This window comes from Dermacentor variabilis, chromosome 2 (genome assembly GCF_050947875.1).
Source record: "Dermacentor variabilis isolate Ectoservices chromosome 2, ASM5094787v1, whole genome shotgun sequence".
In the NCBI taxonomy this organism is placed as follows: Eukaryota; Metazoa; Arthropoda; class Arachnida; order Ixodida; family Ixodidae; genus Dermacentor; species Dermacentor variabilis.
In genome coordinates this window covers 66,492,471-66,732,319 of record NC_134569.1, presented here as the reverse complement: position 1 = coordinate 66,732,319, position 239,849 = coordinate 66,492,471, and the positions used below count along the sequence as shown (strand labels likewise).

General features: G+C 46.0%; 4 protein-coding genes and 1 non-coding gene across 6 annotated transcripts; 3 read left to right on the top strand and 2 right to left on the bottom strand.

Annotated features, from left to right (window-relative positions):
* Nucleotides 1–18,498: 18,498 nt before the first annotated feature.
* On the bottom strand, nucleotides 18,499–101,425 carry Zn72D (Zinc-finger protein 72D). Its single transcript, XM_075680823.1, has 17 exons — nucleotides 101,301–101,425; nucleotides 97,355–97,550; nucleotides 94,975–95,712; nucleotides 84,792–85,025; nucleotides 74,813–74,959; nucleotides 70,055–70,191; nucleotides 67,477–67,624; nucleotides 59,010–59,164; nucleotides 58,866–58,925; nucleotides 55,922–56,096; nucleotides 50,016–50,157; nucleotides 43,235–43,320; nucleotides 42,039–42,134; nucleotides 33,081–33,192; nucleotides 28,758–28,855; nucleotides 26,282–26,414; nucleotides 18,499–19,281 (listed from the first exon to the last, which is right to left on the bottom strand). Exons 1-17 carry the CDS (start codon nucleotides 101,348–101,350, stop codon nucleotides 19,175–19,177), a joined length of 2,814 nt encoding a protein of 937 aa, XP_075536938.1. The 5' UTR covers nucleotides 101,351–101,425; the 3' UTR covers nucleotides 18,499–19,174.
* Nucleotides 101,426–101,948: 523 nt separating this feature from the next.
* LOC142572025 (TIMELESS-interacting protein) lies at nucleotides 101,949–109,940 on the top strand. Of its 2 annotated transcripts, XM_075680821.1 has the most exons (6): nucleotides 101,949–102,304; nucleotides 102,377–102,498; nucleotides 106,621–106,696; nucleotides 106,779–106,901; nucleotides 107,617–107,826; nucleotides 108,943–109,940. In XM_075680821.1, exons 1-6 carry the CDS (start codon nucleotides 102,242–102,244, stop codon nucleotides 109,327–109,329), a joined length of 981 nt encoding a protein of 326 aa, XP_075536936.1. In that variant the 5' UTR covers nucleotides 101,949–102,241; the 3' UTR covers nucleotides 109,330–109,940. The 2 variants fall into 2 exon arrangements, with proteins under 2 accessions (XP_075536936.1, XP_075536937.1); XM_075680822.1 differs by lacking the exons at nucleotides 101,949–102,304; nucleotides 102,377–102,498 and adding an exon at nucleotides 104,719–106,191.
* A 29,333-nt stretch (nucleotides 109,941–139,273) lies between these two features.
* On the top strand, nucleotides 139,274–139,355 carry TRNAS-GCU (transfer RNA serine (anticodon GCU)). Its single transcript has one exon. It is a non-coding gene; the product is annotated as a tRNA-Ser (tRNA).
* Nucleotides 139,356–141,608: 2,253 nt separating this feature from the next.
* LOC142572024 (bestrophin-3-like) lies at nucleotides 141,609–169,220 on the bottom strand. Its single transcript, XM_075680820.1, has 8 exons — nucleotides 169,069–169,220; nucleotides 167,703–167,735; nucleotides 152,230–152,304; nucleotides 149,489–149,929; nucleotides 148,092–148,379; nucleotides 145,241–145,393; nucleotides 144,378–144,458; nucleotides 141,609–142,646 (listed from the first exon to the last, which is right to left on the bottom strand). The coding sequence occupies exons 4-8, from the start codon at nucleotides 149,912–149,914 to the stop codon at nucleotides 142,491–142,493; spliced, it is 1,104 nt and encodes a 367-aa protein (XP_075536935.1). The 5' UTR covers nucleotides 149,915–149,929; nucleotides 152,230–152,304; nucleotides 167,703–167,735; nucleotides 169,069–169,220; the 3' UTR covers nucleotides 141,609–142,490.
* LOC142572023 (polypeptide N-acetylgalactosaminyltransferase 1-like) lies at nucleotides 162,495–216,988 on the top strand. Its single transcript, XM_075680818.1, has 8 exons — nucleotides 162,495–163,238; nucleotides 163,798–163,967; nucleotides 187,947–188,127; nucleotides 197,955–198,282; nucleotides 200,431–200,616; nucleotides 204,883–205,017; nucleotides 207,194–207,307; nucleotides 209,260–216,988. Exons 1-8 carry the CDS (start codon nucleotides 162,778–162,780, stop codon nucleotides 209,578–209,580), a joined length of 1,896 nt encoding a protein of 631 aa, XP_075536933.1. The 5' UTR covers nucleotides 162,495–162,777; the 3' UTR covers nucleotides 209,581–216,988.
* The last annotated feature ends 22,861 nt before the right edge of the window (nucleotides 216,989–239,849 follow it).

Here is a 239,849-nt window from a genome sequence, read left to right as displayed (position 1 = left end):
CCCGTCTGGTCGGGATGAAGCATTGAAGAAATAAAACGAAGGACACCGACCGACAGAAGTGCTAAAAGATGAATGAATGTAAAAGACGTTTCGGCTTCGCTACGGAAGCCTTTGTTCACAACAAGGCTTCCGTAGCGAAGCCGAAACGTCTTTTAGATTCATTCATTTTTTAGCACTTCTGTTGGTCGGTGTCCTTCGTTTTATTTCTTATAAGTAATTTGTACGATGATTCAAGATTATTAACTTTGGGATGCTAAGAATTAGTCACTACTGACCATAAATCACATTGTTTTGTATGACAGTAGTAGCCATCATTTGTTCACTTTGCCAAAGGTATGAATGTGTTGTTTTAAATACTTTCCTCTGAAATTGCAGATGAGGTGAAATATTGGTGGCCACTGGTGGTAGACTAGCTTCAGGGTCAGCTACTGATGATTGGCCTTTTTTTTAAATTCTCCAAATAGCAAGGTTCTCTTGAGGCTATCGCAGACACCACACGGGAGGCGAGGGCTTCGCGGCTGGTGTATAAGATGACAGTACGCACTCCTTGTGAGTGCTAATCACTCGCGAGCAAGTCGCTGGAGGTCTCTCGGCTGGTAGGGAAGCTAGGCGATGGTCGGAGACCCTTCTCAGATAGTGAATGTGCGCTCTGAGAGAACCGACAGCTACGTGTTTCGGGATCATATGGTCTCTCGCGATAACTGTTGCTGGTGTTCAGTTGGACCGAGGCAACCCTGATTTTCACCTCAATTTTCTCGACTACTCACAATCACAAATGACAGCTTAATTCATGGACTGTGGGGTTCTCCTCCGTGCTCTTGGGACAAAGGAACGACAACACAGTAGTGCAAACAATCACAAGGGCATTTATTGCACCTTTCATAGATCAATGCCTGCTAGCCGAGTTGCTATCCACAAAACATGCCGATGGGCGCGCGACAAATCTAGAAGTCCGACTTACCGCGACCTGATAGCGAGCGAATATGTTCGCCCCGTGCTGGATCCCAACGCCTGGTCGTTCGCGCGTACTGTCACGCGAACGGTGTCCAAGGCGGCCACGCGAGACGGTCTCGCAGAAGCATGGGTCGGCGCACGCGCAGCACGGCACGTCCGTCCCGCTTGCTGTCCCGTCCCAAAGAGGAAGCGCCTTGTCTCTCGGCGCCCGAGTAACCCCGCCTGTCGGCGGCGTTAGCAGCGCAACACTCGCGCCATCTCTCGCACCGCGCCCCAACCACATCGACCGCCGCGGGCATCACGCAGGCCACGCGGCGAAGCCGCACTACAGGAGGCGCGCTATGCGGGAAAACATCAGGGGACGCGCGAGAGTCGCGCACCCCCACATCCCCGCAACCTTAAATCACTTCTTATTCCGGCGAAACATGTCACTCGGTCTAACATCAATGCATGCTTCGAGAACAAGGTAGCACATGCAACAGAGGCCGCGCCGAAGAAATGTCCACACGCTGTCCATAGCATGCGAGCCGACATTGTCCCTGGGTACACCGCTGGCGTCCGCCGGTCACAGCAGCAGCTTTGCGGACTCGACGGCACGATCCCAGGCCAGGACTCCGGAGACGACGAAGCAGTAGTCGGTACGAGCAAGCGTCGCAAGCGCCGACGCGCCCTGCTGGCAAGAGCCGCCGTAGCTGTCGGTGACCGCCGGCTCTTTTGTCCGCCGCCGAGGGTTGTGAGCTGGATACAAGAGGCCGCCGAAGTCGCTGCGCCGAACTGGCCACAGCATCACCATCGCCCGGGATGGCTCGGTCATAGTCCGGAGCAGCAGCGCAGACGATGTGCAGGTGACAGCAAGCCAGGGGTGACTCCAATCACGCTGCGTACACTCAACACACTCGGCAAACACTAAAGTAGTGCAAGGGAGAGGAATTCTGCATGCGCATCGCCCACGTGGTACGATGTTCAACTCGGCTAGCAAAGATCGGGCAGCTATACTCAGATGCTAAGTTCACGTGAACGAAGCTCGCTTCCTTGAGTCGAACGAGTAATTTCAATTCGTGCGAGGTTAACTAGAATGAGGGAAGCAAAGTACAACACCTCAACGCCACGGTCCACCAGGTTGTGTCCTTCCACGTGCGACAGGCAGCTTCGTAAAGCCTTAGGCCTAAAGCGTCGCTACCCTGACAACAACCGGCATCCAAAAACAACACCCAAAATGAGCGCAAAACAGGCAGCCGCGAGGAGACGTCAGCTCTGTGAGGTGGTCCTACTCCGCTCGGTGCACACAGCATCCGAGATGACGGCGCCCACCGTCCCAGACGGTGTCGGAGCGACCAGTGCCAGGCCGCAATACCAGTCAGCCCGTAGTGGCGGATTGGGGAAGCAAGCCCACTACCAAGGCGAGACCGGTGCCTGGGCAACTGCGGTCAAAAAGGGAAAACAGGTGAGCGGCTCGGGCAGGGTTGCCTCCTCCTCCCAACTACGCTCTCCTTCCCATAGCTCGGCGACCGACGCCGAGCTTCACAACTTGGTAGCATCTCTCCGGGTCCAAAACGAGATGCTACTTGCCAAAATTGAAGCCTTAGAAGCTAAAACCGCTGCTCCCCCCCAATCTGCACCCCTAGCAGAAGCCATGGAGAGCGACGCGGCGGCGCCGGTGACGTCGGACGCCTTTGTGGCCAATCTTGAAGCCCGTCTTAACGCCAAATTCGAGACCCTTATCGGGACGGCAATGGAACGCATCATTGCCAAGGTCATGGAGACCCTTCCTACCATGATTGCCCAACATGTCGCGAATCTCCCCCGCACGTCTCGCAGGGCCGGTCCTCTAAAAGATGTATCCGGCCGGCCCTCCAAATCGTCGCGTCGAGCAATTGATCTGGAAGATGATGAGGACAGCTGCCCCCTATCAGGGGCTGAATTTCAGCCCCTGGTTGCTGGCTCCGGGACACATACCTTCTCTCCTCTAACCCCTAAATCCGAACATGGCGGGACAACCTCGGTGTAGGCGTTCCCCCTTATCTAAATTGGCATATCCTGTCACTGTAACTCAATGGAACTGCCGAGGACTACGGTCTCGTACTAAGCGGGCCAACCTTCGGCTTTTCCTTTCCACTTTTGAGCATATGCCCGCCGTGGTGGCCCTTCAAGAGCCAGGAAGGGGCGCCACCTTAACAAACTATACGACGTTTCAGCAGGACCCCTCGTCTTGTATATGCGTTCATAAAAATTATACTGCAAATATGGTCGACTTAGACCTCCACCTTGAGTTTTCCCATGTAATGGTGACTCTCCTCCCCCTCCGCAAACAGGACTCACCATTGCACATTCTAAATGTCTACTGCACACCCAAATTGCCGAATGTATCATTCTCCGACCTATTTAGCCGTGCGCTAAGAGTTGCGGGTCGGGACCCCCTCTTGATTGTTGGCGATTTCAACGCCCCCAGTCGAGTCTGGGGGTACCAGCGTGAAGAGAAACGGGGACGCAAGTTGGCGGAGCTTGCGTCAACGTTGGGCCTCACTCTTCACACGGACCCCGTCCACCCAACCCGTATAGGCAATTCCGTGACACGGGATACATGTCCGGATTTGACCTTTACCCGCAACATTCAGTATGCAGACTGGGTCAACACAGAGGAAACCCTCGGTAGCGACCACTGCATCCTAAACACTACAATTCGGACCAAGCCATTAGCAAAACCCACAACACAGGCCCGACTCCCAGATTGGTCCAAGTTTAGGCAAAATTACAACACAGCGACATCTATACTCGAGCAAAGCTACCAGTCATGGTCCCAACAATTGGTTTCTAGCCTTCGCTCCACCGAAACCAAAATTCAGCTTTCCGAGGCGGTATCGGACGTGGATAACCACCTCCTCCACCTCTGGGAAGCGCGGCATTGCCTCGTCCGCCGGTGGCGCAGACAGAAGCTAACCTTAAGGCTCGAATTGCCGAGCTCACCCAGCGGGCGGCCGAGTATGCGGCCCAGCTCGCAGACGCCAACTGGGTGAATCGTTGCAACACGGCGGCGCGGCAGATGTCCAGCAGGAATACCTGGCGGCTCTTCCGCGCCCTTATAGACCCAACGCAGACACGCACAGAAACTCATAAACATCTACAACGTGCCATACACAGTTTTCACGGCAACACAACTCAGCTAGCGCACAAGTTACGGGACCAATACTTGTGCACTACCCAGGACCCCTGCGGATCGGAGTACTCTTATGCAGGTTCGGAGAACGCTGAGCTGGATCAGCCGTTCCAGCTCCACGATTTGCGGGCAGCCCTGGAAAAAATGAAACGTGGCACAGCCCCGGGTCGGGACAAAATTACAGTCAAATTACTCGCTAACTTACCCGACCCGGCCTACCAGTCCTTATTGGATTACATCAATTCAATCTGGCTCGGGGACGCGCCACTCCCCAACGATTGGAAAACCGCTCTGCTCACTTTCATTCCCAAACCTGGCAAGGCCATCAACACGGACAACCTTCGCCCCATCTCTCTCACCTCGTGTGTGGGCAAACTAATGGAGACGATGGTGCGTGACAGGTTGTCCGAGTTCATGGAAAATCAACACATCTTCGCAGACACCATGTTCGGATTTCGCCCGCACAGGTCCGCACAGGATGTTCTGCTACAACTCAATCGGGACATCCTTGACCCGGTCGAATGCCCCCACAACGATAAGGTCGTACTCGCCTTAGACTTGAAGGGGGCCTTCGACAACGTTACTCACGAGGTAATACTCACCCATCTTTCACAAACCGGCTGCGGACGCAACGCGTTCAGATACATTCGGCAATTTTTGACAGATCGTGACTCCTACATTAAAATCCAGGTCACTGAACACGGTCCCTTCCGACTTGGAACCAGAGGAACACCACAGGGTGCAGTGCTGTCTCCTCTCCTATTCAATCTGGCTATGATGCACCTGCCGGCCCAATTGGGTGCTGTCGCTGGTGTGCAGCATGCGCTGTATGCCGACGACATCACTCTGTGGGCCACGCAGGGCTCACTCGGAGACATTGAGGCCAACCTGCAACAAGCGGCGACCATAGTGGACCGTTATGCTCGCCACTGTGGCCTGCAATGCTCCCCTCAAAAGTCTGAATTTGTACACATACGCCCCTCACCAAAGTGTACAGCCAAAATTGAGCTCTTTCTGGAGACAGGACCAATTCCTGAACACACAGAAGTCCGGGTACTGGGGCTTTTCATTGATCAACATAGACGGTCGAACACTACCCTGGCCCAGCTCCGTAAGGTGGGGGACCAGGTGGGCCGCATGGTCCGCCGGGTTTCCAACAAACGCGGGGAGTTGCGGTGCAAAGACGCCTTGCGGCTGGCGCATGCATTCGTGACCAGTCGAATCTTATATTCGACTCCTTACCTCCACCTTCGGAAACAAGACGAGGATGCACTCGAAGTCATCCTCCGCAAAATTATTAAGAGAGCCCTCGATCTCCCCGTGAACACCTCCAACCAGCGACTCCTGGGTCTAGGCATGGTGAACACGTTCCGGGAGCTCCGAGAGGCTCACTTAACTAACCAATACACACGCCTCTCTAAGACACTGTCGGGTCGCCGCCTCCTTGCCCGATTACACATCCAACACACCGCCCTTATGGAAGAGCGAGTGCGACTCCCCTTTGAGTGGAGATGCGCCCTCCACGTACGCCCTCTTCCTAACAACATGACACGTGAGGACCATAATGGTCGGCGCCTGGCACGGGCGGAAGCCCTGGGCCGCCACTATGGGTCGAAACCCGGCACTTATTACGTGGACGCCTCCGCCCCCCCCCCATGGGGGATAGTACACGGCCGCAGTCGTCCACCAGTCCAAAACAGTTAACGGGCTTACATTTCGCGCCCGCGACATAACTCATGCGGAGGAGGTCGCCATTTCACTGGCTGCTACCCACTCTGATTCCAAAACAATTATCTCCGACTCGCGAGGGGCCTGTCGGAACGTCGAGCAAGGCTGGGCTCCATACTTAGCCTACCGACTACTTCAAAGTTGCACCTACACCGGGGACCCCGCTCACCGGAACATAGTATGGGCTCCTGCTCATATGGGTCTCGAGGGGAATGATGCAGCCGATGCCGCCGCCCGCGCGCTCTCTCTCCGGGCTTCCTTTCTCGACCCCCTAGATCAGGATCTTGAATTCAATCCCGCGTATTCTTTTAAAGACATTGTCCTGCATTATCAATCTGGCCATAGCCTTTACCCTCGCCCGAGTAAAGGTCTATCTAAGACGGAGGAGCGGCTTCTACTCCGTCTCTATACGAACCCAGGTAGCACAAAAGAGATACGTAACGTTTTCGTAGCGTTTATCCAAGACGATAAAAACGGGTTAAAGAAGACACGAATGAGAGAACTTCGGCGGGAAAACGTCGGATATTTCTGCTAATGTCCGGCTTAATTACTTTCTTGAGACGATCTAGAACAGGTCTGCAAGACGTATTCGAAAAGCTGGTCTAGAAATAGGATTGGGAAAGACACAAGTAATCCCTTTGCCAAAACTATTCGTAACCAATTTCTAAACGTTTTTAGGACGTTATCAAAAAGCTGGTCTAGAAGCGGTCTTGAAAGGTTTACGATCATCTGAAGCTAATTTTCGCGGGTGACGGGCGCGATCAGACATCGTTGTTCAAAACACGCGTTTAGTTTCGCCTCACGCGACTGGCCTATGCCGCGCAGACGTCGTCAGCCGCACCCGTTGGCACGGCCTAGGCTGATCGCGTGAGGTGAAACTGATCGGGCGTTTCGAACAACGATCTCCAATCGCGCCCCAGATGAGTAGAAGCGTCGGTGTTGACTGTAAGAGCCATGGCGCAGTGCCAAGCACTGTTCCCCGCATGGCCGGCGCATCGTCTACCAAGTCGCACGAAAATGAGCCTGTTAGGAATAATAAATCCTTAATACCGCCTTTAGTAAGCTACGATGCTTACAACCACAATGGGAATGACATCCTGCAAAGAACAAATGGCCACATCTTGGCAGGTGGCCAGACCAAGCCCTTCATGCCAAGAGCGCATGAAATGAGAACATTGTGACAAAGCAAGAACACTTTATTAAAATGTAATGCTTATGCAAGGTTCGAACAAACTGTGTGAGAAATGCACATAGAAATAAAAGTACATCAACAATGACAAAAGTCGCAGAAAGGATTCGTAATGAACTCGAAAGTGAACATTCACTAGCACATAAACAAAATTCCAAGTACACATACAAAAATGAACAGAAAAACCTGGAGTGTACTAAAGTGTCTAATTTATCATAGTAAAGTGCGGGTGCTATTAGATGGACTAGAGTTATGCAGAAGTGACATCGGAGCGAATGGAAGAAGTAGACTGAAAAATGCAAGAGTATGAATTGGATGGTAACTGCCTCCAAGCAATGTTACCAATCATCTAGAAGCTTGAAAAGAGCACAAAAAGAAATACCACCGCATACCATCATAAAACAATCCTGTGACAGAAATAAAAAAAATGGGAACAATGCAAAATTGGAAATATTGCCTTTAGGATATATCAAAGAAGGTAATGGCGAGAAAAATAACCATACAACAAAAAAGCAATAAAGTGAAATTAGTACAGAATACTTAAACGGGGGATTCAGTGTAACAAGTGAACACTACTGTAGTACAGCGAACGATGAGACAGTAATGCTGCATCTTGCCACTCCAGAACGGGCGAAATGAATATGCAAGCCTCATATTAGAAACTTACACAAACATGGAAATAAAATGGAATGCACTGGAAGCTGCATTTGTGTAACAAAGGAAGCAATGGTCATAATAAATAGTAAGTGTTTTATCTAAAAAGCCCTTTACAAGAGGCAAAGTTGTACCTCTCTGGCAAAAATAAAGTTGCAACGAATAATTTCCAAACCAGCAAATACATTAATTAGCACACTGACATGTCACACTTTGCGCACATCTCCAGTCTCCTAAAGTAAAAAAAAGCACTCTGAATGAGAAAAACGTTTAACACATGTAGCCCAGAGCAAATTCTTTGCCAGTTCACTCACACTGTCACATCCAAAAACATTTGCCACAAAGTCCAGGCACAGTTCCACTGATGTTTACCAATTCAGCCCCACTTTCACGTCCAAAAATATTTGGCACACAGTCCAGGCAGAGCTTCATAGATAAATAGCTTGAGAGCACCCTACTGATTATTGTGCAGTCCCGCTGCTGGAAATAGAACTGCCGCACATGCTGGTAGTAGTTTCAATCTAGACACACTTGCTGCCCTGGACAGGTATGTTCAGATATCTGCACTGGTGCTCTATTTTGTCGAAGTAGACACATTGATGCACTACGCTGGTAATTGAAATGTTTTGAATGCGCAAGTATTGGCTTCACCAGAGAGACTTGTCCACATACCACCACTGGCATATATATGCACTTGCTCTTCACTCAGTAGCATTGAACTTAAAGTGTTCCCTATGTGGGAGCCATGTGTAAAACCGGTGTCACACGACCACTCTCGATCGCGATCAAGCCCGATCCGGATCGAAATTATCGATGCGACTGGCTCACTCTCGTAGTTTGCGCAGAGGAGCCATCACGACCGAGAAATTCGATTTGTAACGGACTGGATAGCGGCTAAAAGAGCCCCGTGTGAAACCGGTATCAAATAATGCACAGACGTACGCTAGGAAAATGTGTTGCACAAGGACAAAGAACTGCGACATGCCCTGTTGTGCGAAGCGCGCGAACAGATGTATATATATATTAAAAAAAACTGCGAGAGCGCTTCGCGAACTCCATGCGCACACATGGCACCCGCACGAACTCGGCAGGCCGCCGTAAAGCGCGAAGGGCGCACAGCGTACATTCCGACACATGTCCCAAACTGCAAACAATCGTACTACCTAAAGCATACAAGTTATTTTATACCAAGGGCATACTCGAATCACGTATGCAGTATGCACAAGCTAGTTATGCAGCGTACATGCTGTATCCATTCGCCAAATAGTAAAATTGATAACAAGCACAAAGCTACAAGGGACTCAATACATTACTACCATTTGAGGCGTCAAATAAAATCGAATTTGGCCGTTTCATATATTGGACAGAATATATGGACACATGTGGTACCCGGTAAGACCATGAAATACCCATCACGTGGGTAAAGGGGGCGAAAACACAATCGAGAACCTGATGCGCAAACGATAAAAGCACGGTATGGTGCACGCAAAATTCTGTCAGTGCGCTGTAGCGCGAGGGAAGAAAATAGGGCGAGCACTTGACCTCACCTTTTGGGATACCGCACTAGTAGTGAATCATTAAAAAAAAGCCTGTTTGAACCAGTTCCCTTGTCTGCAACACTCTTGCTAAACGGGAGACTAAAATACCACGATGATGGCTCTATTGCGGAGATCGGCAAGGTGCGCACAGACAGAAATTTTGCCGCCTTTCTTCGCATTCTGCAAAATGCTTTCTTGTTAGGATCACGCATAGCGGCCGACCCCGACGCTAGGGATACAGAGGCACGATTTCGTCCCTCTAACTTTCGTCCTTATACTGCCCTTAACGCCTTAATTACAGCGTCAGTGAAAAGGCGCCTCACATAACATGACAATGAACTTGAAGAGCTGATTAGTGCCCTCCACTCCGCGCCCTCCAATTGAAAACACTACTGATTTCCAAATTAAACTACACAAACAGATCGCAGAACCCAAACTAATCACCGAACGTCGTTTTCTTGACAGCAAAGCACTGCAACACTTACATGACAAAGGGCAGCGGCAGCACATTCAGAACAGTCGCAAACAGACCATAACGCCATGCGAGTGCGATAACGTAACTATGCCCGGCTTAACGAATAACGTGGCCGCCTTGATCACATAACAATTGAAAACACTACTGATTTCCAAACTAAAACCACACAAACATATCGCACAACCCAAACTGATCACAGAATATCGTTTTCTTGACAGCAAAACACTGCAACACTTACATAGCAAAGGGCAGCGGCAGCACGTTCAGAACAGCCGCAAACACACCACAGCGCAATGCGAGTGCGGTGACGCGACGACGCCATGACGACGCGACTATGCCCCGGCTCGCCCGGCTGCCCGGCATCACGAATCACGTGGCCACCTTGGTCACATGATTTGACGACGGTATCGCCACCTTGCGCAAGGTTGGATCGCGTTGATGGGTTGTTGAATATTGTAGAAGCCGCTAAAGAGGCTGACGTGCCGTGGCGTGGCGGTGGCGTTTTGAGTCGTTTGCAAAACGTATTCACCCCTCGTTTTTAAGCTGTCTGGCTTCCAACGTTATCAAAACGTATTCACCCCTCGTTTTTAAGCTATCTTGTTTGGAACGTCTTTGATGCGTCGATTTTGGTCAAAAATCCGTTTCAGATGTTGAATCCCTTAATACGACGTTTTCAAGACTTTGTGTGCTACCTGGGCACTCTGCTGTGTCCGGCAGCACTCAAACATTTTGATCGTTCTTTCACGGGCAGTTGTCCGCACTGTGCGGAGACGTCTTCGGACATCTACCACATGGTGTGGGCCTGCCCATCTAACCCAGCTATTGCCCCTCACCCAAACCCCACTCGGGAGGACTGGGAGGCGACCCTGCTCGGCTGCTATGACCTGCAGGCCCAAAGGGCCTTGGTCGAGCGCGCCCGGGCAGCGGCCGACGCCACTGGGGTCCCGTACTAGGGATTCCACCCAGTATATTAAGGGCCGGGCCCCTAAGGACCGCCCCATGTGCGTGCCTCCATGTGCTTCTCGTCTGAGAGCAATAAAAGTTTTTCAACAACAACAACAACAAAACCACATTTTCTTTAAAGTCTAGATGGATGGATGGATGGATGGATGGTTGGATGTTATGAGCATCCCCTTTGGAACGGGGCGGTGGCCTGCGTCACCAAGCTCTTGTTATTATACTACCTAATGTCCTACATAGGTCAAAAAATAAATAAAAAAACCCCATGAACTCTCACAATCAAATTTCCTAATCCCCTATTGTGAACTGCGCTTTTGTACGTCTCCGTTTTTTGTCGTTTCCCTACTTTTCTTCCGCCAATCCTCCGATCGCCTCTTACTAATCCCCATTGCGGACATGTTTACTTTTCCACTGCTCTGGCTGAACTCACGGGCTTCAAGGAGGCCAGTGGTGCCTGAATAGACCACTGGGCAGACGTCTTCACATTCTAATAAAACATGCTCCAATGTTTCCTTAGCTTTACCGCAGCAAGCATATGCTTCTTCTTCCTTCTTATATCTCGCGTGTTCTAAGGCATCCCGATCTCGCTTCGAAAAGCAATGAGCCTCCCTTTGAGTTATAAATTGTTTCTTTCCTGATTTCGTTTTTTCCTCTTAGGTAGTTACTCATGGCAGGTTTCTTTTCCATTGCCGTCACCCATGAGGTTATTTCTGCCTCTCTGACTTTCCGCTTGACGTTCCTTGTTTGCTGTGTTGCCCACCCTACAGGCCGCATACTTGCTGGTAAGTTTCTTAGTTTCTTTCCTCCACTGTGAATCAATGTTTTTCCTGTACAGATACCTCAACATTCTCCCAGTCCATTTACTTTCTTCCATATTAATTCCTCAGTCGTTCTTCATACTCAATTTTACTGCGAGCTTCCCTCACTTCAAAACTAGTCCAGCCCATATCACCCTGCACAGCTTGATTTGTAGCCTTCCCGTGAGCGCCTAATGCGAGACGTTCCACTGACCTGCGTTCCACTGACGTTACTTCTGCGTACCACAACGCAGAAGTAACGACGGTGACGCTTTTTCGAGGCTGAGCTAGGTCTCTCCGGATCGGCGTCGCCGATTCCTTCTGCTTCCAGCATTACGTCTCACGGAGAATCCGTTTTCGTTAAACTATAGGCTGCGACGAGCTCGCAACGTGGTCGGCGTGGTCTGTGAGAAGTGACGAGCTTTTTTCGCAGTCGCAACAGGGCAGAAAAAAGCCCGAATCGACGCAAAAACTCGAGCTAGAAACGTGCTTCACCCAAGCCGGTACTACCCAGATAACGTTTCGCGCGCCGCCACCAGGCACCGCTACTATACCTCAAACTCAGCGCAAGACGCCCATGCTCTTGGGGTGCTTTCTGTCGTTCGGCGATCGCTTCTCGTATCTCCCTGTTCCACCAGCTTTTCGGTTTCTTTGTTCCTTTCCAACGAACATGTTTCTCTTTCCGTATTTCTGTCGTTATTACACTTAGAAGCTCACCATATTCCCACTCTTTACTTGGCCATTTGCCAATTTCTTCCTCGACTCTAGTGACTATATTTGCTATTCAGCATTCAAATTTGGACTGGCCATTTTGCGCTCCTTGTTCTCTTTCCTGACTACATATCCCATTTTCAAAATGATGCGTTTATGGTCACTCCCTATGCTGCTATGCCCTTCCTCATGAATGAGCATTTCTCTCAACTTATCATGAATTCCTTGTGTCATCAGAGAGTAATCAATGGTCGATTGCCGGTTACCCACTTCTCACGTGATCTGCCCTTCACACTTAGGCTCTGTATTCACGATAACGAGGTTATTTATGTTGCTCACAAAGGTCTAGCATTGACTTCCCGTTGTTGTCGGTATAGCCATCTAAATCCTGTATGTAGGAATTCATGTCACCTAAGGACAATTTCAGCACCATTCCCGAAACCCTTAATTCAGCGCTTATGCATTCCACTAACTCTTTATTCTTATCTGTAGAATTATTTCCGTTCCACAAATACGCAACGCCCAGCCAAGTTTTTTCCCTACTCATTGTACCTGATAACCAAAGATGCTCTTGACATCTTGAATTTACTCTTTTCCATTTTGCTCCTTGATGGATGAGCATTCCGACTCGCCCTCCCTTTATTTCCGACTTGGTTCTGTTGCACCCTTCCCAAACATAATTCTCAATAACTGGCAGCTCTTCTGAGCCTCTAAGATGCGTTTCTGTAAGCGCATACACCCCTATTTGTTCTCTATTTAACTGCTCCTCAATCTCTGCCCACTTTTCCTTTCTTCTGCCACCCTGCATGTTTATGTAGCCTATTGCATGGTGAGCTCTCTTTCTTGCTTTCCTCCTTTTCATGCTATCGCTCTTGCACCTGTTTGACAAGCTCGTACTGGAAAGCCTCCATTTTCTGCAGCCTAGTATCGACATCACATTGTGTGCCGGTTGGTTCGATGCCCTCTCCATTCTCATCCGTATCCTCATCTGCCTTGAGGGACCACCCGCGCACTGCCTGCTTTCCCGGCTTTCTCGCCATGTATTGCACGGATTTTTGCAAATACTATAATAACGCTACTACTGATGCAAATACTACAATACTATACACCCGCCGTGGTTGCTCAGTGGCTATGGTGTTGGGCTGCTGAGCACGAGGTCGCGGGATCAAATCCCGGCCACGGCGGCCGCATTTCGATGGGAGCGAAATGCGAAAACACCCGTGTGCTTAGATTTAGGTGCACGTTAAAGAACCCCAGGTGGTCAAAATTTCCGGAGTCCTCCACTACGGCGTGCCTCATAATCAGAAAGTGGTTTTGGCACGTAAAACCCCAAATATTATTATTATTATTATTACAATACTATACGACTATATCAATGCAGAGCACGTGCCTTTTAGCAAGAACCGATACGCAGAGGATCTAAATCCTCAAAATGTCACAAAGCAACTCTCAGCACTGTTTCAAAAGCAATCAATGCCGCAGAGACCAAAGGCAAGACACGCTCTCGCACGCGCTCAACCACGCGGCCACGCTCTCACTTTCCCGCCAAAAACACGCACAGTAAAACCACCTAATAGTTATCCAATCCAATCTACCATTTAAAGACTACAAACACTCAACGTCCCAACCGGCTGCACGTGTTGAAACACGTGCACGAAAGGACGCTCTAACAATCCTGAAACACCAAATGTGCACGAAACACACCCGCGCACCCAAAATACGAGACAAAAGAAGAAAAGAAAAACCACCAATTACTATTTTTAAAGGCAAAAAATCGGTGGCAGAGGTAATTGGCGCCATCTATGAGGAGGGCGGAGCTCGCGCGCCGATCCAGGTGGCCGAGCTCTTCACCCCACAACTCCTCTCCCCTCACCCTCCTTCAACCTCGACTGTCTCCGCGCGCGCTCCGTCAGTTTCGTGGTCCTCGATAGCTGTGTGCTTGTGCTCCGCGATGTTTCACCCATTTCACGACTCGTACCGCTCGTGCATCGTGCAATGGTGCACGAATACCTCAAAAACAAGTCCTGCAAGGTTGTTCCGGGTGCCTAAAGACAACAGGTGAACACGCAGACCCAAGGGCATCAGAAGGCGCATGTACACGAACACAGCCCTGCCCATGTGTGTGCTCCACGAGCCTCCGGATGTCGCTGCGCCTTGATTGTTCTACACTTCTCTCTTGCCAGAAGAGAAAGCTGACAAATAGATGTTCCTCCTCATTGTCACCTGATCTATGACTTGTGTTTTTCTGTGCCAAGTCTCATTCTGTAACTTCAGTAACTTGCCCAGCTTTCCATACCGCCCTCAGTGCTTTTTCTGTGTCACGTTCTACAAACGTACTAACAGCTGAAAAATTACTGTTCGTGTATTATGTCAGTAATCGCCGATGGGAAAACCACGCGAACAACCTTCATGTGTAAGCATGATACGCTTTTTCTTCTGGAAAGAATGAGAATTGCAAGTGTCCTAAATGCAGATTTTTGCAGTTCATGTTTATTATTCAAAGGAGTGCCAAGTAGGTACGTGCCTTAAGTGACGCAATTTTACCACTAAGCATTGCATTGGTGGCGAAAGTCGTGTTGTTGCCTTATTTTACCTGGTCTTTTTCTGTGAATGTTTTCTATGTGCTAGCTGCTGCAAAAGCCGACTACCTTCTATTCCTCCTTGCCACTGTTACTCAAGTTGTGGCCAAGTGCAAAATAATATATATTTCAGTGTTTAGTACAATGTATTTTTGTTCTGCCATGTCTTTCATTCATTTTGTTCAGTAGTAATGAACATGTCACGCATTTCATATACTTTCGGGCAGGTTTATATTATAAGTAAGCTTGTTTTTTGGTATGCCTGTCAAACAACCGTAGAATTTTATTCAATATTTTAGGTATTTTGCGTGTCATTGTTTTTGCCATTACCAGCGAGTTTTCCCTTTCTATAGTTGTCATGATTATGTCATACACGTCGTCCAGTTTTGTGCAATATCTTAGTGCATATATCAGAAGCTCGTCTACATTTCGGTTTTGAGGGCGTTATATAAAAATCTTTTTTTATGTGTGTGTACATGAAACGGCCTTCGCGTTTTCTAGCGTTTTTTTTTTTTATTTCACCGTCTGTGAACTTCTGTGTTTAGTAATCTTGTATATGTCACGCACCTTTCACTTTTGCTCATTTCTTTGAGCGTGTATCACCACCACGTTATAAGGAAAATCTGTTTTCGGAAACGAAGTCAATAAAGCCAGACCGACGATCTGTTGTGTTGGAAGTGGAATTTTTTTATGTCCCGGCACATGCTGGTATAAGTATGGGCAAGACTGCGTGTGTGCCAACGCATAGCCCACGGCGCACCTGGCGCACCACGCCAGCAACGCCAATGCGCGGCGTAGCCCGCGCGATAAAAAAAAGAAAAAGAAAAACAACGCGCCGCGTACAGGTAGAAAAGAAAAAAAGGTAAGTGGCGCGCGCGGCATGGGGGAAAGGGAGCGGGTCGGCATAATAAAAACAAAAAGAAAACGCTAGGGAGGGGAGGCGCCGCGCGGCTGCTGTTCTTGTTGCCACGACGACGCATCGTGTGCGCCGCCATTTTGCGACTGCATCGCCCTGCTTGCAGGGCCGTAACTGAAGGGGACCTAGGCGCTAGCGTCGAAAGAGCGTCTGCTCGAAAACAGCCAATGGCAGCCATGCGGAGATTCACCCCTATGTGCGCTTTGGCCACGTGGCTTTGGCCAATCAGCGGCAAGGGCGCATCCTTCAGAAATAACGAGATAGCATAGGTTCCTCCTCACCTACGGCATTTTGTACCGGCGCAAAATATGCAAAGAAAGCAGCTTACGGCGCCCACCAGCCACCGAGTTCGCAAATGACGGCGGCGCGAAGCTGAAACATTTGTTCGGCCACATTGGCTTGTATAAGCGATGTTTTATTAGTTTCCGATTAGATTTAGGTGCTAGATTTTACGGAGGGATTCTTAATTGTACAAACCCAGTGAAAATGCACTTTCCCGAAAATACTTTCTTTGCGATTTTTTGCCCTTTCAAGACCCGCGCCTCCCCTCATGACACAATAAATTTGGACTGATGCATACTTTCAAAACCCTATGGTTGATTTCCCGCTACGAGATCGATTATCAAAAGTCAGTTACATCTTTTAAATTTCGTGCAGTTAAAAAAGCGCTAAGAAAGTCACCAAAACTTGCAAAGTACAGTCTTCGCCTCTTGTAAAGCTCAACGTAGTCTATCTTTACAGATAAGTTAACCGGCCCACGAGCACATGCAGTTGACTCACTCAATCCGCCTCTTTCACGGCGCGACGGCGCATGCGCCCTGCCCTAGCGGATTAGTGGCGAAACGTTTTGGAAGGGACGCGCACGAGCGGCCAGATATCGGGGACAACACCCCGACCAAAAAAAAAAAAAAAAAAAGCCCTTGAACGCGCGCTGTTGCAAAGGCTTGTGCCATGTACCGCGTTGAAACTCTACTGGTAGCTCGGCGTCAGTGCAGTGCCGAAAACGTGCGTGACTGCAACTCCACTTTGAAACAGAAAAGGGCCAGGGCAGGGCTTCATCCGGACTGCACCGTGAACCACGTAGTTGCCGCCTTGCATTGACGGCTGTCAAATTTATCGGTAAACCCCTGCGTTACACTTGGGCGACAATTCAAAAACATGTTGCTGACGCAGTCTTCTTGCAGCGTCGGCCCACTGTTGCTGGCGGTGGCAGCGCGTGCCCGACTTCCTGAACTGTTTTAAGGCGTGGTAGCAATTCGTGTATACGAGACCAAGACGCCTATGACTGCCCGACTATTCAGCACTGTCATTGTGACCATTTGATCGTAATAGGCCGACAACGACGCAACCGACGTGCGTGAGTTGCCATATAGCGCGACGGGCTTTCGTGTCGACAAAATCAGCGCGACGACCGTGACATCTTGACCGAACTCTACGTGATCAACCGTCGAACCGACAACGCGATAGCTGCAGCTCATTCACTTGTAAATATAATTTTTCGCGCTCGAAATGCGTCGACATGCCTTCGAAGTTGAAATGCACGAGCTTCAGTACTCTCAAGCCATGCACGTGAAGTTTGAGTCATTGTTGATCCTGTTCAGCGAAGTTTGGGTTAGGCCCGACCCCGTCGAGTTCGTGCAACCGCTACCGATGATGCTGAACTTCAAAAATAAGCTGTCAGGACGTAGGAAACCGCTTGTATAGTTAGGTTGAGACCCTATTGAATTCCAAAGAAGCATTGTTTACCTCTGCGCCAAACAGGGAAAGAGATAGTGCATTCGATACAGCAGCATAAACTCGCTCAGTTGCCAATCGTGTCAGCGATGGCATCCGCCTTTTTGCGAGAGAACTACACCGCATGTAAGTGGGGACTTATGCCGAGCACAGTTGTCTCTAATAATACTTTATAACACACACGAACTGTATCATTAAGTTCAACAAAAGCGAGAATCAGTAGTAGCAGCCCATAATATATGTCTGGATGCAGTTGTTTAAGGGACTCGGCCGCTCATACTGACTCGTCTGCATGCTTTGCAACGTTTCGAGATTTCACATCAGCGATGCGCCGTTTCTACAATAACCGAAGCTTACAGCGATCTGAAGCTGTAGAGGTAAACAAATGCACCACTTTGGCAAATCCCACGTGGAAGGCTGCGCTCGAAGGCTTCTTGAATATGCGAAATGTTTAGAGAACATGTAAAAGAAATACAAAAAGCGATGTGCAGTCGCAGACATCAGCGACAACGAACTCAAGGCAGCCGCATCGGCAGACGAAACTCTGCATGCCTTTGCCGGCCACGCTGTTACCACAACAGCACACTCTGGCCAGTTCACCCACTACAGTCGATGGGTGAACGACATGCTGCCCCGGAGAAATCATTAATGATTAATCGCGATCCACGAACCGCACAACCGACGTACACTCAACATGGGCGCAGGTACACAAATCAACCGGCGAAATTCCCGGCACCCTTCCAAAACGTTTCCAGCGGCGTGTCAGAGGGCAGCACGGGAACATGAAAGAGGCGAATTGTGCATGTCTTTGCCAAGACTCATGAAGAAGACTGGCTTGGTTAAACCAAGCACTACCAGAGCACACAGCAAGAGAAAGTTGCTATCTAAATTTTCGCATGTTGACTAGATTATTAATTGGTCCCAATATTTATTGTGTTAATATGAATATGAAGGTTCTAACATTTAGTTCCCACGGACATAGCCTGGAAACATGCCACATGTGGTCTGAAAACAGGACACACTTGACCCGAGCCAGCAAAGCTCAAAAGCCAAACTACATTGTATGGCTAAATACCAGAGTACACGACGTATGCTTCAAGACAAAGGTCTCCACAACGGCAAATCTTTATTCGTGCCCAGCACAAACTTGTCCAACACACCATCCATCACTGCCAAACTCAAACGGCCACAATCTGTTCTCTTTTTTGGCTAAACATTTGTTTTCTGTCAAGGCAGTTTTTTTTTTATTTCCACCTTAAAACAAAACCTGCCACAAATGAAAGGCAAAATGGGAATCATGGGAGAAAAGCGTCCATCACAATGAAAACAAGTCAAGCAAAGCAATATGAACAAAACAGATGCGCTGCAGATTTGCACAATTAGGAGGAAAGGAGGACAGCACTGCTGTCAATTTTGAGAGCTACAGAATTGCAAGTGTTAACAAAAATATGTCACTGACAAAGAAAGAAGGGAGAGAAAAATGGAAGGGAAGGGGCTGGGGGAGGCAGGTTGGAATGGGCAGTTCTGCTGGCCTCACTTGTCTGTTCAAAAGTTTTGCCCACTGTCCTGGGAGGAGGAGCACACAAGACACCAGAAAAAGATGGAAGGCTTAAGAAAGTGCTACAGGCATTATTCCACTAGCAGTGATGGGGTTTCCTGGGCAGGGGGTTGTTAAATACTGTGCTAGTGACGTGCAAATTGGGCACCAATGGTCGCTCTCCTCCCCCGAGCTGCCTTTTACTCGGGAAGGAGCTGCCCACTGCTGCTGCTGCTGATGCTTCGCTATCAGGCCTTGGCTGCTGGTGTTTCACTTTTGGGTCCAGCTGCTGCTGCTGCTGCTCCTGTTGCCACTGGTGTCGCTTCATCCTTCTTGTCCTTCTTGCCATCAGCACCTGGCAGAAGCAAAGGTACCACATGCTGCTCTCAATGACAAGCCACACAACATTATGAGAGCACTTTACAGTAGACTTGAAGACACGATAGGAAGCAAAGGAAAGCACAGTTGCTAGCAGCAGGAAGGAGATAATGTTGGGCAAATTTTGCAAATTTTCAATCCAGCATGCCAACTGCAAATATGCAAATGGCATTTTTTCTCAAGTCAAAAGAAAAACTTTTACAGAGGAGAGTTGCAAAACTTTAGTGCAGAACGAGAGCTAAAACCAGACAGGTACGCTTCTGAATGTCCAATATTGCAACTTAGCATTTTATTGTTTGTATCTATATTTTTAGACAAGTCATATTGCTAAGTTGCACCATTGCAAATGAACTTATGTTGGCATTTTCTACAAAATTCCTAATAACAGTACAGGTGCAACTCGGAATAACGAAATCCCGTGACAATGAAGTGTTGCTGTACTATAATCCAGCATGAACGAAATTTGCCGTAACGTAACCCCACGTATTACATACTAGCACAAGGCTATCAGGCTCCAAAATGTGCTCGAATGCGACTGCTTTGGACGAAGATTGCGTAAAAAAACCATCACATTAAGCGTGCGTAGGCGCAACCATTTTTGTTAACAAAACAATCAAGCGCCAGGAGCGATCACGTGCGCCGGAAACAGGTCATGGCTGCCACCTCGTTTAATGATCGCCCATTTGATATGGCACACAAGTTGCTACCGACATGTGACCACGTGGAAATGTTTAAGGCACCTGAAATGGCAGTCGCAGCATAGAGTGCCACGCATCCCTGGCTTCAGGAATGCTGATTTGGTGCCACCAGACAGGCATCACGAGTGGATTCGGCACTGCACGTAGATTTGCGCGAAGGGGCCGTAATCTCAATCAATTGCCTTCAAGAATATACAAGATACGATCACTTTCGTGCTCGGCGCTGGATGCGTCGGTGCCTACATGCGACAGCGTGTGCTGGAGGAATGCTGTATGCATGTAGTGCCGAGTTACACAGAGTCTCGCAAAAGTGATCGCATCTCCCAAACCAACGGACCGAGAATACTGCTCCACAGCAGTACTGCCACTGCTGGTCGACGCATGCGATGCACTTTGTACTGTCGGCAATGCGGCTCTATATCCTCAAGCAAAGCTTGCCAAAGTAGGGTAACGAAATTTTGACAGTAAAGTTTTGTTCTGCGATGCATTACCTATCTGTGCTGTTTCATTTCGCAACAACTCCTGTGTTCCCCACCGATTTCGCTATTCGGAGGTTCAACTGTGTACTATCAATGGTTTTGCACTCTACAAATCGCTAGCATTCAGGCAAAATAAAGAATTAACATACTTGAATGAGTAGCAGAGAGGCAGTGCCACTCCCAAAATATGCAACTTACAAAAATAATTCGACTAAAGAGTGCAAAATTATACATTTCAAGCTACAAAACTAGCTAGCTTTCTTCTGGAGTAACGTTATGCCCATTTTGGCAGAAAAGCAAGCCATAAAGAAGCTCTTTCAAATGAGACCAAACTGGCCTGGATCCGATAAATGGTTTTGCAATGGCGATCGACACAAAATGGGCCATTTTGAGTGCTTTCATTGGAGAAACGAGCATTTGGTAGGATAAACGATGTTATTACCCTCAAGGACATCTTCTTGGGCATAGTCTTTTGCCAAACTGTGCACCTGACATGTAGATTAGAAAAATAAACGAAAAGATCAATTTCTTTCTGCAAGACCCATGTCACTTTTCTTGAATGAGTTTTGGTTGTACACAGCACTACAATGGAAAGCAGTACTTAGCTATGTATGTGAGAAATGGAATGTGGGAGTGGTGCCCATGGGACAAAAACCACCAAAGCAGGGCAACATTGGAACAAGATGCAGTGAAACTGGGCAAATTTCAAGTTCCCTACCATTTAAGCAACAGCTGCATTTCGCCCACATTACAGTTATGACAGGCAGGCAGGAGGGCAGCATCTTCTAACAAAGGTTAGGTTCACAGCTTTAGGTTCACCGCTCATCGCATATGGTTCACCCTAGCATTACTTGGCAACTGGAGATTTGTCCAAGTAAAACAGTAATGATGCACTGAAAGTTATGAAGAATGTAAATGGGACTAAAACAGTCGAAGAAGCAAATAAGACAACCCAGGTGCCAGTTCCGTATTCTTGTTTATTTAGCGACGAACAAGGTCAGTGTTAAGGGAGGACGCGGCCCTTGAAAACCGAAAAATCGTGAAAAAGCCGATTTTTGAAAAACCATATTTTTGGGTTGTAAGTCTCATAAACTACCTGTTCTGTAATTATCAGCTCCTAATTCAACCGTAAAAATGAAAAAAAAGAGAGAAAAAAGAAAACACGCTACTTTTGAGGCCACCGCGGCCCACAAAACACGCGCAAATGCCCAAACAAGTCAAACTTCGCGGGCGCGCCATTCCTGGCCCATGCGGCCTGCCCGCTCCATCTTGGTGTTGTTTTGACCTTGGATTCTTTGTCTCTATTTTGCCGCCTTGCAATATGGCATCGTCGGCGCGATTGAGGGGCTATTGGCGTTTTCCCGCAATGTGATGCGGAGCGCTGATTGGCCGGAGCAGCGCGTTCAAATCCCGCAGGCTAAAGCGCGCCTGCCATTGGCTGCTGCGCGGGCGGCGGCTGCTCCCTTTGATGCCGCGCCCGCCGCGCTCTCGTCGTCGTTGCCCCTTGCTCCGTCCGCCTCAACACGAACTTGCGAGCTGCTCATCGCCCTGCGCTATCTTTAGATTATTTGCTCAGGTTTTTTTTTTTTTTCCCCCGCTAGTTCTTCACTGCATGCGATGCCGGCAAAGCCCAAGACAGTGCAGATGTTCGGTGCACGGGAGCGCGATATGCGCCTTGTACGAGCATCAAACTTCCGATCTTCCGCAGCAAGTGCCGACTGCGTAGATGCTTTTCAGCGGCGGAACTGTGCTTTCGGCTGTTTCCAGTCGAAAATCCGACACACTCTGAGTGCCTGGAGGCGCAAGAGCTAATTAGAAGCTCCGCAGGAGCTTTCTAATAGAAAAAACGCGTTCAACGTTAAGGTCATTTTTCTCGGAATGGATTTTTTCGCTAGTAGTGGTGCTGGGGAAGGCGATATCTCAAGAACTGCTCTTCAGATTTGTATGCCGTTTTTTTTATTCTCTTCCTGAAAAGCTTTGCCGGGGGGTAACAGGCTTCTTTCTTTGAAAGCTGGTGCAGTTAATTTATAATAAGCAATTAATTTTTGATGCATGTGGTCAGTACTGGCTACATCAAATTCAATGTTGTCTTAAAATTTTTTTCAGGGGAAATCAAAGAAAAGGGCTCTAGCCTCCTGGGATATCTATCAAGGGATCATCACAGTGAATTTCAGCTTCCTACGTCTTGGCATTTCTCCAGGCTCTTTCTCAGGCATATACATGAATCACCTAGTTAGACCTCAATAACTCTGGAACTAATAAACATATCTTCATGAAACTTTGCAGTTCATAGTTCGGTGGTGTGAACGTACCCTGAAAATTTCATCTGGATATCTTAAAAAATAAAAAAGTTCGGTCTCTAGGGTAGCCTCCCCCCTTAAAGAGAACTGAACTTCACAGCTAAGAGCGTAGATTATTAAAAATGCTAATTCTGTCCAAAAACAACCTTTCAGTCTGCTCTAATAGCTACAACTAATCCTTCAGTTAACCCCTGAATTTTGTCGTTAAAATTCGATGTTTTTTTCTTTTCTGTGTGATGATCACACCCTGAACTTGTCGCAGCGATATGTCGCGTGCCAAGTCTAGCTAATGATCATCGCGTTTACGATCTGTTAAATGCTACACGAACGCCTCTTGAAGACATACCAAGCGGTCCGCATGCACCGAACATTCTTAAGCAGATGCGCCATTTATTTTTTTCATCCCTTTCTGCACTTCCATGAAAAAAAGCTACAACCAAAGTTACCTTGGCTTTATTACTTGTAGGCTTCATAATGATTTTGTTTAACAACAACATAAAAGGCACCTTTCGATTCTTCTCGTCTGCACTCGTGGGCACGCAACAAATTGCGAGCGGCAACGTGGTAGCCACGTTTACACCGATACGTTAGAAGTGTACCCTATTCATACGCCGACGCTTGTAACGCAGCTAAGATATTTGCCCATCCTTAGCGGAAACATGCCGTATTAGGATAGGAGTGAAGAGAAATGCCACAGTTTCAGTAGCATGCCCGCCATGTTTTTTTACGTCACTGGCAGCTAAGCGCACCTATCTCCGTTTCTGTCCCCTCAAAGTGGACATGGCCAAGTTATTGTCGCAAACTTGCCGATATTAATGAGATTATTCGTTAGTGATACGGAAGAAACTGTTTCTATGTACATAATGTACTCAAGAGAAGAAAAATAATCGCATTCGGAGCGTCCGGCTTGCTCCGCCGGTCGCCATTTTTGTTTTGGTGTCTTGCACAGGCTGTGCCCGCACTGCCAGTGGCAGCCCCCCGCTTGTTGACCCGTTGTCATTCCGCAGCAAACGCGGGATGAACAAATAATGTTTCTTTTTGCAGGAAATTTAACCCGTGTAATGGTCGCACCCCTGAATTTGCATAAATTTTTTAAACAAGAAAGTGTGATCATTAGGCGAGTAAATACGGTATTTGTGCCTTTTACCTGGACTGCTTAAGGGGGGACACGGGTCTTAGAATCCGAAAAATCGTCGAAAAATCGATTTTTTGAAAATGTTATTTTCGAAACCTGCTGCCAGTTCTTCACCTGTCTGCAAGGTTTCACGCTTCTAAATTAAGTATTTTACGCGCAATATCAATTTATATTGTCACTGTTCACCAAATTTCAGCGGTAATGGATGCCAAAAACGGCAGTTTACTGTGACGCGCAGCTCCTGTACCACTCGGGCTATCGGAGCCATCTTGGTCTCTCTTGAAAGAGCAGCTTTCCCTCTTCAAATTCCCGCCATTCATGTCTCCGCCCATTCGTTGGCCAGAGAAAAAAAACGCGCCAAAAAAAGGTCCCGACGCGCACTTCTATTTGTTACTCGAGGCACGTGACGCGAGGGCGCTACACGGTTGGCTGAAGCCGCCTTCGTCGTCTGCTCGACGCGCTCGGCCGGAGCTGCAGTGCGCAAGCGAGCGCCATTTTGTTCTTGTGTTGACAGCGGAGCGGTACACGCGATGCATCGACGAGCTGTGAAATTTCGCTCCAAACATCCTTTCGGGAAGGCGGTGAAGCGTTCGCTCAGCGAGAACTTCAAAAAGGGCACCGCAACACCACGGGATACTCAAGACGTCGAACTTCAAGCGTCCGATGACGGCGTCGTCGAAGCCACCACGGTAGGCCTAACTTGTCCGACGTCCGAAAGCGGCACCGGCGGCAACGACAGGAGCCGGGTACGCCACGACACGACCTTTCTGCAGCCCTCGGAAGCAGAAGAGCAGCGAAGAAAAGCGGCAGACAAAACGGAGAAACGTGGATCGACTGCAGCAACAGAGCGAAAAAAAGAACTTCTCGCTGACAGCGCCGACGCCCAACCACTCGGCGGAACTCCATTCACCATTCTGTGCTTGGATGCAGTGAACGCTTTACAAGAGTCCGCGAAATGCAAAACGTGCAGTGGTGGCGTCAAAGTAGTGAGAGACGAACGGGAATATGGACTTGCGGTGAAGTTGCACCTTGTGTGCGATAATTGCGATAAGACGTCGTCGGCATGGAGCTCGCCGCGCGTCGACGGCACTCAGAAAGTGAATCCGTTTATTGTGAATGTCCTCGCCGCGCGTGCCATGCAGGCCACTGGCAATCGCCAAACTGCTTTGAACGACGTGTCCGCGGCAATGAATGTGAGCCATCGAGGCCTGCACACAAAAACGTGGCAGGCATATGTGAAAGCGCATGCTCGAAAAAGACCTGCGCAGAAGCCGAGTATCAGTATGCAAGCGTGCATGTAGAGAAAATATGCAGCAGGCCTTGAAAAATCGCCACGTTGGTGAAAAAAAACAGACTGATTACATGCCTGGGGCTTATTAACCCTTTGGAGATGTAAACATGTAATTTTTTGCTTGTACTTGATAAACTTAGTTTTGTTTGTTTTTTGCCTTTTTCTCAAAACTTTGTTTTGTGTCTGGTTGCAAGTTTGCCCAAGAGATATCTCAGCACCTAGAGCAGCTAGAACTATAATTCTTTTTGCAATGTGAAGCTGAAACTATAAAGGACGCAGCGCTGGAAGCAGATTTTTTATTTTTATCTCTAGGAATTTTTTTTCTGCATTGTTTTTCTTGTCCAGTCGCCATGTTGGGAGCACAAAGTTCAGTGGGCTGCTAAATCTCTAATGTTAGCCCAATTTGAAAACTGCTTTCAGCGTTGCACTCTTAAACATTGTAGTATCTACCCATATGTTAAAATTTGAATTTCTGATGAGTAATTTTTTTTCTATTGTTTGGGCAGACAATAGCAATAATTTTCTAATATCTCAGGAACTAATTGATCTACAAGAAAAACAGTTGCATATTTGAAATCAGCAGAAAAAACTTAATATATGTGCCTAGTTTCATTATATTTGGACTGTCAGTAAAGAAAATAGGTCTCTGACCAGTGTCCCCCCTTAACGGACGCTACCAACTTCCACTCATCTACATAGGCTTGCAGTCTCTCTTTCTGTAAATGCGCTTCTTGCATCTCTTTCAATCACGCTTTGTGCTAAGAAGGGGCCCCCTGCAGCGTGTTGACTATCGCCTCCAGAGCCAGTGAACAAGAAGACGGCTCACGTGCAGGGAGCGCAAGAAAGGAACACGCTAGCGTGCTTGACCCGAGCGGCACCATGGCTGGTAGACCTAAATAAACCGTGGCACAGCGGCTACCTCTTAGCGCCGCCTCCCACAAGAAGAATCACAACACTGCAACTCAATGGACAAGGTGCACATTGCTGTCTGTGTGTGTTCCTTGCAAGTATTCTCAGCAAGGAAGTGACCCAACTTTAATTGACAATTGACAAACATTGTGTGGAGGGGCTCACCTTCATGGTCGGCAGCTTCGCCATCACGCCTGCGCTTGCGGTTCAGCAGGTTGCGGGCAAACTTGGGTGGTGGCAGGGGATCCATGCCCAGAACTTTGTGAATCTGGCGAAAGGCTACCAGGCGCAGGGCATGCTGCACAAGATAAAACCGATATGGACGTAATGCTATACGGCATGGTTGCATACAACAGAGTGCAGTAACTTGATGGTTTAATCTCACAAGGGCAGTAATCAAAACTTGAGGACGGACATGGGTCCTAAAAATGTTATTCTTATTTTTGGGTGAATCTTTTAATAAAAAAACTCCACTGTCTGGGGTAATTTTTCGTGCTGATTTCAAATCTGTAATTAGATTTTTGATAGCAGCTGTAGGAGTTCAAGAAATATTGAGGTCTGAAGTCAAACTGATTTCAAACTCCTTACGGGGTTTTTGATGATTCAGTTTTGCTAAACCAAAAACTAAATGCATGACACCATTGCTAGAGACCTACTGTAGGGGGTGATGCTATTTTTCATTTGGAAGCATTTTACCGACAAGAAAACAATGTTGCATTTATGATGAACATTTTTTTCTAATTAGCAGCGAGTACTATACCTGAATAATTTTCATGACGGTGCAAGAGTAATAAAGATAGCATCACCACCCAGATCATTTCAATGTGAATAAAATGATACCACCCTTGTCATTTTTGGCCAACAACAACCCATAAAAAACACCTGTAAGGCTGAGTATGGAGTGCAAAAACATCGAACTGAAATAAACGCATTTGAAGTGTCAAACAAATGTAGCTTTTGCTGAAGTGAATCTACAGCAATACAAATGGCACCGTTTTGAAGCTCACTGTTTTGTAAGAATGGCCATACTAAATGTGTGACTGTGTGGCATTTCTTCATTTGGTAGAATTGACCATGTTACTGAATGAAGGGTCCGAGTGTAAATAGCCTTCCAAGTCATCTTCACCTGACAATGGCTGTGGAACTTAGGACCAGAGAGCCAGTGATAGATATGCAGCTGCTAGGTTCTTTCCAGAATTGTACTTTTGTTTGATCCCTCTATCACTTTTGCAGCCAGATGTGCCAGCCCAAGGGGCCTGCCTAGTGAATAGAGCTTGTGATGAGGTTCTCTTTATGAAGGGGGGGAGGTATGATAGATATTGCTACGAGCTACCGTTGTGTGAACACGAAATATGCTTGGTTGCGGGTGCGTGGTGCCGACGCGCGAAATGCCTAGCCGCAGATACAAGGAGTCGACGATGTGCTTAGTTGTGCGAAATGCTTAGGCGCACAGTCCGAGGAATTGACACTCGATGTGCTTATTCGCGCAGTCCGAGGTGCTGACGCGCGAGATGCCTAGACACGGGCTCGAGGAGTCTACATTCGATGCGCTTATTCGCGCAGTCCGAGATGGCGATGCACGAAATGCCTAGACGCGGGCTTGAGGAGTCGACACTCGACGTGCTTATTCGCGCAGTCTGAGGTGCCGACGTGTGAAATGGCTAGACGCGGGCTCGAGGAGTCGACACTTCATGCTCTTGTTCGCGCAGTCTGAGGTGCCGACGTGCAAAATTCCTAGCCGTGGGCTCGAGGAGTTGACACGTGAAATGCCTAGACGCGGGTTCGAGGAGTCAAGGCTCGATGTACTTAGTCGTGCAGTCGAAAGCGTCGTAGCCCGACATGCTTAGGTGAGGGCCCGAGATGTCCGTATGCGATGTGCTTGATCGATGAGTCTGAGACTCCTATGCGCTAAATGCTTAGCCTCTGTACGAGGATTGCATGCGCGATGTGCTTAGTCACAAATTCTGAAACACTGAGTGCTGAAAGGCCTAGCCGCATGTCCGAGGATTCCACGCACAAATCTTGGTCGCGAAGTCCGTGTTGCCGGTGCTCGGAATGCTTTGCCGTGGGTCTGAGACATTCACAAACGTAGCGCTCGGCCACGCTACTGCAATGACCACGTAGCACCCGTTTTTACACGTTGAGATTACGGTGAGTGGAGACTTCCAGGCTCGCAAGGTGCAAAGAGCGGAGCAGACGACGCGAGCGCCGTAACAATGGCAAACCGCGCTGGAGTCACGCGGCGGGCGCGGCCAATCGCAGACTCCAGCAAGACCTTCAATCATTTGCTTTTTGTGTGCTTGTTTCTGTACGGAGGAGATAGCTGAGGTGGCAAAGTTGAAGACAGAGAAATGTGCTTTCCAACGAGACCAAGGTGGCGGCACTTGGCTGCACCGTTCCAGAGATATTGTAGCTTGAAATATGCTATTCTTTCTTGGTTTCCACGAAATTTTTCACCACCTTGGCTGATAAAACAAATTTTTTAGAGCACTTCTACGTGGTTTATATGGATGATATTTCGGAATCAGAAAGAGTTATAGCAACTGAAAATGCGATTTTCAAAAAATCGATTTTTCGGCCATTTTTTGCTATGCAAAACCCACGTCCCCCTTAAAGTGACAGCCACAGCACTGTTACCCACCTGCGCACTAGCAGTGATGTCCTCTCGGGCTTGGTCAGTGAGCCCAGCTAGGGCGTCCACAGGCTCTCGTTCACACGGGTCCACCAATCCAGGGCTCCCTAAGCAAGGCACAGACAAAGCATGAAAAAGAATCATGGCAACTGAGAGGCACGCACAAGTCTGTTTACATAAATGTCACAGTGATACATCTTTAGCGCACTGAATTAGTGTAAAAGCAGCTGTGCAGTAGGAAGGCAAACTGCACTAATGCACCAGGAGAGGCTATACACAGGTAAGCCATCCCAGTGAGTACGCGTGAACACTGATGTTATGGCATTGAGGGAAAAGCGAGACAGCTGCTGGCATGTGACCTTCTCCACATACCAAAGAACAGATTGCCGCTTGTTTCGGGCAAAAAAAGATGCATCACGTGTGTAACCAATTGCCCCTTTGTCACTTGCAGAAATGTGGACTCTCCCGCTGTCTCAATCTATTACATGTCACCTGGATAACGCTGCATGTGCTTTTCTAACACAGCAACTTCCGTTAATCTGGCTTTGACGGGACCAACAAAACTAATAGACTTAATCGGCGAGTTGAATTTAACAATATGCAGAAAAAACCTGAAATGCATCGTCGATTGATTTGGCAGTACAGTCTCTACACTCGTTACACCGGACCCAAATACAGCAGACTTTTGGATATAATGGACCGTATTTCAATCTTACTTTGCTCTACCTATTCATGCAACAAGGTGCACCCAGTGCCGGTAGCTTCGTATGTGCTGTGCTTTCGGCGTTTAGTTCACATTGAAGCGAGAGAGCGGACGAAAGTAACTTAGATCGGCATTGCTGCTGCACTTGCTCACACTAGCACTTTGACAGTGAGTGTCTGCGCTCATAGAGTGTGATGTGTTCCCAGCTTACCTGCGCGCATGACACTATGCTTGTGAATTTAGTTCGAAAGCGAATGTTTACAAATTTATACAACTGATAAAACTACTATACTTACTTTCCATAGCTGTCTACTAACTTGCTATCGCAATCCGTGCTTCCTGATAACATGAAAATTAGGGCTTCCCCTCTCGGCTGACACTGCGACTTTCTTTTTTTACTTTGGATGTTCGTCACTCACTCTTTGCGATAACATTGTTACGCATCGCGACTAAAGTTTAGGAAGTGAGGTGTTTGGGATATTAATGACTTCAGAGAAAACGGACATCTTTTGTTGAATGATCAGGGTTCATAGCAACGAGAGTACTCTATATACCCGATTCTACCATACCACCACATCAAAAACCTGCTCGCTTTCTGTGTGTCCAAAATCTAAATTACTAAGAAATTACATTAAATCTCCTAAACAAAGTATAAATCTAACATCCACCTGATTAAAATATGTATATACCATATTTATTTGAATCTAGGCCGATAGTTTTTTTTTTCAAATAATCATATTCCAAACTCTAGGGTTGGCTTAGATTCGAGGATTTTTATTGAAACTGCTAAATATGGTGCTTAGCTAGCACCATCTAGAAAAGTCAGTATCGCAGCTGCTACTAGCCGTACCAGCAGCCAACCGTACATAAGCGAGGTCGCCATTTTGACCAGTGTGGTGTTGGCCGTATCGGTGTGCGGCGTGGTGTTATTGTGATGGCGCCAAGCAGGAGATGCCACTACAGTGCTACTTTCAAGCGAAAAGTTGATAGCCGCAGATGCGTCATCGAACCTTCAAGCCGGCGAAGACCACATGCTAACGGCAACAGGCCGTATCAAACGTGCATCGCTATCGCAGCTGGCGGGCTGGGTAGCTGCAGCGTGGGACGACATCCCAGGTACTTTGAGTGTGCGCGCCTTTAAAAAGTGCAGCATATCTAATGAGCTTAACGGTACCAAAGATAGTGCACTGTTTGAAGGTGACAGTGACAAGGAACACAGCGATCAGGACATTGAATGAGCTCTGCACGTTCAGATTCAATAAATGCTGTTTGCATTTTGTGAACACTGTCCTCGCTTTTTTTGTTCGGCCTACATTCAAGGTAATATATATATTTTTTTGTTGGCTTCGGGCTGGGATCGGCTTAGAATCGGGCTTGACTGGGATTGGGGTCGGCTTAGAATCGGGGTCGGCCTAGATTTGAGTAAATACGGTATACAAGCACACACACACACAAGGAAGAAAAAGAAAGGAAATGAGGAAGAATGAGAAGAAGGGTTAATATGCGTTGCACAACAGCAGTTGGTTTTCTAAAGGCAGCTTCTTTGCAAAACAGCTGCAATGTGCAGCAAAGGTACGAATGCCGTGAATGCAGTTTTTGGCGCTATTGTCCCGAGAGACAAAAAGGTGCGTGTTAATGTAAATACAGTAACCAGAAATTGTGAGCTACTGTTATTGTGTGAAAAATCTTCCTAGGGCAGGACGAAAATAGTTGATTTCGACAGGTTTTTAATGCGTGTTCAATGCATTCACTGTCCCCTAAGATCAGCCGAGACAGACACTGCCACTAAAGGGGTTGCTATTGGGGTCACAACAGGCGCCAAGCACATGCACGCTGACTAGGGTTGTGCGAATATTCAAAACTTTCGAATACCGAAGCGAATGTCATTTGATTTGACCTTCGAATTGAATAGGACTACTCAAAGCTTAGAATAATTGAAAAGTATTTCGTAGCTTAAGAATACCGATATGCATACCTTTTTTTAGAAGTTTATGTCTATTCCTTTATGTCTAGCCCAGGCACAGCATTTTCATGCCACTTTGTTGACTAAGCAATCGCCACTCGATGGAAACAAGGCCGTGACCGAGCATACAAATTCACAAAAAAAAAAGCCACATTGATAACGATGACATTTCTGAATTTTTAAAGAAAACATTTACAACTGCATTTTTAGGCACTAAATGTAACATAGTGTAGTGTCACGATAATAATCTGTAGGTAGTATTTATTTATGTTATACTTTGCAATTGTAAGACATCAACCATCTTAACATTGGCTAATCTAAAAAACAATGTCTAAGTGATAGTAGGTATGCGCCTGTAAACATGTTTGGCACATGTTTCTGTGGCTTCAAGTTTTCAACTTCGGTCACGCTTTGGCTGTTTTCTGCCCGATTGCATGCATGGCCGAAGTAGCCAAACAACGGATGAATCGGCGCAACGGGTGTTCCGGAGCGTTATCTGGGAGTTCTTCGAGCGCAGAGCCAGTGATGCAAGGTGCTGCACATACAAGAGGCGGCTTGAGACGCCCGTAGGCATCACAACCACCCCCATCAATCACCTAAAGCATCCCCCTGATCCATGCATGCAGTTCAAGAAGCTCTGTGCTACAGAACGCTCAAAAAGCCTGAAGGTGCGAAAAAGATGACGGGCACCAACAAGGCGGATGCAAGTGCTGCTAGCTGTAGCTACTATAAGCCTACGCTGAAAGGCGACAGTAAGCGTGCAAAAATGCTAAAGAAGGTTGCGCAGTTTCTGGCCACTGGCTTGCGGGATCTGCGGTGAAGTTGCGTTGGGATGGAGCTTGCGGGGAGAGTTGAGGGCCCGAAAACATGTAATCCTTTTGAAGTGAATGTACTCGCAGTGCATGCTATGTCGTCGTCTGGGAATGACCAAACGGCCATGAATTATACCTAGTGCCTACTGATGGTCTTAGGTGCAGTTTTTTCTAACTTTCAATATATCAGTCGTGAAATGTTTTTGTTGTTTTCTCAAAACCACGATTTTGATAATGATGCCGTATTGGAGGTGCATCATCTCTGCTTCTACTTGTGCTATCACTGTAAATCTTTTTTTTTTCCCCAGAAAGGCAAAGCTCTGTAAAGTGCAAATAAACAAAATAACGTTGTCGCGCTTCTTAGAAAATGAAATAAAATGCTTCTTTTTTCTTTTTAGCAGCTAGATGAATTTCTCACTGAAATGTGCAATGTTCTCATTTGATATAAAATTGGTTTAGAACACCATACTTGCTTATTTGCACTCTGCTAGTTCCACATCATTTTCGTATGTAGATGTTTATTATGCCATGTATAGTTTGCTAGACAGCTCACCTACAGGCAAGTTATGCAATAAAGCTGCATTTCTTCAATTTCTGGAAAGTTATTTACTCTGTAAGAAAACTGGGTGTATATTTAATACTAGCACATTGAAATACATAAACTCTGCAAGTTTCATAAAAATTGACAAAGAATTAAAGTTTTCAGGCACAGGGTCCCCCCTTAATGACTGTTTTGGCAGAGCCATCTTGTTTACGTGTATTCACATGACGCAATAAGAGATGCCATAAGATACTGTTACATTTAGGCAAGCATGGCTACAGTGAAAGATGCAACCACTTAGCACAATGCCCACCAGGTAGCAGAATGCCGCCGGCCACAGCTTCCAGGATACGGCGTAGTGCATCACCGGGTGCCAATGGCTGGCTGGCACTGCTCAGTACCTTCTCCACCAGAAGCTCTAGGGCCTGCGCATACAAAGGTGGAATTTTCAGACGATGCATCAAGCACATGGGTGAAAACCAAAAGTTTGCCGAGGGTTGGGCATGCCACCTGATGTGGGCACCATAACTGCCTCATTCAAGCTGTTCTAAGGTCGTCTCCCCCAATCTAGCTTCAATGATCTGACACGGGGCACTATCAGCTTGTCCTAGTGGCTACACAGCACACTAGCTTCTGCCACATTAACAATACAGAGGCGTCCCGCGTACGTACTACTAGAGTATGAAAGAAGCCCGAACTACAGTGCTAGAGCACAAATTACATAGTGAAACCTCGTTAAACCGTAGTTGGACTGAGCTCGGAAAAAGTACGTACTAAAGGGTAGTACTGCTTAAGGGGGGAGGAGGTGATCAGAATTAACTTTTTTGTTTCTTGACAGAAAGGGCTGAAATTTGGCATACACACTGCACATTGCAATAAAAAGACAAATCTAAAATTTCATTAGGATATCTTAATTAGTTTTTGTTTTATTAGAATTTATAAGTTCCTTGCTTGTGGAAAGCCTGGCACAGTAACGAAACATGATAGGGAGCAGGGAATACTTTGTATGTTTGCACAGATGTCTAATCTACATCAAGACACTGTTTGATTTTTTTTTTAAAGCGCTAATAATTTTTTGCTCAACATAACATGCACATGACTGTGCTTCACTGCATGGAGCCATGTAGTAATTGTGAAATAATTAAATAATGGAAAGATAAAGAAACATTTCAAGACTGTCTTTAAGTACAGCACAGCTTGTGGATCACAGCAGAACAAACTGGGCCAAAATCTGTCCAGCCATTGTTGTGCTACGCTTTCCACGAGCGAGGTGATTGACAAAAAAAAAAAAAAAAAGCAATTGAGAAAACTGGCTGCAAAGTTTTAACAGCACTGCAAATTTATTCAAAAGCACCAGGGCTGTAATATTTTGAATCATTGCTGTCAGGCATCTTCTTACACCTTTGCCTCATTGTTTGGTGGGCTTTGGATGCCTTCTTCAGGCGTTCTTTATCCTTTTCTTGTGCCATCTGGAGTAGTGCATGACCACCATTTTCACTGCCAGACCGAGCCTGGTATCGCAGTGTACACCCACAGAACGCTGTTGGCATCTTGGGCACAGAGTTTTAGCGATCAAAGAGTTCATCGCGGAAACAGGCATAATAATGAACTCACAGTCACAAGGGGCTGAAATTTGTTCTTGGCATTGCTGCTTCCGCTCAGTCGCGGACACTGCGCGAAGGGAGTCGCGAATGCTGCATGCCTGCGCTTCTGCAGTCACCGCTGGCACAAAACGCGGCTCGAGGCGCGTCTGAATCGTGCGACGATTCGTCTGGTGAGCCTTGAGTCACCATACAGTATGTAGCTCGTCGACGGTTGGGGCTTACTCGCAGGCTGCGTGTCTCTGTCGCACGATGCATCGGAAACGCACACCGTCTCTGTCGGCGATGGAGATCTTCGACCCGCGTCGCCTCCAACAACGCGATCTCGGTTGCTGACTCGCGCGGCCGTACGCACAGGTGCGAGAGTCTCCGTTGGCACGTCTTCCGGTGGCTTGGTTATCAGTGTCGATGTCACAGGACGATTGTCGGCTTCGCTGCTGGAATCGCACGGTGCAAGATAACGCGGCACGTTATCCGCGTGTTCAGTCGGGTTCTGCGCTTCTCCTGCTGGCCGCCGTCTTTTTCTCGCCGTAGGAGGCTTGCGCTTCCGTTTTCCGAAGGCATGCTTCATTTAAAAGTTCTTTTCGAATGAGTGACGATCCATCACTGACCTGGGAGCTTTCATAAATCCGAATTCTGCGAGTGTCAAACGAAGAAACACGCCGGCGTGGTTTTCAAAGCAGACAACTGCGGTCCGCTGTGGTTGCCAGCTTGCCCGCTGCTGCAGCAGCAACCAATGGCGAGACGCCTTTCAGTACGGCAACCAATCGGAGGCCCGCTTTCATCGCAGGGCCCGTGTGACCGCCTTTAGCAGACCCGCGCTTCTTTTGTGTTTGTGTGTTTGTTACAAGATGGCGACAACCGAAGAATTCAGAAAGGGAATGGCGAAACTTCGAGCTTTCGAACGATACCAAGATGGCGGCGTTCGGTGGCGGGAAAGACTAGTTAAGGCTCCGCGAACTGTGGTGATTTTACGCGATTTAAAGCTGTTTTCTCGCCCTACGAACTCATAAATTAATCTTTTTCGGGCACTTTTAGTGAGTTTTCAGTTAAACCATTTTGACACAATGTAGATTAGGCATTGCAGATACCGAAACGCGTCGTTGCCAAAAATAGATCTTTTTTGCGATTTTCGCGATCTGATCCCCGCGTCCCCCCTTAACTGAAATAGCATGAGATTGCCCACTTACCTGTCAAACGGAACTCAGAGAGAGTACGATAAAAGGGGAAAGAACATGCAGTATTTATTCACTTGGCGCAATCAAAAGTTATTCTTGTTTGATGCCGCGGCGGCCTAGCAGCGATGACAGCGGCCTCAAACTTACTGAAGTTGCGAGCCAGCTTTTAAGCCAGCCCCCTCTTTTCAGCAAACATTTGCATCGCAGATTCCTTGTTGGCGTAGCATACTCTCCGTGCACAGGCGCAGTAGCGCTGCAGAAGTCGCAGGCCGCCTTTTTCATTGCAGGTTGCTGTTCTCGTCTCGACGATTGCTTTCATGAGGCTGACATAAAACGCAGCTTCTGCCACTGTCGGACCTGAATTGCCCATGCTGTCGCTTCCCGTGTTGTCCTCATCACTGTTGTTGGTGACACTTCAGCAACAAGAGGCAACGATGGCTAAAAGTCGAACCTCGTAGCCGACATCTCTTCGCTGTCACAGCAGCGCTGCCAAGCAACTTCTTTGCATTCCAAATGCCACACACCGTAGTCAACAGTAGATCCCTGCCGCGTGCCAGCACCGACTTATTTGTGTCACGTTCGATAGCATGAACAATGTCATTTTTGTTCTATGCTGAACACCCTGCTTGCATGACGCTACAATGCTCACCGGCATGGCGCCGAAATGATGTTGGTGTGGCTTCACACGCAAATGCACAGGGTGCTTGGAGGCCGTTGTTCTGATCTCTGAGGCTTGTTGTCCTGCCAGGCCACCAGATGGGGACGACGGACCATCACGATTGCGTGACAAAAAGTGGAAACACCAAGTTTTAAATGATACTTAACTGATAAGCTGGTATGATTTATGCGGATACAAAACAAATTATGTTCAATGGCCGCTGAGTTGGGTATTTGACTTTTCTGCTTTTAAAACGAAACTACTGTTTAAGCGGGTACGGTTTATGAGGTTTTACTGTACTTTTAAATATAAAGAAATGTGGACAAAGCAAAGATCAAAAATGAAATCTGGAACAAAGAACAATCTAACAAGGTTGCAAGCCAACACGAAAATACCTCCGTTATATTCAAGGGTTTCAGAATAGTAATTGCAATCAAACGTAAATGCATTACGCATGTAAAGAAATAGCATTGTCCTCAATACACATGCTCTGTGTACTATTAGATTTCAGTGTGCTGTGATAACATATGTTATTTGGAGAGTAGCATTTGCAATGTTCACCTAATTTAAGAAATAGCATTGATGAACACGATGGCATTCATGGCTTCCACTTTAGCGTGAATTTTAGTAATGGCTACGTCCATGCTCTCGTTGATTGCCAGTAACAATTGAAATGAGCTTTCGCTTCCTTTAAACTCAACTGAGACACATGAGCTCTTCCGAATTCTGAGATTGTTCGGCGATTCTGGTGTCCATAGGTTTAATGAGAAGTGTCCGCACAGAAATGACAGGATGATTGCTAATGAATTGTCTTAGCTTCAATGTGTTTGGCATGAGACACCAGGTGGCATCCTGCCTTCGAATGTCTTCCTTACGTTTGTATTGATGCACGTTAAACTACAGTAAAACATCGTTAAACTGTACCAACTCAACCAGTAGTTTCATTTTAAAAGTAGTAAAGTCAAATCCTCGACTCGGCTAAAGCCCCTCCATCCATGCACCACCGCCGCTTTCTTAAGTAGAGACAACCTTTGTTGTGCGCTGCCTTTTTCCCTCACACCAAATCCGGTTTTGGCATTTCCGGTTCCGGCGTTTCCGCTGCCTGGAGTTGCGCTGGACGAATTTCCGCTTTGGCTGCTGTTAGGCGATGTTGAGACGATCGCGCATGCTTAGCAGAGCTGTGGCAGTCACCATAAGAAGAATACAAAGGGGTCAAGCTGTTGTATTCCGCTGAGGTAGTAGTTCCCGGTCACTGTTTTCCAAATGCACAAAAAACGGCAGTGGTCTCCAAGCGGCCAGGCACTACATTCCACTGTACGTTGTCTCTCGTGGCACAACCCGTCGCAGGTTGACGCGAAGCAGCGAACACGACCAGATCGCTGATTACAATGGGCGGCGGTTCTTGGATGGAATCGCATTCACAGTTTAAACCGCAGCTGGTGCAATTAAAGCCTCTCCATCGACATGAAAGTAAACAACGCTAAAAAACATAGCGTCACTTCCCCTTGGAACAGGAAGCTGCAGCTACTTAAGTTCCGCTTGACGCCGGAAGCTAAGGGGGTGAGTGGGAGAGGGGCTTGAAGGAGGAGGGTAGGTTGGCGGTACTTAACCTGGTCGACGGTACGTGGTGGATGGAGGGGCTTTAGACTCGGCGGCCATTCAACAATGCTTTTGTATCCACATCAACTGAACCAGCTTATTGCGTACGCATCGGTTAACCTGCAGTGTTTTCACTTTACGTTGTGGGGATGCGCGACTCACGCGCGTCCCCAGATGTCTTGTTTTCCCCCATCTCCTGCAATCCCGCTTCGCTGTGTGGCTTGCGTGACGCCCGCGGCGGTCAATGTGGTTGAAGCGCAGCGCGAGAGATGGCGCCAGCGTTGCACTGTTACCGGCGGGGTTACTCGGGTGCGGGAGCGGAAGGCGCTCGCTCTTTGGGTTCGGGAAACAAGCGGGACGGACGTGCCGTGCTGCGCGTGCGCCGACCCATGCTTCTGCGAGACCGTCTCGCGTGGCCGCCTTAGAATGCGCCACCGTTGGCGTGACCGTACACGCGAACGACCAGGCGTTGGGATCCAGCATGGGGCGAACATATTCGCTTGCTATGCGGTCGCAGTAAGTCGGACTTCTAGATTTGTCGCGCGCCCATCGGCATGTTTTGTGGATAGCAACTCTGCTAGCAGGCATTGATCTATGAAAGGTGCAATAAATGCCCTTGTGATTGTTTGCACTACTGTGTTGTCGTTCCTTTGTCCCAAGAGCACGGGTGTGGGAGATCCCACAACGTCATGCAATCACGGCAGTACGTCGTCCCCACCGGGCGGCCTGGCAGAAAAGCCTCAGAGATCAGACCAGCCTCCAAGTTCAAAAGCTGGGGGTGCTTGTTTCTTTGTTCTTTCGAAGCCATGCCAGAGAGCATTGTGGCGTTGTGCAGGCTAGGACTCGCGTCGTGCCAAAGCTTGGACAAAAACACTCTGTGCTCAGCATTAGAACCTTGCATGAAACACGAGGGCAGCTACTAGCAACTATCAACTTACAACCATGTCACAATATATATGGACAGAGACTCGTGGAGTTCAACGGTGCTATATGGAACGCACTCCCACACAGTGGCCAAAACATTGTACAACGCTTAAAAAACTGCTATATGGAACGCACTCCCACACACTGGCCAAAACGTTGTACAACGCTTAAAAAACTGCTTTCATGAATGCTGACAGGGGCTTTCTATTTCTATCCCCTATTGTCATAACTAGTTTTTTTGTTTATACTATATTTTCCCTGTAAAGATGCTTTAATAATGTGTGTTTAAGTTGTCTCATACATTAAATATGCTGTTCTTATGTCTACTTTGTTACTGGCTCCCAAACTACCCGCCAAGGCTATGGGTCCAAACAGTACTGTGTGTATGCAATGAAAAAAATAAAAAAGGACATCGTACATGCTACCGTATGTAGCATGAAGTCAACGCTGGCATACGAGAGGGACTTACTGTTGACTACGGTGTGGCATTTGGAATGCCAAGGAAAAGTTGCTCGGCGGTCCTGCTGCAACCGCAAAAGATGTCGGCTATGAGGTAAGGCTTTTTTGGGTGTGGAGGAGGCGCTGGTGAAGCAGCACAACCGAAAAACCTGCCTGTTAACAAACTCCTACTTGAGGAGAAAGCCACAGTTTTCACTTTGCAGCTGAACCATGATGACTCCACATGCAGCAATGGCGGCTGGCGAGGTTTAAGGTGAGGCACAGCATAAACACGAGGACTGTTTCAGGATAAGGTGCCGCTGGCGACATCAATGGCACAGAACAATGGCAAAATGTTCAGCTGAGGCACACCTTGATGGACTATGCGTACATCATGAGTCATCATCGTGGATGAGTCTGCGCTATTCTTCAAGCTGTTGCCAGACAGAACGGCCGCATTGAAAGGTGAGACATGCACTGGTAGCAGGCATGCCAAGGACAAGAATTCAGTTGCATTTGGAGTGAACATGTCAGGAACTGAAAAACATCTGCTTCTCGTGATTGGTAAGTTGGCCAAGCCGAGATGTTTTAATGGCGCCCGACTGGAGCCTGGAGTCGTCTTCTGCAGCAATGCAAAAGCATAGATGATTGCAGAAGCATTGTGAGGAGTACATGCGCCTCATTGATTGCAGTTTTGAGGCAAAGGACAGAAGAGCTGCAGTTATCCCAGAAAATGTGTGTGTGCACATCGCACTGGATAACTTAGCGGCTGTGAAGTTGGCATTTTGGGGAGTAGATGCGCCTCATTGACTGCCGTTTTGCAGTGAAGAACAGAAGAGTTGTAGATCTTAGATAATGCGCCAGCACATGTCGCACAAAGACAACCTTGCAGCTGTGAAGTTGGCATTTCTGCCTCCTAATAAATCAGCAACTGCTCAGCCCTTGGACTAAGGTGTCATTCGGGCTATGAAACAATTGTACAAAAAGAACCACTTGAGCAGAATTCTTGTAGCCCTTGAGTGCGACAGCTATTTCAATTGACCTGCTATATTTGATTACTTGCTGGAATACTCGTGGTGGCAGGTTGAGTCGACGACAGTGCAGAACTGTTTCATGAGTGCTGGCTTGTGGGTGACACAGAGGATGCTAGAGCACCGTCGACCAGACTTCTGACACTGTCGACAAGTTTTCTCACACTGACTTCAAACACAGACAGATTCAGTCGTCTCCGGACATGTCTGATGAAGCCATCTGTTGTTGCCGAAGTGTCGCCTAACGACAGTGATGAGGACGACACGGAAAGCGACAGCACAAGCAATTCAGGCGCGACAGTAGCAGATTCTGGATGTGACATCACCTTCATGCGGGTGTTCGCCGAGAAAAGGGGGGTGATGGAAAAGCCGACTTGCAGCTTAAGTGAGATTTAGGCTGCTGCTGACACTGCTAGGCCATCACAGCATCAAACGAGAATAACAGACTTTTGTCGAGCTAAGTGAATAAATACTGCATGTCTTTTGCCCTTTCATCGCACTCTCTCTGAGTTCCTTTTTTGATAGGCAAGTGGGCGATCTCGTGCTTATTCAGTCAAGTGAAGCAATAGTACTGTCTAGTGTGTACTTTTTCTGAGCTCCGGCCAACTACGGTTCAACGAGGTTTCACTGTAAAAGTCTTGAAGGGACACACGCCTTAACATCCCCAAAAGTGCTTGCATTCAACAAGGCTACAAACACTATTCCATCTTTCAAAAGCACACATTAGTTGCATGCTGATATTGGAGAAAGATTTAACATTTACTTCATCATATTTGATAGTTATATCTGTGTCATTATACAGTAGTATCTCATTAATTTGAACTCCAAGGGGACTGGAAATTCATTTGAATGGAACCGAGTTCGAACTAGGGTGAGTCCCTTTAAATATTAGTGTTCAATCAATTCTGCAGTACTGCACACAAAACCAAGTTACTAGGCTTGCAATGAAAGTTACGTCCTCCATCAGCATGCAACAACATGTGCCAGAAGAAGCCTAGGTTTTGCATAAAGTCCAAGTGCCATAAGATTGCTGTGGGTGTCAGGAAAAGACCTGCTAGAGTGAGCCAAGAGGGACGGTGACTTGATGTAAGCCGTCCTCCCACATGGCCAATGTTGGAGATGATGTGATCAATTGAGCATACAGAAGTGATCAAGCACATGCTGCGAGCGAGGGTGGGAGTAGGTCGGTAATCAATAATCAAGCACATGCTAAGGTCTTGTTCTTGCTCCTTTTGAGCCAGATAGAAAAGGAAAGTGCGCACAGCTCTGGTTGCATTCGGTCTGGGTGTGTCTTCTCTCGTCACTCTTACAGCAGCTAGTGATGCAATGAAACTTCGCCTTTAGGTTGAGTTTGTTCGAAAAGAGGTGCATGGGACTGAGAAATTTTGTTCTAAGTAACTCTTGTGCAGTTTTTGGAGTTCAAATTTGCAGGAGATTTCCAGTATTTAAATACATAGAACCTTGCCGTGGCCAACAGAGAATTTCAATTTATCTGTCAATTCACTTTGAATTATTGGGTTTTCACTCTATCAAGGTTCAACTGAACATCCAAATGAGAAAATGGTGTGCCTGTTGTATCACTTGTTGAATGTTGGTTCAGAAATCACTGTGAATCATGGAAGCACACGGAACTGCATTTCCAAGTTTACGGTGAGAGAAATGTGACCGCAATGCCCAAGTTAATACAACACAGCATCAATTCACTGTGGTCTGAACATGCTATCAGAGTCAATTCACTGTGGTCTGAACATGCTATCAGAGCCGTTCGTCGCAAATAAAAAATGTAGCTCATTTGAGCTGCAAAGGCTCGATAATAACTTTAATTGAACAAGACTGACTTACCCAAGAGTTGAGAGTGCTCCATGTGGGCACACGGTTACAGAGGTCCCTCAGGATTCGGATGACCATGACACATGACTGCAGACCACTTGCCCTAGCCTGCAAAACGTGGCGAGCGCGCACACCAAACCCAGACCCCGAAAGACAATTCCAGGTTAGCCTAAAACCAAGTCCACATGACAATCGCCACTTGTTCCAGACATCCAAGATAGAAATGCAAAGACAACGCCGGCTGTTCTAGTCATATAACTAGATCCCCAGAGCCTGCCTCAAGGCTGCGTTTCTGCAGACCAAGTTTTCCTTCCACTTCTTTTTTTTTTTTGCCAACCTAAGTAAAGCATCAGAGATGCGGCAATGCAGACAGGCCTGGCTGGCAATGCTGACATTGATAACAATGCTTATAAATACATAGCCGAAAAAAAGTTACACTGCCATGCATTCTTTAGCTACCGTCAGGGCCACACAACCTAGCAGCACCATACTTGAGCTGAACAAAACTTATGGCTGTAAACTCAAGCACACACTGGCACCATACTCTGCTGCCTATCAAGAAGGTAACACAATGCTGTACTTGTCCCACAAAAAAATTGCGCCAACATTTTCCGAAATAGAATCTTTTTGCACACAGCTTTACCCTACACTTTGCCAAAGTGGAGTGAGGTGATGCATGCTGCAGTTGAATTACAGCGCTGTGGAATGCTGGAATATGCATTAGAGTCCCATGCATGTGTGGCCAGCACAGTTATAGGATCACGAAAACAAGTGAACAAGGTGCCAGTGCGTTTCCTTATAACAGTGTGCAAGCCGAATGCATTTGCCAGCCATTCCCCATTAGTTTTTTTTTAGGTTGTCACAGCTGTCTCTTTGCCAATGCAAGCTCAACTATTAACACTGCTCTACATGGCTAGCACTTCAAGTGCATGCCTACCCTGAGGCAGACAACTTTAGTGCACAAGCAACAAGATGTGTCAGGTGTCCAACTTTCCAGCCCCATGTTTATTTTTTCCTTTTATTTTTTCAGTTACTGCCTTCTTAATTTTCTTAGGCCTGACATTTTGAGGCAACATGTATGCAACGCTAGTACAGAGGTGAGGGCAAACGACAAAAGAAAAGAAAAAGTGGGGAGGCGCATACCCCATGCGGGGGTGCACACACACTCTCTGCATATAAGACACATAAGGCTGAAAAGGTTTCCCAACCTGGAACCACTTGGCATGGCGCAAGGCGGCTAGAGCATCCAGGCATTTCTGCCTGTCCAGAACATCCGGCGGGTCTTTTACACTGGCTAGAAACCAGACGGCAAAAAGGAGGGAGAGAGAGAGGCCCACGGGGGGCACAGCCAGTTAGTCGCCTCACGGCCGGGTGTTTGACCCCTGGGCACCGTCACCCTCACAGGCAAAGGGGGAACAGCGGGGGTCAAAAATCCTTCCAGGCTACACAAAAACACCTCGTGGTACAAGAAAAACTGCAGAGAAAGAGACCAATTCTTTCATGAATGGACATTTTTTTCGTTTTTTTTTTCACGCGTTCTCCTCCGAAACCCACCCTCGGGTGCCTGCCACTTTTCCGTCCATCATTTCGCCAGCTGGTTGCTATTTTCATCATTCCTATAAACCCATTTTGCACTGTACTCGGTGGGAGCGGCAACAGAACCATTTAACCGGTTTGTCGCAGGATGAGCGCTCACCAGAACAACCAGTTGAGGCACAGTCACACTGAAAAGTTGCACGGGTCACACTGATCTCCGATGATGACACATCAAATCAAAAGCAAAATGGAGGTTAACATACTGGATCTGCCCGACTTGTTTGAGATTTTCCCGTCATCAGACTTTAGGACTCATTCAAGGAAACTTGGCAAGGTGCTCCTTTTGGCCAGTTGGTACCTACCTTCATGCCACAGCTTGAATTCATGTTGGAGAATAAGCTCTTCAACACTGCCTTTTAGCACACGAGTTTGACATGAAGCAAACTTGTGACGCCAAACTGCACCTATCTTCTAACTGTGCCACTACACTGTTTTCTCAATAAGCCATTTCTTTTGAAACATGAATAACCATGGCAACGACAATAAGCATCACTGGCAGTATTATCCGCCAATTCATTTTCGGAGGACATAACTGTATTTATTAAAACATTAGGCACAGTTTACCTGTCACCTTAAACACGAATTTTGCCTCTACGTGTGATCTCACAGCAGTGTGAATTTCACCTCATACAGTGTTGTCCACTTATAGCAATACCACATATAACGATATATTATTTAAATGAGTCAACTTAAGAGTGCAAATTTGTACATTAGGGCTATATTAAAAAAAAGAAAACATACATGAAGATACGGTACTCACCACAGTTGTGAACCTGAAAGTCTCGCGAAAGCAAGTGCAGATTTCCAACTACTTCAGCGCGCCCCCAACGCTTGATACGCTCTTTAGATGTAGAGTTGAATCTCGTTAATTGGAACACGCTTAATCTGAACTTTCAGTTTATTTGCACTGACGCTGTGGTCCTGTCAAAGTTATGTGCATTCCATTGGATGAAAAAGTCCGGCAATTCGAATGTGCAAGCATTTGTGACGATTAATTCGAACATACTAGGCTCCGACAATGCTCTCAGCAGTGTGCCAAATCACAGTCACACCGCTGTCCAGCATTTTCCTGACCTTGCCATAAAGGAAGAGCGTAGGAGAGACCCCTCAAAGGTGCACGCGAAGGAGAAAAAAAAAGCCGTGGCAGAAATATGTGCGCAGGCGTGGTCCCACACAGTCAACAACCGATTTTCCGGACCCCCAATTTTTCGGACGCTTTCGTGGCACCGCCATGTACCACCCACTGAGTCAATGTATAAGAACGTTGAAAATTTTGAATGCAAAAAACCTTTGCTATCTAATTTTCCAGTCATTTTGCCATGATCGCAGGTCTGACAAAAGCATTATCAAAGCAACCACCACCGCCACTTTCATTACCTCACTGCCTTGAACCGGCGTTCTCGCATGCAAACCTGCTGGCAGCTGTAGCCACATCGCTGCAAGGCTAGGCCTAGCTCCTTCGGCATTCGCTACCAAGCTTCTTCCTGTTCGGTGCCGTGTTGTTCATTGAAAACAATTCACCGCTGTTAGCAATGGCGCCAACTTCACCTTCGTAATCCTTGGTAATGGTTTCGGAAAGCGGAAAGCATAGCATGGTTGCATGTAGGTTCCCAAAAGTCAGCATCGCCCCAATACAGTAGTGTTAGGCAGTGAATCATACGAAAAGTTGGAAGGGTCAATTGTCACAGGACGTGGTATGTTTGAAGGGACACTAAAGTGAAAAATGATTTCTTCTGCATCAGTAAATTACCGTTCTGCAACACCAAAAACACCACTCTTACAACGATAAGACGTTTGGTAAGCCAGAAAAAGTGCAAGAACAAAATACGGGTGGCGACGCCTACTTGAGTTTCCGCACCTAGGGGCTGTGACGTCTTGGATTTTGATGGCAACTTCTAGGGCCTACTAATTATATATAGCGGTACAGATTGACTGCGTTGTGTTCTAAAGGAACCGAATATTAAACATGGCAAGTTTCGAGAACCTTTACTCGGGCAACGCGGCCCAAAAGCGAAAACATACTTTGGAATCCCCGACGTCACGCTGACATACCGGCGCTGGGGTTTCGGCGCAAAATTCAAATACTAATACTTGGACCTTCATTTTCTCACCTAATAATCAAACAACTTTTTTTTTATATGACTGTCTGCAGGGTTCTCAAACAATACTTCATTAGTCTAAACTGATTTATTGTTTCATTTTAGTGTCCCTTTAATGCACACATGCATCCGCAGTCTCCTATCGTAGTACGAGCACTGATAAGCCTAGTATGTGTTCTGGCAGCCCTTTAGAGCTATTTCAGACGTGCCTGTGACGATTTCAGCACTTGGGGGCAGTAAAAGACATGCATTAAATTTTTCGGGCTGCCAGATTTCTTGGAAATTTTTGCGGCCCTTAGAGTCCAAAATATCAGGCATCAGCTAATTTGTAAATCCTCTCGAGCTTCCCCCTCATGTGTTAGCTCAGTGCCACATGTGCCATTGCAGGTAAGTCCTCCATTCAATTACCGTCCTTTAATTCGAACTTCTTTTAATTTGAACAAATCTTCAGGCCCCCTCAAGTTCGAATTACAGAGATTCGACTGTACAACTACCCTAATGTTTTTTTTTCACGATCTACTTCATAGAATGTCCCCCTTTTTTTTTTAGCGCAAGTGGCAAGTTTGGTTTCGGAGCTACAAAGGTATGTTTGGCAGGTTTATATTGCAGCAGTCCAAGATTTAGCAATGATGGGTTATAATGATTCGATTTTTGGTTCCTCATATCGTAAGACATGGACTGCACTGTAGTGTGGCTTTACGGCAATGCATGCTGCTATGCTATGGAGCCACACTATAAGGTGACATTTGCACCGCTGTGAAGTCCCATCGAAAAGCAAAATTCGTACATAAATCTCACTTCACATGTTGAAGCTCTCTTTCCCCCCTACTTCATGGTCTCCATTTCGCGTTTTGGCTGTGTTAGTAATTCAGTAGCTTGGGAAATTCCCGCAGAGTCAGAGTAACCCGTTAGCTACTCTTTTGCCTTATATTAGCACTGCATGCTCGAGTCTTTTTTTCTCGAGTTCGCCAAACGCATCCTTGCCTTATGATTGAATAAATAGGGTAGCTTCACGAGCTTTCTCGTGAATAGCACAGGATGCATTGGTGTCTATGAGCGACAACAATGTCCAGGCTCAGTTCCAAGGCATGCTGTGTTGCCACTTTGCAGGAAGGAATACTGTTGCTTGCAGAAGTGCACCACGATAGTCACTCAAAATACCATGAAAGTAAATGTACAGTAGACTTCCGTTAATTTGACTGCTGTTTATTCAATTCCAGCCGAAGTCCCAGCCGGCACCCATGCATGTTTACAGGCCCAAAGTTGCGTTATATCGATCCCACAATTTTTATTACGCCAGATAATTCAAACTTGACCAGTCGGCATGCACACACTTGACCCCTATGGTGACCCCAGAGCAACACCTTCAGTAGTATGGGGACGGGGAATGCGTTGAACACACAACACTTCCCATTAAGAACGCCTATACTCAGCCTCTTCTAGGAAGATTTTCTCACAGTAATCGTAGCTTAGAATGCTTTGCTACAGTGTTTAACTGATCCTAACACGCAGCTTTATTAGTTATTTCAGAAAAAAATTGGGCCAGAAATTGCCTGCGGTGCAAGCGAACACAATACCAAAACAGCTTTTTGTGGCATTCATATGCATTACCGCATAACGCTGACTTTAGGAAACTTCCACCGTTGACTTTTTTTTTGGTAAAAATTGAGTGTTTTAGATGTATAACTCAGTTTAGGAGGTTTAATGTCATTCCTAAATTTATTCCACTTTAGACACATAGAAACTGGGCAAGGATTTGATTTGGGGGAGTGTTAGAATAGGAAAAATCCTGCCAAATAATTCAGTGCGGTGCTCTGGTGCTTTTTTCTGCATCTTGTTTAATTCGAGCCACCAGATAATTAGAATAGAATTAACGGAAGTCTACTGTATCCCCGAAAATGAACTACCGAGAATGCCATCCCTCGTTGTAGCAAAACTCATGAAACGTCGAAAAGTCGGAAACGCGCAGCTGGGGCTGCATTCTTCAAGGATTCTTTTCTTGCAGTTAAATTTATTATCTACTGCATTGTGTGGCCAATGCAGGTTATGATAGTAATGTCGAGGTAAATGATAAAGGCTGAAATATTTATAATCTGGCCCAACTGCTCTGTAGCTCCCGACTGCCTGCTGATCCTCAGTATGTTGTGTGACCACAGCAACTTTCCAATGTGAATATGCCTTCACAATAACTGTTCTCCACTGACCCATATAGGCACATATGGAGCTTTTATACCCTGGTGGCGATAACAGTGGCAACACAGGAGATGAAAGAGAGAGAAGAAATGGGAGAGAGGAAGGGAGAGTCACTAGGCCACATATATAAGGAAAAAGTCAGTGATGCTTTAGGCGGCGTTGCATGATGTCCAGATGGCTTGAAGGAAAGCCAACAACACCGATGGAACACCCTTCACCACAGCAACACACAAGAAAGAGGCAAGCATGATTCCCATCTGGAAGTCCAAGTCATGCAATGAAGAAAGCAGTTTTATTGGAGCATACAGTGCACATAAATTAGCTTATATATTTCACACTTGAGCCACAAGAACTGTGCTAAGCGATGTGCATTTACATCTAGTGCTGCCAGTAGGAGCACAAAGCCACACAATACACTGCTGGGTTTGAGCTGAGGAATAGTGGTCGAGCCTTGCATCAAAAGCAGTTTTGAATAACACAAGGCAGGGAAGTGATAGAAACATGCAGTTGAAGTGTGTGCTGCAGTAATTAGAGAAGTGAATTTATTTGTTATTTTAATGCACAGTTCAAGCTGAGGCATTATTTTGTACTTACACTGACTAGACACTTTTTTTTTCATGTAACAATATTTACTGAAAGAAAAAGCTTTACTGCCATTTAGAGTGACTCTGTAATGCAATGTGGCGTATGGCTTGCTTTATCAGCAATACAAACAACAATACTTAACTCTGCCTTATCATGGTGAAAGCTTTGCCTAGGTGATACATATGCTCAGCGAGTCAACACTAAAGTTGCTGTTGAATTCAAATACAAATGGCGGCAAAAAATTGGAGGACGCTTAAGCTTCGCCTTCAAGAGTGGAACGCGACAGCGTTCCCGTCGACCCGCCAAGGGGTGTAAGACAATGGGCTACGGCGCAGCGACTACGCGCCCCGCATCGGACGCGGTGAGCGTCGAGCAACACAGCGTTCGGCGCGACAACGAAATGTGCGCCTGAGCAAGCGACGCACGCCTGAGCCTTAGAAACAGCTAGTTTCTAAGGCAACACCGCGTTCACTAGAGGCGCTTTTGTACCACTTTGAAGCATCGAACTCGTGGCTCAGTGGTAACGTCTCCGTCTCACACTCCGGAGACCCTGGTTCGATTCCCATCCAGCCCACCTTGGAAGTTGCTTTTTATTTATAAAGTGCCTGCCGTGATTTATCGCTCACGGCCAACGCCGCGGACGCCGACGACACCGGCTTTTCTGCGACACGAGCTCCTTAACGCTATCGCGTTAAAAACTTCTATACTGTGTATACAAGACAGCAACTGATCTGACTATTCTGACAAAATGTGCTCACGAAGCACTATGATACAAGTATGCTGAATTTGCCCATGTGAGACACCTTCAGTGGATTTCTTAGTAAAGATTTTGTGCCAAGATGCACGAAGTTATGACCTTCCTAATTTATGCACAATACTTGCTAACACGTGCCTACACAAATAACCTTGTCCTACAACAAAGCAGCATTTGCGCAATAACTTGCATCTGAGCAGCCAGGAGATCTGTCTGGCTGTGACAAGTGTGAACAAGTTCTGACAGCTTTCCTAAATAACGACAGCTGCATTAATTTAACCCTTTGAGAGTAATTTTTTCTCACTTCTCTCGCTCCCACCCACCATGGAGCGGATTCACTTGCGCCTATGTGTCATATTCCCCCCCACTCCCCCAGAACTGCAATTCCTGCTGGGCAGAATCACCAGTATTAGCATTCACTGCAAAAGTTCTTGCGAAAAAAAAATGAAACCCTTCAAGGGGTAAATGTCAATTTCCCATATCTCCTGCTAAAAGCACCACTAATAGCTCTTGTACAAACGGGTGCAGTAAAGCTATTCCAACCTCTACACTGACTGCACCAAAGGCAACACTAAATGATCACTGCAAAAGCACGACAATATATGTACACTATGGCCCATTCCAAGCCACTTTGGCTGTCACCAGAAAATGCATTTTTGCTTGGCACACTTCTAGCGACTCTTTTCCTGAAGAAGGCACAAAGTGCTATGTGTAGCAACCATGCAAGCGTGCCCAAGTCGGCAGAGAGAGGCAAACCCCTACCGTTACTGGCTTCTCCATCCCGCACAACAGGCGATGTGAGGGTTACCCAAACCGTAACCTTGGGATCAGAATTGTTTGTCACCGACACAGCTGCGTCCTGAGGGCTGGCCCGCACCTCATACTTGTCATCAGGGGAAACGGTCTGCAAGCACCAAAACACGACCTGTTCAAGGTACTCGATCCCAAGCAACATGTTAAAGGACTCAAGAGCACGAGAGGGGCTTAAAATACAACACAAAGGAGGATAACGAGCATAAGCACTTTTCGCAGTTTGTTTCATGCCCAGATGCCTTTTCTTGAGGACGTGTACTTGTTAAAAGGGCCCCTCACCAGGCCCCATAGCAAAATTTGGTTATACGAAGGACGTTACGTGTCCTCCAGGGAGTGTTCTACCACAAAAGCTTTTCAAATGGGCTAATTAATGGCAGAGATAGAAATATTTCAGTTCCGCAAACCCATAATTTGTGGTGTTCTTCACCCGTGCTCTTGGGACAAAGGAACGACAACACAGTAGTGCAAACAATTACAAGGGCATTTATTGCACCTTTCATAGATCAATGCCTGCTAGCAGAGTTGCTATCCACAAAACATGCCGATGGGCGCGCGACAAATCTAGAAGTCCGACTCACCGCGACCGCATAGCGAGTGAATATGTTCGCCCCATGCTGGATCCCAATGCCTGGTCGTTCGCGCGTCCTGTCACGCGAACGGCGGCGCATTCCAAGACGGCCACGCGGGACGGTCTCGCAGAAGCATGGGTCGGGGCACGCGCGGCACGGCACGTCCGTACCGCTTGCTGATCTCAAACCCAAGAGGAAGCGCCTTGTCTCTCGGCGCCCGAGTAACCCCGCCGCGGCGTGACACTCGCGCCATCTCTCGCACCGCGCTTGTACCACTCCGACCGCCGCAGGCGCCGGGCCACGCGAGCCGTGCGGGAAAACAGCATATCAGGGGATGCGCGAGAGTCGCGCATCCCCCCAAATTTCAGGGGGCGAGCTCCACTGCTAAGTGAGACACTCTCCATTTGCCCTGTCTCGCCACCGCAAGCAAAATTTCTTCTTGCATTCTCCCATACTGGACCTCGAGGACCATGTAACGCATACGTCACGGGCCCCACCTTTTTTTTCCTCCTCACTTTTTTGTGGCTCAGCGCACTTCCGCTGATGGCGTCGCCCACAAGCTGTTGCGATTGTCTCTTCTCGTGCAGAGCACAATTTTGCGTGCTGCGCACGAGGACATCTGACTAGCGGTAAAGTCAGTGCTACACGAATACTGAGGAAGAGACAAGCGAATCACAGAGTGTGATCCCGCGCTGGAGCACGGCAGAAATTGCAGTTTCGGTGTCGGTGCATGCGTGACTGCATGATGTGGGAACAAGCAGACGAAATGGAAGTACACATCTCTTGCTGGAGTGCGAAGTAAAACAAACATGCAGACACTTGGTTTGTGTGTTTTATTATTTCTCTAAGCTTTAATTCGTTTATTCCAGCAACATATTACACACATAACAGATGTTGCCTTTAATAATTCTCGAAGTCACGTGTCACCACGAGCGATGTCACAGCACAAACACGAGTACATAGGTGCACTAGCACGTATACCTCACCCTCCGGCTTGGAGTGCGGCGGCTGCAAGTGAAAATGGTGTTCGTTTTGAAATTCCAGATACTTCTGCGGCGTGTACCGATGTAATACTTTGCAGACACGATCGTTCATTATCACGCATTGTATGCTTGGTGCTTGTAAGCTCAAAATCGCCAGACCTGGTGAGGGGGCCTTCAAAAGGGGGGACATGGCTTTGAAAATCAACTTCCTTATTTTTTCATGGATTTTGATGAAAACTGGCACAGATGTTTAGAATGCCTCCATGATGCTTCCATAAAAGTTTCAGAGTGATATGTTGAGAACATTCTATTGAACTTAATTGAGCAGAATTTTTCTTAAAACTTTTTGGAGGGCCTGGGGAGCTTAAACGCAATCGAAGGCTCGTTGAGTATTGGCTGCTTAGCTAAATGCCTGCTGAAGACCGTGTCAGCCTTGCTTTTCGTGTGTCAGCCTTGCATATTGTAACCTTACGAAGAGTCAGCAGCACTCACACGGCACCGACAATCTTTTTTTAGTGTTTCCTACTGGACACGCTTTACGGAAAGCATGGTGCTAGCATTCGAAACAAAATCAGCCAAAATAAATCGATTTATTTCAAAATATAAAGTGAAGTACATGGTTTTCAAATAAATTTAGTAACGCCAGATTAAGGGGGGACACGGGTCGTTGCGGCGAAAAAATCGCGAAAAAAAAAAAAACGATATTTTGAAAATGAAATTTTCGAATTCTACAGCTCATATTCCTTTAATTCACCAAGTTTCGAATCTCAGGGAAGAGTATTTCGTCTGCAATATCAATTTATAACATCACTGTGAGCTGAATTCCGCGCAAAAACAGCCCTTTTTATCGCGGCGCATAGCTCTTTTTCTATGCGCGCGATCGCAGCCATCTTGGTCTCGTTGGAAAGAGGAGCCTTCCTTCTTTAATTTCCCGCCAAAAGTGACTCCGTCGGTACGCCAGTGACGTTGAAATCCAGGGAAGAAGAAAAGCCTGAACGCGCGAACCGATTCGTTGACTAGCGCACGAGACCAAAAACGTGTGCTGTGGTTGGCTGCGCGACGGCGCGTCTCATAGGTTTGTTGGCACATGCCCAACGATGTCCAGTCCACCGGGGAAGTTCACCACGAGGCACTAGTTCGGCAAAAAGAAGCGATCAGCTTATAACATTCAAAAGCGCTCCATTGCTTCTGAAAGCATCGAGAGTAGCTCGCCGCCAACTGCAAACGATGCCGAAGCCGCGGACGATGCCGAAATAGGCCTAGCCAGCTCACAAATTAGTGAAATCGTTACGGACAGCGGCCGCGTTCGGCGTGACGCTGTAATGTTGCCGCGTGCGGATTTTTTGCAGAGGGAGATGAATGCTCAAAAAAAACTTCAAGTTCTTGTGTCAACGCCAGCAACAAAGCGGGCGTTGGATTTGGTCACTCGCGCCGACGGCGCTGCAGCCGTGCCAGTCGACGCCGAGGTAGGCTTCGCTATCCTCAGTAGGACTCCGTGAACGCACTGATGTCGTTTGTCAAGTGCAAGGTGTGCGGCGGCAGCGGCGCAGGAGGCAAAAGCGAACGGTAATCTGGCCTCGCCATAAAGATCGTTATCACGTGCGCGTGTTGCGGCGATATCGCGTTGGCGTGGAGCTCGACCTGCGTGAACGACAACCTTGCCACGCGCGATGCAAGCCACCGGGAATCGGCGAAAGGTGCCAAACGATGTTTTTGCCGCATTTGGGTGGCCGTGGTCAGAGCGACTACATTCCTGGTGGCTTTTAGCCACTTTCACTGCAAAATAATGCAAAATTATTTCTGTACTTTTGATTAAAAGTGAATGTATTCCTTTTTTCTAGTTTTCTCGAAACATCGACTTTTGACTTGTTGCTGATTTGCCGAGGCGATATCTCTGCCTTCAGAGCAGATGGAGCCATAATTTTTGTTGTGGCTTGTAGCTGAGTGTGCAAAGTACACAATGGTAGGGTCAGATTTTAGAATTTATGCTTTAAAAAGTTGCAATTCTGCTTTAGATCAGACAGTGGGGTAGCCACAATTCGAACAGTAAATATTGAATTGCTATAATATTGCTAATATTTGATGTACTAAAATAGTATTCCTACCATTGCGTTCCTTATGTTTTCTAGTACCCAGGCATGTGCCAATATGAATTTTGTAGCGCATTTTCCCCCCTATTGTTTGTGCAAATTATGAACAATTAATTTCATTTATCTTCAGAACTAAATGGCCTATTGGAAAAATTACATATTTGAAATCAGCACAAAAGTCTTAACAAGAATTGAAAGTTTCATGAATATTGATGGAAAACATGAACATTATTTGAAAAACAGTGTCCCCGCTTAAGAGACGTTAATTTACACATTTATTGTAGCAGTTGAGAGAGCGTTCGACCTGCTCACGAACGTGCAGGAGAAAATGAGCATTACTGGATTTACTACCTTCTGAGAGAAAATTTTTTACGATGAGCCTAGGCGACAGATAAGTACGCATTTCCTTAGTTTTTTAATACATGATAATTGCTGCACCCACTAGTTTCAAGGCTATTCTTTTCCAGCTGTAAAAGAGATTGACGAGCAGGTCAACCTTAAGCTCGGTGCCGATGCGGAGGTTCACCAAAAGCCTATCAATTAGTCACCTCCTGTAATCGACCTTGAACGACTTAATGGTGCCCTGGTCGAGCGGCTGCAGCTTCCCTGTGGTGTTCGCAGGCAGGAACGAGCTCGCAGGTGGCGTGATGGGCCGAGCAGTTATCAACGAGAAGGCAAGCGTGACGCCCCGACTTGCCCAGTTCGGCGTCCCGCACATGCAGCCATTCTGTAAACAACTCACGCGTCATCCACACCTTTTTATTGAAGGCGTAGGGGATGGGGAGCTGGCTATAGTTTTCAAAGCAGCGCGGTGCCCTTGCTTTATCGACCACAACGAGCTGGAGCTTTCGAGAGCCATCCATGTTAGCTGTGAGCACAGAACGCTTACGCTTTTGCCAGAAATGGTTTTGCCAACAATCTTATGGCGGTTCTTAAGCCTGTGCAGCCACCCTGTGTTGTCAGCGAAGTTGTCTTCACCGAGTGAAGCGGCAAACCATTTGGCCTTAGCCATTAGCATTGGGCCATCCACCGGAATGTCCTTAGCTCGGACCTCTAAAAACCACGCATAGAGAGCCTTTTCAACTTTCTCGTGGGCAGGACCTCGCACACGACAAGCTCCCGATGTTCGTTGCTCTGCCGCTTTTGGCTTTATGTCCGCCTTGTTATTTAACAAGGTGCTTAGAGTGCTCCGAGGAATCTCAAAGTTGTCTGCCACCGTCTAACTTTTCTCGCCCGCCTCAACACGCTGAATGGCTTTCAGCTTTGTCGCAAAGTCCAGATTCCTGTGCTTCTTGTGCTTGCTGCGGCCATTGCTTCCACATCAGCCCACCACGATCCAGTCACACGTGTTGTAAGACGCACACAAAACAACAATGCGCTTGAAACACAAGAACGCGCACAAAGCAAGAATATGAACAGCCTCCGCCAACAAAGTGCTCGCGATGGCCACCTCAGAGGGCGACAGCGATGTACGAAAGGTGCAAGCTGTGGTTGGCTGAGCGAAACTCCGGAAAATGCAACGACAAGAAAACAAATAAATAAATACATAAAATAAAAATAAAGAAGGGGGGGGGCATGAGGAGGAGGCAGCTGGCCTCTTCGTTCCTGCACTCTTACGTTTACCGAGCCGATCTCTATGGTTACTATGGATCTCTATGGCGGAGGGGAAGAATGAGAGACAGAGGGGGAGAAAAAAAAACAAAACAAAAAAAAGCTGTTCCACAAGTTGGAGAATGTGCGCAGTCCGGGCCTCACTCCCTCTCGCTCTCATTTTCGGAGCGTTTCAGGTTTCGGCAGAGGTGCAGTGCCGCGGGTGCAGCGAGTGCCGAGCTCGCGTGGCATTCTATATATCCAATGGCGGGTAAAAATACCGTTTGATATAAACGTACGAATTTCGATACTTTTACACAGAATTTTCAAGGGGATAATTTAAGAGTTCAATACAGACAATAATTCGATATATGTGGGTTCCATATATCCGTGTTTGGCTGTATATGCGATATGATGTTCTTCTGCACAAAAGCTGTGTAGATATGCCATGCTAACATAATGTGAAATTTGTGCAGTCACCAATCATCGCTATCGATTCTGTGCTACTGGCTCAAAACAAAGATTTCGGTACGCTTTTAATTTATTCCAGCTACCAATTTGCCTTTCTTTTTTAACAAGGAAATGCAAATGGAGTTCACAGGTCATCAAAAAGGACCACTTACAGCAAGATGCTTGGGCAGCAAAGCAGCCACTCGCGCGAGCAAAGTGCGGCCAGGCTTCTCGGAACACATGACCACCAGGCCCACAGTCAGGTCTCCTGCCAGCAAAAGGCCCTTGGCCAACACGCCGACACGCATGACACCCTTCAGCAGGCGCTGCGGTTGCTCTTCCTTCTTCCTGCAAGACGCCGAGACCGACTTCAACACACAATGCCGCATTTCACATACATGCAAGCATATTGTAGATTACATATTGCAACTACCTTGTATAGCCAAACCCATTTATAACGAGCTCGATAGTTCTGCGAAAAGTGGTCATTATATCAGTAGTTCAATATATACGGTCATGCCCTAAAATACTGCAAGATTAACTGCATTTTAGTTAGAAAACCAGATTTTCAGTGTCATTTTTGTTCCCAGTTGGCTGGAAGCGTAAAATTCCCAGTTAGTTGGAAGCCATTCTGCGAACGTCTAAGACATCATGGTCTCGGCATTCAGACTGCGCATCAGCCACACAAGAGCCGTAAAATTTCATTGTCTATGTTGCTTCGAGCGAAAAAAATGTGTTCAAAAGGTGAAAAGTCATTGCAAACCATTTTTAGCAATTTGCAATGCATAAACAAAGCGCCGCAAAACTAATATTCTGGTAACAGCGCAGTAATCGCCGATCCTATGCAACAACGCGCGGGGGCAGTGCGTGGAGCTGCATTCTTGTAGCATCATGCCATGTCGACAGGAATGCAAGAGCGGCCATTGTTCGCATGGTGGCAGGACATACACGGCTGTTCCAAATTGTTGGAACAGGTGTAAAGCATGTCGTGTCACACAAACGATTGCGCAAAAATGAGCGACTCCGTTGTGGCATCTGATAGTGCACCAGTGCATGCGCCTGTGCACACCCTGTGGTTAATTCTGTACACCTTTCTGGAGGCATGCCCTGAAAGTGCATAATCTTTTTCGTAGGTTTCCGAAATTCGTGCGCGGCAGTTGCTCGCTTGCTCATCTTGAAGGCCGCCCAGCTTTGTTGCGTTCCCATGGTTTAGTACTTCGCACGTGCCCTCTTTTCACCATGATTGGGTTCAAAGCATTCTTTACATCTGGAAGCAGTTTTGATGGGCAGGGTCGGAAAACCAGATGCACTGGAATGTGGTAGCTTAACTTATATATTGTTATATCTGGCAACACTGCAAGTGGGTTCGACTGTATAATTTAGGAGTACTAAATCTGAGCAATTTCCTTGCATTGATAGGCAGTTACAGCCAGCATCATAGGTTTGTGGACTGCAGGATTTGAGAAAACACCAAATATTTCTGTAGCCTAGTATGGATTTCCAGCCTTGAGACTCAAATAACGATGGACTTGATAAACGTACCAAACTTGGAGTTTTATTCTAAAGCACTGCAGACTTGTGTGATAGCATGACAGTTTCTCCGATTTCAAGTCAGTTCACATAATTATGAAGTATAGCAAATCCTTGTTAATTCAGATTTCACAGGACCAAAAGAAATGTGAATTAACTGAATGTGTAATTATTGAGGGTATCAATAAAGCAAGAAACAAATACTTACTATGGTAACACCTTTACTTACTAAATGAACCAGCAAATCCCATTTCTATCTCACACAAAGTACAAAAGCTGCAATCATTTTATGACTGATTAGCAATTGCAATGGCAAAGCTCTTATGACTTCCTTCTCAGCCCAGCTACCGCATGCGTTTCTGCACATTACGATTATTTTTTCAAAAGTAAGCTGGTTGCCAACAGATCATCTGTCAGGCGCCATGTAGCCGCACTCTTCATCCTGAACAGCTTCTGCCGTGTTTGTGACATTGCGTGTCCAGCCGTTGCACCGAGTAAAAACAAAACTACTGCTTGCTGCAACAAATGCGATCTTGGACGGCAATGTCGGCAGTGTCGCAAGCATTGGTAAATGCAAGAATAAAGGCTATAATGACACCAATAGACACAAAGCATTCCGGCATTTCTATCGCTCATGTAAGATTTCTGCTGGTGGCTATGGTGATAGGTGCTTAGCCGATATGTTTTGGCTGGATGCCAGCACCGTTTTCGCTCTTTTGAGTAGCACATTTGTGGCACTCCATGCTTGGGCTCAGAGTTGTCGAAATTAGCGATGTGTGGCCAAATTCAAATTACTAGAGCTTAATTCCATTAAATAATGCACATGCATGCAGTAACTGAAGGCCAAGTTCGAGTTACACAAATTAATGAGGTTTTAATTAAATCTTCATTTACTGTAGTCAGTCAGGCCACCTTTCTTGCATAAGAATGACTAGTCACAAAATCTAAAGACAGGTTTATTGGCTGCAAGCATAGAAGAATGGAAAATGTATTTCGGAGGGGCATTGCACACTGGATGTGAAACATAGCACAACTGACAACCAGTCAACGTAGTGCCTTGAGCAATGTGGTCGTGTGTAGCAAAACTCTTCACATTGAAGAGGGAAGGAGCCACACAGAGTATGCAAGGGCCTTAATTTACCACAGCTCAGCGTTGTTTTTTTTTTTTAAATGTCTACACTTACAGAAGTTGGCATGCAAACATGCACCCCATGACTAAGATGCAAATGACCGAATATTGTTTTACTGGCTAGTCACAAGCCGCTTGGAAATTCAAAACGTTCTCAATTTCGCTGTCTGCAAACTTTTGATGCTGACCATAATTACCTAGAACAGAATGGGAAAAAAAAAGTTGGAACTGCTATTATGTCAAATTTTCACTTAAGCGATTTCAAAGCTACAGCATTTAAATCAGTGACCTCTTTCAAAATAGACGAAAAGCACACATGAAAAGCGCAGAAACATGCTACGCTCCAAATAAGCCACACACTCAGATCACACACATGTCCATCCATGCACAAAACTGCACTCAAGCCAAGCTATACAATGCAATTCAGGAGGGCATGGTTGTGGCCCATGCTTACTGACCCTTCTTCGGTCTTCTTGGCGTCGTCAGCTGGCTTTTCGGCCTCAGGCTTCGGCTCAGCTCTGCAGATGATATAATTGACAAAATTAGCAACAACTGACAAGAGAGATTTAGCACCAGAGAAGAGAGAGAGAGGGATCACTTACACCTCGGCAAGGGAGTCTGAAACCAACTTCAGAGCCTTCTCTGTGTTTGTGACCATGCGTTGAACCTGTCCGAGGTCCTCCTCCTTGGGGTAAATCATGGAGTGCTTAGCCATCACGTGGCGGTCATCCACGGAGTCTGGGCGGCGGGGCATTGGCTGAAACCACAACACAAACGAGCTTGTTGAAGTGTGCCTTCAAAAAGACAAGCCGTACTTTAAACAAGAAAGGTTCGTAGGAAGATAGTGATTGAAAGTCATCAACAAGAGATTTGACAGCCAACGTTCCGACAAGGGGACCCATGTTGGGTCCTTTTGTGGAAAAAAGCTATGGCATCCCTTCAACCACTGCTGATCGGCTGCACTCTTGTTAGGGGAGTAATTTTAGTGAAATATCTGCAACAATTAGCCGCAATTGGTGCTCAATATTAAGAATGCTTGAGCATCTAAATGCCATACGTAACCCTTTCTGGTCCAATGATTCCTGCAGGAATTATGTTTTGCAGAAAATATCTGACTTGGAGAAAAACAAGACTACAGTAAAACCTCGTTAAACCGTACCCGCTTAAACAGTAGTTTCGTTTTAAAAGTAGTAAAGTCAAATCCCCGACTCAGCGGCCATTGAACATAATGTGTTTCGTACCCGCATAAACTGTACCAGCTTACTGCGTACGCATCGGTTAAAACGTAGCGTTTGAACTTTTCGTCGCGCAAACACGGCGCTGCGCCGTCTCCATCGGGCGGCCCGGCAGAACAACACGCCTCAGAGATCGGAACAACGGCCTCCAAGCGCCCTGTGCGTTTGCGCGTGAAGCCACATCAACATCAACATCATTTCGACGCGGTGCCAGAGAGCGTTATGGCGTCGTGCAAGCGAGGACTCGAGTCGTTCCGAAGCTTGGATAAAAAAGACGCCGGGTGCTCAGCATAGAAGAAAAATTAGACATCGTCCGTGCTATCGAACGTGACACGAAGAAGTTGGCGCTGACACGCAACAGGGATCTGCTGTTGCCTACGGTGTGTGGCATTTGGAATGCGAAGAAGTTGCTCGGCTACGAGGTTCGACTTTTCGCCATCGTTGCCTCTGTTGTTGCCGAAGTGTCGACTAGCGACAGTGACGAGGACGACACGGAAAGCGATAGCACGGGCGATTCAGGCCCGACAGTGGCATAAGCTGCGCGTTGCGTCAGCCTCATGAATGCAATCGTCGCGACGACAATAGGGGCGCGATAACGTAACTATATTCCAAATGAAAATTATTCCAAACTCCGACACCCGTAATGAAAAAGGCGCCCTCGGGACTTCTGCAGCACTACTGCGCACGTGCACGAACGCCAACGAGGAATCTGCCATGCGATTGTTTGCCGAGAAGAGGGGGCTGGCACGCAGCTTCAGTAAGTGAAGCCGCTGTCGTCGGCGTGCTAAGCCGCCGCGGCATCAAACGAAAATAACGCTTTTGTCGCGCGAAGTGAATAAATACTGCATGTTTTTTCCCCTTTCATCGCACTCTCACTGAGTTCCGTTTTCGACAGGTAAGTGGGCGATCTCATGCTATTCGGTTAAACAGTACTACCGTTTAGTACGTACCCTTCCCGAGCTCCGGCCAACTACGGTTTAACGAGGTTTCACTGTATATGAAGAAATGTGTCAGGAAAAGCAATTAAAAGATTCGGCTACATTTGCCTAGATAAATATAGCTCCCCTGAAATTTTACAAATGGCGATGCATCGCATAAGGCTGACATTAGTTCTCTGCTCCATTTTCCGAGCCTGTTGCCAGATGCATATGCCAGCCTTGGGAGACAAATGGTTTTCACATCTGTGGCCATATTTCACACCCTTATTATTGTGAATGAAGAAATCTGAAGAACCACACGTCACAAAAAACACACTGCTTTGCCAAAACTCCAGTCGGATTTTTTTTCTGACTTTAGTCATTCAGATGCACGCAATAAAAAATTTCCGCTTGAATGAAAACATTTCGACCGAGAAGAGTAACTAGCTTCCATTTTGTTATACATTTACCTAAGGCAAAGCATCTGAGAGGCTCACCCACCAAGAATATTTCTGAATGTAGATTCACTTTCGAATGAATAATGAAAAGCAGAAGGTTGAATCCACCATGGAAATGAGTAACAAGAAAGAAAGACTGACAAAAGTGAGGAGATCCATATCTAGTCTAGGATGCGCAATGCTAGTTCGGCATGTCATTAATACTTCCTCAGTAAAAGCTAGTGCCGACATCTCGTAAAGGGGCATGCGTTAAGAACGTTTTAAGGCTGCCACAATATAGAGGACCATGCTAGCGCCAAATTTAACCTTGCTCCATTTTACATCAACCTCTTGTGATAGATGGGTAACACATGAGGCTGCCAATGAAGTGTACTGATCTTTGCAGTGCTATATGCACACTTGCTCAAGCAAGGGGCATGTGTAGATGCACAACTAATTCCACAAACTAGAATGTGCAGTGCAATGTGCTGTGGCATAACTGCCACTCCACCATGTATGCAACAAATAGGTGATGGAAGCCATCCGACTGGGAAAAGTTTATGCTAAATCCTGGGAAAAAAACCGTTCTGCACAAAATGTGCCAACATTGCCTCAGTACCATGTTAACAGCCATTGGTAAGATAGTGCTACAGCACTGTCTGAATTTGCTTGTGTAGGGCTAAAACACACGCATTCACAACTGGAAACTGTAGAAGCAGAGCAAAAGATGCAATTTACACTGCAAAGTTTTTTTTAACCAATAGTTGCAGTGCTGTTGATGCTTCACCATGACAGCTGCAATGGCATAAGTCTAAGCAGCCTTTATGAAGGCAGGACAAGGATATCTAGGTTGAAGCATTTGGTGCATGATGTATTAAACTGCTACATTCTTTCATCTTGACATTGCATCACATGCAAACACATGCCTCGAATGCATGCAATAAAGCAAACCTGAATTTGCACTTGTCTTTCGTTACGCTATCGTAAGAAGCCAAGGGGATTCAGAGCTATGCTTTAATTCACAGTGCACCAGCTTTTCTTGCTGCCTGCAGATACAAGATGAAAACAATGCCCGACACAATGTAATGAACCCTACTTCAGTAAATCTTTAGGCACATAAAGGTTTGGCGGTCGAGGGAACTAGTGCAATTGCTCGGGTGTATGCAGGTTGTCCCAGTTCCAAGGCCACCAAGAAGGTGAGGTGAAACTGCACTAACTGGACACCAAGAACTGTATGTTGATGCTAGCTAATACCATAACCATCTCACGCACACCTGCCAACATTCGAATAGCTAGATAGAGCAGACCGACTTTACCAGCTGCATACACAGACAATCGCACACAGAGCCAACTGTGGCCACAAATAAAACGTGTGCCTACTTTCTATGAGTCCAAAGTACAAAACTAACAAAGTAATGATAGTAAAGCTCGTAAAGTAGAAACCTAATGTGCATCCAATTTTATAGCAAGAAAAATAGGCAAGGTTCCATAGGTGTCGCCCGAGGGCATGTAGTCTTTTTTGGAGACAGCTCCACTGCAGTACAGCTGTGTTAAGCCATAAAGCATAAAAATGCTGTGGAGACTGTTTCGGTTTTGCGTTCGATTACACTGCATAGGCAATATCCGGCCCAATTTCCGTGAAGAAAAAAAGGGTGGGGGGGGGGGGGGCTCGAATTAGAATAAGGTATATACAAATATTTGAAACTTCAACATTCCATACAAAAGATTTGTACTATCTAAATATTCAAACTACCAAAAATTGCTGTTGTCTGTTAGTAGGTCAGCTGCGCTGCAGCACAACTGTGTAATGCGAAACATAGCAAATGTAAGGGGGAGGGCACTGCCACAGGGCCCCTGCTGATGCTAGTGGCTATCCGACACTATCAGCTGGAGTACCCACACTGTGCTGCCTCCCTCCACGCATCTGGACAAAAGCTGCCAGGAACCTCTGTTTGCTGCTAACCAGGCTCAGTGCTTAAAACATGGTTTCCAAGCTACAAATTTCACCAAGCAGCATGCTTGGCAATGTTTTAGAGCCTTGTTCTACAGTAGTTGAGTACCACCAGGATGCTTCAATGGTAAACTGGATGAAAAACCATGGCTTCAAAAGGAAGGAAAACTTCAACAGCAGGAAACCCAGATATGCACTCAACAACAAGAGCTTCTGAAGGGAGTTCCTTCCAAGACTGAACTGTCAAAAGACTGATAAGCTCATCTACCAGCAATTTACACTGCCACAAGCACAAGTTGAAAGATATGTGCATGATCAAATTTTGGGCCAAAAACAAGATTCATGCGAATGGTGTAAGCATAGCACCCACTGTCGGCTCGGCTTGCAAAGAGCTTGCAGACACCAGACACTAGAGTGGTCCAGTGAGCGGTTCTTTTCGGTATCTGGAGGAACTGTGACATGCAGGATGTCGCTGCTTCCCCGATCATGTCAAACAGCTATGCTTCCTTTAAGACATTAAATAACTACAGCTACGATACTGTCCAACGGAAGTGTTTTACTATAGAAGACCACTAAGCATAAATAACCTGTTAGTCATTTGCTGTGCAATAAACCTGTTCCTTTAAGACATTAAATAACTACAGCTACGATACTGTCCAACGGAAGTGTTTTACTATAGAAGACCACTAAGCATAAATAACCTGTTAGTCATTTGCTGTGCAATAAACCTGTTTTTTCATACATCTAGTAGGTGAAGAAACCAAATTTTGCAAAACCAATATTTCTATAGCTGATAAATTCAATTTGCACCGTTTTCATTATTAAAATTAGCTTCAAAATTTAAATTTAATTTCCCACACCCCTAATAAATAACATACTGTCAGCTGCAGTTATTGCTTGAAAACCTTCCTAGGGCAGGCTGAAAATCGGCATTTTCGAGAGGAGGCAGCGTATTCACCATCCCCAAGCTCTGCTGAGACATGCTGCCATTAAAGGTGTTGCTATTGAGGTGACCATAGGGGTCAGGCATGTGCATGCCAAGTGGGGGATTGAATTAACCGGGGTAGAATGGGTTACTGTATTTCATGAAACTTTGTGCACACATCTTTGAACATACTACAATTGACAAGCATTTCTTGGACAACAGTGTCTGTCAATACAAGAGTCTAGTTAAACAGAACCTCAAGAGACAGAAGAAATGTGTTTAGATTAACGAGAGTTTCGTTTTACTAAAGATGTGCAGAGATGCAGCACTGCATGTCATACACTTCCTTAAACACTGGTAGATATGCTAATCATAACGAAGTGAATGTAGCAGCTAGTTTGTCCTGTATATTCAGTCACGGCGAGTCACTGTGCTCATAAGGAGGCCCATGTAAATCTTACTTTAGTTGCAATCAGCAGTCACTAAATGGACTAGGCTTCGCAGATTTCGGATTTGAGGAGGCAACGGTGACGTATCAAAACAAGAACATACTGTAGTCAGATACAACTTAAGTCTGCAGTGAAGCCCCACCCACACCCTCATTACCGCCAGCCCCTGTTCCTCCACGAGGCTGCAAATAGTTTGTACTTCAAACTTTCCGTTCCCTAAATAAGGAGATAACCACAAAAATAGAATTATTAGGCATAACTTTGTTTTCATGCATATATTATAGTGAAATGGTGAAAGCCTAACTCTTTATTGGAGTGGAATAAAACGCTTGCGTCGCTGCAACTATTTATTGTCAAGTTTCACTTCCGTTGGCAGTGAACTTTCGTAAGTAAAACGGGCTCAGCAATGAAATGAACTGGGCCAGGGACTTTTATTATAGAGTGAAATACTCAGATTCCATACACTTTGTCCATGTCTGTTGCACACCTTATCGAAAGAATCGAAGAACAGCAGATGCTCCAGAGGTATCAAGTACATCGCCATTTCGAAAATGTCGCAGACGATTTTGTTTGCTTCTGCAATTGGCTGGCGGACTAACACGACCCCGCACGGTTCGTGCGCCTTAGTTGCCAACTACAGTTTTTTTTAAAGTTGTATCCTCCTATAGTTCTTACTGCCCCAGTCAACGGCTGAACAACATGCTGTCAAGCACAGGGAGTCCGAATATCCGAACGGCATTCTGCAAGATGTCCAAAATATTGGTTGTCCTTACTTCAGTGGAGAGTGGCACTGCTGTCCAGGTCTGTACGTGCTATGCATTAAAAATAGATCGAATGTTTGCTTATGCGAGTCTTTGCCACAGCCTTTTTTAAAGATGGCCTTCCAGATAGAAGACTGGTGTCAAGAAATATACAAATCTATGAAAATGTTCTTCAAAGCTTGTTTCTGTGATAGCTTATTAACCAAATACAAAACCAATGAATGTAAAGGCTGTTCCATTTCCGGACACTCAGACAATTCTCAATTTATATCTGTATATAACTATATTGGACCCTCTACTCTCAGGTACAAAGAAAACTAGACTCTCCGAGCACATTTTAACGTGAAAGTTCGATTTGAAATCTCTGCCTTTCAATGCCTCCCACCGACAGCGAACGGCATTTTGGCAAAGCTGTGTGATGTCAGCAAATGAGGGGCTACCTCTGTGTCGTCGGCTTTAGAGCAGTTCGAGACCACATCGAACGTTTCTCTGCACGCCCTAGCACCTAATGGCGTAGCAACAATATTGCTGCTGAATTGTGGCAGCAATTCCTTCACTTGCGCAATAAAAAGCAGTAGCAAACCACAGAGGTGAGCCAAGAGGCACATGAAAAAGTGAAAATTACGCATGGCAGCCATATGCAGCCATGACGTATTTACAACTCCTGTTATCACTTTCAGTGTTAGCAGCACACAAAAGCCTGGCCTGTGAGACCAGCTTCTGTTACCCAAGGAAGCCACTTCCAGGGGGTGCCCATTCAATTTGTCACAATCAGTGTCACCTGACTGCATTACGGTTTGACTGCAACATTAAAATTTTCAAATAGAAATTTCCTACTACACCACACACACTCAACTTGTACCAGCTTGCTGTGGAATACGTAGGGTTTATTAATACGCACAGACAACTTAAGCTAAAATAAATTTGGAGTCCTGGCCCCTTTAGGAAATTCCATTTACAGAGGTTCTACTCTGTGTCCAAATGATCAAACTAATTTTTAAACAATCGTTAAATTTGTTTTTATACTAGCATTTTAGGATATCTATTTACTCAGTGCACTTCAGCAAAATGACATCTACATGAAGTGTCACGACGATTGAGTCACTGTGTGCTCCGTGTCTGTCAAAGGCTTGTGTGCATGTGACAATGCTGCAATGTATACAAATGGTTTGCGACACAGCTGGACACCTGCAGTTTAGGCTTCTTTGCACAGAATTCAGCTTTGAGCTTTCTACCTACACGGTTCCTCAATCCATTCAGTCCAGTAAGTGCAAATGCTCTGTACTTGCACAACGTCCATGATGTTACCGCATGAAAGATTATAGGAGCAATCCTGCGCATTAATTGAAGCCTTTGACCATGCACAGTTCCAACAGTGACATTGCTCACATAGAAATGTATCCCCAGAACCTACGAAATTCCAGTTCCAGAAACGAAATCCAACATCTTGGAAATTGGTAAGCAGTTCTATGTGGCTATAGCCCATGTAATAGAGACTCCGATTAATTTTTCAGACACTATCTCGCTCAACTTCAGTTGAATACGAAATGTGGCAGTACCTTCCATCTTTCTGAACGATACCTTGCTTGAGCGTAGAGTTATGTAAATAGTTTATAGGAATAGAACTGACACCAAACCTAACCTACTTAATCCACTTCCTATCTTTTCTATGTTGCATTAGAAATGGTCAACCAATCCATTTTTGCCCTAAAGGCTGGCAACTACTTGTGGTAATGATGGATTTCTCAACCACTGTGTCAAGGAACAACTGCCTCGTGGCAGCCAATTCAAGTGACGAGAACAAGGGTCATCAGCACCTTTTGTTCCCCCACTAACACCTTTACATATTTCGTTTTGAAGTTCTTTATTTTGTTTCGAGATCTACAGAGACAATCACTGTGTATGGTCATCATCAATTTTCGGAAGCTACTGGCAAGCACTGCAAAGAGCAACCACGTCATTTGTGCTTTCTGTGCTCTTGCTTGTAAATGTTACCAGCTGCTTGTGTCACCCAAAAGTGTCCCACTTTAAAAAGAAATTGACCTATATATTTGAACCTTCAGAACTGGCAACCTTTACAAGCAAGGATAGCTGCCCATGAAAAGCAGCTACCAGGCACAGAACCCAGCATGGGACCACCAGGCTCTACGTGTGCCCCACATAGCGTGCCACCCTCCTCCCGCCCACCCCAGCAGAGGACCCATAGGAGGGCACTTCAAACAGGCAAGCCTGGTCTCGCACTGCATGATGTACCTGCCCAGACTGGGCCCCCACGCGCGTTGGGTGTGTGGTGTTGCCAATCTGGTTGTTGCCACCTCGGGAGCGATGCCTCCACCCTATTGGTGGTGGCGGCGGCGGCAAGGGTGGGCAAGGACAGTGGCGGGGCCACCCTACCATGGGTCCTGGGGGCCCCATCATGGGCGGTCCCCACGGCGGCATGGGCCCCATGGGTCCTGGGCCTCGGCCAAAGAAGCGGCAGCGGTCCATTTCGTCTTCGTAGCGCTGCCGCTCCCAGTAGAGCCGTTCCTCTTCTTCCACCATCCTGGATAAAAGAGGTTCCAGCTGAACGTTACTGCTCTGAGAAACACACTGGGGCCAAATTATATTAAATGATGGCCTTTCTTTCTTCTTTTCCTGTGCAACAATGGTACCCCCCATGCAATACAGCGCAGTCCACTTATAACAATATCAAGAACGAAAAATCCGATTGTTATAACCGATCATCGCTATATGTGGACTGCCTAAAAAAGAAATAAAAGCTGCCGAACATACCTTCGTAGCTCCAAAACAAAACATTTATACCTCTAAACAGTGTGTCAAGTGTTAAGCGTCCTGAAATAGTCAGAAATCTGCATTTGTTTTCATGGAAGTTTCAGGTTCACAATGGCAGTGTGCATTGCATCCAGCAGCTGCATGAACACTGGTAGCTATAACTTAGCGTGCATGAAATCAGTGAGCGACTATCGACGAAAGTGCACTGTGCAAATGTTGGGGTCGGTGTCAAAGATGGGCCACTGTCAATCTCGTCATCACTGCCGCCGCTGCTGTCGTCGCCTCCGTCGCACCACACCGCCATCTGTGTCACGACAATCGCCCCGTCAGAGAAGTCTCGCAGAACAAGGCAGTGCTATCTGCACCCATGGAATCACCATCTATTTTATCGCCAGTAGTGACGTGCTCCCAGAGTTTGGTAATGTCAGCGGCTGCCAATGTATTGGCTTCACACGTTGGAAAGTTTTGCCTTGGCATGCAAAGCCCGTGGTTTCAGTTGATTGGCATGGTCACTGGTGCTAGCCTCGAATTGTCGATACCATCGACTGTGTGAGCTCATCCTTTCGAGTCTTGAAAAATTTGCAGCTTCGTCGCAAGCGACACAGCTTTGCGCTCTGTTGATGCAGCTACCACTGCTTCCGTGGTGCATTTCGGCACTTACTGAGGAAGAGAGGAAGGCTACAGAGAGGGAGCACAAGCGCAGTTTCCTTCTCTTTTTTTTCTCTCTCTCTCTGAACACTCGCCAGTGACGCAGACTCAAAGCAGCTGGTGCCATCTTGTGGCACGCTACGCCAACTTGCAATACTCGTGGCTAAGGGGAACGCGGATTTCACAATTATTCTGCATGGAAAATGCCCAAAAGGCAGAATTTCGATTGTTATATTCGACAAGCGGTGAATAACGTATTTTTATAAATGGGTTTTTTCTCGTAGCCCTCGTACCCCTAAAGTTGGTACTCTGAAGTCGACTCATTGTTGTAACGGATATAAATGGACTGCACTGTACTCCCAATTGTATTAACAGTTCTGCTGAAACATACAACAAACTTGTTCATATCTCAAAGAGTACATACAAAAGTCACTTAAATGTTTGGTAGCGTTAACTGCAGTTGACACCTATGTAATGCGAAGCGTCACGCTAACTGTTGCTGCACAAGAGGCTTGAGATATGCGTTGTCGAGTTTTGTGGCTTCGGCAAGATACCAGAATACACTGCCGCTTGAGCAAAATATAATGCTAACTTCTTGCCACGTGCAGCAGAGAATGGTGGCCTGTTTGGATTATTGCCTTTGAAAGTGTGCTTCCAAAGGCACTGTGCCCCACGCGCTGTCAAACATAGGTGAAGATGCTCATTGCAATAGGGATGGCATGCAACAGCTGCGAACAAGGAGATTTGCTGATATCGGAAGAGAAAAACCTAGTGCATGTCAGCATTTTCATTTCACATTTTCCGGTGCCTGCTTCTCTTGATTGCAATCAGGGGTGCCTAGCACATTTTCACAGCAGTTTGGCTATGTACTGAATATTGCTGCAAACAGCACATTCTACTGCAGAATATTAACCAGTAAGAAGCGCGATGGTATTGACGCATAATTTTTTCTCTCATGTAAATGAGAACGGTGGCGCCGAGAAATTTTACGAAACAGGATTGTATTAGTGAGGTATTAACCGAGGAATTGAATAATCTAATTTCCTTATCCCTATGGCCCTTCCAAGTTGCCAATACACACATACATCACACACAGCAAATAGGCAATGTCATTTCTCTGGCAATCTTTTGGAAAGGCATCTGCTAGAGTTCACAAACCTACTATGCTGGAATGCAGCTTTTAGCAGATCCTTTCACACATTTAGTGTGCAGTATAGGAGTTCTAACATCATCTGAACTATCATCTCGTCAGAATGTTCGGTAAACCTGCAAAATTTGGAACATTCTTCAACCTTCCTTTTCCTGTCTAAGCAACACATCAGCCAAGCCCAATTCGGCACTCGCATTCTATATGCCTAAGCATCTTCACATCTTTAACTTGATGTTGAGGTGCTTCTCATGCACTAAAAAAGTGACACACTACAAGCATGGCAATTTGCACAAAAAAACGTGCCACATTATTTTATAGAATATACAGCCAGGTAGTTGTACCAAGCTGCATTTGATACTCATGTATGACAACAGCAGTCCCGAGCTATCTTGGGAGACAAACCTCATCTCTGCTCTCCACCGATCCTCCTCGTGTTTCCAGAAGTCCTCCTTCAGTTGTCGTCGAAAGCGCTCCTCTTGCAACTTCCGCTGACGAAGGCTTGGCTTTATGTCGACGACAAGGTCAGGGTTCACTTTTTTCTGGAAAGAGAACCTGTGCTTGTACTATACTCTAAAACAAGATTACACCCTATTGCCCCACAACAATAAACGTCGTCTCGTCTGCATTTCCTTTCTTTAACACTGCGAGCCCGGCACTTCCCAGTTAACGAATGGCTTGTGCGTTATCAGCATGACAGCATTCCCGACAGGAAAGTAGCGGGCGCGGTGTTTTCAAGAAAGGAAAGGCAAGCAAAGCAGATTACTATTGTGTGGCAGATATACACTCTAAAGGGTGTACTTTTTGCCTAAGAGTGTAGCATAGAAAAGAATGCTTTTCATTACAAATAAGTTTTTGTTAAAGTTGCCATTCAAATTTGTGCCCACCACTCATTAACTACATCAACTCTACTGGCTTACTTCATGCAGCATCCATTCTACAATTATGCTGCACAGCGCGCAGATTTATTTTGAACCAATCTTTATAACGCGTAGTGTCACAATGAGACTACATGGAACAGGGAAAAGTTTCAAAAATGTAACCTTCATGTCACTGGTGATGGTATGTTTTCTTTAATTACATATACATGTGTGCATCCACAGTCTACCACAGTACGAGCACCAATACGCCTAATAAGTGTACTGGCAGGTCTTTAGAGCTATTTCGGACGTGCCTGTGGCAGTTTGAGCTATTGGGGCAGTAAAAGGCACGCATTCATTTTTTTCAGACTGCCAGATTTTTCTTACGATTTCGCAGCCCCTAGGGAGTTCGAAAAATCCTACATTGACTGTAATTTGTTAATACATGTGAATAAATCTTCTGGAACTTCCTACTCATGTGTTAGCTTAAGGCACACATGCTACTGCAGCAAGTCTTTCCTTTAGTTCAAACTTTTAATCCAAACAAATTTTCGGGCCTCCACGAGTTCAAATTATTGGGATTCGACTGTATTTGGAGGCAAAGATTCCGGACAAATAGCCTCAAGGTTTGGCACATTACTGTGCATGCCACAGTTGTCTACAAAAAAACACACTTTTCTCATGCCCAAACTTTCGGTCAAGTTGGTGTAGGCATTCTTCGAACAAAGGTTGCGCGATTCACACCTTGGAGGGTTTTTACAGCCTTGAAGCACCTTGGTTTTTTTTTCCTTTGCCAAATACAAGTGGCAGTTTCTCTGTACCTAGTGCATTGGCACTGATCATCACTGTAATCCTTTGCTGTGCTTAAACCCCTCTGTAAGATTAAGCCAAAAATGCGAAGGTACGATTATGCAGCATCTTGAAAAATAGCCCTTTCTCCTCACAATTAAACACGTCCAAATGAGCGTATTTTTCTAGCAGGGACTTCAGTTTGGTCACACGGTAGACGGACACAATGGCCTTGTCTACCGCTCCACTTTCGCCACACACTTTCTTGAATTCCCATGCTCCTTGAAGCCGTGAAGGCCAAATGTCTCTGCTTTCTGCTTAAGCAAATCTCCCGACATGGGCAAATTCTTTACCAAGACTCCTTACAGCCATAGTTCTAGAACCTCTTCAACAGATTACATTCTTTTGCAACATCAACCTTGGAATGTCCCCTCTCTATTAGCTTAATAATAGCCATATTTTCTCCAATGTCAAGGTCACATACCTTCCACATTTCTTTGCACCACTGTCTCGCAATGGCACAGGAGGTGGCACCACGGCACCGCGCAAGCAAAATTTGAAGCCGCAAGCACACACGAAGCTACACACTAGGTCTCGAACGCATCCGGCAACAAGTGATCATGATGAAAGTGCTGATTGAAAAAAGAAAAAAGTGCCGTTCCCTGGAGCGTTTTCTCAGCCAGGGAAGACAGGGCATGGCCTTCGAGACTGGAAGTTGGCACACGCTCCCTGTTGATAGCATCCACTAGAGGGCCACTTGAGGCCAAACCTTGCCAAGCTAGCAGAAAAATACAACATGTTGGCCTCCAAGATCGGGCAGCGTGGCTTGGAACAAGCAATTTACGCAGAAAAATAAAACTTGGGAGCCTAAATTCGTCCGAAAAATTGGTCGTGAGAATGCATTGGCTCTGTGGGAAAACCTTGACTGTGCATTTATGAAGTCTGAAAAATCCATAGGCAACTGTATTCGATTTGAACCTACTATTGGTATTCGGTTTAAAAGACTACTATTACAAACATTCAAACATCTAAGTAGAGTAAAAGCTTGTTAATTCTGAACCCATTAATTCAAAATTTCGGATAATTCGAAGTAGCCGCTGCGCTCCGTACAGCAATGTATTGAAAGCAATATGTAACACATCCCACTAATTCACACTGAAATCCGCACTATCACCGATAATTCGAACTCTGCACCATCATGGATGGGGAGAGTGCTAGTGTGTGGGAGCACGTTGGCAACGCTGGCTTAGCCGCACGGCTTTGCTTTTTCTATCTGCGGCCCTTTGTTTAGGCCTGACTGGAGACAAGATGCGTTTGCGCCTGGCCAGGCATGGCCAACACCTGTGTTGCTGGTCGCTTCTCTCCCGTGAAGTTCCGTACAAAACTCAAGTGCGATAAAATCATCGCTGTGTGCCGTATGTGCAAACGAAAGTGTGAGCCGGGGTACGTGGCTCAATCTCTTGTGTGCAAGCTAGGAAGGCGGGGCGGAAGCGACCTCTCTTGTGCGGGAGGCACAGGGGTGGGGCGGAAGGAGGGAACGAGGGGGGTTCTTTGGCGGCGGCTGTTTAAGGCGCGGCCATGCGGTCGCCGTATCTTGAAAGCAATCAGATGTTTGCAGAGTGCACATAGTGCCCGTAGCTTTGTATGCAATGTGCTTTCTATGTTTCGTTCGCATTGAAGCAAGAGCTGTACGAAGGTTAATTCGCTCGCTGCTACTGCCGCGATTCCCCTCCTCCAGCGTTTTTCAGAGAGTTTCTGCAATCATTGAGTGAGGTGTTCATGTTTACCTGTGTGCGCGTGACACCGTACTTGTTAATTTAGTAAGAGAATGTTTGCAAGTTTGACGGCCGATAAAACTACTATCCTTACTCCCCCATATAGCCATCTACTAATTTGCTATCACAATTGATGCTTCGCTTTTCGGGCGAAACTTCATTTTTTTTCCCTCAGCGCCAGTCGGCACGACGAAGGTGCGGACGGAGCAAGAGCCATCTCGAAGTCGGGCACGTCGGACCATGTCCGGTTAAGTTGGCTGTGCCAGTGCTTCGAAGTATAGACGTTCACATCAACATGACGTAACGTGTGAGCACGCGTGCTCATGTCACGTCGGACTACATACGCGCCTTAACTGAGCGTTTTTTTTTTCTCTCAGACTTTTATTAGTTCAAATTTTGTATAATTCGAATTTTATAGCATCACTGCAGAATTTGAATTAACAAGCTTTTACTGGAAAGTATTCAGGATGCATTCTAACTACCGAGTCGCAGAGGTAGTTTTTTTCATAACTACGTCCTTTCTTAAGCCCCTTTTACACTGCAGTCTGGCATCTACAGCAACGGGAAATCTGTCCCTCAAGTGAAGCATTGTTCACATTGCTTACCTGCCACGCCAGTGGAACAGTCACCTGGGCGTGATATTTTACCACTATCACCATTTGCCAAGTATGCACTCAGTTGCACACACTCGGGGTCTCTCAGATATCCCCTCACGCCTCACATTTTCACCGCATATATAGTTTGCTTTTTTGTTTTTTTTCGTGTCAATCGCGAACACAAGCCCCAAGGAAAAAGAAAATGCTTCTGGGCCTCCTGGCAAGCACATTCTTGGCTATGCTTCAGGAGCAGAAGAGGCATTTGCCAAAGAAGAGGCAGTGTCAGCAGCAGTAGGTCTGCTCTGCAAGACGACTTAATTCTGATTGGTGCCTGGTGAAAGATCCTGGCAACAATGGTGCTAAAAATCTATCGAACCGATCAGCGCGGAAAGGGCATTTTTCGCAGACCTTGCCGTCACTGAATTGTAAAAGTGAACCTTGATATAATGAAGTCGGTAAAATTGGCAATTTGCTTCCGTTATATCGAAATTTAGTTGTACTGAAATTCGACCTTTTATGCAAATAAGTACAGTTGCCGATTTATTTTTCTTACGCGGACAGGGGCTATGAAATTTTCCGAGTTATCGGGCAATAAAAAAAAAAGAAGCAAGCTTGAATGAGATAACTCATTTTGATAAATTTGGGAGTCGCTATGCTATGTATCCCAACGATATCTTCACATTGGTGGTACGAATTAAGCAAAGCCAGTCACGCTTTTGCATGCACTCCGCCCCTGCGGCTGATAGCGTCACCCGCGGTGGGACGATGCCATCAAGAAAAGTGCCGGCAGTGGGGAGCGAATGCTTCATCTGCCTCTCATTCCAACAGGTCACCAAAGTCGACACCATGCAACCTCCAATACTAAATGCCTGGGAAGACAGCTTACAAGGTGCCATACCCTCTCGGCACACCCACTCTTTGCACATGCGGCACTTTACCTCTAAAACATGGTGCGCAGCAGCATATGCGCTCAGCCGCACTTACAGCCAGGTGCAGTCACGTCCGAGACACGCGCTAGAAATTGAGATGCGAGCCAACTTCACCCCTCACCCCTCCATTTTTCATATTTAGTGGCCAAGTGACAAGTGAGTACATTCTTACAATGTCAAGGCATTCTGCTAAACGAATAAAAGAACTTCATACCTTATACTGGAGGCGATGCCGGCGACCTTTCATGTGCATTTCCTTGGCATTGGGGTCATTGAAACGGCACTCGCACAACTTGCACTGGAAGCTGATCACCTTGCCTTCGTCATTGCGCATCTCCTCAATGTAGTCCTGACCAACAGGCTGCACATGGCAAAAGAATAAACCACCACTGCTCAAGCAAACTGGAATGCCACACGCTGCTTCGCAAAGGCACATAACCTTACAGCTTAGACATTTCACTACACCTTCCATATCAAGAGCAAGAACACAAAGTGGTAAAAATTTCAGTAGGAAGATTGCAGACAGCAGAACGCACATGTCAAATGACCAGAGTGCAACACACAAATGCCCAAAGCGAACACGGAGCTGAAAACCACAATCTGTGTTGAGCTGTGCTCAATTTTATGCCATCAATTACCAACATGCCCAAGCTTCAACCGTTAAAATGCACTGAAATAAGGTACAAATACTTAGGTGCTCATAGAATGCATATTCTGCTTGTTACTCCCAATCAAAATAAAACCAAACCATGTGTCAAGCCCTTGCTCGAATTTTTGCCAGTCCATGCATCAAGAATATCAAGTACAGGCTAGTCACCTATGTAGTCTTAGACAACAAATGAGCGAATTGACCAAATAAACCTTGTGCAAACTACTACAATGAGCATAATTATTTTTTAGCAGTGAGGGACCACAGCATCCTAGATCGCAGGCATCATGCACCTGGAGATGAACAATTTCCTCTGTTCTGAAAATCCCTCACCTTAAAGCAAGGGGTTGACTTATTCAGTCAATACCTGGTATATCAAACTCAAATTTACTGAATAATCTTTTGCAACATCCCCTTGAAAATCTCATGCAAGTATAGCATTGTATTACGCATGTATTGAACTGCCATTCACCACCACATTCAATATATCGTAACACCCCACATATAATACGAACCTGCATATAGTTCTGAGGTGAAATTTTTGGGATGCGAAGTGGAAAAAAAAAAGTTTTATCCGTGCTTAATACGAGTTAGGAAAACTCGAAAACACATTTAAATTGCACTGCGCACTTCAATTGCTGTCTTCCTCAGCTGCGCTCTCTTTGGATAGTTCCTTGTCGGACCTAGAGGTACTCATCCTCTTTGCCATCGAGTGCGTTCGAGATGCCACACTTCTTGAATGCGCAACGCACAAGATCCTCTAGTATGCTGGCCCATGCGTCCACAATCCACTTGCATAGCGTGGCTGGCAAAGCACGCTTCAGCTGCTTGATCGGCGTCACTGCAGGCTCACCTGAGCACATCCAATCTGCACAACACCGTTCGACCACGTCCTTGAACGGCTTGTTCACGCAAACATCTAAAGGCTGCAGCTGAGATGTCATCCTACCCAGGATAACGACGAGTTCAGTGCCAGATTCGCACAGCAGCCTCTTCATTGAGTTGGCCAAATGGCAACGAAATGCATCCAGCACGAGGATGGACGGGAGCGACAATAGTGCGTCGGGCTGCCTGCACCAGACGGACTTAATACAGTCGAGCACAAGATTCTCGTTCATCCAGCCTTTCTCATGACCACACTTTTTGGCAGCTCCTCACCTTTAGGCACTGTCTTGTGCTTGAAGATGACATAGGGCGGGAGCTTGTGTCCATCTGCGGTGCACAACAACACGACGGTAACTTGCATTTTCTCGTTGACAGTAGACTGGACATAAGCTTGTTTAGAGCCCTTTTCGTGCACGGTGAAGGGCGACGGCCATATCCAGATAAACCGGCATTTGTTCAGCATTCCCGATTTGCCCTAGATGGAAGTTCTTGGACTTGCACAGCGAAATAATGTGGCACTGGAAAGCCACAAGCAGCTCTTCGAACGATTCTAGCAGCTTTTGCGACATCAAAGTTCGGCGGCACAAGGAACATCGAACACAGCACAAGTAGCGATAAATCCAGTGCATGCTCGCTTTGAAGGCGGAGCTCGATAGCCCTTTTTCTCTTGCAAGCTACTTAGCTTTTGCCTGCATAAGCTTCACGCACACAGCTAGATGCATGGCTCGCTGTTGGCGTACAAACTCCGTCAAGTCGAGTTCGATTTCCGGGAATGTCCCACTCTTTGGGCCGCGAAAGCTTCTTCACGTTATGCTGCACGCGAAAAGCGCTTCTTTCTGTCGACGCTATTCGCGAATGCTTCCCTCGTTGACGCCAAACTGCCTTCCGGCTGCACTGTTGCCAATGTCCTGTGCGGCTAAAATAACCTTTCTCTTGAAATCAGCCGAGTAGTGTTTTTGTGGTCCGGGCATCTTGGTCCTTCAATGTAGAATAAAAGAGATGCACTTCGCAAAGCATGGTTTGCATGTGTGCTGCCAAGGTGCACACTCAAAAATAAAGAAACGATGCTGTAGCCACGCAGCAATAATAAAACCAAAACTTCCAGCCCAAATTTCTGCTGAATTTTTGTTCGGATCCGCATTTAGTACGAGGCAAAAATTTGGGACACTACTAATATTAAAAAACCTCGTATTATACACGAGTTTTTACGGTACTGAATGATGTGCAACGCTCCACCTCTGCAAGTGCACTTACCCTAATCGGAACACCATCATCTCTCAAGTCGTCGAAAATATTTAATGACAACAAATTCAAAACATACTTTTGGCAGATGTCAAATAAGACACTGAACCTGAAGGGCATTACATGCTATGGAGAAAATATGAGCAGGGTGCACTTAAGTTTTGCTTGTTGCCGTTCATTATCGACAAGAGCAGATCACCACTCTGCTTCTAGAACATCAAAGCCTTGCGATCTGATACGCATTCTACAAGGAAGTCTGGATGACACTCGAACTTTTCAGCCAGTGGCTCCTGGCATGGGATGCCAAACTGGAGATGCCCATTTTTAGACAAAGGCTTTCCATGAATGGCATTTTAGGGTTCAGCGGATGGCCAAACAAATCTGACCCTAACCCCCCTTTGATTACAGCTTGAATTTAAGGGGAGACCCTGCATCTAGAAACTTTTTTTAGATTGACAAAAATTGCTTATGTATTGCCATGTGCTAATTTAAGATATACATTGTTTTCTTGCATAGTAAGCATCTTTCCAGAAATGTAACAAATTCATAACTTGCATGGAGGTGCACTATCTACCAAACTATGTATACAGGGTTTGTCCGTATAGTAGGGTGTGTGCAAATATTAAATTTATTTATTACGAATCTAATATGAATACTTAGCGCCAAACATCAAATGATATGCACATGCACAGAAAGTGTTTATTTTAACATGATGTTGGAACATTGCAATTACATTGTCATTGGTAAAGAAATTAGACTAGTAAGCTGTTATACTAAAAGATTGTGTCTATCTTTCTGACAAACAAATTATTGATAGGATAAGTAGAACCAGACATATCACCACTCCAAAATGGCGACACTGCCAGAAATGCTGTTCTGAGAAAATTATGAACAACATTCCAAAACTTGTTTATGATGATTACAGCAGAGGCTAAATCAATCAAGGACAATACAGGGATCCAATCCAGCAAGAATAAATGATCTACACTAATCTGTAGCAATAGGACGCATCAAGATATTTGGGCCAATTTCCAGCTCCAAAGAGCAGGGTCTCCCTACTAAGACAACCGCACTTCGCAGAAAGCCCATTGTGACAAACGTGAAAGACTCATCACTATGCGAGCCGCAAGTCTACAGTCAGAGGTGAACACATTTATGTTCGCAGGGTTCCACATGAGTGGGAATACACTTAAATGTTCTGCAAGCTGAAAGCTACTGAAAGCAACAGCAAAACTTCGTTAAACTGTACCCGCTTAAACAGCAGTTCCATTTTATATCCGCACAAACTGTACCGGCTTGTTGCGTATATATCGGTTACCACGTAGTGTTTGCGCTTTTTGTAGCACAATCACGGCGGTGGGTCAGCTAAGCAGAAGAATGAGCTTCAGAGATCAGAACGGCCTCCAAAAGCAAACGCAGAGGGCACTTGGAAGGGTGAAGCCACATTAACATCAACATCATTTCGGCACCGAGCGAGAGCATTGTGGCTGGCTAGTGGTGGCCTGTGTTGTGGCATCGTCCAAGCTAGGACTCTTGTCACGCCGAAGCTCTGACAAAAACCGGGTGCTCAGGATAACAGAAAAATTGAACATCACTCCTGCTATCGAACGTGGCACGAACTCGGCACAGGCACGCGAGAGGGATCTACCGTTGACTACGGTGTGTGGCATTTGGAATGCGAAGGAGAAGATGCACGGCAGAACTGCTGTGCCCGTGAAAAGGTGTCGGCTACGAAGCTCAACTTTTCGAGGTTCGACTTTTCGCCATCGTTGCCTCTGTTATTGCCGTGTCGCCTAACGACAGTTATGAGGACGACATGGAAAGCGACAGCACGGGAGATTCACACCTAACAGTGGCAGAAGCTGCGCATTATGTCAGCATCGTGCAGGTGTTAGCTGACAAGAGGGGGCTGGCGGAAAAACTACCTTTTGAGGCCAGTTGGAGGCCACTGTCGTCACTGCTAGGCCACCATGGCAACCAACGAAGATAACAGATTTTTGTAGCGCGAAATGAATAAAGAGTCTGCGCTCGTTACAACAGACTTTTGGATATAATGGACAATATTTCAGCCTTAGTTTTTTCTACCAATTTTATTAATGCGACGAAGTTCGTTTTTAATGGATCGCACTAAAACGGACTATCAACTACGGCAGACAAAATTTGCGGCAAATTTTTTTCAAGATCGGCCGTATAAAACATACTTTTGCCATGTCGACACAGGCTGACAACTGATTTGTGAGGGTCAGCCGACGATTGTGGCTCAATATCGCGTGCGAGAGAAAGAGGAAGGTAGGGTGGAAACGCGCGAGGCACGCGGGGTAGGTGGGGGCTGGGGTACTCCGATGGCTGCTGCTTACGATGCGGCCCCCGTATCTTGAAAGCAATCTGCGATGTGGACAAAGTGCACCCAGTGCCGGTAGCATTATATGTGCTGTGTTTTCGACGTTTAGTTCGCATTGAAGTGAGAGACAGCACGCAGGTCTATTCGCTCGCTGCTGCCACCCTTATCTTGCTTACCGTATTTACCCGAATTTATTGCGCACCTTCTAATTCCGATAATATGGGTCCAAAAATTGCACGCGCTTTAGAATAGAGTACGACCATAAATCCACATCACCACATCACCATCCGAAAAATGGCTGCCTCGTACACGCTTCTAGCCTAGCTGCGGTAGCTTCCTCCATGTGCACACCTCCATGTTGTATGTGTAACCAGGTGCTGGTGTAACCTAGTCTACCGCCAGTTTTCCCGTTTTCTGCATTTATTCAATCAGCATGGAAGCACCGACTGCGAAGACATGCCGAGTCCACCATGATGCCACATTTAAAAGGAAAGTTATGTGTGCAGAGACGGACCGAAATTGGGCCTCCACCACGGGCGTTCGGAGTTCCCGAAACTTGTGTGCGGGACTGGCACAAACAGAATTAGAATATTTTCGCCAGCAAAGCAACTAGGAAGGGTTTCAATGGACCCAAGCATGGCCGCTTCGCTGAAATAGAGGAGCTGCTCGTGGAATACGTGCAAGAGCAGCAAGTGGCACAGCGGCCTGTGACGACCAATCTGCTCAAAGCATGGGTGATGCAGTTAGCCCCTACAGAAAGGGCTAATGCGGAGTGACTTCAAAGCGAGCAGGTGCTGGACGTCAAATTTGATGCAAAGGCTTTTCTCTTCGAAGGTGGACAGGGATACGTCAAAAATTTCCAGAATATGAAGAGAAATTTAACAGTTTTCAGCGGTACGTCTTGAAGTTGCGCCATAGAAACGGCTACCACTTCGAACAGATTGGAAATGCCGATCAGACGCCACTCTACTTTGACAAGCCTGCCACCACAACCATTGAAAAGAAGGGGGCGAATCAAGTGTGTGTTTTGTCTTCTGGCCATGAAAAAAACTAGTCACCGCAATGCTTTGTTGCACTGCTGATGGGCACAAGCTTCCCCCGTATCTCATCTTTAGACGTAAGACGCTCCGAAAGGAATCGCGTTTCCAAGTGGCGCGATTGTGCGCACAAATGAAAAAGGTTGGATGACCACGGACTTCTTGTGCTTGTGCTCAATGCGTTCAGGTGACACCTTGACCAGCGCATCAAGGACAAGCTGGCTGCACGCAACACAGACCTTGTGATACCCAGCGGCATGACATCGCAGCTCCAGCCGCTCAATGTTCGAACAAGCCAGTAAAAGGTAGAATTCGGGCACTCTACTGAATGGCTTGTCAGTGGCTGCCATGAATTCACACCAGTCAATAAAATAAAGCGTGCCTCGCTGCAGGACTGCTGGATGTATGAAAGAGATGCATGGTGCAAGATCCCTCTGACATGGTGAACAAGGCCTTTAAAAAGTGCGGGATTTTGAATGCCATGGGTGGCACCGAGGATGAAGTGCTTTTGTCTGTTGATAGTGATAAGGACTAGTCTGATAGTGATGACAAGTGATATCTATCGCCCCCGCGACTTGTACTGGCGCAGTGAAAATCTTGGCGGCAAGGTTGGCCACTTCTATTTGTGTTTTTATTCATCGCAATTTTAGTGTATTGGGAGTAAAGCTTTTTTCCAAATGAGAGAAAATAGTATTTCTATATAAAAGCACGAGGTGCGCGGTATTGTCTTTTTGTGGTCATGGAAAACAGGTGCGTGTTACAATAGCGGGCGCGTTAGAATAGAGTAAATACGGTAATTTGCTATTACAATCGATGCTTTGCCTTTCGGCCAAAACTGCGACATTTTTGTTCGTTTTTTTTACTTTGGAAGTTCGTCACTCACTCTTTGCAATAAAGTTGTTAGACACTGCAACAAAAGTTTCAGAAGTGAGGCCTTTCGGGCATTACGGACTTCGGATACAACAAACTTTTTTGTCGATTATCAGGGTCCGTTGTAGTGAGAGTCGATTGTACTGCATCTTGTTTACCCTTTCATCGCACTCTGTCCGAGTTCCATTTTTGACAGGTAAGTGGGCAATCTCACGCTATTTTGGGGAAGCAGTACTACTGTTTAGTATGTACTTTTTCCGAGCTCCGGCCAACTACGGTTTAATGAGGTTTCACTGTACTTCCAAATTTAACAGCGTCCAGGTAGTGCTGGCAGCCAGAGAGGAGGGCTGAGCATAAGGGGATCGCTGAGCATGAGGAGATCGCAAAGCAACCCAACCAACAGCTTTCTGTTTAACTCATTGCTAACGTATGACGATTGGCCATTTGAACAGCATATAGCAACAAAAATGTGGCCGGACGCATTCATGCGCAATTTCATATGAATAATATATATGAATAAATACGAAGGATACAGGCCGGGTACACACAAGGTTACACCGAAGAAGTAAAACACACATTGGCAACATGATACAAACAAAATAATGTCACCGTAAACATGTTAAGAAAGAAGTCAATGCTGGCGTGGAGACTAACTTTTAGCTTGTTCCAGTCCACGATTGTGCACGGGCAGAATGGATACTTGAAAGAGCTGCTACGCGGGGAGAAAGGAGTTATAGTAAAATTGTGTCCTTGACGAGTAGCGTATCCGGACTGTAAAGCACCGAATGCACCACTGTATTGGCATCAAACAGGCAATGCCACTATAGTGCTGCTTTCGAACTAAAGTTCTGCTAGCCGTGAAGGCATCGTCAAATGTTCAAGCTGGGTGGGACTTCAGCACCGATGAGAAAAACGCCTGGCATTGGAGGGGGCAACGAGAGACTTTTTTTTCGTGTGCTGCAACGAGGAGATGACAGCAAGAAGGAAGATAAGTGTGCGATAACAGTGAGAAGCTGTTCACAGAGATCGTGCTGTGTTTCGCCACGTGCGAGCCATGCCGCATTGCCTGCTCGTGCAGGGAACCGTAACCTCTCTGCATACCTGCATGTGGAAGCTCCTTTCTTCCCTCTTATGGGAAGAAAGGTCGATGATTGATTCATGCAAACGGACAATGGTTGCCCATTGTCCGTTTTATCAGACAGTATTTTGAGTTTAGTAGTTAGCAAATAGTGCTTGCAGCACTGGTGGATCAAGGCCACTATTTTGTAGCGATGCCTTGTTCAACACTAGTGCTATTTGGCGTTTCTTGTTTTCGTGAGATGCCATGTTTTGACACTGCCTGGAGCGGAGTGTCGCCTGACTACTCACGAACATGTAAAGTGCCAAAAAGCATTGCCACCAGGAAAAGTCATTGTCACAAAATTGCAGCCCTAAACTCTGATAATGATGAGCTGTACTTGACACAGATGCGGAGATTATCAGTGTCGCCAAAGATGGAGAAAAGAGCCGCTGGCCAAACATACTACTTGGATGAGACGTGCATTTGCAAATGTCGACTGTTTCTACAAGGACTTGTGCGTTGTATGTATTATTGCGGGTTATATGCGCTGAAGTTGTCTCTTTCTGGGCAGTTGTAATTGGAGCTGTAGGATTATATGTGGAAAGATACCCTACTATAAATCACTGTCCCCCAAGAGGAGACTAGAGTGAAGAAATAGTTTTTTCTTCATAAAATAATTTTTGCTTGCTATATCATCTTTAAACCCTCTAATTTCGCGAGCAAGAAATGAAAAATATGCATGAAAAACAAGTGAAAACACAACTAAATGAGTCGCAGTCTCAAGAAATTGCAGATTTGAGATGATTCTTGCCTATTTTTAATCAGCCGTCCTCCAAACCAGTGTAGTTGGCCGCCGCTGCTGCCATTTACACCAAGTAGCCTGAAGCCTCTTGTTTTGGCGAGAACATCTACTGGTACTTTTTGCTGCATGTTTCGAGAACTCTCCCTGCTTTTCAAAGACGCTATGTGCGACGTGAACACAGTACTGCCGTTGGCTACCCCCATCTCGGCAAGGCTTCATTGCGAACACGTCGTGCATCATCTCCGAGGGAGCTACTTTTTCGTTTCGTTATCTAGTTTTTTTTTTACAACAAATCCTGAAGTGAGACTTTCACATTCGAAAGGATCGTTTGAAGCAAAACAAACAGAAGCAAAGAACTGCAATGAACTGGACCGAAGGAGCAAGCATGCCATGCCGACCTTCGAGCCACGTTGAGAAGCAGGTCCGATTTAATTAGCAATACTATCAATATCGTGAGCTCGCTGAAAGATCTGGTAATGTGTACGTGCAAGTGTGGTCGTCATCGAAGAGCCAGCAGTCAAGGAGACCATGATTTTTGGTAAACATTCCTTTAGCAACTCGATTTGCAACTTGGCAAATTTGGAAAATGCAGATTTCAAGGGAATATATTTTTCCTGCACTGTGACAACCTAAGCAACTTAGTACAAGCTCTGCCTACAAAACCAAATTGCACTTGCCCTCTGTGCTCTAAAACGTGCATTCCTGGGAGTTCACCTCTGCCCGGCTTCACGAAAACGACCCAATGTAATTGGCTGCAATACATTGGTGGTGCCACAAGTTGCGTTTGGCACAGCAACCTCATAACCTGTCAACTTGAGAACTTCAAAATCTCAAGTACATGACACAGTGGGGGGATGAAGAAGCAGCAGCATATACAAGAGCTTTCCCTGAGCCCAGGCATTTTGTAGGATGCATACAAAAATTTGGTAAGGATGGTTTACCTTTAGACACAGCGTACAAAAGCACCAGCAGGTTTGCGACAGCACAGACTGACAAGCAACACAACTTAAAGTCATAGAGACATTGTCAGCGACTTTCCTGTTGCCAATTTTGTCTGCTTCAGGAAGTTGTCTGTCTGAACCAATATGAAGTCTTCCAATCCAAGTTTGAGACCAACAAGTGTACATTTTTTGCAAGACATCAAGCTCATTTAGTAAAATCTAAAACGAGCCTAATTGTTATGCTGTACAGAAAACTCGGGATAGTTGACAGGTATGAATCTTTAGATTGTCACCGATGTTAGATTCTTTTGACTACATGAGCAGCCTCCCCCACTTCCCAACTAGGGACTACACTGTGGAGCCCACCTCTGCGCCTTTCTCGTCCTTGAGAGCATCTAGAGAACTGTCCTCAGCTGCAGCAGCCCTTTCAGATTCCACAGCTGCCTTTGCAGCACTGTCCGCAGCACCCTGTGACGAAGCAGTGGTGGTGGTGGTGGCTGTTGTAGATGGCTTTGTTGTGGTGGTGGTGCCTGTCGCGGCTATCACAACAGGCTCTGTTGAAGGAATCGGCTTGCCCAACTTTGTGTGCAGCTTTACCACCTGCAAACAGCCACAAAATGGCACTAGATCATGACAATGCTTTGGTGTTCATTCAGCATGCACTTTCACAATACACGCAACCATAATATTGCAGACAGGATTGCCGAAACAGGGCATACGCCACTCATACACTAGTCAACTACCAGCTAATCCCATTGATCATGGCGGAGCGTCACTGACCATTGATGATGCAAGAAAAGGAATGGCGTTGGCATTGAATTGCAACATTAGCCTAGTACAAGAATGCTTTGCACTTTTCGAAGTATAGTGCCACACTATACATGACACATGCGTGAGGGACTATAAAGCCGCTATTGCAACTGTGAAATGATATTTTCTATCACCATGGATTAGTTGCTGGTCAGCCCACCATCAATGAATATTTTGGAGACTAGCAGTTAAAATAATACTTCCTTTAAAGGGAAGCTGAAACGGTTTTCAATTTCTATGAATTGCTGGGATTGGAAAGAACAGACCTAATAATTTACGGTTCCGAAATTTTTTTTTCGTTTTGTTAATATAACGGGCGGAAATCGCTTTCTAAATCACCCGCGCGGACACGCCCCCATCGCTTCCCGGAGCGCCGGGTGAGGACGTTGGCAGAGGAGAGAACCGGCGAGAGGGACGTCATGGGCGGAGACCGATCCAACCGAGCTGCGGACCGGCGTGCTGACATGTGCTGGGCATGCCTCTTTCCGTCCTGCGCTTTACTGAACGACGCTACGAGAGATCTGCCGCCGCCGCCGCTCACGTTTGTTTTGCGATTTTCGTAAACTGTTCTTTCCTTCTGTGCTGCGTGAGTGCCTACATCCAAGGGCGCCCAACATGCCCTCGTTCTGTGCAGCATTCGGCTGCGCGAACACAGGCGGGCGAGACGATGTGGTGTTTCACAAATTCCCGAAGGAAAAGAAGCTTGCAGCGCAGTGGGTACGTGCGGTGAGGTAAGTTAGCGTTACTATACTCCGTTTCATACATCAGGTGCAACGCTGTGGAGGCTTGAGATACTTCTTGCAGTGGCTGCGTTCGCACTTAGAAAAAGTTCGGTGTTTCTTGACCCGATTTTTCAGAAAGCTTTCCATATATAAGCTCAGTTCCGAATGAAAAAAAAAAAGAATTTACCCATAGAAACCATCCGTGTACTTATACGGCTGCTAACACGTTCTATAAAAAAAATTTTTTTTTCGGTATTTTTTAATTGCAGCCCATCGCGGCAGCTTCACGTGCATGCTCGCGCGAGCAAACGCCGCTGGCACGCTGCGAAGCATAGACGGAAACGCGCGCAGTAATAAATTTTGGTGACCGGACTTCGAGGGTAGCTTCCACAGCGATGCACCTGAGGTATCAAATGGAGTGTAGGCTTGCCTAGTGACATTCGACAAACGGTTCAGTTATCGTGTTTACTACACGGCGGAGCTAAAACTGCCTAATATCTTTATGTCAACACTAGCATGGAGCACGCATACCGATTCTTGATCGAGCCACACTCGCAAAGTCGTCGAACCATAGTATGAATATTGCACATATAATACCTCTGGTCATCTCTGGATGTGTATGATAAGCAACTTCCATGACTGTACCTCACAGCACTGCATGTGCGCGCTTTGAAACGCGGCACTTATGTTCGCGATCGTGTATCAACGCTGAAAAGACCACGGGACTTAAGACAAGCAGCGGCAAGGTGCTTGACATCGCGGAATTGCACCAGTGTAAATCTAATGAGAAGTTAGTGCTTCGGCATTCTTCCAGCAGCATGTTCCCAGTGACACTTTAGCGCATTCTTTCTCCCGTCATTGCAACGTGCAGCTACATGAAAAAAAAAAAAAAACAAAAAAAAAACATAGGTACCAGCTAAGATTTCCAGCGCGCGAGAAGGTGCACACATCGCTCTCGCTGTTGGCACACTCAATATCGTCGTTGACTCTGTTGCCGCCATCGTTTTCCGTATCGGCTGTGGGTTCAAACATGTACAGGGACAATACAAGCTGTCGGAGACAGCGAGAACGTTCCACCTTGCAACTCAGCTATGAAGCCAGAACAGCAGAACCGCGTGCTACCAGAGAGAAAGGAATGGTGCTACGCTCTGAAACGGAGACATGCGGCGGCGCCGACCGGCGACTACCGCCAACGACGTCACAGCGGCCCCGACCAATCACGGGCAACAGCGGCGTTCGCGCGAGGCCCTGAGGCGCTGGTGCGCGTTTTCTTGGAAAAACAGCCGCTTGCGTTTGTTTCCGCCCTTTTTGAAGCAGATATTCGTGTTCAGGGGACTCAAAACTGTAGAATGCCGCAGAGAACTCATTTTTTTCGAAAAGTGTTTCAGCTTCCCTTTAAAGTAATTAATTTTTTCATCCTTTTGAGACGGGGGAGGCTAGGAAAGAAAGCTGTACAAACAACTTGACCTGCCCCCCCCCCCCCCCCCAACATGAAATACAATGCGACATGTTTTCGGCAGCATACAGTGCCCAAGTATGGAGCAGCATAAACAGAAACAAACAAATAATAAAAAATCAACAATCTTTGCAATAACAGAAAGCGCGCAACAGTCACGGTTGCACGCATTTTTCCATGCAGTCTTTGCAAAAGTAAATTAAGAAATAGAAAAACAGTTACGTACACAACAAATAAGGTTACGACAGGTAGGCACAGGAAAGTACATGAATTCCAACCAGCAGCAATCATTTGAACCGGAGATTTGCTATAAAGAGGGTGCTGCCCTCGTAGTAAAGTACATCTGAAGAACTCTGGAGAGCAAGGACATGCAAGTTTGCACTGCAATGCAATGCCTGGAACTGCATTAAAGCTTTGTGCGAGTCCTGCCGATAGTTTGCAAGCATTCATTTGCCCAAGGCAACAGAAACTGCTTTCCACACACATTTACAATCTTTAATGAATAAAGCATGAACATGCAATAAACATTGTTTTGTTGTTCAATTTCACATTTGGATAACTCTGCCATTTTCCCTCTTTTACGATGAAATTTGTGCTAATTCCTTTCTGCTAGAAACAGTGACAAAAAATGTGCGAGTCAAGGTAAATGTCACATTCATGGTACAGTCGAACGTCAATATAATGAAAATTAACTTATTTCTCGCAGATACTAGCATGCAACAACGGTTGGATACAGTCGAGCCCATTTACATTGAATTATCCAGTATATCGAAGGATTTCTGACCATGGTATGTATAGCAAAAATTACATTGAACAAAAATAACAGCAACTTCTGATTATCGAACGCCAAGAGACGCAAAGCAGCCCAGAAGTTGGCTTTCCCTCATGGTGCCGAGGAAACCTCCCGACATCGCCAAAGTAGTTCAGCCCGGTGGCACTGCCCTATCCAGCCGCTTTCCATACCGTGACCGCACCGCATCAGGCGAGTTGGCAACACCCCCTGGAAAAATGATCCTGGCCTGCCCGCAGCGCTTGCTCAGTCAATCAGAGGCTCTCGTGCCTTCGTTGAGCAAGATGGCGAGAGTAAGTTGCCTCACTGCTTTTCTCATTCGTTGCGTTTGCCCCTTGTGGGCCTTTCTTTCTTAGAACATAAAACATACAGTCAAATATTTTCTCAGCCCACCAAAGCAATGATGCCTTTGAGCCAGACTGGGCAGTGCTCTGGCCCAAATCGCACAGTCTTCCCGCAGTGTTGCCCGGATGGCTAGCGTGAAGTGCACTGAATTTGCATTTCGCTGTGAAGCTTGAAATCGTAAATTGTACCAAACGTGGTAAGAAGTTTGTTCCTGCAGCATACAAGATTCTTAGGTGCTCTCAGCACCACCTTGAAGAACAAGGAGAAGATTAGCGCTAAAGCAGACGAACGATCCGGTGCCAGTGGCACCTGAAGTGTATGCACGGCCGCGACGTCAAGGGGGCCATGTACAAGTGGTTCAGCCGAAACTTCTTCAGATGTGCCAGTTTTCGTGTGCCCGGTGGTGAAAGTGCGATGAAGCCATTGCCGGTGTCACCGAAGTTTGGAGCATGCTGTCACAATTTCCGGAAGCCACTGACTGATCAACGGTTGATGAGTTTGAGTGTGGATGGCGTTGTCACGACCACAAACAAAGACGAAAACAAAGACTACATTGCCGACATCGTACCGTACACAGGTGAAAGCAAGCACAATCGGGAAAGCAACGACGATCCTCACATCCTCCGAAGTGATTGGTGCACTAACACTAGTCTGGCACTTCTGCACGAATGTGGAAGGTTATGCCTTCAGCTGCTCCTTAGACAATGTGGAGAAGTGCATGCTGTCGCAGGCAGCCAAGTTGCCCAAGCGGGAGATACAGGACTATTTCATGTGAAACTAAGCTAGTTACATCATTAAAGTGCTTTTATATATAGTATGCGCTTCTTATGACGTCAAATTTTTTAGCAAGCTTATATTGAGTTATGCCCTATATCGAACTGATAGGCTTTTTTTTTTCGAGTTCAATATAACCAGGTTCGACTGTATAACTAAGGCATATTTATGCCCAATGCAATTTCACTACAAGGTTCAGCTGTGCTTCCTGTTGCCAAGGAGCTCAAGCGGCGATTTTTCAGGCGGAATTTTCCAAGCTCTGCCACGATAACAGTGCAGTAGTCTTGCAACTGAACTATCAGTACAAAAAATGACAGAAGCAAGCTCCAAATAAATTCTTGCAACTACGGTAGAACCTCGTTTATGTATTTTCAGAAGGAAAAAGAAACACCGCAAGGAATAATGTACTTGCTGAGAAAGCAGAGGATCCGAAGTCACTGAAGAATTTGGCAGACAACTGCAGTTCACATCTGCGTAATGCAAAGCATTGCAGCACGAGACCACGCTTATTGAGCTGGTAGGGCCCGAGCAATCTGAAAACGCATTGTTGCTTTACTATTGCATAGCGTTTTAAATAGTGATGAAACCGAAACAAAATCGAGGCGGTGAGTGATGTCAGAATATGACGCAGCCAGAGCTAAATGCGATTCTCCCTTTGCGCACTTGCACCAGAGAACGGCAGTGCATTTGAGTTATGTCCGAAGCAGGGATTGGGCCTCAAGCAAAATTTTTATTGCTATTTTATTTTAATGCTGCCAGTTGCAAATATGCAGCCAATCTTTTTCCATATAATGAAGAAAATATTTTACACAATTTTTCTATTTCAAATCTTTGAGTTGACTGGTTAAGATGTTTTACAGTAAGCAAGCTAAAAGTTATGACTACAGTCGACTCCTGATAATTCGAAGCCGCTTAATTGGAATTTTCGCTTAATTAGAAGTGAAGTGCTGGTCCCGTCAGTTTTGCATGTAATCCTATAGAAGAAATCGCTCGATAATTCGAAGTCCTCATCCAGTAATATTGTTTAATTGGAAGTTAATTTTCAGCCGGGATCCTCGAGGTGACCGTCATTCTTTGGTAGAATGTGCAATTTTTCAATTGTTGCAACAGTTCCGTGCTCCGCGTTGGTGTCATCGCCACCGCAGCCGCCCGCAACACCATCCTTCTTGGAGCGGCGCGATTATTCATTGCTACGGCTGCCGTGGCCTCCGTGATCAACTCTGGCGGGAGGCGAAGCGGCTGCCGCGCGTGGCCGGAGCTGATCGCGGAGGCCACGTGGGTGCCATAGGTGCACGCAGCGCTGCATACTGGCAGTGGCTAGATTGTGCGAGATGAGTCTTGCAGCGTGCGCAGCGTATGTCGAGGCGTGTGTTAGTCGAGCGCCTTTGTACGGGAAGCTCGTAGGCTAGGTTGTTCCACGAGTGATTCGGAATTGACTGTACCTAGTCGCGCAGTTTATAGCCATGGCAAACCGTGGCTCTTATCGCACGCTCGACCTGGCAACGAAAGTCGAGGTTTTGAAGGAAGTTGAGAAGGGAGGTGCCGCCAAACAAGACATAGCGCGGAAGTACGGGATCAAGCCGAACACGCTCTCTAACTACATCAAGAACAAGCGCACAATAATGGATGCATTTGAGAACGACAAGTTCAAGACTTCTCGGAAGCGAATGCGCACCGGCGCTTACCCAGAGTTGGAGAAGGCTCTGCTGGTTTGGATTAGGGAGGCCAGGAGCAACAAACCTCCTCTCAGCGGAGACATCGTTGCGATGAAAGCCCGAACGCTTGCAGCAATGTTGGGGATCGATGACTTCGTTTCGTCAGATGGATGGCTGACGCGCTTTAAAGATCGCCATGACCTGGTTTTCAAGAGCGTGTGTGGTGAAAAGGCGTCCGTTAACCAGGAAACATGCGCCACGTGGAAGGATGGAAAGCTGCGTGAATATCTCGCCGAATACAGACCGGAAGACATCTTCAATGCAGATGAGACTGCACTCTTCTAGCGGCTTCTACCAGAGGAGACCCTGACATTCAAGGACGACGACTGTGCTGGGGGCAAACGCAGCAAGGAGAGAGTGTCGGTGCTGATCGCGGCAAACATGACTGGCACAGAACGATGTCGGTTACTTGTGATCGGGAAAGCCGCGAAGCCGAGATGTTTTAAGGGCGTGAAGACGCTGCCTGTGGACTATGAGGTGAACAAAAAAGCGTGGATGACGGCCGAAATCTTCAAGAGCTGGATAAGCAAATTGGACCGCAAGTTTGCTGCTTCGAACCGCAAGGTGTTGTTCCTTGTCGATCACTGCAGTGCTCACGTGAATGTGCCAGCCTTGAGTGCAATACGCCTCGCATTTTTGCCTGCAAACACAACGCCTGTTTTGCAGCCAATGGAACAAGGCATCATCAAGAATGTTAAAGTCCTGTACAGGCGGCACCTCCTCGAGCACGTGATTTTGTGTATTGATAGCTCCACAAAGTACGAGGTGAGCCTGCTTAGTGCCATCCACATGTTGGCGCGAGCATGGGATCGTGTGAAGCAAGAAACAATCGCAAACTGCTTCAGGGCTTGCGGTTTTGTGGCAGCTTCTTCGGAGGATGCCTCTGAAATTTCAGCGGAGGAAGCGTCAACAAGCGAGCTTGACTGCACTGATTTTGGTGATGCTCTCAGGGACGTCAATTTTGAAGATTACGTTGCCGTAGACAAGGCGGTCAAAACGTGCGGTGCGCTGACGGATAGCAAAATTGTAGAGATTATTCGGCCCCAGGAAGCGACCCAGGAAAGCGACGATGACGTTGAAGGCGAGCCGCAACCTAAGGCTGCCGATGTAGCTGCGGGCCTTGCTCTTGCGGAGTGCTTCTTTGCCGCTGAAGGTAACGCGGAAGAAGCGTTCCACCATATCTACAGCCTGCATAACTTTCTTTCAGCAACGCGATTCGGCAAGAAGCAAAGCAAGATGACCAACTATTTTTCTTAGAGAAAATACTCGATTTCGCCACAAATAAAGTGCTGTTTTTTGTGTTTTGTGCTTAATTGGAAGTTCGTTTAATTCGAAGTTTATTGCGGTCCCCGTGAACTTCGTATTGACGGGAGTTGACTGTATATTCCTAAATACTCAAGGAGTGCAATAAGCATTTTATGTTTCCTCTACTATGCTATCCAGTTACAAAAGCTTGAAGTTGTAACTTGACATGTGAATCCTTTTTAATTTTTCCAGATGTTTCAGAGTTCAGAAACATTGCATTATAGATTTACTGTGCTCCTTGGAAGCCTAGTTATCACATTAAAAGAAAATTATTAAAATCAGATGATTAGGAGAGTAACTACACCTCTGGAAAAATAATTGATTACCAAGAAGAGTTACAGTAACACCTCGTTGACTCGAACTCGCATACCTTGAAAAATCGCCTAAGTCTAAATTTCCCACAGCACGGAACCATTTCCCATATGTGCCATGTATTTATTGCCCTTTATTTCGTGGCATCTCTTGGCCAAACTGCAGATCTCAAAATCTTGACTGGCAGCGGAACAAACTCTCCGCCGCCGGACCGTTTAACAAGCTTCACGCGAGGCTGTTTTTGTTTGGCCTACATTAGGCGTTTTTCGTTTTTTCTGGCTTCGGACATTCGGGGGTCAGCTTAGAATCGGGGCAGGCCTAGATTGGAGTAAACACGGTCAATTTGACCATTTCAAAAATACTTCGCTACAAACTTTAATGCATTCAGCAGAAGTTATTGGTAAACAGTGTTCACAGTGCTTCTACTATCCTTCAACGATTTGCACTGTGAAGGCTACGACAGAGTGGTGTGTGGCCGTTCATACAGTACGCTCAGTGGACTTGTCACGGCACTTCGCAGTATCTACGCTACGTAACACACCGTCGCTGCATGTAACTCTGCCCTTATTCTGAAACGTTCGCTTTCTGCGAAACTATCACTTTGGCCACGCCTCCGCCAACGGCACCCGCTGATTTGCTGTTTTAGCGAAACTAGAAAATAAACAGTGCCATTTCGTAGTCTTGGCCTATGTCATGTTAAAAGGACACTAATGTCAAATATTAAGTCATGCTAAGAAGATAGATTAGTGCTCGAGAATCTCCGAGGTGTTAATATCGCGAACAGAGCTGGGAAATTGAGGTAAATGAGTATCTCGGGACATTGAAGTACTTGCCCGATGACGAAAGCACTCTTCAGTTTAATTCTGTCACTAGAACATCCTTGTATTATAAGACGAAATAAAATGCTACGTGCCTAGTTCTATTTCATTTTTTAAAAACGAACTCATTGAAATTTCCTTTCATTACGGTGTGGGAGGTCCAAAGGTTTCATTCTCGCTCAACTCTGCGCTGCCCATGCGTTCGCATTTCAGTAGTTTCATTATCGCGTAGTCCTGCGCTGGTTTTGCTAGCTCGCGAAACTAGCACAAACTGCAAGTAGAAGAGAATTACAGCTTCCATGTGATGTCGCGGTATGCCCGAAAGGTCTACGCCACTTGAGCAAAAAGCAGCTGCAGTGGCGAATCCACCACTTTGTCTTGGCTCGGTATCGCCATCTGTCGGGAGCAGTTCTACTCGCCGACGGCAGCAAAGGGTATGATGGCGTATGCAACGTCACCACTCCCCTGGTTGGGTGGCGGGAGATTTGTATTTCAAAAAAGGTATTCGGACGTTTCGGATGCAAATTTCTCGTAAACTAAGTCTTTTCTTAGCATGAAACAAGCGTTGAGAGGTTTATGGGATGGTATTTAAACAGTACACATTGATTGGTATTTGCTTTTAGTATCCCTTTAACGTCATGGTGTCGATGGGTGCTCTCGACATATACTGAATAAACGAACACGTCTTTTGGTGTTCAAGTGTTGCAGAGATAAGAAAGATGGAAGTTTAATCATTTTTGTGGCGCCTTACACGCATTGTTTCTCTTCAATTTATTCCATTTTCAATCTATTTTACCTAATGCTGCCGTAACCAACTGTAGTCCCCCAGCGCGCAGAACCCGTACTACGGCCACTACACTCGAAAACAACACAGTCGAGCCGCTCTGCACTCGCACGGTGCGCTCTCATGTAATGTGAAGCGTTCGAGAGAGCGTGTTGGTAGTGCACGCTGACATCACGGGTAAGCAGTCGCTTGATTTACTGAATGTGACTAAGCAGGCGGCGGTACTATCACTGAACGCAAAAATTTAGAATACAACCCCTGAAGCGTTTCCTTTGTGCACGACAGGGTTAGAGTGAGTCTTCGCACTCATGCTCTTGTCTGGCATATATTGGTGGTACGTGGTGTGTGGTACATGATGCAGACCAACTTTGTCTTGCGCAAGCTTGACCAACAGATAGTAGCCACATAACTTGCAAGCCCTCAAAGCATGCCTGAATAGGCTTATCAAAAATGATCAGTAACAGATTCAACAATTCAGCCAAAAAATGCTTAGTCATCCTATTGTTTGGCTTTACAAGCAAGACTCATAAATGCAACAATTTCAACATAAATACAATTTCAAGCAAATATCACACTGACAAGATAAATAGCCAAGCAAGGAACCCAAAATCACGCAGTGCAAGTGGTCACACTGCTTCCAAGGCAAAGGTTACAGAACCGAACCCGTGATCACAGCCACTGTAGAAGTTAACCATTAGGCTAGTGAAACATGTCCCACCTTTTGGTGCTTGGCCCCTCGAATGTGAGCAGCATAGGCATCCGAGCCTGTGCACGTCACATCACAGAGCTCGCAACGCAGGGCTGTGCCTCCCCGAGGCAGTGGCGGTGTTCCTGCCGTCCCATTGCTCTTGAGCGCTGCCTCCTTTTTCTTGTGCTTCTGACCTTCCAAGTGCTCCTTGTAGGTCTGGGGGCCCGCACAAGATATCTTGCACACCTCACAGTAGTGCAACTGCGGGGGCTTTGGCGGTGGCTTGGGCTTGTTGATTTTGTTCTGGAAGGGACCAGGCCGCTTGTAGGGCCCAGGCCCTCCAGAGCCCATGGCACCACCACCCCCACCACCAGCCCCGCCACCAGTGCTGACGTTGCCGCTGTTCCACGACATCTTGGCTCCACCCCCACCCCCACTGCTGTTCTGGTTTCCATGATACCCAGAGTTTTGCACGCCTCCATAGGAACTTGAGTAGCCAGAATAGAGATATGTGGCAGCAGATGCACCACTGCCCCCACTGCCTTGCTGTTGCTGCTGCTGCTGCTGTGATGCTTGGCCAGTGTTGCTCTTGGGACCCGAGGGAGGTGCCCTGTAGGCCGAGGCAAAGCTGCTCTTGGCTGTTGGTTGGGCCGCGTAGCTAGAGCTCACGCTCTCGGCTGCGCCAGTGGTGGCAGCCGCGTTGCCGTACGCCGTGCTCACTTGGCCCTGGCCGTAGTAGCCTCCCTGGCTGCTCTTCTCATATGTGGCCTGTAAGCAGGGAAGATACCACATGTGAGGAGCTACAGAGGAACTACAGCCCAAATACACATTAACGTGGTGGGTCCGTCTCTACTGTTCAGTACAGGAGATTTAAACTACAAGCTTTTGGCTGTTGTCACACACAGGAGTGCCACACCCATACTACAAGAGCTAAACTCTTGCTCTGCTGAGCTCAAATAACATCTGGGAACAGGAGGTGACCTGTACAGCTCAACCCGTACAAACAATTAACATCCCAATGGACTTCAGTTAAGGCTGCCAAACAGAAATATTTAATTGGTCGAACATGGGTAAACATGGGTTTATAGTACACTACATTGTAAAACTGCAGTGTCATCAATTCACCTTCCAAAAATACTCAGTTCCCTGGAAGCAGCAAATGAAGAACAAACTTTCATCTTGGTGTTCAAACAAACAAAATGGTGCAGTTAGCAAGCTTGCTGTCCAAAACATAGGCTTGAATTTCTGAAAGGTGGAGCCTGCCCTTCACACCGTCATTCAGTCTTTTCCCCCATACGTGCCATGATTTGCGTGCCAACCAGCAGAGCAGTTTGGCAAATTGCAAAATTGTTTAATGGACTTCAATATACGCTTAGTTTTAACCGACCTAATCAAAGTTCCCTAATTTAGGATCTGGTCATTGTACTAATGTTAGGTAAACATTTGCAATGTCAGACACCGACATTGTAGTGCATGGATTACATTAAGGCGGCTCATCATGAATATATATGATGTGCAGTATCAGTGAACTTTACCGGCTGCATTGTAAGACTTGCAACTTGTCGCCTTCTCCTTTAAGTTGCATTACACACATGCCACAATTACTACTGCCTGAACACTTTAAATATCTGCTTGATTGTAATAGTAACACTCGACATAGCACCATGCTCCCTCTTATACTAAATTAAACCACACGGTGTATGAAAAGCTCCACATTAAGCTAATGCCACAGGGTTAGACACTTCCAACATCACAGCAAGCTGCATTTAAGCACATTAATTGTTCCCTAAGAGAGGCCATGGCCTTATTATAAAACACTGACCAACTCCGTACTGTATGCATACATGCACCTATGGTGAAGTGCAGAAAACATTCACAAAGGCAGGACTAGCACCAGCAATAGACATCAACTTTTAACTCAAATCTGAAGCTTTTTAGGGTGTCACATACGTGCATGTGAAATCCAGAGGAGGTAACAGTCGCCATTATATCTCCTTGAGAAGAGTGCTACATGAAACTGCAACTTGTGGCTTCCCATTTATTGAAATCAATACACGAGTGCCAAGCACAGAGGCTCATAGCATTTTGCAACAAGTTTCAAACAACGTTACTAGAAGGCAATCTGGCACTAATGTCTTGAGTGCACTACCAGCAAGGAAGCTAACATTGGAATGATGAGAAGCATGATGAACTCTACCTTTTAGTTTTGCTTCAAACTGTATGGTTTCCTAAAACAGGCTTACTGAACTCCTGCCTTTCACTGTTTTCAGAACATTGTGGCGATTTGATGATCGCAGCACCAGACTTCCCTCTACCATACATATGCCTAGCACTTAAATTGGGTGCAGGGCAGTATAAGACAGCAAGGGCCCAGCAAAGGACACCAAATTGCATGGGAGTGTGCACTAACCTGCTGCCTTGGGGCATAGTGAAAGGCAGCGGCGGCTGCAGTTGCAGCCGCGGCCGCAGCTGCATTGTGGGTGTCGTAGGCACTGTACGTGGGAGCTGCACGAGCACCAAACTGCTGGGGAGTGGCTGCTGCAGCAGCGGCGTGCTGCATGGTGTAGCCTGTCTGGCTGGCGGTGGCTGGGTAGGTGCCGGCAGCACTGCAAGACGAATTGCATGTCATTAAAAAAAAAAACTTTCACAACCGCTAGTGCTGTAACAAGAACAACAACAACAACAACAAAAAGGGCCATACTGTGCAAGCTGTGCACAGAAGGCTGTGGTGCGAACGAGTTCTTATGCCAGTCAGAACAAGGCATACGGTTCCTAAGGGAGTAGATGTGCCGCCAATGCCTCAATGTTCCTGCCCTGCTGGTATGGTTAACAGTGTGCTGGCATGGTGGAAAAACAAAAGTTTCTTCCATTTTAACCGGGAATGTGGAAGGTAAATAAAAGAGCTTTACAATTAGGAGTCACAGCTTGACGATCAGTTTTGATCTCTGGATTATACTGGCCATCCAACCTGCACCTAAATTTAACTGCATGAGCGTTTTGAATTCAGCCTCGCAGTGTGCAATGCAACCAGAAAATGGACACTGGGTTGGTATTTTGTAGCGATGCTTCTTCCAATGCTAATGCCTTGCAGTGGTTTTTAGATTCGAAAGTAGTCACCATGTTCGATGCTCTGCCCTGGGCAGAGCATCGTTTGACCACTTGCGAATGTGAAAAGTACTGAAAGGCATTAGCATGGGGAAAAAGCATCACTTAATCACGGCCCTAGGACCTTGTGCTTATCAGCAAAACAGAACAGCAACTGCTGCTCAGCCCCAGTAGCAGGTGCTGCGTAAGTTAGGGCACCACACAGGTTCTTGCGAATTCTGATGACATTCATAATGTAGAGGAGCCCTATTCACATTGCTCAACAGTCCTGCTGGATAAACTGAAAATGAGCAATTACAGAAGGAAAGAAATTATTGAAAATATAAAAAAGTACACAAGACAAGCGCTCGACTTACATCTGAAAATTTAATGAAGACGGTAGTCCTAACATTGAACCAGCAGCACATGCGTCAGGTTCAGCAATCTGACCCAGCACAAAGCAAACGGGCATAGTAGCTAATGAAGTATTTCAGTGACTAGGACAATGTGCACCAATAATTAACCGTTCACCCACTAATCTCAACCAACTCGCCAAGCAAACGTTACTGAGCAACTAGAATTCATTATTAGTACATCAAATGGCAGCCACAGTCATAGTCCCAAGGATTAAAACAATTTTGGCACACCCGGCTTTACAGTTCCGAAATTTAATAGATGAACGCAATTTATTTCTCTCTGCTTGGGCAGTAGGGAAATATTCTGAGTGCAATGCACATCAAGCATTGTCTACAGTGTAGTTCAATGCAGTGGCTGCCATTAGAGCATAGTTTTTGGAAGCCATATGGCCAGTGTGAAACGAAACATGAAAAAGCTGAATTTTTGGTAAAGTCAGACCGTGCAGCCTGCAAGTGAGGGAGAATCTTCACAGTTGAACACGCACCAGTGCAAATTTAAACTATCTTGACTATGGGCTGCATGACCAGACCTCAGCCCTTTTCCCACATTGCCTACACTTTAAACTTTTGGAGCAAACAGTACAAAAAAGCTGGGAGGTATATACAAGGCAATCCTAATTATCATACTTATTGTTGCATATTTTCCACTTTTCTCTAAAGGCATTATAGCACATTTTGTCTTGCGAGCATCACAGCAACACTTTTGCATGCTTAACGTTTCTGCAGTCACTGCAAGACGACATACTGTTGTCAATAATTTAAGAGAGCCTGATAGTGCAACAAAGCAACCATTAAATATCTATATTACGGCATGCTGGCAGATTTTTTTTTTTTACCAATTGAATGTGTCACCTTAAGGAAAACATTGAAAATCAATGTCCCTCTGTGCAAGACCACACTAATCCAGAAAGTTTCACGCTTATACGGAAAATGCCAGGAACCACAGGAACAAACCTTTCATGGAAGTGCACAGCCACTACATACGCATACACGATTATCTAGGGCACTTCAAAGAAGCCCTACAGAGACGCAAGAATACCACAGTGGCTACAAAGCTCGGGATGAGCCCTCTGTGGCTGCATTGTCCATGAGGCTGCCAATGTTTGGGCAGCCACAGTGCCTCCAACAGAGAAGAAAATCCAAAAATTGCCTTGTCTGGTTTCAGTGTACTGCTCGAAGACCTCTAGACAGGATGGCAATGAAGGATATGCCCTTTGAAGTGGTTCGCTGCTACGCTCATGCAGCAGTGCCTGCTATATTCTTTGAGGTGCATATGCATACACTGCCTTATGTGCTATCAGTTGCCCCATGACTGCTTCGTACGGTAATCTTAACATCAGTAGTTTTCCCAATCTCCCCTGCATTTAAGCCTAAACCATGAGCTGCTAGGTGTGCTGAAGTTACAGCGACAGAGCTCAATATTACCACATTCCAGCACAACACAAGGAATTGACTTGCCAATGTGAAGAAATGCATGGACATTTGCCCGAAGGTTTGCCTGAAGCTTGCAATCATCAAAAATCAAAAGGCACCAGATGCTTTGCTCATGGAATAAACACATCTTGTTTTAGGTTCTGTAAACAGGCAAGCCCAATGAAATGACCAGCTTTAAAGAAATTATCTTGTGAGGAAACATTTATGCAACTTTCCTGCTCACTATAGCAGGCGTGAGCTAGGTCTATAAACACAAGAATGCTATCAGCGAGCACAAACATGCACCCAGCAGAACAAAATTTCTTAAGACCAAAGGCAGGCAGGAATATTCGCACATGGGTACATGCGCATATGGGCTACAATATCCAAATGTACTGTCACAATTATTTCGGAATGTTCTCTGGGGACTGGGGTGCACAACTTGGTGCATTACATTCTCCTGCACAACCATACTAGATGCAACGGTGCCTGATTAAGCATGAGCAGAAAATAAAAAGTGCTGCATGCCGGCAGAGAGAGAGAGGGGGGGGGGGGGGGCTGCGTGTAAATCGAACGAACCTCGCAATGTCCCACGTCGAGATCTGGTCTTCCGCTATTGCGGGCAGCGCGTTTAGTCCCGAAAACAACTACTGATGGAAAGCTAACACGCAGACAGATTTGCGACAACTATAGCGGCCCTCGCAGCTTATTTTCTTTACGTAACCGTCACCACACGTCTCGCAAGGCAGTCGGGTGCGGTCTTGAAACAGGCACTGAAGAATCTACAAGTGGCCACGGCGTCCCAGCGAAACAGCGTGGTCACATTACTTACTAAGGCCCCAAACAAAAAACTAATAAACATACCCAACAAAGGCAGCTCGGCATCTCATAACGCATCAATGCCACTCAACGTGTTTAATATGATGACAGTAAAGCTGCGTTGAGTACGGCAGCGTGACGAGCCCGTAAAGCAAACCAGTAAGCGTGAGCAGAAAAGCAGCACCTGCCATTGTTCAATAGAGTGCGAAGCCCGGCCATTTATTGCTTCTTTTCACCATGAACTCTGCACCTCAGAATGAATAAACCTAGCCACTAGGCGGTTTAGCCCCAAGTAGGCTTAGCTACGCGGCGCGTACTGCTCAGTTGACGTAGTACACATTACGTTTGCGGCTAGACGCTACTAGAATGGACCTTGCCAAAATATTTGGCCTCCGGTAGAGCTTCAATAAAGATAGCAAGCAATCGCTTCAACGTAAGACAGAACGTTCACAGTACAATGTGGAAAAGCGACGCCATCTTTGGAAGCGCACTCGAATGCTGCCGGCAACTAGGTTTTCCTTGGTAATTTTATAACTACAAGAAGCAACTACAGTCTCCGCAAATTTAGATGCTTGACAACGCGGAACATTTTGAAAGATTTTGCAGAAATCGAGGGCTGCTTACCCATACTGTGCATTTCCTGCGGCGAATCCGAAATAGTTGTTCGCTGCCATTGCGGACAACCGATGCGAAGAATCGACGGCAAGAAAGGATCTGCACTTTGACTTAACTCTGCATGTTATTTTCTGCCGCAGCGTGATGCTACCAAACAGTGATTCAGAATCTTACACAGACTTGTGCAACAAACAGCATCTCATTTAAATGCAAAATATTTATTTGTTATGTAAAACATTTTCTTAATTTAATAACTTTCACAAATGTTTAAGTGTTGCATCAACTCGATTCCGCAGTCAACGTATCTTTAGACACATGTCGTACAAAAATGTAGCCAAAATCTACTAATAATTAAGCTGAAAATGTCAAAAATAACTGAAAGTTAATTAAATAACACAAGGTGAAAGTTGTAGCTAAACCATGAGTGCGGCTGCCCTAAAGATGATTCTTGCGTTCAATATTGCAAATCTTGAAGGCCATGCATTGCCATAGTGTTGATGTCGAAAGTGATCGACAACTTTACCGATTGCTTTTGGCACCTGCAGTATGGCAAAAGCATGGCCTTTGAGATTAAAGTTTATAATTCTGAGGGTCGTTTCGCGGAGGTATATGTAGACACCGCCTATTACGCGAAATTCGCAGTTCAAGCAGCTACAAACGACGCTTTTGGGGCTTGGGTTTCAAGCACAGAGTTTTACACTAAAATATTAGCAAGCAACTGCAGTGGTCATATGCTTGGTTTCAAGTAGAGCTTCTAGCTAGAGGTGCTAAGGCTCCATCCACCATACTTTATAAGCAACAAAGCGCGCGAAAACTACGTTATCGCTGCCCGCATAGTAATTGTGGATTTATGGTGTTTATACTGGTGTCTTTGAGCAGTGTTCTGTGAATTTACGCTTTGTGTACCGTTATTTCGTGGCCGAGGTGGTGAAAGTAAAAACACAAGGGCTATGGATGACTTGATGGAAGATTATCCCTTGGACGATGTTGAGAACGGAGACGGAGCTCCCGAGGTTGGCCTGCTACTAACGTTGTATGAGAGTATATTGCAACAAGAGCTTCCTACCTTTTATTTTTTTTTCCAGGAATCTGCAGGAGCAGCGGACAATGGTTCAGAACCAGAACAGGAAGAAACAGGACAAAATGTTAAACCTCCTGTGAAGAAGCGCGTCGTTACAAATCCTCGCCCTAAACTCAACAAGGATAGGTGAAGTTATTCCACTATGCTTTTTTTTCTTTTTTGTAAGTCATCATAAACGAAGCAGTCATGCGCAACCAATGTGAAACCAGTGCAGAAACATCGTCGTCCTGCGTGCTGTGTTTGCGCCACATGTCTGTATGTAATATTCTTGCGTTGCAGCGTGATCGAAGCACCAAGCGTGATATTAGTACATGCCTATTCTGCGTCCAGATATTCATCAGCATTGACTCAACCACACTGGAGAGCGTCCATGCCCTATGACGTGCCTGCATCGATTTACAAGCCAATTTGACTGATAACATTTTCTATTTATTTGTAACCACGATGTTTTGTACACATCGTGTGACAAAGGTGCTGTGATTCAAAGCGCATGTACTTCTACGCTAACTTCAATTTTCTTTGCATCTCTTTGTTAACATCTATATGCTAACTGTTATACTTACGTGTTAATGCACATGTTGTTTGCTTATATTAAGAACTCTTGGCTGTTGGTAGGCAGTTAAGTAAATTGTCAAGCACCCTGTCACATAGACACTTTCCCTGTGCCTCAATCAATGCAGTTCAGGCACTGCTGTGTTGTTTCAAGTGCACTTGACTTTGATGCCGCTATGCTGTGTCATACTTTTTGCTTCAATCAGGCTTCAGTGAGGATTGAAGCTGCCTGTGCAATAGAGCTATAACTTGTAGAATCTTTCTTAACATTTGTTAGCCATTCACTGCATCATGGTGACATCATAAAAGGGCAGGAGGCATGCTTGCCACATGCTGGCACCATTGGTATCGGTGTATGGAGAAACCCTACAAAGATTACGTTAGAAACCTAATCCTTGGTAATCTTGGAAGGTGGAAAGATGAGAAGGCACATAGAAAACATGCGAGCTTAAGGGCCACTTTTTCATGAACTTTCCATCATTTGCACCCCCACTGAAGGGTAGATGCTTGTAAAAAAAATTGTATTCATCTCTTTTTTTATTATTATTTTAGACTTTGGTTGCAAAATTACGCTTCTGTATTCTGTTTTCATACGTAAAAAAATCAAGGCATCTCCATCCACAATACTGCAAAAATTATTCAAATTCAAGCATAGTATCTGTAGGGGACTCAATCTTGTCATTCATGCCCAAATGAATGAGGGTCACACCCACAAGTTTTGCCCAGATGGTGAGCTTTCATTTAACAAGAGCAAGCGAGCACTAACCCTAACTGAGCCAGCACCAGCTAATTCTCCAGTTTCCACCAGTGCTCAGCTGAATTCACACACTGTTGTGAAGCTGGTCACTTCTGTAGCCATACTGTGGCTCAACAAATGCTACAAAGGCTTCAAGGAGGTTCTGCATGAGCTGGGCATCCTTCCAACTCTGGAGTTTATTTGCTCTGAGCAACCCCTCAGACAAGAAAAGAATCGGAAGGATGTCTGGAACACTGACAGCTGAGGCTAAATCTTGTTCCAGTGCAGCAAAAAAAAAAATCTTGCCTGGAGGAGGAAACTTGCGAGGGTTATGAGGATGCAGAAGGAAGTGTTCGAAGTTTTACACTTCATCTGCAAAGACTGATCTGCATTTTGGCCAAATTTCATGCTAATTTACTGTCTGCTTTTGGCCCTGTTGTCCTATAAACAGGAGACAAAGAGAAATGGCTGCACATTGCACCAAAAAAATTTTGGAAAACTGAAGGAAGAACTTGAGTTGCTCTCTATACATCCCTGCCAGCATAGGCAGCAGTTTCTTTGTCCTTGTCTTCCTCAGAACGCCCTAGCGGTGAAAGCACTGACAGCTGGGGCTAAATCTTGTCAGAGTGCAGCAAAGAAAAGCCTAACTGCGAGTCGGCCTAGTTGGAACAGATTCATCTTAAAGCTTTTTGTGCGCAAACAGGGACGAAGAACAGAAGAAACACAAGGACGAGCGCTTTCTAACAACTGGTTTTATTTTTGAAGAACCACCTGCTTAAATACCCACAGATCTGCGCGATCTAGTCAACAAAGCACGCTTATAGCGCATATAATACACACAGATCTGCACTGTCAAGTCAAGAGAGCACGTCTATAGTACATATAACACTTCTGATAACCACTTCTGCATATCTACAATGCGAACCTCTTCGAGTATTCCTGCGGCTGCTGTGCCGTCATGGACGCCATCCCTTATCAACACTACCCGATATACGGCCGGACTCCACTTTTTCAAAAGCCGTTAAATGCCAAGAATGTGCCATACCAGCATACTTTGCCCCGGCTGACCTTCCATGTATGCCTCGAATGGGTAAAGTCCAAAATACCGGTACGTGTCCAAAATACCGGTACGTCTATCTATTCCCGGAATTTCTAAAAAGTCGCGAATACCTACCGTCGGCCTCAGACATTCAACACTTGAATATATGTCGAAAGAATATGACTCCCCGGTGAGCGTGTATACAGACGGATCGGTCTCGTCGTATGCGTCTGATGCGGCTTTCGTCGTGCCTGCGCATCAAGTCATTCAACGGTTTCGTCTGTATAACAAGACGACTACAGCATCTACGGAGCTAGTGGCAATCAGAGAGGCCGTTCAATATATTTCGCGACAGCCTCCTCAAATATGGACAGTCTTCAGTGACGCAAAATCGGCTCTTCAACTACTTAGAGTGGTGTTGAAAGAAAGCGATTACAGAGTGTTGGCTCTTCAAACTGCCGAGCTCTGCACTTCAGCGCAAGAAAACGGCCACCACATCACATTTCAGTGGATTCCCAGTCACTGTGGTATACAGGGCAACAAACTGGCCAACGCCGAAGCGAAGAAAGCACTTGAAGAACGAGAGTCACTGCTTTCAATTCCTTTTTCAAGAGCAGACGTCAACTGTCTCCTCTCCAGTGTCATCCGAAAATTGACAGCAAAGCACTGGGACAACCCGGATAATCACCACAGATGACTCCAGAGACTGGACCCTACCATGAATTTTAGGCTACCACCGAAAATTCAACGCAGCTGTGCCAGTCTTCTGCACAGACTAAGGCTGGGGGTAGCGTTTACGCGCGGATATGTGCACCTCATGCGACGCACTGAGTCTCCACACTGTGAGGTGTGCAATGTGACTGAGACTATAGGTCATGTGCTTTGTGACTGCCCTAAGTATGTGGAAGAGCGTGAAAGGTTGGACAACGACCTTACGCATCTCGACAGTGCACCGTTGTCGGAGGACGTTATTTTAGGCCCTTGGCCAGATGCTCAAATGAGTTTCAAGGCCATCCAGGCATTACTGAACTTTTTAAAAATTACGGGCCTGGATTGCATACTTTGAGCATGCCAAATTGCTTGCCATATGTTCTACATCTTCCTTCTATCGTCATCGTCACCCATCATGCGCCTCTTTCTTTCCTCTTTCTTTCCCTCTTCCCCTCCCCCAATGCCGAGTAGCTGGTTAGAGGAATATACCTCAGGCCGACCTCTCGGCATTTCGTATCATTAAACTTCTCTCTCTCTCTGATAAAAAGACGTGGACCAAAGCCACCCGGTCAACATAAAAACAGCAAGGTGCATGAAACAACCACTTGCAATAAAATGCGTTAAAGATGTGATGATAGAAGTGAATTTTCTTTATCCGACAATGAAACAGAAGGATGGCTGATGCATTTTTCTTTTTGTTTTTCAATCCAGTGTGCTTCCACAATTTCCCTCGGGGTTTGATTTCTATGCCTATACAAAATGTTGGTGCTACTAAGACAAGGTGAGCAATCATGTTCTTGGCAATACATTGCCAAAAACATGCTGGGAGGGTGTAGTCCAGAGTTTGACGAAAATGTGTCTGGTCAGGTAACATGATGATAAAATTGTGTTGTGGTCACTGACTAAGTCAAGGTGAAGAAACAGGCATTTCGGAGCCTTAGGTTCATTGTTGACACCAAGAAACCTGTACGGGCTTCAAAACATCACTTGTGTTTCTTCACCTTGACTTGGCCAGTAACCACAACTATTTCATCAACATGGTTGGGAGGAAAAGCACCATAACAAATAGCACTGCCAGCCTGCTTGGTCGCCAGTATGTGCAGCATATCAGGACATCTCGCAGAATTCCTTTAGGACTGTAACCCCCCCACCTTCGTTCCTGTCGCAGCGCAGCTTCTGTGACTAAGTGAACGTTCGCATTCTATTGCAGGCTTGCTGGCTCCAAAGGGATACCTGAACTCTTGCGAATGTCCAAGAATGTGCACTGGCGCGGAAAAGGCCACGAGGTGATGTAACAGCAGAGTGCTGTGAATGTTCCTGGCACCTGCTAAAGTAACACATTTAATTAACTATGCACGATTGTTCCAGCTCCACGACTTAGACACAGCATTGTCGCTGCTCGAGCACTGGGGCCACCGCCTTTTTCCTCAGATGGACTCCGACAACTTGTTCAGTAATTTGGAACGACTGGGCATGAAGCGGGAAGTCCAGGTTTGTGCTTATGCATAGAATTGGCTAAATTTACCCTAGGAGACATCCTCTCTCCTATTCCTATAACCATCATGTTTTTTTTGAAAAAAAAAGCAATAAAATTTGAGAATTATTTTTTATTATGCCAGAGTTTTGCACATAATCTAATTTAAAACTGCAATTTATGTCTGCTTTATCTCTTTTTTTTTCCTGAATGACAATATTAAAGAGATAAGTTGTTTGTAAAAGAAGTTATCCCTTAGCAGACATGCAGCTTTTGAGTAATATCCAAGCTCATTATAGAGAAATGAATGTGAACTCCCAGCTAAATTAAAGATGCTATTTTTAAAGATATATTTGTAAGGTCTGAAAAAGTATTTAAGATTGTTGAAGTGCATTGATGATGACAATAAGCAAGTGGACACACACAAGCACTTGTACACACACACACAGTGCTTGCTTGTATCCACTCGCTTGGCCTCGTCGTCAACACTCTTAAACAATCTTAGGTATGTCTTACCTCACCAACAAGGCCTTACGTCAATGCTTGTCTGAAAAGTGCCAAAGTATGGCACCGACACTTTGGTTTGGTTATTGTATGATCTCTTATACATGCAGCATTTCTTTTGTGTCATTTTTGCCAGTGAAAAAGCTTTCTAGAGCATTATAAACTGGTGTTTCTGGACTGCTTGATAATGTCGCTGCGTGACAGTGTGGTTGTGCTATTCTGTGACAGACATACATGCGCAAGTTACGGATGGGCTTGGAAGGTGATGTTGGTGAACAGCTTCAGTTTGGCGAAAACCTAGATGATGGAATAGTGGAAGAAAAAGATGAAGAACAGCCACCGTTCGAGGACCCCTTTTCATCACTGCTTGCTGAGGGTCCACAATCAACCAGCCAACAAGTACTCCCAGCAACGCCACGCTTGTCTCAGGAGCCCAAGGTAAAGTGCTTTGAGGCGCTCCTTGTTTCCCTTTTTCTCAAATAAAACCCCCTCTCTCTCTCAGGCTGCTGCAGTAGAGTAGTTTTTGGAAATAGCACTACTAGCAGCTGGCAACCATTTATAGTGTAATTATTGTTCCAATAATTTTGAAAAGGGGGCCAGTGCTGCCATCTCATGGCGCTGTGCTTCTCAAGGCTATTTAAACAATATACACATGGAAAAAGGAATTCAAAACACATTAAAAAAGGCAGCCCATTCAGTAAACATGTTTCTTGTATGAGCTCATTGTCTGCAATTCAGCCCTTTAAGCATTGGTTGTGCCTTTTGAGTGAGATGGGACTTCTGTGTGGGTCAAATAGATATAACTTAAGAGGAAGCTTTAGCTCAGGTGCTAAATAAATACATGTAATGAAAATCTAAATACATGTAAAACGAAAATTTGTTTTTCTCAGCAACCACTGCACCAAAATTGGCAAAGTTTGTTCCATTTAAAAGAAAAACTTTAAATCTAGTGACTGTTGTTTACGACTTTTCGATTTAGGTTGTCAATTTTTTATTAAGTGGCCAAAATAGAAAATTTTCAGAAAACGAAACTAACAAGTTTACAACTCTGTAACTCACCAATGAAAGTGATATCACAATTATGTAAACTGCATCTAGTAGTACGTCTAAAGCAGGCAAAATTGATATGTTACACATGAATAAGTTTATACAGACAAGTCAGCAGCATCAAATTCCTTGACAAAGTGAGTGTGCTCTAGAGACAAAGGCTTTTTTGTCAGTCTTTGCTGTTCCGACATATCTGTTGCTTAAGTGCGCTTTGTCTAAAGGTAAATCATCATTAATAAACTACGTACATATCCCAGAGGAGGCGTGTGCTCAGGGCAAGCTTTAAACAAAATGAGTGCTACTCTCCTCTCCCCCTCCACCCCACCCCCCACCCCGATTTCGTGTCTGCTGGATTTTTACTAATTTTAGAGTTCACAGGTTGGTAGGTATACTATTTTCTCCTTTGTCAACAGGTGTTGTCTGGCTTACTTGAATCATTTGCATTGTTTTGTGATGCTGCCATTAGTTACCATCAAAGGCTCATCCGCGTACACCTTTCTGTTCCAGGACATAACTGAGGAGTTACGTGAACGCATGGAGAGGAGTAGGCAACAGGCACTAGAACGTCGACGTTTGAGGCTGGCACAGCAGGAGCTGCTGTCAAGAGATATGGATACAGAGGAAGCAGACTTCATATCGGCTTTAGACAGTGTTGCAAAGGGTGAGCAGGAGACTGATATGCAGGAGGACACCATCCATCACCAACCTGAGGAGCGTGAAGACCATGGCATATCAGAGGCAGCCATCGCATTGGGTTCAGACAGTGTTTCAAGTAGAGGAGAGCAGGCTAACACTCAAGAGACCATTGAAAGGCACCCAAAAGACTGTGAAGGACACAGTGCAACAACAACAGTGTTGAAAGTTGCACCAGTTGTTAATGACAGTAGTGAATGAAGTGGAGAGTGAACCTCGCTTTTATGATGCAAAGAATTCTGTGTTGTTTGGAGCTCCTAGCTGCCTTTCGGAGGTGAGAATTTTTAGAAGAGAGCTGAGGATTTTTTTCTAAGGAATGACTGCGCTTGTGATGGGATTGTAATTGCTTCTAGTGACAAGTAACATTTGGCATCATGGTGAGTTACTTTGTGTTAAATTTTCTGCAGCAAGTACTGTCGTTTGACCTATCTTTCATTGTTGCTTGGTGACTCAGATGTTTTTGAAGCACTGCCTGTTACACTAAAATCCCGGAGGTAGGTTTGCACAAAGCAGCAGGCGCTAGTATTTCAGATACTACCCTTCCCCCATGTACAGATGTTTTTTTAGATGGCTTATGTCAGTTTCATAGCAACATTGCTTTTTGGACATTGCCTTTTGTCATGAGTAGCCAGGCTGGATGTTGATTTTAGTAAAGTTGTAACTGTAAATTAAAGTTGCTATTATATAGTTTTCACCTGTTCAATTTATGTTGTGAAGCAAAGTGAGGAGTGTATTTCTTTAATTTTTGTTTCCATTTACAGCAAATAACATTGAAAGAGAGAGAGAATAAACATTTTTATTAGGTAACTGCAGCTTTGTAGAGGCGTTCTCATTCCCGAATGCCTTGAGCTTGGGCCGCGTCCTGGGGCCTCACAATCAACCATTGCTGATCCTCGAGGTCGAAGCTAACCAAGGCTCTCTCCCAAAACTCGTTGGTGTGGTAAGGGTTTGGAGGATTTAAAGGGAAACTGAAGAGTCTGTCGAATTCAAGAAGATGCTCATATACGCATGCGGGAAGCGTATAAACCATGCAGGTAAAATTTTGGGGTGGATTTTTCACTTAGGAGCGATGTAATCATCGGTTAAAATTGCACTGTCGCTCCGCCCTCTGTCGAGCGCCGCGCGCTGCTGCTGATGCTGACGATGCGATAGGAGACCGGAAACTGTGGCATCGTGACGTCAGCACTGGTGTTCTGTTCCTTCGCCGTCTCCGCGGCTGTGCCTCACCGTGATTGTTTCTGCGTGCGTGCTGTCATAAGCTGCTTCGCTTGACCCTGCATTCCTTTGTTTGTGTCTATGTAGAGTGGTAGTTAACGTGCACACCATCAATTGAAATGGTAGGCCGACAACGCCGGTGTTTTGTGCAGCCTACGATTGCATGAAAACCAGTGGCCGTGACGATGTTTTCTTCCATTACTTCCTGCAAGACACAAAGCTTTCAGCTAAGTGGGAAGCTGCTGTAAAGCGAAAGAATTTTAAACGCTCAAGAACAAAACTGCTGTGCTCTAACCACTTCCGTGACGCCGATTACTACCAGAGTTTATCAGTAATGCGTGCTTTAGGTTCTCCTTCGTGTAGCACACTGAACGGAAGGTACATGTCTGTCTCCCACCTTTGACGCAGGTTTCGTCGCCAAGCGCCGCAAATTTTTTATTCGCACGTGTGTTGTGAAACAGCCTGCATGCAGCTACCATAACGCAGTGCAAGTGTAAAGTTTGCATGTGTTGGAAAGCCGGCTCACACCAGCACGCTGCGCACCCCCTTCTCTCGCGCACATAGATAAACCGACCATCTCACGTAGCCGACGTAATTCGCCGGTTACGAGTAGCGTGCGGACGGCGCGCTGATGAAGGTTCTACACTACACGTGCTACAAGAGGCGGTAAAGTTTTCCCGAATTTAAACCGTCTGTGTAGATTGCCGACAGCTTTGGGGCAGCGCACAAATGCTGAAGATCGCATCACCGCTTACGTTCTACGAGGAGGCATGCAGGATGATAACACTACATTTGTTTGCCCGGAAACGAACTCACTGGATCGCCGAGTGCAGCTTACCAGAAACATACTCACCAAAGAACATTTCAAACACAAGGAGATGCTAACACTTCGGCTTCACTCGCGTCGAAAGCGCTGCTTGCACCAGCATTTTTGCATCCTGGAGAAGCTGGCTCTTTGCAATCGGCTCGTACATGTAGGGAGCAAAGTATAAACCCCATACAAGCGATCTTGCATGCGACAGCAACAAGCGAGGCGATGGAGATGGCTTTTGGGTTCACTGGTTGCCTACAAGCCGAACTCCATGCGAGCGACGGCTTTGAGCGATGGCTTCCTGGTATGAGGGCAGCAATATATGCGCTGAAACTAGCGCGACGCGTGCTTAATAATTTAAGTTGATGTATTTTACTCTAAAAAAGAGCACAAAATATTTCTGAAGGTCTTGCACAAGGTTCTTATTCTTCCACGTGTAAAATTCAATACTTTGCTCATTCCATGCGACAATCAGTAGTATTTGAGTTATGTACATCCAGTTCCGGCTTCGCGTTATTGGCTAGTCGCTCATAACACTTTCGAGCGACGAGTTCTAGATTTCTAGAAACGAGCGATCGTGCGACAACACCAAGCGATCTGTACAAGCGGCGGCCCGTTTTGTCGCTCGAAGCTGTCGCCGTCACACGCAAAATCGCTCTCATGGGGTTTGGACTTAACGCCGAATTCCCAAGAGAAACGCAAGCTCTCGAAATTTTCCATTACCGTCTCGGCAAAGCAGCACCAAACTACCTTGCACCGTGCTTCACGTGTAGCGGCAGCGGTCGGTCCAGACGAGCACCATTGTTGACGTCACGAGGCGCCCGACCAATCACAGGCGGAAACGAAGTGCGCAAGCGGCCCAGAGTCTGCTGCTGCACTTTTCGTCGAAATAAAATCTGTTTGCACTTCTTTGGCTCAATTTCGATGCAATATTCGAATTCGGAGGGTTGAAAACCATGACGTACAGCTCTTAACTCATTTTTTCTTGAAAACCTTTCAGCTTCCCTTTAATGGTGCCGCTCTGTAACCCCTTACTATGTGCCTGAGGGGCCTGGGCTCTGCGCAGAAATGGCATTGTGGAGAGAATTGTGTAGGGGCTATGAGGTGATTTCTGGTTGGGTGGGGGAATGTATTAACCTGTAGAGCTCGGAGGAATCGCTCCTGCTCTCTAGGTAGTGACTTGTGTGGGGGTTTATATGTTCTGCGGGTTAGCTTGTAGTAGCAACAGCAGCAAACCACACTGCATGATGTGAACCGCAGGAAGTCAAAGCCACCTGTCATCGCACCATCATTATCAATATCTTTCACAAATATCCGAAGTCTGTTGCCTAAATGTGACGATATTGCCTCATTCCTTGATGATTGCAGTTCAGATATTCTTCTTACTGAAACATGGCTACACCCTGAAATAACATAATGAAATATTTCCACATGATAGCACATATAACATTTTAAGGTGTGATCGCACTGAAAAGAGAGGTGGTGGCATACTCCTTGGTATCAAGAGAGCAGTTACCTCACAAGTTATTAATGTAGATTCCGGTATTGAGATAGTATGGGCTGAATGTCAAACCTACAGAAACAAGCTACTGATAGGATGTTGTTATCGTCCTCCCGATACAAACCAGTACTTTCTTGTCGAATTGCGCAATTGTATTTCTAAAGCTCTTGAGCTCTGTCAAGCTGATATCGTCTATGTTTTTGGAGACTTTAATTTTCCTTTAATCGACTGGAATAACCTATCATCCTCTTGTCATACATCAATGGAGTTCATTTCTTTAATGTTAGATTTCAATTTATTCCAAATAATTACCCAGCCCACCCATGTTACTAACATTTTAGATTTAGTTTTCACTAACGCCCCAGAAACAGTTGGTGAAGTTGTTTGCTTAGACGGTTTCAGCGATCACAAGCTACTACAACTTACTATTAACATCCCCTTGAAATTTACACGTGTCTCAAACAAAACCATCCGTGACTATGGCAATATTAACAAAGAACTTGAGACATTTCTTTCTGGCACCTTTTTAGCTTCGTTTTATGCTTGGTCAGTCAACGAAAACTGGCTTCTGTTTAAAGAAAAGCTGTGTGCTTTAGTGGGAGCATATATCCCCCAAATCAGAATAACAGACGATAGACAGAACCCTTGGTTCACCAAGTACCTTCGACGGCTAAGAAACAAGAAGAAAAGACTATACGCAACTGCAAAGCGTACAAACTCACCCGTGGAATGGGATAAATATAGCTCATTTTTGAAAGTTTACTGCTCATCTTTAAGAGAGGCTAAAGAAAGATACTACTCTCACGATGTACCTTCACTACTTAAAAACAACCCCCAAAAATTCTGGCAGGCGATTTCACCTAATAGTGGCTCGCATAACATTTCACTGTGATGGTAATCAAGCTCGAATCAGTGACAAGGAATGCCCAGTCGTCTTTAACGCATTTTTTTCGCTATTAAGCTTCTTGCCGTTCTGTGCCGTGTTTTTCATTGAACAAATTCGCCGCTGTCAACAATAGCACCGACTCCGCCTTTGTGGTCCTCGCGATTGGCTTCGAAGCTCGGAAAGCACGGTGCGTCGCATAATGCTGGCTCCCGAAAGCCAGCTTCGCCTCAATAGAGCAATGATACGCTGTGAAGCATACGCAATAGTATTGCGGTGAAGCATGAGCATGGGAAGAGACAATTGTCACGGGACACAGTATGTACTCCTTAATTATACACCCGCGCACCCGCAATCTCCTGTCACAGTACGAGCACCGATATGTTTAATAAGTGTACTGGCAGGCCTTCGGAGCTGTTTCGGATGTGCCTGTTGCGACTTGAGCTCTTAACGGCAATAAAAGACGTGCATTCATTTTTTTCGAACTGTCCGATTTTTCGGACGTTTTCGCGGCTCCTACACGCTAAAAACAGTTGCACGCTTTGGGGTGTATATTTGCCACACAACGATAATCGTCATCTGTCTTGTCCGCATTTCCTTTATTCAACGTGGCGAGCCCGGTACTTTCCAATATATATATATATATATATCCTACAGGGCTCCAGTACAATCGACAGAACTTTGATAATTTCCCACCGCAGCTCCCAAGTTTTTGCCTAGTAATGCGACGTACCACTATAGTATCAATAGGCAAATGATGTGCTCAGTCTTTTATATACTGGACAATCATTCACTACCACAGCAAGAAGTGCTAGCCTAGACCAACACTCCCAAGGGAAACATGCCTTTAGGACCATACAGTCGACTCTCGTTACAACGGACCCTGATGATCCGACTAACGTCCGTCTTATCCGAAGTCCGTCATACCCGAAACGCCTCACTTCCGAAACCTTCGTCGCGATGTCTAACACCTTATTGCAAATAGTGATTGATGAACATCTAACGTAAAAAAAAAAACAAAAAAGTCGCAGTTCCGCCCGAAAGGTGAAGCATCGATTGCGATAGCAAATTAAGCACTATAAGGGCGGCAGCAGCAGCGAGCGAATTGACGATCGTGCTGTCTCGCTTCAGTGCGAACTAAACGTCGACTGCACAGCGCATACGAAGCTACCGGCGCTGGGTGCGCTTTGTCCACATCGCAGATCGATTTGTGGGCGTGCACTTTGTTGACATCGCAGATCGCTTTTAAGATACGGCGGGCGCGTCGCAAGCAGCAGCCGCCGTAGCAGAACTCCCCTCTCCCTTGCCTCCCCCTCTCCGTGTCTCCCGCGCGAAAGAAGACTGCGCGCTTACGCCTTGCCAGGCGGACGGGCACGGGCATACGCCTCCGCCACCTATACAGTAACTCTACCGCCACCCTACCGCTGGGGCGGAGGCGTAAACGGGAGTGGCCTGCATGGTGCAGCCACCTGGTGGCGCAGAGCTCAAACAGACAAAAACAGCTAATATTGCAGTAACCAAGTGTATTACATTGCTGCGGGTGTAAATCTTTGGCTGCAACACAATTACGCCAATGCCGGAAATTTACACCAGCAGCGAAGTAGAATACACTTCTGCGTTTACCCGAATGCTGGACAAGCTAAACCTCTATTGAGCCGCGATCGTCGGCTGACCCTCGCAAGTCAGCCCGTGTCGACACGGCAAAAGTATGCGCTCGATTTAAGAAATTGCCGCTCATTTCGTCCGTTGTAGCGAGGACCGTTATAGGAATTCCGTTGCATTAATAAAATTGGACGAACAAACTAAGGCTAAAGGATAGACAGTTGGGCGAGTTGATACGGTAACATGATCTTGGCTTGTAGCGCGAAGTGAACACGGACACAGAAAGGAGCAGACAGGACGAGCGCTAAGGCTGAAACTAAGGCTGAAAGATCGTCCGCTATATCCGAAAGCCTGTTGTACGCGGATCTGTTGTAACGAGCGTATACTTATCTGCGTTGCTGATGTAGGCGGCTGCGTATTGGGGGGAGGGGATGGCGACCGAGCGCGACCGCGCGAATCCTATTTTGAAAGCGATCTGCGATGGTTACAGAGTCTAGGCGCGCTGAAGGCTGATGGTTTCGTGTGCGCTGTGTTCTCGCCGCTTAGTTCGCGTTGAAGCGAGATTCAGCACGAATGCTTTCGCTCTTCCTCACGCCACCGTTCTGACAGCGAGTGACCGCGGTCGCAGAGTGAGATGTGTTCACGATTTTTTGTGCGTGCGTGACACCATGGTTGTCATTTTAGTAAGCGAATGTTCACAAGTTTATACGGCCGATAAAACTACTACCCTTACTTCGTACATCATCATCATCATCCCATTTTATGTCCTCTGCAGCACGAAGGCCTCTCCCTGCGATCTCCAATTACCTCTGTCCTGCGCCAACTGATTCCAATTTCATCACCCCACCTAGTTTTCGGTCGTCCTCGACTGCACTTCCCTTCTATTGGAACCCGTTCTGTAACTGTAATAATCCACCTGTTGTCTATCTTACGCATTACATGGCCTGCCCAGCTCCATTTTAAATGCGTAAGCATTTCTATGGTTACCCAACTAGAAAACTATGCGACCGCCCCTCCTTCGCGTAACACTATCGCTTTCAAGATATAGCCAGTCAGCTGTGGAAGAAGACGACGACGATCGCACGAGCAGTGGCACGAGTGCGTCTCTGTGACCACGTGGCGCGTACAGTCAGGCAAAGGCATTGGTCAGGCACGCACCAGAACTGTGGAGTAGGCGTGGCTTCGGATCGGAACGGCATCAGCGCACCTGGCGCCGCCACCTGCATCGTCGTTTGCTTGCCTCATAATTTCACATTGCGCCACTTTCCGCAGCAGTTCGTGCCGCCGCAGTGGTGTCGCATTTACCGCAATGGCGCCAAGGCGACCATAGCCGCTTAGTGAAGAAGAACGGAAACGCAGGAATGCAGAGTATCGGCGTGAATACAGATTACGCCAGAAACAAATGAACGACGCTATGCAGAGCGGGGAACTACAGCAACACGCTGAGAAGCGCAACAAACAAGAGGAACGACGCCGCATGCCGACACCTCCCGGTACCGACGTTCCAGGGAAATCAGCGTACATTTACTTCATTTATTACATCTCCTTCGTCATTTCACCCCACGTCCACATCCGCTGCGGGCTCTCTATAACACGAGTGAACATTGCTTCTACTCGCCTCTTCTACGTCGTCACGTGCAGGTCTCACTAAAAGGGCAACTCCGGCGCTTCTTTAACCATATTAGGATATTGTCATTTTCAGATGGCATTTACCGACCTGTCACCGGTAGGGTAGTTCAATTTGCTTAGAAATTCAGCCGTAATCTTATATAACCAATAAACGGGATACCCAAACCAAAACGGGTAGCTGCTTCGTGTGACGTCACGAGTCGATGACGTCAGATCCTACACTACCATAATGTAAACATGCAGAACGCGTGCTGAACACGCAGTACACGTGGCGCTAACGCCAAAGAAGCGAAGCTGATGATGTCTCCTGACGACACAGGGAGCTTTTACAGATTTTCCGAACTAGAGAGGGGCGTTTTCAGCGATGATTTCAGCTACAGTGGTGGTGTAGTCTCTGACATCACTAGCACAGGGTGGCCAGAAGAAAGTCATGAGTCAGGAACGCAACCAATCTTTAAAATTCATTTTCAGAAAAACTAAATGACTTGCAGCCATATTGTATGGCACAGATAATCAGAGCCTAAAAGAGAACGTATATTAAAAAATGTTATGAAGTTTGGTGAACATCGAAAAATCACCAGAATTGCCCTTTAACACTTCGGTGTTGAAACTGCGCTTCGCCGTTTCACGATTCTTTCAAGGCCGCTCTCGTAATTGTACCAAACACCAGAGCACGACCACTCAATACTACGTCGTTACGAAATGCTTACGCATCATTCATGTAACTCCCTGAGGAGATTCTACGTACAATTTAACGCGACAGCGTTAAGGGCCCCGTGTCGCAGAAAAATCGGCGTCCAGCGTCCTTTCAGCAAAAATTATTTCTAAGCACGCATACCCAGCCACTCTTTTGTCACCAAAGTTGCTCATACCTTGTCTTTCATTCCTTGCAGTTATTCCTCGGAATTTTGAGAATGACAGCCCACAAACAAATGTAATGTAAAAAAAAACACGAAAGAACCTACCTTTTATGTTGGATCTTCTCAGACTGGAATATTAAATGTACGAAACAGTAACAGGAGATCGGCCATGCAAGAGGCCGCCGCGTTCCTACCAGTAAGCTCGCCTTCGTGCGTAGCGCTCGCAGCCAGTGTTTCCCGGTAAACATTACGGTTACACAAGCTGCAGTTGACGGCAAGCGTGAAAAGCAGTTAGGAATCTTTGAATGCTATCACATTCCACTGTTAAAAGCGAAGCTTAAGTGTCCTCCAAGTCTTTCTGTTAATTAGACTGGAATAGTGGCTATCCCCATTTGCTCTCCGATCCACACCACTCTCTTCTGTCTCTTCAGGTTACGCCCAACATTCTTACTTCGTCTGTCTGTCTGTCTGTCGTCTGTCTAATGATTTGCTATCGCAATCGGTGCTTAGCCGTTCCGGCGAAACGGCTGTTAGGTTCCCGTTCCTGCTGCGAGCGTCGGCGTCCCTCAGCGTAACCGAACGAACGAGCACAACGAAGGATGAAAGAGCGAACGCGGAGCGCAGCGGGGGATGAAGGACGGCGATAGCGAAGAGAGCGAGAGGAGAAAAGTGGAGGAGGAGGAGGGTATGGCGAGAGCGTGAGAATAAAAACGTAGTGTCGCGCAAGACGAGCTCTGCGGCGACGACCGCTACGAGATGTCGCCAGAGTAGCGTGCCGTCATCTATCCACTGATGACGCCATCGATAAGGCACGCGGCGAGGTCGCCCACCTACATCATATATGGAAACAAAGCGCCGCATGAGCTGAGATCTGTCTGCGGCGGCTGCTCTGAATCGCGCCCACCCGTCACCCACGCGCTGCCTCTCGCGATCTCCCGATACCCAGGCAGTGGCGCCACACTTCGCTCTGTTTGCAATGTGTCGCACGAGACAGATTGTCCGCACCAGCCACATTACTCACAGCGTTCTCTGTGTGATATAATCCGTGTCCCTATATAATCATAATACAAAATATTTACCCGCGAAATGAAAACATGTATGGAGCTGCGCTCAAATATCGCGTTAGGGAGTATCGTAATCGTCGGTGAATTTTTTTATCTGCATCAATATTTTAAATATTTTCTGTGGCAGGTAGCACCATTTTAACGCTTGATGTAAATTACTTGATGAGGTGGCCATTACTTCTGCGAGAAATCAATGTGCTAATTAACAACTAACATATTACTTAATAATTAACATAACTACTCTTATTAATTTTAGTAATTATTTGATGGCACATATTTTAACCTAAGAATTATAGCCGGTGAGTTCGCAAGGCGTATCCATTGGAACGAATTCTCAGGACTGCACCAGTTTCGAGATATTGTCAAAGTGCCTAACGAAATACATTGGCGTATGCTCGCGTCGAACGGCTGACGCGGAAGTCATGCCATTCCCGTCATACGATCGTCTACAGCGTGGTACAGTGTACTGTAACGTGGTTGTCGTGCTGCTGTCGTCACACGCACGTTTCAGTCGCGACCCACGCACACGACTACTCAGTGGACTTTTTTCCAATTCCGCTATGCGCATGCGTGTACCCTCGCTCCAGCTGCATTCTAAGCTGCGCCGCCATTACCGCAGGACAGATGTGCGAAGTGAGTGCGCGATCCCTTGCATGATCCGCGGCAATTTCCTGAGCTTCAGGGACTGAATAATGACTTTTTATCGTGTTCGGAGGGAGAATATTAGATAAAGCCAGCACTTCAGCGGTTCGTGGGAAATACTGCAAGCGGCATTACTGCAAGCGGTAAATACTGCAAAGCGACTCCGTGAACTGACGCTCGAGCGATAAGTTCAGCGTTTGCAACGAGTCTCATGCTGGACACTTGCTGTACTGTCGATTGCACAAACCGCCTTGGAATGTTGAACGTATTGCACTGGGACCCGCCGTGGTTGCTCAGTGGCTATGGTGTTGGGCTGCTGAGCACGAGGTCGCGGAATCGAATCCCGGCCACGGCGGCCGCATTTCGATGGGGGCGAAATGCGAAAACACCCGTGTGCTTAGATTTAGGTGCACGTTAAAGAACCCCAGGTGGTCGAAATTTCCGGAGTCCTCCTCTACGGCGTGCCTCATAATCAGAAAGTGGTTTTGGCACGTAAAACCCCAAATATTATATTATTATTATTATATTGCACTGGTGTGGCGCGCATGGTCAATTTACACACACACATACACACACAAAAAAAAAAGAAACATCATGTTACCAGTGAGTCATCACGTGATCCTTGCTGAGTGAGGCAAGCCGGTGTTCTGGTAAAAGCACGACACCAGGGCTGTGAGGATTCGAACTGCAGTTGTCGCCCTATACGACTAATTCGGAAGTCTCGGCGATGTTTTAATCTACCGGTATGTATATCGCAGGGCTTTTACCATTGACCGAAGAACGCGTTAGCGCATGCAGGCGGAACTAGCAGCACGGTTACGTGGGGTCTAACAATAAGGAATGTCACCACAGAGCCCATAGGAATGCATCGTACAAGACCAAAGCGACACTCGCGCGGTTCCTGCATTATACACAACTCGCGAGTCTTACTCTTTTTACAGGCAAATGAAATTTTACGCGCTTGACAAAACGATATGTTGCGTACACTTGCTTTCCGCCCACCGCCCCTCCGTACCATGCCATACGACAAATATCTCGAGATAAAAGCAACACTTGTCCTGCAGTACACTCTCAATACGTGTGCAGAACTTTTGCGCGTTGTTTGTTCATCATGGTAAGTTGCTTGCACTGCCCGCTCTAGGCAAGCGCGTGCATGCGTACGTTGACCGCCTCATTCACGTCGAGCCACTCCAAACGACGTTCGAGTGTATCCCGAAGAAAGTCCTGCCATGGTCCTGCCGCAACGCGTTTGTCGCTCACGCACGTCTTCACCACTAGGATCAGAGTATTGGCCAAGCTGTTGAATAAGAAAGGCTGACGTCGCATCGGCATGTTGCTTTCGAGTCGGTAAAGGGCAAATTTGTTATTGCTACACGTAAGCAAATACGCGCGTTCAAGAGCAGGACGATGACAAGCTACTTCAACAACACAAACGACAAAAAGTAATAAAAAAAGCACAGACGGCCATCCCGAGAGCCTGCTAGGTGAAACGCTACGACTGCATAGAGGCGAGAAGCGGCGGGAGCGTGTATATCTTGTGTGATGATGTGATAACTTTATTTGGAATCCGGCGATTGGAAGGCCCGGGCCTGGGGCCGCCTAGATGGCCACTGGGAGCTGCTGCTCCCGTGCGGCTTCCTTGGCTCGCTGGACGGCCCAAAGTTGGTCTTGGAGTTCTGAGCTGAGCAGCACGGCCGACCACCGCGCCCGTAGATTTTCTGGGGAGACTGCCATTTTATTTTGGTATATTTCACATCCCCACAACATGTGTTGAAGGGTGGCTCTAACAGAATTGCATAGCTTGCACATATCGCTCTCGTATATATCGGGGTAGAAAGTTTTTAGTTGCACGGGACTCGTATAAGTTTCTGTTTGTAGTCGCCTCCAAGTAACGGACTCAGCTCTGTTCAGTTTAGTGTGAGGCGGTGGTAATACTCGCCTCCAATTTTGATAGAATTTGGTAATATCGCTAAATCTTGTTAATATATCTTTTTCTCTCCAGATTTCCTCCTCCGCGTTCTCCTGACCGATGGAAGTCACTCTTTGCTCAGCTCGGCGAGTAAGACCTCGAGCTTCGCGGTGTGCTACCTCGTTGAGGTTGACTGCGGGAATGTCTGGAGTCGTATGCGCTGGGAACCAGAGCAATTGCCTGCCGTTCTTCTCTGCATTGGAGAACTTCGCTTCATTGACTCTGATGATGTGCCATGCCTCAGGAGAGATCCTACCTTTTGCATAATTTCTAATGGCCGCTTGAGAATCGCTAATGATGTACTGAGCATTCGTGGAGACCAATGCTAGTGCAATGGCTACCTCCTCTGCGGTCTCGGAATGTTTGGTATTAATTGATACGCTTGTAAGGGGTTTTTGGGTGCGATCTGCGATTACTGCTACATAGCTATTTCTGTCTGGGTATTCAGCCGCGTCTACGAAGGTTGCTCTGTCGTCTGACCCAAAGCTTGCCCGTCAAATTTATTTGAAGTGGTGGCCGCTACAGGGTTCGCTTACTGGAAGGAGGTCCATTTATAGGAACACGTTGGTCCACCTGGTATCGTTTTGCGAGACCACAAACAATGCTAGATAGCCAGGTAACCGCAAAATGATTCGCAGAGCCCGTCTTCGGTGGCGCCTATTCATATACATGTAAAACGCAGAAGGCTTTTATAAGAAATCCGCTTGACCGATTTCAATTAAACTTGTTGCATTTAAGACACAATTAAATTTCTTGCATATAAGACAGAAAGTTTAATTATTCTTGCCGCATTATGCAGAGTTTTTATCTAAGGCATGGACTTTTTTACAAGTAATAGCCGAAAATCGATAAATCTAAAAAAAAAAGAAAAATATTAACACGAAGTTCACAAATCCGTGCTCAGCATCAAAACAGATGTCTCATTTCTGTAAACTGCATCCGTTACAGTATCTAAAGCGGACAAATTTGATGTATATAGTTTACAACTTATGCGAACTCTTTACACTGTTTGCGAGCGTTTTGCAAAATGCATATTCAGAAATTACTGGTATAGTTCAGGGTGGCGTATAGTATATAATTTTGTTCGCTTTAGATGTATTATTAGGTCCAGCTTACAGAATTGCAATATAGTTTTGCATTGTTGAGATACAGAGTTACATGGCCTCTGGTTTCGTTTTTTGAAATTTAGCAAATTTTGCAGTGCTACAACAATGAAACAAAGAGCATTTTGGGGCTACAATACATATGGAATCTGGAAAGGAGTAATGGTGCCAGCGCTAATGTTCGCAAATGCCATTCTGTGCTTAAAATGGGATATCTTGTCGGCGTTGGAAGTTAACCAAAAATCGGCAGGCCGGTTGGCTTTGGAGGCCTACGATAAAACTGCATATATGAAGCAGTGCAGGGTGACATGAGTTGGCATGAGCTCTTTTGAAGTCAGATAAGCGCAGAGCAAGATTATTTCTGAAGAAAGGTTCATGAACATGAATGAAAATAAATGGGCGACTTAAGTGCATAAGTTTCTGTACCTCAAAAGCGCGGACACAGAATGGAGAAAGAGATAAAGTTGGCAACAAGGTACAGGGTAATTGAAAGTGTAAATAGACAACCAGGAGTCATTAAAAAGAAAGTGAAAGAAACAGAGACAGCAAATTGGATGCAAAGGATGAAAAAAAAACGACCATGGAGGTTTACAAGAATGACAGGAAATAGAAAGGAAAATCTGTACGATAACACAAAGGACAGTGCTTTGCTATTTGAGAGCCGAGCTGGTTGTCTAAGGACAAAAACGCATCGGAGCAAATATTCGCAATAGGATGAGGCATGTGTGTGCTGCAGCGACAAACCATGATCAGCTCAGCACATCTTAAAGAAATGCGAAAGGATTCAGCCCAGCGAGACCTGCAGGAAACGTTCCCTTTCTGGAGGCGCTGGGATTTAAAGCAGATGGAAGCACTAACAGGCTAGCAATCGACATACGCGAGAGACGTTTAAGATACTGGTAGAAAAAAGTTGATAGGACCAGATCCATTGCATGCATAGGCACAAGGTATATGTAGAGGTTTTAAGGAAAATAAAATAAAAATTAAGGAGACAAAAGACAAAGTGCTTGACTGATAGATATCTATAGATTAATTGATTAGCTCAAGCAGGCCTTTGTCGCCGCCCCGTTTTGGCAATGCCAATAAATCATCATCGTCACCCCATCACCTAATTCCTGGACACTGTTTTCGAGTATACGCAGTAGGCGAGTCTCGTTCAGCGTTACGAATGAATGAAGCACTTGGAGAATTCAGCTGTAAGGCCCGAGGAAATTAGCAGTGCGTCATGCGCCATACTCAAAGGTAAATTGATGCCCTCTTCAAGAGCGCGCGCGTGACTCAGAAAAAGCAGGTGTTAAATTTCCTTGCGGAACTCATCCGTGACACATAATTTATCAATGAGTAATGTTATAAGGCGTAGCTCAAGCCGATTCACAGTTCTCGGTGCGCCTTCGCTGCGTTGTATAGCTCCGCCATTCAGACGAATTTCTCGTTCAGGTACGTCGTTGATACAAATATATGTGCCTTACCCTCGATATCGTTATCTGCAGTTTCATCAATGTCATGCCATGTCATGCATGATGACATGACATGACTGCAGCTATATGAGTTATCGCATTTGGTGTTCGTTATTCATCGTTAACCTATCCTTTGTAGGCTACGAAGCGGCTCATTTAATAATGTCTTCCATCCAACTATAGATAGTGATCTAAAGGAAGGAAAGACAGCTGATTCTGCAAGCCGTGATGCCCCTGTCATAGCTTCAAATGTTAAATGTGTGAAACAGTAACAGGAGATCTGACATGCAAGAGGCCGCCGCGTTTCCACCAGAAAGCCCGTCTCCGTGCATTGCGAATTCACGGCCAGCGTTTCCTGGTAAACTTTACAGACGCTGCAGTTGTCGGAAAGCGTGAGAAGCAGTCGGGGATCTTTGAATTTTATCGCGTTCCACTCTTAGAGGCGAAGCTTAAGGTTCCTCCAATTTTCTTCCACTTACCTTTTTAAAGAAAACGTTGTTTTATGCATTGAAGCACAAAACTGAAGCACAAGACCTCAAAACTGATGTAGTCATGAGAATTCGTTCCAAATATACATGTGCTTCGCGAGCTCACCAGCTACAATGCGTAGATTGAAATATGTGTCGTACAGTAATTGTTTAATTAAGAGAGAGAGAGAATACAGAGAAAGGCAGGGAGGTTAACCAGAGGTAGTTCCGGTTGGCTACCCTGCACGGGGGAATACGTAAAGGGCGGTAAAAAGAGAAAGAGAGTGGAAGGGGGAGATATAGAGAAATCGAGACGAGCACTAACAAAGCGCGTACACTATAGAGCGGTAGGGGACGGCGTTCTTAAAGTCTATCGTTAAGCACCGTAGACCGCGGGAACCTTAATAACGCGAGTAAGGCCTTCAACGCTGATGTTCTTTCAGAGCACTCACCTAAAGCTTTCAGTTCTGTTAGTGGACGACTGTCCAACTGGTCCAGTACTCTGCACATCAACTGTCTCTGGACACTATATCGTGGGATGATAATGTGTGTGAGCGTCTCTTCGCTGTTGCATGTGTCGCACGTGGGGCTGTTGGCCATTCCAATAAGGAAATCATACGAGTTCGTTGAGGCAACGCCTAGCCACAGGCGGTACAGCATGGTCTGTTCACGTCGTGGTAATCCAGACGTGAAGTGCATCTGTATGTCCGGAGACAACGAACGCAAACGACACATGGTGAAAACGTTCGAGTCCCACAGGGGGCAAAGTACAATCACGGTACATCAAACGCAGCCCAGCCGCAACGTCTGTTCGCGAAAGCGTAATGAAGACTTGACCACTTTCATGCGCAGATCGGGCGGCTTCGTCGGCGTGGTCGTTCCCACTGATGTTACAATGTCCTGGAAGCCATTGAAAGATTACGTTGTGTCCCTTGTCATGGCTGTGATGATATATGTGTCGAATTTCTGAGGCCAGTTCATTGGGTCCGTGGTGCATAGGGCTTTGTATGCACTGAAGGGCTGCCTTCGAATCACTAACGATAATCATTGTAGCTATATATTAATAAGTTAATTACGAATTTTGGGTTTCCCATAGAAGTAACGGCCTCCTCACGGAGTAATTTAGCAACAATTATGCTATCTGCCAGAGGCAATTTTAACAAATTTCTGCAGCTAGAACAATACACTTGGTGTAGGTATACGTGGGATTGTTCGCAGCAATGGATAGTTTAATTCAGCTTAAGTGTCCGAAAAGGCCTAAAAATGGGTAATTCCAGAAATTTCGGACATTGCCGTTTTGACGTTCCGTGGAACTTCGCGTCAATGCACCAGTGGACACATTCTTTAAGGAAGCTATATTTCAAAATATCGGCCGAGTTTCACCAAGTTTCAACTAACAGCATCGCGAGGCGCAGGCTGAAAGTTTTCACTTTTCCGGTGGGGTGGGGCGACACCAGCTTCCCGAATTGCATGTATATATATATATATATATATATATATATATATAAATGACGGCCTTATATGAGAATTTACAAGACCTTATAGTACGAGATTTCACAGCCTAAGTCCTCTCCCACCAGCAAAAATATGGCGTCTCTCGGTGGTGTGATCTTCCTTCGTCTAACTGTCGTATACTTCTCGATCACTAATACTGCTGCGCCTTCCCTGCGAAACCGCAGCCTCTCTCCGTCTTTTTCTTTTCTTTTTCTTTGAGTCCAAGTACAAGCGCTCCCACGCATGACTGCTGCTGATTCTAATTTCGAGTGAATCTGGCTTGGCCTCATTTCGGTTACTAAGTGAATTATCCAGGGTGCCCCAGCTATCATGCACGAAAACTTAAAAAAACGCAGTTGCGTTACTCGAAGAAAACCTATATAGTGCGTATTGTTTCCAATATAGTGGAGTAGCCGCCAGTAATTCTTTCGTTCCTGAAATTTAATTTGACAATTGCAATTAATTATCTCGTTCAAGAAGCACTGTCCCAATTATCAAAGTGTCAGTGAGGCATCTGTAGGTAGCCCCAGACACGCCCGAATGACATCTATACTGCTGTGTTTTCAGCGACGTACTAATTGCGCGCAATTTTTTTCCGACTGGCAAACAAACCTCACGAAATATGAAAAATTCCACGCGACTGCGCTCCCACCCGCATCCATAAAGCAGCGCCCTCAAATAAGCTGATTGAAAGCAACTGCATTGCCTGTCGCGAACCCGAAGAGACATCGCATCTCCTTGTTAATGGTACGCGTAACACCAACAGCAGGTTTCGCGGCTTTGCAGCTATTCCTTCCTCCATACGTCGCACCTATCCGTTTCTCAAAGCCGATTGATCACATTGATAACAAAAGCCCTTTGATAACCCAAACGAAGCGCCGCTCTGACCGCGCACGAAACGCGAAAAACGATGTAATAGGCATATAGCATGTTTCAAAATCCCGACTTTGCCCACACCGCATCGACAGAGTGCGCGCGCAGCAATATTTCGCGCCAGAAACTTGCATCGAACCAAAGCCAATTTAAAGTGGAGGTTTTAGTTTTCATGAGAGTGCATACGGTGCTGCAAGAACAGGATCGTGGCACCAAATAAAAGCGAAATAAACAGACCGGCAAGCGACTCACGTGTTCAGAAAAGGCAAAACCGGTGCGTTCAGGAAAGTAAATACCCGCTTCTAAATGAACCGAATTGGCAGTTGGAATGCCTGCTCAAAAAACAAAGAAAACAAATGCATCAGATTTCACTGTGCTCTTATTATCTATGAGTTCGTAAGTGCCGTTGAGCACCAGCTGCTGCCTAGGGGATGTGTTCGGATACATGTCTCCTTCTGCAGCTAGATACGCAGTACTGAGTCCGCTCTGGAGGGGGCTGGTGGCGGTGTGGGGGTGGGCTCGGGCCCCTGAGCGCCCCCGTAGTCGGAGCCTATGTCGCGAGGGTACTCTCTTCTGACAACATACATATGCATTTACAGCCCTTGATCGTCACCTTCGTGCACTCTCTCGGCAGAGAGCGCACTGACTTGAAGGAGAGGTGTCAAATTTAAACGGTAAAGCGGTTTATTGCAGCTTGCGTTGGAGCGGTTATGGCAGAGCGAGTGTCATTCAGTCTGTTTGCACGCGCAGGTATTTTTAGAGGGAGAGAGAAAGTACACGGGTGCGCGTCTTGATCGAGCGTGCGTGCCCGTGCTTGTGTGTGCGCGTGCGCCCACGCACTTGCATTTGCGTGCGAGGTCGTGTATGCGCCTACGTGTGCCCGCATGTGCACGTGCGCGTGCCTGCATGTGTAGGTGTGTGAATGTGTCGACGTTATGGGCGTTCTTTTTTTCGCGTCAGGTACGCTTTCACAGAGTGTTTAGATGCAAAATATTAATGCGAGAGCATTATATGCCTCATTGCGTGAGAATCCGGCGTTGTAGTCGTCGGCGAGACCAAATGATGGTACTAGAAATGACCGACGGCAAACAGTATGAACCACGTAAAACAACGGTGGAATTGACGTTAGGTTTCTCGGGGAAGCTCCTGTGCACAAAGTAAACTAATGCTTTTGACAAGACTACTAGGTAAATTTCAATCTGGGCGGGAATCGAGCTCGGACCTTCTGGGTGAGCGACGAGCAGGCTTCCCCGACGCCACAGCGGCATTGCGTTTCTGGTTGACTAAATAGAGAGTTTTAGGTTAGGGGACGCAAGCGGCTTGCGTACGCAAGAACTAGGGGTGACGGTGCTGCGCATGCGCAGACCCAGACGTAGGGATCTGCGCATGCGCAGTAGCGTCGCCCCCAGTTCTTGCGTACGCAATGCGCTTACGTCCCCTATACTAAAACTCTCTAATGTGTGCCTATAGTGCGTGCGTCAATGGGGACGTCACGACGCAGCTACCTGGCTGACGAAACGTGCGCATGTGGCGTAGTGCGTGCGTCGTTGGGCACGTGACAACGCACCCAATGGGTATAGGGGGTGGCGCCACGTCATGAGTGTATAAAACGAGGGCATAAAATAGACAGTCTTTATGTCCGATTGAGTGCGGCTGAGCGGTCCTTCGAGTTAAGAACTCTTCGCGGGCAAGCGAGTGCGTTGAGACGCTTGGCGCGTTTTCATTTGGCCCTGCCGAGGCGCATTTGAAACGTACGCGAGAGCTTGCTCGGATAAGGTACGCGCATAAAAAAAAAGAAAACATTTCACGAAAATGAGTATAATGCTTTCGCATTCCCACACGTAAGCAGTATTAAGTGCCTCTACCGAATTTTTCGTTCGGGAACTGGTTCAACGAATCTTATTCGCTCAGCTGGATAATGTCGAGGACCGGCTCCAAGCTACTGATTTACTTTAGCCACCTGAGATCAATTATTGAAAAGTTAATTAACGTAGCACCTATCGGTGATAACCAACGTTCTCGCGATGCACTAGCCAGCATTCTATATTAAGCCTGCTACGTTAATCTTTTTTCAGTGTTATTACTCACTGCATTTTTTCATCTGCTTCCATTTGTTTGTATTTTTTGCCCGCTCCTCTCTGTAATGCCTTTGGCCTTGGGGGTAAAATAAATAAATAAATACGCACAAAACTGCACAAATTACTACGTATTCATAGTTACAAATATCAACACTCGAATGATAATAATGTTACCAAGATTTATGTTCGTATAATTTTGAATGTTATGCGCGGTAAATGCTGAATATCGATGGAGCTGCACGCTGGTGTTAAAGCATGTGCGAACGCTTGGACACGTTTTCTTGACGCAAAAGGTGTTCACGAATTTAACTGCATGTGCCCAACTGTGCACTTTGACTTAACAATGCAGTGTCCTATACATTATCCAAGAGCCACCTGAGCGCTACGGTATACATATCACACAAGGTGTACGATAACATTACGTGCGTTCCCGATTATATTTCTGAACGTTGGTGGCATCAGGCTTGGTTTCATGGCGTATCATCAGGAATAAAAACAGCTGCTTGCAAATTATTTCTTGTGGAAATAATTGGCCACATTTTTTTTCTTCAGTAATTCGTTGCAGATGTTATAGCCTCTAACCACTGTTACATGGCTATCGTGTTGCGCAAGACGAGTCTGCATGTATACGAAATTTCCAGAATGACGTCAGCAATTCAATAGCGAAAGAGTGTCAGTTAAGCAGATTGCGTGCGTGGAGCGAATACTCGCGAACATTTTCGGTCGTGCGCGAGCGCCAGCAATTGCGCCGGAATATACGATGATTCGACTGCCTGGTCATCATGACTGGATGTAGGGGCGTGGGCCTGTACAATCTTCATTTTGTACCTCTTATTAAGTTTCACAACAAGACCGTTGCCACCCTCTCGTTAATGCTATAGAATTCCTGTATGTTACCAGCTATGTTCTTATTAATCAGGAATCCGACTCCTAGTTCTCGTCTCTCCGCTAAGCCCCGGTAGCACAGGACGTGCCCGCTTTTTAGCACTGTATACGCTTCTTTTGGCCTCCTAACTTCACTGAGCCCTATTATATCCCATTTACTGCCCTCTAATTCCTCCAATAGCACTGCTAGACTCGCCTCACTAGATAACGTTCTAGCGTTAAACGTTGCCAGGTTCATATTCCAATGGCGGCCTGTACTCCGTTACATACATAGCAGTCGATGCTGTAGAAGCTACGCAAGAATTTCGGCCAAGAAAAGCTTCGTGTGTTCTGTACATGCTTCGCTGCGCGCCAACAGCGCCCCCTGGCGCGAGCATGCATGTGAGGCTCCTCGCGAGGGGTTGCAAATAACAAACTCGGAAAGAACAACAAAAAATAAAATTGTTCTAGAGCAATGCATTACCAGCCATATACCACACTGTATTTGTTTCTAAGTGTTAAAACTTGGCTCATTCAATACTGAGCCTCAATAAAAAAAACAGTTGCACTTAATTGCGGTCAAAAAAGAAAGCATCGAACCATATCCAAGTGCGAACGAAGCCACTGCAAGAAGTCTCTCTAGCCTCGACTGCGTTGAGTGCTTGTGTATGGAACGGAGTATTGGCCTCGACCTCCACCACTGGAAAAGCTGGCGCCACCGTCGGCCTGACGTGCTATGAGGGATCACGTGGACATAGCGGCCGCGTCGGCTGCTTCGGGAGCGCCTAAGCGAGCTGAAAACGGGAGTTTAAATTCCCTCGTACGCTGCGGTCCTCATTTAGTGGCGAGATTTTCCCACTTCGAGTGTCTCCTTTACAACGCTTGAAAGCACTACAATAGGTAGTGGCTGCCTTTGAAGGCACGCAACATGGTAGACTACTGCTCGTTGCCGCAGTGCCGGACGTACGCAACGGAGCCCGGTGTCAGCCTTATTCACACGTAGCCGCAGGACAAGAAGCTGCGTGAAGCTTGGCGCGCGAAACAAAAAACCGGCAAACAGTCATCGGGGTCAACTCGGGTATGCAGCAAGCACAGACGCGAGAGATTTCTGCTATGGGGGGCACCGGGTCTGCGATGTTCAGAAAACGCGCACTGAGACGCTCGTGCGAGTCCCCTGCACGACTAATGTCCTCATGGTTTGGTCTATGAACTTGTCGATGCTATAGATACTGGCAAATTCACTGGAGTGGAAAGGGAGCGGTAAGAAGCACATTAAAAAAAAGCATGGCATATAGTTTATTAAAGTTTTGCATGCATCCATCCATCCATGGCATATAGTCATGTTTGTGTTATGAATTAATGCATTGGATTACAAAAAAGAAGCAGTGGGAAATCGCACTCTGAGAACACCGATAAACATACAGTGCGACGCAACTCGAGAAATAATATTGTAACGTCCAAGAATTTAGAAGAAAAAAAAAAAGATTGAATCGTCGCGACGGCACATCACAATGCCCGTAGGCGTCGAAGTCTCTACAATGAAATTATTTTTGACCACCTCTGATAGCGTCCACGCAACAATGGCTGCTTGTATACTGTCAATTGCTCATATTCTGCGGCCTAAAGCTCATGGCACGGTGCGAAAACGCGCACGCGGCGAAAGCGAAACAGTGCGCGGACAAGCATGCAGACGCGCAGTCGGTTGCTGCGAACCTGTGCGATCGCTGCATTGAGGCTTCCTTCTATTACGCTCCATTTAGTTATACAAACACTATAAGAACATATTTCACATAGTTTGCTCTCAGCGTTTGCCTACCTTTCACGCAAGAAGCCGGTTCGGGAGACTCCGTCGCGGCGACCGCGCGCAGCGACGTTCACTGTACGTATTTGGTAAAGAGATAGCGTCTGTAAAAGATTCCGTGCTTACAGTTTGCCCAAGATTATTATTTAGACAGTAAAATACTTCTCTCGTTTCAAAAGTACTTACAGAAATGTCCGGAAGAGCTCCCGCGTGGTGTTTTCAGTGAGCGCTGACATCAAAACCTATGAGGAGCGCGCCGCGTGATCCCTCATACTACGCCAGCGAGGCGTTTCCGATAGATGGCGACTCCGTAACTCCTCGCCGCCAATAGATCCTAGATCAGATTCCTACGATGGATGACAGTGCGCGCCGCTATCGTTGTGCTTTGAGCGTTACGTGTTTTTCAGGGCACACGTACGTTCGCCTAATAAAGATTCGCGACACTTTGTAATTGTCTTTGCTCTTCACCATCATTTCTACGTGACAGTAAAAACGTTCTACATTTTCATTGAGGGAATACTGAGAAATTGACTACGGTATTTCTTTTGCGTGTGCGTGTACTCTTTTAACGAAATAATTTACTATTCACAACCGACTCTTTCCTATAGCAGTTTGCAAAATAGAGGAACTTGGATGTCAACGGGAGATCTCAGAAGCAAAGAAAATTTTAGTGCTCATTAATCAGCTCTCACTAGATAGCAGAGAAGAAAAATTCAACAAACGTATGCTTCGCATACTTAAAAGTCAATCCACTTCAAAGCGATTTTCTCTTTTGCATGCTGATACCGACTTGAAAGTTGTTCATATTGTTAAGGGAGAATCTATGTACAAGGATATATTTGCAAGGCAAGACGCACACCGCTGCAGCAATGGTATACTGCGTGCACACCGGATATCCGCACCTCCGTCGTCGTCATCGTTAAAGCACCGACCGCAGGATTGCCGCCCGTGACAATATCGTGTGCTCTTGGGCATACGTCCAACCGCCAAAGAGAGGGCTATTCTCCCGAATATTTCATTTCGGGAAGGCCATGTTACTTGCCTTCCTTTACTCCGCTTCATAACGACGCAAATACGAAAGTGGTGCATGAAGAGCGTCGTTTATCTAAAAACACGAGCTGGCATAAACTACCTTTACATATATCGCTACCATTTGGAATTTGATACGAAATCGGGATTTTAAGTCGACGCATCACTAATCCGAGGAGGGCTGTCAGCGAGCAGCCCAGTTAGGTTTCTTTCACTTCGTACTTCGCCCTAGGAGAGTGGCGGCCGTCCAACGACAAAAGAAAGTCAGGTAGGTTAACCGAGGACGTGTGCTGTTGGCTACCATACTTATGGGGAGGCATAAAGAATAATAAAAAATTGGAGGACACTTAAGCTTCGCCTTCAAGAGTGGAACGCGACAGCGTTCCCGTCGACCCGCCAAGGGGTATTGGGCTACGGCGCAGCGACTACGCGCCCAGCATCGGACGCGGTGAGCGTCGAGCAACGCAGCGTTCGGCGCGACAACGAAATGTGCGCCGGAGCAAGCGACGCACGCCTGAGCCTTAGAAACAGCTCGTTTCTAAGCAACACCGCGTTCACTAGAGGCGCTTTTGTACCGCTTTGAAGCATCGAACTTGTGGCTCAGTGGTAACGTCTCCGTCTCACACTCCGGAGACCCTGGTTCGATTCCCACCCAGCCCATCTTGGAAGTTGCTTTTTATTTATGAAGTGCCTGCCGTGATTTATCGCTCACGGCCAACGCCGCGGACGCCGACACCGACACCGACGACACCGGCTTTTCTGCGACACGAGCTCCTTAACGCTATCGCGTTAATAATGAAGTAGCCACACACACACACGCACACACGCACGCACACACACACATATTTGCCGGGAGGGTGCAAAACGATGCTCCTGTCGACTGACTTCACCGTTCATTCTTGACTAAAACACGGCTTTAACGCAGCACGGATGTGGCGATCAAGCGCAGTAAATGCATATGTTGTTAGAAGCGAGTCGAAATACATACACACACGCACACGCGCATCGGAGGCAAAGCGCGCACAAGTGAGAGCGCTAGTCGCTTCAGCATGGAATACCAACTAGTCTGGTCTCACACCCTGCTGTGCTCCTCGGCTGAGGTTCGATTTCTCCGTCGGTCACACATTATTTTGTTTTCCATAAAGCGAGGCGAGACAGAAATCTACCGAACTGCGTTGTTTGCTCGGCGCCGACTTTTTCTTTCTTAATTCCTCTCTTATGTCCCTCTCTCCTTCGCCAACGCGCTGAGTCGTGCTCCCAAAGAGTTGCAGAATATAGATATACAGTAAACTCTCAGTTGTACGAACGTCGGTTTATCGAATATTTCAGAATAACGAACTTTTTAAAAATCCCCGGCAGTTTTCTTATAGATTCTATGCAAAAATGTTTCACTTAAACGAATTTCGGAGCAGTCAATATTTCAGTTGAACGAACTTGCTCAGAGGACCAAGGCTTATTTTTGTCATCAGCTGGAGGTCGATAGCAATACTTTGAAGACTATGCACAGTGTGACAGTGCACTGATTACCTGTGCTGGACAGACGGATCTGGAGATTGTTTCCAGTGTTCGTCCTGAAGAAGAGTGCGACGAAGAAGAGGCAACTGCCGAGCCAGTTTCAAGCCCTATAACTCTAGCTGAGGTTGTAGGGTACATTGGAAAGTTGAGAGACTTTGTGTCTCAACAGCAAGCTGTGCCAGAAGAAGTGTACAAAAACATTGACTCTTTGGACAGTTTTGTTACTTCCTGTGCTTTAAAAGTACAAGTGCAGAAGAAGATTACAGATTTTTTTCTAAGTGAGAAAGGCAGCATTATAACTGTTACTAACCTTGTACTTGTTGATATGTACAAATTCCATTTCACACATTTCTAACACTATGGATGCCATGTCTTTTGCTCCATGAATTGTACTTCAAACTTTTGACTCTGTATGCCATGCCTTATGTTGGTCTAGTGAATATTCAGTTTAGTGAACATTCAGTTAAGTGAACTATTTCCTTCGGTCCCTTGAAGTTCACTCAAGTGAGAGTTCACTGTAGCTGATATCTATAGCGCTCGCTATGAAAAAATGGGTGCATAAACGCATTTTTTTATACCACTCGCGTTTTGCGAAAAGAAGGTCGCGCACGGCAAGCGAATTTTAGACGCCACTTGGCGCTATTCTTTTTCTAGGAAATTTTCGAATACAGCTCCACAGCAATTTAGCCATTTGTTGAAGACTGGAAGGTGAGCCTGTCTGCTTGTCCGTTGTTCTAAGAGCGCGCTCATTCGCACTGCAGGACGGGCTCGGTGTGCGCACGTGTGTGTGTGTGACGTCATGTATAGTGACAGCGTCTGCGCGGGACAATTGGTTGATTGTTCACCTATACAAAATTACACTGTATTGTGAAGGGCCGATATACTCAACCTAGAGCAAGTTTCGTGAACTTTTGTTGCACAACAATGGCCCATTCGGGCAAAAAATACTTTTAAATCTGTGACTTCACATTGGTACATGGTCGCCGCAGTTTCGGTTAGTAATTCAAGAAATTGAACCTTCGCCTTCTTTTTCTGGACTAGTAAGACTTTTCCTGCCAAATAAATGTCAACAGGTCCGAAAATAATAAAAAAGAATACTTCATTAGTGAGAACAGATTTTAATGTTTCATGTTAAATAGTGTCCCTCCGACCTGCCAGTCATGTGGAGGCGTCGAGTCTGCCTGATTTGAGAATTGCAGTCACGATTATTTATGAGTGCGTTCGCAAGTCATTGAAAGCGCCCTCAAGTGATTCAAGTCAAGCATCAGGCATGGAATGGGCGCTATACAGAGGCTATCTCGGCTGCGCCTTAGTTCGAATGAAACATTTAGGCGAAATCAAGACGGTATGGATGCTGAGTATTACTCTGCTGAAAACTGCGCGGTCTCATCGGCAAAATAAAAAAAAGAACTAACAAATAAATAAATTAATTAATAAAAAAAAAGCCCTCGTGTTAAACGGTAGCAAACTGAAGCCGAACACGTAAAAGCTGAATATTCACTTCTCTGGGTAACCAAGAATTCTTTCGACAGCATTGATCAAAGAAGCACTGTCGAAAATAACACTTTTATATGTGTTCTTCGTCAATATCTTATTGCGACAGTAACTATATAGACCGTCCAAACGAATTTTCGTCGTCGCCGTCACGGTTGCCATGACACTACGCAAATATTTAGGTATACGTATGCTATGTGTCGTGCCATGATGTATGTCATGCTGTATATGGGGGTTACATTGCTACACTATTCTATCACTAAAGTTTCTCATACCAGGTTTTATGTTATTGACTAAATTATTCCCCACAATTTCAGAGTGACAGCCCACAACCAAATGTCAGGCGGTATAACAGTCACAGCACATACCTTTTATCTTAGATCTTCCCAGACTATTAAATATTGGAAGTGCAAAACAGTGTCAGTGCTCGCACCTAAAGGTGATGCAATTTTACTTGCGCGGCTCTTTACGGACAGTGTAGCGGCGCCTCTAAGATGTCATCACAGGCCCTACACGGCGTGGTAAAGCTTTGAAATTTCGTGTCCGCGTAGTCGGACCCGCGTATACATATATAGTTACAACACCGTCCGAGAAGTGCAAGCGCCACGCTAAACATTGCTGTCGTAGTCGGCGCTCCGCGGCAAAACTGCAAATCCTTCTTCTTCTTCTTCTTCTTGTTATTATTATTATTATTATTATTATTATTTTCTACCAACAACACAGTCATGCTTCAAGAGTGCCTACCTGAGTGCAATGGCGTGAACGTGGCTCTGGCCGTAGCGCGGTATGTTCGTACAGTGTCGTCCTCCAAAAGTGGGGACAATGAGAGCCTCCACGCTTGCAGTCAAAGCTGCCTTCTGTAAACAGACATGAATCCTGAAATATAGCGCTTGTATACTTTCAGAACGGTAGGCTGGTGTTTGGCAAAGATGCTGGAATATATATATATATATATATATATATATATATATATATATACAATTGTATTAAAGAAATATATGTAACCGAATATAGCTCGTTGGTGTGATGTACGGTTTTCATTCGTATTCTGTGTGTTTTTACGAAGTGAGTTCTAAATGCTTATTCATGCCAGTTTGACCATAATGAACACTGTAGCGTTTTTATATGTGAAGCGTACGTAGTAAAGAACTAGGTCTGTTCTTGTTTCCTGATTCCTATGTTTGTTCCCGAAAGCGTACTGTTGCAAATCGTGACGTTAAGAACTGAAATAGCAGTACTACAAATATGGTTAATTACGCTTTTTTTATTATTCGCCCAAAGTGTGTTGCTCATGCTGCATTTCTGGTTGCACATCGTGTGCTTGTTTTTCTTAGCTTGCAATGTATGATTTCTTTTTCGAACTTGCCGCATGAATTTCTTGTTCAAATGCCCCCTCCCCACTTCTTTTCTTTTTCCTTTTCTCATCATTCTTACGCTGTCCTGATTGCTTCGCTGGAGCGCAGATCGTACAGGGGTCAGGACCTCAGTCAGGCGCATGCTGGCGCCTTTAGTCCTGACCCTTCTGGTTTTCTGTAGGCAAACTGGAGAATTTGTGAATAAAAAAAAAGGGTAGGTCATTGGGCAGTATAATAGCAAGAGCTTGGTGGCGCAACCTACCGCCCCGTTCCAAAGGGGAGGCTCATAACATCCATCCATCCATTCACTACGCGTATAGCTAGAGCGGACCTGCGGAGGTAAATGTTCAGTGGGGGGACTTGGCACCGTACTCTCGCAATCGTTACTTCAAGCTTTCTAATGGAGCACCATTTGCTGTTCCAAGGAAAATTGAGATGCGGGAAACCGGATGTTGACAACGTTGACTTCGCGAAGTTATTTGCAGAAGTATATTTTCTGAATAGTCGATCGCATTCTTTCTTGTCTTTTTCTTCGCGCTTCTTCTTCGTTCACGAAGTGGCTACCTTACATACGCGCCCCACGCGCGCGGTGCCCCGGCATGTTTTCTGTGGAACCTCAGCGCGTGGTTAGCGCAGTGACCAAAATTTTTGCATCGCCCTTTCTTCAGCCCTGAACAACAACCGAAGCGACCTTCGAAGTCATAGCGAGAGCCGTACACAAGGCCAAGGTAAACTCAGCAGGAAGGATTTGTTCAACATGGCGGAGATGGGCGACCCTCGGGCCGCTGTGTGCACCGAGTTTTTGCAGCGCCTCTCGGCACTTGAACCGACGCGAGACGAGCCCACGCTGGACGAGAACGACCGTTACGTGCCTAGCCCTCGTGAAGTTGAGCTGACAACAAGAGTCCTCGCTGAAGACTGCGTGGTAGCCCTCGGACACCCGGAGCTGAGGCGTCAACTGTGCCTGACGGTAATACGAGAAAATATGTCCTCACTCGCCGTCATTGTGGGCCAGCGCATCGCAGAGGACGACTACTTCTTGAACTACCTGCGCATACTGCTTGCATCCGACGTCCACGTCGTGCCTTCCACGTCGTCTTGGCCTAGTGTAGCTAATAAGTGCGTCTGTCTGGTGGAGCCCGACGTGCTGTGGTCCCTCCTGGCGAATGGAGTCGTCAGCACTGCCGAGATCGGCGTTCTAGTTCTGCGCGACTTCGAGCACTACTTGGACCTTGGCCACGCTTACCGCAAGATCGTGCAGTGCTTCCAGAACGTTTCTAGACGGAACAAGAATTCATCATCCGCTTCGACGTGGCTGTTAGCGCTCGCCGACGAACTGCAGGTCTGCAGTCTAGATGGCCTGGAAAGTGACCTCGAACGTCTGAGGACACCGCTGAAGCTAACATGCTGCCTTGCGACGCCCGTGAGACCACATGCCAATGAGGCTGCCCTGGAGGTCTGCTTTCTCGAGATGGACTGGTCGGCTCAAGTTGGCAGCATTGTGTCCAGCTCTGACGACCCGGAAGTGCAAGAAGTGGGCACGACTCTACGTGAGCGAGGCATTGTGGCGGCTTGCTGCTTAGCCAAGAAGATGGACGGGGCCAATCCTCGGGCAGAGCTGCAAGCATTTTTGGCGCAGTGTCAGAAACTCATGACGAAGCTGAAGGGTGACGCTCTTGTGGACAACGTTCAGGGAAAGACACTGGCCCTGACGACCACCGTGGCTTCTCAACGGGATCTGAAGCGGTGGCTCCTAAGCCGGCAATCGGTGGAGGTTGCCGAAGGACTCGAAGACGTCGAGCTCATGCCAGTGTTTGTATTCATGGCAACAACGATAGACATACCGACGTTGCGACACTACAAATGGGACGTAGTAGTTTTTTGTGATTTGCCTTTCGGAGTCTACTGCGATGCGTTGTTGGAAAATGTAAACCGTGCAGTCGCCCTGGCTACAAAACCGCAGTGGAAGAAATGGAAAGAAGCCTTGGACTTGCACGATGACTTGGACAGGCTTCGTCTGCACGTGAATCACCGTTAAAGTAAGCGCTTCTCAAGAAAAAATAAAGTTCTCATCGTCTAAGCATCTTTTATTATGCTAACTTTCTGAAATTAGCCGATTAATGTTCAGTCCTTCGCAGTTGTTTTCATTGTTTGTACTCGCAGTGCACTGCTTATGTGGCCGGCATACTTGGGTAGGAGCCAAAATATCAAAATTCCGACATCGAAAAGAAAGATGGTTTGGGATAATATCGAGCTACGCTTGATACATTTTATTTGCCGCATCGTGCAGTAAGTAAAGGTCGCAACTGCTGGATCACTTTTATTTCCGATGTACTCGTGCATTCAGTAGTCGTCGCATGATTGATCACACTCCGAACGGAGTTTTCTTCGACCTTGAAGCGCGTTTTACAAAGAGCTGCAAAGCACGCTGGCCGCTGTGACGAGGTGGCCGAGAGGTTAAGGCGATGGACTGCTAATCCATTGGGCTCTGCCCGCGTGGGTTCGAATCCCATCTTCGTCGCAAGTTTTTTTTTTCTCGGTAGGCTGTCCTTTTTTCTTACTAGCGTTTGCAGACATCACAACGGAAGTTGTGTGCAATAAGTATACATGGTATTTGATTTTTTTCTCATGCCTCCACTTTCTTGAAGTCTGAGTAGAAGCTCGTTCGTTAGATTTTGCCTCTATCAGAGTGTGGCGGATATCGAAACGTCTCACACGGACAGTATTTTATTGCGAGAGAAATTATATGAACACTTCAAGCGAATTGCCGCCCTCGCAGTGATTTTCTGTATAGACCTTTCAGAGCTAGCAGTATGCGCACCAGGTGCCGCCACGTGCACGTCGCCATTAGTCGCCATTGACGTAGGCCTTATGAAACGAGAGCAAGCAGGCATGAACCGTCACTCTACGCTCCAGCAACGTTCCGCCGTACTATTTACCATTTAATCAAAATGTGAAGGAGCAGAGGGACAACGTGCTGTCGTGCACTGCAAGAACTGCAACATAGATGGAATGTATGGGACGAGGCTGTATGTGAGCTTTATATGCCTCAGCCGCACAAGGACTGTCCGTATTTACGACTGTTCATCATGCACGCCTTTCCGCAATGTGAGCACAGTATCTACCACCAGCGCTGTGTGGATAGCCAATTGCTGCAGCAATCACCGGCAATCGATTGACGGCGATGACGGCCAGGCTAACACCACCTGCAGCGTATGAGCACTGACGCAGCGTTACTGCCATCACCGGCACAAGATGTCATGCGAGGTTGAACTTCGATAAGCAATGCAACTCAATCTGCGGTGGGTGCAAAACTTCGGCGAGTCGAGATGAATGGTGGCTTCATCTGCGCTCTGTTCCCGCGCAACCTAGTGTTGGAAGTCGCGTAATCAAGTTTCAGTGACGCGTTGAAGGGAGAGGCAACACGAAGTGTTCTCTCCCCGCTGCCCCCACCCTCCATCACGCAAGCGTTGTGACAGCGAGTGATCGCGGTCATCGAGTGAGATCTGTTCACGTGTGACTGGGCGAGCGTGACACCGCATGCTTCTTAATTTCATTAGCAAGCAAAAGTTCACTCCAATTTACATAGACGACAAATCTACGAACCTTACTAACCGTCGTCCATTTATATTGCAGACCAGTTAACGGATATAGTCTGTCATCTTTAATCCGCCGTCATTTCTTTGTTGTCTTTCATTCGTCACAGGCCATCTTGCAATTATCATTATGTAGTATTCACGTCGTCGTGAGTTTGTCACTTCGTTGTAATCATGCAGTCGTCAACGTCATGCTGCTGTCGTCATTCCGTCGTGGTCATGCCGTGGTCCTCAAGCCTTCGTAGCTACACCGTTATCGTTCCGCCTTCGCTCAGTCGTTGTCGTTCTATCGTCTTTCCATTGTTTTTACTCCGTCGTTTTTTTCTTCACATTCCGTGACGCCTTCGTAACCAGGCAGTCGTCTGCGGGCCTGCAGCTGTGGCCCCTCCGTAGTCGTTATGCCGCGGTTGTCTGGCCGTCGTTGTTCCATCGTGATCTTCCGCCGCCATTATAGCGTTGCCAACCATTGCCATCAATACGCACTACCCATTACCAGAGGCGAGAAGCAAAGAAGTCGGCAATGAGATGTACACAAGTTGGTAACATAAGGTATCCCCGTAGTGGGCGTGTTCATTTAATTGCAGACGAAATTAAGTCTGAAGATAATGACATTGAGAGGTGGTGAACCTGCGCATGCCATAGAGTGCTGGCAGCGATTGCTGTGCTAACTTGTCTAATATTCATCCCTTACAATGAATTCGAAAAGAGTAAACCAGCTTTCCGTAGAGCAGGAGCTGAACTTAACCCACAATTACTTCATTCTTTTAGAGCATACTCTGCTGTAGAACAAGCCTAATTACCACCGTTGCCAAACCGGTCGCAGTAGTCCTCCACTCGTCTGCGCTTGTCCATTTCGGGCTAGGCAAGGCTGGTCGGGACAGTCTCTGGAGTCACCTCTTGTAGGAACATTTTCATCAAATGGGACGTGTCAAGAAGGCGATGCCATCAACTTCTCGTAAGAATTGCTCCCAGATTATGGTCACTTGCATAGACAGTTTCGTCACACGTGAAAGCGCGCAGGCTTTATTTGGCTTTAGTAATGTTACGCAAGTTACGCCTCCTCGGCAGTTTGCTACAGGCGAAGAAAACAGATCTGTTTGAATAAAAGACATTTACCCGTTAAGATGCATTTTCGTTATTTCATATTTTTTTTGTATTTTGCATAGAGTGAGAGCACAAACGTTTCTTAAAAGAGGGAACGCCTTTAATTATAAAACACGGAGCGCTGAAGACTCGTAACAGGCACATACAGAGAATAAAACAAATGCTGGCCTTCGCGCTGTGCGCCAGGACAACCACGAAGTGCGACGCACAAGATACACAAAAAGAAATCAGCCCAGTTTTTTCTTTTTGTTGCCAACTGTTGTCTCTAGGGTTAAGATTAACAGATGGAAACTTAGCGTTCACGCAGCCATACGCACTCAAAAGACAGCATACAGGTGCCACCAAGGAATGTCAGCAGATGGGCGGCAAAATGGTGCACCTAAGTTTTACCGTCAGCGGCTCGCGCCGCCGACAAAATTTACATACACTAGATCGAGCACACTGCGCACACACGAATAATAGCGGCACTGTAACTTCACGCACAGCCACTAGGTGATGGTCAGCCATTGCGTGAATGGGGACAGCTTGCAGGCGCGCGCATTTAGCGACGACACTACCGACACCAAATTCGTTTCGCCACCAAAAGCAGTGAAACCAGCTTTCGCGGCCACCGGGCAATTGGCACAGCAATGCATGACCGTCGCTCGATCACGGGGCTCCTCACACACACGATGAATCAGGCATTTAGGATAAGGACGACCATGAGCTGATGACAGCGACAACCAAGGCTCGGGACGCAGGAGCGGAGACTGCGAATAAAATGGTTGCACTGGCGGCGAACACCGCTGCCTTTTCCATACTTGCGTGCATGAATAGCTAAGTTCATTGAGAACATTCGAAGCATGCGCGCCACACGGTAGGATGTAGAACGAGGACAGCACTTCAGGGAAGGTATGGATAGTGTAGCACGGGACAGATGACCCAAAGGTGAGCCGCACCGCGGTCAAGTTTGCTCGTCACCCGATGTTAACAGCCGAGCCGCGGTAGGTGGGTATCTTGTGCACGATAGCAGCCGCGGTGTAGGGCAGGTCGGGTTCCTGGCTGTCCCAGTGTAGGTCCCGCTCCATGGGAGGGAACTTTCCGTACATCTCGTCCACCGCCATGTACGAGACCTGCGTAGTTCAAAGCATTTCTTTTAATGATTGGGTTTTGCGTGCCAGAACAACGATCTGGTTATGAGGCACGCCGTGGTAGGCGGACTCCGGAACTTTGCACCGCCTGGGGTTCTTTAACGAGCACCTAAATGTAAGTAAACGGGTGTTTTCGCATTTCGCCCCCATCGAAATGCGGCCGCCGTGGCCGGGATTCGATCCTGCAACCTCGTGCTCACCAGGCCAACACCATATATCCACAAAGCAACCACGGCGAGTAGTTCGAAGCATAGTTGTGACCAAGTTAGTTTCGCACTGCCAATCGTGTTAGCGAGCCACGCATGGTATGTAAATTAGCATTTCTCGGTATGCGAGTGCGCTGTCTTGCCTTCAGATAAGCCTGGGTGCTTTCATATTTACCCCCTGGAGTACCTAGGCTCGGGCGGCCCTAACACATACCTTCTACATGGGACGGGGTTCAGACGCCAGAATTCCCTCTTCATCCCGACACCCAACGAAGTAGCTGGCCAGACAACGTTGATTCGGCCGTCCTCTTCACCCTTGTTAGCATTGAAACATGTGGAAGTCTTCGAGACGAAAAGGGCGGTGAGGTCTTAACAGGAAGAGCATTGTCTTGCTCTCCATCATCAGCGGCAACGGCAAGTGCTCGTCACTTGTAGCGTCCATGCCGTTGGAAACATGCCATTAGGTAAAATTTACTTAGGCATGCCAAAACCAAGGCACAATGTACAAGAGATGGTGACATTTTATAAGACGGCAAAGAAGGGAAACGAATCATTTGATTTGATTGTAAGCGTTCCCTCCCACGTTATTTGCGGTATATAGATAGCTTTCACGTGACTCCAGGTAGGCAGCTTTTCACCGTGCTAGCACCCGCACATTGCAGCCACTATTACACCAGTGCACCATGTCAACTCCCCATACATTGTTTTGCTTTTTGACGGTGACTGCTTTTCACTGGATTATCGATCACTCTTATAAAATTGTAACTCTGTGCAAGACGCGCCGGTTGTGTTGTCACGCTGTTAATTTTCTTAATTACACAGCTTCTCGACGTGCTAGTACCCCGAGATGGCGATGACGTCAGCGAAACCTATCTTTACGAAAAACGAAAACTAAGTTAACAGCTATAGCGTCCGGGATTCAAACTAACGTACAATCTGCTCTGTACAATCACCCTGAGAGGAATGTAGTAAATAAACTAGTCAGGGAGCTGTACAATTAAGTAGCTGTTTGTTGGCAGTAACTGCTTGCCACTTGAGCAGCGCTTCCTGTGCTACTTCGTTCTCTGTCGACGTCGCCTCCATCCGTTTCTAAAAGCCGTTGCTGCGAGAGGGTGGCGGGAATGCGTGGACCCGCTATCTTGAATACATACTCCAGTGGAAAGCCAAATTAAAGGGCTTGCTGACCGCCCCCTTGTCAGGTGCTCTGTGCTAGAAACTGATAGGGCAGGATGCGGGTTCACTTGGAGAGAATGCTCTAGTTAGAGAAATTAAATACATGACAAGACAAAAATACCAGCGCTTACAACAAAGTATTTCAGTGTTACAGGCATGTATAGCTTAGCTTCCAAATAAAAATCAGCTTCCTGTAGACGCCCTTGACTCGTCGTTGCATTTGGTCGCTGTGTTCAGCGCAAACAACTATAGTCCGACTTCGTAGTACTCAGGTTTTTCGAACGATGCACCATGCTATTAAACTGAAGAAACAGAAGTGTCATGGCCACGAGACCTGCGTGTGTCGATCGATGAGCCAGTTGGTCTCGAAGTCGTCGTCGTCCTCGCCGAACGGGTTTATCAGCTGCTCCGCGACCTGCAACAGGAACAGATATGTGCAAACGCGCGAACAGTCTACGTTCCACGCTTTGCAACTGACATGAACTCTTGAAGGCCGGGTGGGCGTGCACATGCCTATGAATGCTTATTCTAAAGCAACATCTTGGCCATAAGAGACGCCGTAGCGGAGGGCTGTGAATTAATTTCGACCACGCAGTGTTCATTAATGAGCACTTAAACTATAGTACAAGCTCGTATTTGCTATCCGCCCCCAACTCAACAGTGGCCATTACTGGGAATCGAACCTGCAACATTACTCCTGGCAGAACGTCAAAGACAGCACACATGGTCCGCAACAAATTATGCCTGCTCTCGCTGCTCTGGCAGCTTTCATCTCACTTTAGCATCGCCGTGCTGATATCCCGACAGAAAAACACGACTCAGAATCCTGTCGAAGGGCCAATTTAGTTGTTGGTTCAGATGATTACAACGTGCCCCCCATTACGCTTATTCGAACAGGAAGTTTCACCTAAGAGGCATCAAGTTTTGTTGATGTTTTGCGCATACATAAGCTTGATAGCAAGGAAAATGGAAATGAGTTTGCTTTTTGTCGTATGTTCTATGCATCTTCGCGAAACTCATCTGATTGGTTCACTATCAACCGAAAGCGAGACAATTGCATTTCTAGGAGTAGCTATGACAAGTCAGTCCATAAGCTGAGTATTTTCGCTAACTGAAATCCACGTGACCCCACAAGTGCTTTTTTGTCTTCGCGGCTATCTAATCTACTTGCAAGCTAATCGTGAGTTGATTTATCACCTTGAGCCATCCCATAAAGAAGATGAACTGCAGGAAGGTGAAGAAGGGAAAGTAGACGTCCAACTGGTGGCCTGGATAACCTTTCTCCGGGTCCAAGCTCTGGCGCGCCACTAGGCACGTCACAAAGAACAAGTGCGTTGTGAGCGTCACCACCTGCGATTAAAGACATTTGTTACGTATGTTCTTGGTTGACTTCTTCTCGTAACATAAAAAAATCACTTAGAGTTATGATCTCTGAACTAGTGTACATTCCCAGCTTGATGGCCTGAATTTTAACTTTTGGTCCTCAGAAGCTTTATGTGCTGCAAGAAAACAGGCGTATAGAGAAGGAAAGAGAAAGCAAGCAGACGAAAGGCAGGGAGGTCAACCAGACGAGCATCCGGTTTGCTACCCACCACTTCGAGTTAGGAAAAGTGGAATATAAAGAGGGAGAAAGGGAGCACTAAGTGCACACGGGAGGATGCACAGGGACACTATAAGCGGTCTCTCAGACCGGTGCACTTCAAGTAGTGTACTAGTGCATGAATCGTTTTTTGTGCCAGTGACGTGTGTGACCACGGTTGAGTACCTCTGACTCGGAGAACGATCTCGAGTCCAGTTGGTTTAAAGTTGTCCGGACAGAGAGACGTACGTCGCAACGAGGACAGTTACACAATAGGTGCTCGATGGTTTCCTCGCACCTACAGGAGTCCCACATTGGGATATCGGCCATTCCCACACGATAGGAGCAAGCGTTCGGGAACGCCACTTCCCGTCAAAAGCGGCACAAGGTTGTTAGGGCTGCAAGAAATGCTGGCTTCTCGTGCCTTTGCTCAGCGGTTGTCCATGACTTATGTAGCAAGACGCCACAGGCACGAAACAAGCTCCAGGATGTATTGCCACGAAGGCGCGGCAGCGCTGGCATCTTTGTTAGTGTGGGCCACGGTATAAGAAGCAGTTTACACCGTGATGTAGGCAAAAGAGAAGTATCTTCATTGCGTGACTGCACACAAGTAAGCATGGAGTTTTATTAGGCGTGACGCCGACAGTTTCCGCTCTCATGTTCTTCGTTGAATGACAAGATATTCGGAAGAAGGGAAGGGGCGGTGCCGCTTTTAAATGTGACTTACCGAATAAAACCAATAAAGGCGACTTATAGAAGAAAAAAGCAATCTATAAACGACACTGTTACACGTCTGCTCTTTTTTTTCAGCAGCGTTGCCATATCTAAATGATTTTCTGTTATACAGGGTGACCCAGCTTTTTTTTGTTTTTTGTATTTTGCGGACATCTGCAGTAAGCAGAAACCAACTAATAGTTAATAGATAGAAATTTGGAAGCTTTAAATGGACGTTTTGCAAACCGCTCTACAACCATATAGGAATTTTTTCGCCTAACTTCGTTGCTTCAGAATTTGGTTAATTAATATTGACTAATTAGGCAATTAAGCACAATATAAAAGATAGCGTGACTTTCTCCCTATAATAGTCAGCGACATGCATTCGGTCGAGTAGTCTTAGACTGCATCAGCATATTTTTTAAACTCTGGCTAAAATTAGCTGGGACACCCTGTATATGCAAAACAGCGCCCACTTTGTTTGCACAGCTTCTCTACAGGCCGTTTTAATTTCATTTCATGGATTCCACCATCTTGAAAAACTATTACCGTTTGCGAGAACATTTTCCGACTTTTGCATCTGCAGGTGACCACGTTACTGCATTAACACAACAAATCCGTCTTTGGGACATTTCGCTCTTTGCAAAGAGAAAGAAACAAAGGAAGGGCAAAGAGGGTAACGAGAAAAGGCCCGGTTTGTTACCCCACTTGGAATAAAAATGATCTAAAGAGACCAGAAGGGAGTAACACACACGAGTGTCGAAACGGAAATCGGCGCAAAGAATTCAAGGCGCACACATCATTAGCACAGCTAGTATTTCGCTGGCCCATATCGGACCGCGGGAAGCGAACTAGTACCCCAACCGTTCATCTTCCAACGCTGAATAAAGCACCGTACCTTCTTACAGCGAAGCTGTTAAGGGATACTTTCCCCACTATCGTTTCCGCGTGTAGGAAAAAATCCCGAAGATAATGCAATGTCGGGCCGACTCTCGGCGGAGGTGAAGCTGGCGTTAAGCGCTCCCCATACGTGGTCCGATCCAGAAGATAGTACAATACCGGGCCGACCCGCGACGGAAGTGAAGCAGGCCTTAACACTCCCCATACGGGAGCCGATACCGAAGATAGTGCAATGACGGGCCGACCCGCGGCGGAGGTGAAACAGGAGTTGGCACTCTCCATACATGGGCCGATCCCGAAGACAGTGCAATACCGGGCCCACCCGCGAAGGGGGGGGGGGGGTGCCGTTCGCCATTAAGGGGCTCACATACACAGCTTCGCTAGTCATCCTTTACAGAGTGGAAGGGCACTGAGTTTCTTTTTAGTCGGTATTTCTCGAAATTTCATTGTTGGGGTTTATACCTCTATTAATTTATTTCTTCATTGGATTTAAATCGACCATACCTTTGGTGGTGCGGGTTTCATTGACTTTACGTTATATTTACCATTGAAGGCCCCAGAAACGCCTTTATAGAGCACACGTCCGTTGGTGTCTCTGTTCAAACATCCTTTGCAATTTCGTTGCGAAGATTGTGCGCTGGAGGAAAAGATACACTGTCTGCAGTCAGGGAGATTCTTAGATGTTTTCTTGACTATAATATCGGCGCTTGAATAAATAGATTTACGAGGACTTACAGAATGGGCACCTATAGAGCTCACGAAAGAAGTGCCTGAACTCTTCGAATCAATTGCAAGTCCCAGGAAATGCACCAATGTTCACTATCTTAGCAGTATGACGAATCAAGAGCACTGTACCTGCGTGTAGACGAGCGGTACGGTGACCCAGTCGTAACACCATAGGAGCGAACACTTAGCACGGAAATGGTTGAGCTCTTCGAGTAGATGCTTGACCGGCGGTCCGGACTGAAGCCGTCCTTGCTGTACGGCCACGTTGGCCAGATTGACAAACCACACCGAAGGCAGCCAGTGACGATTAGTGCGGCTAGGCGTTGCCTCGTACAGGGACCGTTCCTCGGCCGTCATGAAGCCCGCTTCCACTAGGTGCCGCATACTCGGGAAGCGCTTCTTGACGGAACCGCTCACCTGCGATACGAGCAGTCATCGTTACGGGTAAAAGCTCTACGCATAAAGAAACACCACACTGAACGTATATACATGCTCCAGAACTGGGCCAACATTCAGGTACTACCTGCCGATACACCATCCCCCAGAACGTGCAGATCACATTCCGCATTTCTTAAAGCCGGGGGATATTCCTTGTATTTTCTTGTCCTTATATTTCCCCATTTTTCCATCACCTAGGGCAGAGTAACCAACCGGGCAGGTACTTCGTTAACGTCATGCCTGTCCCTTTCCGTTTCTTTATCGCATACAGACAGATTTCGTGCATACACAGTCAACGACTTGTAGAAATTGAAGTGTGGCCTTCAAGCTGACGGTGTTGAGCAAGCAGTTCATGTGTAGCGCTGGAGCTACGTAGCGCTTCACAATTATAATAAAGCCTCACTATGGAAACAGAATCTGAGGAAGGAAAACAAAGGTGGACGCCTTTGCCAAGCGAGCGAATGACACAGCAGCCGACGCCCTGGGCGGGCAAGTGCCCAACAGGGTTTATTCCGTCCTTATATAGTCGTGGATGTTGTCCTGCCATACAGCGGTACTGCCGTACACTAGTCTCCCAATACACAAAGGACCTTCGTTGTTTTGACAAACAGGCTTGTGCTGCTCTGCGTTGAAAGTGGGGACTGGTCGCGCTTAACCTATAGTAGGTGGCTTCTTTACATCCACTTGACGCAACGGGAGCGAGGCTCCAAGACAACCTTTTCGTCCTACCACTGAATGTCGCGTGACTAGCCGCGATGTAAATTTAAACAACGGCGAAACCAACTTTTGTGCAGTAAAAAATTAAAGAACCGATCGAACGTCGTCGTTCCTAAGAGCAGTCGGAAGTACTCTTAATTGATGTAAGGTGAAGGGGTCTTTCTTCGACGTGCCACATCAGAGTCTGGTGGCCCGTCGAGGCATACCGGTAAGCGAACACGATTTCCTGCGTTCTTTCTTTGTGCTCTCTTTTTATTCTTCAAGTTACCACGTCTCATAATCTTGTTCCTATTCATCCCCTTGTTATAGCAACCTGTACACACGCTCCGTTGTGTGTACGTTTGGTCACAGACGGCTCCACAACCACTCACCGACATCAGCACGAGCACTAGACCTAGGTTGGCGTAACGCATCATGGTGCGTCGCAGCAGGCGCCCCTGCTCGTCGCCACCACTGACGTATGCGAGAACGACGTGCGCCAGCCTGTCCGGCCAGGGGATGCTGGTGAACTGGTCCCACCAGCGGCCTGCCACGAACGAAACGTAAAAGCCGAGCACAAACGAGAGCGGTATGTGCTCGAGCGCCCGGTCGCTGTACAGCGCGAGCTGCTCGAAGAGCTGCCGTTGCTCGGCCGTCATGAAGCGCCGGTACCAGATGGCGATGGCGGTAAACGCGGCCCCGTAAACCAGCATCTCCTTGTAGATGAGCTTGTAGACAGAGCCGCGCCAGCGGGCGACCAGCTTCCAGAAGCCAAGAAGTGTACTCGTAGACACGTCCGCCTGGTACGCGATCGTCATGGCACGGATGACGGCCTGCATGAACCGTACATCAAGAAAGGGGTCTCAGGCAGGAGTTTTCATAGGAAATGACGCTGTCGAATCGGCAGTGAGACTCGAGAGTGGTCTGGTGTAGGATATGCAAGGGTGGAGTGTAGCGTACAATTCTGACGGCTTAGAGTTAATATTGCCATGGGTGATAATGATGTCTCTTAATAATTTCACAAAAGCCTTGGAACGATAATAGTGGCAACGGCACGTCAAATTTTAGGACATCTTGGGAACGGATATCAGAAGTGATGCTACAGTCTCAGGTTTTCTGCTAGACAGGTCTGGCTTCACTACGTTGCCGCTTGAAATGCGCGATTTCAGCAACTGAATATACAAAAAAATTGTTAATGCATCTTTATAATTAGCTACATGACCATTTCAATTTGACGGGCAAGTGATGTCCTTTCAACATGAACCACTTGAGGTCTGCAGACCACATGAGCTCTGCAGTACGTGGGAATAAATGAACAGACCGCGTGATCTTTCACAAGCGATCTTGAATGGCCATTCCAACTAAAAAAAAAAAGAAGAAAGAAAGAAAGGAAGGAAAAGAAAGAAAGGAAGAAAGAAAACCAAGCACACTGTGGTCCTGCTCGCAGCAAAATAGGAACATCGCGAGAAAAACGGAAATCTTGCGCGATAACATGCATGCATGCGCAACCACGTATTGAGAATATGTGCGATCGCTGCATTGAAACGCCATTCGCTGCTGTTCGACAGACAGCACACAACACAAATATATTCGATTGCTCCCTACACGCAAAAAGCCAGCTCAGTGAATTCTATTGCGATGGCCGTGCATTGTATTTCGCAAAGATACGGTGCGCCCCGCGCGTCTTCCCTTGTTTTGAAGGCCCTATGCAGAACAGTGCCTCGCGTGGTGCTTCGGCTGAGCATCGGCAGCCAAACTACGAAGGGCGTACCCTGTGGCCTATTTCTAGTGCACTCGATGGCCGTGTTATGGCGCCACGTCTGTCCTTGTGCCTACCCATGGGAGAAAATGGGGCCTTGTGCACTTCTGAGTGGCTTTCTGGGCTTTGCAGTGCACAATTCTGGAACTTAACATCAGGCTGCTCCTTCCTTTTGTCCCTGTGTACTTCGAGCACTCACAAAGGCGCGGAAGCGGATGATGGGTGCCACCCATCATATGTTTCCGATTGATTTATTGCCACCGAGAATGATGACGTACGCCCGCAGTAACTAAAGGTGTCGGTATCACGTGGGCCCGCGTCCATGCTTCAGTGTACTCCGATTTATGGCCTAACTTTATGTTTTAAGCTAGCACGCACGAGGCGTTCGCGTAAAGGGTCCATGGTCTCGCTGATCCGTTCACGTTGGATATAACTTATATAACGACTTTATTTATTACAATATTAACTGAAAGGAGAAACCTTGTTGCGGAGCATGCCTACAGCCCAAGACCTAGGTATGTTGGTGACAGATCGTGCCGAGAACATGCATAACGCGCGCGCAAAAAAAAAGAAAGAGAAAAGAAACTAGAGTTTAAGGTGGCAAAACCACAATTTGATTGTGAGGCACGCCGTAGGACTACAGATTAATTTTGACCACGTGCATCCAATGCACGGTACACGCGCATTCTTGCATTTTTTCGCCCCCGCCGATATGTGGCCGGGATTTGATCCCGCGACCTCGTGCTTAGCAGTGCAACGCCATAGCTACTAAGCCACAACAGCGGGTGCGCGCATGCTCTTAACCCGTCATCGCAACGTTGTGCAGCTGCATTCGTTTCACCTTGTTCTTCCCAGTAACGATCTCTCGCGTGCTTTACACACTTGGCGAGCCCCACTGCATTCCTAAGGGTGCCGGTGTCACACTGCTTCCTCCCCTACCGGCAATGGCAAAGGGCACAGACAAAGGGGCACGCCCATTGCAGCGTGCGAGCCGTTTTCATTGCTCTGTCGTTTCTGCTGATCTAAAAAAAAATATGTCTGATAGGGGTAGACTTATTAGCCACTTGGCCAGTCATTTACCGTGCCGCTATTATCTCGACACTCCACAGCAGTCTCTACGAAACGATGGTCTTGAACCGGATGTTACGTTTTCAAAAGATGAAGCGCCAACAGCGACATCAAACTAATGAAGAAATAACAATGACAGGACAAGGCGCTTCCTGTCATTGTTCATTTCTTGATCTTTTGAAAGCTATGAAGCAACAAGCCCCACAATTAACGTCTTCTACAGCGGGTGTTATAGGAATCTATAATAAAAGCACCTTAGGAAGGTGAAATATCAATTGGATCAGTCAGTACAGAAGGAATTCTTACCTCAACGCCGATCCGGCCCTGCTGTTCGGCAGGGCCTGTGCCAGGCAGGCGGGATCACCGGCCACGTTCGTGTGTCTGCGACCCGTTCAGGTTGCGAGGAAGAGGAGTGCGTGCTTGATTTGATCCGTGCCTCGCTTGTCGAAAGGAAACGCATCTTTGGCATTACACTGCCGGCATGCGGAGCTCACGTCAGCGCTCCACACACAAAAAAAGCAAAAATGACTATGTGATATATCAAAGGGTACCGCACGTTTCCACTTGAGGCGTGGCGGTGAGCTGACGCTTCTATATACTGCACGTGGAATCACGCGAGCTGTGACGTCATCGCTCAAGATCGGCTGCTTAGATCAACGAGCGCAGCGCATATTGCGCGATGCTCAAGACGAGATGCTTGCATACGTACGAGCACATTAGAATGAAGCATATCCGAAGTCGAGAAGGTTATGCGTGCGTGTGCGCATGCATTGCAGATACATCGCGTTCGTGCTTACATTCTTGCACGGTGAATAGACAAGGACGTAGATCAGTGGAAGCGAATAAGGCGTTATTGCTCTTCCGGTTTGAACATCTTGAAACATCATCTCAAGCTTTCTTTACTATATACAATATCGCAAATTGGGATTCTTGGTCGCGGGTCGACGTCATTTATTCTTCTTTAATTCTTGAGTATTTTCATAGATTGCGCGGGAAATAAGATGCGAACACTACTGACTGATTCACTGAATTAGTGGTTTTCACCTTTTAAAGCACGCCTGACCGTTGGCGTGGTGGAGGCTGTCAGGCATGGGCAAGCGTTAGCCGGTCAGGCGCCAAGCTCCGCTCTTCATCAGCAAGCGCCAAGCTTGGCACCAAGACGTCGAGGTGCTTGGCCTCGTGACTCGCCCATGGTATTTAAACGTCATTATCATCAACAGCAACAGGCCACGTACGGAATTTGAAACAGAACAGCGCGGTTTTGACGGGGACAGCAGGGAGAACGACACGGACGAGCGCTGACTTGTAACTGGCAAGTTGCAAGCCAGTTGCAAGTCAGCGCTCGTCCGTGTCGTTCTCCCTTCTGTCCACGTCAAAACCGTGCTGTTCTGTTTCAAATATGGCTTACCAACTCGCCCAAACGTCTGTTTTAACCACGCACGGAAGCTGCATGTTGCCTTGTACTTACTGCTACCTGGTGTGATAAGTAATTAACTTTCAATTACATTCAGCATATTGCCTCGAATGCCCCTTTCTGAGCTGTCTTCTGAAATCTCATATCGCCAAGTTCTGTCGTGTGCCTTTCCCACATCTAAGAACATGGAAAGGAAAGAAGCGCTTATGGACAAAGGCGTCGCGAATGTTTGCCTCAATGAGCACGATATGTACGGTAGTCGACTGACCCTCTCTGAAACTGCGCCGACAAGGGTCAAGCATTTTGTTGAGGTAAAGAAAACATAAAAGACAACAATTTCTCTTTTTTTCTTCCTTTTCTTTTTTTTTTTCTTTGAAGCGCTTCTGCGTGTTACGGTTATTTCGCGGTGTTTCGCGCAATTATACCAAATACAGCTGCATACGACAGCGAAACAGCAGGTGATTAGTAGTAAATGCTTACGCATAATTTACATAGCCCCCACAGGAGATTCTGAGTCTAATAATTTTTTAATAGTTTGCATAAACAACCTGTCAGTGCTGTCGCGCGGTAACTTGATACGTCGGGTGAGTCTTTACCCAGTTTCAAGACCGGGACTGCGATAGCTTCTTTCCATGTGGATGGGAGGCATCCGACAGCCCAAATAAGTGCCAGAAGTGTCGTCTGTGTGTCGTTGTGTAGGCTTTTAATCATGTCATACATGATTCTATAAGCTTCTAGTGCAGACACCCTACATACGCTCAAGGCGGCCCCATCTCGGCAATATTAAATGGACGGTTGTACGGTTCATTCGGTCGGCATTTACGGTCCAGTGACTTAAGTTCTGCTACTTGCTTGTATTTAAGGAATTGTTCTGTGTATGGAGCGCGATACGCGCTACTGTTGCTACAGTTACTACTACTGCTACTAGTACTACTACTACTACTACTGTTACCACTACCTTTTACCCCTTTAGCCCACTGTAGAAAGTAACCGACCGATTTCCCTGTTTAACTTGGTTTGGTTGGAGTTCCGTCTCATTAGCCAGGCCCCCACCGCATTCCTTAGTATAAATAAATAATGGAAAACAGATGCAGCGAGTAAAAGACGCATATAAAGGAAGAGGGATAGCGCGCAGCCACATCAAAGCTTATTTCGCTGCCTCGACAACTTCGGAAAGAAGGAACTGTAAAACGTAGCGCTCGAGACACGTACTCCTCCTGAGACTAATGCGGACAGACATATATATATATATATATATATATATATATATATATATATAATAGTCGGGCCATGTCGAAATATTACGAGGCACGTCGTATAGTGGACGACTCCGGAAATTTCGACCACCTGGGGGTTCTTTAACGTGCACCTAAATCTAAGTACACGGGTGTTGTCGCATTTCGCCCACATCGAAATGCGGCCGCCGCGGCCGGGATTCGATCCCGCGACCTCGCGCTCAGCAGCCCAACACCATATATCCACTGAGCACGCCATGTCATCGAAGCGTGTTCTTGGTTCGCTGTTATCGGCATATGGAAAAGAAAGCGCCATCGGCTCATTTCTGTGCTTTGGAGCGCGATTTTTCATCCACTCTCCGGGAGGCGCATGCGCCTAGCTCGCTTAACGGCTACAGCGAAATGCGATGCGTGATGGACGAATGGATATAGTGTGATTATCCCCTTTGAACCAGGGTGGTGACGGATGTCAGAAGAAAGCTGTTTATTTTTTACATTGCTACTGAACTTAGTATGATTCGGGCCAACAAATAGTCGAATAGACATTTACCGCGGTAAAATGTATATTGTTTAAGTTCCAAGCTTTCACCTCACCGATACTACAATCCTCTTTTGATTATTCTATAACGCCGATTTTTCCCCCTCCTAAAAATTGAACGCCACCTATATGTATTGCTTCCCGAAGCTAAAATCAGCGCAACACTAGTTGGAATGCTTTGTCAGGCGACACTACCGTATATCTTATACGCACGGTGGCCGCAATGTAATATGCGTGGTTGGCTGTCAGACGCTGCCATCCATACATTTCAAGTGCAACGACTTCGCGGGGAGCATAGTATACGGTTTGTTGACATTGTTCTTTGTTCAGGCGAAAGACGGAGCAGTGGTATAGGGCAAGGGAACCTAGACTAGAGTTTGTGAAAATGTTTGAGCTTAATTTATGCGATTGTATAGTCAAGTGCCATCTGGAAATAGATTTACGCACAGCGTTCGTTCACGAAAGTATGATTAAAAGGGCAGGCTTTCGAAGTCAGATCGAGAGGCTTCGTCAGTGTGGACGCTTTCATCGATGCAGCGGTGTTACCGTCTAAAGTAAAGAAGGTACGTGACGCTTTTTTCCAGTGCACGTTGGTCGACAATTTGCGAGAGCATGCTGATCAATGAACGTGCAGTGCCTCAATTTATATTATTTTGTTTTAGTGTGCCCTCGAGTCGCAAAATATCGCGCACACTTGATGCAGTTCGCGGTGACTATAGCTCGAGTGTCTCATAGAGCGCAGCAACCATCGCACTTGTTCAAGTAGCAAGTCAGGATGTGTTTGACTTAACTGACTTAATAGTAAGGTGATTACGAAGTTATCTATGGACACTTGCTGTCTGTTACACTGCGTTACATAAAAGAAACGACTTCGAATTCTGCCCTTGCTAACTCGTCGATAATTAAATTTAATTGTTAGGAAGCAGCTTAGCGTCACCTGTAGGAACGCTCGACCATATCTTATCAGAATGACGGATAGCACCGCGTGAAGCTTTCTCGGTGGCGACCAAACTGTTGATCATATTTGTCAATAACCATGCTTTGGTCGATAAGCATGCTGAAATTTGGCAGAGTGGCTATTATCGCTATCTGCACAGGCAGTCCTTGCGCTTTTTGAAGGCATGCAAGTGGGCCAGTATCACCGCGTACTGAGCTCATGCGCACTACGCTTGCCGGCGTCATGACGGCAATAGTCTTCACCGTTTTCCCTCAGTACTTATACGTCCAAGGCAACATTGAGGGGAATGCGGATGAGAATGTTATTGCGGAATTTTCAGTGAATATTAGGGAAAAGTTGGGGGTAAGAGGGTTGGCGTCATTCCAATCCCGCTCCATGTAATTGACGAATCTTTTTGTTCTCCCCTCCCTGCCTTTTCATGTCGAGGGGTCAAGTTGGTCTGTCATGGTACAAACACAGCACGCTTGTTACTATTCTTACCACTCCTTCAGATCGCCATGAATCACTGCTAGCTTTGCAGCAGCTGTGTCGTACTGAATCTCGAACTGAACAATTTCTCGCACTTTTTTATGTGAAAGCATGAAATGGCCCATTGAGCGAAAAGTCTGTCGTCTGGATGAGCGAAAAACGGCGCCTAAGTTCCTATTGGCTGCGTCGCCACGTCACGAGCGTGCCTCGACGGAGCAGAGTAGGCGAAAAGGAACATCTGCTGCTGCGATAGCGCGCTGCAGGGCCGCTATTTTGTAGCGATGCCTTTTTTCGATTCTATGCTTTTTCAGGCTTTTCGCACTTGGTCAGTAGTCAGAGCGACGGTCTGCCCACATTATCAACGGGATCAGGCGGCCGTGTGAGGTGGATGATAAGAATAGCGTAGAATAAGGCATAAGGCATCGCTACAAAATAGCGGCCCTGGGTGCTGTGTGAGTGGAGAGCGCTTCACAGCGACACCAAGGTAAATACACCTGGTAGCGAAGCTTCCAGGAGCACATACGTTCAAAACATGGCGGTTCGTGAGGCTTAGCGCCATCTGTATGTGGAGGGAACACTTGCAGCGGAAGAAAAAATAATGTGACGCCATAGCCATTAAAAGAAGTGACGTCATTTTGTTTTCGAAGGCGCAAAATTTCTTTTGTTGGCCGGCCTTTGGAGCTATATATTCAAATGCCCCGCCCTTCGACTTGATGAGCGTTTCGAGCTTTCAGTGCGGAAAGCAATGAAGGAAAAGGCCAGCCGTACGGTTGTCAAAATCGTACCCCTGCACAGAACATACTTTCTTTGGAGGCTGACGAAAGGTTTAGGTGTAGTGCTGATCCTATCGTCGGATGCCCAGCCCGTCGGCCAGCGCAGTCGCACGAAAACAACTACACAATTATCTGGCGGTCGTAACTCAGTACTTTTGACTGAACAGGCTCAGAAGCGATGAGGCTACCCGCGTCACCAAATTGAGAATAACTTCGACTAGCAAGAAAGCACAACTTCTGAGGGGGGCGTATATCAACAGGTGAACTTTACGAGCGCGCCTTTCTGCACATTTCAAGACGTGCATTGCATTGCGAGTGATAGTGGTGTCAACGCCCCCTGTAACCATGGGCGCTGAAGATGTATTTATTAATAATAATAAAATTAACTAAACTTGTATTTTCTTAGCTCGTCACGAATATATAACATTGACCAGGAATTTTGCTTGAATTAAAAGACGATTTTTTCTTTCCCCCAATGTTTGTTCCCTCCAAACGTAGTCGCGCTTCAATCGCTGCTCCCATAACCCCCACTTGCTGATGTCGGTGATAATTTGTACTGAACCGCTTTTCGCCCGAAGTTTCGCGACCTATTTGGATCGACCTTGGCGACACCACGTCACCCTCGCTCTCGGAGCCTGTGTTATCCGCGCGTTCCTTGTCCGCGCAAGCTCTCTCCTACGCCTCAACTGCGCCTCGCTAATCGCTATAAAGCAATTAATGTATGGAAACAGTAAATTCAAGAGGGCTGCCTCGTTGGTGGTAGTGAGTTTCCAACCTGCGACTCCACACTCAAAAGCAGAGTCTCTTGCCCACTGGGCTAAACCAGCGCCTCCTAGGTAGCCGGTTTGTGGACTCTGCTTTATGACGTCATGCTACTTGGGTCGGAATTTCCGTTGCCAAGCACGATGGGACGAAAGCGGTGACGTCAAAATCACCGCGGCCTACTGGAGAGCTTCCCCATTAGATCCCATGGCAGTCGGGCAAGGTAGCATGACGTCGCGGATCTTAGTGCAGCGACCTTGTGCTATCTAGGAGGCGTAGGCCAAGAGTCTCAACGCACTCGCTCTTTCCCGCGAGGAGTCCATAGCTCGAAGGACCATTCAGCGGCGTTCAATTGGACATTAATGCTTTCACATTCATAACTCATAAGAAGTGCTTGGTTGTCCACGAATTTTTATTTACTCTCCTTTTTACTCTAATTTTTACTCTCCTGTCTGTCTATTCCTTTATCTCCTGACAGGCTAGACAACTGGATCTTACTCTGGTCGATGCCTCGCTACTTCTCTATCTCTGTTGGGAAACAATGAGGTATCTTCACTCTAGCCGACGTGCTATTTACAGGATAAAAGATCATGGGGCCCTTGGCAACGGAACACGTGTGTGCGCAAGCTAACAGATCATCCCTACGTTTCTTGAAGACCAGTGAGATCTTTAACCTCTTATAACTGGGTGGTCAACGGGGGTGTGTGTGTGCACACTAACAGTCTGTGATTACCGCTAAAGATAAAATTTGTGTCAACTATTGGCCCTTCTAGTGTCTGGTGGCAAACTGCAGGTTGAGAGCTTCCTTGTTTATTGACGCGTGTGACACCTGAGTGTCTTTTTCCCCCTACCTCTCTTCTCATTCCATAATCCCATAAGCAGATTACTCCACTGTAGGGTATCAAAGAGGGCGCTCGCTTGTTTCGAATATATGAACACACAGGAAAAAAACAATAACAGTGGAGCGGAAGAGAAATGCAGCCATAATGAAGCACAGAGCGCTACGTGATACAATAGGTACGAGGTCCTCCGAGGTATGTGGAAAGGTGTAATGGTTCCAGGACTTACTTTTGGAAATGCGGTTGTTTGCTTTAAATCAGGGGCACAATCAGGACTCGACGGGAACCATAGGTCAGTGGGTCGCCTCGCATTGGGCATTCACGGGAAGACTACAAATGAAGCTGTACAGGGTGATATGGGCTGGACTAGGTTTGAAGTTAGGGAAGCTCGGAGTAAAATTGAGTATGAAGAACGGCTGAGGAATATGGAAGAAAGTAAATGGGCTGGGAGAGTGTTCAGGTATCTGTACAAGAAAAACATTGATTCACAATGGAGGAAAAGAACTAGGAAGCTTACCAGCAAGTATGCGGCCTGTAGGGTGGGCAACACAGCAACAAAGAAGGTCAAGCGGAAAGTCAGAGAGGCTGAAATAATCTCATGGGTGGCGGCAATGGAAAAGAAACCTGCCATGAGTAACTATTTAAGAGGAAAAAACGAACACAGGAAAGAAACAATTTGGGATAACTCAAAGGGAAGCTCATTACTTTTCGAAGCGAGATCGGGATGCCTTAGAACACGCACCTATAAAGCGAGATATAAGACGGAAGAAGAAGCATGTGCTTGCTGCGGTAAAACTAGGGAGACTATGGAGCATGTTTCATTAGACTGTGAAGACGTCTACCTAACGGTCGATTTAGGCGCCACTTGCCTCCTTGAAGCACTTGGGTTCAGCGAGAGCAGTGGAAAAGTAAACGTGTCAGCAATAGGCATTAGTAAGAGGCGATTAGAGTATTGGTGGAAGAAAAGTAGAGAAACGACAAAAAACGGAGACGTACAAAAACACAGTTCGAAATAGGGGATCAGAAAATTTGGATGGGGTAGTTATAGTGTTTTTTTATCTCTTTTTTTATTGTTTAATTTAGGTAGTACATTAGGCAGCATAATAGCAAGAGCTTGGTGGCGCAACCCACCGCGCCGTTCCAAAGGGGACGCTCATAACATCCATCCATCCACCCATCCCCATGCTTTTCCTTTCTTCGCTCTTTGTTGACTCACTCTCAGAGACTGAATGTAAACCTGCGATATCTAGCAAAAGCAATGAAGTTCGTTTCTTTGGTGGTAACACGGGTCACAGCAGTAGTTAAAGCAGGTGGAACTTTTGCACATGACAAAGAAAAATTGTAGGCCTGACGTCGCTACTGCCTGCGCATTATGCGCATTATGTTTGATCTCTCTCAGCTCCTCCAGTCAGGCCATAGCTTCGTGATCTTTAGGGATAGGTATGCTCAAAAAAAAAAAAAAGAAAGAAAGAAAGAAAGACAACGACGGCAGACTTTCACGATTCCTTCGGTTCTCAACTCATTTACTGCGACAACAACATTCTCCAACCTTGAAGACCACCATCTTTGTTTGCCTGCTTTTTTCTGAAATAATTGTGCTCACCCATTACGGGGAACTGGAGAAGAAGCCAGCGGTTATAGGGCGGTTGATTGGGGAGAAGGGGTTCAGTCGTAAAGAAATGTTTAATTTGGGTAAGAATTATTAATTAAACCCCATGAGCGCGATTTTGTGCGCGACAGCGACGAGCGACGGATCGGGACTACATTCAATATAATTATGATTATATATATTATATATAATTATATACAAAAACAAATACGAATACAATATAATTATGTAATATAATTATATAATTATGGTTTCGAGAAACCCGTATGGGTTCCCTTTGTAGCAATCGCTACGAACGGGTGGATGTCTGATTTCCCCTTTATTCTTTACTACGTCAATTCCTCCACACTTTTCTCCTAGCGCGCGGAGGGGGTAGGGCCTCTCCTCAGTTTCCTTCCCCCATGCTAGAAGTCATCGCTCGCATGGGGTACGACTTGCGGGCTACGAGCGAACGCGACAGCCATCTCCATCGCGTCGCTTGTCGTTGTCGCGCGCAAGATCGCTTGCATGGGGTTTGTATTAAAGAAAAAAAAAAAATGGCAGGCGACCCTAATATTTGACTTGTATATGGTGTCTCTTCGTGGCACTCGCACCTCGGCGTTCCTGTTCTTTAGGTTAACTTTAGGCGAATGCAATGCACGAACCGAACATGGAGGCAAATGTTTTCCATTAATTAGCCGGTTAAATATCATCCCACCTTCTTGCATGTGACGTCATTAGTGACGTCATTACTACCGCTTCTACTTCCGGGTTTCCAGGAATTTCGCCGAAGTCGTGCTCACGTGGCGGGTCTCTAATGTCTACGATTCTGTGTTTTGGTGTGCGCTAATCAGTGGTTTCTAATCAATTATAATTATTACGGACACTTCAGTAACTCAACTTGTAACTAAACTTAAGCTCTGATATCGCATGAATATGGTACTGTACTATTTTTAATTTTTTTTGTTTTATTTTGAATTTCGTGCCCGGTCGTCTCAGTGATTTCTAATTAATTCTAATTATTCCAGACACTTCAGTAGCTCAAATTTTAACTACATTTGTGTTCTGATATCATATATATAATGAAACGCATGAATTTTGTACTGTCATTTCTTTCTGATTTATCTTGAATTTCGTCCCCGGTCGTCTCAGTGATTTCTAATTAATTATAGTTATTGCAGACACTTCAGTGATTCAACTTGTAACAAAACGTACGCTCTGATATCACACCTATAATCAAATTCATGAATTTTGTACTGTTCTTTATTTTCTTTGTTTTTCATAATTATATTGAATTTAGTCCCCGGTCGTCTCAGTGATATCTAAGTAACTATAATTATTCCAGAAACTTCGGTAATTCAACTTGTGACTAACCTTATGCTCTGATATCATATTTTTAATGAAACCCATGAATTTTGTACTGTGCTACTTTTTTCAAATTTTTTCCGATTTATTTTGAATTTCCTTCCCGATCGTCTCCGCACGTGAACCGGGATCGAATCCCGACCACGGCAGCCGGGATTCGACAGGGTGTTTTATTTAGCTGCATCAAATTCTTAAGATTGCCTATGGCAGACAGCACAATTCTAACCCTTGATCTAATCTACTCGATGAGGCGGCATTACTTCTACGAGAAATCAAAATGTGCAATTGAATAATTAACGTATTTACGATAATTAAATTTTTAATTATTTACTTCACCACCACATATTTCAATCTACGAATTATAGCCGCTGAGTTCGCACGGCGTATCCACTTGGAACGAATTCTCTGGACAGTACCAGTACCGAGATATTAATTTTTAAAGTGTCCTTCCAAATGCATTGGTGTTCCAGTTGCTTTCGTCTGCACTTCATTCTTCAATTTCCTGCCTTTAGAAATCACATACTTTTTAAAGAACGCGGGAAATACGAAGATTTCATTTTACTCCGGTAGATGGCGGAAGCTGCTACCTCGATGCGAAGAAAAAGAGAGCTTCCGCGAGGCTGTTATTCATTCATCCAGCCAGCAAAAAACATGGTTGTCTCGCTGCGCGTTGCGCTGACTTTCGCTCCCGCCGATGTCAAGTGAGTCGCTGCCCTCGCGTGCTCCTACTGACGCTTCGCGCTGCTCGCTCCACTCGGCCAGCTGGGTGTGTGCCACGTGTGTTTTCGTAGTCATGTCGAAGATCTTGAGAATGGCGCGTTACGTCCACACGAGGGAACACCTGTCGCGGCTCGGCGCGTCGCCTCAGTTCCTCGGCTTCGCAGTTTGATGGGCCGCGGGCAGCGTAGAGCACGATGGCCCTGCTCTTCTCGCGGCGCCGTCGACCCACTCTTGTTCGTCTCCTCTCGGTTCTAGCAGTCGCCGGGGTCACAGTGCTTTTGCTTCGAAGCCGGACCACTTCCGATGACCACCTCGACGATCGGATCGTCTTCCGAGAACGGCTCTCTCCGAAGTCCGGAGCTGGCGATGACCGTGGAAAGCTGGCTGCCACCGCGAGGGACGCCGAGGTGCAGAAGGCCCAAGCACCGCGCTACCACGGCGACGATAGCCCGCTGCTCCCGAACGTGTACGACCCGGACGAGACTGAATTCTTCGGAAGGTTCATTGAAGACTGGGGCAAGGACGGCGCGGGAGTGAGCCTGAAGGGCTCTGAAAAAGAGAGGGCTGACAAGGAATTCTCGAGAGCTGGCTTCAACGCCTACGTTTGCGACCGCTTACCGTTAAATAGGACGCTGGGTGACCGTCGTCACCGCAGGTAGGATTTGAACTTTGTCACTTCTGTTTAATTGGCGTCCGCGTACATTGAATGATTTCCGGTGAGCGAATTCCGCGATCTTCGCGTTTGCTCTGACGCGCGCGCAACCATTCGAACGTAGGAAAGTAAGACCAATAAAATATTTCATTTCGATCGTTCAGCTTCATTCACCGTTCGTTCTCACGTAATATTTTCTCCAATTACACCATGTGCTGCCCGTGGGATGAGCGTTTGCTATTTGTCGGCGGTGTAGCTGTGTTGTGCAACTCGAGGAGATGTAGCAGTACCGGTAATACTAGTACAGTACGTAGCTGTTGCCCGCACGGAAGGCTGTGTCAAATGGCCCGTTGGTGATACGTAGTCGTACCTGCGACATAACGCGTCCGCCAGCAGGACACTCGATGCTTCTTGTTACTACTCGGACTTAATTCTGTATTGTTGGCGTCACCGTTGCGTAACTTGATCGGGATCACCTTGGGCAGGATGTGAGCAAACGCGGCGTCGCTGACACCGTTATCGAATGTCACCTGCCCTGTTTTCCTGCTTCTCTCTTCCGCAGCTGCCGGAGGGCGAACTATGACGTTGAGAGACTCCCCACCGCTTCCGTGGTGATCATTTTTACCGACGAACTCTTCTCGGCGCTCCTGAGAACTGTGTACAGCGTGATAAATCGCACCCCCCGTCGCATGCTTAGGGAAATCATCCTCGTCGACGACCACAGCCAAATTGGTGAGTCCACGTATTACAAGTGGGCGATTTCACGTTCGTAACAACTTTTCTGATCTGTTTAGGGCACACTTGCCTATCGAAATTCCTACTGACGTCGTTTTGCTTTCTTTTCACGTGATAATATTGAACTTAATTATACTTGATGCGTTTTAGTAATCTTATGCGTAAGTGTGCATGTGTACACATGTGCATTTGAATCAACTGTGGCATCCCTCATAGCCTAGCATATGCAACATTGCACAGAAAAACTCCATCAGTTATTTTTGTTGCAGGCTGTATGAGGGCATCTGATGTTGCTTGTCTGTGTACATTCGTCAGGTGCATTTAGAAAGACTGGCATTACTGGTATCGTTGACAGCTGACATTGATAGTTGCTCTTTTCACGTCATAAGCCATTTCTTCATGTCACAACATGCTGCTATGTAATAACAAATCAAGGTTATGTGGATCAGTGGATTCAAGGAGCTGTTTGTTCTTTTGTCAGCCATAGAAAACAAGGTAGCACTTCTTGCCTTGCAGTTTTACCGTTCCCATTATCTACAAGAAATGACAGGGTCAATGAACAGCATTTCAGTTAGGCAACATTCACGATCAGAGGGCCACACGCTGTACCGCAATTTTCTTATTACATCTATTAAATGGTGCACAACCTAAAAGAATGCATTTGAAGAGGGAGAAAAAAGTGCAACCTGTATATGTTTCATTTAACCAGGGGGTGAGTGGCACTGGTGGCAATAAGCGTCCTCTTCCGTGTGTATGGCCAGGGCACAGCAGAGATTCAGCATGGCTGCTCAGAAAAGCATTATGTCTTCATTTAGCTGAGAAGGAGAGCTTCCAGGGTTTCATAATGCAAAATAACGTTGTGCACAAATATTTAGAACAAGAATGGTTCACAATAACAAAAATTAAAGTTGTGAACTTGGTAAGCCCTAGATGATGTTTGAAGGAAATGCTTTGTTTTCACCATAGTGCATTCTTTAACCTGTACACAAAAATGCTTGTGCACAGATGCTATTGCATCTGTGCAAACCCACAAAATTGAGCTGAATAGCATTACAATTCAGTTGCCTCTGAGCATTATTGTAGTTGGTGCTGTGTTTGCAATGAAAGGTAATATTATGCACATAACTGAGTGTCTGTGAAATTTGTCTGCTGCATTCATTACCCAAATCTAAAGGTAATTGCAAAGATTGTGAGGATTTAACTGTAATAAAATATTAAGCAATCATATTATCTTTCACATTTTCACTCTCTTCTGATGCTATATTGTTTTAAAGTTCGATATTTCGATATTCAAATAGCCCAATATTTTGCATAGAGGTGCCATGTGCCACAAGAACATACCACAAGTTTAAAGCTCTGCTTTAGTTCTTATGATACAGTTGTCTGTAGCTGGCAATTCTTATACATACAACATGTTGCACAAATGTTTTACACAGAACGCAGGAGACAACATAATGTTCAGTGGTTCTTGAGCATTGTCTACTATCTCAAAGCTTGATGAAACTGAAAATAAGTGCAGTCGGGGAAAAAAAATGGAAAGGTGTACTGTTTGGAGGACAGATAGGCAATATTGACGTCGCATTTTCTGCAGGAACTGCAAACCATTTTCTGTCTTTTACATGCACAGTTTATAATGAACACCACAAAAAGCATACGCAGTTGTTTTGGAATGGAGTGATGTACACAGCATCAGTTACAAGGATCACAAAGCTTTGTTGACTTGCACTGTGTTGTTAAAATTATTTGTTCCCTAGTGGAGATTGGCACTTAGGCACGTAATTTAGGTGTTAAACGTAGCTTCTGTGTATTTGTTTTCTTTGTTATTGCACTGTCTTGCATTTTGTCACTCTATTTTTTATTCTTATACGTGTTTGCTTCCATGAAGTCATTGGTGTAAAAGAAAAATTATGCTTATAACGAGAAGGGGCATCATCTGAGGTCAGTTTGCATTTGCTGCTGACACATGACATGGAAGGCAGAGAACGGAGCGGGCATTCATTGCAGGACTTAACTTGGACATTTGTTGTGAACAGGTGGGCATTTTACTAGCAATGCATGTATAGCAGCTTGGGCTGTGCAAGATTATGTACTGCTTCATTTCAGTTTAGATTTAGACCTCTACTTCTTTCTTTATTTTCCTTTGCATTTTTCCATTAAGGTGGATCACAGGGTGATGCATGACATGCTGGAACAGAAACTGCTGATGCTGCAACCAGCACATGAGGCTTAGGAATTGCTATTCATCATTACTACTATGACAACAAAGTGCATGTATCGCTGCCATATTTAGATGTTTGGACACATTTTTCGTTTGCCTGGTCACACGACAAGATAAGTTCGCACTATACATATGCATTTTTTTGTACGGTACAAACAACAGGAAAAGCATGTGTGCTAGCTGCTAGACAATTCAATTTTAATTGCCTTGCTTTTTTTCGATTATCTTTTCAGCCTGTTAAAATAACGACCGATATGTGGGGCTGTATTATTTAAGGATTCTTTTCCTTCGCTTCTATTCTCCTGTCACCGACCATCCGCGGTGGTGGCGTAGTGGCTGTGCCGTTTTCTCCGCTAAGCTCGAGGGCGCGGGATCGAATCCCGGCCGCGGCGGTCGCGTTTCGATGGGGGCGAAATGCAGGAAAGCCCGTGTACCGTGCATTATGCGCACAGTGAAGAACCTCAGGTGGTCAAAATTAATTCGGAGTCCCCCACTACGACATGCCTCATAATCTGTTCGTGGTGTTGGCTCGTAATACGCCAGAATTTAAATTTTTGCCTGTCACACATGCGGCGAGTGGCCGATACCAGAGTAACGAAAGCGTGCCGCTATACAAGCTACGTCAGCGAAAGGTGATAAGAATCGAAAATGTAAAGAATCGTTACAAAGCATGGTCCCTTAATTAAAAAAAAAAAATCTGGGATTTTACGTGCCAGAACTGCGATCTGATTATGAGGCACACAGTAATGGTAACTCCTCAAATTTGGACCACCTGGGCTTCTTTAACGTGCACTTAAATCTTTAGCGTGCTCCTAAAGCACGGGTGTTTTCGCATTTCGCCCTCATCGAAATGTGACCGCTGTGGCCGGGATTCGATCCCGCGACCTCGTGCTTAGCAGCCCAATACCGCAGTCACTAAGCAACCACAGCGGGTAGCACGGTTCATGTAAGAAAAGGGTTAGTGACGTGCAATGAAACAATTTTGACTGCTCGGCGTTCTTTAATCGGTACCAAAATGACACTGCAGTGTTCGCATTCTGCCTCAAGGGGACACGTACCCGCGACATTGGGCTGAATAGCAGTGCTACGTATATACACACATACAGCCCCCGAGCCACCGTGGCAAATTTCATGCCTTTTGACATGCTGGGAGAAGCGACATTTACACGTAACATCGCACTCAATACGAGTTGCAACAGGGAGTTCGCCGTGCACGGCAGCGCCTATACGTACGAGAAATTGATGCAATAAACGCCCCTCCTATTACTGGTATTTAGTTAACTAATCGGCGCCGACGTAGTCTTTCAGATTTTTTTCTTCTTTATATATATAAAAAACCGCTGGCTTCGTGTTACAACTGCGTGATAGTACTTCAAGTGAAAGGAAAAGCTGATATTGGTGCTGACCAGGACGGTGGCGACACGGTTGGATTCTGCTGTGGTTGAAAAGCAAGAGCGTCATGCATATTGTTTGTTGCGCAGGACGATATGTGGATGCTTATCAACACAACTTACGCTGAAGCAGCGTTGACAACGTATACGGTTCATCTGAAAAAAAAAAAAAAAAAGAGCTTGTCGGGCGCTGCTATGTTGCTCTCTCTCTTCCCATTCAGCCTGTTCTTGCAACCCCATCGAGCTATCCTTTCTCAGTCCTGTGATACCATATATCCCGTTAAACATTTTTTTGCTTTATTGTTTGTCGTGTATGAGACCAATTAGAAGGATCTTAACGCGGCGGATACTGCATTTTTACGAAGTATATGTTCAATCGGTGGACATTCGCAAGCGTAGCAGTAAAATAAATTGCCAAATCTTACTGCAGTAAATATTTGGTGAGTTTTAGAACGCAGCAGTTGAATAAAAGAACATATCAACTGTCGAAAGGCGTACATATTAGAGCGGCTGGGCCCACTCACGCAAATTTGAACGCACCGCCTCCGTTTCTGTGCACGGCTTTCGAACAAATCAATACTTCACGGAGCTTTCAGATGAATCAATGAGCGGAAAGGCAGTATTTGACCTACATAAGTGTCACGTAATTGCCGTTGGCATATGACGAAAGTCGTGTCGCATAATTTAGTTCTTCTATCAGGAGCATCGAAAACTATAAAGAGGTTGCAGCCATAACGCGGACTAAGGGCGTGTTTGCGATATGAAAATCAGGCGACCCGCTTTCCTTCGAACCCTTCTAGATTTGTGGTCTTAAAATCTGGAGGTAAACGCAGTGTTACAGCTGTCATTAAGCACACTTTTTTCTAAAGTACATTAATAACGTAACAGTCCTGCTATAAAATTCACTGGTTACTCCTGACCATAGGGTTTCAATTACCATAACTATAGAGGGAAATCTGGCGCTTCGATCGCTCAACTATCATGGTTATGATGGGAAGTACAGGCTGCGGATTCGTATTTTGTTGACTGGCGAACTAGTCTACAGGTATTTTTTTTTTTTTTTGGCAGTTTTGGTTTCGCTCTAAGCGCAACTGCTGTAACCCGCAGGGCGACGCAACGCTCTCTGGCTTTTTTCGGTTGCTCGAAGTGGGGCGACAGCGCGCGGTGCCAGCAGCTGGAACTATGTTTGTGTCGCGGTGTGGTGTCGAAGCCCTGACGAAAAAGCGATGGCATCGTAAACGTTGAAAGAACGTGTTTTTACCGTTTGGACCTTGGTTTTTTAAATGTGTTAGGCTGGCGCTGTAGCGTTACGTGCTTCATGAAACTTCAGAAGAGCAAAAACTGATGTAATACATGCACAGTTGTACTTGTGCATGTATCAATCAAATTTGCCTCGACAATCAAATTTCATTGATGGCTTCATTGCGCATTGCCGCTTTATGTGCTCATTGAAATGTGTGTTTCGGGACATTTGGGAACACAAACTTACTGGTTGCTGCTACGTGGCTGCAGTCTGCTGTCGCAAAATGGGCAAGTGCAAAGCCACGTCATATACAGCTGCTGGCGCACGCTTCAGAAGCGGTGCGTCACCAGAAAATATGATGAAGCATACTCGCAGGAGGCCATAAGCGTCCTAGCTAGCACTGCAGCAGATGTGCTTAAAGGTACTTGAAGACGTTCAGCAATTGTGAAAGCCGACACAGCCTTTCGAAAGAGCGAGAGAGTTCGCAAATGCTTGTCATCTGCGAGAAAAGTCTCGCGTTCGCAGCGAGCAGGCGTCGTAGCAGACAACACTTCTAGCATACCTCTCAAAGGCGCAAAACTTTCTCCCACTACAAAAATTTATTTTCATAAATACTTGATGACTTTTTTTTATATAATTACATGCACGGCTGTTATTGCTGTTCTAAAAATGAATAAATAATTATTCTCTGGCGCTAAAACGGGAACAGATTTGCAGAAGAATGAGTACCCTGGTGTGCCCTGGTGGTAAACCGCGCTTCAATCTCAGCCATACAAAGTTTATGCAATGTGTTGTGCATTATATAAGATGCCGCAGAAATAAAATTTGATTTTGCGCGATAATATTTGAGTATAGCTTCGTTTATTGCGCCGCAAGCAAACGCCGCTAGTCTAAAGATCGAAGTCAAACCGAAGCCTGTACTTTCCATCATTCCCATGTAGGTTGAGGTATAGCGAACTAGCCATAGTTGAGGCAACGCTCAGGAGGGCCCCCGTAGACGCTAGCGCCACATTTCCCTCTAGGGTATTTATTTAGAAACTCTACGCTCCTGACCTTTCTGTGGCAATGAAGGGAAAGCTACGGAGGCAAAGCGCGCCCAAGTGAGAGCGCTGCCGAAAGAAGTCCCGTGTTTTCATCCATATTAGTTTAAGCTGGGGAAGAGAAAACATAAACACCTTATTAGCAACAGTTAAGTAAGATAAAACACACAGCTGAATGTAAAAGTGTACTTATTTTGCGGCTTTTCCCTTCCGCCTCGGGGCAAACGCGAAACCGTCGCACGTGAAACTGCGTCGATTCAGCGTTTGTTCCGAGCTACCAAATTCGTGTCAAATGCTGGCGGACTACTTGGCGCCGTAACACATGTGCAGCAGCCACGCGCCCCCCGTGGCTTTCCTTTCATTTCCACACAATGTTGTCCGCGAGTATAGACAAACTTGAGATGTTTTAGTAGATGCTTTACGCCATGTTAATATTTATTGTAGTGTTCAAAAAACGCCTACATTTCATAAAGTTCACTCGATAGGTTTAGAGACGATGGGACAAACTTTAGGGAACATTTAGCGACTCCTTTGTCTCACTTTAGGGACACGCTCGAAAAAAGTTGGCAACACTGCACCTGACTTACCGTTGGTCATTTGTTTACCCCCTTCCCTTCCACCCATTCCGATATCAAGTATCAAAGTTCATTTGAGGCCCTTCTAAACTGGTTTCAATCTTGGAACCGGGCGTCTTTTTTAATAGTTGTGGTGTTCCAGATTCCTTGTGCGTCGAGTGGTTTTTCAAACCATACACTGCGCCAAGCATTTTGGAAGTGCTGGTATTGTGTTGCTGCTTCGCATGTATCAGATTTTGTTGCACAGTAAGCAGTGGGTTGGCGTTGGCAAAAAAATTCGTTAAAAAAGAAAGCCTATTTCGCCTGGATAAAGAACCTTTTCATTCCTAAAGCAAGAAATTCACTACTATTTTTTTTTCACTGGCCTGTGGCAACATTGGCGTTGAGTGTAAGCTATGTATGCTCTGGCACCGAGACAGTGTTTGAGGTCGATCCGACGACGCTGTGACGTGGCGAGACATACTGCGCGAGGACACGCGTGCAGTCTGTTATTGCGCTATACTATATACAGGGTGTTTCAGCGAACACTTTCAAAAATCTTTAAAAGCTGCCTGTGGCAGATATCACAATTCTGGTTCATGAGCTGGTCCACTCGAAGCGGCGGACGATACTTGCACAAATAATTGAATGCAATATCGACAGCTTTTAAAGGCAGGCAGCGTTTAAAGATTTTTGAAAGTGTTCGCTGAAACACCCCATGTATAATTGGCTGGCGCCAGTGGTGGCCTCCGTTGCAGTACGGCAACGTTGTGAAACAGCCCGCGCTAAAGTTCGTTTCGGAACGTCCATGCTGCGGTATTTATTCCAAATTAGAACTGCCGAAGTGCATGGCGTTCCGAGGTCAAGGACGCGGCAGCCGCACACTGGGGAAAGTGAAATTCAAGAGCGCGCGTGAACCGATAAAAGATGCAGCCTTCCGCTACGGCGCCTCTGGAGTATTTCTTTTTTTTCTTTCAATGATAAGCTTTCTTTGCGAACCCTCACCGGACTATACTGCTGCTGCCTTGCTGAATAGCTCATATAAATTTGAATTGCGTGCCCCCTTGGAGGGGGGGGGGGGGTGATCAAACCTTGGTCCTTCAGCGCAGCAACCCGGTGCTCTAAGCATTAGGCCACTGCAGCAATTCTATCGGAGCAACGCCAACTAGCTTTTTGAGAAAATAGCCGCGTGTGCGCGCGCACCCGAGCAGTTGCGAAGGGGCCGCTTTTGGACATCATGTGACGTGGATGATGTGCCGGGCGGGAGACGCACGAGTGGGCAGATGAGGTGAGGAAAGACAGGGCTGTGTTTGTTGACGCATTAGCAGTGAGGGCGTGAAGCAGATATGTACGTGGTAGCCACAAAACCCATGGCTCCTTCAACTACTGATTCAGAACACTTACCAAGAGATTCAGAGACGTAACATACGTCAGCCATCCAGCTATGACGTATAGATTGTCGCGGTCGTCACTCGTGCGTGGATGCGTAACGACCAAACTCGCCGTGCATCGTTTCTCTATCGCTTGTTGTCACTTCCACATTTAACACGTCTTCGCAATCTTCCGAAAGGCTCTTGCGAGTCGTCTGACACCGCTGTAGGTAGCTTATCGTCGCCTTCTTTGACATAGGCTTTGCCGATGTTTACCGTTTGGTGTTGGCCTGGCAAGTCTTCCGATAAGTCCTTCTCAGAGCGCACTGCTACCGTTGTTGGTTTCAGGAGTTGTCGACTTGTAACCAGCACATCTACAGTGGGCTGAACAGAAACGTGCTTTCTCTTTCTTTTTTCCTAGTGTGGTGTTGGTGGGTGTTCACGTGTTCACTCACACGAGTGTTCACCTGTCGGAAGGGGTTCGATGCCCGACCGCATAAAGCTCACCACCATCAGTGGCCTCGAATGAAGTGATTTCCCAGGCCCCCCGCAGTTCTTGGTCTTGCCTCAAGTTCTCAGCTGCCAGGATGCAACATCGATGCGAGCGCAACTCCTCTCAAAGCGACGGGAAAGCGAGCGATGCGTGGCGGTCACCAGTAAAGAACGCATTGACGGCCACACTCTTAGAAAAATGTTCGTAAATTGGTGTTAACTCCTTCGCTCACTAACACTTCATATGCGTTGCTAGATTTACACTGTCCTCCTATAGTACCGCGAGGGACCGATAATTGATGTGGATGTTCGTAAATTCAACTAACCTCAGTTCAACCTGCGATATGTTTTCCCGTGTAATGCCAATCTTAAGGATTTAACTAATATGGCTTACAATTTTTTTGAATCATGCTGAGTGAGCAAATCTGTGAGCCACAGCCACCAACGAAAGGCTTGTTTAAATCACCGTTGCCGTCGTAGAGCTAGACGAAGCCAGATCAAGTGACCAAAGCGGGCCACCGTTTTATTTGTTTTGCTAGTTGGTTCACATCGCAGACATTATGACTCCATTTTCGAGCCCTAGGTTCTAGGAATACCTGCCAGAAAGTACGTTTCAGCCATTTGGCTTTACCGCGAGGAGTGTCTCTGGCTTAAGTAAGACACTACTAACCATCATGCGAGAAGGTGATCGACATCATTACAATGGAAAAGTCAACTTAGAAATTCAACCTGAAAGGCTTGGAGCCTGTGTCCAACTTAGCAGTTGCTTAGCTACAATAAATTGCAGCTAAGAAGGAGATTTCACTATGTGTCAGCGTATGTGTACGAATAAGGTTTGTTTCTCCCTCCTTGAGTTTTGGCCTTCGGCATCCTTGAAATCCTTCCAGTGTCTTTGAACTTTGGGTCACTTTTTCTGTGCGATCCCTGTATGTTAGCAATTATACTTGTTTCTTTTTTAAGAGTATATACTTGTGCCGCAGGCCCTGGTGGTGATGCCGTGTGGTTTGCAGTGGTGTAGTTTTGCTGCTGTGATGTTTGATTTTTGTAGCGAGATGACGCGCATTTCAGGTGAACGCTGAGCGCTTGCGTGCACCGGCTGGAATTGGTCTAATACTCGAGCATATGTGCCGGGTTAATAACTGACTGGATATATTTGTCTGGCTCTCGCAAAGTGGCTTGAAGCGCTACTCGGGTATTTAAATGATATCTTTGAAGATAAAAAAATAAGAAGCAACGGCGGCCACAGTGCAATAAGCAACAGAAAGAACAACGCGGGACGAGGGTACCTTGGGGATTGTGTTGTACAACAGCGGTGATGCATGCAAATGGCCACGCGCTTTAGCTGCAATTCTCCCCCCTTAGAGAGTTTTGTCTGGGGAGGAGTTAGAGAGAAAGACAAGATAAATGTGATAAAGGTCACTTGTATGTCGAGCGTTTGTTCGGCCAATAGCATTACAGTTCTTTGTCCATACGAATTCGCTTTGCCGTTTTCAATCGCAAAGTCTGTTGCGGCGCGTTGACAGTACCAACCAGCAGGTGATCGCTCATAAATGGAACAATGCTGGTAACGAATCTAACGGGTTATAGTTCTCGCACTCTGGGCGAGTAGATAGTGTTGAATCATATAATAATAACTATATTAATAATTATATATAATTTCTGGGGTTTTACGTGCCAAAACCATAATCTGATTATGAGACATGCCGTAGTGGGGGACTCCGGATTAATTTTGTCTACCTGGGGTTCTTTAACGTGGGCCCAATGCACGGTACACGTGCGCTCTTTTTTTTTTTTTTTGCATTTCGCGCTCGTCGATATGCGGCCGCCGCTGCCGGGATTTGATCCCGCGACCTCGTGCTTAGCAGCGTAACGCCAAGGCCACTAAGCAACCCCGGTGGGTCAGGTGTCCAAATCCATGGCGCGGTGACTGGTCTCTCTCATAAACTGACGCAAATCTCAATGTGTTTGCGGAGCCGGAAGCTCGTAATGGCTGCCATGTTATATGCATTGCCTATTACCAGAAAAACGCAGTATTTGCTGAGCGTTTATGCTCAGCAAATATGATATAGACGTTTGCCATCCGGAAATGAAAATTGCAAGCTGTCAGGCTGCATCACTTGCGCGCTTTCAGTTTGAAAGAACTTCGTCGATGAATTCAAAAGATCGATCCCAACAGCTGGGCGCTGTTCTAGCGGAACCCTTTACCTATGCTGCTTCGACAGTTGCTGTCAGTTTGACAAATACCGCGTATTCTGCGCGGTAGCGAGTGAGAGTAAATGAAATGGCGGCTGATGGAGATGCCGCCACGCGCACTCCCTCACATATACATATTGTTGCTGTACGTTGATCAAACAGTAATCGAACACCGTTGTTGTCTTTTTCTTAAGTTCTTAATGAGTATGCCGTTCCGTCGGGATATATATACATATATATTATGTAGCTTTGGGTATAATAGCTTCCCTCGTGCATGCGCATGTCACCTTCGTAAGTCTCGTCTGTATACCAACAAGTGGATGGCCGTGTATACCTTTATGATTTTGGGTTCTTCTAGCTGTTCTGCACAGTGAGATGTCTGTTCGCCAAGCCTGTATATACTACAGGCGGGGCGTGACGTCAGGCAGCCGTGATTTCGGCGTGGGCATAACGCGCCGGGAATGCGCCCTAAATATGTTTCGTGTGCCATGCCGCCTTAGAGAGCTCCCGCGTTAATAGTCTTCTATTGGCGTTTGAGAGCTGCTGTTAAAATGGCCTACCTAATGTAGTCTGTGTAAGTAGCCGCCTTGAAATGAGCCAGTGTGGTCGTGCAACGGCCGATCACCAGAATGACTTCTTTGTATAGTAGCTGTCGGGAAGCATCGGCGCGATTAATTTATAACACAGCGATGGTTGAGCTTATTCGTCGAGGCCTTCTGTGACCCCAAAGTGGTACTTCCTATCAGCGTAAATTAAAAATTGGAGGACGCTTAAGCTTCGCCTTCAAGAGTGGAACGCGACAGCGTTCCCGTCGACCCGCCAAGGGGTGTAAGACAATGGGCTACGGCGCAGCGACTACGCGCAACGCATCGGACGCGGTGAGCGTCGAGCAACGCAGCGTTCGGCGCGACAACGAAATGTGCGCCTGAGCAAGCGACGCACGCCTGAGCCTTAGAAACACCGCGTATCTAAGGCAACACCGCGTTCACTAGAGGCGCTTTTGTACCGCTTTGAAGCATCGAACTCGTGGCTCAGTGGTAACGTCTCCGTCTCAGACTCCGGAGACCCTGGTTCGATTCCCACCCAGCCCATCTTGGAAGTTGCTTTTTATTTATGAAGTGCCTGCCGTGATTTATCGCTCACGGCCAACGCCGCGGACGCCGACGCCGACGACACCGGCTTTTCTGCGACACGAGCTCCTTAACGCTATCGCGTTAAAACGCGAACAATTCCGAAAGTACTACTGCCGCGTCATTCCGTATCCAGGTTCACCTTCATCTGTAACAATTCAGACCCCAAAACGCACCACGTCGGACTACTCCATGCTTAGAAAGCGGCTACGCTGTAGAGCGATCGTACTTGGCACTTTGCACGTCATTATACGCGTAACTGGCGTTCTGATCAGTTATTTTTTGTTGGCATTTCAATCTGGGGGGGTGCTGATGGTACCTCCATCGCGTCGATATAGGGGATCTACTGCATATGCGCAGTGTGCAGTTCGCGTCGCTAAGACCTTCGCTATAGTCTACGGTGCTGCTGCGTTTGCTGACGTCATGGCGGCGCGTTTTTTGTGCCGGCGTCGTTAATCGATCGCGCTCGCGAAGTCGGGAATGGTGTAAAGCGGTCGCTCTGTACATCGACTCGTGCATGTCCGGCCCCGTTCGTCTGGAATGCGTTCCAGCGTCGGACAAGCTTTTCGAGTGCCGTGCGGAATCCCTTTTGCCTCATTGCACAACATTGTATGCTGTCTCCATGAAAAAAAAAAAGCAGAAGAAAGAAGAAGAAAAAAACAAAAGAGAGGCTGCGCTCGGCCACCAGTCCTCCTCGTGCCCGGAATGCTAAGCGGGCCCGTTGAGTCCGTGGCCTTGACTCGAGCGTAGATGTCGCACACTATATACCTGCAGCTGCGCGCCGCGCGCGTTACGCCATTGCACCCGTGGGCCTTCATTATCTCTCTTCTATTATTTTTTTGTTCTCCCCTGTTGTCTGCGCCTTTCTCGTCTGGCTTTTGTGCGGGAGCGGCGGCAATGTCACCGGACGACGTCACTAACCGCGCCTGCCTTTAATTTTTTTGCATGGGAGTCCGTTTGAAGTGGGATGCCGTTACAGGCGCCGCAGAGAATTGCGTCGCGAACGCGCGCAGGCGGCCTCCTTTTGCGTCAGGTTGGGTTTGCGCAAAAGTCTCTCCTCTTTGGATGGCGACGTGCAACGTCGCGCACCCCCCCCCCCCCCTTTATTTTTGGACGTCTGCGAAAGGATGGGAGGGGTGAAAGGTTCCTAGAGTGCAGACACCGTGATTGTCTCATTCAGCGTAAACGTCCGAGCTGTTGTTTCGTTGCAGACCAGGAGCTCACCTTACCAAAGATTTGGCCTAGCCCAATGTTGCCTCTTAGCTACGCTGACCTGGCGAGAACAGGTGCGTTGAGCGTCGAGAAAACGAACAATGTGACCCTCCCCCCCCTTCGAACCGCGTCTTTGCCACTCTCTCCAGTGGATGGCGGTGGGAAGGAGGGAAGCGGCGACGACTACGACGGGATTAAACTTTGTCCTGACTAGAACTAAAAGGCGATCCTGTCTTCTACACTAGAAAGATAAAGGGTTAGCGATTCCTTTGTGTGGGAGTAACCGCTTGTCCTATATTTAGCGCGAGCGGTCGGAACCCGCCATCTGGAGTTACATTAACTGTGACTGGCGCACGCGGAGTAAACGTACGCCATTTGGGTGCGCGAGAAAATACGAGACAAGCGGTTACTCGCTCACAAAATGAGTTACGATGGACTCTTTCGTTAACGCGGGAAGAACGGCGGTCTTTCAGAGTGTAATAAGTTATTTGCCGCCGCAGGTAACGTTACAGCGTAGTATAGTGTAGCGTAACAAATTGAAGCGACGGAAGTTTAAGAATACAAATATTGGAAAAAAATTTCACGTAAGCACAAACAAAATATTGAACTTGTAAGATAGCTGATGTCAAAGGAAATGCAGAATACACGTTCCATTGATATATAATTAAAGAATACTCGAAAAACTTGAAAAACTAATCTGCAGCGAAATGTTCTTTGGATAAAAAAAGGAAGTGGCGCCTTTTCAGTATAGGCGTCATGCAGTGAAACAGTTCCTCGACGCATTCAAGTGCAAGAACATTTGCGTCAAGAAACGTTAGCTCTTTGTTCGGCTTTGCGCTCTGCATAACACTTCTTCCAGTTTTGTAAGGATGATCAAAAAGGGCGAAATGGACACATACATAAAAACGGCCGCAAGAATCAAAAGTTGCAAGTTTAGTGCCTGTGTGCGTGAGTTTTTTTTTTTTTTTTTAATGTCTGTGCCTAGTTCGCACTTTTTCAGTCGTCCTTATGAATACCAACGTGTCCAAACTTCCACTCCAGTTTCGTCTCTTTTGCACCTTGTCGAGCTGTGCCGGTGCTGTCAGTGTCTTCGCTGTCCTCAGTGTCACTTACAAGCCATAGCACTTCCTGGACGAGTTGTACTCGCAATGACAACTGTTCAAAATGTGGCCCTCTCAGAAGATGAAGCATTTCGCGGGGCTGCTGGCAACGCTACTAAAAAATAACGAAGGCTTTTACGACAGCGATGTCAAAACAGGAAAGGAAGAGTGTTTTCCGCCAGGTTATGCGCTTCAAGATGTTGTAGTATGCAATCAGATGCTCCAGTTTGTCGATGCCGCGGGAATCGCAACATTATAGTTGTGCTGTCAGCTCGTTTCATGTTGTCAGGACGTGTCTGATGGCAGCGCGCGCAGTGGTCGTCTTGTACACTACGTGTCTGCGTCCATGGTCTTCGAGACCGCACCGGTGTACCTTCGCGAAATGTGAGCGGGAGATCTCGGAGGCCACGCATCGTCTGCCCAGCGAATGCAAGACGTTATTATGCCTCAACCACCTGACACTACCACAGTTTATCACGCGATGTAATGTCGTCCTGTCGTGCTGTTGGTGTGCGGATCACGTGCCCATCCTTCGTGATTACATTTAGCTCACTTTCTCTTCGGTTGAGGCAAAGAGCGGAGGTAGTGCACTTTCGCGATTACGTGCATAATTCCGTTCGCGCGCAGTCGCGTCAAAAATTAAAGTTTCGCCGTAAATGCTAAATCATGGTCTGATTGTCAAAGTCCCTTTCTCGGGTTAGCTGCGTATATTGATGAGGTTAGAGGTTTGCCAAATTGCTTCAACGTGATGTAATTGGAGTCTGTCACCGGTTATCGGTTTGTGTAGGCGAAGTGGTTTAAATAGTTAAGCGGATACGTTGCTGTCGCTGCACCTGATTCAGAAGTCATATACAAGTTATATGTCATTTCTTCATGGAAAATGTGTTGTTCAACTTTTTTTTTCGATTCGGTGTGCGCAAGCGAGCTAACCAGCGCTTGCCCAACCCTTATGGTGTCTTGAATCAAAGTGTCTTTTTATGAGTTTTCTCTGCGCTTGCAGTTTGGCTAGCCGTGTTACAGTGACCTATGTCGTCAGGGTAAATTGCTCTTCATTTGAATAGCGAGCAACAAACTGCCTCGCGTTGTCGCTCACCGCTCAGTAAGCACCGCCGAGCCAGTTTGGGGAGCTCCTTGGCGAGTGGAAAAAGAAAATTGAAAAGCGAGAGCGTGCAGAGCAGCACGGCCAAGGTATGACGACGATTACATTGTCACTTGATGTAGTTTTTCTCTTCTGCTTGTCGACGTTATCCCGGTCGAGCTCTGATTTTTTTTTTCTTCTTGTTTCACGCGCTGGCAGGTCCTTCCATTCAGTCTGGCCGCGTCTGTGGAGCCGGGGAATAATTAGCGTGAGAGAAATGGCAACGGAGGTGCCTGTCTGTATGGCCGGCACAATTTCCGCTTACGGTATCCTCTGCGCTTCTGCACCGCAGGCGCTAATTTACCGCTGTGTCGACCGACTCGCCTCCGCATTCATTTTTATCGTTAGTTTTCTTCTTTGTGCGCGCACCGCCGTTGCTTCTCTTGGGAGCGAACAAGTTTCGCCAAGGGCGCGTTGCCGCTTGATTCACGGTCTCCGTCCGAACTCGCTTCTGTCCGCAGTGCAGGTTTCCTCTTGCTTTTCGTTTCTCCTTCTCTGATGCACCGTGGGGCTTAATTCCGCTGTTGCGATTACGAAGGACGTTCGCTAAGTAGTGCCCGGACTGATTTGATAATATCCGTATGATTGTGGGTGAGGTATCGAATTTCCGCCCAGCGTATAGACGGGTGTTTTGGCGTATAGCCCTTATTTTGCTGTGATTGGAATATCGGATGTAGCTTAATCCGTGAGCCGTATATCGTAGCCCGAATCACTGCGCCATTCGCTTAGCGTGCCTACAATTGATTTAAGTTTGCGAAATAACGGTAGCAGACCTCCGTAAGTTCACGCACTCAGAATCTGACGCTCAGAGCACTGTTAAGAATTTGAGGTGCTCGTGCGAACAGGGATAAAGTGCGCTCGGCAAGATTGGTGGCACCCGCTTGTGTACTGGCGCTTTATGTGCGCTTTAGAGCGCGTACCGTGTTATATTAGGTACATTCTGTAGTCCACTTCTAGCGCAAGATGGATTGCGCGGGGCCAAATTATACGCAAGCGCATTTGCGAAATTCCACGTCTCCTGCATTACGTAGTAATAGGGACATCTGGAGAGGTGGCATGATGTTGGGAGGTACATAAAAGAGGTGGCTGGTCACGACCATTGTCAAGAGTCAAAATCACCTCGTATAGCCAAGTATTGATTGATTGATTGATTGATTGTGATTTTACGGCGCAAGGGCCAGTCTTGGCCAAAGAGCGCCAAACACATGATGAAATGAGTTAACAGTGGTTCATAAAATCACGGATGTAACATGACTATAAAGGGGCACAAAATCAATTGCTATAAATGCGTAAAATATATACGTACTAAAATATGACAATGACAAGTGATGTGTGCTATGGCCATAACATATATTTCGTGAAGTAATGATAATATGTATAGCTGTGCATATAGCACACTGCGCGGGTGCAGTAGCATAAAGACACGCGGTAAGCTTTCGCCTACGAGTGTGCATCTGTGCCATGGAATTCAAGCAGGCCCCGACAATACAAGCAGTCGTCTTTCAGTCGTGTCGTGCCATGTGTTCTTGCAGTTGGTGCAGGTCCGCCTGCATGTATGGTTATACTCGCGTTAACGATGCGCTTACAGGGTGACCTAGCAAGTGTTAATGACCGCTATAGTGACCGCTAATGACCGCTTTTTCTTTCTTTCTTTTGATTACTGTTTCATAATTGTATAACGGAAGGAGCGTTGCGATTAACGTTTTCCCGTTCGCGTTTCTGTAAACGCAGTCATGGTACACGGATGCCCACGGAAGTGTATATAGAACGGAGCCTATCCTTTCAGCACCGCACCATTCAGATCTTGTGGGTTCGATTGTCCGCCGTTGTCGCGATATTTACATTTACTTTCATTTAGTGTGTCCACTATCACAAATGCTATAAATAACATTGAATCGTGCTTTCTTTTCTCACTATAATTCCCGCGCACGTTCCTCGTTCTCAGCGACTCCTTTGCTGACGAAACGTCGAGCAAAGTAATACCTCAGCTCCTTCTCCCTCCTCCAGCCTTCACTGTTCTCCCTATTCTTCTTGCATATTTCAGTGGGGCAACGCGAGGGCAAATATACAAACATAACCGAACGCGTATGCTGAGTGTCCTTCGTTCGAAGTCGACGCGACCTATAGCAGCGCTAGTTTGCTCGCTGCGAGCGCACGCGTGCGTGGCTGGTTCCAGCCATAAAGTAAAGGTAACGCGTTTCCTCTGCGTTCGTGATACGTGCGTCTGCGAAGAGCGTGATCGACGTTTACGACGCTTTGGAGAGGCTGCGTTTCGAGAATCGCTGACGCGGACGCTGTTGTCGAGCTCGCCCGCCGCTTCCTTTGACGCTGTTCGCCCGAACAAAATGAAGGAAAATATACCCGAGAGTCGTGACTTCTTTGTTGTCCTTTTTCTCTCTCTCTCTTTTCTTTTCACTCATCTCGTGCCCGCCAGGAGAATTCCAAGCGCGGTGATTAGATGGTCCCGTATAAACGCGGGTGAAAGGCACTCGCCGTCTCGTCGCCGTTCCTCTCACGAATTTCACGGGTGAAACGAATTCTCGCGCGGCTGCGGCAGCAATTGTTGCGGTTCCTTCGCTACGAGGAATGTGTCGGCACGGCTCGGCAGCGGTCTGTTGTGTGGTTCGCGAATTAAGCTAGCGCGCCCCGCCGCACTTCTCTCGGTGCGGGACGCGACGTGTCTGTGCGTTAATTCCTTGCTGCGAAGGCGCGTTTGCGATGCCAAGCATTTTTATCCGAGCCGAGTGCTCCGCGCCTTCGCACTCTGCGCAAACGTCGTGCACTCCCCCCCCCCCTTCCCCTCTCCAGTGTCGTGTTCCAGACGTGACGTTGTTTCGCGTTTAGTTCCGTCTCTCGTGACGTATTTGTGTCCTTTGTTTGCGATTACGTTTTTTTCTTCTTCTTGTTATTTAAAGTTTGCTTTCTCGTTTAAGGCTGGCGCCTTCGCTACGTGGAAGGAGAGACGCGGGGAGAGATCCACACGTCCGCATGCATGCGTTCGTTCCTGTTGTTTCCACAAAGATCTCGTGGTATCGCGAATGCTTTTGTTGCTGCTTTCCGGAAGTTCGGTGTAATGAAACGTGAAAAGGAAAACAAAGAAAGCTTCACATTTAGCGCACGCCCGGTGTCTGCCTTTGACAGGCGCATGTGTGGAATTCCGTTGAGGCGTGCGCCTGTCGATTAACGCTTTGTTGCTGGCGGTGATGTTCTGGGAGCTGTCAAAATTCGCCATTGGCGCTGTTCTGTAACAGCGACATTTTGAGCCAATCAGAGTTGCCGCAGCAACCCTCTTCATCAGCCAGTCGCAGCTCACAAGATGGCGAATTCAACACCATGGCGAATGTGCAAAATAGCACCCCGTGTTGTCCAATTTCACATTTTTGCGTTTTAAGCGAAACACAGAGGGCGTTGCCCCTCTGTCAAGCAATCAGAGCTGGCAAGATGGCGGAGTGATGCCGGTGTCCACCCGGCTTCATGTGCTGTGGAACGCCGGGGCACAGTAGAGTCTTGGCCGCAGTTTTCGTCAGCGACGCATAAGTGGTAGGCACCTAAAATAGGGGCGCGAAAATATGCAGTTTAATTGAATATGCAAACTACGGCCTGGATGTATAGGCGCAGCCTCATTATCAGTGCCGAATGTAGTATTTGGCGTTTAATTAACGTGAAATGTTAGGCTTGCGTCTCTCGTCAGGAATATTCGCTTCGTACACTGCGGCTCTCATTTGAACGAGTTGGCTGGCAAGGCGCCATTCGCGCGAGCTTTATATGCAGCCCGATTGCTGCGGTACTTACTATTGGCAGCGGTTACTGTTTATAGGCTATACTGTGCAAGCGGTCGCGCCTCGTTTAGATGCCGAACGAGGAAAATGCCAGCAAACTTGAAAAAGGGAAAAAATCGAGAAGCAGACATAGGGGAAGCGACAGGAAGGTGGCTGGACCAACAACGATTTTTTCCCTTTTCAAGTTTGCCGGCATTCTCCTCGTATAACCGTGTTCCAACCAGCCCAGCAAGCAACTCCTACAGATGCTGAAGTATGGAAACTCGATTTGCCTAAGGCGGCCTTGTTGGTTTGGCGTCCTGCGGGCTGCGACGTTGTTGCGCAGGAATTTTGGCACTATTCGCGCACCTCGGATGCAGTTTGCTGCATGCATACATTGGGGGCTTTCCGCAACGTAGTGCACTTCCGGGTGTATTATTTTTAACGCATTTGTTCGACTTCACCGAATTAACCTTGGCCGCCAACATTCGGCCCTGTGGTGCACGCTTTGAAACTATAGGAAGAGCTGCAGTAGGCCACAAAAGTTTACGGCACGCTGGTTCGACGAGAAATGCAAATTTGTGCTCTGTTAATGCGCGGTCCTTCTAATATGTTGGATTACTTGTGTCTAGGTCCTGGTCGCAAAAGCTACTGCAGATTAAAGCTGTCAGGCCACGTGACCAGGGTTTGCACAAACTCCGTGTCCCGTAGACGGTCGTATAGCCGATGCTCTCGGCGTGTTCGTCAGGCAGGTATATATGCCGCCGTTAGGCCCGGCCTCCTGGACAGTGTTTGTCCGAAATGAAATTACATTCAAAGCTAACAAAAGCTGTTTCGCGTTTGCTCGCCTATTTCGCTGGACGGTTTCTCTCTTGTGGCATTTGCGAGGCAAGGGAACGATTGTACCTTAATATAGTAACCACATTTAAACTGATATATTAGCAACTGTAGAAACGAAATTCGATGGTTGAAGCATCGCTTGAAATTTATAAGCACTGACGCAGTATCACGAAATGTATAACTGATACCAGAGACTGTGCTCTGCGAAAGTGTGTTGAAGCCACGTCATAAGTTGCAAGTGGATCTCGCCTTCATAACGTACTCGTAGATCGTGCCTTTTTCGTTTAATTGAAATGAAGAAACCAGACGTAGTCATGCGAGAGTGATGACGGCTGCTCGTTTTCGCCTACGGATACATTGGTCATGAAAAGCAAAAGATACCAAACAGAGCAACGAAAGGATAAAAAGTACGCAGAGCAACGAAAGAATAAAAAGTACGCATGGACACAACGTGAACAAGGTAACTTACAGTATCTGGCTTTATATAGAAGGATACGTTCTCATATGGCGCGAAATGTCCGTGTTATGAGCGCGTTATATAAACACACTCGTTTACGTATCTGAATACAGACAAGGAGTCCTTATACAGAAGAAAATAATAAAGAAAGAGAAAATAAAATAAATTATCGTAATTATATTAAATGAATCAAATTCGACCTTGCAATGAGGAATACAGGCAGGCGACACATGTTAGTATCGCACAGCTGGCACAAGCTCTATTCGGCGGATACGCAACGCATTAAAAATGCCGGCGCGTCCGAGAATCAAGCCACACCTGCTTCGGCGCGTTGTTCATTTTCATCAGTCGGCTTTCCGCTGAAGGCACCATGAATCGATCGCAGTTTTTTTTTTTTTTTTTGGTTCGCGCTTCCCTGACTTAGTCGGCTTACATATATACAATGGTGAGGTATCGACTCACGTGCTCATAGTATCAGTGCTTGTAATTCCACAGTAATTGCCTTGTTGTTGTTGTTTCGCAAATATTGACATTATTGCTAGTCATTTCACATCTCGACGTCTGGCAACCTCTCTCACGGTTGGATACGGTTCATGTGTTAACAAATCACCATCAACGACACCCATCTGTCGAAGTGCCGCACAAAAGCATTGCTTTTGTATTGTTACCATACATATACTTCGTGTGTTGCCGAAGGGCAAGTTTCAATTTGCGATAAGAAAAAAAACACAACCCTTTGCCGAAAAGCAAGGAGCTTTGCTCCGTCCATTCGATTTTGTGAAGACGCTGCAGATTATGAAGTAAGCAGAACAATTTTGTACAATTAACAAAAAAAAAAGAAGGAACCAACTCCACCGGCATGAAATCAATGAATCGCGAGCTTCAGCAAACCGGGAAGCTTTTCGCTAATTGAACCAGACAGGCTGCATGGCGGCCTTCTCGCTTAGGCATGCATTTCCGATAAATCTAATTTGTTAACACTGTCTACCTCCGTGTAAAATTCGCCCATCCGCCAACCACGTTTACTCACGAAACATTCGACTTAATCAAGGTAAACGGCCACGTTTCCATTGTAACGGCTGGCTTCGATTTACATACGTCGCGTTTCCTTTTTACATAACCGATATTTTCGCAGCTCCCGAGAATGTGTTCGGTGCTGCATATTTGCGCATTTCCTTCCTCTTCCACTTATTTGCATATAGCAGAATTTTGCGAGATTCAGTCGGCGCTAATGTCGAATTCGGATGATCTTCTCATTTTTGATTATTTTTTAAACAAAAATATGCTTTTCAGTCGCCAATTATGATGGACTGTCGATATATATGTCAGATTTACACAGCTTTATTCCCAGGTACTCGACACTCCATTACAAGAAATACAATGTGTCATGATGCTGTTTTCTGCATTTTATGGAGCCCCAGTCATTCTAATTAGAGTAATTAAATATATTTTTTTATTGTGCAGTCAGTAATGCTGCGGTTTTGCATAAGAATACTTGAATCACCGGCTCAGAGTACATGCACAACTTAATAATTGACTGCAAGGGTTACGGGAAAACACACGCGCAAACACACACGCACGCACACACGCACGCACACAGACAATCTCCATTACGCGTATGGGGGCCGAAATGTTTTCGCGCAAATTCATTTCGCTTGATGAGCGTGGCACTGGCAGGCGTCACTTGCCTATTCTTTCACCGGCGGCTAACGAGGATCGAGTACCTTCGACGCATGTCTTTAAGCTGGCTAGGACGTTCAAAATGAGGCCGTATCTCGCTTTCGAGAAGCGGGAAGAAGTCGATGTACTACGTTGCTGTTGTTAGACGAATGTCATGCGAAGCGAAGCGCCCCGTCTCTTGTTATTCAAGTTGGGCTCAGAGCGCCGGAGGTCGGCCGTGAACGTGAAACCATTTGGACATGACAAAAAAGAAAGAAAGAAAGGAGAAAAGAGTATGAAAAGTAAAGCCAGTGAGCGGCACGCCGCGGAGAACTTCCGGTGCTATACTCGGAAGCCCATTGTACACTGTACCGATTGTGTGACGCGACAGGTGGCCAGGTGATGAGCAGACGGATCGTATGTGTCCGACACGCTCGTGCGTGACGCATCGACAACACGAGGTCCAGCTGCCGTGGCGAGCCGTTCCTGATGGGTTCGTTTGTGAATGGGGAGTATTCAGCCGCGACGTTGCTCAGAAAGAATGGACAAACGAAAACTGATGTATAGTGCTATAGCGCTTGCCTTTGGCTTTGGCTTTCTTTCTTTTCTTTTTTTGTCACTTCGCGGTCACCTGCATGATGTCTCCGGCGCTCTTAATTGCTAGCCCCTTTTTTCCCCTTTATCTTTCCGCTTCAACTTTTCGTTATTGATACCGGAAGAGGAAATAGTAAGAAGTGAAACGAACAATCCATTCACTTGCCGCCGCCGCCTCACCGGAGATGACGAGACGAGGCAAACAGATTGTTGTCTGACGACGCTTTATGGCCGTTGTGGACTCCGGGAGAGTTGTTGCCGCTCTCTTAAATTAACACTTCGAATGCAAGGCAGCAGCAGTTCGCACGTCATGACTCTCGGAGCGCTGCTCTGCACTCTTAAAAACAAAGAGAGTTCCGGGCGCTCTCTTCGGGGGCGAATCTGCTTGTCCCATATTTCACTCTCTTTTCGAGAGTAGATCGACCCTCTTTGAGAGAGAGTAGAATAACTCCTCCTGACAGAGTTTTATTACTCCACCTCCAGGGAGTGCTAGTACTCTTCCGCAGAGCGCTAACACTCTCTCCACAAGGGTAATAGTACTCCCCCCAGACCGAGTGCTTCTACTTCTTCAAACCGAGTACTTCTACTCTTCCAAGCCGAGTGTTTCTACTCCCCCAAACAGAGCGCTAGTACTCTTCCCAATAGTGTGAAGGCACGATGTAGAGCGCACTTGTCAAATTTCGCCATGCTGTTCAATTCCGCCATGACTGCGTTTTGAGTCAATCGCAGAGACCGTACTCTCCATGTTGACAATAGACGGCAAATTCTACGGTATGGTGGAATTTTACAGTTGTAGAATCGCACCCTCGCATAGATGTGGTACGAGATGTTAACGTTTGACAGTAACGTTTGTGTTTGAAGTTGTTTGATACATATATATATATATATATATATATATATATATATATATATATATATATATATATATATATATATATATATATATATATATATATATATATAATACTCGCAGAATGAAACGCGTCAATTTAGGGCTAACTAATGCGCATGCTTTCGTTTCATCGTCTGCAGTTCGTGTGACATCGCCGCAGTTTTGGCTCGTGCACTTGCATCAACTCCGTATCACGGTTATAGGCACAAGATTCGTTAGCGGCATTACATAGTACACTCTCGAGTAATTTCATATATGTGGTGCGGCATACTTAAAGTTTCTCTGTCACGTTTCATTCTGTGAGCATTGTACTGTTGTTGAAATTGTCTAGTTTTGGTTTGCTACATTGTAGAGTACTTTATATTGTTTGACATGCGCTCAGCGTTGAATTGAAGTTGTCTAATACATGAATTTTCCACACACATTTTTGATACTGTGTTCATTTGATTTTCGTAATCTTCACCAAAATTGTACTTAATTTGATGTTTTCTTTTACCTGTACCTGACGTTTCCTCGCACGTTAATTGCGTAATAAATTGCGTGTATATATGTTAACTGATGGCTGAACGCCGAGCCGATCGAGCAGAATCCTTTGTCAGGTCTGGGATCACTCTTGCACCTGATCACGTTCCTGTCTTAGGATAACGCAAATCAGTAAACCGCAGAGGTGACCCGCCGTTTTCTCTCCTTCGCAGACGAGATGGCCAACGGCCGCCTGGAGCGGTTCATCCGGCGCCACTTCCGTCCTGGCTTCGTGAAGCTCATCACGCTGCCCAAGCGCCAGGGCCTGATCCGCGCCCGGCTGACGGGTGCCCGGACTGCGTCGGGCGACGTGCTCGTCTTCCTTGACTCGCACTGCGAGGCCACCGACCACTGGTGAGCACCTTCCCGGGAGGCTGCTCTCGTGTGCGCAGCTACGGGCTGTATGTAATCTGCCCGCTTCTTGGCGCGTTCGTTGTGTATATGGCTCAATGTGCGATACGAACCACGTGCGGTTACCTTGGAGGATGGGCGCGCGACACGTCGACATGCCATGCCAGTGTGACCGGAAGAACGTGCCGTTCTGCCACGAAGTGCCTGGTTTCGGGCTCGGTTCCCTACCGCGTAGAGAATGCGCGAGCATTCCGTGTGGCGAAATCTTGCCCTACAAGCCGTATACCTTAAACGCTGTGTGTACCATCCAATAATTCTACTTGTTTCCCGTATTACTGTTACGGATACCTTGTGGAATTTATATTGAATAGTTGCGAATTACAGTGACATCCTGTAATAATTGTGCGGAATTCTTGGTCTGCGTGAGACGTTCCATCGGGAACGCGTGGTCAAAATTAGACCGAAGCTTTTCGCTATATGAGGCATTCCTTGACTCATGCTACGAGTCACCCGCATGCGCTGTAATAACGTCGCCTGCTTGTCGGCGGTGTTGGTAGCACGAATGAACCATCGCCTGCATGCGTGTTTCACGCTGTACACATAGCGAAAGTGGCTGTGAAGGCACGTTCACACCGAAGGCGGAGCGGACAAGCGGACAAGCGGATCCGCCCAAGCGGCCGCGGATTTTCCGCTTTGCGGAAATACGCGGCCGCTTGGCCGGATCGCGCCCGGATTGATTTTTTCCGCGCGGATAAGTTGGCCGCTTTGGCCGCAGCCAATTAGAACCCGACACTGCGGAAGCGCTGGTGAAGGAATGTAAACGAATGTCTTTCTCTGGGCTTTTCGCTTCTGTTATTCAAAAGCGTCAAAACGGCAAGTTGGGCCACTTGGTTGGGATTCATAGTAAGGTTTGTTACAGCGCAACACAAGACAAGGACAAAAGAAGGTATACAACGATGATACGGCGCCGTGTCTTCGCTTTATACCTTCTTTTGTCCTTGTCTTGTGTTGCGCTGTAACAAATCTTGAAAATCGACTAGACAAGTGGCGAGTAAAATGCCAGCGATCTCGTCTTCTTCGTCTGAGCTCATCTTTTTGCAGAAGTAGATAGCGGACGGGAGCGCGCCGACCCACGAAGAAAAGAATATCGAAAGTGCGCGCACAAACCCAAAGTGCCGCGAGATGGCGGCACGTCCCTGAAATTGCTAAAGAAATTGCGAAATGCCCCGCCTTCCCGGCGGCGCGGATAGCCAGACAACGCGGCCGGTCTGAACAGGCGCGGGCGCTCGCCGCCTCGTCGCTTTGAAAATCCGCTTGTCCGCTTAGACGCTCCGCTTTGTGCCTTGAATGTTGACACGGTTTGTTTTTACAGTGGAGCTGTTAAGTGATACTTTCCCCAGTATCGTGTCCGCGTGTAGAAAAAAATGCCGAAGATAGTGCAATGCCGGGTCGACCCGCAGCGGAGATGCAGTTCGCCACATACACAGCTTCGCTGGTCATCCTTCTACACAGAGTGGAAGGGCATTAATTTTTTGTCTGTTTTGCTTGTGTTTTAGTTTTCTCCTTTCTTTCTTTTTTTCTTTTTTAATTTACTGCAGCGCAAGCGAGTAAATAAAAGGTGGAGTCAAATTGAAATATGCAGTTTTGCTTTGTTCTGGTAATCGGGAACTGTCTTGCGAAATTCACTGCCTACGGCGGCTAACGTGCGCGTTTGAATTTTTTTATTGGTCATGCCGTATGCTCTTTCAACTCTGACCATCACTCACCGTGCTGGCTGTGGCGTCGCGCTGCTAAGCACGACGTCGCGGGTTCGACACCCGGCCGCGGCTGCTGCAATTCGATGGGGGCGGAATGGAAGAACGCTCGTGTACCGTGCTTTGAGTGCACGACGAAGAACGTCGGCTGGTCAGAATGAATTAATTCACAGCCCTCCATACGGCTTCTCCTATGCAGTTTCGCGACATTAAGCCTCGCATGTAAGCCTGCGACAGCGATGGACGACGAAAAACTTTTAGATGTTGCTCTTACCGCAGGAGCGACAGGCTCGTTGGCAAGCTGTTCTCAGACCACTACTGCCGCAGAATTCGATGCCGCAACGTAACATAGAGAGTTTATAATTCCGTGGGAGCTGTTCCTTCCTAATGCAGCGGTATCGGCCAGGAAAAAAAGATTCCACCTCCTTGAGCTACGGTCTTGGCGCACGGCGGCAGCCTGTGAACCGATTCGCGCGTGCCCCGTGGTAGCTCGAGCGTTACATTGCAGTGTAGAGCCTGACGTGCCGGGAGGTAATCTGCTTATATATCTTATTAAATTCCCGCTGCGCTCACTGTTCCGGTGGCCGCACTGTTAGGAGCTGCATGCAAGCAAAACGCTAAAGCCGCCAAGTTGTGTGTATGCCTATTTTTTGTTCGCCACGCAATCCGAGGACTATGCATAGCCATACAGAACACGACGAAAAAGGAAACAAATTTTCACGCAGCCTTGGTTTGGCCGCGCATAAAACTGACTCTTTCGTATTGCTTTTTTGGAGATCGAAGAAAGTGAAGCATGAAATTGCAGTCGCGAACCTACACTATACCGTGGGAAACAGGGAGGCTATAAAGAAGGAAAAGGATGCGCTGTGCATTACGCCCTGCTTTGTGCGTGCATGGAATCGGGGATGAAGGGGGAGATGAACTTTTTATTTAGGAGGAACGGCGAACCGGGGCTACAGTCGGTATAGATTCATAATTTCTATAACGTAAGCAACGAAGTCGAAGGAGATACACGAAACAACAGGACCGGCTCTCTCGTTTCGTGTCTCCCTTTCGTCTTTGCTGTTTGCGCTGTAGTAATTAGGAATCTTTTATTGTATAGCGAAGCTTTCTTTGCCTACCATCCCATGATTTGGCCCGGGTCGGTCTGCGACCTGTCTGTCGGTCACTGGTCGTGTTCTCGCCGAGTAGATTCAACCTTACTTTTAAAAAAAAAGTTTTTGTGTGCCGACCTTTTAATGCACGTGTCCATCGTATACCGTATAATTCAACAAGAGTCTTGTCCGCTCCGCTATATATTCTGGCGGGGACGTACTTCCTTTTCTTGGACTGCATTGTAGGCCGCGCTTCACCGCTGTAGGTGCCGGGTACAGAGCGCGCGAGGCTATGTCGGTGTGACCTCTTGCTTCATCTCTCGGTGGATGATAGTAGAAAACAACGATATGTGATACCTATCTTAGGTCACACAGCGCAGTGGCCTGGGGTATGAGAGACGTCGGGATGGGGATGTGAACCCTGGTATACATAAAAACGGAGCCGATGGACGCGCGCGGAACACCAATACCGCGCAGCCCCATTTCGTCGGCGGAAATCCAGCGTCAGATTGAGGCACTCTCGCGATAACGGCCATTCTTTCTCCGTTTGTTTTGAAAATACGTCGATGTTTAGGCCCAACATCGTTCCTTTTGGATGATATTGACCGGGGCTTGGCCTCGCTCCGGGAGGTGTGTGCGGCACAGGAGGTGCGCCGTCTCCTGAAATGTGCACTCGTCATTTCTGCGAATCAGATCCCCGAGCGAATGACCGTTTTACTTTCGGATTACGAACACTGCCATCAGAATGAGCTTTAGACTGCTAACATTATACTAACATATTCTTGCGCAAGGAATCTTAAGTGAGCGGCGACTGTGGAACGGCGAGTTACGACACGTTGACATGCAGATATATGGTTCTGCAGTAACAGCGCAAGATAAGTCGGCGCCTCCTCGGCTTGCACATGATGTCGCACTGGGCCGTTGCGGTGGCTCTGCTGTTACGCCTTACTGTTGATGAGTGCAAAGTCGCGTGTTAACGGTACTCTTAATAGACGAAATTAGTAGAGAGGCCAACGCTGCTGTGTTCACTGTTACCCCGGAACGTCTCCGGGACGTGGAAATTGACTCAGTCATTCACGCCGTCGACGTTGTGCCCCGAGAGTCCTGACGCCGCGATCGAGAGATACTGTAGTCAACATTCTAAGAAAAATTTGCGCCCTTTGGGACATATATTGTCTCCCAAGCAATAATCGCCGTCGTTCGTGCGCGATTTCAACCCACCGTAATTGCTCAGTGGCTATGGTGTTAGGCTGCTGAGCACAAGGTCACGGGATCGTATCCCGGCCACGGCGGCCGCATTTCGATGGGGGCGAAATGCGAAAGCACCCCTGTACTTAGATTTAGGTGCACGTTAAAGAACCCCAGGTAATTGACATTTCCGGAGTCTTCCACTACGGCGTGCCTCATAATCAGAAAGTGGTTTTGGTGCGTAAAACCCCATAATTTAATTTCTTTTTGCGCGATTTCATGCGTTCCCGGAACTTGAAAGTAACGAACAGCATGCGCGTATTAGCGTGGTATAGAGTTTCTGACAGGAAAGTAGCGAGCACAGTGTACGCAATATTGATTACGATTATTTTTGGGGGACAAGATAAGCCCCTAAGGGGTGTGATTGTCTTTTTGTGAATGGCGAGCGAACACGTGATAAAATCGCTGCCGGCCGTCTGATACCACCGCTCTCTAAAAAGCTTAAGCCCATTGGGATTTAAATATCTTGTCCCTAAGCAGTAATCGTCATCTATATCTTACGTACACTGCGTTTCTCTTTACACTCTGCGCTCGCTATACTTTCCTGTCAAAAGCGGCGTGTCACGCTGATATGCCGTCCGTGATTTGGGAGTATGCGGCGTGCGGTTATAAAGAAATGTAAGGCACTAATATTGCTTGTGGGAAAAAAGGCCCAAAGGAGCAAACGTTTTTTTAGCTATGGTGTTTGCTGCCACCTTGAGCTCCTTGAAGGCGGAAGAGAGCGGTACGTGATCTTTCTTGGAGCCATTCGGAGAGGCGGAGTCGTGGCCGCAGTGGTTCTTGCTGACGCACGGCCATTTATGCGGCAAGCAGCAATTCGAGGGCATCATGCTGGCGACAAGCCGCGAGTCGAGACGTGGTTGTCAAAGGCTCCTTGTAGAGCCACGATCAGAGCCGGGAGAGGGCGCAGGGGCTCTAAGCTGCTCGTAAAGCTCGTGTGATCACGACCGCTCCAACCACGCAACTGCATGGAGCGACTCGATGGTGGTGCGGTGCAAACGGCGCTCGAACAGGGAAGGGGGGCCTCGGAAGCGCAGATTAGGAATTGAGCAAGGAGTACGAGCGGTTTAAGTGCCGCTCGTTGAGCGCAATTTGGGAAGCGAGATTCCGCCGAGCCGGGCGAGCCAGCGATACACGTCGGGGAATGCCGTGAGCGTCGGTCCGGAAAACCGCGACGTGACGAGAAGTGCGTATGGCGTGGAAGGAGGGCAGCAGCGCGGGGACAGGAAAGCTGCGGAGCCGCCGCCGCGGGCCACATTTCTCGCTTTCCTTGCTCCGCCTTCTGCTTCTTCGCCGGTTTCTCGATTTGCCGGCCGTTGCTCATTACGGCCCCATTTTGTTTTTGTTCCAACAAAAGCAGAAAGCGCGAACAGGCTCGCCGATGGTTTTCAAGAGCACACCGCACTAGCGGACGGTCCTTTTCTTGTTATCTTTTGGTCTTGACAGCCGTTCTCCTCCACTGCCGTCCAGCATTACGAGCACGACCGGAATTCGAAGAGCGGCGAGCGCGGCTCGTGTTCCTCACCTCCTCGTCGCTCTAAAAGCATCTTTCCGGGCCAGTCCGGTAGGCCTCAACTCGTCGGCGTACCCCATGCGCGAGCCGGGCCGGTTTATGCGTGCGCGTATAACTTGTCTAATGATTTATGAATGTGTAACTCGAAAATTATTAAAGGCAGTAAGGCTGAAAACTTTGGTTAGTTGGTTTTTGTTTATGCGACGTTCTACCAGCAGAAAAAAACAAAACAAAAGAAATCGAAGTGAAGAGATGACGAGACACATATGGGAGGACTTGAAGTGGTGGTTTGTTTTTCATGTTAAGGCCGAACTGGCTGATCGCACTTCTGGACTTGTGAATACTTTAATGTCACCATAAACAGAGGTTTGGTGCGCCAGAGAGGGAATAATGAAATGTAGTGATGTTGACACCATGCTAACATTCCCACATCGACTTTAACGATAACAAGAAGAAAAAAAATATACGAACGAGCAAGCAAGCTAACAAGCGACAGTGCACCCCCCCCCCCTCCTTCTCGTACGCGAAAGCTCACGCATGAGGCCCCTTCCCTCCCATTCTTTCGCCCCTCTTCGCAACTTGGTTGCCCGACAGCGCATTTCCACGCCTTCCCGCCTCCAAGTCCGAACTACCACGAAAACGGCTGAAAGAGCCAAAGAATGCCATTTGCTCTAATAATAATAATAATAATAATAATAATAATAATAATAATAATAATAATAATAATAATAATAATAATAATAATAATAAATACATATATGAACAAAGTGTGTGTCTTTATCTGGTAGACCTTCTAGGCTTCTCCTACGCAAAAAGTAATAAGGCATTTGTTTGTTCTGTTTGAAATATGCTCAGACATTGTGAAATCTGTAGTGTCACAATGATGACCTAAGCACTGTGGTCTTACTGCAAAATTCAAAATTCTGGTTGGTAGGCTTTCACCTTGTAACCACATGACGACTTGAAAAATGGACGAGAAAGGAGCACAACACAAGCACGACTGAAAATTGGCTGTCTTTGGTAATTCCTCTGACTCTAACCTCATTTACTTCGACAGCAATAGGTTCTCACGGTGGCCATCACTGCATTCGCAAGAGCAACTTTGCAATGTGCACAATGCCACCTTAGTCTGCTACAGCATTGCCTGTGGAGGCCTCTGCACAAATGCCGCTGCTATTAATTCTGTAAAATGTATGCTGGAAGGGCTTGTAAAATTTCTTGCCATTCAGAAAGAGATGGTGTACGCTTAGAAAGGTCAACATTCACAGCATTTGGTTTGTTTCAGTACTAGCCATGCAAATGTTTGTTGCCATGCTTGGGCTTTATTGGAAAAAAGCTTGCAGTGTCTTCTGCTGCATTAGTGTTCTTAAGATTCGCATTTTCTAATGGGCTCACTACTGGCCTTGTGGTAGTTTGTCTTGGCCATGCATATGTGAACATTGGGCACTAGTAAATAAATATACCAAGAAAAAATAAGAAAGAATGTGTTGGGCACATTCATAATAGTTTAATGAGAGAGGTGCAACACTGTGCCCCTCACGGTGGTAAAGCTTGCCTCTTGGCAAAAGTAACATGGCCTGTGTGTAATAGGGAGCCGGGTGGTCATGGTGAATGACTTTGTAATTGTGACTATTTTGTGGATTGATGTGAATCATTAAAATCTTGAGTTTCCATTTATGGTTCTTTCCACTGGGCTTGCAGTTTTGATGTGCATTCTTGAGGATGTTGTTGGTTGGAACGAAATGCTTTGTTCCCTGATGAACATTATTGTCCTTTTATTCTCTTCGGTGCTGGGAGCTACAACATTACTGCTGGAGATTGTCTTGGTTTGGACATCCGATGCAAAATTATTGCTTACTATATATTTTTAGACAGACACACCTGGCTGTGTCTGAACAGATATATGAATTCATGTATAGGAAATTGACATATGCTCTGCCTGGTTGTGTTCACGGGAAATGGCACCACGTAAGTGGTGCCATTTCTTATTAGCACATATCAATGTATAGAGTGACTGAGTATCAAAGGTGGGCAGTATGCCTTTACTGTTTGTGCAAAGCAGCTATATTCAGCTGCGTTTTTACATCTTGGGTGGCCAGAAAGCTTGAATTAGCTAAAATACCTACCTGTTTGTTTATTTACAAGTAAGAGGATTCAAAATGCATAGGGAACATAGTGGGTCAACCAGAATATTTACTTTAATTTGAATTACTCACGTATTGAACTATCATGAAGTAAATGTAAATAATAAAAAGTAAGATCCCCAGACTTGTCCAATGGTTTCATTAGGAAATCAACAAAGATAACTTGATAAAGGTGAGACAGACGACACAGAGTTCATATGTATAATTTTCAACTGTGCCTTCTGCATTTGCATCTTTTAATGCGATTAGCATTTCTTGGATACTTCAGGCCCTCTTCGGTCTGCCGGTACCTAGCTGCCTTTACAGCGCCCTTCAATTGTTGTGAGTGCACTCCACAGGTGCATGTTTTACTGATAAAAGCGAGGACGCCCGTTCTTCTTCCTGACAATAAATAAATGTTTCACAGCTGAAGTAGATGCCTGTGCAAGCACACTGTAGTTCACTTGAAGTTGGATGTCGTGAACAAAGTTCTCCAGTGTCATTTGGACAGAACTGGCTGTGGTTCAAAGGCCGTGTTTAGTGAAGCTTTCTTTATGGTATCCGAAGGTGTACGATCCATTCTCTGTGGTAGCACTGTGGTGCGTGCTTGTATTAATGCAGTTAACATTCTTAGCCTACTTCCCCAACACAGATTGTAAATAAAGGTTTCTTCAACAATACAGTTTGTAGCTACATAGCTTGAATGCTAATTGCATTAATGTTAACAATCATAGTGAGATGGATTCTGCTGGAATTTTATTTCAAGCTTTCTTAAGGGGCCCTGAAACACTTGTTGAACATGGTAAGAAAATGTTGCCAATCTGTTAATGATGCAATTAATGAGGTTAATTGCAGTGGATGCAGCATGGAATTTACAATCTCTCATTGAAAGCAGTGAAAAATCATTTCCTCTTTCCTTCGCATGTCATCACGCAGTGTCATTGCAAGCAGCTGGACCCACCAACAGCTATTGATGAATTTCATGATTGTGAGAATATTCTCAGTAATACAATAATTGCTCATTTCATTTAAATAAATTAAAAATATATATGTGTGTGATCTCAAAACAACAGAAAAAACATTTCGTTTTTGCACTGCTGGTCTACGCACAACGGTTGTACGCTGCTGCATCTGTTGCGTGTAGTCTCTGAGATTAAAAGCTTAGCATAGATACCACGGCGGGGCCGAGGGGTCCTGTTACTAGCCATTCTGCCAGGAGCTGAGGCATTCAACCTTTGGACAAGGCCAGTGGGGCATTGTTCCCTTGCCATGCCCCTGTGTAGCTTCGAGCAAGCTAGTAGAAATGAAAGTCGTTCGTCAAGCCGATAACTACGTCTAATTCGTTTGTGCTTCACTGATTCGAAAAATTTTTGTGGCAGGAGATTATTGAGGCAACATAATTTAACAGTGATGTCATTCTATGATCAGCTAGAAAAGTGTTTCAGGGCACCTTTAACTCCCTTACAAACAATATCCACATGGTTGCACTGACTGTTGGAGGGCATGCTTGACAATATGCCAAACACGGAAAGTTTATTTATTTGGTTGCAGCATCATGCATCGCGGATGTTTCCTTTGAAATGTGTGGCTCACAGCATAAAAATAATTCAAAGGCCTAAGTAACCTTTTATTCTAGACATTTTCTTGTACATTGTCTTGCACATGCCATAATTCTTCAGTTATGGGCTCTTTCGTCTCAAACAGCAAATTGCCTGTTTTTACAGTGTTGCAGTCCTCAATAAGAGCACTAAGCTGCTGTCATGAGCAAATGCTATCGTAGTATTCCATGCTTCGGAAGGCTTAATGGTGTATAGATGACTCTGAGGCAGAACCGCCATTTTGCGATGTAAGTGTGAATGTTTTCTAGATGTTCTGCCCAATCCAGATTGCGTTTTACCAGCATCACGAGTTGGTTGGACAAGAGGATTGTGCAAAACATTCAGAAGAGTATTTGCATTTCAACCTGGGATTGCAGCCCCAACAAAACAAATATGAAATAATTTTCGAGTGCTAAGAATGAATTAGTAATAATTTTTGCCATACATACAAGCACAGAGCAATTAAAATTTTTAACATTTCATATTCCTTCCATATGCAGGCTGGAGCCCATGGTAGAGCTGATAAAGAAAGATCGTACGACAGTGGTGTGCCCCATCATTGATGTAATTGATGACAAGACACTTCAGTACATGGGTACCAGCTCAGACTTCTATCAGATTGGTGGCTTCAACTGGAAGGGCGAGTTCATCTGGATAAACACGCCTGAGGCCTGGAGGAAGGCACGCAAGAGCAAAGCAGACCCCATGCGTTCGCCCACCATGGCTGGTGGCCTGTTTGCCATTGACCGCAAGTACTTCTGGGAGAGCGGCTCTTACGACAGTGAGATGGAAGGCTGGGGAGGCGAGAACTTGGAGATGTCATTCCGTGTGAGTTGAAAGAGCTTAACAATGAAATTTGCAAGAATTCACTAACTGAAATCTTGGGAACCTTAAAGGGCCCCTTACCAGGCCACACAGGAGACTTTGGTTACACGCTAGAAGTTGTTGCATGTCCTCTACGGAGCGTTGTGCAGCATAAAATTTTTGGATCGGCTGAATAATGGCTGAGGTTCGTGTGGTGCATACGTCATGTGCCCCGCTTTCACTTTTTGTTTCACGTCACTTTTCTGCGGCGCAGTGCACTTCCACTGATGGCATCGCGCACGAGCTGTTGTGAGTGTCTCATTTTGTGCACTGTGCACGAGGACACCTGACAAGCGGTATAAGTCAGTGCTACATGAATAATGAGGCACACAAGTGGATCACAAAGCATGATCTTGCGCTGGAACATGGTAGAAAATGACATAGTTACGATGTCTGCATGTGTGACTGCAAGACGTGGGAAGAAGCACACTAAACGGAAGTACATCTCTCTTGCTGTGGTGTGAAGTAAAGCAAAAACACAGACATTCAGTTTGTGTGTTTTATTTTTTCTCTAAGCTTTAATTCATCTATTCGAGCAACATGTTACACAAATAACAGATGTTGCATTGAATAATTTTTGAAGTCATATGTCACCATGAGCGACGTCGCAGCACAAACATGTGTACGTAGGCACATTAGCAGGTGTAGGTCATCCTGTGGTGTGGAGCACGGTGGCTGCGAGGAGAAGGGAAAATGGCATTCGGTTTGAAATTTTAGACCTTTCCGGGGCACATAGTGATGTTATACTTTGCAGACACAATCGTTATCATGCATGTATGCTCTGCACTTGTCAGCTCAAAATTGCCAGTCGCGGTGAGGGGCCTTTTAAAGCATTATGGGGCATTCTTTCGAGTTCTATGAGCACTGGAGTTCAATGCATAAGCCCTTCTTCTCATCATTTTTATGCCTCTTCAGCAGGCATGCTGCCTCCTTCTCCACAATTATGTGCATAAGTAGGTGTTCTCACATTGGGCTGCACACCAAACAAGCATCACAACTCTTTTTTTGCTTGCTGTGAGTGGGAGGCATCACCTGCCATAAACTCTGTCTTGCCGCACTGTTATGGATTTCGACATTGTGTATTAAAGTCCAGTTCCACTTTGATCTTTAAAGGTGGGCCACACTGTATTAAAAAAGATACAAAGACTGAACTTAGCAAGTTTCAAGAACCTTCGATGAGCCAGAATGACCCAACTACGAAAAAATTATTTGAAATATGACGTCATGCTGACATACCAGCGCTGATATGTGGTTACGAAATTTAGAAACAATGGATCTTTGACCCTAATTTTCTCTTGAAATAATAAACTGCCTACTTTAAAATTAACGATAATTAATTTTTGAAAGTCTACTCTATCAGTCTATAAACTCATTTGATGGCTCTCTTTAGTGTCCCTCTAAAGGGGACACTAAAGCATTTTCAGGTAGTACAATGTTCTTCTGAAACTATTCGGCTCATCTGTCACGGGAAAGAATTGATTATTTTAATGGAAGAAATGAATTCCATACTTGCACATTTAAATGTTTGCACTCCAGTTGTTCTGTCCATGTCGCCAATTACACTGTACTTTGTCCCCATGTCACCAGTTTGAGCCATTTTCATGCAAGAAAAGCCATTAAACATTGCAAAGTTGAGTATTTGTCAATTTTCAGTGCAGAAAGATTGTCAGTATCAGCGCTGGTGAAAGTGCTGCCAAACATTGTTAAAAATCTATGAATCTATGTGGTGGGAAGCTGATACAGGATTCTCGAAGTGGTGTCACTACCGACTTCTTACATTCTTCCAAGCAGGTTGAGCCTCTGCCCATGCTAAGACTGGCCTCTTTGCAATTCCATAAACATAATCCACATACGTGGCTTGACTTTTCACACCATTAAGAAGTGTGAAAAGAAAAGTACATAAAATCACTGCGGTTGCATCAAGTATACATTGATCTAAATGCTTCCAGAACCCAAGAATGCTGCACTGTGTAATCTAGCTTTCTTAGACTCTAGTTTTGTAATGTACTCATCTGCAGAGTTCCAAAGGACTGCTTTGAGGAAATACCTTAGCACATATACTATTGTTGCACTCGAATGTGTTTATTTATTGGAAATGAACATTGTTTCCAGATCTGGATGTGCGGTGGCTCCTTGGTGATAGCTCCATGCTCTCACGTGGGACACATTTTCCGCGACTACCACCCTTACAAATTTCCAAGCAACAAGGACACGCACGGAATCAACACAGCCCGGCTTGCTGAAGTGTGGATGGACAACTACAAGTACTACTTCTACCAGAACCGTCCAGAGCTCAGGGTATGTAATATAGCAAATGATGCTATCGATTCAAATAAAAGGATGTTTTACCAACTATACTATGCTAAAAAAATCAACGGGCTTCTTAATGTAAGTCCGTGCCTAGAATTAAATGTTCTATACCTCGGAACCTCGGAAAGTTCTGGTGATTACAATTGTAAGCTGTTGTAATGTGATAAGCTTTGAAACTCTTTCCACACAAATATTTTTTTAATAAGCTAATGCAAGTTATAATCGCATGGCACATATATTGTCAAATTACATCCGATAATAATCTCCATAGTCAGTTAGTTGTTCCTGATTGTAAGTGACGTGTAGATCTCTAACCGGATGTGCTTGATTTCATCACATGCCTAGCCTTTTAAACACTGCATTATAAAGCAGTAATCAGAAAATTGAAACTGGGGTTTATAATTAGCATAGATATTCTAAATTAGCTGTCATAAAATATATAGCCACATTTATGATGAGTAAGCATATTCTTTTGCATGTTCCATTTCTGAAACATTGGCATATCCCATATACAAAATGCAAATGTTGCCTGGAACAACTTTCATTGACCGTAAAATGGTGATTGCTTATTCTTGTTAACTCAAGACTAGTGTTTAGCTACCTACAGGGCCTTTGAAGAGTATAATCATAGCAATGCTTGACAAAATTTGTTCTTTCATCGTGTTGTCTGTATGGCAGTGAGCACTTCACAAGCCATGGTAAGCTACAAAACATTTCTTGTGCAGCTGCGTTTTGCACTGCTGACACACATTGATCGTATTTTTCTTGCACTCTGCGCACCTTCCTTGTGTTGCTGAGATGATCTAGTGAACATCAGTCTTCCTATCCATGCTTCTGGGATGAATCCAAGGCCTAGGTCACATGGTCAGTCAGGTGCAGCAAGAACATGGCAACGTCCTATCAAGAAAGCTATGTGCATCATTTCACTTGTGAAGATCGCATTGAAGGAGCCATCTTCCGACGACAGCCATGTTCACACTATTGCTGAAAAGGTTCCACCTCCACTTTTTTCTTCAGTCTTGGTTAACAGCTGCCAATTAGATGGCTCACAACATTTATTCCCCCATGCCCTTGTAGTAATTTTTGATCAAATATGGTTGACGAATGTATATTTTTTGTTGGAGCATCGTGAGAAGCGTTTTGCAGTCGAGACAGGCTCATGGGCTGAGGTGGCTTGAGGAAACGGTGACTACCACTCTGCTGTTCCATCTGCATGTACAGACCATCCCGTCAAACATGTAGTGTGTGATGGGGCGCACTTCCCTCTTTTCCGACGTCTTTCGTGCTCTTCAGCGGGAAACCACCGGTTCTCATCTCACGTACAGTAGTACCCATCGCTCGTAATCCCTGGTCAGACAGGGAATCCAGCGAAATCATCCAGCCAAGTGTTGGCGCCGGTCTATACTATTTTTGCTACAGTCCAATGCCAATGTACCAAAAAGAAAAGAACATTAACATAACACTCTCAAAGCTGAAAAGTAGAGTGTATTTATTTCTTTATTTTTCTGTCAAGTAATATCACCAAGTATCTGCTGATATTTTAGTTCTGCTTTGCAATTATAATTTCCTGTGAATTAATGCAACAAACGTGTGGCAGTGATGGAAACCAAACTATGCCTGTTTGCAAACATTTATCCAAAGCTTCTAAATGGGATGATGATAAAAGTTAGAATTGCTGTTTTCCACAAGCACTAGTGAACATGTGAAAACAAAAATTACGAAATGCGGTATACTGAGAAAGGAAATATAAAAATCAGGTTTCCTATCTTCCACTTTTGTAAAATTGGCAAGTAAACGACTAAAACTCACACGCAATCTCTCAGAAAAATGAGGTGCCTATTTGTTGTTTAAAAGCTAATAGCAACGAAATTTTACTATGAATAAATTGCTACTAAATGAGGTTGGTGTACAGTCGATTTCCGTTAATTCGAGCCTGACTGTACCGACGAAACGAATCGAAATAAACAAGATGCAGAAAAAAGGCCATGACACACCGCTGATTAATTTGGCGGTATTTTCCCTATTCTAACACGCCTTCGAATCAAACGTGCGCCCACTGCTTGTGTCCAAACCAAAACAATGTAGAAAGGATATTAAAGCTGTTATAAAGAAATTAAAAATCTAATGTGTACCTGATATTTTAGCACGCACACTCACACGCACACGCACGCACGCACACACACACAAAAAGGCAAATGGTTATGTTTTGTACCGGTCTAAAGCAAGCTTTGCTGCATTACATGTGTTATGCGGGAAAGCACACGAATGCCGCGAAGGTGGTTTCGGTATTGTTCCTGACTGACTGAGTTGGCAGTTTCCGGCCCAATTTTCGTGAGGAAAAAATAATAAAAGGCGCATATTACAGTCGATGAAAATACCGAAATCAGACATTGGGAGCCATGGTTCTTGTTTGGAAACCTTCCTAAGACAGGCCGAAAACGGGCATTGTCGACAGAAGATGACGTGTGTTCAACGCATTCCCCTAAGTTCTGCTGAGACAGATGCTGGCACTGAAGGGGTCACTGTTCGGGTCACTATATAGGGGTCAGGCGCATGTATGCTGGCTGGTGAAGTTCAAACTATCCGGCGAAGGCCCATTTTAGGATCAAAATAACGAAAGTTTGGGTACATAGAAATGCATGGGCACCAGCCAAGACCTTCGGTCGGGATCGAATTGACTGGAGTCTAATTAATGGAAGTCTACTATATACGCTACTTAAACACTCTTGGAAAAGATGAAGGGCTGATAATTCTCTAATTTTCTTATTAGCAGCCTTTAAATAGCACCTAAGCAGATGAGACAGGTAGCTGGTGTTTGGCGGGTGTCAGAGAGTTTCTTACAATAATTACTAGAGGAAACTGTGTCGCTAGCATCTACGGAAACCACATGTGCTAAACATGTACTAACTGTCATTCCCATAAAGGCTGAACAATCGTAGCACCAGAGTTCCCTCAAGTAATTATTGTAGGAAACTTTTATGCAAGCAGGTATGATGCAAGTCCCAGCACATCACCTCAGATTTTTCAGCACACCTTGGGGGGAGCCATGGGCCGTGGCCACGGGTAACTAATCTCTGAGGTCATGCTGAGGAGCTGCGCATACTGAGTCATGCATCATCATGGCGTCACTCTGAGTCGTGCCTCATGAGTCATGTGCAATGCGAGTGGTAATGGCAACGTTACTTTTCTTTTTAGTTTCAGTATCAATATTGTCTACTGTTGCAAACCTTTTATGATGCAGCGACTCATATTTAAAGTGCAATGTTTTGGGTGGGAGCTGCTGTATATATGTGATATCTGTAACCATGCTTTTTACACAGCCCAATATATTATTGCAGTTTGAACTCAGTCGAACTTTAATGTGACTTCTTTGCCCATGTTGACTGTGCTACTTATATGAATTAAGGTCCTTCATGAAATTCATATTATTGATGGGAAAGATTGGAACTTGAAACAGATGTTGGCACTGAAATGCAAATGCACATTTATCACTAGAGGCACACTGTCCTTTTGTTCCATGTTATGAGAAAGAACTTGTTAGAAGTGGCATAAAGATTTCATGAACTAAGGTGGGTGACACACAGAATCAGCTGTGCATTCACTTGAGCTGCATTTGATCTTTCTAAAAGGCTGTTGCTAGTTATGTGCAATTCCCTCCCTCTTAAATAATGTTGACCAATTGATTAATTTCAGCAGAAGAGTACCCAAGAATGTGTTAAGAAATTCAATTTTGCTAATTCAAAATGGCATCTGTTACAGTTGATTGGTCTTTGTTGTATAGATGCTTTGCATGCTATATGTTATCGTTTGGCATTCTGCATGCATCATAATAGCCTAATGTATTCCCGACATACGTTTCAAGTAGTACTTCAGTTTCACGCATGGCAAATAGTAGACGATTGTCACCTTCTTTTCTAATGTCAGTACAATACATAAGCTTTGTTCTTGTTCTTATTTTTGCTGTCCATATCTTTTGCTGTATCAGTGTCATGTTTCTGACTGATGAACTGTGTCTGGAAGAGAAGCGCCTGTCAGGCTAATATAGCTTTTAGCATCTCCTTTGACTTTCAAACGTTGTCTGTTTACAGAATAGATCAGTAAGTGGAGTTGTTTTATTATATTATATTTTCATGGCTTTGTTGCTTGTTATTGTGTATAAGCTGTTTCAGTTATAATTATACCACACGTATGCGTTAATGGGCTTTCTAGTCTTCTTGCTGCATGAGTAACCTTAAGTTGTTCGTTTTATTGCAGAAAATATCATTTGGCGACATCTCAGAGCGCAAGGCACTGCGTAATAAACTGCAGTGTAAGTCTTTCAAGTGGTACCTGGACAATGTGTACCCCAACAAGTTTGTTCCCAGTGAGAAAGTGTTTGCCTTTGGAAATGTGAGTATTGATTCTTTATGTACATTTTTCACAATGTGAGGACTCAGTGAGGGATGCCAGCTTTTCTGTGTCCTAGTTCTTGCATGCTGTGAAAGAAGCAAGTACTGTAACTAAACACGTACTTTGCTACCTATCGCCTCTTATGCTTCTGCAGTTTATCATTAACAGGAAAATTTGGCAAAAGAGCAACAAGAGGCCGATATAGCCTTGCCTAGCATTGCATATTTATTTATAGGATAACTAAATGTCTGAATTAAATCGGATCAAATTATATTGCCAACTGTGTGTGAGTTCAATTCAGAAGGTGTGATGCGTAGGTAGAGCTAAAAACGTCTGAATATGTAATAGAAAAAAAAATAACATAACATTTTACATTTGCGGAAATTAATACTACAGGATTCGTCTGTGATTGCGCTTCTGTTTAAGAAAAACTTACATTGTTTAAGGACTAAATATAGAACAGCCATAGTTAGGTATCAATTTCTTTTACAGCATTTTCAACTTTGGTCCTAGATTTTTTATTTATAGAGGTTTTGTAATGCTGTGTAGTTAGGAGGGTGTTGTGTAAATGATAAGACCACAAAGAATAGCCATGCTACTGCTTCAAGGCAGCTGCAGCTTTGGCAGTTCGACCATCACTACACCAGCCTTCCAGTAACATGCTTGTGTGGGTGTTTCAAAAACACCTCTCATACAATATCTGTGGCGCATCACCTGAGCGTTACCTTGGCCACACTTTCTGCGAGACATGGTCATGGTGGGCCTCATTCTCACTTGGCGCCTGCATGTATGCAGCAAGTGTACAAGCAGTGCCTGCATGTTGAGGCAGCTTGTGCAGCAAGCTGCCCCTTCACGATCTCTGATAAATTGATAGATTTTTCTTTAGTATGCACTGAAATCTGAACATATGAGCATTTTTACAATCTTCCCCCCTTGGAATGTGGCTGCCACTGCCAGTAATTGAAGCAGCAACCTTGTGATCTGCAGTAGAAATCCATAGCCAGCACTGAGCCACCAGGGAAGGTCTCAAAACACTTTGTGCTTTCTTATAGGGTGTGAAGTGAACTGCCATAATAAAAGAGCCTCTCAAAGCTGTGTATTACTAAGCGTTTATATTTTAATTGGCCCACAGCCCTTTAAAGTGAAGTTTTCTTTGCCTCTTCCTTCGGCTTTTGCACTGCTGCTGCAGCAGTTGTCTTGCATGCCACAGCGTCGGGGGGTGGTTCAGAGCATGTATATATGTGGCAGGAGCTTGGCAGAAAGGACTGTTGATGCCAGAAACTTGTTTGGACCTTTCCATTGTATGGCATGTGCACAATGCTCTCTGGAGCTCCCTGGGTGTTGCCACATTAGCCTCTTGACAGCTGTAATTATCCATGGCCACCCTCAAAAGCATTGCAGAAACTGCAGCGTTCACATTTCTACTAACTTGCTGCAAGGGGGGGTGGGTGCAGAGTGTGTATATACACGGCAGAAGCTTGGCAGAGAGGAAAGTCAGTGCCAGGGACTAACTTGCTTGGACTTCCATCATGTGGCATGTGCACATGAGGTAACATTTAGCATCAACTCACCACTCTTGTATTGGACTAAACTCTGAAAAAATTACACATTCACCGTCAGCATCAACGCTAATTATCATCAATCAAAGCAAACAGTATAAAAGGCTTCGCTTATATCGATTCCCGCAGTGCATAGGATCCTCATATTTTAAGATGTCAACAATCCTGCGGGGCAAGATTTGTTTTGCAACTTTTGAAACAGTGCTTATGAACAAAAAAGAAAATAATTACTGATTTCCAGCAGTTTGTTTCAGTTTTCTTTTTTCCTTTAAGATTTGTTTGTGCTAAAGTTGACCACCATTTTACACTTATTATGCTTGTCTGTAATCTGGCAGCAGAATTGTAATCTACATTTAGTGGAGTTGTCGCAGCCATGTTTCTGTGTGAGCTGCCTCAGTTAATGCCGACATAGCACACATATGTCTTCTGCTGTCCATGTGACTCATGATGGACAGTTGGCATGAAGCCGAAAAAGAGTGTACCTGAAACATTGTGACTAGAGACCTTCTAGCTGTAGTTGAGCACTCATCTATGCTTCCACTCGTTAATTGTTCGGTGAATGTAAGATATATTCTTTGGAATGGTGTGTAACATTTATATTTCGTGCTTTTTGCCAGGCAAGAAATCCAAACACCGGCATGTGTCTGGATTCCATGAGTCACAACTATGACAACACGGAACCGCTCGGCATCTATCCTTGCCACAAGGATACAAACAGTGGCGGTAACCAGGTGGGTGCTCATACATGGTCATGGCGAGTTCTGCTATGAGTAGAAGCCTTATTATCATCTACTTCCTGTTGCCAAATGGTGGTTTTGGAATAATGTGACAGGATGGGCAAGGGGTAGCAGCAGTTTTTCCATCTTGTTCATTGGAGCCTAAGAATGAGGCTTAGATTTATAGTGAGTTTGAGCACTTCAAAGTCCGGTCAAAGGTTATCCGTAATTTGGCCATTATAAACTTCTGCTGGCCACACGGTCTTGGTAAGGGCCTTTAGTGTGAGCTCGCCATCTCTCCTGTCACGGCTATTCAGGTTCAGCTCAGCTCAGCTGCAGCTGTGGATGTGAAAACTGATGTCTGGCTTACTTGTGATTTTCACGAAAGAAGAGAGTGGTACGCAGTGATTCATTCTTCTGGTCTGACAGGCATGTCTGGTGCTGGTGCGCAGATTTTGTGAACAAGTGAATTTGTACAGAGTTTCAAAGCATGTACAGAGTTCAAAGCGGCATGAGCTGGGTTGGGAGTATTCTTGCGCTTCCATTGACTGACTTAATGTGGCCATTAGGTCCCTTCGGTTATAGCCTCAGCATCACCTTGACATCAACGTTGGTCTCGATTACCGTGGTGATGCATGATCAGAAGAGGGTACATGCTATGGAGAAAGGAAAAAAGATAGGAGGGAGCATTGTGCAATGCGATTGAAGCCAAGAGTGTCGTCCCAACACGTGATCAGAGATACAGGTATAATGTAAGCAGAGATATTAAGCACAGAAGCCGAGCGGCTGCCGGCCAAGTGCGCACCCCTAGAATGAAGAACCAACTACTGGGCACCAAACATCTCGGCAAGTCTCAATTCTTGCTCTGTGATCTCGACACAAGGGGTCACGTGTTGGGCCGACACTGAGCAATGCACTGAGCAAAGGGACTGGCGTCACGGAGCGTTCACTTGTCAAGGCTGGCTGCATGACCTAATGCCCTGTCCTATCTTTTTCCTTCTTCCATAGTAATGCCCATCTTCGTTGTCATGGTAACAATCACTGCGATGACGAGCATCCCCTATGTAGTATGGAAATTTATTGTTGTTTTCCATACTACAGATGGTTTACTTAATTTTAGGCTGTTTAATATGTCAATATTTGTTCCAGAATCCAATTGTGCACTCAGATTTTAATATTTGAGTTTTTTTAAATAATAAAATAAGGATATTCTTGAAGTGCGGTGGAAGACTGAGACAGGTGGTATCATATAAAATATTGTTTCCTTTGTAAACATTATGTGATATAGAAATATTTGACTTCGTAGTTACACACACTGGACTCATATTAAACTCTCTAAGGTAAAAACATTGCAACCCACCCTTTTGTTTTCTAAATGATAGTGTTCACGAGCACACTTTGTGACCTAATGCTTTTACCATGCATAACTTCTCGAATATTAACCCTTGATTTGATCAAGAGGCTTTTAATAATGGTGCAAAAGTGCCTTCTCAATTTTATTTAAATCTAGCCAATGTGTCGGAGAGGTATTTTCACGTAACTATGACCCCCGTTAACTTACATCAGGGTCCTTCTGTAAGGACTGTGCCTACATATAAGGTACTGCTTCGATTTTAATAATAGCTTTCACTACATCTGAATAAAGAACTAGCAGTAGGATTGTTATATATTAATGTGTTATTAAAAAAGTAAACGCAGCATCCCCACCTCGCTTCTCTAACCCAAGGTTTCAATACAAGGGCTTGTAAGTCTATGTACCTATATTAACTAATTGAGCCACTTGACTGACAATTTTTTTCACCAGGTCTGACAGCATTATACTTCTTTCATGCCTATCATAATTGCTTTTTTTTTGTGTGTTATTGTATTCTCTTTATATTTCTTGCTTAGACAAATGAATCTGTGAATGAACAGACTTGAGAATGAGTAAAGCATAGGCATTATTTCTTTGGTCATTTCACGTGCAGCTGGTGTCATACACGTGGAAACATGAGATCCGCAAAGAAGACAGCTGTGCTGAGCTGTCCAGCCAGCCGGACAAAGCTGACAAGGCTGCCCGCAAGGTCATGATGGCCCCATGCGGTGAAGGCGCTGAGTCCGAGGAGCGGCAGCGTTGGGACCACACGCGTGGTGGCCCACTGAAACACCGGCAAACGGGGCTGTGCATCGAGGCGGCTGCCACAGAAATGGACGCTGTGCTCGCCAAGCCGTGCACTGGCGGCCACAACCAAGTCTGGTGGTTCCTGCACTATGCCCGCCCACAAGTGGACGTTCTGCACAAGGTCTAAGCACTCATGCACCCGTATTGTTCAAGCGCGTGTGCACATGCGGTCTGTGGACTTGTGTGCATCTCTGTCCATTCATTGATAACGTCCACACCTTCCCAGACTGGTTTTTCTTGGGGAGACTGAGTATTTCTGTGACAGTGACACTTAATTTGAAACAGCATTCATGTAAGTATAGTTGGCGGTGACATTTGTTACGAGCTTAGACTTGTTGCTTGGGAGGAGTGTTTTTTGTATTTTGGGGGGTAAAGAGGTGCTGATGAGCACTTCCCAAAACATGGTGGCCATGCAAGCAACTTGTTTCAGTAATTGAAGTCATGTGCTGTTGTTCTGAATGACAACTTTTTTTCTTTCTCTTTTTTTCCTCGTATGTAACAGGCATTTGTTTTATGAACCTATATAGTCTTGGAGGACATCGAAAATGTGTGTCCTTTTGCTTTCTAAGCAGGTAACGTATAGATGGTAGTGTGTTCCAAGTGTTTTGCTTGTTGAGTGAAAGGAGTTCATCTATATTACTGTGATGTGCTGTTCATGTCCTAAGGGCATGGATAGCTGCAACAATGAAGTTTGTTGCTGCTTTAACGTGGGAAGCAATTCAGATTTTGTGTCAAGTTTGTACTTTGTTTTTCTCTTTGCTGTTGGAGTTATTATTCATAATCATCAAGACTCACTGGTGCCTGCATCAGTAGAAAATACTATTATGGGAGCTCTTAATTCTCATTCTCAGCAAAGTAAATTCTCATTCTTGATGTTTTACAACAATGGCTACATGAATTAAGGCAGCGCTTTTGTTGGTGACAATAATTGAATGCTGTTGGTCTACAGCGTCCAGCCGTTCCTATGCACTATACATATATTCAAGTGACTGGATCAATGCCTACAAAGCTAAAGTGTTTGTTACTGTGTACTTCCTTGGCCAGGCTTGGCCTTGTGAAAGTTTTCAGGCTGTGCTTGTTAAATGAGGCAGAGAAGGTTGTTACCATCGTTGTGCTGCACGTACTAACATGAAATTTCTGTCTTCCGTGGAATAGCTCTTTGTGCGTGCATGCATATGCCTGCAGTCTGCTGTTGTCTTGCTCGATGTTCTGCCAAGAATTGTTCACTTTCTTTACACTGTGGATGCTTGGGAGAATTGCAAATGTGTGTTCCTTGCATGTAGGGATTGCCTGCAGAGTACTGGAGAAACTAGTTGATTAAGTTTGGAAAACCAATAACCTGGGTCCAAATTAACCCTTATGAGATGTAGAGAGGGGCTTATTGGTAATTCACAACTACTTCTGTGCAGAACGAATGACTCATAGATGAGGAATAAAACCAAACGGCACAAGCACCAACTTTGTTACCATTTGGTGTCGATGAGTTCTGTTCTATTCTTATCCTTACATAGCCTGCCGTGCAGAAGATTGGCTGAGTCAAAGTAATCACTGCTGGATTTGTTCCAACTTATTTCAGACTATGGCCGTGTACATTATAGCAATTCATAAATGCCGGAATGTTTGCTTGAATGATGCAACCACTAGTGCACTTTTCACCCCATCTTGCGCTGTGGTGCTGTAAATACTAGATGCTTCTGGTTTGGATAGATTGACATGAGACGCGAGGCACATAAGAGCTCATTACATGAATGAAAGCCTGTGTCTGCCCTGTGCGTGAGAGTTAAGTGACAAAGCTCATGAGAAAGGCTCACTATATTTATGAATGTCTATATACAAAAGCCCAAGAAGGTTGCAAACATGGAATGATGGGCAGTGTATACAGAATGTACACGCATCCTTCTGCTTGGTTATTTGAGATCATGACTTGCAAAGCAAAAGCAACGCTAATTCGTAGCTTTGATGCTGCAAAACAAAGTGCCTCATTGCAGCGAAAGGAGCATGCCATCTCTTGAAAGCAGTCCTAAGTTGTTTGAATTGAAATAGCATGCTATACTTGTGCTTAGCACTGAGTCATTAGTTTAGGACTTCAGATTTACGTTACTTGTTGCCTTGCACTATGGCAACTGCTGGTTTGAACAGTTGAGGAGGGCATCAGATCGATTGTGGACTTGGGAATGATGGCACATTGAAGAAGCACCAAGTGCACCTAGGTTGTGTTAGCCTAATGAATCTTATTTCGGTGCACTGTTCAGGGTTGCGAAGGTTGTTCCCTCAAAGAACGCTTTATATTCATTTGCTTCAGCTTGTTCATTGTGTGGGAATGTTGTAACACTGGTGAAAATTCTAACTTTTTTTTTTGCCAGCAGGTGTATGCTAATGCTGTGTCCAGTGGTGGCAGCATCCTCTAGGAGGTGTCGTAACGTGCTGGTAGGAAAAAAAAAACATGGGGCATTTAATTTTGTACAAAGGTGGAACACTTTTGCTTAACAGAAAGTCATTACTGTTACTGACTTCTTTCTCTTATTTATAGATCTGTTATTCATTAAGAAGTGTGCCAGCTGCTCTTCTTACATAATGTATTTAAAGAATAGTAGTGAAAACATTCTAAACATGTTTGTTGTTGTACCAAGATGTGTTGAACCTCTTACTGAAGCGTTAAATCTATATACTGTTTGTAAAAATAGACTGTCCTGTCTTTGCATTCTTACTGATTCCATTTTATGCCTTTAGAAATTTTTGTATTATATTTCTGCATTACGGCTGCTTGAAATTGTGGTCATGATACGTCCGTATTCATGCTTTTTTTTTGCAGGCATGCTTGCACACAAGTAATGAACGTGAACAAATTGGCAGTATTTGGTGTCTTAAAAACTTCTGTTATTTTCCGCTGCAGTGGTGCATTACAAAACTATTGATGGTCCTCCTCGGCACCTTTTTTTTTTAAAAATCTGACTCACAGAAGAGATGTGGAAGGATCCCTTGGTTGTAACTATTGAACTGGGGATTACAACTTTATGAAATAGTCTGCCTTCATCAAAAGTAACTGCTTATCAAAAACTCCTGTTTAGTGCCTTGAGAATAAAACAAATAGCAATGCACTATGAGATTAGTTTAGCCTGTCAACATGAACAAGGTTCCAGAATATGCAGTCATAACATTTTCTCAACTATAATGAAATCAAAACATGAAAATCATATTTAACAGGAACCATTCCCATATTGTACTGTGTTTTGCCAGACAGATGATTTAATTCATTAGTCAAAAATATATAAACCAGATTTTGATAATTTTTCACTGTTTCCACAATAGTATGCTCCAGCACTCGTACACTATGCTTACTATACACTATACTAATTCCTGAAAATTTGGCATAATTTTTTGGGTGCTTACTTCAGTTGTATTTTTTGTAATAACTTTTTGCATCTGGCTTTAATTTAATAATTTTTTGCATCTACCAGTTACCAGCTTACCAGGTGAATGTGTGGTTCATTGTATTGACTCATGTATTGTTCATTGTAATATGTATTGACACTGAAATGTGCTGAAGGACTGCAGATCCAAGTCTTCAGCACTGTTGTTGTGTGTATTGGTTGCAGTTAACTAAGTTTTTGATAAGCAGTCTAGCAGGGACACAATGCTATACAGCAGTATGACTATGCAGAAATGAAGAGCGGTAGTAGTGTGCTAGATAATTGACCTTAAATAGAACGAGACTATTTGTATCATTATGTGAGCACAGAGCTGCAACAAATACCACGGAAAATGATAACTAGGTAGATACCACCCTACGTTACCATCAGTGATTTTTCCCAGTTTATCCACCACTTGTACCCCCCCTCCCCCCCCCTTTGCCGTGCCCTGCTTCCCATTTCCATTGCAGCAAGAGCCGAAATGGAGGCAAATAATAAAAAAAAGTAAAAATCGCTTGGGTGACAGGGGTGACAGGGCTGACGCATGACATTGACCTCGTCAAGGTCCCTGCTTCGGGGTTTATGTTGGCTCACACCTGCATGCCATTTACTGTCTTGGCTCTTGGGGTAAATTTGCTTTTACATATTCTTTTGGGTTACAATTGAACTCCAGAAAGAAAATTCGTATTCTTTGTTCAGTTTAAACTAAAGATGCTCAACCCTTGCTATACTTTGCATGTATTTACTCTTTTGCAATGTCCATGTATCAGTTGCACATCTTCATCCTTCCTTTTTCCTCCTTTTTTTCTATTTTGGCGCACTAGTGCTAATTCCATTTTTGCATTCCATAAGGTATCCTTGCATTGTTGCATTATGGTTCTGTTGGCAGGGACAATACCTGCTCCATAAGTAGTGTGTGTATTTTATACAGGCCACTGTGTGTACAGTTATGAAAACTTCCATCACACCTCCAAGAAGATCTGTTTAGTTTACTGTAGCATGCACTCTAGTGCTTCAGGAAGCAGTATCTGACAGCATAAGTTTAATTTCTAGAGGCATTCTGTATTGGGGTTATAACTACAGTTGGGTACAACTTCAGAAGACAGCGGCGTTTGCCCATCAAAGGCAGATGCACACGAGCCTTCATCAATGGCTGCGCATCTAGATTGATGTCATGAGCTGGACAGCTGGTGACCCTGCTGACAAAGAACATAGCAGCCCGTGCTTCGAACTGGGCTGAGTCGCGTCAGCGGGACTATTTCTTCAGTTGCTGAGACACTTCAGTCAACTGAGCGGGGCCTCTCCTGCCTTCTTAAGTTGTATCCAACTATAGAACTGTGTCGGCTATGCATATTTAATTATACTTCCACTATGCAAAAGCAGCAGTTCTTAAGGCAAGTTGAATAAGGCATTTGGGTAAATCTTCACTGCTGTATTAGGATGGTTTTTGAACTTTGATTAGAGGCATGCAGTTGTATGCTGTTGCCTCAATGATGTGTGGCACACAACAATTCTATTTAAGTATTTAGTTTGTCAGTTGTGTTATCCAAATGGTAGGAATGCCATCCACAGCTGTGTGCACATGAACATGAAAAGAAACACTTTGACAGGAAGTCACTGGCTCACAAGAAAGTGTCATGCTGACTGCCTGGAACATGCTTTGTATGTAGGGCGTGGATTTGATGTTGTTATATTAGCCTATGGTAACATGGTTTGGTCACGAAGTCCTATTAAGTTGTATCAGGTGTGTAAATTCTATTGCTAGTATTAGGCACTCTGGCATTTTACTATCATTCATGACCTACACCTTAATTCCGGACCTGTGAAGATGGCATTAGGCAGGATTATAATGCACGAGCAACACTTTGTAGCAATCCTTGCTGGCAGTGCATATGTGAAAAGCTTTTGTAGGGTGTTCACTGCCATGTGCGCTGGTGGAAAAGTGTTGTAAAAAACTTTGCTTCCAACTCACCTAATTTGGATGCTAGACTTACTTCAATATAGCCTTGCAAAATTAGGAACTAAGATGAGATGAAAGCTTTACAAAAAATAATAAATGTGTGTAGCAAGAATGAAAAGGGTCTTATGGCATTGATATTTTTTCATTCACTCCTTAAGGAGTTCTTGCCATCTTGTGTGCTGCCGCACCTGATAAAGGTGCAAGCGTAATGAAATTGTAGCACACCCTAACATACTCTTGAAATTGTAGAAGTGTGAAAGCCGGGGCTACCGGTTGTTTCATGTGACATTGTAAAAATGTAGTGTCGCCCTGTTGCTTGTTTATGAACTGAGTGTTGCAGTCCACTATTTACATAAGCAGTTGCATCAGGTACAGTGTTGTGGCACATTAACCAAGGTATCTTATTTTAGCAGATTGCTTATGTCACAGTGATGCAGAATGAATGCAAACTGTGTATTCGTTAACAGAGATGACTGTGTGCATTTGCCACGTGCACTCAAGTTTCCTTGTGATAAATGCATGGTGAGGGCTGTCCATAATGTTGGCTACTCCAAAATATTTTCAGTAAGAGCTGTCTTTTTTTCTCTTTATTTTTCTGTTGTGGTACTGGAGTGCATGACTGCTGCAGCAGTTTGAAGATGCTGATGTCACAAAAGCATTATGCTTGGATATGTAGTTACCTGTGTTAATGCATGCTCACAGGCCCACCTTGTGCTTGTACCATTACTTTTGCTTGTGAAAAGACATTCCGAAAAATTGATTCAGAAGCATTCCTTTGAGGCCATCAGCTTACCATGTTGTAAAAATCAAAAACATCTTTGGGACAATGGACTGCCATGTGTGCTTATTGGTAATAGTTCCTGGGTTGAGAGCAAGTCGTATACTGAAAGTGGGCTGCTTAACAACATTCAACCAGGATTTCTAATAGGTATATTTAACAGGCATGAGCAGTTAATTACTGACTGCGGTAGTGATGTATGGCCCACGCAGTGTACAAGATTTTCTGTATACTTTGAGACACTCTACATTTTAAATTTGTGTCTGCCTTGGGTCTGTCAGGGTGTCAACAAATTGTGTAGCCTGACATCAATGTTACTCTGCTGAAATTGGCAATAAGGTATTCACTCTAACTACAATTTTAAGAACGGTCAGCAAAAGCACGTGAATAACGTTTGTAGAATAACGTTTGTAATATTTTTTAAATGTGTACCTGGTGGTAATGTACTTAATGCAGCTATCTGTTTTCATTTTGTGTGTCAGCGTAATAATATTTGGCTGTGAATGGCATAGCAACATATTACAGGAATAGTTGTTGCAATTACAAACCCATTCAATGTCCTTTCAGTCAAAGGCTTGGCATGCTTGATGTAAACAGAGGGCTGTGTCAACTTAAAGTGTTCACAGTAGAAGATGATATGTGGCCTCTTTCTCTTACATACTGAAGATTACATTTCAAATGAGCCAATTCAGATAGTTCTCCCTTTTGTGCCAAGGCTTGCTTGTACCAAATTCATGATAGCATGTTCTTTGTAACATGGTTCGACGTATATTAGTGCAGTATAACTGGGATCTACAAAATGGTTGGCTGTTAATAGCTCATAGTCTCAGGTATCCATATACTAACAGTGATATCACAAGCCAGATATCAGGGCAACCAATGCTAGCTGCCTAGTGTGGCTTGCTTTCTGTTAGTCTGCCACCTTTTCAATGGGGCACCTATAACCTGTGCCCTCTGGTGAAATGTTTCTTGCTTGTGGACATAAGCCCACTCTATCAACATGCCTCAACTTGGCTGTAGATCACTGTCCGCTTATTCTAGGCGTGCATTTCATCACTTATGCGATTTTGCATCTGGACTGATCGGGGGCCAGGCAGTGTGCTGTTCTGTTTTGTTTAAACTTTTTCCGTTTAGGCGAACCATGGCATGTCTGCCACTGTGTTCGTTCCTGCTGGAGGCTCCTATACAAAGTCGACGTTCCACTGCCTCATTGCTGCACATGCAACTCGCGTACAAAACATGCTGTGTGCAACTTGAATCTTAGGGATATGTTGTTTTACTGTAATTGTGGCTGTCACATCATGTGTATACATACAGAGAATGTGTACATAGACATCTATTTTGAAAGGAGTTGAGAATTAAATCTTTTTTGTCTTTTTCGTTGTTACGTGTGTCTCGAGTTGTCTCTTTCTAATGTACAGTGTTCTGATCGTGCACTTCCTCTTGTGCAACCAGCACAGTTTGCATGCAACCAAGCTGGTGGAACTGGTAGCTGTTGAGCTACATACCAGCAGCTTTCCACATGTTTGGCTGCTTGCGAAAGCCTCAAGTAACTCGTTCCAATGGCTCATACCTAAAGAATGCGGCGTCTAGTCGAGTGGTACAAGAAAAGAGAGAGAGAGAGAATCAACTTTGGTGCTGAGCCCTTAGTGACGGTTGGTGCGCACTGGCACCAGATGGGGTGGAACCTTCTTCTCAGGTCCCATATGCGTCCAGCAGTTCCTGGCCCCTAGCCGCCAGCGCGAGCTGGGTCAGTAGGTCGGGGCTGGACAACAAGGTCTCCCATCGCTCGGGGGGGTTGGGACTGGGGAGGGTTGGGGGTAGGGATGGTGGGGGGTTCTTGAGCTTAGTGCACTCTGCAAGGATGTGGGCTATCATCGGCAATGGCTCATACCCCATAAGCAAGTAAAGATGCAATGGAAAATGCAATGGTAATGCAATGGTAATTGCAGTGGCAAATGAAATGGCTCATATCCCTTTAAGGCAGCGGCTAGAGGCGCTCAACAAAGTGAAGTAAACAGTGTATACATTTACTGAAATCACCCATACAACACACAGAACAGCATACTTTTTATAAAGAACAAGCTCAAAACAAGCATCCGAACCATCAGTAAAACATTGCCTACCCTCCTCGGAAGTATGCTACAGCCGAGGATACTAGCCAAGTGAGAAACGAGGTGCGACATGCAAAGCGGCGGGAGTAAGGCCCCCTGCTGAGAGGATGCAATGTAAAGTCGCAGAGAAACGTCATTGGCACGAGTCCGACCACGCTACATGAACACGTAAAGCTGCAGCTAAGTGTAGAACGCAAGCCGAAGGGGCTGAACTGTAAAAGCAGCAACATGAGGATGTGAGACGACAACATAGAGAGGAAGCCGAAGCTTGCAGACTACAGCTTGCCACACATTTACTCCACACTGTGGCTCATTATGTCTTGCAATAAGTCTGAACCCTCTGATCGTATAACTTAGTGCATTATCAAGTGTGCAGCAGGCCTTCGCCTTCACGTGTTACAGAAGTGTAAAATGCTGCCGAACTTTGTTTCAAACATCTTATTATGTACTGAGAGGACTATGCCAGGCGAGGGTGAATCAAGATGATGTTGCAACTTTCTAAATGAGTAGTTGCTTTAACATGGCAGCAACCTGTTATATTGTAAAACACCTACAATCAGGGCTGGGTAGTATTGAAGGTACATTTATCTTAGATACTATCTTGAGTTACTCCTTGAGCCTCTTTAAATCTGTATATGTTCCACAGCACATATATCAGTATCTGTATTTTCAATGCAGCATATGAAGTATGTTGTACTTTAAGGTACAAAATACATACGTGTTGCAAAATTCACGAGGACATCTTAAGTCAGGCTAGCAAGTGACAGCAGTGAAAACTTATCCTAAGAGATGACACTTTTATGCTTGCTCATGCTTCTGTTAAGCTTGTCTGAGAAAATTGGATGCTGTGCGGTGCTAGAATAAATAATTAACCAGCTTTCACTTACATGTCATCAGTAAGATAGGTGAGAAATCTGTGGAGTACAATAAACCTCTCTACAGGGCTTTCATAGATTATGCAAAGGCATTTGATTCAGTAGAGATACTAGCAGTCATGGAGGCATTGCGTAAACAAGGCTTACAGGAGGCATACATGAATCTCTTGGCTAATAGCTACAAAGATTCCACAGCTACCTTGGTTCTTCGCAAGTAAAGTAGAAAATTACCTATCAACAAAGTGGTCAGGCAAAGAGACAAAATATCTCCAATGCTAGTCGCTGCATGTTTAAAAGAAATATTCAAGCTATTAGACTGGGAAGACTTACGAGTGAGGATTAACGGTGAATATCTTGGTAGCCTCTCAGTTTGCACATGATATTGTCCTGTAGCAACACTGGCAATGAACTGCAACAAATGATTGAGGACCTTAACCGAGAAAGTGCAAGAACTGGGTTGAAGATTAATATGCAGAAGACAAAGATAATGTTCAATAGCCTGGCTAGGAAACAAGAATTCGTGATTGCCCGTCAGCCTCTAGAGTTAGTGCAGGAGTATGTTTATGTAGGTCAATTACTCACAGGGAACCCTGACCATGTGAAGGAAATTCACAGAATAAAAATGGGTTGGAGTGTATAAGGCTGACATCAAATCCTGACTGAGAGCATGCCTCTGTCATTGAAAAAAAAAAGTGTGCAATCATTGCATTCTACCAGTGCCAACATGTGGGGCAGATACTTGGAGGGTAGCAAAGAAGCTCGAGAACAAGTCGACTGCTCAAAGGGCGATGGAAAAAAAAATGTTCGGCATAACATTAAGAGAGAGGAAGAGAGCAGTGCAGATCACAGAGCAAACGGGGATAGCCGGTATTCTAGTTTCCATAAAGAGAAAAATAAATTGAGCTGGGCAGGCTATGTAATGCATGGAGTAGATAAACGGTGGCCCTCTAGAGTTAAATAATGGGTGCCGAAGCAAGGGAAGTGCTGTTGAGGACAAAGGAAAATTAGGTGGGGTGATGAAATGAGGAAATTTGCAGCTGCATGTTGGAATCTGCTAGCACAAGACAGGGGTAATTGGAGATTGCTAGGAGAAGCCTTCGTCCTGGCAGTGGACATAAAAGTAGGCTGCTGCTGCTGCTGCTGATATGAAATCATATCATCATCAAGACTGGCCACGTGACTGCCTGGTGCTGATGTTGGCTTCATAAACTGACACCCAAGCCCACTGGAAAACACTTTGTCAACAACAGTGGCCACAGAAGCACCCATCTAAACAATCTATTGTATCCTTGCAGCATACCGCCACACATGGGCAAGCTGTGATAGCACGTTTCTTCAAGGGTTGCCTGCTGCTGGCAACTGCTTCATCATTGACTTCTGGGTGAGCTACCAGACCAGCCACATGACCGCCTGGTGCTGATGTGGGGACTATATAAGGATCAACATGGCGAATGTTCTGAGTACATTTTCGAATATATTTCCGAACAAGTTTTCAAATGAGCTTGGCACAGACTTCTAGGAATCTTTTAAATGCCTTCATTTAAATGTACAGTCCATTAGAAACAAAGAATTGGATTTAACGGCACTTTTGCAGGAACTGAATGCATCATTTGAAGTTTTAATGATCACAGAAACCTGGTCTACAGGTTACTCGGACCTTTTTTATATTGCAAACTATCAAACATTCTTTTTAAACTGGAGTATCACCTGAGAAGATGGTGTCTGCATGCTTTTTAAGAAAGGCTGGGAACCAGATCCTTTATTGCAATTTACTGTTTCTGGGCCTGATTATGAGGTGTTATCTGTATGTTCACAAAACACAGTGTTTAAATTGTTGGATGTTATCGCCCACCACAGGGCTCTGTACACAGATTATTTACGTTTCTTGATTCTTTGTTTTATGCTAGGGAAACAGATGTGAAGCTTGTGTGTGATGGTAATATCAACATCAATATGTTAGGCTGTCATAGGTCTAAAAAAGATACGTATTTATTACTAAACAAAAATGGGGCTTTTGAATGTCATGCCAGCATGAATCATGAGTAGTTCATCACCGGTACTAGACGTATTCATTATGAACCTGGAGATTCGTACTGTAAAATCAGGAGTAATTATTTCAGATGTGAGTGAAAATCTTCCCATATTTTTGCTTCAAACATAGAAACCGAAAAAAAAATATTTTCTTTTCAGGATATTTCTGAGTATATATTCTTTATATTTAGGAATTCCATAGCTGACGCTACCTGGAACATTATTCTCTTGGAAAATGATACCGAAAAAGTGTACGAGGCTTCCTTGAACATATTGAAGCTCATATGCTACCTGTTTTCCAATAAATACCCTGAAATGAACATGGCATAGCGGCAAGCCTTGGATTAGAAATGAGCTTATAACCAAAACAGAAATGAAAAACAAGTTATATCATAAGTATCAGAACGAAAGATATAAATGACCTGAATTTATTTAACGAGAAGAAAGGGGATTAACCGAGGGGCCCGATTTTTATTAGTCATATCATAAGAAGCCAACAAACACTTACACTAAGGACAACATAGGGGAAATTACTTGTGCTTAATAAATGAAATAAAGAAATGATAAATTAATGGAAGTTAAAGTGGATGAAAAAAGAACTTGCCGCTAGTGGGAACCGAAACCACAACCTTCGCATTTCGCGTGCGATGCTCTACCAATTGAGCTACCGCGGCGTCGTTTACCCATCCACTTTCTTGGGTATTTATGTGTCCTAGTAGAACCCTGGCCTTCAGGTAGCATATGTGGGTTTATTGACCAGTTGCCTTCACCCAAAAAAGATCACGTTCGCGTGACGCCTGCGGCAAAAAGGACGTTCCACGTCCGCCGCCAAGGTCTGTGAGTGGTGGCGCTGGCTAACACTCCCAGGGTTCTACTAGGACACATAAATACCCAAGAAAGTGTATGGGTAAACAACGCCGCGGTAGCTTAATTGGTAGAGCATCGCACGCGAAATGCGAATGTTATGGGTTCGGTTCCCACCTGCGGCAAGTTGTTCTTTCATCCACTTTAATTTCCATTAATTTATCGTTTCTTTATTTCATTTATTAAGCGCAAGTAATTTCCCCTATGTTGTCCTTGGTGTCAGTGTTTGTTGGCTTCTTATGATCTGAATTTATTTAAAGCATATAGAAACCATTTGGATAAAAAATTAAAGAAGGCCAGGAAAGAATTCTGTACTAATCAGTTTGAATCAACACGTGGTCAGGCCAACATCTTGTGGAAGAACTTGAACGACCTTCTAGCCTACAAAAAAAGGAAAAGTGTGGTATAAAGGCTATAAATAGGGAAGGGATAAGGTGCCTCATAAAGGCAGGCCAACTTTTCAATAAGAGGGACCTATATTTGTCAAAGGCGGCCTTTTTATCCTCGGCAGGTTAGTTTTAACGGGTTAGTAGAGTGACGTCACGTGCGGTTGTTGTCAGTGGCGGCTGGTTGTAAAGGGAGAGACTGCAAAGAAAATGAGCACTGTCACGTGATGTCTCTAAGCGTTGTCTCTAAGACGAGGAGACATGAGCGGGAGAGTGGAAAGGCGGGGAGAAGAAAAGAAGATCAAGAGGGAGGAAAACAGGAAAATGAAAAATATAGGAGGGTATTGGGGGAGCGAGAGGTTAGGGAGCCTTCAGGGGTTTTGTTGGCGGCATGCTTTTGTGGCTTTAGAAGAGCCGGTCAGCCAGGCAGTGCGCGAGTAACAAAAAAGACCAAAAAATGCAACAGTTGAAAGAATGACTGGAGTAGTGTGGTAGCAATGCATCGGGTAATTTTGAATGGGTTAAGATGGTAACAAGGGATCTGGGGTGCAATAGAAAAAAAAACAAAAAAACTGCCGTCAAGAATTTGCATAACCGCCCGTGTAGAAATTATATGCTGTAGACGAAGTTACTCGGAGCTAGAAAGCCAACGCGAACGCTTAAAGCACACCGCCTTGCCATGCGTGCATTCACTCTGCGAAAGGTCGTCTGCTACGGTCGAGCGGTGTAGGCGGCGCCACAGTCGAGGAGGGAGCATAAAAGAGAGGAGAAACGACATAAAACATGCCTTATACGGCCAGTTAACTGAACTGTTCTCGTCAGCTGCAGGCCGCTGCCCAGTTCTTGCGTGTTTTTTTTAAAAAAAGGTCACCTTTATCGCTGCCTTCTACTGGCTTTTCTCTGCTTGGACTTCCTGGGGCTCTCAGACGGTCTTGCGAGCTAGACTTCTGGCGATACGAAAAAAATGTACGCATTCTCACTGCGCTGCAAGAACGCACTGGAGACACGCACGACACACCGACCCGTTTGCGATCCATTTGGAGTTTATCAGCACAAACACATTCTCACTTGAGGCATCGTCGTGCTTTATTGAACAAACTTGGCCGTGCATCATTACGACAGTGCGCCGGCGCGCGGAGGCAGCATGTCATTTCTGACTCCGCGTTTAGATCCATTGACTGTGACGTGAAGTGCCTTCTTCCCACGGTAAGTGAAGCTTCACGGAACCAAAGTTTTGCGATAGCCGGCGCACGGTGCAGAACAGTAAGCATGAAGAACCTGCCTACGCGCGACCATGGAACAGCCGTTTGATCTGTTCGCACGCGTACGTTCTGTGGAGCCTTGTTGACTCTTGCAGCGCACCCGCTAACCTTGATTTCCCTGCGCTTCTCGCGCGCACAAGTAAGATACGCCTGCGGTAGGGAGGATTCGTTCAAAGTAGTCGCTTCTTTCCCATCTTCCAGGATGAAGCGTCGGCTGGCAGGCGTACGTTGCCGAGGGCAGCAAAATGCGCATATTCTGCGTAACGCTCTATCAGCACGTGTATTGAGGTACACCTGTGCAGGTGTGCATGAACCTCGAACGAGCTCTGCTTAAAAGACTTCGTGTTGTCGCGAGTACTGCGAGGAACAAGCAACAGTTAAGCAACATGTGTTTTAATATGCACAAAAGCAAGTTGTTACTAAACACGAACTATGCATTCATAACGTACGTTCTACGTGCCGCAAATGCACCATTTGCGCTGTCAAAAGCAGGAATCACTGACCTGCAAGGCGTTCATTGTACAGATTCTGAAACGCATAGGTTTCGGCCTGCGATGGCACGCTAGCATGATTCCACCAAAGAGGGCAAAATTTCCCGCTTCGTCCGTTGCCATTGCCATGGCGCGGTACATTGCGTACAGCGTTGCCCCCCGCCCCATGCGCGTTCATTTCACGAACATTAGTTCCTTCTGTCCCACCTGGCCACAGCAACATCCGGGAGAGCACGGCCCAGATAACACAGCGCAACAAAACACAGAGACTAACGCAAACCTGCCAACACGACGCCTTTGCCATGGTACGAAACCTACGGAGCAACACGTGTGAGCGCACAGAACCATAACAAAGACGCCATTGTGGCCCGAAAGCATGGCCGCTACAGCAAAAGAAAAAAAAAGCAAATAGAGGAGAACCTACACGTCACTTCTTCCACACTTTTCTTCTAGCGCGCGGAGGGGGTAGAGCCTCTCCTCAGTGCAATTACTCACAATACACTACTGATGACAGCTGCTCCCGCGCAGTACGATGGAACGAAGGACTGCGTCATTGAGAGTTCTCCCTGGTCGTTGCATATGTACAAAAATCTAAACAAGCTAGGTTCTTGAATGACAAAGTTTCACTAAAATATTTGTCCTCAACTTGTTCATTTCATGGCCTTTACGTTTTTCATATCAGTGGCATGCACTGCTTTGCTGGTTTCGAACTGATGTGGTTCTAAAGCTTGTGTGATATTTTATTTACTTGTTAAATAGACAAAAAAAAAAAAGATGGAAGCATTGACATCAGTTATTTCTGGCACAATTTTTGGGACATACGAATATATTCTTTTATGAAAAAATACATATTTTACTTGTCTTGACAGTGCGCAGCGTCCAAGAATTCGTTGGCAGCAACTTTGGCAATGGCAATGCAGTTATTATTCATGTATCTGATCCCTCGACAAATCTTTCGACAAAAAGGAAGGAGGCCGAGCTGCAACCTGAGACCCCCCCCCCCCCCCCCATAGAAATTTCTGGCTACGCCACTGCTGTCCACCCGATAAAATTGTTTTGTAAAAAAAAAGAAAAGAAAAGGTGTTCATACTGATCAATTTTTGCCTCCTCTCATATGCTTTTTTTGTACAAAATTATGTATTGTGTAAACTCGCATTGTGTATTTTCATTTGCGGCCTCTAATTGTTTATAACTATATTGTATATTTGCTTCCGTTGATTGATCAAGACACTGTTAACAGTTGTATTGTGACCACTGGTATACCATCGCCAAAGTGTGTGTGCGGGGGGGGGGGGGATCTTCCTCAAGCTTCTTTGAGGCAGCTTTTCAGGATCTCGCCATCAGGTGGACTTTGATCCAACAAAACAATCCGACACTCAAACGATCCAACAAAACAATCCAACAAATGTTGTGCACCTTCAGATACGATATATACCTGTTGCAAAATCCACAAATCCACGGGCCTAAATCAGGCTAGCAATTGCCAGCATTGAAAGCTCATCCTAAGAGATGACACTTTACGCTGCATGGCACTAGTACTACTAATTTACCAACTTTCACTAAATAACTTTTTAATTATTGTCTTTAGGGGGAATTCTACAAATGCAAAATTGAAGTCATCCAGTACTCAGAGCATCCCCTTTTGCTAGAAACTTTGTGCTTAGCACCAGTTTCATGAAATGCGCACTGGAGGAGTCAAATGCGCTGCTGTTCAAGATAAGAGTTTTACACACAGGGTGTTGCATAGTGCAGAAACATGTCTAAAACAGCAATGCATTCCGCTGCAGATTTTGAGTACACTTTACCAGTGCAGATTCACTCGCAGCTAAGTACCGCCACAGATACTCCGTAATGGAAATCTGAACAACAAAAGCACCCGCCGTGGTTGCTCAGTGGCTATGGTGTTGGGCTGCTGAGCACGAGGTGGCGGGATCGAATCCCGGCCACGGCGGCCGCATTTTCGATGGGGGCGAAATGCGAAAACACCCGTGTGCTTAGATTTAGGTGCACGTTAAAGAACCCCAGGTGGTCAAAATTTCCGGAGTCCTCCACTACGGCGTGCCTCATAATCAGAAAGTGGTTTTGGCACGTATAAAAACCCCAAATATTATTATTATTATTAACAACAAAAGCAGACACTAAGCACGAGAGCAATATCACCCAGCGCGCATGATCCAGTCCCTACTGTAGCACATTCTCCATACTTGTCTTGACCCACTGTTAGGGTTGGCGTCTGACACCACGTGGCGGAGAGGTCATTCACCCTACCGCCTGAGCCCACGAGCGACCTCTTCCCCTAATCTCATGGTCGTGGCATCGTGTGTGCTTACCTCATCCCCTTCACCTTCTCTTGGCCGGACCCCACGGCGCCGGAGAGGTCATTCACCCTACACCTGAGCCGGAGCCCACGAGCGACCTCTTCCCCTCCTCTCGTGGTCGTGGCATCGTGTGTGCTTACCTCATCCCCTTCCCCTTCTCTTGGCCGTACCCCACGGCGCCGGAGAGGTCATTCACCCTACACTGAGCCGGAGCCCACGGGGGCCCTCTCTCCGGGGCCTGTCACGTGTCATCGATGGAAGCAAGATCCCGCCCACACTTGTAGAGAGCTATTTAAGGGGCTCCGAAATGTACTTTTGAGAGACTTCAGACTTGATACTTGATACTTCATGCTTTTCTTATTTTCTTTCAACTACCTTTGAATAAACAGTGCAAGTTTCGCACTAGCAAATCGTCTCGCCCCTGCTTGGTCGTCATGATCTACCGGATGCCTGCAGCCCGCCGACAACGCCACGCTACCCAATAAGTAATGTCGGTCGTGCTTCGATAGGCAGGCGCTGCTACTTCTCGGCAGCAGTACGGTACGCTACCCGGGAGTACGCAACACCACCTTGCGGGTTTCCGCAGAACTACGAAAGAGTGCGCGCGCAGCTATATTTCGCGGCAGAAGCTTGCTTCGGACCAAAGCGAACTTAAAGTGATGGTTTTATTTTTACTGCGAAGCTGTTAATCGATATACTTTTCCCACTATCGTGTGCGCGTTTAGAAAAAGAAAAAAAAATCGAAATAGTGTAATGCCGGGCCGATCGCGGCGGAGGTGAGCAGGCGTTACGCACTCCCCTACGTGGGCCGATCCCGAAGAATAGGGCAATGCCGGGCCGACCCACAGTGGAGGTGCAGTACGCCATTAAAGGAGCCCACATACATAGCTTCGCTGGTCACCTTTCCTGACAGAGTGGAAGTGCACTGAGTTTTTCTCATTAGAATGTATACGTGCTGTAAAAACAGGTTCGTTGCAAAAAATAAATGTGAAATAAACGGACCGGGAAACGACTTACGTCAAGAAAAAAGCAAAAAAAAAAAAAAACCGACGCGTTCAAGAAAGTAAGTGTACCACTTCTAAATGAGCCGAACTGGCAACTGGGACGTCTCAACAATAATAAAAAAAAGTATACGCAGAATCTTCTCTGGAATTTATCTGAATGATGCGTAAGCATTTCGTATATAGTATAGATGTGTTGTTTCGTGGTAGTATGCTCGTGTGTCGTATAATTGCAAGAACGACCGCGAAAGAACCGGAGAAGCGGGGTTGCAACACCGAACTATTAAGTGAGACCTGCACGAGGCGATGTAGAAAACGCGAGTAGAAGCTATGTTCACTAGTATTGGAGGCGAGGACTTGCAGAGTCACTAGAGAGTTTTAGAATAGGGGCCCCGAACGTTTTGGGGCCCCAAAGAAGTAGCGTCGAAGCCACTGCGCATGCGCGAGACGCAAACGGCGTTTGGGTTTTGCGTTGGGAACGCTATTTCACCGATTTAGCGGGAGCCCAAATAGCGGCCCCAAAAGCTTTGCGTCAGCAAGCATGGCGGCACCCATCGAAGCGACGGCTCTAACCTAGCACCAAACTGGGTTCGATTCGTGGTAACGCGTGAAGTTCGCAAGCTATGAGAAGTGACTGCGGTTATCGCTTTCTCTCAACTAGCGTGTGTTATGAAGATTGATTGATTAGACGCCGCTGCTTCCGAATTCGATTGTGTATTTTATGGCTCGTAGGCCTAACACGGCTAAGCTTGGCTGGTAAAGGCACGTAAAGTTGGTTTGCTCAAAACTAAGCGCAACTAATTGTTTGCTGCTTACAGAATAACCTCTAAATTGTAATTCAACGTGAATACACGGAAGTCAAAATTACTATTCCTATCTTAAAATGGTATAGTTGATTTAATTATTTGTAATAGCTTTTCTTTGACGCCGTAGTGGCGCTGTCAGCGCAAGACGCTATCCGCAAACGCAAAACCCTTTTCTAAAACTCTTCACTCCTGCGTGCCCCAACGATAACAGCCGCAAAGCTCTTTGGGGCCCCAAACTATTGGGGCCCCTATTCTAAAGCTCTCTACTATCTGTCGGAAGCGCCTCCCTTGCGTAGTATGAGGGATCACGCGGCGCGCTCCTCATAGGTTTGGCTTACGATGCTTAATAAAAACACCACGCGGCAGCCCTCATGTACACTTCTGTAAGTACTCTCAAAACGAGGGAACTTTATTACTGTCGAAATAATAGTCTTGGGCAAACTGAAAGCACAGAATCGTTTACAGACGCCATCTCTTTACCGAATACGTACAGCAAAAGCCACTGCACGCGGTCGCCGCGATGGAGTCGCCCGAACCGGCTTGCGTGAAAGGTCGGCAATCACTGAGCGCAAACTATGTGAAATATGTTCTTATATTGGGCGGTCTGTATAACAGAATGGCGCATAACAGAACGAAGCCTCAATGTATATGCAGCGATCGCACGGGTTCGCGGCGACCGACTGCGCGTCTGCATGCATGCCCGCGCACAATGTTTCGTGTTCACTGAGGGCGTTTTCGCACCGTGCTGTGAGCTTTAGGCCGCAGAATATGAGCATTTGACAGCACCCAAGCTACCATTGTTGCGTGGACGCTATCAGAGCTGTTCAAAAATAATTTCATTATAACTATGAACTTCGACGCCTACGGCGACTGTGATGCACCGTCGAGACGATTCAATATTTTTTTTTCTTCTAAATTCTTGGACGTTTCATTGTTATTTCTAAAGTTGTGTCACACTGTATGCACTCAGCGGGCGATTTCGCGCTGCCTCTTTTTCGTAATCCAGTGCATTAATTCATAACACAAACATGACCATATGCCATGCCTTTGTTTAATGTGCTACTTACCATTCCCTTTCCATTCCAGTAAACTTGTCAGTGTCTAGCATCAACAAGTTCATAAACCAAACCGTCGTGACATCAGCTGGGCAGCGAGCGCGGGCGAACGTCTCAGTGCGCGTTTTCTGCTACTCACCGAACATCGCAGTCCCGGCGCCGTAGCAGAAATATTACTCGCGCATTTGCTTGCTGCATACCCGATTTGCAGCCGATGGCTGTTTGCCTGTCCTAACTTTGGCGAGCCAAGCTTCGCGCAGCTTCTCGTCCTGCGGCTACGTGAGAGAGCTTTATAAGGCTGACACCGGGCTCCATTGCGTACGTCCGGCACTGCGGAACCTACCATGCTGCACGCCTCCAAAGGCAGCCACTACCTATTAGGTATAATGATTTCAAATGTTGTCAAGCAAACACCCAAGGCGGGAAGACCTCACCACTTAATCAGAACGTCAGCGCAGATGGGACATTAAACTTTCGTTTTCAGTTCGACTCGGCGCTTCCGAAGCAGCCGACGCCGCCTCTGTGTCCACTCGATCCCTCATGCCACGTCACGACGATGGTGGCGCCAGCTTTTCCAGTGGTGAAGCTCGTCCCCAATAGCCCGCAGAGAATGCGGACGTGAGATGAAATGACCAGGAAGATGTAGCAAATGAAGGTAATATATGCAAAAATTTATTAGGTACACCGAACCATTATGAACTACGATCAATCGTGCTCCGTAGGCGGCTAAGACTGGCGCGGCCGTTATCTTGAAAGCGATGTGCGAAAGCGTCAGTGGGCGGCATGTAGTGAGAGCTCCATGAGCGCTGTGTTCTCGGCGCTTCGTTGGCGTTGAAGCGAAAGGCAGCACGCAGGTGAATTCGCTCGCTGCTGCGGGCGCTATATTGAAAGCGATCGTCTTACGGCACGAACGGAGGGACGGTTTTTCCGTTGGGTAAGGATAGAAATGCTTACGCTTTGAAAACCATCAGATTTGAGTGCGCCCTTATCATCTATAAATTCGCAAGCGCCGTTGAACACTAGGTGCCCCCTAGAGGACTTGTTCCGATAGGTCTCCTTCTGCAGCTAAGCAGTACTAAGTCCGCTTTATCAAATTTTCTGTGGCTTTCTTGATGACCGACGCTGGAATTCTTTGGCAGACATGCGTTATCCATGACTTGAGCTCATCTGACGTCTTTCTTTCACCTAACCCCGAAGAAAGAAATCTAGTGGAGAGAGATCAGGTAACCTAACCGGTCAATTTACAGGCCCGTGCCTGCCAATCTACTGCGCATATGAAAAGTCGCATCAAGCCAGTTTCGTGCTCAGCTGCTGTGTGCTGGCGCCCCATCTTGCTGATACCACAGAAGTGAAAGGCGTGACAGCGGGACTTCGCTAAGGAACTCATCCACTACTCCTTCAGGTACTTCGTCCACGTAACGCTGTCCAGACAGTGTGTGATCGAAGATGGGACAGATTATAGCACCGGCGTAAATTCCGCACCACACATTGAACGACCCCTGGCACTGGTGCCCAGTGTGGATTGGAGTCACTCCAACAGTGTGCATTATGCAAACTTTCTGCAAAAATTGGCTTCCTCGGTTCACATGATGTTGAGCAAAAAGTCCGTTACCGGCTTTTGTGAGAACCCAATTCGAGAAATATGGACGATTCTGCAGGTCCTTATCTTCCAAGCATTGGTGCAGGTTAAGGTGGTACGGGTGAAAGGCCATGTCATTTAGAATCCTCCAAACTGATCACTTGGAAATTGGTACCTGGGAGGCCACGTCCCGCACGCTAGCACGAGGTTTTGAAGCCATAAATGCTAGAACATCCGTACGCCTACGGTAGTACTCAAAGATAGAGTCCGCCGCCGCTGTTTCTGGAAGCTGACGGTTTGTCTCAAGCTTTCATAATTTCGGATGATAGTCGATGCGTTTGGTCTACCGCCACACTTCCATGATTGACATATATTTGAGGCCTCCCTCTTGTTTCCATTTGCAGCTCCCAAGGCAACGATCATGTTTTCCTTCTGCTCATTAGAGAAAGACATGGCGACTGGGGTGAAACAAAACGCACCTTTAAACCTTTGCACTGACGTTGTCAATTCGCTTTCGTGATGATTTATTTATTTATCACTTTATACCCACAGCGCCACGAATCGCATTAAAGAGGGGGGGAGGGGGGTATAGTACAATGAAGGGGAAAAAATGCTGGTGAATGGTCGTGTGCATGAAACGTTGCGATAACACACACACTTGAACACAAACACTGCAAGAATAAACCATAAGAATAGAAAGCAATAATTTTAGCATAAACATAAACATACGTCACAGGGCCTAGCAATTACGTATAAATTACAGGACCTAGAATACATTCTTTGTATTCGATAGAATTCACTTTCGCTATAATTGCATTGCCCACGTAAATGCACTACTGGAGCAGCAAGAAAAAGTTATTTCTGGTGGTGGGGTGGCCACATCTCGTGGTTGTTGTTCCCGATCCGAAATTGTCCGGGGAAAAATGGCAACAAATCTTACAGTTTTGCACCTTATTTCTTTAATTTTGTTGACATGGTCTCGTCGTAAGGAAACATAATCAGGAGGAAGTAAGTACGTTTCACGCCGCATACATGTTCGAGAATGAAAAATGTTGTGTAGAAATTTCAGTCTTAGCATTTTCCTACGTTTAGCTAATGATCGAAATCCAGCCAAGTTTCTCCTTAGCACGCGTCACACTGAAGTGTCTTGTGTGATTTCCGAAAACGTATCGAAATCCTAAATTTCGCACTCTTTCTATTCACTGACTGTCATTTTTGAGCCAGGAATACCACGCGGTACAGACGTATTCAAGTGTGGACATAATATATGATGTGAACAATAGATGTTTAATTTCTGAAGGAAAATAATCTCAAGGATGTTGTGGCAAAAAAAAAACAAAGAAAGAAGAAAAACACCCTCCGTGCACTTTTTTTTTTTTTACGTTAGGACAACAGCTATCACAGCTTGTTTCCAACTAACACCAAACGCGACGCGTTACTTCAGCCGGGGCGCGGCAGATAAGGAACTAGCTCGATCACGATGCTTTTTTTTTATTTCCTTGATTTCGTTCTGGCTAACTCAGTGGGAGCTTGTTCGAGGGCGCTGCTTTATGATGCGAGTGGTAGCGTAGTCACGTGGTATTTTTCATATTTCGCGGGGTTTATTTGTCAGTCAGAAAAATTAGTACGTCGCTTAAAATACTGCAATGAGTTTGCAAAATACTGCAATTGGCTGTGCCTACAAATGCCTCATTGACAGTTTGATAATTAGGATAGTAAGTCTCGAGCAAGATAATTATTACAATCACCTAATTAAATCTCAGTATAGAAAAAATGTTACTGGCAGCTACACCACTGTACCGGAAACAAAGTGCACTAGGTTTTCTTCGAGTAACGCAATTGTCCTTTTCTTTTAAATCTGGGTGCATGATAGTTAAATTGGACACCTGTATACATTTATGACCTCTGCGTGCAAATGACGATGTTTCCATCCCTAATAAGTGTTGTAAATTATTAGAAAAGTATTTTCTTTTTCATGAGTTAATAGCATTGCTTACTGGAAAGAGAATCAATAGTGAGACACATATTATTCACCTTAATTTCACACGCCGCTCATAAAAGACTCTGCTGAAGGGGTCACCGAAGTGTGCAAGTCTTTTTCAGGGTCAGAAAAGCAGGCAAAGCAATTTGAAGTGAGGTGGACATACAGCAACATATTCATTCTCTAAGCATAGGCTATCCATACCTTTAGAAATAATTTTTATTTGCTACCTCCTTCTCTTTCAAAACATATAATGAACTTTGCCCTGTGTGTAAATTTAAATATACTGTGTATGTGCATGGTGTTTACAGTGGAAATATAAAACAATGCATGTTGAAGTGAGAAAATACGGATGAGGCAGCCGCCGCTAGTGCTTCTAAAGCGCTTGTTTTCATATCGTCAGGAGTTGCAGAAATAAAGCGAAAGGATGAATTAAAAGCCGTGCACGTCCGTGCCAATATTGATGCAGTAAGCTATTAGCCACAATAAAATTTTAACTGAAAAGGTCGAGGCAAGTCAAAAGAAATCTCAAATTGTGTGGGTGACAAAACTCTGGTAATGACATTTTAGGTGTGCGTGCGTGCGTGTGCGTGCGTGCGTGCGTGCGTGTGTATGTGGGCCTCGAAGTTTCTTATCGAAGTCGCTCTCCTATGCGCGTTGCCTGCTTTTTTCGCGAAAAATGAAATCTTACATTGCTGTCTTTCCACCGCGATGACACACATAATGGTACACAACGAGTGTTTCGACATCCGTATTTCTTTTTTTTCATTTTCGGGCTTGTGCGCGGCGGCATCACAACGATTTGGGAACTACGAGGCATTCAGCGCATGTGATGATAGAAGGTCCTCTTTCGCTTCAAGCTTGAACCTGGATAAGCTGTTTCTCGACGCGGCCACTAGGGGCGATCATTTAGTCGCCATTTATACGGCGAAGCTATTCATGGCATGCTTCCGTGCATATTTCATGTGCGTGTGCAAAAACTGTGGGCCGATCGCGATGATGGTGCTTGGGATCCAAGCACAATGACACATACCCCTGTGGACTCCGAGTAGTGGGCTCCGGGATCCGTAACGCGCCCTTGAACTACCCTTGTCACACCTGAGGCCCAAAGAAGTCCCAAGCACAAGGGTAAGAACAGAGGTTTTTGATAAAAAGAATGTTTCTTACAATTTTTTTCAAAAAGGACTGCTGTTTACATAAAGACATAAGACAAAGCACTAGAGTTTTGGTGTTTCTTTTTGGGCAAGCGTGAAGGTGTGGGTTCGTTTAGCGTTTGTTGAGTTTTGTTGGAACTATGTGGGCTGGCACAGAAGTGTGTGTCAGTGTAGTGTGTGTCCGCCTAGTCTGCCTATGTGTAGCACGTAGACATCGCGCGAGGCTGCGACCGTCTCGCTGACTCCAAGCTTTTTTGAACAGCCACAGGTACGATCAGATCTTAGCCCAAAAGGTCGACCTGCGTCGGCCATGTCTACGTCCGCACCGCCCTCTCTTTGTCGGCGTTCCAAGCACTTGCGCATCTAGTTTCCTTTCCTTCCGCTCTCGCGTGGTGGCGGTCCCGTCGAAACGTCAGACTTATCTAGTTAGTTATTGTGTTAGGTATTAATGTTAGTGTTGTTAGTAGTGTTAGTTATTGCGGAGTCTGACACTCCTACAATATCTAGCAGGACTGACGTGAGCAGTCAAATGACAATACCGGAGATTCGGGCCGGTTATCGGTGCCTGCAATTTCCTTTATAAGTAGTCCTTTATGGCGAGGCACCCAAATTGAACGCACACGTCTCAATTATCCAGGTACCAATGAACTAAACGTCCTATTTACACGATAGTCGCGAGAAACACTTAGGGATGAGCACATGATAAGGAATCACGGCTGATGTAATTGATCGACTTAATTTGCGTAGAGCGAGCACCACTAATATGACTTCGGCCAGAAATATAGGCATAGAATATGGCAGCCTAAGAGAAAACATCAAATCAAAAATTGGGAAAAATATTCCTACACCTGACTTTTCTTCCCATTTCGGAGCATCTGTCGCAATTACGATATTTGTTTGAAGGTTTTGCAGATGATCTTGTAATAGACCGTGTATAATACTGTTGCGAGGCGGAGACAAGCACGAATGTTGTTTATGCAAGGCAAATGCTGCAGGCCCCAGCTGACACTAGAACATGGCGGCCGAAGCGCCCCAGCAACAACACTTCGCCATCGTCTCTTGTCTGCACGTCCTGTTTTTCGCATCGCGACACTACGCCGCCGGGGTTGGAGCGCTGACCCGGCGCAAGCGATTATGGCCCGGCAAAGGCAAGCACGTATACGGCTTCAGACGGGAGACATGAGCAACATCGGTTCTTGGCTGCACGGACCATTGGCTTGGCTCTTCGCGATCCTTCTCATCAACAGTGATCTGCCAATAGACCGAGCGGAGGTCAATCGATGAAATATATTTCGCCCCATGTAGACAGTCAAGTGCATCAATACGATGTGGAGGTAGTTTTACGTTATTAGGAGAAGTGTCATCGAATTTAATATCGATGGTTACAGATCTGTCGGCAATCAGAAGTACATCGCAGATGCGCACGCCCAAAGGGTCAAGTAATTGTTACATGAATGTAATTCGCGGAGTATGTAATCGCGGCACGTTGACACAAAGAAACAACGCAGGCTGCGAAATAAGTATTGTTTGAAAATATTGCAACGGTGATTCATAAATTCTCAAGAACATGTGCGCTGCCAAAAGACGGAACCTGCAAGAAAGAGGAGGAACTCCGGATTCTAGGCAAAGAACATTATTAGATTGCTTTTTTTTCCCGACGCACAAAATGTTTACTTTTTAAGCTCCAACGTTCAAATTGTTAACTTCCTTTTTATACGCCAAATTGAACCACCAGATTCATGGCCAATCCTTCACTGTGGGTATGAGCCACAGCAACTCGGTACAACAAAGACAGAATTTGCAAAAAATTTAGGAAACCCTAGAGGCAAGTTTAATGTTTCTCTTTCTAAGAGAATCAGAGAGGGGATTTGTAGGCTGGAGTTTCAGAGAAGAGCACGCAAGCATATTCTAATAGAGGACGAACGTACATACGATATATCGTTTGGAGTGTATCTATTCTCGGTACTATTAGACGATTGCTTAGCCTACGGAATATGCCAATCGCACGTGTCACATAATCTATGTGTGGGCGCCAGTTGAGAGAGGCGTAATAAATCATCCCAAGGTATTTAACAGACTCTACCTGTGGTATGTCTTGAAGGTGGTAAGGCAATGAGATGTGCGCTGTGTCATGTATCGGAAAAACGAAAATGGCACACTTCCTGGCATTGAGTAAAAACTGATTAACGTTTACTCACTTCTTCAGGGTACAAATTTAATTTTGTAGTCGTCAATAGAGCTTATGGATCTCGTCTGCAGATGGCGGAAACGCAACATCATCTGCATAAACACAAGTAGCTACTTCTTCGTGACGGCGAATTGTGCTCATAAAAATATTAAAAAGCACCGGGGAGAGGACTGAGCCTTGCGGTACTCCTCTCGTTTGTTTATGCATAGAAGAAGAAAAATGCTTTTATAGCACTAGAATTCTCTTTCACCTAGAAATGAATGAATCCATGCTATTGTATACCCAGGAACACCAAAGGATGTTAACCAATTTATCTAAACAGTGTACTCTACGGTATCGTATGCTTTAGCGATATCGAGCGTCACTAAAGCAGCGTACGTATTTCTTATGACGTATCCCCACCAGATCCGAAATTAAGCAACAGACAAGCAGTCACGTCAAGACGACTGCAAACATACACGTATCCGCACCCGGTTATGGCGAACCACATGTTCCCCGAGGCCACAAGCGATAGGTGTAATCTTTGTAGGATGAGAGGGACCCTCGACCACATAATATGGGAATGCCCGTACTCTCCAGGGGGGACGCACAATATAGGTAGTAGAGACACGTGGAAGACACTGCTGCGCAGCTCGGACTCTGATCTCCAGCTCCGTCTCGCCCAACTGGCTGAAGAGGCTGCTGGGACTCAAGAACTCCTAGCCTGCAGCTGGGGCGACGGCACCCGCCCCCTGACCAGCGCCTCGGGGAGTGGGTAGATCACCTTATCCGTTTGACAATAACGTTTATTCTATCTATCTTATGGCGTCGAACGAAGATGGAGCAACCAGCCCTTAAACCACTCTGACAGGTACTAAGAATTGAATTATCAATAACAAATTTCCTGGCACGAAGGTGAGGAAGTTTCTCAATTAATTCAACTACGTTGAACGTAAGGGAACTGGGCCTAATGCTCTACAAAGTATACCCTCTCTGTTGTTTCTTAAACACCATTGTCACTTTGGAAAGCTTCCATTGCAATGTAATACACAAATTCTTAATTGCATAATTAGCCAGGTCTAACAGAACATTAGGCGATTCCTGTAACAATATTTTAAACATTGCATTTGTGACTCCGTCAGGACCAAAGGCTGTATTCAGCAAGCATAATGCAGTCTGATTTAGCTCACAGTGAAATTGACGTGAAGCCATCCGAAAGGTTTATTGCAATTTGAGTAGCCGGAAGACGGGCTTCAAATCAATTTTCTAAATCTCTGGCAATCTCTTCTAGGGAGGCGCTCATTTCTTGCGGGGTCAAAACGATCGAGTCTAACGCTGAGGGGGTTGGTAGCACCTTCCTAGCACGAAGAATTGCGAACAGAGCACGCTTGTTTTTAGAACGCAGCTCTGCGCCCGTTCTTGCCGTGCACGTTGGGGCTGTTCCTGTAGTAAACGAGCGAACGAACACAGCGAAGGATGGCAGCGAACCCAAAGCGTAGCGGCAGACGAAAGACGGTGATAGCGAATAGAGTGCGAGGAGGAAAGCGGGGGAGGAGGGTATAGCGAAAGCGTGAGAAGAAAAGCGTAGTGCCGCGCAAGACGGACTTTTCCGGCGACGAGGGCTACGAGATGGCGCCGCGCCGTCTGTATGGAAACAAAGAGCTGCATGAGCGGAGGTCTGTCTGCGGCGGCTGCTGTGAATCGTGCCCACGCGGCACCCACGCGCCGCCTCTGCTGATCTGCCGATTAGCGAGCCAGTCGTGCCACACATCGCTCCGTATGCAACATGCCGTACGAGACAGATTGTCCGCCCCAGACATTATATCGCGAAACGAAAACGCTTTTACAGCTGTGCTCATATTTCGCATTGGGGAGTATCATAACCGTCGGTGATTTTTTTTTATTTTGACAGAGATTCGTAATGCCTAACATCATAAACATCTTAGGCTCGGTTAACAGTACGCTTACATACACCAGCACGAAACTGATAATTTTTCCAATTTGTCTGGCATTGATTACGCAGAAGCATTTTCCAAGCAGCTTTTCTTTTTCTATAGTAACGCGTACACTTATCATTCCACCAACTACAAGCGGTGCTTTTAGCCGGAGGGATGACAAATTCAGCGTGCTTCCGGGAACTCTCTAGAACCGAATAAATCGTTGAAGCGATTTCTTTGCCTTTGGTATTGGCAAGTTTCGAAACGAGTGAACGCAAGAAAGCCTTAAATTTATGGTCGTTTACAAAGGTACACGCTTGGCATTCCGAAGATGTTTTTTTTTTTACAAATGATTTAGAATGACACAGGAAGATGATCATCGTTGGTTGCTGAGTCAACCTCTAACCACGACGAAACATTGAAGCCAGCCCTTCAAAATATTAAACCTAAGACCAAACGAAATGTACCTCTGGCAAATTTTCCATGTCCTTTGTTCTGACATGAAATGTCAATTCAACGACAATTCAACAAATGAATAGTTCACTCCTATATATAGTCGCTTACCACACAGTTCTGTTTTTAGGCCCCACGACAAGTGATGCGAAATGAAGTTTTCTGCAAGTAAAATTTCCTTTCTACAAGCAGCCACAGCACCATCAAGTTGGCTCGTACTTTGCACAACAGTGGCGAAATAAGCACCAACGATGATCTGCATTGTTTTCGTGATCTTCGTGTACTATGTAGATTGCAACTTCGATTGATATGTCGAATTGCTGCTGTAGAGTTGGGGAGGAAGCTAGTTATAATTACATGTGCGTTTCGTTCCCCGAGCTGCAGCTATTGAGATGTATAATCACTATTTTAGTCGCAGTGTCGAGTTTTAGGGGCATTTTCTCTTTGCGCTGCCATAATGTTGATTCTGTAGCCTTTATACCAAGTACTAAAGTAAGATGAATGTTCTATAAATAAATATGTTGCTGCTGTACTTCGAATTTAAGACTTTGAACTGGTCTTCTTGGCATAAATGTGAGCATGTTTTTGTTGAGCGCACTAGTCTTCAAATCGACGGGAATAATTTGATTAATGTTATTTTGTCACTGTTTAATTCTACTAGCGATGTTTCTATGCTTTCTTTCGTCTTCAAAATTTAGACTGATGTTCTCCTTTGTACGACTAACTTTTCGTGTCATTATTAAGCCTTACAGAAAATGTAGGATAATGATTATTTCAATTAAATTGCATGAACTTAATTTATTGTGAAAAGATAAGTCATCTTCATAAATGCAGCACTCTGTCTGTTTGTAATAGTTTCGCACTCTATACAGCGTACTTATCAGTTTAATATCGCATTTCCTAAGGCAACAAGATGAGTACACATGTACTCACTCGTTCTAACAATGACATTGTGTTTTTTCCCCTATAATGCGTCGAGAACCACCCTTTGTTATTTAAGGACTTAACGCAGTAAATTATGGATATATCTGAAGCGTGGTCGCCGGTACAGTTCTAATTTTCAGAATCCCTTACGAGCGGAAAAACCGACCAGAACAAATGAGTGAGATGCTCGACTGTTAACCAAATACCAGTATTTATATCATGGTGGAAGTTTTGTGATAACAGTAATGCCATAAGACAAAAAAGAGACGAGCCCCTCCCCCCCCCCCCCTCCCACTTCTTGAGTGGCTGCATGCGCCACTGCGACGCGGTGCAGTCGACTAGGACATCGGTAATTTCGCGCAAGGCGCCGCTAAAGCAAAATTCGCCGGTTCCACGCCTTTTCTCTGTCAAGTTATCTGTCCGCGCCACTTGGGACAAGAAAGAAGTTTGGTTCAACCTCGCGCCGTTTCGGTTGGGACAGAAGAAGAAGACATGCAGTCATGGATGGCTGCACGGCGTGGGCGCTGCTCTGCCGAAGGTACAGCGTCGTGCTGGTGCAGCTCTGTGAGTCGTGGGGCCTGCTGGGAATCCTTCGCGCTCCCGTACATCGTCTTTTCGCGTCTCTGGGCACGGACGGCTGCTGCGATATTGACGCACCCGTTCAAAAGTTGCACCTTCACTTGCCAAAGTACAGTTTTGCCACGAAAGGCGCGGCCGCATCCAAGGTGAACCGCGACCTAGTAGAAAGTTCTCCTGACCCAGACGCGTTGGGGGCTGACCAGCCGGATTTTCGAGGTGACATGCGTGCCTGGATGAGTCGCAACAAGCGCGAGAAGCCACTTCGCACTCA

Coding starts and splice junctions, on each gene's coding strand:
- LOC142572023 (XM_075680818.1), top strand. CDS start 162,778: ATGGCCCTGCTCTTCTCGCGGCGCCGTCGACCCACTCTTGTTCGTCTC. Junction 163,968..187,946: donor CGACGACCACAGCCAAATTG/GTGAGTCCACGT, acceptor TCTCCTTCGCAG/ACGAGATGGCCAACGGCCGC. Junction 205,018..207,193: donor AAGTGTTTGCCTTTGGAAAT/GTGAGTATTGAT, acceptor GCTTTTTGCCAG/GCAAGAAATCCAAACACCGG.
- LOC142572025 (XM_075680821.1), top strand. CDS start 102,242: ATGGATGACTTGATGGAAGATTATCCCTTGGACGATGTTGAGAACGGA. Junction 106,902..107,616: donor GCATGAAGCGGGAAGTCCAG/GTTTGTGCTTAT, acceptor ATTCTGTGACAG/ACATACATGCGCAAGTTACG. Junction 107,827..108,942: donor GCTTGTCTCAGGAGCCCAAG/GTAAAGTGCTTT, acceptor TTTCTGTTCCAG/GACATAACTGAGGAGTTACG.
- Zn72D (XM_075680823.1), bottom strand. CDS start 101,350: ATGGCAGCGAACAACTATTTCGGATTCGCCGCAGGAAATGCACAGTAT. Junction 67,625..70,054: donor CGGTGGAGAGCAGAGATGAG/GTTTGTCTCCCA, acceptor TCTTTTATCCAG/GATGGTGGAAGAAGAGGAAC. Junction 59,165..67,476: donor TGGGGCCCCCAGGACCCATG/GTAGGGTGGCCC, acceptor TTGTGGTTTCAG/CCAATGCCCCGCCGCCCAGA.
- LOC142572024 (XM_075680820.1), bottom strand. CDS start 149,914: ATGACGATCGCGTACCAGGCGGACGTGTCTACGAGTACACTTCTTGGC. Junction 148,380..149,488: donor TAGTGCTCGTGCTGATGTCG/GTGAGTGGTTGT, acceptor CTCGTATCGCAG/GTGAGCGGTTCCGTCAAGAA. Junction 142,647..144,377: donor TCATCGATCGACACACGCAG/GTCTCGTGGCCA, acceptor TGAACTACGCAG/GTCTCGTACATGGCGGTGGA.